This window comes from Vulpes vulpes, chromosome 9 (genome assembly GCF_048418805.1).
Source record: "Vulpes vulpes isolate BD-2025 chromosome 9, VulVul3, whole genome shotgun sequence".
In the NCBI taxonomy this organism is placed as follows: domain Eukaryota; kingdom Metazoa; phylum Chordata; class Mammalia; order Carnivora; family Canidae; genus Vulpes; species Vulpes vulpes.
The window spans coordinates 91,015,705-91,303,089 of record NC_132788.1 but is presented as its reverse complement, the minus strand read 5'-3'; the positions used below and the strand labels follow the sequence as shown (position 1 = coordinate 91,303,089).

The 287,385-nt window shown below is 43.0% G+C and overlaps 5 protein-coding genes, 1 long non-coding RNA gene and 2 pseudogenes across 19 annotated transcripts in view; 3 read left to right on the top strand and 5 right to left on the bottom strand.

Moving 5' to 3' along the window:
• The window catches only part of DCAF1 (DDB1 and CUL4 associated factor 1), a 73,778-nt gene extending 32,941 nt beyond the window's left edge, over window positions 1-40,837 (bottom strand). The window contains exons 1-13 of one of the 3 annotated variants that reach the window (XR_011994392.1): window positions 40,610-40,814; window positions 31,686-31,803; window positions 26,617-26,693; window positions 24,379-24,452; window positions 21,573-21,686; window positions 14,602-14,739; window positions 12,581-13,093; window positions 12,176-12,277; window positions 7,799-7,957; window positions 5,899-6,078; window positions 4,607-4,816; window positions 3,779-3,948; window positions 778-902 (exon numbers count right to left, since the gene is read on the bottom strand). Coding sequence is in view for 2 of the 3 variants with exons in the window: in XM_072720930.1 (XP_072577031.1) it covers window positions 778-902; window positions 3,779-3,948; window positions 4,607-4,816; window positions 5,899-6,078; window positions 7,799-7,957; window positions 12,176-12,277; window positions 12,581-13,093; window positions 14,602-14,739; window positions 21,573-21,686; window positions 24,379-24,452; window positions 26,617-26,693; window positions 31,686-31,795 (1,972 nt within the window). In the remaining variant the exon portion in view is untranslated. Of the gene's footprint in view, window positions 1-777; window positions 903-3,778; window positions 3,949-4,606; window positions 4,817-5,898; window positions 6,079-7,798; window positions 7,958-12,175; window positions 12,278-12,580; window positions 13,094-14,601; window positions 14,740-21,572; window positions 21,687-24,378; window positions 24,453-26,616; window positions 26,694-31,685; window positions 31,804-40,609 lie in introns of all 3 variants that reach the window. The other 2 variants (XM_072720930.1, XM_072720932.1) reach the window with 2 other exon arrangements.
• Window positions 40,838-60,269: 19,432 nt separating this feature from the next.
• Window positions 60,270-67,763, bottom strand: LOC140594071 (uncharacterized). Its single transcript, XR_011994592.1, has 3 exons — window positions 67,656-67,763; window positions 64,864-65,057; window positions 60,270-60,552 (listed from the first exon to the last, which is right to left on the bottom strand). It is a non-coding gene; the product is annotated as an uncharacterized lncRNA (long non-coding RNA).
• Window positions 67,764-67,859: 96 nt separating this feature from the next.
• RAD54L2 (RAD54 like 2) lies at window positions 67,860-192,184 on the top strand. Of its 3 annotated transcripts, XM_072720888.1 has the most exons (23): window positions 68,977-69,161; window positions 70,456-70,600; window positions 115,453-115,645; window positions 162,209-162,410; window positions 163,810-163,949; window positions 164,572-164,688; window positions 165,011-165,237; window positions 166,042-166,224; window positions 166,415-166,548; window positions 167,921-168,117; window positions 169,198-169,540; window positions 170,224-170,401; window positions 171,674-171,925; window positions 172,148-172,266; window positions 173,863-173,981; window positions 176,178-176,277; window positions 177,288-177,493; window positions 177,887-178,059; window positions 178,566-178,762; window positions 181,398-181,597; window positions 182,680-182,769; window positions 184,516-184,608; window positions 186,269-192,184. In XM_072720888.1, exons 3-23 carry the CDS (start codon window positions 115,507-115,509, stop codon window positions 187,261-187,263), a joined length of 4,404 nt encoding a protein of 1,467 aa, XP_072576989.1. In that variant the 5' UTR covers window positions 68,977-69,161; window positions 70,456-70,600; window positions 115,453-115,506; the 3' UTR covers window positions 187,264-192,184. The 3 variants fall into 3 exon arrangements, with proteins under 3 accessions (XP_072576988.1, XP_072576989.1, XP_072576990.1); XM_072720887.1 differs by lacking the exons at window positions 68,977-69,161; window positions 70,456-70,600 and adding an exon at window positions 67,860-68,053; XM_072720889.1 differs by lacking the exons at window positions 68,977-69,161; window positions 70,456-70,600 and adding an exon at window positions 154,901-154,996 and having other exon boundaries at window positions 115,603-115,645.
• On the bottom strand, window positions 107,698-108,107 carry LOC112913247 (cytochrome c oxidase assembly factor 3 homolog, mitochondrial pseudogene; annotated as a pseudogene).
• LOC112910829 (SNRPN upstream reading frame protein pseudogene) lies at window positions 154,875-155,051 on the bottom strand (annotated as a pseudogene).
• TEX264 (testis expressed 264, ER-phagy receptor) lies at window positions 192,181-225,137 on the top strand. Of its 8 annotated transcripts, XM_072720891.1 has the most exons (7): window positions 194,642-194,745; window positions 195,721-195,795; window positions 198,037-198,328; window positions 198,730-198,899; window positions 207,645-207,866; window positions 220,960-221,128; window positions 224,552-225,137. In XM_072720891.1, the coding sequence occupies exons 4-7, from the start codon at window positions 198,783-198,785 to the stop codon at window positions 224,842-224,844; spliced, it is 801 nt and encodes a 266-aa protein (XP_072576992.1). In that variant the 5' UTR covers window positions 194,642-194,745; window positions 195,721-195,795; window positions 198,037-198,328; window positions 198,730-198,782; the 3' UTR covers window positions 224,845-225,137. The 8 variants fall into 8 exon arrangements, with proteins under 8 accessions (XP_025842880.1, XP_025842855.1, XP_072576992.1 ...); XM_025987095.2 differs by lacking the exons at window positions 194,642-194,745; window positions 198,730-198,899 and adding an exon at window positions 192,181-194,482; XM_025987070.2 differs by lacking the exon at window positions 198,730-198,899 and having other exon boundaries at window positions 194,628-194,745.
• A 2,642-nt stretch (window positions 225,138-227,779) lies between these two features.
• On the top strand, window positions 227,780-238,944 carry GRM2 (glutamate metabotropic receptor 2). 3 transcript variants are annotated; one of them, XM_025987048.2, is made up of 6 exons: window positions 227,780-227,942; window positions 229,646-230,231; window positions 232,618-233,455; window positions 235,099-236,174; window positions 237,986-238,166; window positions 238,386-238,944. In XM_025987048.2, exons 2-6 carry the CDS (start codon window positions 229,782-229,784, stop codon window positions 238,457-238,459), a joined length of 2,619 nt encoding a protein of 872 aa, XP_025842833.1. In that variant the 5' UTR covers window positions 227,780-227,942; window positions 229,646-229,781; the 3' UTR covers window positions 238,460-238,944. The 3 variants fall into 3 exon arrangements, with proteins under 3 accessions (XP_025842833.1, XP_072576986.1, XP_025842824.1); XM_072720885.1 differs by lacking the exons at window positions 237,986-238,166; window positions 238,386-238,944 and adding an exon at window positions 237,295-237,451; XM_025987039.2 differs by having other exon boundaries at window positions 227,786-230,231.
• A 26,355-nt stretch (window positions 238,945-265,299) lies between these two features.
• On the bottom strand, window positions 265,300-265,894 carry IQCF6 (IQ motif containing F6). Its single transcript, XM_072722448.1, has 2 exons — window positions 265,880-265,894; window positions 265,300-265,668 (listed from the first exon to the last, which is right to left on the bottom strand). Exons 1-2 carry the CDS (start codon window positions 265,892-265,894, stop codon window positions 265,300-265,302), a joined length of 384 nt encoding a protein of 127 aa, XP_072578549.1.
• Window positions 265,895-287,385: the final 21,491 nt, after the last annotated feature.

Below are 287,385 nucleotides of genomic sequence, written 5' to 3'. Positions count from 1 at the left end.
ATCAGTTCTACTACAATATATCTTCATGACGCAATACATCATATGCAGTTGTTAAATAGGGGAATGATGTCAGTATTATGTGAAAGTCATCAAGGGTTATGTGCAATTTTTCCTGGGTAAGGGGAACAAAAATAGGAGGAATAAATTAAAACCTTTAGCAAAAAAGGGAAGAGCCCTCAGCCTGGATGCCACAGTGGCATCAGGAACCCCTTTTGCTACATATGAAGAAAGGTAAAAACAAATAGCTGCATCTCAGGCTTTCTCCCCAAAGTGGTACACCCAAGACTCACAACCAGTCACACCACTCTGCATGCTCACCTTAGCAAGAGCCTTTACCAGCCCTTCTCTTAATAAAGTATATTTCAAAAAACTGTATTTTCCTTTTGTTCTTGTGTATGATTGCTTTTGTCCATTCTGAGCTGCTTGCCAATTACGGATTTTGTTAGAGCTCAGATTATGAAGTAGTTTTAAGTTTTTTACTGTCTGTCCCAACCCATTTTTCCCACAAACTTTATTTTTAGCACAAGACTCTACAATGTACAAGGTTTTCAAGAATGAACGTGTACCATCATAGCACATGTACTACTCAGAAAACCTGAGTTCACTAACATAACTTCCCTTAAATAAAAGTGTATGGCACAACATAGATGGGACAACGCACCCTCCACTACTACCTTCTGTTCTAATGTTGCAAATTAAGTAAACAAACATGGCCAGAAGAGCAAACAAAAACAAATCCAGACCAAGCAATCACAAAAATGGAAAGGTACAACCTACCTACAGTGGAGACAGTAGAGCCAGCCTCATCCAGCACATCCACTGATTCTGCCAACTGGAGCTGGATTTTTGGCACAACAGTGAGAATAGCCAGGACATCCAAAGCAAAGCGTACAGTGTCATTCCTGGACAGGAAAAATAATTACTCAAATAGAAACTAGGATACAGCCAAAAGAAACAAGAGTTAAAAAAGAGAGAGATACACAATGGATCAGAACTACTACCTGTGTGGCTCTGTCCCTAGACATGACATCAAGAGAGGATTGGTAAGTCACCATGACATTACTTCCAAAACAATGAGAATGGAATTTTCACCACTCACGCTGCTAAGATTAAAAACAAAGGATAATCCCCGATGCTGGTAAGGATGTATAAAGACAAATGCTCTCTCAAACTTTTGGTGGAAGTAGAAATAGGACCCTCTTTTGAGAAAATAATCTAGAAATAGGAAACAAGATTCTTAAAATGTGCATAAACTTTGGTCCAGGAAATTTCACCTGGAGGAATCTGTCCTAAGGAAATAATCAAAAGTACAAACAAGCATTTAGGTGTTAAGATGTCCATTACCCCATCATTTAAAATAACAAAAGAATTAGAAAATCTAAAAGACAATAGGAATACATGGGTGTCAAATTATGGTACATTCATATGAACTACTCTGCACTGCAGACAGTTGTTTTCAAAGAACTCTAAAGGACAAAGGGAAAGGCTAAAATATAACATTAATGAAATGGAGAACATAAGATAATATTTTATGTCTGACATTACCAGTTATTGAAAAAAAGGTAGAGAAATGAAAACTCCCATATCCTGCTGGTGAGAGATGAAAATGGTATGCAACATCTACTAAAGATGAAATGCAGGAGCCCTATAATCCAGACTACATACATCATATCCTCAAAGAAACTCCAAAAAGAGGTTTGTGGTACCATTCACATGACAGCAAAAAAGAAGTAACGAGCGCTAAATACCCATCAATAGGATCATAAACTAATATAGAAATACAAGAGTTCAAATAAATATCACACATAAATCTCAAACATAGGGTGAAAAAAGCAAGTTGCAAAAGATACATGCAGGATAATATATGTTAAAAAAACAAAGAAGTATTACATTACTGTTTACATACACACACATACATATAAAAACATGAAAAAAAATGGAGAGAATGCACTTCATAAGATTGGTCACTATGGGAAGGCAGAAAAAGGAACTGAGAAAGAATAATGCCACCACATGCCAACCCTGGGCACTAAGTAGTTGTTTTATTGGTCTCTGTACCTTTTTATATTTTTAATTATTTCATAAAAAAGATGAATTTGGTTAAATGCTATATTCTCAATTACGTATATTTACATACATTATAGAAAAAAGACTGGAGAAATTAACAGTGGCTAAGAATAATTTTCTAAGGATCTGTATATTCTAAACAGACGTACTTAATTTTATTTCTAAAAATAAACTTCTACAGTATGTATTCCCAATATATTTAGATTTCTATGGATTTACCACTCAAAAAATGTTTTTATAATCTTCCTAGTTCTCTTTAGAGCTTTCATCATCTTTTCAACAACATTTAAGTACTTATAATAACCTACTTTGATATTTTAAAACAATGGTTCACAAAGTGTGGTTAGGGGACCCCAGGGTTCTCTGAGGCCCTTTCAGAAAGTCCTTTGATGTAAAACTATTTTCATAATAACACCAAGATATTATACTTTCTCACTCTTATTCTCTTACAGGCAGATAGATACTGGAGCTTTCCAGAGGCTATGTCATGTGTGATGTCACGAAAGAGTAAATACAGAGGCAGATATGAAGTATTAAGTAGATATTTAAATATTAAGTAGATAGAGACATACTCTATTCAACTCTGCTGAAATTATCAGATTTTATTATGGAAATTTTTCATAAAAAATGCTAATTGATGTCATTAACTCAGATTTTTAAGTAAATTCATAAGTATTTTTACACTTTTTCAGTTTTATTTTTCATATGTTAACTATCAATAGATTTTAACACAAAAACAAAAGCTCTTTGAGGTTCTCAATATTTTTTAATAAAAGGGTCTTGAGACCAAAAAGTTAGAAATGGCTGCTGCAAAAAGTTATCTCCTCAAGATTTGATATCCTGACATTTCTCAAACAAGCCATATGCACCCTAAATAAGCCTGTCTTGTCTTTAATAGCAATGGCTGGGTAGGGAAAAAGTAAAGAGCCACTCTTTATAAACTGTTATCTTCTCTTCAGATTCTATCTTTTCCAAAATATAGTTTTCATTCTTTTACATCATCCTCAAATAGAAGCCACCCAAGCTCCTAATTCTATCAGCTGTCCTTTTCTGAACCTCTTCCTGTTTTGCACCAATGAATCTTAACTGAATCGTGAAAATCATTAACAAAAGCACAAAATACAGTTTTATGTGAGAGGAAGATAAACATTACATGTGGCTGTCAAACAGTAGAGAGATATTTACAGTCTAAGTACCAAAAAATACTAGATTGCAGTCTCAAGATAGGACTTCAACCCTACCTCTGTAGCTGTGTAAATTATACAGCTTCTTTGAGAGTAGAGATGTTGATCTCTGCATATCATGCAGTATTCATCATCAGAACCATAAACATAAACAAGTATTCTTTAAATTAAAAATATTATCCTCCTGGGGCGCCTGGGTGGCTTCAGTTAGTTAAACATCTGCCTTCAGCTCAGGGCATGATCTGGGATCCTGGGATCAGGCTCCCATGTTAGTCTCCCTGCTCGGCAGGAGTCCTGCTTCTCCTTCTCCCCACCTGCTCGCTCGTGTTCTCTCTGCTCTCTCAAATAAATGAAATCTTTAAAAAACATATGGATATTATCATCCTTACTCTAATTTCTCAAATTCACACCCAAAATTTCACTTCAGTTCAACAAAGGTTTGCGAAGCATACACTATATTCAAACCAACATCAACTATACCAAAAAAGCAAAATCCAATTTAATTTAAAACCTTTCCCTAATCCCACCTTGCATAATAGGTCTTCCAATTGCAGGCAATTGAAATAAGCTGCAACAAGAGTTGAACACAAGAAAGTTTGAGGAAGACTTCAGCTGGTTCCCAATACAGTTGCGCTGGGCCATACTCTATCAAAAACTCCATCATTTCCACAATCTGTTCATGAGTATATGAACATGCCTATAAGGAAATATACATATTATTAAGGAATTCTATCACCTGCCTGCTACCTTCTCCATCATAGCTCAATGGCCAACAAGTTTTAATAAAGCTAAGTAATAAGAGCTTTCGAATTCCACAAATGAGTCAATAGCTCACAGGTGAAATAATATTTGTTTTACCTTTTATTTATAACCAGACTCACAATACATTTTGCCCAAAAAGTTAACAAAACATTCAACATGTTGATGCATGTTTTACAGCTAAAGAAGCACCACATAAAATAATTGGTCTGTTTTCAATATGTGATTTTTGTAACATGCAGATATTAATCTTCACTCTAAAACACAGCAAGTTAAAAAATGATAGAGAAGTGGAGTAACAGATGTACCATTTCAGGAAAAAAATTCCACAAAGGAGGTAGGATATCTAGTACTTTTCATAAAAGAAAGCCCTTTTATACACACCTCAGTTCATCTTTTAGTTCTAATATCCCAGAGAAGTAGCAACCTAGAACTGGGAGCAAAACAAGTCCCTGGTACACCCATTTTCAGATGTTCTGCCTCCAAAGGGCATGTATACACCAACAATGGATATGCCATACTGATCTGAATGACTTTCAAGACTAAGATTCTATGGAGAGCTAACAATTTTTCCTTTTAAGACAAGGTCCTCTCACCTTGTACGGGGGCTGAGGATGGACAAGAATGCCACCCTCAGTTCTCTGAAGGGACTGCTTCACTTGTTCCAATTTAATGGCCAGGTGGGCCTCAAAGTACTTGCGCAAGGCCATGCAAGTGTGTTTCCCAGTCTGGCGGCTGGCAAATATTTCATCATCACTCAGAAGTGCACCCTGGTCTTCCAAATTTAGAATCTCCAAAGTACTAATCTATTAAGAAAGAGACAAAATAGGGCAAAAGAGGAGGAAGGGAAAAACAGAGAAAAAAGTAAAAGGAAGAAAAAGATTACAGTAAAATTTTATGCTCAACAACACTGACAAACATCAAAGTTTATCCATACAACATGCTAAGAGTAGCCATATGAAAGCAAAACAGCTTTTAAAAATAAAGTTATTAAAAATAATAATAAAAAATAAAGTTATTGAAAAATTATATAGCTTGGGGTGTGTGGGTGGCTCAGTTGGTTAAATCATCCGACTCATAGTTTCGTCTCAAGTCATGATCTCGTGGGTTATGAGACTGAGCCCCATGTAGGGCTCTGTTGCTCAGCAGGAAGTCCAGTTGGGATTCTCTCTCTCCCTGTCCCTCCCACACCTTCCTTGGGCACATGCATTCTCTAAAATAAATTAATTTAAGAAAAAAGAAAAATTACATAGCTTTTTTTTTTTTTTTTTTTTAAGATTTTGTTTATTTACTCATAAGAGACACAGAGAGAGAGAGGCAGAGACATAGACAAAGGGAGAAGCAGGCTCCTCACAGGGAGCCCGATGCAGGACTTGATCCCCAGACCCCAGGATCATGCTCTAGCTGAAAGCAGACACTCAGCCACTGAGCCACCCAGCCGTCCCAAAATTACATAGCTCTTAAACATGTTGAAAGACATCCAGGTACATAGCCATTGCTTTTAAGAAGATCAAGATTATAGACACAAATCCCCTTATGAAATTACTATATTCAAGACATGTCTTTTAGCACAGAGTTCTCTAACCACTTAAGAGGAAGAGAAATTTGTGACTGTAGAGAGGAAAAAGACTTCATTAACAGAGAATAACAGCAAAATTCCTCCAGTCAAAAGCTTCCTCTCAGGGTACCTGGCTGGCTCAGTTGGTGGAACATGACTCTTGAATTCAAGTCCCACGTTGGGTGTAGATTACTTAAAAATTAAATCTTAAAAAAAAAAAAAAAAAAAAAAAAGGAAAGAAAAAAGCTTCCTCCCTTCAACACTGCTGAAAGATAGTGAAGAGAAGTTGGAGCCCTACTCCTCACTTTGAGGAGCCATCGAGAACCTCACCAAATTCACCAGACGACGAAGACCATCATAGCGGTCAAAGAGCTCCAACACGGCCCGGAAGGAGAAGCAAATTGAGAAAAACATGGTAGCATGGCAGCATCCTGAGGCATGAGAACATTCCATTAACCACAGGGTATAGTTCACCACATCAGACAGAACATTGTGGGGATGCATACAAACCTGCAAACAATAAACAAAACATAATTTTTAAAAATTTCAGGCAAAGGAACCTTCAAAAGAGATGAAAAATTCACCAGTGTAGTGAGTATCTTTGCAGTGTATAAATATCTTTGCAGAATGCAATGATCACTATTAATCCAGTCATTCTGAGTTTAAAGCTTAAGTTACAAATGAAATTCTGTAACAATCTATTCCAAACCTGAAAACCTAAATTTAGATACATACTTAAATCTGAGCTGTATTTACTGAGTGCCAAATTTTGCAAATATTAACATCCTTTAATGCTCACAGTGCTCAGTTCCATAGGTATTAGGATTGCCCCTTAAAAGGTAAGAAAGAGGGGCATCTGGGTGTCTCAATAGTTTAAGCGTCTGCTGTTGGCTCAGGTCATGACCCCAGGGTCCTGGATTGAGCCACGTGTTGGGCTCCCTGCTCAATGGGGAGTCTGCTTCTCTTCTTTTTGCCCCTACCCTACTTGTGCTGTCTCTCTCTCTCAAATAAATATCTTAAAAAAAAAAAAAAAGAGAGAGAGAGAGAGAAAGAAGTTCAAAGAGATAAAGGACTTCCCCAGGGTGATAAAAGTGACCAAGCCTTCTGATACTAAAGTCTACAAGTTTGTTATCCAACCACTCACTGATTCATTTCACACATTTGATGTCTCTTATAGATGGATGAATTCTACAGCATTACCCAGGTTTGCTTTTTTTATCTTAGCCATAATTAATTTTGTATATACACCCACAGATTGATTAGGTTACTACTCTCAAAGAGACTACATATCTTTGCATAATGCTGATCTCGAGGGAAAAAAATTAAAACTAAAACATTACCTTTTAATACATATGCAAAGATGAATCAAGCCATAGCCCAAGAATTTACCAACTTCACTCTACCAGCAAAGCCACACCACATAGAATATTAGAAAAATATTCCAAGCATAGAAATGATAAAAGCCTCCCCAAGTGTGTCTAAGGACCCATTATTTTTCAAATATAACTTAATAATATTTTTTTAATCACTAAATAAAAAAGTCTTAACTGGAAAAACTGAAGAACCAGATGGGGAACCTCTGGAGCCCCAAAAACAACTGGAATTATGTTATTATCTCCAGCACCCAATATTTGATAACATACACAAAGTCTTATCTACTGTTTTTATAACAGGTTGACTCAAAATCCAAAATAAGACTCCATGAGGGAGGTACTCCTGAAGAGAGCCCCAAAACTAATATTAATTCAACAGAAATGGCATAAACTAAATAAAGCCCTGAGACTCTAATCCATCTTGCTTGTTTTTATTCAGAAGTCAGGAAAATCAAACTTTTGCAAACAATTTTACATTTTAGAATGCTTTCTAAAGGTCATATATTCATGCTCTTTGCTTCTTTCATTAAAATTTACTCCAAGGGGCACCTGGGTGGCTCAGTCAGATGAGCGTCCAACTCTTGGTTTCAGCTTAGGTTGTGATCTCAGGATCCTGAAATTGAGCCCCACAGCAGGTTCCATGCTCAGCAGGCAGTCTGCTTGAGGATTCTCTCTCCCTCTCCCTCTCCCCCTCTCCTCCTCCCACCCACTCTCTCTAAAATAAATGGATAAATCTTTAAAATAATAAAATAAAATTTACTCTATTCATTTTGTCTTACCCAAAAGTCATTCTGTGAATGTGTTAGAGTGACTGCCCGCCCAATTCCATTTCCATACCCTAAATGGACTGGACTTACTCTTTCCATAGCATCCTGGTTGTAGGACAGGTAATACAAGCACATGGATACACCAGTTGCAGCCATAGAAGGACGAGGAATTTCCAGTAATTTCTGTACTCCACCATGTGCAACAAATTCTGTGGCAAACTTGTTATGGAGCAGGAGAGATGCAAGGTGCTAATAAGCAAAAGGGACACATGTTATTGTGGAACAATCTAGAATAATCACAAAATCTCTTCACAAAACATTAAGTCAAACTGCTAAATAGAAGGAATCCCCTGAAGTAGACAACCACTCCCTAATAACAGAAGTAAAACCAGTATTGCTTAAGGAAAACCAAAAATCCGGGGATCCCTGGGTGGCGCAGCGGTTTAGCGCCTGCCTTTGGCCCAGGGCGCGATCCTGGAGACCCGGAATCGAATCCCACGTCGGTTCCCTGCATGGAGCCTGCTTCTCCCTCTGCCTATGTCTCTGCCTCTGTGTGTGTGTGTGTGTGTGTGTGTGTGTGTGTGACTATCATGAATAAATAAATAAAATCTTTAAAAAAAAAAAGGAAAACCAAAAATCCAAAAAAACTCTAAGATTTTATAATATTCCCTTCTAACATCAAAGGTTTTCATAAGAGTGAAAAACAAGATATGAAAGATACTGCTATAAAAAAATGGCATAATCCCATAACCATTTTATTACATAGCTTCCCTAAAGGATTTTTAACCTTCCCATTTAAATCCTTCTAACATGGGATCCCTGGGTGGCGCAGCAGTTTGGCGCCTGCCTTTGGCCCAGGACGCGATCCTGAGGACCCGGGATCAAATCCCATGTCGGGCTCCCGGTGCATGGAGCCTGCTTCTCCCTCTGCCTGTGTCTCTGCCTCTCTCTCTCTCTCTGTGTGTGACTATCATAAATAAATAAATAAAGAAATTTAAAAAAATATTATAGATTTAAAAAAAATAAAAAAATAAAAATAAATCCTAACATAATCAGTTCTATGTTCTAGTTTTGGCTCGGTCACGGATTCATCATCTAATAAAATAACAAACTTTGTCTTCTTTTATACTGATTCTCAATATATATGACCCCACATACCATCTTCAACAAATTACCAAAACTAGTAAAATTCTTTAAACTTATCAGAATACACCTTATATTGACCTTTAAAAGTTGGCACCTGGGTGGCTCCATAGGTTAAGTGGTGACTCTTGATTTTGGCTCAGGTTGTGATCTCAGACTTTTGTGGGATCAAGCCCCTAATCTGCCTCCCTACTCAGTGGGGAGTCTGCTTCTCTCCTTCTCTCTGCCCCTCTCCCTGCTCTGTCTCTCAAATAAATAAATAAATCTTAAAAAAAAAAAGTTTGTTATCTTTAAAACTTTGTTAACTTCCTGTTCAATAACCACTAGCTTCTCCACTGGACCCGATCTTCGGGGTCAATTTTAAAGGCAGGAAGTATAATGCTAAGCAGCAGGCTACTTGATGACTGAACCTAGGCGAACGTGGACAGCGCCTCAGAAGAACTAGAGCTCCCCCTCCTGTTTCTCCTACCAAGGTGTCTTCTGGGTGGTGACAAGTTGCACAAGTGCAGACAACACAAATTGGCAAGTCCATAATTTGATACAAATCTTGCCAAGGTCAATGGCTAAAAAAGACAGGCATGTATCCTCTTCTGAAGTTCTCTCAACATCCATATTCAAATTAATCCTTATATGTAATTCAAATCCCTTCCCTCTCTAGTCTTTCTGTCTGTTAAACAAATCCATCTCCCAAGAAGTAGCTAAACCACATATGGTTCCCCTCCTACCCTTAGGCCACTGAATGTATAGTCTTTCATATGTCTGCCACTACCATAAAGTGGCAATTTCACTACCAGGATGGGTAGGTGGGAAAACAGAATAAGCAGGCTCACCCTTTACACCAATACAAGGCTTATGTGCTTGCTTCAGCAGCACATATACCAATACAAAGCCTATAACCTAGATCACTAGTGTAAACAGAGATTCTATTTTCAGTCCTTATGATGTGTCTCCATATAAGGACTGGTTCAAATTACTCTTTTAATCCATTTTGTTTCTACTAATTTCAATACCTGTCCCTCCTCCTATACAACTGAGTTTTCCTTTTGAATAAAAAGTACACCTTTCTATATGTGTGTGTGTATATATATATATATATATATATATATATATATATATTTTTTTTTTTTTTTTTTTTTAAATTCATGAGAGAAACAGAGAGAAAGGCAGAGACATAGGCAGGAGAAGCAGGCTCTCTGCAGAGAGCCTGCTGCAGTACTTGATCCCAGGACTCCAGGGTCATGACCTGAGCAAAGGCAGATGTTCACCCACTGAGCCACCCAGGTGCCCCTCTACATTACTTTTTTAAAGATTTTTTTAAATTAATTAATGTATTTATTTTTAATTTATGAGAAAGAGAACGCACACGCGCCCAAGTAGGAGTATGAGCAGAGTGAGAAAGAGTGGCAAGAATCTCAGACTCCACACCAACCACAGAACCAACATAAGGCTCAATTGAACCAACATAAGACTCAATTCTGAGATCACAACCTGGGCCAAAACCAAGAGCCCAGATGCTCAACTAATTGAGCAACCCAGGGGCCCCATCTACATTACTACTTCTCCATAATAAAGATCTCTTTTGTGATTTTTCCCTATTCACCCTTATTTTATTTTCTTTAATCCTTTATATAACTCTGCATGGAAACAGTTTAATAATGACACCCATTTTAACTCCTCATATGTAACCTATAGAAATAATAACTGCCCAAATCCCCTCTTCTGCTATATCCTATTCAGGACAGAATGCTACACTGGAAAGCAACACCTTCGGAGCAGAGAGAACTCTGACCTCCAGCTTCATCTCATTGTTCAAAGGATAATGAATTTACAAACACACACACACACACACACACACACACACACACCCCACATCCACACACAGGAACCTAAGTAACCCCAGTGTATATCTGTCCTCCTCCAAATTTAAAATTTCTGGGATCTGAAAGACAATTTTCCTCATTTCTATTTCATTTAAAATACTGTGGAACAGTCCTTTCCAATATAGTAGTCACTGGCCACGTGCAGCTAATTAAATTAAAATTAAGATAAAAATTCAATGCCTCAGTGGCACTAGCTACATATTAAGTGCCCATACAGCCAGTAGCCACTGTACTGAAAAACAGAGATACAAAAAATTTCCATCATTATTAACACTTCTGTTGGACAGCACAGCTCTGGAATATCAAATATAACGTTGTAGCTTTATTTTTTTTCTTCAAATTGTAACTTTAAAGAGCCAGAGGGCGCATCACTTCTTTTTCAGAGGTGTTTTCTGGAAACATTTTTTAGGTAGAAGAAACCACCTATTCCTTTGTATCCTATACTTTTTTCCACAACACCTGTAATATCTAAAAGAAATCATAGGCTTACATGACTGTCTCTCTTAACCAAATCATAAAGATTTGATCTATTTATCTTAACATTGTAAACATTCACAGAAAAGTACTCTGTTCATCAGTTACCTGCTTGGTAGAACTATATGACAGCCACAATATTATTCATTCAACTTCTCTCTCTCCATACAGATTACCTTTATTATCATAGAAAAGTATGGATTTGGTGGGCTAGACTAACCTGCCTTCCCATATTTAATACCTCTGCAACCTAGGAAATCATTTACTTCTACTGAATTCGGGTGGGCCTCTTATTTCTTTACGTCTTTTCTGATTTGTATTTTGTTCAATCTAAATAATCTAACATCACACAGTATATATAATTACAAATTCAGAAAAAGTGGTGGTGCCTGACAGGGGTAATATTTTAAAAATTAGTAAGACATAAGGTACTACACAGTTTTCCATTCCTATTCAGCAATAATAACTGAGGCCACTCCAAAATCTAGATCCAGTTTCTACATTAATATTCAACCCCCTAGAATTGACCCCTGAATTTCTGTGAAAGCACTTGGTAAGCCTCATGTGTTCTATCTAAATAAGAAATTTTCATTCATTACAATTTTTTCACATCTGGCAATAGAAAGCCCTGAGCAATAAGATCCAGAGATGCCATAGACCAAACACATGGGTAAGATCCATGTCAATAAAATGGTCAGTATCTAATATTTTTAAGAATTTTACCATGAAAAAAAAAATGAAAAAATAAATAAATAAATAAATAAATAAATAAATAAATAAATAAATAAATAAGTAAAAAATAAAAATAAAAAATAAAAAATAAAAAAAAAAGAATTTTACCATGAGTGGGGCACCAGGCTGACTCAGTCAATGGAACATGCAACTCTTGATCTCAGGGCTGTGGGTTCAAGCCCCATATTGAGTTGTAGAGACTGTGTAAAAATAAAATCTAAAAGAAAAAGAATTTTACCTTGAGGGCCTCAAACGTAAGCAGGACATCATTCGTCTGTTTCAGGTCAATATAGAACATCATCAGTTCCCGTGATCCAAGCTGCATGAATATGGGAAGTAACTGAAATGAAGACAAAAATAAATCTTAACACTGGCTTTATTTTCACATATTTTCTATTCTGAGTACAAAAAAATTTTAAAAATGAGATACCTCTCCTCTATTCCTTTATGAACATACAAACACACTTTTATCAAAGAGACCTGCATCAGAAGGGACCTAAGACTTTACCAGTAGCATTAGACTTCACCAGTTTAGGGCAAAGCCTTTTTGCATTAGAGTAAAAACATATCAAAGTATAAAATGCTACCATAAATTATCTCAGAAATAAGCACAATAGTCCCAAAGCATAAACAGTAACCTTACCTCCTGATATTCTCCTAGGGGGGTTAAATATTGGAGAATAAGACGCTGCTCAATAGCAGGAGTCATAGGATAAAGGGTATAATTGGTGCCAATCACCCAAGGTGACATTTCTGACCAGCTGCTATTAGACAGCTCAACAAACATGCGATCTGGATCAGAGGTTGAGAAACCCAACTTCTGCTTGGCTTTCCTAAAACTCTCTCTGTCACCCTGTTTTGCTGCCTTGTTTTTTCTCAATCCTCCTTCCTCAGGTTTGGCTGCTGAGTTCACTCTACTACTGGTCTTGTGGCCTGAATCAAGATGAAAAGAGATCTCCATGTCCCCAGAAGCTTCCTCTTGTTCGCCATCCACTACATCTACAGCCATGTCACCATAGTCCATATCCACAGCTTCTTCATCCAGAGGCAAAAGAGGTTCAGAGGAGAGCTTTCGTGGGCTGGGACGCTTGTTTTCTTGCCGTAAAGCCACTTCCTGAAGCTGCAGCTCCCTCAGTCTTCGAAGTACTATTGCCACCTATCAACAGATATTGGAGTAAAAAGCTTTATTTCTCCTGCATCTTAATTTAAAGGATTCTTAATAAATATTCTTATTTCCATTTAAGGAAAACTAAATCTTCAAGGAGTCATCTTAATATCTGGAAATGGTAAAGACTTAATAAATAAATATCTTGACTTTATTTCTATAGTTTGATAAAATAAGCAATAGCTAAAAGTCTCATTCCTCATAAAATGTCCCAGAAAACCTAAACCACATTTACATATCACACATCCTTCACAATTGATCTACCTAGATCAAGCTGGGCTGGACCATCACACCTAATGAGGCAGACACCAGACATATTCATGATTTTTAAAAAGTATCTTTGAAAATAAAACATGAAGGTTTTCTCAAACTTGTACCTGTTATAAATTGTATTGTTAGATACTGCCATCTACATAATTACATGATCTAGTTTTCAAGTTTACTGCTTTTTCACTTTTTCTTTTAAGTACTTATTTTTTGGGACATCTGAGTGGCTCAGCAGTTGAGCGTCTGCCTTCAGCTCAGGGCATGATCCGAGGATCTGGGATTGAGTCCCACATCGGGCTCTGTGTGGGGACCCTGCTTCTCCCTCTGCCTATGTCTCTGCCTCTCTCTCTCTCTCTCTCTGTGTGTCTCTCATGAATAAACAAATAAATCTAAAAAAAAAAAAAGTACTTATTTTTTTAAGCCAACCCTAAAATGTAGTAGTATGCTTAGTTTTTAAAAAAAACAGGGGCGCCTGAGTGGCTCAGTGGGTGAGCATCTGCCTTTGGCTCAAGTTGTGAACCCTGGGTCCTGGGATTGAGCCCTGCATCAGACTCCCTGACTGCTTCTCCATCTGCCTATGTCTCTGCCTCTCTTTCTGTGTCTCTTATGAATAAATACGTAGATCTTTAAAAAAAGTTATCTGCAAAAAATGGATGAATAGAAAGAAAGGTGGGTGGATGGGTATACAATAAGTATTCTAAAACATTCACAAATAATTTAAGTGGATGTATATAGCTACTATCTGTAAATTCTATTTTGCTATATGCTTAAAAATTTTCATAATGCAAATGTTGGGAAAAGAAAGGGGATGGTACTATTCTTTACCTAGTACAAACTATCATGATCCTTGACAAAATGGAAAATGTCTATTTCAAGTTAAAAAAAAAAGTAAAATCAGGGACGCCTGGGTAGTTTGGTGGTTGAGCATCTGCCTTTGGCTTGGTTTGTGATCCCAGGGTCCTGGGATCGAGTCCCACATCGGGCTTACTGCAGGGAGTCTGCTTCTCCCTCTGCCTACATCTCTGCCTCTCTGTCTCTCTCATAAACAAATAAAATCTTTTTTAAAAAAAGTAAAATCAAAACGTGAAAAATAATCTTCCAATGTCGAAATTATAGCTATACTCCAATACAAAGTAATGAATAAGATCTACCTATTTGAGTTCAGGTAGCAAGAAAAAACTTGTGAATATGCTCCAATCTTATACAGAAAGAAATTCCAACATAATCCTTACCAGCTGTGAATTCTCATCCCTGTAATTGGCAGCAATATCTTGATTCTCCATAGCACCTCCTAACAATCCAGTAGAATACGTCCTCAATGGCTGATCAGCCTCTCGGGCCCATTTGAAAAGATTCTCAACGATTCCTTCCTATATAGTAAAGAAAATGAAATAGTACAATTCAGCAAAGATCATTTTCATAAAGATATAAGCAAAGATTTCAGTCTTGTGAAAAAAAAGTTAATAAAATACTTCAATGTTGCTTAAAGATTAAAAAGCACAAGTAAACTAAGTTTCCAAATGGTTTAGTTAAAATAGCTATCCATTAGGGCAGTTGGTTAAGTGTCTGCCTTCAGCTCAGGTCATGATCTCAGAGTCCTGGGATTCAGAGCCCCACATCGACTCCCTGCTCAGCAGGGAGTCTGTTTCTCTCTCTCTCTCTGTCCTTCTCCCTGGCTCTTGCTCTCTCAAATAAATAAATAAAATCTTAAAAAAAAAAAAAAATAGCTGAGCATCTGTGAAATAGATTCCTACTTAGCCATTAAAATTCAAGCTAAAGGTCAATAACCACATAATATAGTCCTACATTAAATGTTTAAGACCCAAAATGTTCAATAATCAAGTACGGAGCACTAAAAATTCTATGTCCTCCTTTGAAATTCACAATGCACAATTAACAATATTAATGAGAAGTCATCCATCAAAGAAGTACTTAACTCCACATATCCCAAACTTATTATGAAATAATACATGCAAACATATATAATCCAAAGAAAATGAAAATCACCCATGATCTACCACTGAGATTAATAAAAACCTTCCCTATGTCCCTCTTTGTGCCACTCCTATGCTCTCTCCCCAAAGGGTATCTACAGTTACGGAATTTTAACAATTTTCCTATTAAACTTTTGTTAAATGTTTCATGCTTTGAATTATATAAACCCCATGGTACTGTATTTTTCTTCAACTTATTACTCAACATGTTTTTTACATTCACCTATAGTTACATGAAGCTGTCACCCACAGCATTCAACATAAGATAGGCTTTGGACATAACTACTTATTAATTTCTCGGGGCACCTGGGTGGCTTAGCAGTTAAGCATCTGCCTTCACTCAGGTCAGGATCCTGACATCCTAGAGTCGAGTTCTGCATCAGGCTCCCTGTATGGAGCCTGCTTCTCTCTCCCTGTGTTTCTCATGAATAAATAAATTCAAAAAAAAAAAAAAAATCTTTAGGGATGCCTGGGTGGCTCAGCAGTTGGGCATCTGCCTTCATTCGGGTCATGATCTTGGGGTCCAGGACTGAGTCCCGCATCAGGCTCCCTGCGAGGAGCCTGCCTCTGCCTATGTCTCTGCCTCTCTCTCTCAGTCTGTGTCTCTCATGAATAAATAAATAAATATTTTTAAAAAACTTATTAATATCTCGTATCAACCCTGTATGTTTGGGTAAGTACCTGCAGAAGAGAAAACTGAGTCACAATAAGGTTAAGAAATATGAGTGGCAGAAGGGTGTCTAATCCCAAGTAGCGACCTCCAGATGTTCTTCACCTCCATATTTTGCTGCTATTTTGTTAGTTTAAGCAACTACAACTATTTTTGTGCAAGCATATCCCTAGGATGAAATCTAAGATCAGAACTGCTAAATCACAGGATATGTATGCGCTCAACTTTACTGAAGGATGCCAAGTTATCTTCCAATGTGACTGCAACAATTCTTATTTCCAACAACAGTTGTCAAAACTTGGCCACTGTCACACTTTTTATTTTCTGCAGTCTGGTGGGTATAAAAACAATATTTCAGAAGGGGAAGTGGGGGGGGGGCGGTTCGGGTAACTGAGTGACAGGCACTGAGGAGGGCACTTGATGGGATGAGCACTGGGCATTATATGCTGGCAAATCAAACTTCAATAAAAACAATAAAACAAATGGAAAAAAAAACAGTATTGCAGGGACATCTGGGTGACTCAGTCCGTTAAGTGTCTGACTCTTGATTTCGGCTCAGGTCAACAATCTCAGGGTCATGAGATCAAGCTTCGTGTTGGGCTCCATGCTAAGGTGTGGAGCAAGCCTGCTTAAGATTCTCTCTCTTGCCCTCTGTCCCTCCCCCTTCTCGACCCTCACATGCTCTCTCTTAAAGAAAAAAAAAGGCGGGCACCCCAGGTGGCTCAGCGGTTTAACGCCACCCTCAACCCAGGGCGTGATCCTGGAGACCCAGGATCGAGTCCCGCAACGGGGTCCCTGCTTGGAGCCTGCTTCTCCCTCTGCCTGTGTCTCTGCCTGTCTCTCTCTCTGTGTCTCTCATGAGTGAATAAATAAAATCTTAAAAAAAAAAAAAAAGAAAGAAAAAAAGGCATTGCATTTAATTTTAATTTCCTCATTTATTAATAAGGTTAGGCACAGTTCATGCCTACTGACCATTCAGGCTTCTACTTCTATGAAATACACATCTTTTAAAGGTGTTTTATGATAAAAACAAGTTCTTAATTTTTATGTAATCAGACTTAACAATATTTTCTTTTAAATTTTGTATATTTTGTGTATCTTAAACCTTTCCTTAGAGTCATGGAGTCATTATCCCACATATTTCTATATACTTTAACCTCTTTTCAAAAAATTAACACTCTGAAAAATACATTTTGAAAATTTTTGTTTTAAAACATTTGACATGGGGATCCCTGGGTGGCGCAGCGGTTTGGCACCTGCCTTTGGCCCAGGGCGCGATCCTGGAGACCCGGGATCGAATCCCACATCGGGCTCCGGGTGCATGGAGCCTGCTTCTCTCTGCCTGTGTCTCTGCCTCTCTCTCTCTCTCTCTCTCTCTCTCTCTCTGTGACTATCATAAATAAATAAAAATTTTTAAAAAATTTTTTTAAATAAATAAATAAAATAAAACATTTGACATGAGGTGAGCTTGGGTGGCTCAGTGGTTGAGCGTCTGCCTTAAGCTCAGGGCATGATCCCAGGTGTGGGATCAAGTCCCATATCAGGCTCCCTGTGAGAAGCCTGCTTCTTCCTCTGCCTATGTCTCGGTCTTTCTCTATCTCTTATGAATAAACAAAATCTTTAAAAAAAAAAAAACATTTGACATGAAAACATATTTACTATTTTAAGTGCCTTTTATTTCCCCTCTTTCCAAACAGTGTAAGAACTTTAAAATACTAACTCCAATGAGCTCCTTCTATCTACATTTTACTCAGAATTTTTGTTCCCTCTTTGTTTATTTGGTCAATACTTCTAGGTTTACAAAGGTACTCTGAAGACATTTTCTACTAGTACCTGGCCTCTACTATTACCTTTGCTGCTGTGGCAAAGTTCACTCTGTTTGATTTTTTGCAGGAATCTTTTTTACTCTGGTTGCTTTTAAGATCGCATCTGTCTTTGGTATTTCTTTATTGGGCTTCCTGAATCTTGAGTGGTCACATCTTCCATTAATTTGTAAAATCCTAGCCTCATCTCCCTGAATATTACCTTTCCCTTTTCTTTCTATTCTCTTCTCCTAAAAATTCCTTTTAGATACACTTGGAACTTTCTAATTCTAGTCTCTATAAATCAACTTCTTGCCTATTTTTTAGCTCTCATTTCTAGGGGCTTTATTATTGGTTATCCTATCAGATCTTCCAGTTTATTAATTCTATCTTTAGCTGAGTCTAAACTTAACTCTAATTCATCTACTAAATTCTTAAATTCAGTAACTGTTACTTTTTATATCCAGTAGTTCTCTGGTTCCTTTCCCAAATGGCCATTTGTCTCCCACAGTCTTGGACTTTTCTTGAGAGTTGTAATTCTTTTACATTCAATAATTTTGAACCATTTAAACCATTCTTAAGGGTACAATTCAGTGGGATTAAGTACATTCACCATGTTGCGTAACCATCACCACTATATTTCCAGAACTTATTATCCCAACAGAAAACTCTATGCCCCACTTTCAATAATGGATAGAACAACCAAACAGAAGATCAGTAAGGAAACAGAGTTGAACACCATAAATCAATTAGACCTAATAGACTTATTGAGAATACCCCCATGCAACAAGACCAGAATATACATTCTTCCTAAGTACATGTGGAACAGTTTCCAGGATAGATCATGTTAGGCAACACCATTGGTAATAAATTTTAAAAGTTCTTTTTTTTTTTTTTAAAGATTTTATTTATTTATTCATGAGAGACACAGAGAGAGAGACAGAGACATAGGCAGAGGGAGAAGCAGGTTCCATGCAGGGAGGCTGATGTGGGACTCAATTCCAGGACTCTAAAATCATGACCTGGGCCAAAGGGAGGCGCTAAACCCTGAGCCATCCAGGTGTCCCAAAAATAAATGCTTATAAAGAATTTTCTCCAAGGATGCCTGGGTAGCTCAGAGGTTGAGTGTCTGCCTTTGGCTTAGGGCGTGATCCCAGAATCCAGATTGAGTCCCACACTGGGATTCCCACAGAGAGCCTGCTTCTCCCTCTGCCTGTGTCTCTGCCTCTATGTCTCTCATGAATAAATAAATCTTAAAAAAAAAAAAAAAAAAAAGAATTTTCTCCAATCACAATGGAATGAAGTGAAAAATCAATAACTGGGATGCCTGGTTGGTTCAGAGGTTGAGCATCTGCCTTTGGCTTAGGGCGTGATCCCAGAGTCCCAGGATTGAGTCCCACATTGGGCTCCCCATGGGAAGCCTGCTTCTCCCTCTGCCTATGTCTCTGCCTCTCTCTGTATGTCTCTCATGAATAAATAAAAAAAAAAAAAAACCAAGATAAAAATTAAAGATATTTTCAGTATCTCAAAGTACAAATTAGCAACTTTATAAAATGGTGGCTAGAAGTAGTAGAATCAATTTAGTGACTTGCAACCACCTCTAAAAAGGAAACAAAACATGAATGCACTACACAAAGAGTAAACAATGTTCAAAAAACTTTTCATACATACAATGTATGTAATGGGTTGCATGTAAAAACATTATGTTTCACAAAGTGTGAGAAACACTGCCCTAAGCAATGCATTTTAACCACAGCTCTGTGAAACACCAGTAGCCAATCTGTCCAAAAATAATGATTTCCAACTCATTAACAAACTATAATTAAATGTTTTTTTAAAGAAATAAAATATTGATTCATATCAAAAAATATGCACAGGATACTTCTGAAAGATAAAGATCATGTAATCCAACAGTAAGGTCTCATAATATCCAAGAAGTTTGTAATCTGTGGGACGCCTGGGTGGCTCAGCAATTGAGCATCTGCTTCCAGCTCAGGGCATGATCCCGTGATCCCAGGATCAAGTCCCACATCAGGCTCCTTGCAGGGAGCCTGCTTCTCCCTCTGCTGTATCTCTACCTCTCTCTCTCTCATGAATAAATAAATAAAATCTTAAAAAAAAAAAAAAGTCTTTAATCTGCGTTTCTAGGACACTGGATTCAAGGTTATGTTATTTCTTATGATTTTCCTTAATAATTCACTTCTCCCAAAAGAAATTATTCATAAACAAAACTGTTGGGGTACCTGGGTGGCTCATTCATTTGGGCAGCTAACTCTTGATTTCAGCACAGGTCACGATCTCAGGGTAGTGAGATCAGGCCCTACATCAGGCTCCACACACTGGGCATGGAGCCTGCTTGGGTTTCTCTCTCTCCCTCCTCTCCCCACTTCCCCTCTAAAAAAAAAAGAAAGAAAGAAAAGAAAAAGAAACAAAAGTGTTCTCCAACTGCAGAAAGCTTTATTATTCAAAATATCCCTTAGTGTTTCTGACATCCAAAGGGTATGTACTTCATTCTAAATATACAATGATGAAACTATAAAGGAACCAGAGATGGTTTTCCTACAATGACAACCAGGAAACTTTCCCAAAGCACAGTAAAATCATCTGAAATCTACAAACCTTGCATATGTAAATACATTGCTATAAATGCTTCACTTGTCATTCTGTTTTCAAAAGAATTCATATTAAAATATTTCTGACAAGCATATAGATATTTTTTAGTCTCCCACAATAGTAAACTAATTGGGATTTTTAAATCTAGTCTGTATACAATTGTAGCATTAATTGCAACATTATTCTTGAAAAGCCTTTATGTTATACAATTCTATAATAAAATTTTCTTAAAAGTTAAGTGAAAATCTATTTCCATTTGGTTTATACATTTAGGGCAGCCCAAGTGGCTCAGCGGTTTAGTGCCACCTTCAGCCCAGGGCCTGATCCTGGAGACCCAAGATCAAGTCCCACATTAAGCTCCCTGCATGGAGCCTGCTTCTCCCTCTGCCTGTGTCTCTGCCACACTCTCTCTCATTAATAAATAAATAAAATCTTAAAAAAAGAATGGTTTATACATTTAACTACACTAAGGCTTACAGACTGTTTCAGAAGATTAAATTTTAATGCCTTTGAAAAAAAAAGAAAGCCATGTGCAAATTCTTAATGCGGAAAACAAAAATATCTACATTACTTATAAAAGCAGAGTAATTTTTTAATGTTTAAAGTATACACACACAGTCATTATCAAATTATCATTTTCTGGTCTTCCTAGTACTTATCCTTATTTGAAATTATCAGTTTATTTGTGTCTGCCTTCCCAGACACATTATGTCAATGTAAGCTCCCATCTTGCTGACAAAATATTACCAACCCCTAGGATAAAACACAGAACAAAATATGTCTTCAAATATTAAGAAATTGTAAATACCACCCAAAAGAAAAAAATAAATACCAAGAAGAAGAGAATGAGCCTCCTCAAAGTAGAAAGTCCTTCCTCACTAAGACAACTCATTAAGAATTAGAGTTTGAATGAGATCATAAAAACATATGACCTTAAGATTTTAAGAAATACTATAGCACCTAAGCAGCATGAAAACAGTTATTCTTAGATTTTTTCTTATTGCTTGATTTCTTACATTTCTACATTATTGTTATATAAATCTATAATATTTTAACAAAGACAAATCAAACAGATCAACATTCAACTTAAAAATAAAATGATGACTTTTCTTTTTAGTAAATACCTTTTCTTGAAAGACAACAGCAGTTTCCAGCCCTGGCATGATGTCCAGTAGGAGTCTGCAAGCTGCAGTGTTTAAAGGGGGCTCACGGCTTGTCATCACATAAGCATTCACCAGCTATAAAAAAAGGAGGAATAATTTTCATCTGAAATTCAACCCAATCATATTAATAAATTCTAATAAAGGGCAGCCCTGGTGGCCCAGCGGTTTAGCACCGCCTTCAGCCCAGGGTGTGATCCTGGAGACCCGGGATCGAGTCCCGCGTCGGGCTCCCTGCATGGAGCCTGCTTCTCCCTCTGCCTGTGTCTCTGCCTCTCTCTCTCTTTGTGTCTGTCATGAATAAATAAATAAAATCTTTAAAAATAAACAAATAAATAAATAAATAAAATAAGTAAATAAATTCTAATAAATCCTTAATATATTCCCATCACTTGCCTCAAGGATATTAAGAACTAACGATTTCTCGTTACACCTTTATTTATTATAAACAGTTACAATCCTGCTGAGCCATGATGGAGTCATATATTATTTCTTCTGCAGCTTTAAAATCAAATCCCCCTACAAAACAACCTATCAACAACCACAGAATTAAAGCTCAAAGAGTATCATTTTTTTAACCCCCTACTCCTTTTCAGAAGGATAAAGTAGGGCAAGATAACCCCCTGCCCATTCCTGACAATGGTGAGTAAAAAACTTGAACTTTGTACTTACACCATACATACATTTAATATTACACATAAATTCTAATTATATATATAAATGTATTAATGAAACTTTCTTCTTGGCACTCAAATATTACTCAGTCTCTACTACTAAGAGGCACTGTGTTCTGTGCTGGGTATACAACAGTGAATAAGATGCAGTCCCACCATCAAAGGGCTCATAATCCAAAAGAGGTGACAGAAAAACAAATATCATTGAATACAGAATGCTATAGAAGCCTGTAGGAGGCCACGCAACCCCTGCAGAGGAATCAAAGAAGACTTTAAAGGAGAAGGGATTCTAAGGCAGACTGTAAAGGAAAAGTAGGAATAGCTAAGGAGTAGGGAGGAGAGGAGAGCCAAAAGGTGACAATTTAAAATTAAGAGAACAAAAAGGCCAGAGAGAAATTGGGTTTGTATTTCAAACTAAGGAACTTAAAATTTATCTTTAGGGCAATGGGAAACCACTAATGGATTGTAAGCAAAATGGTGCCATCACTTTTTGCATTTTAGAAAAATTTCTGGGCTATAAAGTGAATAGGTTGAAGAACAGACAAGATGATAATCAGTTAAGAGGCTATTGTAATAGCCAGGTAATGGTAGTGGTTAAACTAAAGTCTGGCAACAAGGGCAGAAAGAAGTGGAGGAATTTGTGAAGGTTAATAGAATGGGAATGGTAAGACCTGTAAGTTCACTGAATAAGAGAGCTTGGAAAAATAAAGGATAGCTTCTAGCTGGCTACACAAGGACACCATCACTGAGCTAGAAAACAAGAGAAACAGACTGTTGAGCAACAATTAGACATGTGGAATTCAAGGTGCCTGTGGAGAATATCCAGGTGGGAATATTTAGAAGGCTGCTGGAAATAACCTGAGGTACAGAAGAGACACTGATAACTGAGAAATAAATTTAGGAGCTAATACAATACAGACAATAATAATAGCTAATCTTACTGAGTCCTCATGTACCTCATGTACCTCATGTACCAGGTTCTGCGTTAAGAACTTTTGTGGGACACCTGGGTGGCTCAACGGTTGAGCATCTGCCTTCAGCTCAGGGCGTGATCTTGGAGTCCCTGGATCGAGTCCCCACATCGGGCTTCCTGCATGGAGCCTGCTTCTCCCTCTGCCTATGTCTCTGCCTTTCTCTCTGTGTCTCTCATGAATAAATTAAATCTTTAAAAAAAAAAAAAAAGAACTTTTCATGATTAATTTCATTAAAGACTACAAAAACATTTTTAAGGTAAGATCATCCCTATTTTATAGATTAGGAAAATAAAGCTTGGGATGCCCGGGTGGCTCAGTGGTTGAACATCTTCCTTTGGCTCAGTGCGTGACCCTGGAGTCTCGGGATCAAGTCCCACATCAGGCTTCCTGCATGGAGCCTGCTTCTCCCTCTGCCTGTGTCTCTGCCTCTCTCTCTCTGTCTCGAATAAATAAATAAATCTTTTTTAAAAAAAGGAAAATAAAGCTTGGAGAAAATGAAGGTTGTTAGAAGCTTAAGTTGCCCCAAGATCAAACTGTCAGTGAACAGTAGAACTGCATTTAAATCCAAAACACGGACCCCAAAACCCATGCTCTCAAACATCATGCAATTCGGCCTCCCAAAACAAACCTAATAGCTACAACTTACTGAACCATTACTAGGTCTCAGGAGCTGTGAACACTAGAAATAGATATATTTACTTCTCAACAGCTGACTTAGTATCTTTCTCTCCCTCCACATGCCCAATGCACACACCACAGTCTCCGTGCAGAATCATGCCTCATATATTACTTTTAGTTTTCTATTCAGAAACCCAAGAAAATGTCTATATTCCCAAACTCAAAATCATCTTGCCCAAGGATGAGCAGACGCCTTGTGAGTCCTTGATGATATTCAACTGAACAAGGTATACACCACAAGAAAACACCTTGGCCACAACCAAGACTTTGGTAAGAAAGAAATCCATGATGCTTATCTCGTTGAACCAATACCAAACAAAAAAATCTACACACTCTATTCCCAATTTTGTCAAGACTTTAGGAGAAAGCAAACTATTCACAAATAATAAAGTGTATAGAATCTGCTGATGAAAATCTCTCGAGAAAAGTAAAAAGCAAACCTACTGCATTCATGAAATCATCATTCTTGAAGAGTATTCTCAGCAAGTGGCCCAGCATACACTCTGGATCAGCCCGACCTACCAAAAGAAGAGGGGAGGAACAAACAAAGGAATGAGTAAGTCATCCCAGTCAAGTAAATTAAACCTCTGGAAAGGCACCTAGGTTGTTACAAGTACTATTAAAATGCTGCCAAAATAAATGGAAACAAAGAAAAGATTCTCTTGATGAATTAGATTTCATAAGAAACATACTCTAAAATTAAAAGTGCTAATATAAAAACTCGAAACACTGCTCTCTAACTTTCCCAACTCCCAGCATATCTCCCAGCAATGCTAAATTAAATAATTGTGCAATAGACCCAGACCAGCATTACTAAGAGTGTACAAGGTCTAAAAAAGAATCATAAAGGAGATTTAAGAGAAAGAAAACCCTGATATCCCAGCCAGATTAAGGTAGGAAGCACAACTTATTGTGATGGGTGGCCTGGAGGAGATAAGACTCCAAGTCCAATCTTTCAACTATAATGCCAACAATAGCAGAGATGCATCTTCAAACCTGTAATGATACCCCAGGTTGTGGGGGCAGGGTACAGGAGGGGAATCCCACTTAGCAATCACCAACTCTAAAGATATGGTAACTTTGGCCACCTTAACTTTCTGAGTTCCTGGGGAAAGAAAGGCCAGGAACCTAGGATCTACTCAATACACAGCCTAAAGGTAAAAGAATTATTTAATGATTGAGGGAATTATTGGTTTTTAAAACAGATACCATCTATTTTAATTTTCCTTTAAGATCATTAGAGTGGCAAATTTAGTCAAAGGATACAATTTAGGATGAAGAAAAGAGGTGAGCTACTGATTCAAAGTTTCTACCAAGCTATAGTTAGTATTCCAAAGTAAATCACAAAAAGAAAAGTTACAGAATGGTATCATAAAAACTAGATGAGGACCTCAGATTACCTAACTTTATTTTTTTACAAATGATGAAAATGACACCCTCATTTTTATTAATAGTAATTATGCCTAATGACAACTATTGCTTAACGTAAGAGGTAGGGAGGAAAAAAAAGTCTTTAAATTTACTACTAAAAAAAGGGTATCATTCTGTCTCTTCCTTCTTCCTCATTACCATTTCATCCCTTCCAAGGTCACTAAACATGATCATCTCTCTTTTAATTCTTCATAACCCCAAATGTTAACTTAATTTCTTATTCACATTCACATTCGTACTTCTTCATGCTTTGATTGCCTTACTGAAGAATTAAATAGGTGAGTAATCCTCTAAAGTCACAAGTAGGGATGCCTAGGACAAGTGCAACAAGTATTACATAAATAACTGGATACTCAATCTGAAATGCCTAACTTACTTATATTTGAGAACAAAAATCTAGGAAATAGAAATTAACCTATACCATTCAGGTAGGCATACAACGCCCTTTTTTTAATTAGTCTCACTCATTCTCATATCTCTCCACATACAATCTCTTTTTCCAACAGAAGACTGCTTCTGACTTTACACAGAGAAAGTTGATATGCAGCATGGGCTCATATGATTTAAGCTTTACCCACTAGTACTCTACCTTAGAGAAAACATAAAATGGTAAAGTCTCCAGTCTCATATAGCTCTATATCATACCTAATTCCATGCCAAAGCAGACTGGATTGTCATGGTTCTAATCAGCCCAAAATAAAACCAAATTAACATGAGATGCCATACTTTAGCTGCTGAGATACTAAAGCAGACATCAAGAAACATGTTTATTATTCAAGGTTCCAAGTATCAATTTTATAACCAAAAACAAGGCACTGAATGTATTTTCAACTACATTTCCTCATTAGTTAAGGCATAATTATCCCTTTTTCTGCTTCAAAGAATCCAAGTACATAACTGTTTCAAACTGTTGTTTGAAAGATGAAGGCACAGAGGATAACCTCTTTGGGGCTAAAAGTCAAGAACAGAGAACATTATTCTCTTTTTAAGTAACATTCCAATGGAGTCAGTAAGCTATAAAACATAATTTAGTTCCCTGAAGTTGGTTATCTTCTATTCGATAAATATTACAAATATTTCAATTTTCCAGGAATTTATTTTTCCTCACTACCTCCACCTTGAGCAATATTTTAACAATTAGATGATCTTACAACTTATCATGAAAGATGCTATTTCAATGTAAATTTTCCTATTAAGCTATTTTCTTTTTTAAGAAAATTAGAGCCAGGCTTAAGAGAACACAGGTCTCACCAGGATGTCGGTCATCAAATGGGTCTGGATCCCCCTTACGATATTCTTCAGTTTCTTTTTCAATCAATTCAGACATCCTAGCACAAAGGGAAGACAGGGTCAACTCTAAACAAGTATACAAAAAATGTACCACCACCTACAATAGTCAATTCAACAATGAAGGTGTAAAATAAAAGCAAAAAGTTAGCAAAAAGTATTTTCTTGATGAACAGAGATCTAAGCAATCATCTCATAAAACAATTTCCACTCCCAAACTCCTTATCTCCGCTTTCCTGTCTCAAAAAATAGCACTACCATCTCCTCAGAAGCCTAAGTCATCATTAAAACCTTCCTTTTCTCCTCATCCCCCACAACAATTCCTGTTAGCCCTACCTACCATTTCCTGATTTCAATCATTTCTTTCAATCTTGACCATTCCTATCCTTGCCCAGAACACCATCAACTGCCTGAACTACTTGCAACAGTCTTTTCCCCAACTTCTTGCTTTAGTGCTTGACACAATTCATTCTCCATCTCCCAACAACTTACCACAATAACTCCAATTATACCCAAGTACTACCATGGCTTACACTAATCTAGCCTCTATTGCATCTCTGACTTCTACTATCCACTCTCCCTTCATAAGCTTCAGTCATATGGCCTTCTTTGCTCTTCAAAGAGTCCAAGTTCATAACTGTTTCACGGCCAAAGTCCTATTACTTCAGTCTGTAACATTCCTCACCCCCCCCTAAGCTCCCACCCCTATCCCAGGCAACCAATTATCTGCTTTTTCTCACCACAGATTAGTTTTGCCTGTTCTAGAATGTCATACAAATGAAATGACATATACCCTTTTCATAACTGGCCTCTTGAGTTCAGCATATTTTGAAGGATCCATGTTATTTTTTGCATGTATGAATCATCTTTTTTTTTTATTCATGCATTCTTTCTTTTTGAAACAAGAAAAATCACATTTTGAATACCCTAAGCAAGAATGACATTTTAACCTATCATGACAGTCAAATACAAGGCTATCACACTCTCCAACATATATCATGCTCTGTCCTAACTCAAACTCTCCTATATGTATTATGTCCACAAAACCATACTTCCTAGTCTTAAAAGGTTAGCTCCCTGGAAAAACTTGTGCCCACTCTGGCATATTTTTCCCCATTAAGGCTCAAAAATATTTCTATTTTTCTACTCTCCCCTTCAAACTGTGAAAATTCACTTTGCCACAAAGGGCTACCACACAAAATATGTTTAGAATTACACAATATAAGATCTATCAGTATCTTCCGTTGAAACTAACAATATAACACAATGGAAGTTAAAAACATGGATTCTGGGGCCAGCCGGCCAGGGTTCAAACCATACCTCTTCCACTGTGTGACTCTGGTCAAGTTATTTAACCTTTCTATGCTTCATCTATAAAATAAAGGTCCCTATCTTATAGAGGTTCCTTGATGTTTAAGGTAACGTATGTTCTCTGCTTAAAACAAAACCTGACACGTGAAAGCTAGTTAAGTGTTATTGTAATGAATACTGAGAATCAAAAACAAACAGAAAAGTAATTTAAGGTAGATTTGACTAGGACAGGACAGGAAGGAGCCTTGTGGACACAGTACTCAAGTTCTTTAACTTGATATAGGTGATAGTTTTACAAGTAGAGAATCCATCAAGCAGAGTACTATACACTATATATCTCAGTAATATAAAAAAACAAATCACAGAACCTGGGTAGTACTCACATAGCTTGGTCCAATGCTAGTCCCTTTTCACAGAATCAAGTCAAAGGCTTGATTATAATAAACAAAACAACAATACAAATAATAAATAAAAAGTCAAAGGTAGGGGCATCCCGGGTGGCTCAGTGGTTTAGCACTGCCTTCGGCCCGGGGTATGATCCTGGAGACCCGGGATTGGGTCCCACATCAGGCTCCCTGCATGGAGCCTACTTCTGCCTGTGTCTGTGCCTCTCTCTCTCTCTCTCTCTCATGAATAAATAAATAAAATCTTTAAAAAAAAAAAAAGTCAAAGTTATAAGCCACACATTTTTCTTAGGAAAACTGACCAAAAATCATGAAAGCTGTGGCCAATAAAATAGGCAAGCCTGAAATTCATTGTTTTTCTAATGAAAAACCTACAGCCAGCTAAGCTGGGGGATAAGGGGGAGACCACAGACATGTGAAAGAACTTCAGGAAATATTCAATGAACTAATACACTCACAATTTGGATAATGGGAATTGCCCCTTTCTAAAATAAACTATACTTTTAATTCATCCTATTATCTCTCACACTTGCTGATCCTTTAAAGATCTTGCTCCATGTAACTTTATTTTCCATTTCTACCTTATATTCACCTTCCACTCTGGTGAGGCCCATTTCCTCACTGTCACAAAAACATGTCCCGGTTCCTTCTCCTCTCAATTAGGGAGTCACATTTTTCACTTTTCCTAGAAAAGTCTGATTCTCTGCTTTTCATCAAGCTATATTCTACCACCTTTCAAGTCTCTATTCCAAAAAAACTTTACCACATCCTATACTGGAAAGCCCAGTGGAGTTAGGAGTTAAAATCCAAAATTCCAAGCTTAGCTTTCCACTGTCTACTTATGTTGTCTTTTCCAAGCAGCTCCAAGAATGGTTGTAGTTTAACAATGTAGCTCTCAATGATACTTCTAGTGACAAAAGAGGAAATTAGGTTCAGGGAAGTATCTGACAATTCCCACACACAAAAGGTCCTCAAATACTTGTTGAGTGAATAAAAGAAACTGACTCATTCATTCTCATAACCCATGCAATATTCAGGAATCATACTTCCCAAATTTAGCACCTCATTATATACTTATTTGTACTATTCTGCATTGTTTCATATCTGTTAGTTACTTCCCAGCTGGTTATTTCCTTGAAGACAGAGTCCCTCTATTTTCGGCTTTGCACTACTGAATATCATAGCACAGTGACAAAGTTGAGGGTCAAATATGATCATGGATACGAAATAATCTTAAAAATAAAACACTGAAAAAAAAAATAAAAAATAAAACACTGAGTAACTTTAGTATATGTTCTCAATAAATATTTTTCCAATTAAGTGACTCTACCATTGACATTATCATCCTCTCACAGTTACATCAATAATCCACGTTTTAACTGCACAATAACCAGATTCTTTTTTTTTTATTTTTTTATTTTTTATTTATTTATTTATTATAGTCACACAGAGAGAGAGAGAGAGGCAGAGACATAGGCAGAGGGAGAAGCAGGCTCCATGCACCGGGAGCCCAATGTGGGATTCAATCCCGGGTCTCCAGGATTGCACCCTGGGCCAAAGGCAGGTGCTAAACCGCTGCGCCACCCAGGGATTCCCCCAGATTCTTTAATTCATGTGGCTGCATTTCAAATATCTTGTGATTAGTAGTTCTTAATCTCCAATGCCTCTACAAATTAAAATCCACTCTCCACCAGTCAGCAATAATCCTGTCCCTAAAAAAACTGTACTTTTTACATATTCCCCCATCAAGAGCAACAGAGCATTTATCCCCTCTTAAACTTTCACAGACCATAGTTCTCTTTATTCGTATAGAATACATCACTGCACAAACAAAAGGCTTTTTCCTCTGCTATATCAAAGGCTAAATGTTAAAGATCTCCACGTTCCAGGAACCTCCTACTTAGAAAAACTATGGGCATTCCTCTCCAGCCTTTATTTTTCACTCTCCTGTTTCACACAATCATTCAGGAAAATAATGTCCCACACAGTTACTATGTACCAGGCATGCACAAGTCACTGCCTGAGGAGACACCAATAAAAGTGCAGTACCTGTCTATAAAGCATTTATAATTAAAAAAAAAAACAACTTACAATTTAGTGAAGTTACACATGCAAAAAAAATAATTTTAGTATAATGTGGTAAGAGTTAAAAAGGGGGGAATTATAATTATACCACATTTTATATATACATTTTTATGTATACACACACACACACACACACACACACATAACTGGAGTATTAATAAAGAAAATAAAGGAGTGCCCAAACCTACACCTGTGGATGTCAAAGTCAGAGAAGGTTCTACAAATTCTACATGAGTCTCAAACTGCTTTTTGAGTGAGAGTTTACCAGGCAGATAGATGTACCAAAGAAAGGCATTTCAGGCAAGGAATAGCAAGTGTAAACACACACAGACATTAGAAAATATGGTACTATCCCTTACTGAAGGAAACTAACATTAGGAGGCAGAGAAAGGCGATAGAGGCCAAACCATAAATGGCTTCACTGGCCACTCTAAAAAGTTTACATTTTATTCTGAAAGAAAAAGAGAGCCAGAGAATTATGATCAAAGGTATGACAATTAGATTTGTATATAAGGAAGAAGACTCTTTAGCAAAGAGGAAGATGTATTAGAAGAGGGTAATCTGGAGATGGAGAGAAAATTCACACTGCCTAAGAGGCCAGTCAAAACATAACCAGTATCTAATGAAGGAAGTGGTATGGGGGACTGGGGAAGTAGAGAAAGTAGAAATCCTCACAGGGTGTAGAGACTGAACTGTGCTAGTACAGGAAGACACCGTACACCAAGGTGGGGAGTACAAAAGTACAAACTGTGAAGGAGGAAGGAGGCAGGATGAAGATGATAAGCCCTATTGTAGACATGGTATGTTTCAGGTGTCTGCAAACAGGCAGGTAAAGATGTGTACACCAAGCAGCTGAGAAAAGAGTCTGAAATTTTAAAAAATGTTTAAAGTAGAAATAGCGACTTGAAAGTTAACCTAAGAATAATGTTTTAAATCATGGGCAGGAATGAAACTATCTAGGTAGAATAGGTAGGGTAAAGAGAAAAAAGAACCACCAACAAAACCCTAAGGTTGAAACACAAGAAAAGAACCTACAAAGGAGAATAAGGACCAACAGCCTGAGAGGAAAAGTAAGAAATTTAAAGAGCTTCAAGAAGTAGTGAGATAAAGACTAGTTCTGAGAGACAAAACGGTTTTAGAATTCATAGTCAAGATGAAAATGTTCCCATACTATTCTCTAATTTTTCCCTTTTTTAAAATGAATTTCTAAAAAATAATAATAATTGTTCATACCTGGTAAGGATAGGTACCATGTCCTGCCCACTGCCATGTTCCTTTTCCCACTGCTCCAGCAGGGTAGTGAGCTCAGCTTTGGAGTCCACATGCACCGCTACTGTAGTCATGGCTTGGCCTAAGGAATCAAAAATATACATAAGTAACACATGAACACAGGCAAATAAACCTGACATACTTCCTAAAAAAAGTGAGGAGGGGGCAGCCCCGGAGGCGCAGCAGTTTAGCACCGCCTGCAGCCCGGGGCGTGATCCTGGAGACGGTGGATCCAGTCCCACGTCAGGCTCTCTGCATGGAGCCTGCTTCTCTCTCTGCCTGTGTCTCTGCCTCTCTCTCTCTCTCTCCGCATCTCTATGAATAAATAAATAAAATCTTAAAAAAAAAAAAGTTTAAAAAAAAAGTGAGGACGGAGAAAAGGGGTGAGCAAGCAACAAAGCTTAACTTCTAGACTCTTCAGATAATTTTATTTGTGGCACAATGGGAAACTCAGCACTGGGAACCAGGATACTCTTCAAGTCCTTTCACCCCCTCCCAACCTCAATTTGCTCAACTGTCAAATGAGACAAGGAACTGAATCAAAATCATGATTCTTACCCTTTTTAGGATTAGAAACCCCTCTAAGAACAGACAGAAAGCTAGGGTCCTCATTTTCTCTCCTCAAAAATGCATACACCTGGGGCACTTCTGTGGCTCAGGTGGTTAAGTGTCTGACTCTTGGTTTTGGCTCAGGTCATAATCTTCCGGTCACGGGAGCAAATCCCAAATAGGGCTCAATGCAGAGTCAGCTTTGAATTCTCTCTCCCTCTCCTTTCCCCTCTGTTCCTCCCCCAACTTCCTCTCTAAAAATAAATAAATATTTTTTTAAAAAATGCATACACCTACATATCAGACACACAAAACCGTAATCTAGACCTCTATGGTCCAAAATTTTGAAGCTAAGTTTTTTTAATAGAAAATGTAGCAAAAACCACTGCTCCAAAATATTTTGCTCTTCTAAGTCTTCCAGGTGAAGTTTATGAAAGATAAACAACATGTCCCTTAATTTTTTTTAATATATTTTTTTAATTTTTCTTTATTTATGATAGTCACACAGAGAGAGAGGGAGAGAGGCAGAGACACAGGCAGAGGGAGAAGCAGGCTCCATGCACCGGGAACCCGACGTGGAATTCGATCCCGGGTCTCCAGGATCGCGCCCTGGGCCAAAGGCAGGCGCCAAACCGCTGTGCCACCCAGGGATCCCCCCTTAATTTTTTTTTTAAGAATTTATCTGAGAGAGAGAGAACGTTTACTTGAGAGAGACCACAAGCAGGGGGAGTGGCAGAAGAAGAGGAAAATGGAAAAGCAGACCCCCCTACCATGCAGGGGCTCAATCCTGACTGAGCCTCTCAGGTACCCCTATCCCTGTCAATACTTTTTTTTTTTTTTTTTAAGATTTTATTTTATTCATGAGAGACATGGAGAGAAGGCAGAGACATTGGCAGAGGGAGAAGCAGGCTCCATGCAGGGAGTCCCAATGTGGGGCTCAATCCCGGAACCCCAGGACCACACCCTGAGCCAAAGGACTCTTTCTAGCCAGAGTCACAAAAAGGAAATGTTGCAGTGTGACTAATAGGACCTCTGACTGTAATTTGAGAAAACCCAAGCTTTAACTTGAGAAAACCCAACCCAACCACAATTGACTAACTATGCATTTTTTTAAATAACTTTATTTGGAATAATTTTAGATTTACCAAAAAAGTTGCAAAGGTAGTAGAGAGAATTCACATCTATCCCTCACCCAGTTTCTTTTAATGCTGCCATTTCATTTTATAGTAATATAATGTCAAAATTAAGAAACCCAACATTGGTAGATTACTATTACCTAAACTTGAGGGATGCCTGGGTGCTTCAGCGGTTTAGCCCCTGCCTTCAGCCCAGGGTGTGATCCTGGATACGGGGGATTGAGTCCCACATCAGGCTCCCTGCATGGAGCCTGCTTTTCTCCCTCTGTCTATGTCTCTGCCTCTCTCTCTCTCTCTCTCTCTGTCTCTCATGAATAAATAAATTTAAAAATCTTAAAAAAAAATAAATGATTTAAAAACAAAAAAATCTGAATCAACTTGATTCAGATTTCACCAGTTTTTCCATTCACATCCTTTTTCCATTCCAAGATCTTATCCAGGATACTACATTGGATTGAGGTGTCACGTCTCCTTTATATTTAAGTTAAAAACTTTCTTAGTTGTTCCTTGTTTTCCACGACCTTGACAATCTTGAGGAATATTGGGGAAAGGGGGGATTTTATGATAAAGATCTAGAAATTGTGCAAAGCACTTAACAGCAAAATTAAGCTTTTAAGGCACATCCTAAAAGTATGAGAGCGAAATGACTTTACAGGTAAATTCTAATAAAACATTTAAAGAAAATCAACATCATCCTCAAACTCTTCCACAAAGGAGGAAAGACACTTCCTAATCTATTCCATGAAGCCGTATTACCCTCATGCTGAAGCCAAATAAAGCCATCACAAGAAAACTACAAATACCTTTTATCAATAGAAATGCAAAAATCTTCGACAAAATACTAGCAAGATGAATACAGCAGCACATTAATAGAAACATATATCATGACCAAGTGGGATTTATCCTAGAAATGCAAAGGTGGGTGTGACACACAGAAATCAATTGATGTAATGTATTAATAGGATGAAGAAAAAAAAACACATGCTCATCTGATTGATACAGAAAAAGCATCTGAGGGACGCCTGGGTGGCTCAATGGCTTAGTGTCTGCCTTCAGCTCAGGGTATGATCTTGGTGTCCCAGGATCAAGTCCGGCATCGGGCTCCCTGTGGGGAGCCTGCTTCCCCCTCTGCCTATCTCTGCCTCTCTCTCTCCTCTCTTAAGTCTCTCATGAATAAATAAATAAAATCTTTTAAAAAAGAAAAAGCATCTGATAAAATCCATTATTACCCTTTTGCGAAAGAAAAAAAAAAAACCTCAAACTGGGAACAGAAGAGAATTCCTCAATATGGTAAAGGGTATTTTAAAAAACCACAGCCACCATTATACTCAATGATGAGACTGAAACCTTTCTCCCTAAAATTACAGAAAAAGACAAGGATGCCTGCTTTCACACTTATATTAAATATTGTACTGGAGTTCTAGCCAGAGTAAGCTAGAAAAAGTAAAGGTATCCAAGTTGGAAAGGAAGAACTAAATAAATCTTTAAAACAAGAAAACAAACAAGGGACGCCTGGGTGGCTCAGCAGTTGAGCGTCTGCCTTCAGCCCAGGGCGTGATCCTGAAGTCCCAGGACCGAACCCCACACTGGGCTCCCTGCATGGAGCCTACTTCTCTCTCTCTGCCTATGTCTCTGCCTCACTCTCTCTGGGTCTCTCATGAATAAATAAATAAATCTTTAAAAAAAAAAAAAGAAAGAAAGAAAGAAAACAATTTCATTGGAGCCCCTGGCTGGCTCAATCAGAAGAGCATGCAACTCTTGATCTCAGGCCTGTGAGTTCAAGCCCCACATTGAATATAGAGATCACGGGGGGAAAAAAAGTTAAGCTTACAAAAAAGAAGACAATATCATTTAAAATAGCATCAAAAATAATAAAATATTAAGAATAAGTTTACCCCAAAAAGCACAAGATTTATACATTGAAAATTACAAGACACTGCTGGAATAAATTAGAGAAAAACTAAATAAATAAATGGAAAAACATCCTATGTTCATGGATTAGAAGACTTAATATTGTTAAGATGACAATACTCTCTAAAGTGGTCAACAGTCAATGCAATCCCTATCAAAATTTTACTGACCTTTTTTTGCAAAAATGGAAATACTGAAAACCAAAACTATCTTAAAAAGAACAAAGTTGGAGAATTCATACCTCTGATTTCAAAGCTTAGATACTGCTATAGTGATCGAAACAGTATGGCAATGGCATTAGGATAGACACAAACACCAATGCAATAGAACTGAGAGCCCAGCAATAAAATCTCACATTTATGGCTATTTTTCAACAAGTGTGCCAGACCATTCAACAGGGAAAAGAATTTATTCAAAGACCAGTAGACATTAGTAGAAAGACTAATGGTATTTCAACAAACTGTGCTGTGAAGGGACGCCTGGGCAGCTCAGTGGTTGAGCATCGGCCTTCGGCTCAGAGCCTGATCCCAGGGTCCTGAGATCGAGTCCCACATCAGGCTCCCCACAGGGAGCCTCCTTCTCTCACTGCCTAGGCCTCTGCCTCTGTCTCTTATAAATAAATTAGAATCTTAAAGAAAAAAAAAAAACCCACAAATTGTGCTGTGAAAACTGGATATCCACATGCAAAAGAATAAAGTTGAATCCCTGACTCATATCATATAAAACAAAGAACTAAATGTAGAAGCTTGGACTATACTAGTCTGAAAGGTAAACATAGGGATAAATCTTCATGACCTTGAAATTAGCAAGGGATTTTTACTTGTGACACCAAAAGCATAAGCAACAAAAGAGCAAACAGTAAAATTGGTTCCAACCTTTAAAACTTTTGCATCAAATGATATAATCAAGAAAATGAGAAGACAAACCATGAAATAGAAAATATTGGGATCCCTGGGTGGCGCAGTGGTTTGGCGCCTACCTTTGGCCCAGGGCGCGATTCTGGAGACCCGGGATCAAATCCCACATCGGGCTCCCGGTGCATGGAGCCTGCTTCTCCCTCTGCCTATGTCTCTGCCTCTCTCTCCTTCTCTCTCTGTGACTATCATAAATAAATAAAAATTTTTTAAAAAAGAAACAGAAAATATTTATAAATCATGTATCTGATAAGGATCTAGTATCCAGGATATATAAACAACTCCTATGGATGGTTAACGATCAATTTATGGTATGTGAATTTTACCACAATTTCTTTTAAAAGCAAAAAAACGGGGTGCCTGGGTGGCTCAGTCAGCTAAGGGTCCAACTCTTGATCTCAGCTCAGGCATGGATCTCAGGGTTGTATGAGCTCAAGCCCCATGGAGCCCACTTTAAAAAACTAAAATTAACTAAAAAATAAAGTGGAAAAAAAAAGATCAGGAGGGAATGTCTCTTTGATAACTTAAGTGATCAACACAGTAGAGCACATAAAGCCAAAGTTTAAGGAAAATATTACATTTAATAAAGGTCAACTCAAGGGCATTAAAATACTAAAATTTTTTTAAAGATATTATTTATTTATTCATGAGACACACAGAGACAGGCAGAGACACAGGCAGAGGGAGAAGCAGGCTCCCCCCTGGGAAGCTTGATCCAGGACTTGATCCCAGGACCCCAGGATCACAACCTGAGCCAAAGGCAGACACTCAACCACTGAGCCTACCCAGGTGCCCCAAAATACTAAAATTTTAGAGTTTAATTTAGAAACATCTTTTTTTTTTTAAGATTTATTTATTTGCTTATGATAGACATAGAGAGAGAGGCAGAGAGACACAGGAGGGAGAAGCAGGCTCCACGCAGGGAGCCCGACACGGGACTCGATCCCGGGATTATAGGATTGGGCCCTGGGCCAAAGGCAGGCGCTAAATAGCTGAGCCACCAGGGATCCCCAGAAACATCTTCTTTTGGCATCATTTTCAAAACTTGCAATTAATTATGATGAAGAATAATTATAACTTTGGGAATGATCACTTGCCCAAGAAAAATATAAACTCAGACTAAAATAATAACAATGATAATTCATTTAATTATCAATGAAAGACAATATAAAATGTTAAAGGTGCAGTCATCCTGTTATGCATCCAACAGTGACGGTGTGTTACTCAATTCACCATGTTTTAAAGTGAGCTAAGTGGTATACAGAATTTATGGCCTATCCGTAATAACACAATAGTTACCAATTATTGAATTTTTTTTAAGATTTTATTTATTTATTCATGAGAGACAGAGAAAAAGAGAGAGAGGCAGAGACACAGGCAGAGGGAGAAGCAGGCTCCATGCAGGGAGCCCGATGTAGGTAGGACTCGATCCCGGGACTCCAGGATCAGGCCCTGGGCCGAAGGCAGGTGCTAAACAGCTGAGCCACCCTGAGATCCCCCAATTACTGAATATTAATATTGGACAGACATTTGGGTGATTTCTTATGTTACTATTTTCACAGCCACCGTCCCTTTTTTTTTTTTTTTTACATACGATAAAACGGGCTCAGAGAAGTCCCAAAGACCAATCAACTGGTAACTTCGTAGAAAAGGGTTTCAAGCATTCACATGCCAACTCTGCAGATAAACCTGTGAGATCTTGGTCAAGTTATTTAACTTCTCCAAATCTCAATTTCCTTATGTGTAAAATGGAAATGGTTTTTGTGAGGACTAAATGGTAATACTGTCCATGTAATGAAATAATATAAAACCCTACAAAAAATATGCGGAACATCCTTATCCTAAATGTCGCCTGCCAATATTTAGGGGTGATGTGGCTGCAACTAACTTCCAAATGATTCCACAAAATAAGAAAAATACACATCTATAGAGAAAATATAACAAATTATTAATAATTATTGAATCTGAATGGATAAACAAGTGTTCATTTCACTATTTGTTCAACTATTTGAAATTTCCATAATTAAGAAGTTGAAAAAATTAAAAAGCATTTCCTTTCCTAATGTGAACCAAATCTCAAATACACAACCAAATCTCAAATACACATCAAATGAGGGGATCCCTGGTGGCTCGGCCGTTTAGCGCCACCTTCAGCCCAGGGTCTGATCCTGGAGTCCCAGGATTGAGTCCCATGTTGGGCTCCCTGCATGGAGCCTGCTTCTCCCTCTGCCTGTGTCTCTGTCTCTGTGTCTCTCATGAATAAACAAATCTTTAAAATATATATATATGCCAAATGAAAAAAGCAAAATGTGGGCAGCCCAGGTGGCTCAGCGATTTAGCACTGCCTTCAGCCCAGGGCGTGATCCTGGAGACCCGGGATCTAGTCCCACGTCAGGTTCCCTGCATGGAGCCTGCTTCTCCCTCTGCCTGTGTCTCTGCCTCTCTCTCTCTCTCTCTCTGTGTGTCTCTCATGAATAAATAAAATATTTAAAAAAAGAGAAAGTTGTTAGAAAACAGATCTTAAGAGTTCTCATCACAAGAAAAAAAATTATTAAAAAAAAAGAAAGAAAGAAAAAAGCAAAATGTGTGTGTGCGTGTGTATGCACCTGCTCCTTGAATATCTCTGGAAGAACACACAAGAAACAGATAATACCTATCACTTTTGTGCAAGTAACAGACTTTCTGAGGGATAATGGTAGGATAAGGATTTTTCAGAGTATGCTAGTTCTATCATTTTTCTGCTACTTTGTAAACTTTTAGAATTTTTTAAATCATAAAATCTGTCCTCCCCGAATACATGATTCATAATGGCCTATTCAGTAGAAACTATACGAAAGACTAAAATCAAGTACATGTTAAGGACAGATCTCACAAGGTTAAAATCATGAAACAAATCTAAAAGCATTCTTCTTTATTTAAAAAAAAAAAAAAAAAGAGGAGGAGAGAGGTGAGAAATCCAAGTTTAGAGCTTCAAGTAAAATTTACCCAATAATTGGTATGACAGATAAGTTCACATATAACAATATTCTACTAGCCTCCGTGCCAATTACAAAAATAATAATAAGGAAACTGATATAGACCCAACTTCATAAACTTCAAACTATGTGGTTCATTCTTAGATTCCTCCCCTATCAAAACACTTTACAAGAACAGTAAAACACTGTGCTCAATTAAAGAGACTTTGTTCATAAAATGACTCCTTTTATATTATCCACTTTCTGTATCCATTACCTCCTTGCCATCCAAAATATATCACAACTCAAAAATAATACTGCTTTATACAAAAATCTCGCCAACATCAAGCAAAAAAATACCAAATCAATTCCTAAAGAGTCTACAATACACAAGCTTATGTAAACTTTAAACTCCAATACACTGGAAAAAGAAAATTACAGGACGACATTGCCAATGAACCTCTCACTCTGTACATTAACAAAGCATATAGAACAGGAATATGATGCTAATTAAACGTGTACACTAATTAAAAGGCTTCACTGAAAAAGCAGAGTTAAAAAAAAAAAAAACAGGACAATGGGACGGTATGGAAAGACGTTTCCATACGTTTGGGGTTTAAAAAGAACCATTACACACTCCAAAATTATTCTTCAACAGATGCGAAACCCAAGCGCTAACCCTACAGTAAGAGGAAGTGAGAAACCGTCTAGGAAGAGAAGAGTTAAGGAAATGCCTATCACCCCAGCTGAAAACGACCATAACCCCCGGAAATAGGCTCCCGGGAAGCTAGGCAGGCACTCCGAGGTTTGTTTCCACGCGGCAAGACCCACACACCTCTCTCTCCACCCCTCCCCTCCACCATGGGGGTGGGAGGAGTGCCCGGAAAGCTCCGCCCTCCTCGCCCGGTCAGAAAGCCGGACGGGTGCAAAGGGAGGTGGCACGAGGCCGAGGGAGGGGAGAGCCCGCCCAGGTGACTGGAGCTGGAGGCGGAGACACAGCTTGGGAAGGGGGCCGCCGTACGGCAGGGAAGATGGAGCCCCCCAGCCCGTACGGAACGGAAAATGGGAAGACTTGGAAGGAAAAAGGTTGACGAGGGGAACGAGAGGCACCCTTCCTCCAGGCAGGGGCAAGCGCACCCCCACCCCCCAATCCGGGCGGAAGAGTTACTCTCGGGAAGCTTCTTTTGCGGACTGGGAGAAGAACGTGGAGGCCCCGCCCCCGAGCCAAGAATCTGGAGGAGGCAAAGTCCTGTCAGGCCCCGGACCCAGCCTCCCTGGCGGCCCGGCCCGCCCCCTCCCCGCCGGCGGCCCAGGCAGGTGCCGCCCCTCCCCCAGTCCGGCGCCCACTCTCCCTCCTGCCCGGCCACGCGCCCTGTCTTCTCTCCGCCTTCCCAGAGAGCCGTCTCCCTCCTTTCCCCACTCACCTTCCCGGGCGGCTCCGCCGCTCCCCCCTGACCCCGCCAGCGGCCACAGTTCACACACACCGCCTCAGGTCCCGCACTCACTCTCCCTCACTCACACACAGCGCGACCACAGATCCAGAGCGGCCCACATATTATGCGTCACTCGCGTGCTACGTGCCCCGCGCGCGGTAGCGCGCGCGCGCCCCGACTTGGCGCGAGGCTCGCTGGCAGGGGGCGGGAGGAGAAATCGAGGAGCCCCGGGGTCGTCTGGGAAATGAAGTTCCGCTTATAGGAACGGGGCCCGCTAGTTTTGATTGGTGCTTGAGTACTTACTCCCCGCGCAGTGACTTCTGGGCTTTGTAGTTTTTCTGCATAGCCCCGAACTGCTGTGTACTCATTGGCGGCTTCGGAAGGCGGAAGCGAATAGAGAGGGGACCTGATCCATCCAAGCCAGCGCTACAACCACTTAACACATTCTCAGTACCTTATTCTCCGCTTTGTGGCAGGGGTGAACCTCTGTTCTATTCTCTCATTGGCCCCATTATACCTAGAGTATACCAGCATCTAGGAAAATATTACACACAGGAGTATCAGAAATCACAGCACTCATTAAACAGAAGACACTGGTTTTTCTTTGTCTTTCTGTTCAAGACCTAACCTGTAGGATCAATAAATACTTATCCTAAGTCTCACGGGAGGAAGAGAAAAGGAGAAAATTAAAAGACCATAGAGTAAGGCAGGGCTGACCTCAGAGGTTATCTAATTTGATTCCTTTATTTTGCGACTGAGAAAAGGCCCAGAGAGTGAATGAGTTGCCCAACACGTTCCACAACCAATTAGCAGTGGAACCAGAACAACTCCTGACTCTGACTCAGGTATCCCTTTTTAGGGATATGAAAAATAAATGTGATGCCACAGCTGAGCAGAATCTCTCCCTGACAAGATCCTACCCAGTCTTTCTTTCTCTAGAATACTGAACAAGTTTCTATGCATTTCTATGGAGTCCTCACAGACACCACTTTCAAGGGGGTGGGAACACAGGATGCAGCAATCCTGCTGCTATGCTTAGGTTCCACACTTTTAAGAAGCTAGCCAGAGCCTGGATGTGGTTCTCTTGATTCCATTCCTCTCTTTCCAGAAAAGAGACTTCCCTTCTCATTTTAAGTGTGTAACTTGGAGCAACTGCTCAGGCACGAAATTCTAGAGTGTGGGGCAGCAGTGCCACAAACCTGTCACCTCTCTGCAAACCTTTCACCTGCCATGACACACAGCTCTCTCCTCTGTGTTTCTGGAACTTTGCCTGTATTAATAATGGCCACTACCATTTCCTTTGACTTCACCTCAGGCTCAGCTCTGAGCCAAGTGTTTAAGCCAAACTTTTTCATATAACCTTCACTACCATCCCACAGGGTAGATACAGTTAGCCACCTATACACATGAGAAATCTGAACCTAGAGAGGTGGCTCAAGAAATGGGGCCCAGGTTTGTGGGTCCAGAGGCTGCTCTCACAACTTTCCTACACCTATCCCCCAGCACTCCTTTGGCTGACTTTCCTGCCATGCCTCCCTGAGCCACATACCCAAAATGCATGAGGTTGGAACATGTAAGCCTTAGATACCCTCCCTCTCTGTCCATGGTCTAGCTAACACAGTGGTGACTTCCCATTTGGCTGGGGTTCTCAAAGAGCCCTTACAGGAACGCACAGTCCAAGCTCACCTGCTCCTGGTGCAACCTTAGTCTACCACCAGATGGCACTGCTCCCCTTCAGAAACCCAGACTGGACCCCCCCCCCCCCCCCCCCCCCCCAGGTCAATGATGGGATTGAAGAGCATCACAGATGGCTTTGGAGAAGCCAGGACCCAAGAGACTGGAGAAGCAGAGCAGGAGCTTTACAGGGCCTGTAGAGCTGTTCCCTCCAGAATCTTTGCTCCATAATGCCTGCAGCTTCCCTACCCCTACCAACACACATACACACAGCCACACAACTGATGGCACATCCAGATTCCCATTCTGGGAAGCAGAAGGGACAACACCCTGGTTTTCCAGGCTACATACACTTCCCAGGCATACTGACACATTTCACAGGACAGGAACATGTACCTGATACACAAGAATGCACACCTATGCATTGACACACATACGCAAAGACATCACTTTCACATCTAAGAACATGCAAGCACAAACCCACATACCTGGCTTGGTCTGGCACATTACTCCTGAATTACTGGAAAGAGATTCTTGGGCCTCTTTGAAAGAACATCTCTGGACCGTCTCCCCCTGCTCTGCCTGTGCCCAAACCCTCCCTGTGGTGTGCCTCAGAAAGCAGCAGCCACCATCATGCATGGTGGCAGAGAAAGAGCAAGAGCAGCCCATCCCTGGCCCCAACACCAAGGGCTACAGACTCCGATATGCTTTACCTGCCCTCACCCTTACTAAGTATGCCCATGCACTGGAGTAGGAAAATCAATAGCACCAAGTCTTCTCGGCCTTAGGATGCTCCACCCCTCTCTATCACTCCTTCTCTCCAGTCACCTACTTCCAGGCTCACAGGGTCCAGGTATTTTCACCCGCCCATCCCCACCCTGGTGCTACACAGTTCCCGTGCCACCTTCTTCAACTCCTTGGGGCCAGAAAACAAAGCCAGCTATCTCACATCCACCCTTGCTCCACTGTTGGCTGAACAAGACTGCTGCAGCAAGTGTCCAAGGGTCACAGGAGCCACCATAGAGAAGCTTAGGGCTGCCAGGCCCTGGGGACCCCAGTCTGGACAAAGAGGGAATTCCAGTCATTCACTTGGTGCCCTCCTCCTGCCTGAGAACCATGGCAGCCCTCTAGAGAAATGTAACACTACCCCCACTGCCCATGCAGTGTGCAAAACAACCACTCCTGTATAATAGCATTCATACCCACCACTCTTATTTTGCAGAGGAAGAAATTGAAGCTCCACAAAGACAAGTTTAAGCCCACCTTGCCCAGTGGCCATAGCACCTACATCTCCAGAACCCAGTCCTGCCTCCTATTCCCCTCCTCTATAGAGAGGCCTGAGGCTCAAGTGAAAAATGAAGCAATGACCTTCCCCCCAACCCCCAGACCCACCCCAGCTCCCACCTACTAGGGGCCCAGCAAGACTGAGGAACCCCCAGAATGCAATCTTTAGGACACATTTATATTTTTTAAAATATGGTTTATCTGACATTAAAAGTGAACTGGTCATCTTATATTTTATCTGGCAACCCCAGAACCACTGCTCAGCCACAGACCCCAAGGACTCCCCACCAGTGGCCCCCAGAGCCCCTCTTAAATCATCTGCAAAATATTTAGAAGTGAATCAGAACAGCTGGCTCCCAATGGGTCTCATTAAAGATTAGACAAGACTGCTAGCAAGATTAGACAAGCAGGCAAGGCTCCTTCAGCTACAAGCTGACAATGTGGGTGATGGAAGGCTCAAGGTATTCCCTTTCACCTTTCTCTCTTTAACTCTATCACTTATGGTCAAGAATGAGAAAATAGGGATCCCTGGGTGGCGCAGCGGTTTGGCGCCTCCCTTTGACCCAGGGCGCGATCCTGGAGACCCGGGATCGAATCCCACATCGGGCTCCCGGTGCATGGAGCCTGCTTCTCCCTCCGCCTGTGCCTCTGCCTCTCTCTCTCTCTCTCTCTGTGACTATCATAAATAAATAAAAATTTTAAAAAAAAAGTTTAGAAAATACCTTCTCCTCTTTACTGGGAAGAGTTTGCAGAAAATGTGTCAGCAGTTGAGTCCAGCTTTGAAAGAAAACAGACCTCCATCCTAATACTGGTGCTCCCATTTACCAGCTGTGGGACCCTGCCCTAATCACTTCACCTCTTGAGTGTCAGTTTCCTTGGCTGGAAAGTGGGAATAAGATCTCCTTTCTAGCATTGAGAATTAAATGTGATAATGCATGTAAAATGCTTAGTTTGAGGCCTGGCACACAGCAACTACCAGGGAAGTGATGACTATTCCTACTCTGATTATTTTGATTATTCTTGATCTAATGCTGCCATCACTGTTCCAATTCTTCCGCTGGTTTCTCTTTGCCCCCCACCCCTCAGGACTGCCTGCTGGAAGAACTCAGACTTTCCTCATTTAAATAAGAAATGAGCACCTCACCAGAAAAATCATCAGGCATATTTTAAGAAGTGCTAGGAAGTAGTGAAGTAAGCACACCCAGAGATCACCTATCCACTCTGTCCCAGCCCAGAACTGAAAACATCATACGTCAGAGGGTGGTTTAAGAAGATCTACTCCTAGCCATCCTCATGTCTTCAAGGGCTACCACTGATCAAGGGTGAAGGCAGTCAGGATCCCTGGATTGCTCAGCAGTTGACCGTCTGCCTTCAGCTCGGGTCCTGATCCCGGGGTCTGGGATTGACTCCCACATCGGGCTCCTTGCTGGGAACCTTTTTCTCCCTCTGCCTATGTCTCTCTCTCTCTCTCTCTCTCTCTCTCTTGCTATGTCTCTCACGAATAAATAAATGAAATCTTAAAAAAAAAAAAAAAAAAGGTGAAGGCAGTCAAGGCCAAGGAGCCCCTTGGATGTGAAGCCAGACATGTCATTCTCCCCAAACCAGCCTATCCACCCTGCCTCCCTGCCAGGATGAAACCTGCATCTGGAACCCTTTCCCAGAGCACACTTGCTTCTTTCTCTAGGTCCTCTGACAAGACGGTGATGTCACAATCAAAGTAGAGGGTGGAGGGGTTAGCCAGAAATATACCCTGGGCTCCCCTCTCAATGATCCCACCCAACACAAACAAGCGCTGGTGCATGAAGAGGGCCAACCTTTGCCTTCCAGGTACCCCCCGCCAGGACCTGTCAGATGCCCCTACCTGGCTGCCAGTTGATTCCTGGGGCCTGCCCTTTCCACAGGCTATGCTCCAGAGGTGGGGGAACAGGTGCAAGGAAGGTAAAGAGAAAGTACCCCCAACCTCTTTTGCCTCAGGTTCCTGGAATCATAAATTCTTTCAGGAGAAACAACAGGGGAGTCAACCCTGGAGAGAAAAGACCTTGAATTTTTGACAATACCTGTTTGTGGTCATGAGACCTTTCTATGGAATTCAGGGATCTCAGTCCTGAACCATTTGGATGCATACTGGAGACTGCTGGGGCCAACCCTGATGAGGACTTGAGCCACATAAAGCTTCTATCAGTCCTTTCACTTTGGAAAGCCTGGAGAAGAATGGCTTTGTCTAATGAGAGGAAGCTGGTCTGACTTCAGATTCAAAAACCAGAGGCCCACCCCTATCACTTGAAGTAACCATCACCTCCTGCCCCTGCCTAAACCTGGTCGCAATGGGCCTGGACCTCTGAAAAATATTGCCAGTGTAGCCAGGAATATCCAGTCAGGACTGGAACCCAAAGTCATCAAGGAAAGTTGTCTCTATGTGTAGAAGATGTCCTGGGCTCTTACCATGAGGCAGTTCCTCTTCATTCCCTCAGAGGTGGGGATGTCTCTCCATGAAAAGTCACATGATGTTTCTGGGGGGAGCCCCTCTGCCCAGCTCCTGCTTCATCCGGTCCAAACTTGTCACAAGATAGCCATTTGTGAAGTCACAAAGCTGGCTGCCTCCCCACAGGACCAGGGACTAGGACCAGGGACTAGGACAAGCAGGCATGACTTGTGGTACGGGGGGTTTCAGCAGCGGCGTTTGAACTCTGGAGAGATGTGTACGGTCTGGAGAGGCTCAGATTGTAAAGCATGAGGGGGTCAGTCACGGACCTGGGGATGAGGACAGTTTCTCAGATCTTAGTCATGGTCAGCAGGTGAGAACAGCAGGAGCCTGGATCTGTGGTCTTTGGCCATCATTCTGTCCCTTGAAACCAGAGGAAGAGGGGAACTAGAGGGCCCCACACAAACTGAGAACATATGAAAGTTCTAATCTGATGTTCTGGATATTCTGTGGCAAAGAGAGGTTAAGACCTTTGAGCTGGGGACCCAATCTTCTCCTCAGTGCAATACATCAATGATTCACTTGTAGCTGAATATTCCACCTGTTTCCTGGGCAAGCACATGATCTCAAATTCTCCTGCATTGATAAATAGCCCCGATACCCATCGGACTGCTCAGAGGAAGAAAGTTGGGATAAGAAATGGGAGTGCCTGGAGCCCACTCTCCCCAGAGTATAGAGATTTTCACCACCATATAAGCCAAGCCAGGAAAGAAGACAGAAGGGAGGGGCAGCCTGGGTGGCTCAGTGGTTTAGTGCCACCTTCAGCCCAGGGCGTGATCCTGGAGACCGGGGATTGAGTCCCACATCAGGCTCCCTGCATGGAGCCTGCTTCTCCCTCTGCCTGTGTTTATGTCTCTGCCTCTCTCTCTCTCAGAATAAATAAGTAAGTAAGTAAGCAAGTAAATAAATAAATCAATAAATCTTAAAAAAAAAAAAAAGAAGGAAGAAGAAAGTTTCACTACATGTAGCGTGGAAAGTCAGCCACTGTATGTGAGGGATAGGGAGAGCTATTTGAGCGAAGCCTTGTTTCAAAAACAAATCAACAAAAAAATATGTTCAGTCTTGAGGATCCCTGAGTTCTGTCTTTATCCCTAGCCTTGTGCCCTGTGTCTCTTGGGCTGAGGAGAAGGCAGCACAAGGTAGAGATTTCATGTCCTGCCCGCAAGGGCCCATAGTCTAGGGATTCAGTGGCTGTGCCCAGCTGCCTCTTTCAAGGAGAAGGCTAATCTCCCAGGAAGTAGTGGGGCAGCCTGGAACCCTAGAGCCCTGCCTCTGAGGCCAGGCCCCCACATTTCCCTGAGGGTAAGAACACACTGGAATCTTGAGGGCTTTGGACATTAGAGCCAGGGCAGCTTCGCCCTGCTTCTCAGGCACTGCAGTTCCGGGTTTTGTGTCATTCAATTTGTTGAGAGCAGCCATTCCCTTTGTGGCTCCTCTCATTGCCATTTTTGTTGTAACATTCAAGTCATGCCTCCCAGAGGGACTTTTGTTGTCTACTCTGTGGAGCCTGTGAGTGAACTGTAGGGACAGGCTTGGCCTAAGCAAAAGAATAGAGGATAATCCTGGGCGAGTTTCCCCATCAGAAGTTTACTAGATCTGTGGTTTTCAAATTTTGTTAGTATTAATTTACTGTAGAATCCTGTTTTTCCCAGTGAAATCTTGTACAGCTATTCATTAAGTAGATAAAAGAAGCTATGTTAGGTGTTGCAAGACACGGTGTGGCAGAGTTACTACCAATTCTGAGGAACTCCCGAGGATTCAAAGGAACTCAGTTTGAAAACTGTCGTTTATGTATACAATGGAATATAACTCAGCCATTACAAATGACAAATACCCACCATTTGCTTCAACGTGGATGGAACTGGAGGGTATTATGCTGAGTGCAGTAAGTCAATCAGAGAAGGACAGTGTATGTTCTCATTCATTTGGGGAATATAAATAATAGTGAAAGGGAATATGGGAATATAAATAATAGTGAAAGGGAATATAAGGGAAGGGAGAAGAAATGTGTGGGAAATATCAGAAAGGGAGACAGAACATAAAGACTCCTAACTCTGGGAAATGAACTAGGGGTGGTGGAAGGGGAGGAGGGCGGGGGGTGGGGGTGAATGGGTGATGGGCACTGAGGCGGGCACTTGACGGGATGAGCACTGGGTGTTATTCTGTATGTTGGTACATTGAACACCAATAAAAATAAATTTATTATATAAAAAAATAAAATTACATTTGAACATTAAAAAAAAAAATAGAAAACTGTCATGTGGCTTCCAGCCCCGTCCAAGCTTGACCTGCCATTAATCTGTGACTTCATACTCCAGGCTTTACAAAGAAAGAGAACAAGCCAACAAATACCACATTTAGTAGCCACCTCAGGGTCCTGTCCTGAGAATCTTCTCCCCACTACCACTTCTGTTTCCTGGTTCTGGGCCAGCTTATTTATAACTGCCACAGCATCCCCAACTCACCTCTCATCTGGCCATCTGCTCCTAACTTAGACTTATGGGTTCTGAAATCAGCATCCAGGCCTCTGTGGCCCAATGCCACATAGATATAAAACAGGCACCTTTCTGTACCTGAGTTCAGTTAAGCAGGAGATGGGAGATTCTCATTCTCGGGGTAGCATTCAAATTTGTCTGACTCTCTCCTGAGATTCTTGTAGCCTCCAGAATTGTTCTTGTCCTTTTTGAATGCAGGACATATTTGATTTCATGGGGCCAGCAAGCCTTACCTAGGAGCCAGAAGATACCTAAGGCAGCCTGGGTAGAGAGCAAGCCTTGGCCTCGCCATTTCTTTTCCTCAAAGATGTAGAGTAGAGGGGATTCTAGTAAGATGAGCTCCTTGCCCCCAAAGCAGGCAAGACTGGATTCCAGGGGCTTTCATTTCAAAGAATCTATAAAAAGCATCCTGGCCTTGACTACTCTAAGGACAGCAAATTCAAGAGGCCAGAGTAATGGTTCTGTGGACCTTGTTACAGGGAGATATAGTTACATTGTATCTTAAAGCAAAGGTTGCTCTGCCCTTATGGCGAGGGAGGCAAACAAAGAAAAGCAGACATTCCCTATGGCCAGGCATGATGAGCCAACAAACTAGGCTCTTCAGTAAGCTGACAGGCTGGGTTCTCAACACTGGCTGCACGTTGGAATCACCTGTGGAGTGCCAACTCTAGATCAGTATCTCTACAGACGGGTCATAGGCATCATTGGTTCCCAAAGTTCCACAGGTGATCCATTACAGCCAAGGCAGAGAAATACTGGTCTGGGAGTAGAGACTGGCATCAAATAGGACATGAGTGTGATGTTCTTCACCCTGACATGGAGCCTAGAGGCTTGAAATCCTGGGGGCCGAGATGGACCCTGCTGCTACTGGAAGCCATGGGATCCCCTGTTTCCCACCTACCTACACACCCACTCACCTTTCACACATACACCAGAGCACCTATTCTAGTGAAAGCCAGACAAGACAGAAGGGTCAGTGATCCAGCTCCAGAGAAGGAGAACATGCACCCTGGTTTATTTATTTTAGGGGGGATTATTTATTTATTTATTTATTTATTTATTTATTTATTTATTCACAAGAGACACAGAGATAGAGAGGTAGAGACAAAGGCAGAGGGAACAGCAGGCTCCCCAGGCTCCCAGGGGGAGCCTGATGTGGGACTCAATCCCAGGACCCAGGATCATGACCTGAGCCAAAGGTAGACGCTCAACCACTGAGCCACCCATGTGCCCCTGCACCCTGGTTTAGAACCCTGTCCCTGTCCCTGTCCCTCTTTAGCTATGTGACCCTGACACCCTTCTAGGTCTTAATTCCTCATCTGTTAAAATGAGTGCCTACTTTGAGGGTGGTTAAGAGGAAGTACCCAGCTCACAGGAAGAGCACCAGAGATTGGGCTGCTAGGCAGCCAACCCTCAGACTCCCTCTTTCAGCAGAGGCAATGTCCTAGTGATCAGTTGTCCAACCCTCTGATTTTTTACATGAAGATCTCAAGGTCCAGAGGGGAGAAATTTGCCCAGGATACAAAGACAGCCACAACCCAATCTTCCTCCACCCCAGCAGCTTCACAAAGGCAGCCTTCCTGTGCTGGGCTTTAGCTCTCCTCATCTGGCAAAAGTCCAAACTTGATTGCTGGGGCTTCTAAAGAAGTGAGTGGGGATTTTATAGTAACCTCTAGGATGTCTTATTGGAGATGCCTGGCTGACCTTGGGGTAGAGGGTATATTCAGCCATTCTGACCATTTGGCCCCAATGGTCTATTTGTCCCCAGTCCCTTTTGATATTCCTGACCTAGGAAAGAAGGTTCATTACCTCAGTACTAAGGGTGCAACCTCCTGAGGCTGAGGACCATGTAATAAGGATGCCATTCTGCTACTGGGGTCTGGGCCCAGGATTAGAAAGGAAGAGTGATCAGGGCAGGGTTGGGTTTTTTTTTTTTTAAGATTTTATTTTTTTATTCATGAAAGCTACAAAGAGAGAGGTAGAGACACAGGCAGAAGGAGAAACAGGCTCTCCACCAGGAACCCAATGCGGGACTTGATCCCAGGACCCTGGGATCACACTCTGAGCCAAAGGCAGACGCTCAACCACTGAGCCACCAGACATCCCAGGGTTGGTTTTTCATATAAGCTTTTTTTTGTACTCTAGCTTTGAAGCCACTAAGCATGCACTGCTTTTGTAAAAATAAGTTGTATTGAAATTAAAACTATACTTGTCACCATACATTTTTCCAAACCCATAGAATGTACAAACACCAAGAATGAACCCTAAGGTAAACTATAGACTTTGGGAGATGATGATGTGTTAGCCCACACTTCATTGTAGCTCATTGACTCTGATAAATATACCACTATGGTGAAGGATGATGATAGTTGAAGAGGCTGGGGGGTGGGAGAGCAGGGGGTTTTGGGAATCTGTGTACTTGTTGCTTAATTTTGCCATGAACCTAAAACTGTTCTAAAAAATAGTAAGTAGACAGAAATAAACTGACATATACAGAAAATAGTGTCCTTCCTATGGTGTTTGCAAGGATTATGTGAGCTAATGGACGTAAAAGACTTAGCCTGATCCAGGCAATTGCTCAATATGGGTTGGCTTTTGTGTTGTTGTTGTTGTTATTGTTTTTTTTTCTAAAGCTGTCCCTGTCCCATGGTTTCCTCTCAGCTGCCATTCATGGGAGAGAGATGGTGGGAACAGATCTTTCTCACCCTTTATCTCAGGATGCTGAGGCACCAGAGGCTTTGTCACTAGCTCAGTCACATGGTTTAACTGGTGATGCTGCAGTCAGGCCTCTGGTGGCAGTTACTGACTTTTGTGAAGCTTGAGTTCTGTGCTAAGTCCAGGCAGGCACTGAGCACTTCCTTTGAGCAAGGCTTCATGCTCAGCCCCTCAAGGTGTCCTTTCAACAGTCCTACAAGGTAGGCATCATTGCTTCATTTTAACAGATGAGTAAGCTGTGGCTCAGAGAAGTTAACTAACTTGTCCAAGATTTTTCAGCTATAAGGACAAAGTCCAGAGCTCCTGCTCTTTCCTCTGTCTGGAAAGGAGAGCATTCAGCCAGCACCCCAGAGACTGCTTGGCCTGTGGTACGTATTCTCCAGCAACTTATTGAAGATGCCACCTTGGAGGACAACATCTTCTTCCCAGAGGTACTTGAGCAGCCCATTGGCCTCCACCACGCTATTGGGACCCCTGCCCTAGGGAAGGATGAACAAGCATCCTAGCCCCTTTCCTTTGGGGTCTAGAGCAGGGGGCCTGATTCTTCATCCTCCATCCCTTGGCCTACCTGCCTAAAAAGGGAGTTCATGGTTCCCTGCATGAACCTCCTTGCCTACCTCCTTCCCCAGAAGAGAGGGAGAATGGTGAAGATGAGTTATCCTGTAGGCCCAGCCCTTCAAAGTGGTAGCTGGGCATGATCTGGGAAGGCTTTCTGCAAGTGGTAAATGTCAGGGGCAGGCTGCAAAGAGTGGAAAGAGATAGAAGGTATATAGGGAAGAACCCAATGTTATTTCCTTCATCCTCCTTAGAACTGCAGAAGCATCTCTCTCCTAATGGTCACTCATTTGCTCATTCTTTCATTCATTCATGAAGTACCATATGCTGGGCAGGAAACAGGGTCTTACCTCATGTTCACAGGCTCCTAGGGTTGACAGCCACACAAACAGCCATACAGTGTGACAAAGTCTTAATGAACATGTTTTAGGACCCCAAAGGCTGCTTAAGAAGGTCAAAGCATTCAGGACAGTTGACATGTACCTCTTTAAGGTCCAGATCTGTGTCTCTTAAATCCCAGATATGCTTACATAGGAAATAAATGCTTTTTACAAAAACAAAAAGTTTAATTTGCTCTCAATATTGAGTGTTCCATTGTGTTTGTAATCCCACATCCAACTGTGAAAACATTTCTCTGGATCCCAGGACTTCTCAACTCTTTTTCTGGGTTTTTGTTTTTTTTTTTTTTTTTTTTGGTAATAAAGCACATATAACATAAAGTTCACCTTATTAACATTTTTAAAAAGATTTTATTTATTTATTCATGAGAGTCAGAGAAAGAGAAAGAGAAAGAGAGAGAGAGAGAGAGAAGCAGATACACAGGCAGAGGGAGAAGCAGGCTCCATTTGGGAGCCTGAGGATCATACCCTGGGCCAAAGGCAGGCGCCAAACTGCTGAGCCACCCAGGGATCCCCCTTAAGATTTTTAAGTGTACAGTTCAATGGCATTAAATATATTCGTAATGTGCAACCATGAACACCATCTGCTGTCTCTATAACTCTTATTTTTTAAAACTGAAACTCTATACCCATTAACATTAACTTCCCATTCTCTGTTCTCCCCAGCCCCTGGCAACTACCATTCTACTTTCTGTTCCATCTGACTACTTTAGATACTTCATATAAGTGGAATCATACAGGATTCGTCTTTCCAATGACTGACCTCTAGTTTCCTCCATGTTGCAGGATGTGACAGGATTTCCTTTTAGAGGCTGAATAATATCCCATTATGTGTATACATCACATTTTATTTATCCATTTATCCATCAATGGACATTTGGATTCCTTCCACATTTTAGCTCTTGTGAATGATGCTGCTATGAACATGAGTATATAAGTATACCTTTGATGGGTGCCTGGGTGTTGCAGTTGGTTAAGCCCCCAACTCTTGGTTTCAGTTCAGGTCATGATCTCAGGGCTGTGAGATTGAGCCCCGTGTCAGGCTCTGTGTTCAGGGTGGGGTCTGCTTGAGATTCTGTCTCCCTCTCCCTTTACCCATTCAGCTCATGCTCTCTCTCTTTCAAACAAATAAATCTTTAAAAATAAATAAATTAATTAATTAATATCTCTTTGAGACCCTGCTTTCAATTCTTTGAGGTACATACTCAGAAGCCAAATTACTAGATTATATGGTAATTCTATTTTTAATTTTTTGAAGAAGCACCATACTGTTTTTTTTAAGATTTTATTTATTTATTCATGAGAGACACAGAAAGAGAAAGAGAGGCAGAGACATAAACACAGGCAGAGGGAGAAGCAGGCTCCATGCAGGGAGCCCAACGTAGGACTCAGTCCAGAGTCTCCAGGATCATGCCCTGGGCTGAAGACAGCCTAAACCGCTGAGCCATACGGGCTACCCCACCATACTGTTTCCACAGTGGATTACCATTTTAGATTCCCACCAACAGTGCAGAAAGATTCCAATTTCTCCATATCCTTGCCAACACTTGTTATTTCTGTTTATTACATTGCTTATGTATAGAAATGCAACTGATTTTTGACTATTGACTTTGTATTCTGCTACTTGGCTGAATTCATTTGTTAGTTCTAACAGGGTTTTTTAGTGTAGAATTTTTAGGGTTTTCTACAAGATCCTAGTATCTTCAAACAGGAATTTTTTTACTTTTTCCTTTCCAAAAGGATAGCTCTAATTTCTTTTACTTGCCTAATTGCTCCATTTAAAAGTTCCAGTACTCTGTTGAATAGAAGTGGCCTAAGGGGGCATTGTTACCTTGTTCCTGATGTTAGAAGATCTAAAAAAAGGGGGGGAGGGGGACGCCTGGGTGGCTCCCAGTTTAGTGCCGCCTTCGGACCAGGGCATGATCCTGGAGACTCGGGACCCAGTCCCAGTTCGTGCTCCGTGCATGGAGCCTGCTTCTCCCTCCGCCTGTGTCTCTTTCTCTCTGTGTCTCCCATGAATAAATAAATAAAAATCTTTGCCAATTTGAATGCCTTTTGTTTCTTTTTGTTGTCTGATTGCTGAGGCTAGGACTTCTAGTACTATGTTGAATAGCAGTGGTGAGAGTGGACATCCCTCTCTTGTTCCTGATCTTAGGGGAAAGGCTCCCAGTGATTCCCCATTGAGAATGATACTTGCTGTGGGCTTTTCGTAGATGGCTTTTAAGATGTTGAGGAATGTTCCCTCTATCCCTACACTCTGAAGAGTTTTGATCAGGAATGGATGCTGTATTTTGTCAAATGCTTTCTCTGCATCTAATGAGAGGATCATATGGTTCTTGTTTTTTCTCTTGCTGATATGATGAATCACATTGATTGTTTTATGAGTGTTGAACCAGCCTTGCATCCCGGGGATAAATCCCACTTGGTCATGGTGAATAATCTTCTTAATGTATTGTTGTATCCTATTGGCTAGTATCTTGTTGAGAATTTTTGCATCTGTGTTCATCAGGGATATTGGTCTATAATTCTTCTTTTTGGTGGGGTCTTTGTCTGGTTTTGGAATTAAGGTGATGCTGGCCTCATAGAACAAGTTTGGAAGTACTCCCTCTCTTTCTATCTTTCCGAACAGCTTTAGTAGAATAGATATGGTTTCTTCTTTAAACGTTTGATAGAATTCCCCAGGGAAGCCATTGGAAGAATTAATATTGTGAAAATGTCAATGTTACCCAGGGCAATTTATATGTTTAATGCAATCTCTATCAAAATACCATGGGCTTTCTTCAGAGAGTTGGAACAAATTATTTTAAGATTTGTGTGGAATCAGAAAAGACCCCAAATAGCCAGGGGAGTATTAAAAAAAAAAACCATAGCTGGGGGCATCACAATGCCAGATTTCAGATTGTACTACAAAGCTGTGGTCATCAAGACAGTGTGGTACTGGCACAAAAACAGACACATAGATCAATGGAACAGAATAGAGAATCCAGAAGTGGACCCTCAACTTTATGGTCAACTAATATTCGACAAAGCAGGGAAGACTATCCACTGGAAAAAAGACAGTCTCTTCAATAAATGGTGCTGGGAAAATTGGACATCCACATGCAGAAGAATGAAACTAGACCACTCTCTTGCACCATACACAAAGATAAACTCAAAATGGATGAAAGATCTTAATGTGAGACAAGATTCTATCAAAATCCTAGAGGAGAACACAGGCAACGCCCTTTTTGAACTTGGCCACAATAACTTCTTGCAAGATTCATCCATGAAGGGAAAAGAAACAAAAGCAAAAATGAACTATTGGGACTTCATCAAGATAAGAAGCTTTTGCACAGCAAAGGATACCGTCAACAAAACTCAAAGACAACCTGTAGGTTGAGAGAAGATATTTGCAAATGACCTATCAGATAAAGGGCTAGTATCCCAGATCTATAAAGAACTTATTAAACTCAACAGCAAAGAAACAAACAATCCAATCATGAAATGGGCAAAAGACATGAACAGAAATCTCACAGAGGAAGACACAGACATGGCCAACAAGCACATGAGAAAATGCTCCGCATCACTGGCCATCAGGGAAATACAAATCAAAACCACAATGAGATACCACCTCACACCAGTGGGAATGGGGAAAATTAACAAAGCAGGAAACCACAAATGTTGGAGAGGATGTGGAGAAAGGGGAACCCTCCTGCACTATTGGTGGGAATGTGAACTGGCATAGCCACTCTGGAAAATTGTGTGGAGGTTCCTCAAAGAGTTAAAAATAGATCTGCCCTACGACCCAGCAATTGCACTGCTGGGGATTTACCCCAAAGAAACAGATGCAGTGAAACACCGGGACACCTTCACCCTGATGTTTAAAGCAGCAATGTCCACAATAGCCAAACTGTGGAAGGAGCCTCGGTGTCCATCGAAAGATGAATGGATAAAGAAGATGTGGTTTATGTATACAATGGGATATTACTCAGCCATTAAAAACGAGAAATACCCACCATTTGCTTCCACGTGGATGGACCTGGAAGGTTTTATGCTGAGTGAAATAAGTCAGTCGGAGAAGGACAAACATTATATGGTCTCATTCATTTGGGGAATATAAAAAATAGTAAAAGGGAGTAAAGGGGAAAGGAGAAAAAAAGAGTGGGAAATATCAGAAAGGGATACAGAACATGAAAGATTCCTAACTCTGGGAAACGAACTAGGCGTGGTGGAGGGGAAGGTGGGAGGAGGAGGTGGGTGGGGGGTGTGGGTGACTGGGTGATGGGCACTTGATGGGATGAGCACTGGGTGTTATTCTTTATGTTGGCAAATTGAACACCAATAAAAAATAAATTTATAAAAAATAAATAAATAAATATCTTTAAAAAAGCTTTTGTGATTTTTGCTGCAAGTTTTTTGGTTTTTTGCTGTGGGCTTTTACATATGACATGTAATATAATATTACATGTTAAAGTATTTTCTAATACTAATTTTTTAGTGATTTTATCATATTAAGGTGTTTAATTTTGTGAAATGTTTTTTCTGTATCAATTGAGATCATGTGGATTCCCCCTCCTCAATTTGTTAATGTAGAGGGTTACCTTGATTGATTGAAGTATGATGAACAATCCTTGCATTCCAGGAATAAATCACAATTGGATGTGGTATATATTCCTTTACTATGCTGCTAAATTTGATTTGCCAGTATTTTTTTTAAGATTTTATTCATTTATTCATGAGAGACAGAGAATGAGAGAGAGAGAGAGAGAGAGAGAGAGAGGCAGAGAAGCAGGCTCCATGCAGGGAGCCCAACGTGGGACTCCATCCTGGGACCCCAGGATCAGGCCCCAGGCTGAAGGCAGCGCTAAACCGCTGAGCCACCTGGGCTGCCCAAGAACCAACTTATGATTTCATGAATTTTCTCTATTTTCCTGTTGTCTATTTTATTTACCTTATAGGTCTTTACCTTGCTATGGATCATCTCCTCAGAGAACTGCCCATACACCTCAAAGTCTACATACATATTCAGGATCTTCACAGATCCCTGAAACCCAGGGAGGGATCTCTACATAAAAATTTTGGTGAAGAGCTGAAAATTCTCTATGGTCCCTAATAGATTAAACTGGGTAGAGAGCAAGACAAGAGAAAAAGAATGGGGCTGACACTGATGACTCTCTGTGTGTCTCTCATGAATAAATAAATAAAATCTTAAAAAAGAAAAGAAAAGAAAGCCAAAGACAACTTGCAATTTAAATTGCAATAGGAATGAAGGCCGGGGATCATATCAGGGGGAGGAGTAAGAACTTTATGATCTTCTGAGCAGGAGCTATTGCTGTACTAAACTGGAGGGGAAAAGAGGGCACAAATGGACAAATTGAAGTCAGAGCTGTTTAGGAAATGGCATGGCTAGGTCTTCATAACTGAAAGTGGGGTTAAGGCAAGGGAGGAGACAGGGTGACACCTACCTACCTGAAGATACTCTTTGTAGAGAGAGGAGCTTGCCTGAGAGGCAAAGAAGCTAGAGAGGGTATGATTGCTTAGAGCCTCATTGCTCAAAGCAGGGGGACCAGAAACAACAGCTCTGGCTTCACCTGAAAGCTTAATAGAATCACAGATGCTAAGGACCCAACAACCCAAAGGACCGCAATAAAGTTCAAGAGGCTCTCATGACTCAGCACCTGCTCAGAATCCTCTTCTGTCTTTCAATCAACTCTCACTCCTTTTTCTGAGCTGACCTACCTGTCTCCTCCTCTCCTTTTACCCCAGTCTAGGTTGGGAGCCTGCCTGGCTCAGTTGGGGCCATTGTGATGATGTTCAAAAACCCTGAAACTCCTGTAAGGTAAACAAGGTACTGACTGTAAGAGAAGGGGGTACTTTTTGGACTCCTCAGGTGGGAGCCCTTGTGCTTCCTTCCCTTCCCCCCTCTTTTTTTTTAATTAATTTATTTATTTATGATAGACATAGAGAGAGAGAGAGAGAGAGAGAGAGAGAGAGGCAGAGATACAGGCAGAGGGAGAAGCAGGCTCCATGCCAGGAGCCCAACGTGGGACTCGCTCCCGAGACTCCAGGATTGCGCCCTGGGCCAAAGGCAGGTGCCAAACTGCTGAGCCACCCAGGGATCCCCTCCCTCCCCTTTTCTGAGACTCTCAGCCCAGTGCCCTCTGACTGATTGCTTCCTAGCTTTCTGTATCATTGAAACTTAATTCCAAAATTTTGGAGTACAGAGTCCAATTGACCCATCTGTAATTAGAGTCACACAACACAAACATACTCCTCCGGACTCACTCCTGAGTGGGTGGGAAGTTTGGAAAGGGGAGTATGTGCTAAGTAGTCCCCAAAGGTATCTCCTGCAACTCCTATGGTATTCTCTCTTGAGTGGTCTAACTGTCTGCTACTGGTCTGCTTCCCCCAGTGGACATAAGTTCTTAGGACAAGTTGTATAACTGTCTTCAGGGCTGAAACAGAATGTGACTAATAAATATTTGTGGGTGCCAAGAAAGCTCAGAGAAAGGACTGGCCTTCACATTCATGTAGGCCATCTAAATGAGATGACATTTGGCCCAGGCATTAAAGCAGAGTGAGTTTACTAACTGGGAGTAGAGGTTTAGCAGGAAGGATGGTGGCCCTGTGGCCTGAATTGGTCCAATCACACATTACTGGGCACCCAACAATTAAAAACACATATGGGAGCAGAGTAAGGCCTTGAAAGGAGTGTGGAGGAGCCAAAGGGGAGATTAGATTCTTAGAGTGTCCAAACCAAATATTTCCTCCTCTGAACCCCCACTGATAGTTTGTTCTCACAGGAGTTAAGACTGTATCATAATTATGTTTGTGTGCCTGTATTCCCAGGAGCCTCAGGGGCTGTGTGCTTTTCATATTTGTATAACAAATCCCCAGGGTCTTTTTAATGCAACTAAATCCCCTTATGGCAAATAGGGACCATGGACACCCCTAATATTCTGTCCAGTACATGTTCATGGAACCCAATCCTGTACTAGACTTTGGGGCTACTGAGATGGGCCAATCTAGTTCTATCTGAAAGAGTCAAATACAATTTCCAATAAGAACGAAATAGATGCCTGAGATAATTGCAAAAATGTAGCTGAGTCTGGGAATCCCAGCCAATCTCTTGTAGAGGTGAATATGAGCCTATAATCTTCCCTAGAAGAAGATAGTGGGATTGACTTAACAATAAAGATGTTAGCCTAATTTTCTTCTGAACTAAATAAACCTGTGCATACATTTAGCACCTTCAAAGAATGTTTTTAGGCATTTTCTCAATTCTTTCTCACCATTGCAAGCATGTTATTCCCACTTTACAGATGAAGAACCCATTTCAGGGAGGTTAAATGATTTGCCCAAGGTCGTACAACATGTGGGAGGAGCTGGTCCCTGCCCCAAACCCCATCCTTGAGGAAGACACCCCTCTTTCCCACTGCGTGGAGGGAGTTACAGCTCCTTCCAGATAATATCAAGTTCTCTCCAAACCTTGAAGCCTGTAAATGGTGATCATTCTTCCTCCTCTGCTCAGAAAAAAGAACTATTGAACATCTATGGTGTAGAAGGCATCGTTTCTTTTCCCTTGTAAATAATAAACCTGCTCTCAGAAAAAGACCTAGTGTTAAGTCATTTACCCCTGAAGTAAATAAATTCTCCTACTTTCTCACTGTGTAACATACATAAAAATATATTTAAAAAAAATTTTAAACTAGATTCAAATCCTGACTCCACCAGTTGCCGGCTCTACTAGTTGCTGGCTCAACTTCTGAGCTTTAGTTTCTTTTTTAAAAAATTGAGGTAAAATTCACATAACATAAAGTTAACCACTTTGAGTGAACAGTTCAGTAGCATTTAGTACATTCACAATGTTATACAATCACCATTTCTACTTCCAAAATATTTTCACCACCCCAAAATAAAACTCTACCCATGAAGCAGTTACTCTCCATTCCACTCACTGTCCCCTCTGCTGGCTCCTACCCCTCAGCCCTGGCAACTACCAATCTGCTTTCTGTGTCTATGGAGTTACCTATTCTGGATATTTCATGTAAATGAAATCATACGATATGTAGGCTTTTGTGTCTAGATCGGTTTATTCAGCATATTTTCAATATGGTACTATGTGTAGCATATCACAGTACCTCTTTCCTTCCATGGCTACATTCCATTCCATTGTATGAATATACTGCTTTTGTTTATCCATTTGCTGATAAACACTTGGATTGTTTCCACCTTTTGGATATTGTGAATAATGTTGCAATGGACATAGGCATACAAGTATCTGTTTGAGTCTTTCTTCTCAATTCTTTTTTTTTTTCTTTTTTTTTCTTCTCAATTCTTTGAGATATGTACCTAGGAGTAAAATTGTTAGGTTAATAGTAATAATTCTATGCTTAACTTTTTTCTTTTTTCTTTTTTTTTTTTTTAAGATTTTTGTTTATTTATTCAGAGAGACACACACAGAGAGAGGGGCAGAGACACAGGCAGAGGGAGAAGCACGCCCCCTACAGGAAGCCCGACGTGGGACTCGATCCCGGGTCTCCAGGATCACACCCCAGGCTGCAGGCGGCGCTGAACCGCCGCGCCACGCGGGCTGCCCTATGCTTAACTTTTTTAAAAAAATATTTGAGAAAGAGTGAGAGAGAGAAAGAGCAGGGAGAGGGGGAGGGGCAGAAGGCAAGGAAGAAACAGACTCCCCGCTGAGCAGGGAGCTTGACCAGAAGCCCAGCGTTGGTACTCTGGGATCATGGCCTGAGCTAAAGGCAGATGCTGGACCAACTGAGCCATGTAGGCACCTCTATGCTTAACTTTTTGAGGAACTGCCAAACAGTTTTCCACAGTGATTGCACCATTTTACATTCCTATCAGCGACAATATGTATTTCAATTTCTCTACATCCTCACTAACACTTGTTATTTCCTGGGTTTTCTTTTCTTCTTCTTCTTCTTCTTCTTCTTCTTCTTCTTTTTTTTTTTTTTGCATTATTTTATAAAAGGCATCCTAATGGGTATGAAGTGGTATCTCATTTGCATTTCCCTAATGATCAGTGATTTTAAGCATCTTTTCACATACCTACCATTTGCATTTCTCTTTTTTAGAGAAATAAATGTCTGCTTAAGTCCTTCACTCATTTTTGAATCTGGTTACTTGTCTTTTGTTATTGAATTGTAGGAGTTCTTTATATATTGTAGATATCAATCCTTTATCAGATATATGATTTGAAATCTTTCTTCCATCCCATGGTTTGCATTTTCCACTCTGTTGATAGTGTTTTTTGATGCATACTGGTATTTAATTTTCATGAAGTCAAATTTGACCATTCTTTTGTTGCCTGTGCCTTTGTTGTCATGTCCAAGAAATCATTGCCAAATTCAATGTCATAAAGCTATTGCCCAATGTTTTCTTCTAAGAGTTTTATAGATTTAGGTTTTACATTTAGGTATTTGATCTATTTTGAGTTAATTTTTGTGTATGGTGTAAGGTCCAATTTCCCTCTTTTGCATGTGACTATCACCATTTGTTGAAAAGATTCTCCTCCTCCCCCCCCCCCCCCAAATGGTCTTGGCATCCTTGTAGAAAATCATTTGACTGTATATGTAAGGGTTTATTTCTGGGTTCTCTGCTATTCCATTGGCCTACATGCCTGTCTTTATGCCAGTACCACACTCTTTTGATTACTGTAACTTTGTAGTAAGTTTTCAAATCAGATAATCTTCAGCTTTGTTCTTTTTACAAGATTGTTTTGGCCCTTTGGGATCCCTTGAGACTCCACATGAATTTCAGGATGGATTTTTCTACTTCTGCAGAAAACAAAAAACATTGCAATTTGATAGGGATTGCATCAAATTTGTAGATTGCTTTGGGTAGCATTGACATTTTAACAATATTAAGTCTTTTAGTCCATGAACACAGAATTTCTATTTCTTTGTATCTTCTTTAATCTCTTATACCAATATTTTATAGTTTTCAGAGTATAAGTCTTTGGTCTTCAGTTTATTCCAAAGTATTTTATTTCTTTTGATACTAATGTAAGTGGAATTGTTTTCCTAATTTCTTTTTCAGATTATTCATTGTTCACATATAGAATTGCAGCTGATTTTCATATTTTGGTTTTGTATTCCACAACTTTGCTGAATATTTATTAGTCCATTTGTGGGGGTGAAGAATCTTTAGAGTTTTCTACATATAAAATCATGACATCTGTGAACAGATAATTTTACTTCTTCTTTTCCAATGTGGATGCCTTTTATTTCCTTTTCTTGTCTAATTGCTCTGGTTAGGCCCACCAGTACTGTGTTGAATAGAAGTGGTGAGAGTGGACAACCTTGTCTTGTTCCTGATCTTGGAGGGAAAAATTTAAGTTTTTCACTATTGACTATATGATATAAGCTGTGGACTTTTCTTATAAGGCCTTTATTATGTTGAGGTAAGTTCTTTCTATTTCTAGTTGTTGAGGTATTTTTCTTTTTGTTTTTGTTTTAATCATGAAAAGGCCAATTTGGATGCTTTTCATTTTTCTCACCTAATTACTCTGACTAGAACTTCCAGTACAATGTTAAATAGCCGTGGTGAAACAGACATCCTGATCTTGTTCCTGGTCTGGAGAAAGCTTTCAGAGTTTTCAGTACTTCACCTTTGAGTATGGTATTAGCTGTGGATTTGTTATAAATGCCGTTTATCATGTTAAGGAAGGTCCTTGCTTTCCTAGTTTTCTTTTTTTTTAAATTTGTTTGTCTTTTTTTTTAAAAGATTTTATTTATTTATTCATGAGAGGGGCAGAGACATAGCTAGAGGGAGAAGCAGGCTTCATGCAGGAAGCCTGATGTGGGACTCGAGATCACGCCCTGAGCCAAAGGCAGACGCTCAACCGCTGAGCCATCTAGGTGTCCCACTTTCCTAGTTTTCTGAGAGTTTTTATCATGAAGGTGAACCCTGCCTCTGGGAGGATCCATGTGTAGTGAGGGTAGGCAAATCCTCATGACTCTTAAGTCGAGACTCCTTTGCATTTCCCACCCAGCCCACCAAACCTCTGGCTCTGAGGTGATCTAGGAGTGGCCACTAAAGAGCTATCAGAAGTTATACATCCCAACCTATCAAGCCAAATCCCGAAGTCCAGCTAGGATGATTTATTTTTGTTTTTTTAAAGAATTATTTATTTTAACAGATATACATGGTCAATTATAGTTCTAGTCAGAACAATTAGGTGAGAAAGATGAAAAAGCATCCAAATTGGCCTTTTCATGATTAAAAAAGGAGGGGTAAAAGGAGAGGGAGAGAGAGAACTTCAAGCAGACTCCCTGCTGAGCGTAGATTCCCAACATGGGGCTCCATCCCATGACCCCGAGATCATGACCTGAGCCAAAATCGGGGGTTGGATACTCAACTGACTGAGCCATGTGTCCCTTTTATTTTTATTTTTTGGGGTTTCTATTTTTTTTAAAAGATTTTATTTATTTATTAGAGACACACACAGAGAGAGAGAGAGAGAGAGAGAGAGAGGCAGAGACACAGGCACAGGGAGAAGCAGGCTCCATACTGGGAGCCCAACATGGGACTCGATCCTGGGACCCCAGGATCAGGCCCTGGGCTGAAGGCAGTGCTAAACTGCTAAGGCACCGGGGCTGCCCTTGAGGTTTCTATTTTAATCGCTGGTGTTCATCACAACGAGTACACTCCTTAATCCCCATCCCTATTTCACCCACTTCCCCTCTGGTACCCATTGGTTGATTCTCTATAGTTAAGAGGTAAGATGACTTTTTTCTTATCTTTCTATTTCCCTGATTTTCCCCATGCTGTTCCCCAAGGCCTTATCCTTAAGGGTTCTTTTTGGAAAGTCTTCCATTTCATTACATCCCCGCCCAGTGCAGGGGATCTCTTTCCACCCCTTTTACTTTCCCATAGCCCATGATTTGGAGAAACGACCTCATTCTGTAGGGTATCAGGATTCAGGTAAGTTCCACCAGGTATGCCAGAAAGTCCAAGGGCTCTTTATTTCCTCCCCTTTCATCTCCAGTGCCTCATAGGCCTGCTTCAAGGATGGGCCCAACACATATTCATGCTTGGTAAGCATATTTATTGAGTTTTTCTGTACCTCTTCTAGGTCTTGGGGATCTTGATAAGATTGACAAAGTTCTTTGTTCTATGGACTTCACAATCTAATTAGGGGAGAGAGATGATAAGCCAACGAAGAAGAATATCAGATAGCATTAAATTCTCTGCAGACAGAGAAAATAGGGTGGTAAAATGGTGCCTGGGCAGCTACTTAGACTGGGTAGGTAGTCATGGAGGGCTTCTCTGAGGAAGCGGATAGAGTTGATGGAACTGAATGGAAATATTCTTTCTTAAAAGCAACTGTTTCCATGACAACTGTGTATGGACTTAAAAGATATACATGGTCAATTATCAGGTACAGTAATCTGTGCTGCTTCCCTAGGACAGTTGATCTTTCATCTTTCACACCCTTTCCAGGGCGAACCCTAAAAGTGATGTCTCAAAACCATGCAATCTGGGAGCAGAGTTACAGGCCACTTCTCTCTAGGATAATCATCTGGGACTCTCACTACACACCGTGCTGCCCCTGCTCTCTGGTCCTTCTGCATAGAATTCTTTTTCCCTGAGCCTTTATGTGTGTCTTTCTAGCATTCTTGGCATTCAGGGTCTTACCTCATCAGGGTCTTATCCAATGTCTCCCCTCTCCTGACTGCCTCTCCCATACAGATCTCTGTTGTATGTTCTTTTCAGAAATCATTAGAATTTGATTTTGTAGTGTTTATCTTTCCGGTTTAGAAGAGCTACTTCAGAGCAGAGATATGTTTTCTCTTGTTCAGTGCTGTGCTCCTCAGGGCCTAGATCAGCATCTGAAATACAGTTTGGGGACAGGACAATAAATATCTGCTGAATGAACATCCACATGGAACAGGATTTTATTAGTTCACACCCTACGGAGGAGAGTCCTCCAAGCTCAATTCTTCATTCACTTTAGTGTGTGATTATGAGTGGACTCTGGCCCTAAGTGTTCTGTACTCAAACCCCAACCTCCTTTTTCTCAGGTTTAGTTTTTCCAACTTTGGAGGGATGCTAATTGTATATACTTCACAATGTCAATGTAAGGATTAAGTGAGTTAATACCTATAAAATGCTTATAGTTATGTTTGGCATGTCTTATTACTATTCTCTAGCATCCAGCAGTGCCTGGTACTCAATAAATAATTGCTGAACGTGGAATTTTATGGTATAGCAATTTTTGCCAGGCTTTCATTAGACTTTGGTGGATATCTTTAAAAAGTCTCCTAGAGATTATAATCTAGTATGAAGGAAGTGGTGTGTAAGCAGATAGTTTAAAAAAACATTCCAAGAATAAGATGGCTGTTGAAGAAAGAAATACAATCATCTGCCATTTTGGAACCTGGTTCAGAGTGATCATGGCATCTGGGATCTTTGGCATCCAGAAGTGGGGATGGGATGGAAGTCTGGCTGGTGGAGGAAGGATTAAGCTGGCTTCTATGGAATGAGGAGCTGGTGAAACAGGGGAAGGTATGGGGGTTTTTTTCCAAGTGTGAGTTCACAGTGATGGAGGAGGCCTAGTTCTAGCTTCTGATTGATTAGCAAATTGCTGGTGAATTCCCTAATTTTAGCAGGAAGATCCAGATTTTTAAACCTCTCTTGAACATAGGGCCATCAACAAGAAGGTATGCATTTAACTCACTCTAGGGACTCCTCCTAATAGAATCCATTTCCTATAGGTGAATTGGGGATATTATGATCCCTAGAGGTGATCATGAGGGCGTAATATTATCCAAGTAGTCAAGGAAGCTCCTGGAAGGAAAGGAAATAGTGATGTCACAGAAGGACAATGGCATCTTGGGAAGAGGGAATAGAAGGGGAGCAAGTGCTGGCCCTTGTTGCTCCAATCTCAGTAACAAAGGAGGAAGATAAGTGTAAGTGTTTTTGATGGTTGTGTATTTGGTCTTTTAGAGGGGAGATAAACAATATGATTCCTTTTCCAAGCATCTGCCTAGCTTCACTGGTTTCTTTTTTCTCACTTTGGTTATCTTAAGGGTTCTTATCTAAACCTGCTTCAATCCTTGAGACCAAATCTGCTTTATGTGTCACACAAGGAGTCCAAACTAAGAGGCCAATTAGGAAAATTCAAGACCTGGAGCAAGGAGGCATCAGAGTTTTGATCTGACCTCAGGATGCTAAGAAAAGTGAATGAGCTTTTGAGGGATCCTTTGTCTTTTAAGAGCATAGGATGAAGTCCTTTTACTTGAGGGAGCAGAGAGCCTCCAGAGGCTTTGAGAGAGCTGCTTTCTAATCCACGAGCCTGCGTTTCCAGATGGTTATCAAAATGCCTTTAGACAGAGCCCTTTCCCTATCCCCAGGGGATAATCTAAAAGGAAATGTATAAGTGTGTGACACAGTGACAAAATTTTATTCAGGTGCAAGTGACTGATATCAGAGCCTTTCTGGAAAGTCCCTTCAGACAAGGGAGAAGGGTATCAAGGCAAAATGTCCTGAGTCTCAGTAGCCACAGAACTGAGAATGGGACATTTGAGAACATGGAAAAGCAATAATATTTTTTTGGAGGACCTCTGCAGATCTAAATTCCTATCAATAGTTTGGAACACACACTTGGACTTTTATAACCTAATTTGTTCCGAAAATAACTATGTCTGCTATCCAGAGGTGTGAAGGCCTAGAAGGAAAAGGAAGTGGGAAAGAGAAAAGATTTTTTATCCTCTTGATTTTATAAAGAAAACAAAACAAACCTTCCAAAAAAATATCCGTCTTTAGATTTTTTTTTTTTTTTTAAATCATCTTGCCGATGTTCACTTCCTCGGAGGAGGAGGAGGAGGAGGAGGAGGAGGAGGAGGAGGAGGAGCAGGGAGGAGGAAAACCTGAGGTTGTAGGGAGAGAGCTGACACAGTACACTCTTCTCATTAACTAGAGCCCACAAGGCAGCAATTCCCAACTCAAGGGAGGAGAATCTGCATCCTTACCTCTTGTCCCCGTGCCAGTGATTATAAAAGCCCTTTCTTTTCCCTTTTAGGGGGTTCTGAAGATAGCCTCAGTCAATAGGAAAAGAAAGGAGGTGTGTGTGTGTGTGTGTGTGTGTGTGTGTGTGTGAACCGAGAGTTACAGGGTGCGCATCAATGTCAAGGGTCCTTGAGGTCTGTGCACAACCTCTGTATGAGATGGTAGTAATAGCAGCAGTCATCGTTAGCAGCATCACCAATGATCGGGCCCCAGTGTTGGGCCCCGCATCTCCGTGCCAGGCACTTGCATCATCTCATTCAATCCTAACAAGCCTCCCCCACGTGAAGAGCGAAGAGGACCCAGGTTCAGTCGAAGCACTTAGCAGCCAGGTGCTACTGTAGCTGGCGGGGTGCAGACCCATTCTGTCGATCCCACCCCGGAACCGTTCCCAGGTGGATTCAGGCCTGGTATTTTCGTACCGCTTTCACTCCTGAAACGGTCATCTGTGGCAGAGATGGCTCTATCCGGGAGGGAAGAATCACGGTTCACCCGGCGCTGGGGGAGAACGGCCTCCGGGCGGCTCTCAGCGGAACTTTACTGTCGGCGGCGTGTGTTCCCGTCCGGGCGGCCGGGCGCGCGGGCCGGGAGGGGGACGCTTTCTGGCGCGGACCGCGAGCGGAGCCTGCGAGCGCCGCCGCCGGAGAAGACCGACGCTCGGCCGGAGCCAGCCCGCGGCGCGCGGGCCTGGCCGGCCGCTTCCCGCCTCCGCCGCCACCCCCGCCTCCGCCGGGCGCCGACGCCGCCGAGGCCGGAGCCGCGGGACGCGCGGCCACTTGGCCCTGCCGGCCCTGCGCGGCCCAGAGCCGCGGCGCGGGAGGTGAGTGCCGGTGCCGGCCCCCGGCTCCCGGCTCGGGCCGCCGGGACCCGCAACAATGGGGACCGAGTGGGGACGCGGCCCGCCCGGGCCCATGGCGCTGAGCGGCCTGGGGCAGCAAGCCGGCCCCCGCGGCCCGGGCCTTGGGGAGCTGGAGCCTCACTGGGACACTCCAGTGGCCGGAGCCTGGTGGGGGGGAGGGGGGCGGTCTTGGCCTCGACCTGGGGCCTCGGTGGCTTCTATTTTGTATCGTGGTGGCCAGGAAAGGGAGTCACAGGGGCACGGAGACTAACTCCAGCGGCGTGCGCTCTTGACGCTGGATGCGGACGCCCTGGAGGCTGACCGTAGTGGGGTGGCTGGGGGTGGGGTGGGGTGGGGTGGGGTGGGGTGGGGTGGTGGTGGTGGTGCTTGCGTTGGGAATTCTAGGGGCCTCACTGTGCCTGGCCCCTAAGGCGCATCGGTGGGTCTTCTCCCTCCCTCCCCGCCGCCGCCGCCCGAGGTCTGTGAACTTGGCGGACTAGATGGAGTCTGGCTGGGGAGAAGAGGCGCTGAGAGTTTAGCTTCTCTGCGGGCGGGGCGGGTTGGTGGTGGTGGTGGGGGTGGTGGTGGGGGTGGGGTGGGGGTGGGGGTGGTGGGGTGGGGGTGGGTGTCCAGGGATTTAGTTCCCGGAAAGGCAGGAGCTCAGCCCCGCACGGGGGAGTTGATTCTCCGGGGCCCAGGTGCATCCTGGCGTTGAGAGATTCTCGGGCGGGGGACCCGAGTGTCACAAGAGTGCCACGGTGAGTAGCGTTGGCCACCTTGGCGATAGGATGAGGCCGGAGTTGTGATTTCGAGAGTGTAGAGGAGTGTGTGGGTAGGCTGCCGAGTTTGGTGGGCTGCTTTATGTGGGCCATGGTGGTGGCAGCCTGGGGAGATGATCAAGAACTTCGCAGAGTGGGCTTCCCGATAGAGAATGACCTCTTCCTGCGGGGGAGTGGGTGACTCAGATCTGTTTGAATTTCAGTGCTCGCTAGTGGATGTGGCTGACTCTATCAGTGGCAGGACACCAAGGTGGATGGGAATGGGAAGGGCTTCTGGGGGTTTGGAGGAGCTTGTTCCTGAGTAGAAGAAGGTAGTGTGAAATCATTCCCTCTCACTCCCGAGTCAGAATGGTGGCTGTCATTGACAATATTTTAAGTAAAGATTTTGTGTGTGTGTGTGTGTGTGTGTGTGTGTGTGTGTGGTTATTTGCATCCAAAGCTTTCTTCTGTTCAGTTTTTTTTTTTTTTTTCCTCCTGTTTTTGAATTGTGACTCATACTTTCTTTTCAGCACTGGGGCTATTGTTTGTAATGCTAGACAAACTTAGACACTGTGATATATGTAAATTATAGGGGTTTTCAGTCCAATCCTTATAAATCTAGATTAATTTAAGATCCCTTTTTCACTGACTTTTGTGTCATTGTTTAATGTGTGCAACTCTAGAGGGGGATGTGAAGACCCTAACTGTTTATGTTGTTAGAAGTTCTTTGTATCCCCAAATTCATGAAACTTCGTTTTCTCCTACTGCCACGAAGTCATTATGTTAAATCTGTTAAATCTTAGTGACTGCTATTTGAGCTCTCACAGGACGTTATCTTCACTAGAAGTGTTATCCGCCTTCAGTGAGTTTGGTCTGTACACTGTGTCTCGTCTGTATTATTCAAAGGCAGTGTGCAAACTCCAGCTCTGAGGCCTGCAGCTGTACACCAGAGCTCTGTTTGTAGTATTCAGACAAAAGTTGGTGTGTTGTCTGTAGATGAGGTATCAAATCCTAGATGGAAAAAACAGTATCAGAGTCATTGCACCTTCTGAGTTTATTTAGTGTTAAGAGGTACTGGAGTATACTATAAATTTTCAGGTGGAATGTGAGGTAATTCTATCTGTAGTTGTACTAATAGTTCTGGGATTGTTTTTTTCCCCCTTAATCTTTAAAAAATCATTTATTTCCCTTCATTTCTTTTTTCCTTTAAAATTTTTCTATTTTAAATCATTAATTTTTTCATAAACCAATATCTGTTGAATTGTGCGAGATACCGTGTAGGGCATCTCCACAATGGTGATATTTTTGACATGTTAATAGTAGCTCTTAGTTCAGAAGTGGCTATAGGCCTGTGAAGGAAGAAGTGATTCAAGTATATGAAGCTCTTAATTGGTAAAACTGTTGAATGAAGTTTTTATACAGTATTAATTTTGACTATTGACAATTGGTTATATATTTCCATGAAAAAGGTTAGCTACATTAGTATGGGATTGTTTTTGCATGATTTCATTTAAATACACCCCTTAACTAAGTATTTCCGTAGACAAACCACAGGTAACATTTTGTTTCTGTGTGTCTGGATGAAAAGTGATTTATGAATACTGTATATGTGCTTGGGTTCCCCAGGAAGCCATCACACTTTCCTTTCCACTGTGGTTTGGGAGCATGAAGGCGTTGCTTATCCCCTTTGTCTGGTTCACTGTATGTAGGCTGGGAATATCTGCTGATCACTTGGAGTGCTGTCCCCTAGAACAGGAGGAATAAGATTGAGGTAAGGCTCAGTCTCTTTGAAATTGCTTGCCCTTTGTTATTCATTGCGTAAAATATAATGTAAATTTTATTTGAAAAAAAATTTTTTTTTGCCTTAATTGCTAATCTCCATTCTGATCTAGTAGAATGAAATTCTATCCTTTGCTGTCTTCTCTGTGTTTATATTTTGGGCAAAAATAAATGAAGAAATTTAAAAGCAAGGCATTCACATAACAAATTCTTTGAAATACCTTTTATTCTCTATCTAGAATATTCACTTGATCAAAGAAAATAAAAACTAGCTTACATATGTTGTTTTAATTTGACTACCTTTTAGTCAAATGGATCAGCTTCAGGAACTCTTGGAAAGAAAGCTCAGAGTTTTTGCTTTTTTTAGTTAGGAAAGTTCTGAGATACCTAGTACAATAGGGAGGGCATATCTTTAGAGTCACCCCACCTCCACCTCTTGCTTGCTTTTTGACCTGGGTAAGCTGTTAGCCTCTCTGAGCCTTGTTTTTTATTTTATTTTTTTTCATCTGTAAAATAGGGTTACTATAACCTTCTCTGCAGATTGTATTGAGGACTGGAGATGAGGGCCTAGTGTTTTGTGGGTGGTCAGTACTTGGTGTTAGTAGTAGTGTGTTGTTGTTAGTAGCTGTTAGTGTAGTTAGAAGTAGTAATGGTGGCACTATTCTCAGTAGTATTAATTAGGAATATAGCTGGGTGCCATGTGTGGATGAGGGGCTCAGTTTCTTTGTTGAGGAAGGCAGCCTGCTGCCTATACCTGTTTGCACTCTGGACAGGTGAGAGAATTGTAGAGGTAGTCTTTATCTAGTACTGGTGGGGAGGAGATCATACTATAAAGTCCAAGGTCATTCCTGGCACTGGTAGGTTTTTTTCCTGGCAGTTTCTATGGAGAAGCCAGGAGGTAACTGTTCGGTATGTCCTTGTTTTGAGAACTGTAAGCATTTCCATGCCAGGCAGCATGATGTTCTGTGTAGGCCATGGTCAGGATGTTTCTATAGTTTTCGTCTTATCAGAGACCTGGTTTTGTCTTTCTGCTAGGAAGACTCCAGATGCTGGAGGGATTTGTCATCTCTCTCTAATTTGGTCTATTTTGATAGAATATAGCACTCTGTTCAGAAATGTTTTTGACGAACAGAAGGTTCACAGCCTTTGTTACAGAATTGTTCAGTTTTATTTTTTTCCACTGTGAGAGGAAAAAAAGTCAAGAGAAAAATAAATATGAGCCTGATAGAACTGATTAGAAATAACTGGCCCCAAATCTCTTCTAGTCTTCCTCAGTCAAATTCCCCCTCCATTCTGGCTGGTCTTTAACTCCAGTTAAAAGTAAATAGGGCAGCCTGGGTGGCGCAGTGGTTTAGCGCCGCCTGCAGCCCAGGGCGTGATCCTGGGCCCCTGGATCGAGTCCCACGTCAGGCTCTCTGTAAGATGCCTGCTTCTCCCTCTGCCTGTGTCTCTGCCTCCCTCTTTCTCTCTGTCTCTGTGAATAAATAAAATCTTAAAAAAAAAAAAAAAAAGTAAATAGTATTCCTTTGACCTTAAAATATGGTGAACATCTAGATCCTGGTATGTCTCTACTCCAACATCTCAGAAGGACCTTTATGACCTAGCCTCTTCTGCATCTTCCTTTCTAGTCCCTCCTCTGCCACAATTTCTCTGGCACTTGAGGCCCTAGTGATAGTAAACTCCTTAAGGGTCCTGGCATGCGTAGGATATTTCTCCTGCTAATTTTCCTCTCCATTCTAGTGATTTTCTGACTCCTAGGCTTGCATTTACCAAGAATTAAGGCACCACTATCTCTTAAAAGATTCTTTGATTCTTTCTAGATTAAGCTGAATGCTTCTTTGTGTGGCCATTGCAATCTGCTTAAGCTTCTTTCATAATTAGACTGTTCTCTTAACTTTTGGTATATTTGTGTGTTTTCCATGGTAGGTTGTGCCCTACTTGAGAGCAGGACCTTGTCTTGTTTATCCTTATATCCTAATACTTAACCATCTCTGGCACAGAAAAGGTACTCAGTAAATGTTGGTTGAATGCAAAATGAATGAAGGAAGTCATTCCTTATGGAGCTGGTGGTGTGATGAGAATTCTGATTTTATGGCTGCATCTCATCCTAGCTGAAATAGTGCTTCTGCCTTTGTACTTCCATGTTGTTAAAAGTAGTATTTTGCTTGAAAATGTGTTGCTTATTCCATATGTTTTTGGTTTCAGGCTGGGGGGCTATTCCTTGCTTTCTCTGGGTCTTAGAACAGTTTGCTTTGGAAGAAATAAAAGTTTTTCATTGGTATTATCTAGATGTTCCTTTGGCCATTTACTGCTCTGAGGACTTTGTTCTCGTGTGAAGAAGAGCGATTAGTCAGTTTGGGTCACAAGGTCTCCAGACACTAGTGGCCAGCCAGCCTGGGAGTGGGTAATGGATTTAACACCAGTATGTTGTGACTTTTTCTTTTGGAAGTTGAGCTCAATATCAGCATTCTCAGGGATAAAGGATTATTTGCCCAAACTTTATTCAGGAATTTGAGTTCAGTGACTATGAAATTATCTGTAACACTAGTTCTTTGCTCAGCTTAATACCGGACTAACACTGAAACTAATGAATTAATTCTTTGGTAGGAGGCTATGTGTTCTGAGTTACTAACCTAGAAATTATGGAATTGTGCTGATTCATTAAGTCACCCTCTTGGTTCTTCTTGGTAAATTAACTTGGGAGTGTACTATCTAAATTACTTTGACTTAGTTTTCATGGTTGATCAGACCACATAGGAATCCCACTGAAGGGCTAGGTATGAGGAACCTTTTTATTTTTTATTTTTTTATTTTTTTGAGGAACCTTTTTAAAGCCTATTTAATGCAGTTGTTTCATGCAGGTAACAAACATAACAGACTGAAGAAAAGGAAAGCATGAAAGGTAACTGTAGTTAAAGATAAGAATTGATATAAGGAAAACTGAAGCAAAGTTTAAGACGTGTTAACTATGGCAAGCAGCTGTTAAGTTGAAGATATTTTGTGAGGAGTGTTGAGATTTTGAGAAGGAAATTGTTATATTATAGGTTAGAAGCAATAAAAACAAGGATCATTTCAGCCAGGATAGACACATTGGGAGTACCAGTGCCCACTTAATGGTCTTAAGATACCATCAGTGAAAGTTGTACATAGGCAGAAATGAAAATGTTTGCTTTATGATAATTATACCTTGCATATGAATGATATAGTTCATAAAATACTTTAATATACATTTCCTTTACTTTGCCCTTCCAACAACCCTATGAGGTAGGTAGTGCCATTTTACAGATGGGGAAGCAAAACAAAGAGACAAAGTGGCTTGCTTTCAAGTGCACAAAGCCAATAAGAAGAAAAGCTGGGACTTGATGCCAGATTTTCTGATTCTAAGTTTAGGACCCCATTTATATCTTTATAGGATATCGTTTGGGCTCACTCTGGGTTACAGTTATTCCTTATTTCAGGCTTCTGGCCAGTACAAGGTACACACAAAGAAGGTAGTGCCACACAGGGCGTAGACCACCTGTTCTGTTAACAACAGCCAGGAAACTTTGAAAGAGCTGGATGGGGGAGGAACCTAGAGGAAGCCCCACCTTCCAGACAGATCACTTAGTGCTCAAGAGAAAAACTAGAGCCAGGTGGAGATTTTTTTTTTTTAATATTTTATTTATTTATTCATGAGAGACACACACACAGAGAGAGAGAGAGAGAGAGGCAGGGACACAGGCAGAGGGAGAAGCAGGCTCCATGCAGGGAGTCCGATGTGGGACTCAATACCGGGTCTCCAGGATCAGGCCTTGGGCTGAAGGCGACGCTAGACTGCTGAGCCACCTGGGCTGCCCAGGTCGAGATGTTTTTGCAATAGTTGACACTAGTAGTGATCTTCCTCCTAATGTGATGATGTATAGCAATTGGACCAAAATAAAGTTTGGGAAAAAATTCTTTTTTTTTTTTTTAAGATTTTATTTATTTATTCATGAGACACGCAGAGAGAGAGAGAGAGAGAGAGAGAGAGAGGAGGCAGAGACACAGGCAAAAGGAGAGAAGCAGGCTCCATGCAGAGAGCCCAACATGGGACTCGATCCCAGGTTTCCAGGATCATCTAGGCTGAAGGCGGTGCTAAAGCACTGAGCCACCCGGGCTGCCCTCTTTTTTTTTTTTTTTTTTTTTTAAGATTTCATTTATTTATTCATGAGAGACATGGAGAGGCAGAGACATAGGCAGATGGAGAAGCAGGCTCTCTGCGGGGAACCTGATGCGGGATTTGATCCCAGGGCTTCTTTTGCTAACCAATCCTAGGCTGCTAAGTGTTTTGGGGGAGTCAAGAAAATGGGATGTCTTGATTGACAGCAGTTCCCACTTCCCCCCTGAGTTGAGCTCTGTCTGTCCCTCATGGTACTCCTTTGCCTTCTCAGGGCATTTCCCAGAGCAACTGCTTGTATGTTTCCCAAGGCTCGTTTTTTCTTTTTAAAATTTTTAAGTATTCTCTATACCTAACTTGGGTTCAAACCCACAACCCTGAGATCAAGAGTTGCAGCTTCACCAGCTGAGCTGGCCAGGTACCTCAAGGCTTATTTTTTCCATAGGCCCTGGTCTACCTACTCTCCATCTTCCTCTTTCTTGACTGTGACCTCACTTTAAGGCTCCTGCTCCCTATTTTTTCAACCCTAACCTTTCTATCATGACACTTTGATCGCTCAGTCTTTTACTTTTGGAAAATCCTTGGCTTTTTACCCCCCTCCCCCCGATTATACTAGTCGTATTTGAGTACAGCAAAATTAGGCCTTTTTAAATAAGGAAAGAAATCCATAATCCTGTGTCTCAGTATAAAGTACCATTAAAAATTGCTCTATTTTGACTGGGGTCATGATCTTGGGGTGGTTGAGATAGAACTCTGCATGGGGCAGAGTGTGCTTAAGACTCTCCCTTTCCCTCTGCCCGTCCTCTGTGTGGGTCTGTGTGCTCATTCTCTTTCTCTCAAATAAATAAATAAATCTTAAAAAATTTTTTTGACCTATATCCACATTTTTTCCCACTGTGTATGCTAATGTGTGTAAGGGTACATGTATATGTGTGTGAGAGGAAGAGAGGTAAAGTAATTCCTTTTTACAGAAAAGGGATTACAATGTATCTACTCTTCTGTGACTTTTTTCCATTTAATGCTTTTATCTTGGGCATTTCCCCATGTTTAATACACATATCTATCATATATTTAATAGTTACATATTATATTATATATTTGTCTCAATTTTTCTAGTCCCCTGGTGATAGACATTTGTTTCTGTCTTTGTAGCTACAAGGATCCTTGTGTATATGTATCTTTGTACTCTTTGTATACATTGTATACATATTTCTATACTTTGTATAGTTCTTTGTACTGTCTTACAAGTGGAATTTCTGTGCCAAACATACGCATGTTGGAGTGCCTGGGTGGTTCAGTCAATTGAGCTTCTGCCTTTGGCTCCAGTCTTGATCCCACTACATCAGCTTCCTGCTGAGTGAGGAGTCTGCTTCTCCCTCTCCCTCTACTCCTCATCCCTGTTTGTGTGTGCTGACTCTCTCTCTCAAATAAATAAGACCTTAAAAAAAAGGATAGGCATGTTTAAAATTTTTTGAGATAATACCAAATAACTGAAAAGATTGTATTTATCGTTCTCCTTTATCACTGAACATTATCAATATTTTTAATCTTTGCCAATTTGAAGCCTAATTTTGAACTGATTTTTTTTTTTTTGAAGCCTGGGTAACATTTTCTTATTGAGGAGGATGAGCGTCTTTTCATGTGTTTGTATATATTAATTGATTGATTAATTAGTTGATTAATCAGTGTCTCCTTTCTAGCATCTTCCTATCCTCCTCTCCCCTTTTGTTTTTTATGTACATGTAAGGTAGAACCATAGTAACTTTACTTAGTTCTGGGCCTCTCATGTCACCCTAGTCTTCTCTTTCTTATCCCTGTTTCATTTTGTTTCGTTTCATTTCATTTCGTCTCGTCTTTTCTTTTCTTCTTTTCTTTTTTTTCTTTCTTTCTCCTTCCTTCCTTCCTTCCTTCCTTCCTTCCTTCCTTCCTTCCTTCCAACATTTTATTTGACAGAGGGAGAGAGAACATGAGCACAAGCAGGGGGGAGGAAGAGGAGGAGGGAGAGGCAGGCTCCAGGGAGCCCAATTCCGGGCTTGATCCCAGGGCCCTGGGATCATGACCTGAGCTGAAGGCAGATGTGTAACTGACTGAGCCACCCAGGCGCCCCTTATCCCTGTTTCTTATCTAAAGTGCAATTTTACTGCCATTTCCTTACCACCTGTTTTATCTATGTCTCTTAATGCTTTGTAGTTTGGCTTCTGGTCTTGCATTTCTTCTGAACACTATCTGAGGTGAATTCCTTATTGCTGGGACAGTGATTTTTTTTCTTGATGTTTGTTTCTTCTTTTGACCAACTCACTTTCCACCATCTTTGCAGGGAGGGAAGCCACGCAGGAGTGGAGTTTTTATTATGGAAAATTTCAAACATATACAACAACAACAGGGAATATAGTATATGAATACCATGTACCCGTTACCCAATTTCAACAATTATCAACATTTCCCCAATTTTTTCTCTCAATTGTCCTCCCCACTTTTTTGTTCTTTTTGACATATTTCATTTTTAAAAAATTTTTTTTATTTATGATAGTCACAGAGAGAGAGAGAGAGGCAGAGACACACAGGCAGAGGGAGAAGCAGGCTCCATGCACTGGGAGCCCGACGTGGGATTCGATCCCGGGTCTCCAGGATCGCACCCTGGGCCAAAGGCAGGCGCAAACCGCTGCGCCACCCAGGGATCCCCCTTTTTGACATATTTCAAAGCGAAATTTCAGACATTGTCACTATGCCTTACTAATAAGAACATTCTATTTTTTAAACATTACCTTGCCATTTTCTACCCTAATAAAAATTAACACTATTTCCTGACTTGTGAGGACTTTTTTATTTTATTGTTTTTTTAAAAGATTTATTTATTTGAGAGAGAATGAGAGAGAGAAAGCACAAGTGGGAGAAGGGGCAGAGGGAGAGGGAGAAGCAGACTACCTGCTGAACAGGGAACCCAATGTGGGGCATAATCCCAGGTAAGATGATGACCTGAACTGAAGACAGACACTTACCAGCCTGAGCCACCCAGGCACTGCTGGACTTGATTTTTAATCCTGGCTCTGATACTTGCTGTTTAATTTGGGTAGTTTATAAGCATGTTTTTTTCCTCTTGAATGGTAGTGAGGATAATCATGATAATTCTATCTCATAGGATTATTGTGAGATTATAATATATATTCCTACATAAAGTGTTTAGCACAGTGCTTTACCTATGTGAGGCACAAACATTTTTTTGTCTCACTCTTGTCTTTCTCCATTCATTCATTCAGCAGATAATTTTTGAACGTGTATGTTTTAGCTGAAGAGGAAACACTGACCTTGACTTCTAGGGTTCTACATTGTCTTGATTCTCTGCCTGTCTCTCAGATGTGCTTTTGTAAAAGCCCTTCCTTTTATCCCCCTGGATATGGATGTAACCCAGATTTGTTGTTTTTCTCTTCCATTCCTGGCCCTCAGAGACCTTGCTTTTTCACTCCCACCACTTCAGTCTGTCCAGGTGACTCAATTCTATAACTGTGGTTTCTTTTCCAAGCAGCAACCCTACATTTCATCTTGACTTTTGGACATTTCTCTCTGGCCAGTGGGATGAGTGTAAAGTGCACTGAATTGAGTCTGCAAACTAGGGTTGCAACTCCATCTTGGCCACTAACGTCATGGCTTAGGCAGTTCAGTCATCTCTCTTGGTCTTGATGTCCTTAGGCAGAAGGACGGAAGGGCTGGATTAGAGTCTGAAGTCTTCTGTAGCTTTAAAGGCCTATCAGCTGTGAAAAGGTAGTTTTAGAAATGTCCTCAGCATAGATGGAACCAGAGCCACCATTCTGCTCCCCAAACAAGTTTCTGACTTTCCCCACAGGGCCTCTTCTGGGAAATCCAGGCTTTACCCTGTGACTCTTTGCTCTCATTTGTCGTCAGCATAGGGCTAGTTACCTCATGGATAGATCTTCAGGTAATCTTGATTTCTGGCTCTTCCTGGAACACATCTTTGGGCTTTGTATCTGTATTCACATTGTATCCTTTGGTGGTATTCATGTTGTTTCCTCAAACCTGTATTTGGGCCATTGAAATTATGACCATCTTTGTAGGCTTTCAGCTTTGTATCTGTATTCACATTGTATCCTTTGGTGGTATTCATGTTGTTTCCTCAAACCTGTATTTGGGCCATTGAAATTATGACCATCTTTGTAGGCTTAGTTCAGGTGACCACTTCATCCACATTGTGGAATTGAGTCCTCCCTCTTCCGACTCTTCATGACTGGCGTTATTTCAGTGACGTTTCACAGTATGCCTGGTTTCATATATTTGCATAAGTTTTTTTACCTTCTAGTTTGTAATCCTCTTTAGTACAGGTACCACATTTACATTATGTGTAGTTTTGCATCATACAGTGTCTAATACAATTTGTTTTGCTTATAGTTTTGCAATAAATACTGATGGAATAAGTGCCTGAACTAAAGTGGACTTTGCCGGCAGCCCAGGTGACTGAGCAGTTTAGCACCGCCTTCAGCCCAGGGCGTGATCTTGGAGTCCCGAGATCGAGTCTCATGTCAGGCTCCCTGCATGGGGCCTGCTTCTCCCTCTGCCTGTGTCTCTGCCTTTCTCTCTCTCTCTCTCTCTCTGTGTCTCTCATGAATAAATAAATTAAAACTTAAAAAAAAATAAAGTGGACTTTGCTTCAAGGTAAGAACATTTACAGAAATGTTTTTAAACCTGAGTGTTCAAAAGATGTGATAATTACATAGTCAAGAATAAAGAAGGCCTGGGGATCCCTGGGTGGCGCAGCGGTTTGGCGCCTGCCTTTGGCCCAGGGCGCGATCCTGGAGACCCGGGATCGAATCCCACATCGGGCTCCTGGTGCATGGAGCCTGCTTCTCCCTCTGCCTGTGTCTCTGCCTCTCTCTCTCTCTCTGTGACTATCATAAATAAATAAAAATTAAAAAAAAAAAAAAGAATAAAGAAGGCCTGGATTGTGAAATGGTACAGATGGGTACTAATTCCTTGATTTCAAAATTCAAATAATCCTCTCCTTTCCTGTCCTGTCCCAGAGTTGTGAGATTTTTCTGACTCTTGAATAATATGACTAAGCTTCTCTGAAGAATCTTTGTTAACACTGTGCCATTATGGGATAGCTAAAGGTAATCACATTTATTGAAATTTAACTGGGGTGTCTGGGTGGCTCAGCAGTTGGGTGTCTGCCTTCGGCTCAGGGCGTGATCCTGGAATCCTGGGATCAAGTCCCACATTGAGCTCCCTGCATGGAGCCTGCTTCTCACTCTGCCTATGTCTCTGTCTCTCTGTGTTTTTCATGAATAAATAAATAAAATCTTAAAAAAAAAAAAAGAAATTTAACTTACCGTGTGCTAGGCAATGTGCTAATTATTTTTTCATTTAATTAAAAAAATCTTATATGAAGTATACACTTCATTATTCTCATTTTATAAATTAAATGTGGGTTTAGCAAAATTAGGGAACTTCTTTAATGTTCTTTAGATAGGAAGTGGCAATGCTAGGACTCTGACCCAGACCATCTTATCTCAGAGCCCATATTCTTTTTTTAATTTTTTATTTATTTATTTTTTCAGAGCCCATATTCTTAATTGATTTACTGCTTTCCTATTCAGAACACATTTACTGCCAGTTAACTCTTTGATGTTTATTTTCACTCGTTCTTTATTGAATACCTTGTGTGAATTTATTTTTTCCTTCCCAAACCAAGTACCCTTCTGTTCTTCCTGATTTTGGTGAAGGTATGCCATTGTTCTTGGAATCATCTAGATTTTAAGCCCCAGAGTCCTATCTCTCTCTCTCTCTCTCTCTATCTTAAAGATTTTATTTCTTTATGATTTTATTTTATTTATGATTTTATTTTTCTTTAAATATTTTATTTTCTTTCTTTCTTTATTTCTCCATGCAGGGAGCCCAATGTGGGACTCAATCCCAGGATCACACCCTGGGCTGAAGGCAGGCGCCAAACCGCTGAGCCACCCAGGGATCCCCCCCCAGAGTCCTATTTAATTCCTCGTATTCCTTCCTGTGCAGAAAATTCTGTTGAATTTTCCTTGATAATGCCTTACCCTTTCTTAATTTTTTTCTGCTTTCTTTGCATTTCCCTTAACTCAAGCCCTTTAAGTCTAGTCCAGGGTTGTGACAGCTGATTTTCCTTCCTCCATTCTTCAATCTTTGCAGTTCTTCACAAAAGGATTGTCTTTCACCCATCTACCTCCAGTTAAAAGTCCTGTGGTTCCTGTAGCTGTGATTTCTAAAAACCAGTTTTCAAATAGTGTCATAATTATCTGTGGGGCTTCTTTAATGCATATAAAGTCTTTAGAATAACAGTATGACTTTGATGCTATTATTTGCAGTTTAGAGATGAGAAAACAGAGGCTTCATGAGACCGAGGCACTTATACTAGATCACTATGGGTAGGAACTTGGGAACTATGTATTTTTAATAAGGTCTTCAGATTCTGATGCCCTGAAAAGCACCAGGTTTCAGAAACACCAGGCAGCCTTCAGTTCCTTTTAGAATTCCTTCTAAAATGTCTTTGTGGTTCCATGATCCCTCCATATGTGAAATTTCTGTAGTTTTTGACTCTTGATTATGCCCATCTTGCTGATGTCTTTCCTGAATAGCATACTCCCCTGGCTGGTTCTTCCTCTGCCTCTACGACTTTATCTGCAGGCTTTCTTCTCCACTCCCTCATGGTTTGGCCTTCCTTTACTCTCCTTCCCCCTCTACACATACTCCCTGAGTCTCTTACATATTTGGGACTTCAGCTACCAGAGTATGGCAGGGACACTCAAATCTGTATCTCTGACCCCATTTCATTTTCCAGCTGTTTCTGGCATTTTATTATTTAACAACAGTATTACCTACACCATTGTTCAAGCTGGAAACCTGGGCCATCGATAAGAACTTAGAGTTAGAAGTCTGAGTTGAACTACCATTATTTAGCTGGGTATAATTGGGATAGGTCACTTAACCTCTCTAATAAACTTTAGGTTTCTTCTTTGTGAATGGGGATAACATTACCTTCCTCATGGTATTATTTTGAAGATATAATGAGAGAATGTCAATAAAATAACAATCTCATTAATATTTATGGAGCCCAGGTTGCCTGGGTGGCTCAGTGGTTGAGTGTCTGCCTTTGGCTCAGGGCATGATCGGGAGTCCTGGGATTGAGTCCCACATCGGGCTCCTGCATGGATCCTGCTTCTCCCTCTGCCTGTGTCTCTGCCTCTCTCTCTCTATGTCTCTCATGAATAAATAAATAAATAAATCTTAAAAAAAATGTATGGAGCCCTCCCTATGTACCAAGGACTGTGATGGATGCTGGGGAGATATTGGTGAGCAAGGCTGCCCTAATGGAGCTCCAGTTGGCTCCTGAAGCCTTACAGGTTTTGTGTCCTCAGTCTTTAATGTTTCCACTTTTCTCCTTTCTCACTGTCCCTGCTGTGGTTCATGGTGTCACCACCTTTTGCCCGGTGTTATGGCAGCTTCCTACTTAATCTTGCTTCCATGCAGTCACCAGAGTGTTATTTGTGTTTTTATTTTTTACTTATTTATTTTTTGAGGGAAAGGGAGAGAGAAAGCTAGAGCCCGCTCATGTATGCAAGTAGGGGGTAGGGGGAGAAGGACAGAGGAGAATCTTTCTTTTTTTTTTTTTAAGATTTATTTATTTTTTTATTCATGAGAGACAGAGAGAGAGGCAGAGACATAGGCAGAAGGGTAAGCAGGCTTCTCACAGGGAGCCCGATGTGGGACTCGATCCTGAATCCTGGGATCACGCCATGAGCTGAAGGCAGATGCTCAACCACTGAGCCACCCAGGTGTTCTGGACAGAGGAGAATCTTAAGCAGGCTCCACACCCAGCATGGAGCCCGATGAGTCTCCTTCTCACAACCCTGAGATCATGACCTGAGCTGAAAGAAAGCAAGATTGATGCTAAACTGAGCCATCCAGGTGCCCCCGTTTCCTTCCTTCTTCTGAAATATAATTCACATATCATAAATGTCACCATTTTTAAGTCAATTCAGTGGCTCTTAGTACATTTGCAAGATTATACAACCATTACCACCATCTAATTCCAGGGCATTTCATTACTACAAAAAGAAACCCATAGGTATTAAGTCTTCACTCCCTATTTTCCCTTCCCCCTATCTCCTGGTAACTGCTAATCTACTTTCTATTTCTATGGATTTGCCTATTCTCATTTCACATAAATGGAATCAGTCAGTATGTGGCCTTCTGTGACTGGGTTGTTTCACTTAGTGTGATGTTTTCAAGGTTCATCAGCATGTGTGTCGGTACTTCGTTCCCTTTTATTGCTAAATAATATTCCATTCTGTGCATATACTATGTTTTGTTAATCCATTCATCAGTTAAACCTTTTTTTTTTAATTTTTAAAATTTATTTATGATAGTCCCACAGAGAGAGAGAGAGAGAGAGAGGCAGAGGGAGAAGCAGGCTCCATGCACTGGGAGCCCAACGTTGGGATTCGATCCTGGGTCTCCAGGATCGCGCCCTGGGCCAAAGGCAGGCACCAAACCGCTGTGCCACCCAGGGATCCCAACCTTTTTTTTTTTTTTTTTTTAAAGAAATACTGTTTATTTATTTTTAAAAGATTTTTATTTTATTTATTTATTCATAGACACACACGCAGAGAGAGAGAGAGAGAGAGAGAGAGAGAGAGGCAGAGAGGCAGAAACACAGGCAGAGGGAGAAGCAGGCTCCATGCAGTAGCCTGACATGACGCTCACAATCCCGGGTCTCCAGGATCACGCCCTGGGCTGCAGGCGGCGCTAAACGCTGCGCCACCAGGGCTCCCCTCATCAGTTGAACCTTAGTCATATGTTGTACTTACCAGATTGCTTACAGTGTATGCTTGCATATCTGTGTCAGTTGATGGGATGATCCCTAAAGGGCTCCATTTATCACTCTATGACCAGGATTCTGTGTATCTTTAGTACCTACAAGTACTGGTCAGTAGATGTTTAATCATTATTCAGTGATGAATTGTTCTATCTCCCTTTTTTAAAAAAAAATATTTTATTTATTTATTCATGAGAGACAGAGAAAGAGAGAGAAGCAGAGACACAGGCAGAGGGAAAAGCAGGCTCCATGCAGGGAACCTGATGTGGGACTTGATCCCGGGTCTCCATGATCACACCCTGGGCCAAAGGCAGCACTAAACCACTGAGCCACCCAGGCTGCCCCTCTATCTCCTTTTCTAGAAAACCTGGCACTTTTCTGCCTTTTCAGCATCCCTCAGATCCAAGCTATGATTCCTGTGTGGATAATGTCTTCTCCTTCCCTCCTCACTTGTCTAATTCTGCTGTGCTTCAGGGTTGTGTCAAGGTCAGCCTTCTCTAGAAAGCCTTCCAAGAGTATTCAAACCTGTAGCCTCTGTAGAAGATGCTATTGCTTTCTAGTCTGAACTCTGGTGCATTTGGGGTTTCTATCATTCATAAGGCACTTAATAAATATAATCTTAACTCTGTCCTTAACTGGATTGACAGTAGGTCCACCAACACTGATTCCTTTTTTGTACTCCCAATAAAAAGGTACTCTAATTATGTAATGGAATTATATCTAACATTTTACCTTAAATTGAACTATTCCTTGCAAAAGGAAAAAAAAAAGGAGCAAGAAATAATGACTTAAACAGTGAGGTAATTTCTACTCACCACTTTACTCAGTGAATGAGTACCCACAGGCAGTGTTGTTATAATTAATATGGTTGACAAAATCTATACATTTAAAGAATTCTTGACCATTGGTAGGAGAGAAATTATTTAGGTGGTGGGATGATGAGCTGATAATATTCTACCAAAAAAAGGAGAAGGAGAATGATAATGGGGAGTCATAGAGAATTGTTGACTTAAAAAGATTTGTTGGAAATGATAAGGAAGATGATAAATAGGGAAAGTCTGCAAGCTGGAATCTTCATAAAATTTTTGGACTGGTTCAAGCAACAAAACACATTAATTTCTGAATACTATAACAATTTTGGAATTATTTTCAGTGTATATTATCTCTACAGGAATACATACATGGAACTATACTGTATTTATGTGGACAATTGAAAAATTGAAAAGGCTTTTTTTTTTTTTTTTAGATTTTATTTATTTATTCATGAGAAACATACAGAGAGGCAGAGACATAGGCAGAGTGAGAAGCAGGCTCCGTGCAGGAAGCCCGATGTGGGACTCGGTCCTGGGACTCCGGGATCACACCCTGAATCAAAGGCAGACACTCAACCGCTGAGCCACCTAGGTGTCCTGAAAAGGCTTTTCAAAGGTGACTTTATTGATGATTTTTTTTCACATGCTGCTTTAGGCCTTCATGGGAGCCCTAGCTAAGATGGATCCTGTGTAGTAGGTACCTAGTGAATTTTTGTTGGCAGAATGAGAGTGTGGTCACCGGATGTGAATATGAATAGGGGCAGTCACAGCCTGAAAAATACAATACGACTAAGGATAGGGATGAGGCCAAGGTGAATTTGTTCTCTGATGGCTTGACTTTACAGAGAGAGAATACTTGTATAAAGGCAAAATGCTGATTTTACAATTATAAAGTCATATCTATTATAAAACAAAAGAATAAAGAAGATAATTTTTTTGGTAAAACTAACACCCAGAGATAAAAACAGTGCACCTTTGGGTGCACTTCCTTTGTGTTTGTGTGTTTCCTGTGCATATATAAATACTTGCATGAGTGTTACTTTATTTTTTAAATTGGGATTTAAATATTAATAAGCCTTTTGGGTACTTTTTATACAAAAGTATATTATAGGGCAGCCCGGGTGGCTCAGCGGTTTAGCGCCGCCTTCAGCCCAGGGTGTGATCTTGGAGAGCCGGGATCCAGTCCCACGTCGGGCTCCCTGCATGGAGCCTGCTTCTCGCTCTGCCTGTGTCTCTGCCTCTCTCTTTTTGTGTCTCTCATGAATAGATAAGTAAAATCTTAAAAAAAAAAAAAAGTATTATAAAAATGGTCTTGAAACTCTTTCCTGAAATTTGTTCTACTGTGTCTATGCTCTCAGATTCTTCCTGTAAAGGTTAGAAGCCTCTTTGATAGAGCCATCTGTTTCATATATTGGTAGACTTAATTTTTCATGAACCTCAACAGGTCTGTCTTGCAAACTCTGATTAGGGCAAATTGGAATTCACGCAATTGACCCAACCAGTGCTCTCAGCCTAAATTTCTCCATCAGAGAGACTTGTGACCTGGTCTCATATATCAGATGGTCTCTTCTAGACTTGTTTCTCATCTATTGACACTAGAATGGATATTTCATATTAAATGTTTTAAAAAACATTTTAGATGCTTAGAGGAAGGCTTGATTTTTTTTTCTTTTATTAAATTAAAATTAAATTGAAACCATGTACTATGATAGCATCTTAACGATTTCACATCAAGGGCATTTTGGCTAGTTTTTCTCCCTTGAAGACTCACTTCTCGCACTATTATTCCATAAGTGAAAGTAGCAAAGAGTGCCTTGTGAAGTATAAAATCATTGCATTACTTGCAAGAAATCAAATCTGTGCAATAGTAGCAGCTCAGTAAGATAGCCTATTGAAGTGAAAACTGTTTTGTTTTTCACATTTAATATGTTTAAATTTTGTATCTGCTGATATTCTTCCTTTCCCAGGTTATGTCTCTCAAGCTATCTAGCCTCTTACAAGGAATCTTGAATCTTAATGTGGGTAGAACATTTGGTTCTTACTGCTTACATAAATCTTATTTCTAGCCTAAAGGGAGAATATCTCTGTCCTGGATATTTTTCATTTAGTAAAGTAACTTTGGTGGTATCTTAACAGTTAACTTGTTAGCTTTTGCTTCACCTGATTGCTGCAGATATGAACTGATACATTTCAGTGCCCTATTTGGTTCTGTGAGTGGGCCTTTTGGTGTGGGTTATTCTTACTGTCTGTGTATTCTTCTCTTCCCTGCTGTTTTATTCACTCATTGTTTGTAGACTTGGTTTATCCAGTTTTGTCTGGATGGAATGCCTATTTTCTGGGCATAGGACCAATTTTTTACTTAACTTTTGGGTAAAACTGTACAGTAACTCAGCTGCTGTCCACAGAGATGAGCTCTCCAAAAACAGTTTTATTTGTTTAGAAACCAGATAGTACATATTATGGTAGAAGATGTTACACACACACTGGAAAGAAAAACAGGTCTCTCCCTAAGTGGAACATTGGTTGAATATATGAGAACCAACATACTACTGTATACTGGGCAGTCTCACCTACTGGAGTTTTCAAATGGGCTGGAGCTGCAATAAGGCTATAAGTTTGTAATAAGTGTAATAAGTTTCACATTGATGTAGTATTTGTTTGCATTGTGCTAGGTTATTAAATACTTATGTTGCTGGGTCATATGCTCTGTGAAACCTTACTGCACCTGATGTATAAGGTGTCATTACTCAGATGAGAAGGTAAATAATTTGCTCCAGTTAAGTGGTGCCTTTAACCTGAGTCTCTCTAATACCACTCTGTGATATACCCACTTCCTCTTCAACATTGCTGATAGTAAAAGCTGGCATATGCATGACATCTGGTCTCCAGCCTGGGCTGGTGTCTGAGGAGGAGGTGACAGCAGCACCCTAGGCATTGGTTAGAGAAACCTGGAAGAGATGCCTCATGTGTCTTTTACACTTTCACTGAGACTTGAAGAACAGTCTTCTTCCATTAGCTGTTTATCTCCTAAATAGTTCTCAGTTCTGGCCTTTCCTCTGTCTTTTTAACTGGCTCTATTTCCTGTTTTACTCCATCTTTGCATTTCTTCTAGCAGATTTTTCTCCCAGGCCATGTTTTTTGTTTTTGTTTATTTTTTAATTAAAAAAATTTTTTTTTGAACTTAAATTCAATTTGCCAACATACAGTAAAACATCCAGGGCTCATTATATCATGTGCCCTCCTTAATGCCCATCACCCAGTTACCCCCCCCCACCTACCTCCCCCTCTGCAACCCTTTGTTTCTTTCCCAGAGTTAGGACTCTCATGATTTGTCTTCCGCTCTAATTTTTTCTCACCCAGTTTCCCCTCTTTCCCTTATGGTCACTTTCACTATTTCTTATATTCTACATATGAGTGAAACCATATGATAATTGTCTTTCTCCAGTTGACTTATTTCACTCAGCATAATACCATCCAGTTCCATCCATGTCAATGGTAGGTCCTATCTGATGGCTGAGTAATATTCCATTGTGTATATATGTATATAAACACACCATATCTTCTTTATCCATTCATCTGTCGAAGGACATCTCAGCTCTTTCCACAGTTTGGCAATTGTGCACATTGCTGCTATGAACATTGGGGTGCAGGTGTCCTGTCATTTTACTGCATCTGTATCTTTGGGGTAAATAAATACCCAGTTATGCAATTGCTGGGTTGTAGGGTAGCTCTATTTTTAACTTCTTGAGGAACTTCCACACTGTTTTCCAGAGTTGTTGCACCAGTTTGCATTCCCACCAACAGTGTAAGAGGGTTCCCCTTTCTCCGCATCCTCATCAAAATTTGTTGGTTTCTGTTTTGTTAATTTTAGCCATTCTCACTGGTGTAAAGTGGTATCACATTGTTTTTATTCGTATTTCCTTGATGACAAGTGATGTGGAGCATTTTTTTCATGTGGTTATTGTGTGTTGGTCTTCTTTGGAGAAATATCTCTTCATGTCTTCTGCCCATTTCTTGACTAGATTGTTTGGCTTTTTGGGTGTTGAGTTTGATAAGTTCTTTATAGATCTTGGTTACTAGCCCTTTATCTGATATGTCATTTGCAAATATCTTCTCCCATTCTGTAGGTTGCCTTTCAGTTTTGTCAACGGTTTCCTCTGCTGTGCAGAAGGTTTTTATCTTTTAAAAAAAATATTTATTTATTCATGAGAGGCACAGAGAGAGAGAGAGGCAGAGACATAGGCAGAAGAAGAAGCAGGCACCTCACAGGGAGCCCAATGTAGGACTCGATCCCAGATCCTGGGATCACACCCTGAGCCGAAGGTAGATGCTCAGCCACTGAGCCACCTAGGGATCCTAGGTTTTTATCTTGATGAAGTCCCAATAGTTCATTATTGCTTTTGTTTCCCTTGCTTTTATAGATGTGTCTTGCAAGAAGTTGCTGTGGGCAAGTTCAAAAAGGTTGTTGCCTGTGTTTTGCTCTAGGATTTTGGTGGATTCCTGTCTCATTTTTAGATCTTTCATCCATTTTGAGTTTAGCTTTGTGTATGGTGTAAGAGAATGGTCTAGTTTCATTCTGCATGTGGCTGTCCAATTTTCCCAACACCACTTATTGAAGAGACTGGTTTTTTTTTGTTTTGTTTTGTTTATTTTTTTTTAACGATTTTATTTATCTATTCATGAGAGAGACAGAGAGAGAGGCAGAGACATAGGTAGAGGGAGAAGCAGGCTCCCCGAGAGGATCCTGATGTGGGACTCAATCCCAGGACCTGGGGATCATGCCCTGAGCAAAAGGCAGATGCTCAACCACTGAGCCACCCAGACGTCCTGAGACTATTTTTGCATTGGTTATTTTTTCCTGCTTTGTTGAGGATTAATTGACCATAGAGTTGAGGGTCCATTTCTGGATTCTCTATTCTGTTCCATTGATCTGTGTGTCTGTTTTTGTGCCAATAGCATGCTGTCTTGATGATTACAGCTTTATAACACAGCTTGAAGTCAGGCATTGTGATGCCCCCAGCTTTGGTTTTTCAACATTCCTCTGGCTATTTGGGGTCTCTTCTGGTTCCATATAAATTTTAGGATTTTTTGTCCTAACTCTGTCAAGGAAGTCCATGGTAATTTGATAGGGATTGCATTGAATGTGTAAATTTTTCTGAGTAGCATAGACATTTTCATAATACTTATTCTTCCAATCCATATATATGGAATATTTTCCCATATTTTTGTGTCTTCCTCAATTTCTTTGATAAGTGTTCTGTAGTTTTTAGAGTATAGATCTAGGCCATGTTTTGAACTTAGAGTATGCTAAATACTGAGCTGAGTGGACCTCTACTGCTACTTAGTATTCTTTGTTGACTAGAACCCCAGGAACCAAACCAATACTGGCTTTGGTTTTATATGGTATTTGAGCTTTTCAAGTACTGGTTCTCCATCATCACTTCTATTCATTCTCTGAAGCTTCATAGAAGAGCTTGATCCAAGATTGCAGAGCCTCTTTATGTCAGAGTACAGAGAAGGTGCATTTTTATTTTATTTTATTTTTATTATTTTTCAAAAGATTTTATTTATTTATTAGAGAGTGTGCATGTAAGTGTGCACGTGGGGAGAAGTGGCAGGAGAGGGACAAGCAGATTCCATGCTGAGTGCAGAGTCTGTTGGGGGGCTCTACCCAATGACCCCAACATCATGACCTGAGCTGAAATCAAAAGTCAGATGCCTAAACCTACTGAGCTACCCAAGCACCTCCCAGAGAATTTTAGTAAAAGAACCTCTTGGTTTGTAAAGTCATGGTCTCTATACCTTCCTTCTACCTTCTACCACCCACCCCCCATCAGCCTCAGTGTGTTTATCAAAAATCACAAGGGTCACCAGTTAGAATGTAGTAGTACCATAGTATTTGCTTTATCATTTTGCTGAGAACGGTTTATTCCTTTTTAACTCTTTTCCATGTGTAAGCATTTGGTAGTACATTTAGTGAGTTTTAACTGATTGTTAAGTCTGCAGATAATGGAAGTATTGACTTTCCCTGACACTGGAAAACGCCCAGGTATGGGAGGATTAGTTACTAGGTGGTAGAGTATCAGCTTGTCCTCCACGATCATAATCCCTTTCCTTTCACTAATGTTCCTCTCAGTTCCCTAATTATACTGTGGTTATTTTAGAATCTTCCTTAAAAATTGATTACAACAGCCCCCCCCCCCCCCCCCGACCTTTACCTGTGGGAGATATGTTTCAAGAGCCCCAGTGGGGGCCTGAAGCTGCAGATAGTACCAAACCCTGTATATATTGTGTTTTCTTCTACATACATACCTACAATAAAATTGGATTTTATAAATTAGATACGGTAAGAGATTAACAATAAAAATGATAGAGCAGGGATCCCTGGGTGGCGCAGCGGTTTGGAGCCTGCCTTTGGCCCAGGGCGCGATCCTGGAGACCCAGGATCGAATCCCACGTCGGGCTCCCGGTGCATGGAGCCTGCTTCTCCCTCTGCCTGTGTCTCTGCCTCTCTCTCTCTCTCTCTCTCTCTCTCTGTGTGTGACTATCATAAATAAATAAAAATTTAAAAAAAATGATAGAGCAATTATAACAATATACTGTAATAAAAATTATGTTAATGTGGTCACTTTTCTCTCAAAATATCTTTCTGTATTGTACTCACCCTTCATGTGATGATGTGAGATGATAAAATGCCTGTGTGATGAGATGAAGTGAGGTGGATGACTTAGGCATCATGACGTAGTGTTAGGTTACCAGTGATCTTCTGATGATAGATCAGAAGGAAGACCATCTCAGATAAGGGAAGGATCACTGTACTTTCTGTCAAGTTTAGAGGCAGCCTAGAGGAAACACTTTTTGGAAAGCAGACTTAAATAACTGATTCAGCTATTGATGTGTTTTTCGGGGTTTTGAGTCAGCTGGTGGTAATGTCTTTATCCTGGTGTTAATGTGTTGTATAGATAAATCTTCTCAAGTCTTTGAAGCTGCTGCCAGGGCTTGGTAAAGACCCAGGAAATCTACAGTCCAGGAGTATCCTTTCCAAAGAATGAAAGAATTTGTCTCTCTGACTTACATAGGAAAACACATGCCTACTGTGGACCAGTTAGTAAAATACAGTAGACTTGGAATCCTACGTTATATATAAATGAAGATGTGAAGTTTGTTATCTAGGACACCTAACCAAATATAAACAGAGCAAGGAGTTAGAAATGGGCTAGATATGAGGCATAAGGGGTGCTCTTGGAGTATAAGGAGTGCTCTTGGAGTCTTCCTTTTTCAGGCACCTGGCTGGCTCAGTTGGTAGAACATGAGCATGAGCATGTATCTCTTGATCTCAGGGTATTGAATTCAAGCCCCATGTTGGACATGGAGCCCACTTAAAATAAAAACAAACTAACAAACACACGTGGAGTTTTCTTTTCCTTTAACCCTCTAAAGAAGAGGCTAATTAATATTCTTAGGTTTTAGTACACCATGGATATTGGCTTCTTCTCTAAACCAGAGATAGCCTATTGAAGAAACTAGCCTAGATGCTGTCCTGTTTAATTGGCAAGTATGGTCTTCCTTCACAGTGTGTTTATGTTAATCAAATGTTGATTCTTATTACTTAAAAAAAATCTATACATATTAATACAGTTGGAACTAATGTGAGAATTTTGTGAAACTTAGCATGCCTATGGAAGGAAACTCAGCAGATCATATTGCCAGTAGTGTGTGTCCCCAAGTCACTGACAAAGGTGATTGAGGGTTGGGTTACCAGCTGGAATGATGTGATGAACCTCCACTTATCCAAGTTTCCATCATAAGAGCTGAAACTGATTTTTTAAAGGATTTTATTTTTATTATTTATTTTATTATTATTTTCGGGTGGGGGTGGGAAGGAGCAGAGGGAGAGGGAGAAGCAGATTCCACACTGAGCACAGAGCTCGACTCAGGTTCGATCCTATGACTCTGAAATCATGATCTGAGCCAAAGTTTGTTGCTCAAATGACTGGGCCACCCAGGTGCTCCAGAACTGCTTTTTTTGAAACTAATTTTTAATGCTGAAAAATGACTTTTAGGGATGGCTGCCTCTCAGAACTTTTATTTATTATTTTGGGTGGTGGTTAATTATTGTTCATTTCATTTATTTCAAACATTTAGAAAAGTAATCAGAATAATATAACCAAAAATACTTATGACCCTCCAGCTTTGTCATATCTCAATATTATATCATAATTCTGTTTCAGATATTCATACTTAAAAAAAACAAACCAGAGTGAAGATATTTAATTTCTTAGTCACATTTACTTCCTTACCCCCAGAAGTAACACTCTGCTGAATTATATATTATTCCCATGCATGTTTTCCTTCTTTTACTGCATGTATGTTTTCTTGACAATAATTAGATGTTTTGTATATTTTAAAACTTTATATAAATGGATATTATCTTGTATTTAATTTTCTGTAACTTTCTTTTTCACTTAATATTATGTTATTGAAGTTTATCCATATTGATTTATGTTATATTCTGGTTCATTTATTTTTAAGTTATGTTATAATATTCCATTAGGTGAGAGGACAACAATTGTGCATTTTCTTATTAATGAATGATGAATGATTGCTTCCCCCCCCCCCGCCCACTGATCCTTACAATGATACATGTAGATTGCAAATTTCCTTGTATACCTGTTCTAGAATTTTTTAAGAGCAAAATTTATGATTCATAGGGCTGGGAATCTTTAACCTTGCTAGATATTTCCAATTATTCAAATGTGTGTGAAATGGTTTTTGGTCATTTGAGTTTTCTCTTCGAAGAGTTACCTAGTTGTATCTTTTATTTTCTTACAGGTTTTTAAGAGTTTCTCGTATATTGTGGATACTAATCCTTTTACTGGTCCTATGCTTGCAGATATCCCCCAGACTGTTGCTTATCTTTGCTTTGTTTATATTTTCATTTTTGATGTAGTGAAATTTATTGATCTTTCCCTTTATATTACATATTTTGTGCCTTGGGATTTTGATTAGAAGCGCGTGGAGTTTTTAGAGAAAGTTGACATTTTGTAATAGTGTCCATCTTAGAACATGTCAAATCTTTCTGATTATTTAGGTCTGTTTAAGTGAAGCATTACACTTTTTGCCACAAAAGTCTTACATATCTTTCCCTAGATTTATTGCCAGATAATTTATGGTCATTATTACTCTTGTAGGTATTATTTTTAACATTATACTTTCTAAATGAGTGTTGACTGCATATAGAAATAAGATAGATCTGAGGTGCCTTGGTGGCCCAGTCGGTTAAGTGTCTGCCTTCAGCTCAGGTCATGTTCCTGGAGCCCTGGGATTGAGCCCTGCATTGAGCTCCCTGTTCAAAGGGAGTTGGCTTGTCCCTCTCCTTCTGCCTCTCCCCCTGCTTGTGTTTTTTTTTTCTCTCTCTCTCTCAAATAAATACAAATAAAAAAAATATTTTTAAAAGATAGACCTTTCCATATTGTTCTTTCATCTAATTGCCTTACTAAACTTTTCTGTATTTCTTTCTTTCTTTTTTTTTTTTTAAAGATTTTATTTATTTATTCATGATAGACATAGAGAGAGAGAGAGAGAGGTAGAGACACAGGCAGAGGGAGAAGCAGGCTCCGTGCTGGAAGCCCGACATGGGACTCGATCCCGGGACTCCAGGATTGTGCCCTGGGCCAAAGGCATGCGCTAAACCACTGAGCCACCCAGGGATCCCCACTTTTCTGTATTTCTAATACTAGTTTACCTGTAGATTTTCTATGTTGAAATAATAGGATCCTCTATTGTTGACAATTTTCTTTCTTTTTTTCAATCTCTATGCTTTTGTGTGTGTGTCTTACTTGTTAGAATCTCTAACAACTCTGGGGTGCCTGGGTGGCTCAGTTGATTGAACATCTGACTCTTATTTTAGCTCAGGTCCTGAGCTCATGGGTCTGGGATTGAGTCCTATGTTGGGCTCTGTGCTCAGTGGGAATCTCCTTGGGTATTCTCTCCCTCTGCCCCTTCTCCTGCTTGCGCTCACTCTTTCTCTCTCTAAAGTAAATAAATATTTTAAAAAAGAATAAAAAAAAAGAATCATAGAAATATTGGTAGCATGCATTTGTATCTTATTCCTGAATTTATAGTGTATGCCCCAGTGTCTCATACTAAATGTGTTATATGAACGATTTTTTTTTTTTAATTTTTATTTATTTATGATAGTCACACAGAGAGAGAGAGGCAGAGACATAGGCAGAGGGAGAAGCAGGCTCCATGCACCGGGAGCCGGATGTGGGATTCGATCCCGGGTCTCCAGGATCGCGCCCTGGGCCAAAGGCAGGCGCCAAACCGCTGCGCCACCCAGGGATCCCCTTGTTTTTTTTTTGAAACTGATTTTTAATGCTGAGAAATGACTTTTCGGGATGGCTGTCTGTCAGAATTTTTATTTATTATTTTGGGTGGTGGATTTTGGTAGATTCCTTTTATCCAGTCAAAGAAGTTTTCATCTAGTTTGTGAAGAGTTTGTTTGCTTTTGTCATCATGCATGGGTTTTAAAGGTTTTTTTTTTTTTTTTAAAGATTTCATTTATCCAGTCATGAGAGACAGGCACAGACACAGGCAGAGGGAGAAGTAGGCTCCCTGTAAGGAGCCCAATATGGGACTCAATCCTGGATCCTGGGATCATATCCTGAGCCAAAGGCAGACACCCAACCGCAGAGCCACCCAGGCATCCTGGTTTTAAAGTTTTTTCTGCCTCTTTTCAGATAGTATGTAGTTTATCTCCTTTAATCTGGTAGTTTTATTATCAGAAGTTTTTAGGAAACTAAAACTTTTGTTTGATTAATTGCTTATGTGTTTGTAATTTGGGGTTGTATGCTCATCTTCAGTAATGTTTTATCTATGGGACTCATACGTGGCGCAGGTTGAGGTATGTCCCAGGGATGTGTTACATTTACTTCTTGGCAACTCGTATCTATCACTTGCCTGGCACCACTTTGGTTTAGTGGTTTTGTTGTTGTTAAAGATTCATTCATTTATTTATTTGAGCAGGAAGGGCTGAGGGAGAGGGGGCAAAGAAAGAATCTCAAGCATACTCCACGCAGAGCTCAGAGTCCAGTGTGGGGCTCCATCTTACGGCCCTGAGCTGAAAGCAGGAGTTGGACACTTAACTGACTGTGCCACCCAGGTCGCCCCCCCACCTTTTTTTTAAGTAGGTTTCATGCCCAGTATGGAGCCCAATGTGGGGCTTAAACTCATGACCGTGAGATCAAGACTTGACCTGAGATCAGGAGTCAGATGCTTAGCTGACTGAGCCACCCAGGTGCTCCTGGACCATTTTAGTATTGATTAATTTCTTGGACCATGTAGATTGAATATTTTTTATCCTTCCTCCAAACTAGGTTGACATAAGCTTTTATGTTGTCTTCTCTATTGGTGGTTAGATTTTTTTCTACACCACTCTTTTCTGAGAGCATAGCTCTTTTTTTCTTTTTTTAAGGAATTTATTTATTTATTCATGACACACACACACACACACACACACACACACACACACAGGCAGAGACAACACAGGCAGAGGGAGAAGCAGGCTCCATGTAAGGAGCCTGATGTGGGACTCGATCCTGGGACTCCAGGATCATGCCCTGGGCCGAAGGCAGGCCCTAAACCACTGAGCCACCCAGGAGTTCTGAGAGTATACCTCTTTAAGTTCCTGTCTTTATGTAGAGGTTGCAGCTTTTCAACCTTTTCTTTCCTTTTCAGCTTCATTGAACCCCAAGGGATTATTTCTTATCTGACCTACACCTACCCAGAAGATTGGTACCCTCCTCTTCTCCTAGGACTGCCATAGGGTCAGCAAGAGTATTTGTATTTGCAGTTTGCCTTTAATTCTTGGTCCTTGGTCTATTCAAATTTTTTTGTGTGTGTGTGCAAAAACAGATGTGATTTAAAATGGATGTGTATTATACATAACTTTATCCATATTTCTAGGTGTTTTGCAGCAAGAGTATTTACAAGGTCTCCTGTCTGCCAAGGTACAAAGCAGAAGCAGGAAGCCCTTATCCAAATTGTTAGATGGACTTTGTTCATTGTGGTGCTGTGTTGTTGGTTTCTACTAGAAAGCTCTAGAGCTGTTAACCTGGTATCATCTTCTGGTACTGTCCTACCTTCATGACTCTTGCATAACCAATATTCAAGTACTTACTCGCAGATAATAATTTTATAGGCTTTGGGGCAAAAGTGTAATCCATAGGGAAGCTGTAAAATAGCACACTTAATCTTGGTTTTTACTAAATCTGAAATTTGAAATGGAATATATCATAGTTCGTGATCAAGATAACTCCGCACTAAAGGCATTTGTAAAATGATACAGGTTCTTTCCATACTTTTATGTTAGTGGCAGTTTTGAGCCCAAGCTCAAAATATGTATTATTATAATTTCAGTACTTTATTTATTGTAAAGAGTAACTTCAGTTTGTATAATACTAACATCTAGTTCAGAATATACAGAGGCACCCAAGTGGCTCAGTCAGTTAGGTGTCCAACTCTTGATTTTGACTCCGGGTCATGAGATCCAGCCCTGTGTAGTTGGCTCCATGTTCATCAGAGTCTGCTCAAGATTCTCTCCCTCTGGGATCCCTGGGTGGCGCAGCGGTTTGGCGCCTGCCTTTGGCCCAGGGCACGATCCTGGAGACCCGGGATCGAATCCCACGTCGGGCTCCCAGTGCATGGAGCCTGCTTCTCCCTCTGCCTGTGTCTCTGCCTCTCTCTCTCTCTCTCTCTCTGTGACTATCATAAATAAATAAAAATTAAAAAAAAAAAAGATTCTCTCCCTTTGCTTGTACATGCATACGAGCGTGCTCTTTCTCAAATAAATCTTATATATATATATATACACACATACACACACACATATACATATGTATATATATACATAGCTGTATATGTATATACACACAGACACACATATATGTATACACACACACCCATATATATAGAGGCCTGCCTAGTATGTCATATCCAAACTGGTGCAAAAATAATTAATGATAACAACTTCATTAAGAACAACACTATCCGGCAGCTCCGGTGGCTCAGCGGTTTAGCACCCCCTTCAGCCCAGGGGTGATCTTGGAGACCTGGGATCGAGTCCCTCCTCAGGCTCCCTGCAAGGAGCCTGCTTCTCCCTATGCCTGTCTCTCTCTCTCTCTCTCTCTCTCTACTCTCTATGTCTCTCATGAATAAATAAAATCTTTTTTTTTTTTGAATAAATAAAATCTTAAAAAATAAAACACTATCTTAAAATGGGACATTTGGCATGTGATGAGGCTTACTTGTCCGAACTGTTTGCTATGGGAGCCACTGTTTTTTTTTTTTTTTAAGATTTTATTTATTTATTCATAGAGACACAGCTAGAGAGAGAGAGGGAGAGACACAGACAGAGGGAGAAGCAGGCACCATGCAGCGAGCCCGGTGTGGGACTCTATCCTGGGTCTCCAGGATCACGCCCTGGGCTGCAGGCGGCGCTAAACCGCTGTGCCACCGGGGCTGCCTTTTTTTTTTTTTTAATCTTTATTTAATAGGATTAGGAGATTCTGGAACTACCTGTGACAGTAGTAGTTTAGTAGTTTCTCAGTTAGCTTGGCAGAGTGGCAGCCTCTAGCCCTGCATTTCTAACTATGCCAGAGCCATCATTGACTTAGCTGGGTTTTTTGTTTAGCTTCACTGTGATGTAACAGTGAGTCACACTCATTCTTGCATGCTGTGGTGAGCAGGAGGAAGAATTACCTCCTCATCTTGTCCTTTTTCTGTCACTCTTTTTCTCCTTTTTGTACATTTTTATTTGGGCCATGGTGCTGGGGCAATGTCCATTTGAGAACAAGCCACAAGAACAAGTAGTAATAACTAATTGTTGAGTAAATGATCAGAAGATTGGAACTTCCTTAATCTCACCCAAACACAGGCCTGGAGTCTCTGCCCTTGAGATTTGGCAGTTGTCTCTAGGTGTTCCACTTTTATTCTTCACTCTCAGTCAACTAGATTATTCTAGGATGGTGGTTGCCAACAGTTGTAGGTCGGCATAGTAAGTGGTGATGTGGCAGAGGCTTGTGGTTTAATTCCAGGGCAGCCTCACCTGGTTTGAGAGAAACCATGTGGGTCTGGACTGTACCCTTAACTGCATGAGGGTGAATGAATATCTTGGGCACCAGGGATCAAATAAGAGAGTGTGAATGTATTTAGGGCAAATGTTTAGTATAATTAGGGGGAAAATGCATTGTAAATTTCCTAGTGGGACAAAAATATCATTTTCCATTTTTGTATTAGGGATATCATTTTATTTTATTATTTTTAAAAAATTTTTATTTATTCATGAGACACACAGAGAGAGAGAGGCAGAAACATAGGCAGAGGAAGAAGCAGGCTCCATGCAGGGAGCTCAATGTGGGACTTAATCCTGGGACTCTGGGATCACGCCCTGAGCCAAAGGCAGACGCTCAACTGCTAAGCCACCCAGGCGTCCCATGGGACATCATTTTAAATTAAGACTAGATTTGACTTGGAATTTGTTATTTACTCAAATGCTACAGATTTCTTTGGTGTCCCAAAATGACATTGATTCTTTCTGTTTTGGAGTCAGATAGCCTTATAGCTTCTTACTCTGCATCATTCTTTGAGGCATATATTTGTATTATTCCCACAATGCCTAGCATAGTGTCTTTTTATATCATACCTAGGTTTTGGACTGAATTCATCACTAACCTTTCTGCCTTTTCCTTTGACCATTCTTTCTACAAAATAACTGTCAGTTACTTTTTTCTTTAAAGTATTTACTCAGACTTTTTGTTCATCTCAATCTGTGCCCTTTGTCCCCTCTACCAAGACAGTATCATGGCCATAAGATTCTTGTGTGAATTATCTTGGTTTCTGTACATCCTATATGGTGCAATGAAGTTATGGCTTGTCTTCATGGAATAAGCATCTTTATCTGAAGAGGGATGAGAGGTACCTGGTTTGGTGTGTGCATCTACTACACAAGCCATGTTCCAGTCTTTGAGAGATGGTCAACATCTGTTATTTTGTGTTTATAGAGATGAGGTTTTCCTGCAGGTCCTCTTCTTTTTTTCTTTCTTAAGATTTTATTTATTTGAGAGAGTGAATGCACATGAGAGAGAATATGAGTGGAGGAGAGGTGCAGAGGGAGAGGCCGACTCCCCACTGAGCAGAGAGCCAGACTCTGGGGCTTCATCCCAGGACCCTGGGATCATGACCTGAGCCAAAAGCAGATGCTTAACCCACTGAGCCACCAAGGCACCCCCTGCAGGTCCTCTTCTTACTTACAAATCTGAAGCCTGAGTTTTGTCCAGACTCCATATGCTTTTCCCCAAAGAAGAGAGAAGTTTGAAAGAAGCAGGTTTTTTTTTTCTACTTCACTGTATTGGCTTTAGGTCAAGTGTACACTCTTTTTTCCACTTAGTTTTGCTAATGTTCAGATATCACTGTTTTCATCAATACTCATGACCAGAGAGAGACATAGGGCAAGTGTACTAAAGTAAGTGGTTCAGTGGTATGAATTTTAAGCTCCTTATTTCTGTAATGCTGAAGTGCATGCATGCACATGCATCTGTGTGTGTGTGTGTGTGTATGTGTGTGTAGGAGCCTAAGAACTGAACACAGGTTCAGTAACCTTGGCCATAAGTAACAGTGAAACATGTAATCTAGATAAATTACATAAGGCTCCTTAGAAGACTGTTCAGATTGGACCACATCTATACAAAGAGGGAGGGTGAGCTGGTGAGTCCAGTTTCTACCTGCCTGTGGGGTGCTATTTGTTTATGACATTGACCAGACCTAGAGCCTTCCAGAGGGAACCCAGGTGAGACTTGCCTCAGAGATGATTCCAGCTCCTGCTGGGCTCAAGAGAAGAGAGAGAGAGAGGCCTATCTCCTACCAAGAGGACATCCTGTCTGCACATGGGGATGCTGGAAGCTTAATTATAAGCCTTTTAACCCTACATTTTTGTGTCTTAAAGAAAAGGAAGTTTCATACTGATGTGTTACTAATTAACTATAGAGAATAGTCAGATAGGTAATCTTTCAATTCTGTACTTTGAAATAAGATTTTCGTACTCAAGTGTTTAAATCTTTGGAGAACTAGGAATAGATGATTTTATTCTCTTGTTAAACTGTCTTTTAGAAGATTTTTAATTTTATTGTGTATTTCTTAAATACACAAATGCTTCATGTGTAATTCCTAAAGGCATTTTCTTTTTTCTTAAAGATTTATTTATTTGAGAGAGAGAGAGAGAGAGAGAGAGAGAGAGAGAGCAAGCATGTGTATGCTTGTACACATGAGTAGGTTAAGGGGCAGAGGGAGAGAGAGGGGAAGCAGTCTCCCCCCTGAGCGGAGAGCCCAGACAGGGGGCTCAGTCTCAGGACCCTGAGATCATGACCTGTACTAAAATTAAGAGTTGGATGCTTAATGGACCGAGCTACCCAGCACCGCCCCCCACCCCAAAGACATTTTCTAATATAACCGCAAAACAAGTCTCAAAATCCAGAAACATGATATTGATACAATACTATTGTATAACCCATAGTTCATTTCAGTTGCTTCAACTGTTGTCCTCAGGACTGGCTTTTATAGCTATTTTCTTCTCCAGGTCCAAGATCTAATCCAGGATCCCACATTGCATTTAGTCTCCTTTAATCTGAAACAATTTTTCAAGAATTATTTTACATATATGGTGGGGTGTACACAGTTAGCCCCAGTATTCTTACCTTCTAGTTCACATTCTAATCCTGACTTCCTCATGGCATTCTAGAGAAAGGTGCTGCCACTTTGAGAAGAAAGGGGTTGTGTTTGAATAGGACTCATTTTTATTCTTCCACGTTTGGCAGCTGCTAATAGATTTGGCAGTGTAAGAGGGTGTTTTGTTGGCTAAGGGAAGTATCTAATAGACAAGTAATGGTTAGACTCTATGTATTTTGAACTGCTTAAATTACTAATGATCCTTATTGGTTCTGTGAGTTTTCTCCTCATAATCAGTTTTTATCATCCATTAGAAATACAGAAAAGAATGCATCTGAAACAGATTTGACTGATCTGTGGTTCTTTTCCTTTTTTGTGATTTGAGAGGTGAACCTAATACGGATTTTCATTTTTAATCTCTGTACCACTTAATAATCTAAGTCCACCAGAAATGTGACATTTAATAGTTTAAAGGTGCAGATTACCTCTTGCATTGAAGTAAATATACAATTTATTTTTGTACATGGGAAGTCAAGAAACAGTGGATCTTCAGACTTTCTGCACTTTTCAGATATAATTTTTTTTCTGTGATTTGTCACTTAAATCCTTGTGGCACTGGGATGTTTTCCAGTACCAGTAACCAATTCTCTGATTCTCCAGATACCGAGCAGGGATCCAACAATTCATTTCTGACACTATCTCGATTTAGCAGAGACCCTAAGGCTAAGGACGAAGTCCTGCAAGACTTGCCCCTACTTCAGATGCCAGCTGCAAGTCCTTGATTACCCATACTTCTGACTGACCGTAAATCAAGAGTTCCATGACTCTCTCCTTTGGCTCAGTAATTTTTTTTTCTTTTTTAAAGATTTTATTTATATGTTCATGAGAGACACAGAGAGAGAGGCAGAGACATAGAGGGAGAAGCAGTCTCCTTGCAGGGAGCCTGATGCAGGACTTGATCCCAGCACCGGGATCACGTCCCGAGCCAGTGGCAGACACTCAATCGCTGAGCCACCAGGTGTCCTTGGCTCAGTAATTTCTTTTTTTTTTAATAATAAATTTTATTTTTTATTGGTGTTCAATTTGCCAACATACAGAATAACACCCAGTTCTCATCCCGTCAAGTGCCCCCCTCAGTGCCCGTCACCCATTCACCCCCCCCCCCCGCCCTCCTCCCCTTCCACCACACCTAGTTTGTTTCCCAGAGTTAGGAGTCTTTCATGTTCTGTCTCCCTTTCTGATATTTCCTACCCATTTCTTCTCCCTTCCCTTCTATTCCCTTTCACTATTATTTATATTCACCAAATGAATGAGACCATATAACATTTGTCCTTCTCCGATTGACTCATTTCACTCAGCATAATACCCTCCAGGTCCACCCACGTTGAAGCAAATGGTGGATATTTGTCATTTCTAATGGCTGAGTAATATTCCATTGCATACATAAACCACATCTTCTTTATCCATTCATCTTTCGATGGACACCGAGGCTCCTTCCACAGTTTGGCTATTGTGGACATTGCTGCTATAAACATTGGGGTGCAGGTGTCCCGGCGTTTCATTGCATCTGTATCTTTGGGGTAAATCCCCAACAGTGCAATTGCTGGGTCATAGGGCAGGTCTATTTTTAACTCTTTGAGGAACCTCCACACAGTTTTCCAGAGTGGCTGCACCATTTCACATTCCCACCAACAGTGTAAGATGCAAAAATTCTCAACAAGATACTAGCCAATAGGATCTAACAGTACATTAAGAAAATTATTCACCATGACCAAGTAGGACTTATTCCCAGGACACAAGGCTGGTTCAACACTCGTAAAACAATCAATGTGATTCCTCATATCAGCAAGAGAAAAACCAAGAACCATATGATCCTCTCATTAGATGCAGAGAAAGCATTTGACAAAATACAGCATCCATTCCTGATCAAAACTCTTCAGAGTATAGGGAGAGAGGGAACATTCCTCAACATCTTAAAAGCCATCTACAAAAAGCCCACAGCAAATATCATTCTCAATGGGGAAGCACTGGGAGCCTTTCCCCTAAGATCAGGAACAAGAGAGGGATGTCCACTCTCACCACTGCTATTCAACATAGTACTAGAAGTGCTAGCCTCAGCAATCAGACAACAAAAAGACATTAAAGGCATTCGAATTGGCAAAGAAGAAGTCAAACTCTCCCTCTTCGCCGATGACCTGATACTCTACATAGAAAACCCAAAAGTCTCCACCCCAAGATTGCTAGAACTGATACAGCAATTTGGCAGCGTGGCAGGATACAAAATCCATGCCCAGAAGTCAGTGGCATTTCTATACACTAACAATGAGACTGAAGAAAGAGAAATTAAGGAGTCAATCCCATTTACAATTGCACCAAAAGCATAAGATACCTAGGAATAAACTTAACCAAAGAGGTAAAGGATCTATACCCTAAAAACTATGGAACACTTCTGAAAGAAATTGAGGAAGACACAAAGAGATGGAAAAATATTCCATGCTCATGGATTGGCAGAATTAATATTGTGAAAATGTCAATGTTACCCAGGGCAATTTACACGTTTAATGCAATCCCTATCAAAATACCATGGACTTTTTTCAGAGAGTTAGAACAAATTATTTTAAGATTTGTGTGGAATCAGAAAAGACCCTGAATAGCCAGGGGAATTTTATTTTATTTTATTTTATTTTATTTTATTTTATTTTATTTTATTTTATTTTATTTTATTTATTTATTTATTTGTTATTTATTTATTTATTTAAAATTTTTATTTATGATAGTCACACACACACACAGAGAGAGAGGCAGAGACATAGGCAGAGGGAGAAGCAGGCTCCATGCACCGGGAGCCCGACGTGGGATTCGATCCCGGGTCTCCAGGATCCTGCCCTGGGCCAAAGGCAAGCGCCAAACCGCTGCGCCACCCAGGGATCCAGCCAGGGGAATTTTAAAAAAGAAAATCATATCTGGGGGCATCACAATGCCAGATTTCAGGTTGTACTACAAAGCTGTGGTCATCAAGACAGTGTGGTACTGGCACAAAAACAAACACATAGATCAATGGAACAGAAAAGAGAATCCAGAAGTGGACCCTCAACTTTATGGTCAACTAATTTCGATAAAGGAGGAAAGACTATCCATTGGAAGAAAGACAGTCTCTGCAATAAATGGTGCTGGGAAAATTGGACATCCACATGCAGAAGAATGAAACTAGACCACTCTCTTGCACCATACGCAAAGATAAACTCAAAATGGCTCAGTAATTTCTAAGAATGACTCTTAGAACTCCGGAACATACTTTGATTATGTTTACCGGTTTATTTTAAAGGATGTAGCTCAGAACAGCCAAATGGAAGAAGATGCCTAGGGGATGCATTGGGCAAGGTATGGAGGAGGGGTGGCATGGAGCTCAATACCTTTTCTAGTTGTGCCATTCCCCTAGTATCTTGATGTGTTCACTGACCTCAGAAGCTCTCTGAATCTAAATGTTCAAGAGTTTTTATAGAGCTTAATCTCCAGCTCCCCATCTCCATCTTGGGAGGTTGGTGGGTAGGGCTGAAAGTGCCAACCTTCTAGACTCAATCTTTCTGATGACCAGTTCCATCATGAGGCTATCTGGGGGCCCCACCCAAGTCACTTCATTGGCACAAATTCAGGTCTGATCAAAAGGAGGCTCAGTGTAAACAGCAAAAGACACTCTTGTCACTCAGAAAATTCCAAGGATTTTGGGAGCTCTGCCAGGAACCAGGGGAAAAGACCAAAATACATTTTTGTTTTGTACCACAAGCACCATAGGGGTCTGCACCTGACTAATATTCCCATTTATTTTAGAACTGAGAGAAGCAGAGCCAGAAGAGTTTACCTATGTTGGGGCACCTGCCTGGCTGGCTTCATTGGTAGTGCATGCAACTCTTGTTCTCAAGGCCATGAGTTCAAGCCTCATGTTGGGTGTGGAACCTACTTTAAAAAAAGAAAAAAGATATTAAGAATATACCTATGTAAAAAAAAAAAAAAAAAAGAATATACCTATGTGTTTAAGGAGCTAAGCACACGGAGTGCCCAAGTCACTTGGCAAAGTCAAAGTGAAAAACTTGAGTAACCATGTAAAAACAGTCATGTTAGTATGTTGTATTTTTTCCTGTAGAATATTTTGGAAATATGAGTATATGTCATAAAATAGTAGCCCTACATTAAAACTTTTGTCTGTAATAGATGCCATTTTAGGAAAAACCATAGTATGCAACCCGTATACCATGTAGTTACAGCTATTTTAAAATGAATGACAATTGGAACTCAAAAGTGATCCATATCAACTCGGAAAATTGTGTTTATTGTTTGTATTATAGAAGGATTTATGTAGAGTTTCTGCTATAGTCTTATTTTTAAAAGCTTTGGTTTGTCGAAATGCTACTGGCTTAGAGGTTTTCAAGATTGTATCTGGTGGATAGGTTGACTAGATACAGAGAAGTCTTCACCAAAGTTGGTGCCTAATGTTTGCAGGGATCTCGTGCCTCATCCTCTGTATTCAGAGATTCAGGAAACTTACTTTCTTCTTTTTCTTTTCTTTTTTTTTTAATCACCCTCACATTATACTGATGGTTTAAAATGTTCATGTGGTGTGTGTTTGTGATTGAGAGAGAGAGGGAGAGAATTTTTCAGAGCCAGGTCCCTCTGAGGAGCAGAGCCTATATCACATAGCCTTCTCATAGCCAAAGCTGTCACTCTGCTTTAGCTTATATCTTCCCAACACAATTGTTTATCACCCTCTTTCTCCCTTTTTTTTCCAGCTGACTCCATGGAGAATAAAATGAGTTTTTAAAATTTGCTTCCCTCAGTAGCAGCCTTCTAGAGTTTTATTCCTACTTCTTCAAAATGCCTGGGACTGATCCTGCAGGGATATGCTGCTCAGTGACCTCTTGGATGAAGGACCTAAGTTAGGGAAGCTTTGGGGGCAAGCACAGGGAACCTCAGCCCTTGACCATTTTATTTATTTTTAAAAATGTTTTATTTAGGGATCCCTGGGTGGCGCAGCGGTTTGGCGCCTGCCTTTGGCCCAGGGCGCGATCCTGGAGACCCGGGATCAAATCCCACGTCGGGCTCCCGGTGCATGGAGCCTGCTTCTCCCTCTGCCTGTGGCCCTGCCTCTCTCTCTCTCTTTCTCTGTGTGACTATCTTAAATAAGTTTAAAAAAAAATGTTTTATTGGGATCCCTAGGTGGCGCAGCGGTTTGGCGCCTGCCTTTGACCCAGGGCGCCATCCGGGAGACCCTGGATCGAATCCCACATCGGGCTCCCGGTGCATGGAGCCTGCTTCTCCCTCTGCCTGTGTCTCTGCCTCTCTCTCTCTCTCTCTCTGTGACTATCATAAATTAAAAAAAAAAAAAAATTAAAAAAAAATGTTTTATTTATTTTTAAAAATGTTTTATTTATTTTTAAATATTTTATTTATTTATTCATGAGTGACAGAGAGAGAGCGAGAGAGAAAGAATGAGAAAGGCAGAGACACAGGCAGAGGGAGAAGCAGGCTCCATGTAAGGAGCCCGATGTGGGACTCGATCCTGGGACTCCAGGATCATGCCCTGAGCCAAAGGCAGGTGCTAAACCACTGAGCCACCCAGACATCCCAACCCTTGACCACTTATTTAAAGTGGCATGTGGATAGCCGAGATTCCATAGCAAAAGTAAAAATTTGACTTTGGAAATGTAATATTAACTTAAGTCACTGGGAAAGTTTGCCCTTGATGGTTAATTATATTTATAAAATAACCCATGTGTATCATTAATATATTAGATTAATCTTGTACTTTTTGTTTGAATACAGAATGGAGCTGTTTAAATATTTATGTTATTCATCTAATGTGGTTCTGTTTGTTACATTTTTTAAAAAATGCCAATTTTTCTTTATGATACCTGAAAATAGGGACTCTAAGACCATAGATCTCAAACACTTTGTTCTTAAATCCTTTTATACTTTAAAAATTATTGAAGATCCCAAAAAGCTTTTGTTTATATGGGTTATAATGGTCAATGTTTACTGTGTTAGAAACTAAAACAAAAATATCAATTTCTTTAAAAAAATTATAAACTCATTATTTGTTAAAACATATGTATATATATATATATATATATATATATATATATATATATTTTTTTTTTTTTTTTTTTTTTTGGCTCCAAGAGAGGTGACTCAGTTTATTATTCTCAACCTAACTCCATCTTTCCCACTTGAGGCTCCAACATTATACACAGCTGCCACCTCCATAACAGCTAAGCCCCAGGGAGGTAAAGAGGGTAAACCACAAAGTCTGAAAGCCTGAGAAAAGCCAAGGTTATACAGCTCTCAAAAAAGGAAACCAACTGCAAGAAGGGTTCAGTGGACACAGTTTGTGTAAGGTGGGCAATACTCCCTTGACCTGGCCAAGTGCAATAAATTCTTGGGCTCAATCATCGTTCAAGGTTGAGGCCATCAATGCTGTGCGCAGGCTTGGATTTCCACAGGGTCACCGGGCATCATCCACCACGTGAAAGGAGCTCCAGCGGGTTGGAGACGTGCAGTGCCCATCTGGTTCAGGGTCCTGATGCCCTCGCGAGGGCTTGGGCTCGGGCAGCTTTGGCCTCATCCTCTAGCTCATCTAGGAAATGCTCCTGGGACACGGAGTAGAAGGTGTAGCCATAAATAGCTAACACCACAGCCCCGATGCCCAGGCTGATCAGGATGTTCTGGGTCCGCCTTTGCAGCAGCTTCTTCTGCTACTTGGCGAGCTCCACTTGCCGCATGAACTGCAGCTGCGCGGGAGTCAGCTTCTCCCGGGTCGGGTCGATGCACTGAGCCACAGGGGCCTGTCCACTCTTAGCATTGAGAGAGTCACCTGCACCAGGCACTGCCATGTTGCTGCTCCACCCTTCGTAGTCCAAAACATAAATAATTTTTAATAAAAAATAACTATATTTTCCAAAATGAAAAAATTAGGAGTAGAATTGTTTTACACATTTGAAAATTTGAAAATGTCTGATTGAATAGAGATAGATTCTCAGATCTGCTTCTTTATGTCGTGACTTACTGTTTTGTTGACTTACTGTATTGTTGAAGTAGATGAAGAATGTAGTTGGAAAAGGGAGGACTATGTTAACAGCCTTTTCAGATAATTGTATTCTTTGATACTGTACCATAACTCTGACTAGTGGTAGTTTCAAGATTAATTGTATTATGGAATTTGAAATTATATCAAAGAACTGTTTATATTCTGTTGCATTAAAATCTATTGATCTATCTTGCACTTTGAATGACTCTTTAACCTATGCATGATTTTTACTTTGTGGCTACTTTGAAAGGGTCTTGAGGATCCCAGGGGTCCCTGGACCACCCTCTGAGAACTGCTGTCATAGAATCTGGAAGATGAACTTGGGTCTGTCTATCTCCTGGGTAGTGTGAAGGGATGATGGAAGCTGAGGGAGAACTGATTTGACCAAGGTTGTGCAACTAGTTTCCCATAAAGCATGGCTAGAATTTAGATTTCTTGACTGATTACATGGCTCCAGTTCCTCGTTGTGCTTGGTGCTGAGTCCCTGGACCTGGCTTCACTGCATTGCCATTTAGAGAGAGTTGTCTCCTGTGGCCCTGCTCCTTGGAGTCCTGAATGTTTTGTTCACCTTCTCTTCCTTATTCTGTCTTAATTAAGGTCCATATTGCCAGAAGTCTCCTTAGATTTCCAAATAAAATATTTTGAGCTGTGTCACTTTCTATCTCTGTGGCTGCTTTGTATGTATTAAATGTGTTTTTAAGTAACTGAAAGATAATCAAAAGGCATTTGGGCTACATATATGTGTCAGGTTTTTCTCTTGCCCAGAAAAGGTGTTTTGAAATAACTTAAGAGATCCATAGTGGATCTCTCAGCAGGCTGGAAGAATCCTTTACTCTGGGAGTACTGGAAATGGACTAAACTTTTTTTTTAAGTCTTTGAATTATATAAATTGCTTGAATAATGCAATTTCTTTGGATAAGTGTTGCCTAAAGTTTTGGACTGAATGTTTTCATGCTCTTAAGGCTTTTCCCCCTTGTATATTAGCATAAATGCATGGTTTTGTTTATATTCGTAATGGAAAAAGAAGTGTGTGTGGCACTCGGCTGTGGAATTGCTTTGAGATAATTTGAGGAAATTTAATACAACTCAGGGTCACCAAAATTAATGAGGACATGGCAGTTTAGAATGGTTTCTTTCTTTCTTTCTTTTTTAAGATTTTATTTATTTATTCATGAGAGACAGAGAGAGGCAGAGAGAGAAGCAGGTTCCATGCTGGGAGCCCTATGTGGGACTTGATCCCGGGATCCTGGGATCATGACCCTGAGCTGAAGACAGATGCTCAACCGCTGAGCCACCCAGGCATCCCTTGGAATGGTTTCTTTTATATCAAACACAGCATCAGGATGCTGCTGAGGACCAGAAAGACATCTCTGAAATTGCATGGGCTGCCCTGAAGGGGGGAGGCAGTATGTGCCACAGTTTATGATTTCAGTGTAGACTCTCTAAGCATGGTCTGCTTTGTGAAGAAAGACTTTGCAAGTATGTGTTTGTCTTTGTGTTTTTCCCTTCTGTGTATTCTCTTCCCCAGGGTTGTGTCTTAGAGCTGTGCCCGCATGATTAATTTCACTGATTCTTGGCTAGGCACTGCTTTATAGACAGGTGTCCATGTTTTTGAGCTTAGCAAATCAGAGGAACCTTTTTCTTCGTCTTAAGATGGAAGGTCTTAATATTGAAGATGGAAGGCAGTGTGGCAGGATACAAAATCAATGCCCAGAAATCAGTGGCATTTCTATACATAAACAATGAGACTGAAGAAAGAGAAATTAAGGCATCAATCCCATTTACCATTGTACCCAAAAGTATAAGATACCTAGAAATAAACCTAATGAAAGAGATAAAGGATCTATACCCTAAAAACTACAGGATACTTCTGAAAGAAATTGAGGAAGACACAAAGATATGGAAAAATATTCCATGCTCATGGATTGGAAGAATTAATATTGTGAAAATGTCAATGCTACCCAGGGCAGTTTTCACATTCCATGCAATCCCTATCAAAATACCATGGACTTTCTTCAGAGAGTTGGAACAAATAATCTTAAGATTTATGTGGAATCAGAAAAGACCCCAAATAGCCAGTGGAATATTGAAAAAGAAAACCAGACCCCGAATAGCCAGCATCACAATGCTGGATTTCAAGTTGTACTACAAAGCTGTGATCATCAAGACAGTGTGGTACTGGCACAAAAACAGACACATAGATCAATGGAACAGAATAGAGAACCCAGAAATGGGCTTTCAACTCTATGGTCAACTAATATTCGACAAAGCAGGAAAGACCATCCACTGGAAAAAGGACAGTCTCTTCAATAAATGGTGCTGGGAAAATTGGACATCCACATGCAGAAGAATGTAACTAGACCATTCTCTTATACCATACACCAAGATAAACTCAAAATGGATGAAAGATCTAAATGTGAGACAAGAATCCATCAAAATCCTAGAGGAGAACACAGGCAACACCTTTTTTTGAACTTGGTCACAGCAACTTCTTGCAAGATACATCTACGAAGGCAAGAGAAACAAAAGCAAAAATGAAGTATTGGGACTTTTTTTAAAAAATTTTATTTTATTTATTCATGAGAGACACACAGAGAGAGGCAGAGACATAGGCAGAGGGAGAAGCAGGCTCCACGCAGGGAACCTGACACGGGCCTCGATTCTGGGACCCCAGGATCACACCTGGGCCAAAGGCAGGCGCCAATCCGCTGAGCCACCCAGGGATCCCCGAACTATTGGGACTTAATCAAGATAAAAAACTTCTGCACAGCAAAAGAAACAGTCAACAAAACTAAAAGACAACCTACAGAATGGGAGAAGATATTTGCAAATGACATATCAGAAAAAGGGCTAGTATCCCAGAACTATAAAGAACTTATTAAACAAAGAAACAAACATTCCAATCATGAAATGGGCAAAAGACATGAACAGAAATTTCACAGAGGAAGACATAGACATGACCAACAAGCACATGAGAAAATGCTCCGCATCCCTTGCCATCAGGGAAATACAAATCAAAACCACAATGAGATGCCACCTCACACCAGTGAGAACAGTAAAAATTAACAAGACAGGAAACAACAAATGTTGGGAGAGGATGTGGAGAAAGGGGAACCCTCTTGCACTGTTGGTGGGAATGTGAACTGGTACAGCCATTCTGGAAAACTGTGGAGGTTCCTCGAAGAGATAAAAATAGAGGTACCCTATGACCCAGCAATTGCACTGCTGGGGATTTACCCCAAAGATACAGATGCAGTGAAACTCCGGGACACCTGCACCCCGATGTTTATAGCAGCAATGTCCACAATAGCCAAACTGTGGAAGGAGCCTCGGTGTCCATCGAAAGATGAATGGATAAAGAAGATGTGATATATGTATACAATGGAATATTACACAGCCATTAGAAGTAACAAATACCCACCATTTGCTTCAACGTGGATGGAACTGGAGGGTATTATGCTGAGTGAAGTAAGTCAATTGGAGAAGGACAAACATTGTATGGTTTCATTCATTCAGGGGATATAAAAAATAGTGAAAGGGATTAAAGGGGAAAGGAGAGAAGATGAGTGGGAAATATCAGAGAGGGTGACAGAACATGAGAGACTCCTAACTGGGAAACGAACAGGGGGTGGTGGAACGGGAGGTGGGCGGAGGGAAGGGGTAACTGGGTGATGGGGCACTGAGAGGGGCACTTAATGGGATGTGCACTGGGTGTTATACTATATGTTGGCAAGTCGAACTCCAATAAAAAAATATACCACAAAAAAAAGTTAAAAAAAAAAAAAGATTGCTATAAAGGGCTGGAAAGGGATTGGCTGTGGGTTTCTTCATAATTACAGCTTCCTTTAGTAAACCCAATATATTAAACTATAGACATTAACATATTACTTAGAGATTGAATATTTACTTTTCCGAGTGGTTCTTTTTAGAGCTTCTTTAAATAGCTAGTTCTCCAGTTTCATTAAAATAGAATTTGATTCCCAGAATTTGCTTTGTAGGAATACAGGTCCTCATTAAGGTACAGCACACCCATAATCTCTCCTAGAGCTCCTATTCCCTGGAGATTGAGACAGAGTTTTACATGGGTTGAGGAGCAAATGAGGGAGATGCATTTTTGCCTTACCAACTTTTTTCCTTATGTCTGCTTAACAGTTCTACTGAGAGTTAATTTCTTGAATCAGGGCTGCCTTCTTTGTGCTTGAAAGGCTGTACTGACTTGGAAGTGTTCGTATGTGTAGGTGGAACTCCATAGAGACAGAATGTAATTGACTGCGCTGCTGCCGGCCAGGATCAGCTTTTCCCCTGCTGTTTTCCCTTTGTTACTTTCTTGAAGGAGATCAGTAACAGCAAAGCCTGCCCCTTAAGTAGTTGGTGTGATTCTGAAGAGTAAAGAATTCATTGTGTCATCTCTGTAAAGAAATTTGGTGGTTCAAAGAAGGTAGGGAAAGAAAATAACCAATTTTGGTGGGACTTAAGAAATCCATCACTTCTAGTGTATTCTCCGTTTTGGGCATCTGATCACCTGGGTATTGTTTTAAAGTGTCCTGGGTTTTTGTGTGTGTGTTTTTTTTTAATTTAAATTTTAATTTATTTTTTATTCATGAGAAACTCGGAGAGAGAGGCAGAGACATAGGCAGAGAGAGAAACACGTTCCATACAGGGAGCCCGATGAGGGACTTGATCCCGGGACTCCAGGATCACGCCCTGGGCAGAAGGCAGATGCTCAACCACTGAGCACCCCAGGCGTCTCCAAAGTGTCCTGTTTTTAAAATGTTTTGAGTAGGAGTCTGGAAATGTCTCATATTCTAATAGTATGTGTGGTTGTTGATGTTTAAGTGATATTTGCTTCTATCAGGAGCTTGGGGCTGAGGTTTTTGAAGATATTCATTAACTGGGGACTTACAGGAGGCGTCTCCTTGTTACTGTTTACATCTAAGTGGTTGTCATTCTTTCACTACTACACAATTTCTTCTCTAAAATGACAGGCATTCAGATTACTTAAAGGTACTAGCTAATTAAAAATTGTCCTCTAAAAGCTACTCCATAATCAGGCAAACACGCTGTAAGCAAAACACTTATCTCAAGCAGTGTAGGATGAACCAGAGGGGTTATGCTGATTACAAACATTGACTTCCGCACAGAGTAGCTGCTGTTGAATTATCATCGTACACATATTCAGAATAAATTTCACTTCCAAAGCTGATGACATCTAATTGATTTACTGCTTCCTTTCTAAAACTTAATGAACTTAAAGACATAAGATAGTTATTCCCTCAGAAATTTGGAATATGCTTTGTTATTCAGTGAATGCATTAGTTATATTAATTTGTATTTGTGGAACACCTTTCTTTCCTCTGCCTTAACACGCTTTGTAGGTGTTTTTGGAAGTATGCTATTAACGAGATAATTTAAATTTTATTACTAAATCATATTTCAGCTGTTTTTTTTGCCTTCCTTGAGAGGCTAAGTACATGATCCATCAGTACACACAACATTTGTAATTCCTATGGTTGTTGACTAAAGAGTCTTAAATTTAAATTCTAGTTTTCCAGAACTCTAAGGATTCAGTTTACTTCATTTTGTTTCTGTCTTCTTAGGAGAATGTAAAAGTTCTGTTTCAAATTGTGTCTGGACCTTAATAAGAGATTTCAGTTCTGGAATAGTTTTTGTGTTGAATAATTAGAGACTTGTGTTTTGGTTTTTATTTTGGGAGAAGGGAGGAATTTTAGGATAACCTGATTGTGGATGTGTCTGTAGCAGTTTGTCTTAGAAAAGATTATTTATTTTGTGCTCCTCCCCCACATTTCATTATGGAAAATTTGAAATATATAGAATAATTGAAAGAATTGGTCAGTGAATCTTTATGTTAACATTTTGCTAATGTTTGCTCTATCACAAAGCAGTTTGTCTAGCTTTCTCTTTATCTTGTTGTGTTCCCTCTCAAGGAGAAATGACCTTTATAGCTAATAGTAAAGTAGAGCAAGTGAGAGAGACAGACAGACATGCGTACTACCTGGCACATAGTAGACATAATAGAGCAAATTGACAAATGAGGGAGTGAATGTGAATGAATGAATGAATGATCTGAATAGGACATGCTTCCATCCAGGATACAAAGAAACAGTTCCCACTTAATCCCCTGCCCTTAGTGGTTTCTTTTGGGTCTGCAGTTGAGAAACCACAGAAGGCAAACCACTTTGCTGGGTAGCCCATATGAAGGTCAGCATGGTCAAGTATGGTTACTGGAGTTCAGAAAAGGGAATTGATTCCAGAAGACTAGGGGCAGTTGACCAAGACTTCTTGGAAGAAATGGAGAACTGGGATAAGAGGTAGGGCAGGGCCTGAGAGTAGAGATGGTTATAGGAGCCTGAAGCTCCCCACATACTTAGGAAGAATGGCAGTGTGGTGCCTGCTAGACGCCCTCCATCCAGGTGATTGGAGAGTGTACTATCTTTTTTTTTTTTTTTTTTTTAATTTTTTTTTAAATTTTTATTTATTTAGGATAGTCACAGAGAGAGAGAGAGAGAGAGAGGGAGAGATACAGGCAGAGGGAGAAGCAGGCTCCATGCACCGGGAGCCTGACGTGGGATTCGATCCCGGGTCTCCAGGATCGCGCCCTGGGCCAAAGGCAGGCGTCAAACCGCTGCGCCACCCAGGGATCCCGAGAGTGTACTATCTTCTAGGTGGTACATTAAGGCAGCTCCAGGCAGGACCCACTCCTTGTTCCCTGAGTACTCCCAGTTACTCTCACTCCAGGGCTCTGCCCTTGCTGCTCACTCTGCCTGGAACACACTCCCTCCAGATGTCTGTGTGGCACCCTCTGGCCTCTGATCTCCTTCTGGCATAGACCAACTCCCCAACATAATTTGTTGTGCTTCCTATTGTGTCCCCAAAGCCTAGTACAGTGTCTGTGATTAAATATTCTTAATGTATATATGTATATGTATGGATATATCAAGATATGAAAAATTGGTGCTCAGGAAATTGAAGGAATGAAGAAATGGAAATTCTGAGACATAGAGTGTGTTTGTTTTTTCACTTTAAAATATTTTCTTAAAAAATTTTTTTTCTTGTCCAAGCACCTAAGAGAAGCTTGAGCTGGCAGAGTCCCCAAAACATATATTAGTGTCAGTGCACTTGTGAGGAAGGTTGAAATTCATCCTTGGCATTTTCTCTTTGAAAGATTCCTGTTCCTAAGTGAAGTGCTTGGTGATCCTGATGCCTCTTGTCCTCCTTGCAGGACCCCTGTGGTGGACCATGAGTCGGTAATGCCCACTGAGGACCTCTGGGAGCCATGTCAGACGAATCCGCCTCAGGGAGCGATCCAGACCTGGACCCGGACGTGGAGCTGGAGGATGCGGAAGAGGAGGAGGAGGAGGAGGAGGTGGCAGTGGAGGAGCACGGCAGGGATGATGCGGAAGACCTACTAGATGGTAAGTGGCTCTTAGTGAGTGACATAGATGGCCTTATCCTTTCTTGTCATGGGTTTTTTTTTTTTGCTGGGAGAGCATGGTATTTTCACTTGGATTTCTTAGGTCATCTCTTGTGAGAAGGCAGAGACTGGTAACAGCAACAGTTAACCCATATGCTGTTTTTCGGGAAATGGATTGTCCTTCTACAGAGGCTTCACTTTAGTGCTGGAAGAAACATTAGTGTTTAACTTGTCTTTGACAGATGTGCAGGTTCCGATCCAAAGATTTGAGAGTGAAGCATTCTTGCCCAAGTCATAGAGGAGTCAATGGCAGAGTCCTTGTGGTGAGACTTTGTGGTCTGGAGTCATGGATTTATCGGGTGGCCATAGGCAGGCATGGGGGTAACCATGAGTTTCCTGAAATTATAATTCTTCTTGTATGGACATGAGGGGATTATGTGGGGAGAGATTCTCGGATGGTAAGTTCACCACTCCAGAAAGTTTATTGCATCTCCTGTGGTGCTGCTTTGCTTTTCAGTCACTACCAGTAACTGTAAATTGCTCCTAATGGGAGAGAACTGCACCTCCATAGCTAGTAGACCCTCTGGACTCCTATTTAACCACCCTTTCCTTTGCCCCCAACTTGTTAAAGTTCCATTGACTTTTTCTTTTCATCTTTGGTCTAATGTCAGGTCATCTGGCCAGCCACAAGGCTTCTCAATTAACTCTAGCCTTTCATGACATAGGATTTAGTTGTTTGTAAGCTTCCTATTGACTGAGGAATAGTTTATGTCTGTTTATAACAAACCACCTTGGTAGAACTGAGCATTGCAGGAGCCTAGGAAAATGTGTGCTACTACTCTTCTCCAGATTCAAAAAGAATGAACATTGGTCCTTTTTCTTTGCTGAAGTACTATGTTCAGTTCTCATTCATCCTAACAGATGTCATATGGTTCGGGGATCAGTTTTCCCTCATTTATAAGTGTCTAGGAGTCTCTGCTTCATTTCCACTTCACTGCTGGGAGAGAAATTACCATTTTAATTTATTTTTTTCCTGATATGGTTTGCTATCCACTGCTAGTTTGTTCAGTTGGAGTCTCCCCAACTGGTTCTGTAGTTCCTTTCTATAAAGTGGAATAAATAGAAATAGTGGAGGATAGTGCTGGAGGGGTACACCATCAGACTGTCTTACTTGGCTCTCATGGTTCTTAAGATGGCATTAGAGTTCCCAGGTGTCTGCATCACTTTTTGCTTTTTATCATTTGGGTTCTCAGAATTATATTTTCAGGCACCCCCTAGAATCTTGTCAAGTTTAAATTGGATTTTAGATGCTCCTGATGGGTATAATGGATATATACACGCTGTCTTCTATCTTGGCTTCTTGGAATTCTGTTTTCCTTGTTAGATTCTTAATTATTAAAAAAAAAAGTCATGCTTCTGTGGACTTTATTATTATTTATTTAGAAGTGGTGAGAATTTAATTGTGGTTTGTTTCAGAATAGTATAGCTATGTAACTGGAGTGTTTCTGTTTTTGTTTTTATTTTATTTATTTATTTTAAAAAAGATTTTATTTATTTATTCATGAGAATACGCAGAGAGAAAGAGAGAGAGAGGCAGAGACACAGCAGAGGGAGAACAAGGCTCCATGCAGGGAGCCTGACATGGGACTCTAGGATTATGCCCTGGGCTGAAGGCGGTGCTAAACTGCTGAGCCACCCAGGCTGCCCTGTTTTTTGTTTTTAAAGATTTTATTTATTTGAGAGAGAGAGCATGAGAAAGCATGAATGAGGTGGTGGAGAGAGGGAGAAGCAGGCTCCTGCTGAGCAAGAAGCCGGACACAGGGCTCGATCCTAGGACCCTAGAATCATGACCTGAGCTGAAGGCAGACACTTAGCCGACTGAGCCACCCAAGTGCCCCATGACTGGAGTTTTTAAAAAAGAATATATATAATTCTCAGATGAGATGATTTTTAAAAATTTGAAATGAATTATTTTATTACTTATGAAGTTCAGAGTCTTAAAAAATATATTCCATAGGTACTGTCTTCTTCTCTTGCTCTACTAGGGTATTTCACTTCTTGGAATTTGATCAATTTTTGATGTTTCACAGTAGTTTTCAAGCTCTAATCATCCAGTCACTCCCAAATAGAAGTGATACTTCTGTTACTTGTGGCAACTCTTCCTCTGTTTTAGAGCTTGTAGTTTTCCTGGTTCTCTCATTTTGAATACTGCAATTTTGCTGAACATCTGAGACCTGCCTATTTTTTCAGTCTTGCCCTTCCTGCCTTGGCTTGCTGGTCATCCCACAGTCTTAATGGGTAGAGCAGCAAGCTATTCTAAAATTAGAAATAGCTATGAATAGTCTTAGCTGGTATAATGTGATGTGGCCTTTTGTTCTCTTAGAGCAGTGTTTCTCAACCTGGGATGATTTTGCCTCCCAGGGGACAATTTACAATGTCTGAAAACAGTTTTGACTGTGATGACTTCTGGAAGGTAAGGGAAGGATGCTACTGGCATCTTGTGGGCAGAGACCAGGGATGTTGCTAAGCATCCTACGTTGCATAGGAAAACTCCATCCTACACATAATTGTTGTCCTCAAATATCAGTAGTGCTGAGGTTGAGAAATCTTTTCCTTTTTGAAAGAAAAGGAAAAGACCTTTCAGCTCCTTTTTTTTTTTTAAGTTTCATCTCTACTGGATGACAATAACTTACTTTTATAGGCTTCCTCCTCATTTACACAAACATCTGAATAATTCTTTTATTTTTATTTTTTTAAAATTTTTATTTATTTATGATAGTCAGAGAGAGAGAGAGAGAGGCAGAGACACAGGCAGAGGGAGAAGCAGGCTCCATGCACCGGGAGCCCGACGTGGGATTTGATCCCGGGTCTCCAGGATCGCGCCCTGGGTCAAAGGCAGGCGCCAAACCGCTGCGCCACCCAGGGATCCCACATCTGAATAATTCTACTAATGTTTTCAAAAACTGTCCTTTGACTTTCGTGATTCCCTCTATTTGTGTTTGATTTCTTTGTAACCTCTACTATATAATATTCTTTCTTCTACTTCTTTAGGGTTTATTTAACAGTACTTTCGAACTTCTTCTTTTTTTTAAAAAAGATTTTATTTATTTATTTATTTATTTATTTATTTATTTTCTATTTTTTTTTTTAAATTTTTATTTATTTATGATAGTCACACGGAGAGAGAGAGAGAGAGGCAGAGACATAGGCAGAGGGAGAAGCAGGCTCCATGCACCAGGAGCCCGACTTGGGATTTGATCCTGGGTCTCCAGGATCACACCCTGGGCCAAAGGCAGGCGCTAAACTGCTGTGCCACCCAGGGATCCTTATTTATTTATTTTTAAGATTTTATTTTTTATTTATTAATGAGAGGTACAGAGAGAGAGAGAGAGAGAGAGAGAGAGAGAGAGGCAGAGACACAGGCAGAGGGAGAAGCAGGTTCCATGCAGGGAGCCCAACATGGGACTTGATCCCGGGTCTCCAGGATCAGGCCCTGGACTAAAGGCGGCGCTAAACCGCTGAGCCACCAGGGCTGTCTGATTTTATTTATTTATCATGAGAAACAGAGAGAGAGAGAGGCAGAGACACAGGCAGAGGGAGAACCAGGCTCCGTGCAGGGAGCCTGACGTGGGACTCGATCCCTGGTCTCCAGGATCACGCCCTGGGTTGAAGGTGGTGCTAAACCATTGAGCCACCCAGGCTGCCCACTTTCAAACTTTTTAAGGATGAACTTACCAGGGCACCTCTGTGGTGCAGTTGGTTAAGCGCCCAACTCTTGGTTTTGGCTTAGGTCATGATTTCAGGGTCATGATATTGAACCCCACATCAGCTCTGTACTCACTAGGGAGTCTGCTTGAGATTCTCTCTGCCCTTTTCCCTGCCACTCCTGCTTGTGCTTTCTTGCTTACTCTCAAATAAATAAATAAATCTTAAAGAATGTGCTTATGTTTTTTTCCTAATAAAAACAATTAAAACTATAAATTTCCCTCTAAGTACTGCTTTAGTTCATCCTCTCACAGCATTTTAGCACACTTTATCCTACTTGATTATCTTGATAATCCTGTGTGTTAGGTAGGGCAGATATACTTTAGAGATGAGATTGAGGCTCAGAAAAGCAAATGGCTCACTCTATAACTTTGGCAGAAAATGACAACGCTGGGCCTTTTGGTTTCCAAAGTGGTGCTCCTTTTTCTTTTTCTTTTTTTTTTTTTTAATTTTTTTATTTATTTATGATAGCCACAGAGAGAGAGAGAGGCAGAGACACAGGCGGAGGGAGAAGCAGGCTCCATGCACCGGGAGCCCGACGTGGGATTCGACCCCAGGTCTCCAGGATCGCGCCCTGGGCCAAGGCAGGCGCCAAACCGCTGCGCCACCCAGGGATCCCTCCTTTTTCAAACCCATGCTACTTCTGAGACTATAGATTCATGTAATTACCTTGCCTGTGATGGGTTGCTTTCTCTCTCAATTTGTGCTTTTAGGAGAGAGGTTGATTGGTAATACTGCTGACTAGACATGAGAGGATAATTAGAAGTAATAGCATGAGTAAAGGCATAGTAGAAGGGCAAGTATGACATATGCTAAAGAATGATGACCTATCTTATTTGGTATAGAACTGGTTACACATTAGAGGGATGATCAGAATGAGACTGGAGTGATAGCCTGGAATCAAGTTAGGGAGGAGTTAGAATTTGTTTTAAAGGCAGCATGGGAAAAACAAAATAAAGGCAACATGGAATTGATGGAAGTTTTTACAGAAGAACATTCATTAGACCTTTAATTTTTAGGAATGTTATTTAGCAGTGTACAGAAGAGATGGCTTGTAGATAGTAAAGACCAATTAGGTCTGTGGTAGCACTTAAGGTAGCACTTTCTACCTTTAGGTAGAAAGGTTAGTGAGTATTTGAACTGTTGGGGTCACTTCACCCCATAGGAGGAGTAAAAGGTCAGAGTTGTTCTGGTGGAATTCATAGGACTTGGTGACTTATTGCATATGTGGGGCAAGTTGAAGATAGAACAGGTAAAACTTGGGAGGATGATGAAATCTATACAAACGTGGGAAGAATGGGATAGATAGGAAGTGGGTGAGGGAGTTAGAGATATTTTTAGCTTTGCTATGTTAAGTTAGGGCATTGACTCCCCTTGATACTGATCTTTGAATGTTGACGTGTGGGATAGCAGTCTGAGAACATGGAGGCTTTGGCTTTAGGGGAGCAGCACCCTGATTTTGTCTTTAAAAAGTTGGGGAGAGGGGCCCCTGGGTGGCTCAGTGGTTGAGCATTTGCCTTTGGCTCAGGGCGTGATCCCAGGGTCCTGGGATAGAGTCCCGCATTGGGCTCCCTGCACAGAGCCTGCTTCTCCCTCTGCCAATGTCTCTGCCTCTTTCTCTGTATTTCTCATGAATAAATAAATAAAATCTTTTAAAAAAGAGTGGGGAGAAGACTGCTTTCCATTTCTAACATATTGGGGGACTATGGCATGTTGTGAGACATTTTGGATTGGTTTTTCATTCCCATTTTTTTCTCCTAATGTCTGTGTTGGATTTTCTCTATTCTCTTGGAATGGTGGGAGAAATTAGATGGCAGCACCTTTAGGGTCTATCATTATAAGAGGCAGAAGTTCACAACCTGGTGCTTCTGGAGATGGCTAAGTGGCTCATTTGGTTAAATGTCTGCCTTTGGCTTGCGTCATGATCCTGGGGTCTTGGGATCGAGCCCTGAGTCGGGTTCTCTGCTCACCTGGGAGTCTGCTTCTCACTCTCCCTTGCTACCCCTCCATGCTTTGTGCTCTCTCTCTCTCTTTCACATAAATAAAATATATATATTTTTAAGATTTTATTTATTTATTCATGAGTGACATAGAGAGTGAGGCAGAGACAGGTAGAGGGAGCAGTAGACTCCCTGCAGGGAGCCTGATGTGGGACTTGATCCTGGGACTCCAGGATCACACCTAGAGCTGAAGGCAAACGCTCAACCACTGAGCCACCCAGGCATCTCAATAAATAAAATCTTTAAAAACAAAAAAAACCTGGTGCCTCTGGAATTGACTTTCCTTATGAAATGTGGTTTTTCTGGCTTGGTATTTTTTTCTAGCTCAGCTTTAGGTCCAATATCTTACCCCAGATAAGATACTTTGAAATATTTAGATGAAGGAAACTCCTAGAATAATTTAGCTTTTATAAAAAAGGTTTGTTTTTCAGTTGCTGGTTTTTTTTTTTTTTAAGATTTTATTTATTTATTCATGAGAGACACAGAGAGAGAGAGAGAGAGAGAGAGAGAGAGAGGCAGAGACAGAGGCAGAGGGAGAAGCAGGCTCCATGCAGGAAGCCTGATGTGGGGACTTGATCCCGGGACCCTCGGATCACGTCCTGAGCTAAAGGCAGACGCTCAACTGCTGAGCCACCCAGGCGTCCCTCAGTTGCTGTTTATTTTTTATTTTTTAAAATTTTTTTTAATTTTTTATTTATTTATGATAGTCACAGAGAGAGAGAGGCAGAGACACAGGCGGAGGGAGAAGCAGGCTCCATGCACCGGGAGCCTGATGTGGGATTCGATCGCGGGTCTCCAGGATCGCGCCCTGGGCCAAAGGCAGGCGCCAAACCGCTGCGCCACCCAGGTATCCCCCTCAGTTGCTGTTTAATGTGTGTTTTAGTGGATGTGAAAGTAAGACATGGCTTGTTCATGTCACAGAGTCCTATGTTTACTTAGCTTTGTAAAGAGATCTTCCTTTGCCTTGGTGGTTTGTTGGCACATTTGTTTTCCTCAGCGTCACTCCACTCTAAGCCTATAGTAGATTCTTCCTTTCATGGCTTTGGCAACCACAAGTGATAGAGTTTAGATCAAGAGATATTTCCAAGTGTTTTCCCATCTATACAAATGGCAAAAATCTTAACATCTGTTTCCCCAAGGTAGTTTTTTGTAACCCTTCAGCAGGGAGACATGGGAAAGAAACCTGAACCTAAATATGCCCTAAAGGTTTGGTGAGTGGAGGAGATGCTTAAAATTTAAGATATTTATTAAATGAGAACTTGTATTTCTTGTTAACATTCACCTGGATTAATGGATCCAGTTCCTAATTTTGCTTGTTCTCCAGGTGCATGATGAATCTTAGTTAATAATATGATTCCTTCTTCCACTACCACTTGCACTTCTCGTAGGCTACCTTTATTCTTGTGAAATATTTGCAAGGAAAAGCCAGATGCCCCACTTCTTTCCTATGGTATTTTTACTTTATTACCTGTGTCAGTTTCTCCAGCCTTTGCCTGGTTCTCTAGCAGGGTTCTGGGGCTACCACTGCCCTTTTCTTCTGAGAGCATTCTACTCATTGAAGCTGTTTGGCCCATGTTGTGAGCAGCCTTCTTAAGCTAAGAGAAGAGTAGGGTTTTTCTAAAGGAGTTTTACCAGAGAACAAACCAAAGCTCTAGCCAAAAACTGCAGACTAAGAACTTCCTGGTTATTCTAAGAATGATTGTTTGCTGAAGAGTTTTATTTCCAAACTTGGTTCCTTGGGTTGTGGTAGGCATATTGGAAGTTTATGGAGCTTCAGGATGAACATGATAGACCTTGTTGGAGTGCCAATTTTATCAGGAGATTGGGGAGAATGGTGTTGGGGCTTGAGGGTTAGTACTTTAACTGGTAAGGAATTAAAAACATTTTTGTAATGAAAATTAGGCATAGAAACTAGAATTCATATGCATTTTTAAAGTAAAATAGGATTTTTTTCAAATAAATTTTAGAGTAGAGTTTGAATGATACCCTGAGAGTCCCAAAAGGTTAAGAACGTTTTCTGCAGGCATTTAGGAACACCTCAGTGGAAACATTTGACAAGTCCTAGTTTAAGTTAGTCAAGATCTGGCCACAGACTGCCTTGATGGGTACATCTTTTTAGAATGTGAAGGCCTTTTTCTTCTTCTTTTTTTTTCTTTTTCGTTTTATTCTTGTCCATTTTACATGGCATATCAGGGTACTGAGATCCTGGAATTGCAGTTAGATATATTTCTTCTGGAACCTGCTTCATAGCCATCTTGTTGACAGAAAGCTAACTCTGGCCTCAGGCTGACCTTCTTCATCTTGTACCATTGGGTAGGGAAGGCTGATCTCCTTCTCAACCCCTAGATCTCTGACTCTCCTGCAGGAAGTTTGCTTTTTGCTTTTTCTCTGACCCCTTTCTGTTTGTCCTCTTTGCTTACAATGTAAAGAATCAGGGGTAAAATGTTCTAGGCAGAGGGCCAGGGCAAAGGCTCTGGTTGAGAATAAACTTGCTTGTTTAAGAATCAGGAATGTAGAAGCCATGGTGGCTGGAGCTTAGAGTAAAGGCCAGAGTGGTCTGGGATGACAATAGGCAGGTCCCTCAGCAGGTAGGGCCAGTGGTGGCAGTTTGAGATATACTTGGAAGCCCAGGTTTATTTGTTTGGGTCTTAGTCATTGCTCTTTCAGATCCTCACTGTGAGTTCTGGACATATCAGTAAATGGTTAACACCCTGCAGTAAAAGTCATGCTCTCTGAGCAGCTGGAAGTGCAAGAACTGTGGGAGAACTTCCAGAAATTTGTACTAAGATCAGAATGTGTGGTTTTATTTCATAAAGAATTGCACCTGGGATGAATGGTTTCAGCAATCTAATGGGAATCCTACCCAATGTTCTTTCCCTCATATGGAAGCCCCCAGAGCCCTTCACAAGGCAGCATAGGTTAATGGAAAACTATAAAGTTTGCACCATTTATTATGGTCTCTCTGTCACATTAAATATCCTTATTTTGAACCTAGATTTATTTTCTAAGAATAGTGTTAAAGAAACATTATGGACCCTATGATTGCCTAATGTCCTAGATCCTTCTTTAGAGAATGTGGCTAGAATTTGGATAATATTTCAAAATCTGTAATGCCAAGTGGCTTGTTGACTTTACTATTTTTTTTGTGATTTATGTGTGTGTGTGTGTTTTTACTTTACTATTTAATAAATTTGTGACCATGAGTAATATTTGCTTTATTAGGTAAATTTTGGAAATACAGAATATTATAAAGGACACAAAATCACTCATAATTCCTTCAGCCAGAGATAGCAAGATATTTTGTCATAGTTTTTCCTGTCTTTTTGCTATGCAAATATGTATTTTTACAAAACTAGAATGCTATTGTGTATCCCTTTTATGTGTGCCATTTAAAATTCTTCAGAATTATGGTGGCTTTGTAATTCCATGATATTCCACTTATTTTTACTTTTCTGTTTATATTTTTAAAAAAAAGTAAAAGTAAAAAGAACGGTGGTTGGGCAGCTGGGGTAGCTCAATGGTTTAGCACCGCCCTTCAGCCCAGGGTGTGATCCTGGAGACCTGGGATCAAGTCCCACATCGGGCTCCCCACAGGGAGCCTGCTTCTCCCTCTGCCTGTATCTCTACCCCTCTCTCTCTGTGTGTCTCATGAATAAATAAATAAAATCTTAAAAAAAAAAAAAAAAAAAAAAAAGAACCGTGATCACCAGGGCTTTAGAGGGGAGGGAGGGGTGAGTTGGTAGAGCACAGGGGATTTTTAGGGCAGTGAAACTACTCTGTATGATACTATAATGATAGGTACATGTCATTATGTATTTGTCCAAACCCATAAAATGTACAACATCAAGAGTGAACCCTAATGTAAGCTATGGGTTTTGGGTAATAATGATGTGACAGTGTAGGTTCATCCACTGTAACAAATGGACCACTCTGCTGGGCAATATTGATAATGGGGCATGGGATCAGAGACTCTAAATGCAGAAAGGGAAGGATAGCCCCCCCACATACACATACCGAGGGAAACCCTTAATCCTCAAACCCTATCTCCCCTCGCCTGTCTCAGTGCCTGAGATGCCACCATTTGCACCCCCTTTCTGGTTAAGATAGCGACTCCTTATTTTACTGCAAACATGTTTGTATTTCTCATGAAGCCATTGTCCGTCCTGAGGAAAGCTGGCTGGCTCAGCTCCTCATCAGTTAGCATTAGAGCTGTGGCCCAGGGGCTGGTGGGGGTGTTTTGGTGAGGAGCAGATACTGACCTCATTGTGCCCTGACACTGCTGTACCCTTTACATGGAGAGAAGAGACTCAGGGTCTCAACCGGGAATAAAAATAGGTTCTTGGGGTGGCGGGGGGGAGGCTATGTGAGTGTTAGGGCAGGGATATATGGTAAATCTTTGTATCTTCCTCTCAGTTTTGCTGTGAACCTAAAACTCTGGGAATATCCTGTGCCTCCAGTCTTTTACCCAGTGTTTTCAGCTTCCATTTATGATTCCTACCTACCTAATTTCTTAATATGGTAGCTGCAAAATGGTGACTTACCTGATTCTGTTTCCTTCTACATTTATTTGTATTTTTTGGTAAAGATGAGTTTTCCCTCTTCACTTTATTTTTCATCATCATCATCATCATCATCATTATTATTATTTTAGAAATACCTGTAGGGTCTCAGATCCTTTTTTTAAAAATTCAATGTGATAGAGGCATCTGGGTGGCTGAGTTGGTTGGGTGGCTCAGTGGGTTATGTGTCTGACTTCGTCTCAGGTCCTGATCTCAGGGTCCTGGGATCGAGCCCTGTGTCGGGCTCCATGCTCAGTGGGGAGTCTCCCTATCTCTCTTGCTCTGTCCCTCCCGCTGCTTAAATAAATACATAAAATCTGTAAAAGAAAATTTCAGAGTGATAGAATCCATTCTGTTGTTCATTTTGATGCTCAAATTGTCATAGATTTGGCTAGTGGGAGCGTGAGTGTGTTCCAGGTAACTTCAGTGTTCTTTGACATGTTTCCTACAATTTATGAACACTACCTTTTCTTTCTGGCACAGCAGTGTTCCAGGCCTACCTTGTATTTTCTCTGTTCCAACCTGGGAATTGGCTTTTTCTCCAAAGATTCCTGGTTTCTTTTAGAAGGAAATGGTACTGAGAAACCAAGATCTGGGCTATACATGTGTTCAGTACTTCTGGGATATCATTGACTGTAGGTTCTTTTTTTTAAATATTTTATTCATTTATTCATGAGAGACACACAGAGAGAGGCAGAGACATAGGTAGAGGGAGAAGCAGGCTCCCTGCAGGGAGCCTGAAGCAGGACTCGATCTTAGGACCCTGGGATAATGCCCTGCTGAAGGCAGACGCCAACCACTGAGCCACTCACACATCCCTGATTGTAGGTTCTTTTGGTCTGTAGACCTAGGAAATATGTTTATTTTAAAAATTGTGTTCATGAACAATGCTCTAAATTTTAATCCTTTTCCCATTCCATATTTGAAGTCCCTTCTCTCATGGTGAGAACCTGGTTCTCAGTAACATCAGTGTATTTTTTCATTTGCTCGGTTTTACGGTAGACTCAAAATAGTTTCAGAGAGTTCCATTACAGACAATAAATCTAAAGTTCAATAGTGTGTTTTTTTTTTGCAGTTTTTTTTTCTTTTAATATATCCCACTTAAGCTGTATAGTCAGGATATTGTATATTGGATTTTTGTTTGTTTTTTTTCCAGCTTTATTGAGGTTTAATTGTATGGTATGTATATACCCTTAAAACTCTCATCAAAATCAAGATAATGAGCATATTCATTACCCTGAAAGTTTCCTTATTCCCTTTTGAATTCCTTCCTTTTTTTGCCCTGAACCCTGTCCCTGTTGAAGCACTGATCTGCTTTCTGTCCTTATTGGTTATACTTTCTAGAATTTTGGTATAATTGAAACCATGTAGGGTATTCATTCTCTTTTGGGGCGTTGGGCCTCTTTCACCTAGCATAATTATTTTAAGATTCATCTATGTTGTGTATATCAATTGTTCATTTCTTTTAATTGCTGCATAGTATTCCATTGTATGGGTATACCTCAGTTTATCTATTCCCTGTGGGTTCTCCCTCCCTGCCTCCCTCCTTCCATCTTTCTTTCCTTTTTGTTTTGTGCTATTATAATTAAAACCATTATTAACATTCATATATAAGCCTTTGTATGGATATGTGCTTTCATTTTACTTGGATGATGGTTTTTGTCATCTCTATTCGCTTCCAAGTCATGGGGAATCAGAACTGAGAATTGAATGTAATGACGTTTTGCTAGAGACTTCTCTTTAGATGTTCAGTGAATAAGATTATTTGTCTCTCTGTAGGTCCAAATGACTATTCTCCAGCCCACCAATCACCATCTATTTATAAGACTCTTATTAGAGTAGGCTATTAAATGCATTCGTTGAAATGAAATTCTTTTAAAAAGATTTTATTTATTTATTTGAGAGAGAACATGAGCAAGGTGAGGGCAGAGGGAGAAGCAGGCTCCCTGCTAGCAGAGATCCAGACATGGGTCTTGATCCTAGCACCCTGGGATCATGACCTGAACTGAAGACAGACACTTAATTGACTGAGCCATCCAGACACCCAAAATGAAGTTTTTGTGGGAAAGGTACCTAATAGAGTCTTTTAGGAGTCAAATTATGTAAAAAATCTGTGTAGTCCAGTGAGTTTCAATGCCTAAAAGAGTGGCAGGTTGCAAAGAGAGCAGAGGACATTAGGAGTGCAATACAGTGTGCAAGAGTGGCAGGGGAAAGGAATGCATTCACTTAGTCATTCAGTAATATTTATTGAGCACTTACTCTTTGTTAAGCATTGTCATGGGCATTGAAAATATAACAGGGCATCAAGACAGTGTGGTACTGGCACAAAAACAGACACATAGATCAATGGAACAGAATAGAGAACCCAGAAGTGGACCCTGAAATGTATGGTCATCTAATATTCGATAAAGGAGGAAAGACTATCCATTGGAAGAAAGACAGTCTCTTCAATAAATGGTGTTGGGAAAATTGGACATCCACATGCAGAAGAATGAAACTGGACCACTCTCTTTCACCATACACAAAGATAAACTCAAAATGGATGAGAGATCTAAATGTGAGACAAGAGTCCATCAAAATCATAGAAGAGAACACAGGCAACACCCTTTTTGAACTCGGCCACAGTAACTTCTTGCAAGATACATCCACAAAGGCAAAAGAAACAAAAGCAAAAATGAACTATTGGGACTTCATCAAGATAAGAAGCTTTTGCACAGCAAAGGATACAGTCAACAAAACTAAAAGACAACCTACAGAATGGGAGAAGATATTTGCAAATGACATATCAGATAAAGGGCTAGTTTCCAAAATCTATAAAGAGCTTATTAAACTCAACACCAAAGAAACAAACAATCCAATCATGAAATGGGCAAAAGACATGAAGAGAAATCTCACAGAGGAAGACATGGACATGGCCAACATGCACATGAGAAAATGCTCTGCATCACTTGCCATCAGGGAAATACAAATCAAAACCACAATGAGATACCACCTCACACCACTGAGAATGGGGAAAATTAACAAGGCAGGAAACAACAAATGTTGGAGAGGATGCGGAGAAAAGGGAACCCTCTTAAACTGTTGGTGGGAATGTGAACTGGTGCAGCCACTCTGGAAAACTGTGTGGAGGTTCCTCAAAGAGTTAAAAATAGACCTGCCCTACGACCCAGCAATTGCACTGTTGGGGATTTACCCCAAAGATTCAGATGCAGTGAAACGTCGGGACACCTGCACCCCGATGTTTCTAGCAGCAATGGCCACAATAGCCAAACTGTGGAAGGAGCCTCGGTGTCCATCAAAAGATGAATGGATAAAGAAGATGTGGTTTATGTATACAATGGAATATTACTCAGCAATTAGAAACGACAAATACCCACCATTTGCTTCAATGTGGATGGAACTGGAGGGTATTATGCTGAGTGAAGTAAGTCAATCGGAGAAGGACAAACAGTGTATGTTCTCATTCATTTGGGGAATATAAATAATAGTGAAAGGGAATATAAAGGAAGGGAAAAGAAATGTTGGGAAATATCAGGAAGGAAGAGAGACAGAACATGAAGACTCCTAACTCGGGGAAACGAACTAGGGGTGGTGGAAGGGGAGGAGGGCGGGTGTTGGAGGGGAATGGGTGACGGGCACTGAGGTGGACACTTGACGGGATGAGCACTGGGTGTTTTTCTGTATGTTGGTAAATTGAACACCAATAAAAATTAATAAAAAAAAACACTAAAAAAAAAAAAGAAAATATAACAGGGGATAAAATTGCCTCTACACATGGGATTTTTATTCATTAGGTAGAGACGAGGGATGTTGCATTCATTTTATGTAGCATGGTCAAGAAGGACCTCACTTGAACTGGTGACTTTTGAGTGAGCCATGAAGGAAGTTAGGGGGCTAGTCTGGTGATTGTCTAGGGAAAAAGCATTCCAGACAGGTAGGATAGCAAGATCAAAGATCCAAAGGCAGGAGCTTTCTCAATGTGTGAGAGGAACAACAAGGGAGCCATGGTAGCTGAAGCAGAATATGTCTGGATGAGAGGCTAGCCTTGGGATCAGACCGTGTGGGGCATTATTATGTGAGATGGGAGCTACTAGAAGGTTTGAGCAGAGGAATGAGATCTGGTCTAGGTTTTAAAAGATCACTGTGATTGATATGTAGGGAAAAGGCTAAAGGAGATAAGGGCAAAAGGCAGAGAGACAGACTAGGAGGATACTGCAAGATCCAGGCAAGGAAGAAAAAAAAAAGATCCAGGCAAGAGGTGATTGGTGGCTTGATGGTTAGTAGTTAGATTCTGGATATGTTTTAAAGATAGAGCAATAGGGTTTGTTGATAAAGTGAATATAGATTGTGTGAAAGAGAAGACAAGGATGGATTCCAAAGTTTTTGGACTGAACAACTTGAAGATGCCATTTGCTGAGCTTGGGAAGATTGAGGGAGAGGAACAGATTGGGGAAAGACAAAGCCTCGTTTTGGAGACATGTTAAATTTGATAAGTTGAGATATCTAGAAGGCAGTTAGATTATGGAGTTGAAGTTCAGAGGAGAACTCTACATTGAAGATAAAAACATGGGATATATCTGTGTATAAATATATATCATGGGACAGGATGAGATCATCCCAGAAATAAGAGAAGTTGAGAAAAGTGGTCTGAGTGACTAAGTGTTAGGCACTCAGCGGTGGGGAGGGGGATGAAGATGGTCTAGGAAACAAGACCGAGGAGAAATGGCCACTGAGGTTGTAGAAAAGAGAAAATTGCTAAGGTAGCCCCCCAAAAAAATTATTTCAAGGAAGAAGTGATTAACTGTGTCAAAGTCTAGCAATAGCCAGAGTACTATGAGGAATAAGAATTGACTGTTGGATATTTGCAATTTTCATAAATTAATCAATGTGATACATCACATCAATTAAGAGAAAGGATAAAAACTGTATCATCATTTCAGTAGATGCAGAAAAAGTACATCCATTCATGATAAAAAACCCTCAATAAGGTAGGTTTAGAGGGAATATACCTCAACATAATAAAGGTTTTATATGAAAAACCCAGAGCCAACATCATTGTCAGTGGGAAAAAACTGAGAATTTTTCCCCTAGGATCAGGAACAAGACAAGGATGTACACTCTATTTTTGTTCAACGTATTCCTGGAAGTTCTAGCCACAGCAGACAACAAAAGAAATAAAAGACATCCACATCAGTAAGAAGAAATAAAACTTCCAGTATTTGTAGATGACATGATTATATATATAGAAAACCCTAAAGACTCCACCAAAAATTACTAGAACTGATAAATGAATTCAGTAAGGTCACAGGATACAAAATCAATATACAGAAATCTGTTGGATTTCCATACACTAATAAAAAAACAGCAGAAAGAGAAATTAATAGTCCCATTTACAATTGCACCAAAAATAGTAAAATACCTGGGAATAAACTTAACCAAAGAGGTAAAAGACTTGTATTCTGAAAACTATAAAATATTGATGAAAGAAATTGGAGACACAAGGAAATGGAAAGATATTCTACATGCTCATGGATCAAAAGAACAAATGTTATTAAAATGTATATACTACCCAAAGCTACCTACAGATTTAACGCAATCCCTACCAAAATACCAACAGCATTTTTCACAGGACTAGAACAAATAATTCTAAAATTGGAATGGAACCAAGAAAGACCCCCCCAATAGCCAAAGTATTCTTGAAAAAGAAAAAAATTGGAGGTATCACAATTCCAGACTTCAAGTTATATTACAAAGCTGTGGTAATCAAAACAGTAAGGTTCTGGCACAAAAAAATAGACACACAGATCGATATAACAGAATAGAAAGCCCAGAAATAAACCCACACTTACACGGTCACTTAATCTTTGACAAAGGAGAAAAGAATATGCAAGGGTAAAAGGTCTCTTCAACAATGGTGTTGGGAAAACTGGGCAGCTACATGCAAAAGAATGAAAGTGGACCACTTTCTTACACCATACATAAAACTAAACTCTAAATGGATTAAGGACCTAAATATGAAACTTGAAACCATAAAAATCCTAGAAGAGAGCACAGGCAGTAATTTCTCTGACACTGGTTATAGCAACATCTTTCTAGATACGTCTCCTGAAGGCAATGGAAACAAAAGCAAAAATAAATTATTGGTACTACATCAAAATAAAAAGCTTCTGCACAAAAGGAAACAACCAACAAAACTGAAAGACAGCCTACTGAATGGGAGAAGGTATTTGCAAGTGACATATCTGATAAAGGGTTGTACCCAAAGTATATAAAGAACTTACACAACTCAACACTGAAAAAAAATCAAATAATCTAATTAAAAATGGGCAGAAGAGATGAACAGACATTTCTCCAAAGAAGATATCAAATGGCCAACAGACACATGGAAAGATGTTCAACATCACTCATCCGTCAGGGATGCAAATCAAAATGACAGATATCACTGAGTGATATCTCACACAAGAAACCAGTGTTGGCGAAGATGTGGAGGAAAAGGAACCCTAATGTGCTACTGTTGGTGGAATCCAAACTGGTGCAGCCACTGTGGAAGACAGTATGGAGGGTCCTCAAAAAATTAGAAATAGAACTACCCTGTAACCCAGGAATCACACTACTGGGTATTTATTTACCCCCAAATTACAAAAGCACAAATTCAAATAGTTACATGTACCACTATGTTTATTGTGGCATTACTTAGGATAGGCAAATATGGCAGCAGCCCAAGTATCCATCAGGAGATGAATGGATAAAGAAGATGTGAGGTGGATAATACTCTATACTTACTCTATTGTGAGTATTATTTGGCCATTAAAAAGAATGAAATCTTGCCATTTGTAACAATATGGATGGATCTAGAGAGTATAATGCTAGGTGAGATAAGCCAGTCAGAGAAAGACAAATACCAGATGATTTCACTCTTATGTGAAATTTTAAAAATGAACAAAGGATGGGGAAAAGAGAGACCTAATAAAAAATAGACTCTTAACTATAGAGAACAAACTGATGCTTACGGAAGGGGAGGTGGGTGGAGGCATGGGTGAAATAGGTGAAGAGATTAGGAATATACTGTTTTTGTTTTTTTTTTTAAAGATTTCAGTTATTTATTTGAGGGAGATTTTATGAGCAAGGAGAGGGGCCGAAGGAGAGGGAGAGGCAGACTCCTTGCTGAGCATGGAGCCCAACGTGGGGCTAGATCATGACTTGAGCCAACGTTAGCCACTTAACTGACTGAGCCACCCAGGTGCCCCCTTAATAGACTTATCTTGATGAGCACTGAGTAAGATATGGAACTATTGAATCACTATAATGTACATCTAAAATTAATATAACACTGTTAACTACACTGGAATTAAAATTAAAGGAGAATAATTGGCTGTTGGATTTAGCAGTATGGGAGTCCTTGGTGCCCTTGATGAGCAGTTTCCATGCCATGATAGGGGCATAAACAAGAAGAGGTGGAGAGGGATCCCTGGGTGGCGCAGCGGTTTGGCGCCTGCCTTTGGCCCAGGGCGCGATCCTGGAGACCCGGGATCGAATCCCATGTCGGGCTCCCGTGCATGGAGCCTACTTCTCCCTCTGCCTGTGTCTCTGCCTCTCTCTCTCTCTCTCTGTGTGTGTGACTATCATAAATAAATAAAAATTTAAAAAATTATTAAAAAAAAGAAGAGGTGGAGAGAAATTGGAGACCCCAAGAACAGACCGTATTTTTGAGGAGTTTTGGTATACAAGGAAATCAAAACAGTAAATGAAGACCAAGGAGAGGCTTTTTTAAAAGTTGAAAGGTTTTATCTTAACTTTTTGCCAATGGGGCTTTTCAGGTAGGGAAGGAGAAATAAATGAGGCAGGAAAATTGGGGGCAGTCCATACTGCCTGGGGCCTGGGAAAAAGCCTTTGCCTCAGCTGCTAAAGGGGCCCTCAGGCCAAAGTAATCATCTTCACCTAAACTTTTGTGATCTTGGGCAAGACCTTGCTAAGCCTTTTAGGTTCACTTCCACAAGATGAAATTCTGCAACCTAAACTCTAGATCTGTTGTTTTCTTGTTCTAGATGAGGACAGGGAAGGATGGGCATGTTTTTTAGGAACTAAGAAGAGAAATCACCAAAGCAGAGAAAAGGGCTACGAATGAGCTTGAAAGGCCAGTTTAGCCATGTGACTGAATGCAGTACAGACAGGGTAAATAGATCTCTATTGCATTTCAGCATTTTTTTCTCAACTTAGATGACCAGCACCATTCCTAAAATTACAGATTTAAGACAAAGGCGCTTGGGTGGCGCAGTCAGTTAAGCATCTGATTCTTGGTTTTGGCTCAGGTCATGATCTCAGGATGCTGGGATCTATCTAGTCCTCTGTCAGGCTCAGAGCTCAGTGCAGAGTCGGCTTGTCCTTTTCCCTCTGCTTTTCCCCTACTCCTTCACTTGCTTGCTGTCTTTCTCTCTCTCTGGAATAAATAAATAGAAGTTTGTTTGTTTGTTTGTTTGTTTTCTTAAAAATTACAGATTTAAGACAGATCTTTTTTTTTTTTTTTAGATTTTTATTTATTTAAGTAGACTCCACACCCCACATGGAGCCCAATGTAGGGCTTGAACTCACAACTCTCAGATCAAAGACCTGAACTGAGATCAAAAGTTGGATGCTTAACTGACAGAGTTATCTAAGTGCCCCAAGACAGATCTTTTTTTTTTTTTTTTTAATTTTTATTTATTTATGATAGTCACACACACAGAGAGAGAGAGGCAGAGACACAGGCAAAGGGAGAAGCAGGCTCCATGCACCGGGAGCCCGACATGGGACTTGATCCCGGGTCTCCAGGATCGCACCCTGGGCCAAAGACAGGCGCCAAACCACTGCGCCACCAAGGGATCCCTTTTTTTTTTATTTTTATTTTTTATTTTTTATTTTTTATTAATTTTTATTGGTGTTCAATTTACCAACATACAGAAGAACACCCAGTGCTCATCCCGTCAAGTGTCCACCTCAGTGCCCGTCACCCATTCCCCTCCAACACCCGCCCTCCTCCCCTTCCACCACCCCTAGTTCGTTTCCCAGAGTTAGGAGTCTTTATGTTCAAGACAGATCTTTTTATTCTGTATTTGTTTTATCCTCCTTCTCCGCTGCCCCAGAAAATTGTATAACCTTTTCCTAAGACAACTTGAATATCTGTCATTGGACTGATCTTTCAGAATAGCCTAAATTGAGAGTGTAGAGTGACATTTAAAAAAAAAAAACTGTTCTGAGTGTTTTTAAATTATAATGTTTAATTTTTTAAATTAAATTTTACGTAGTTAACATACAACACAGTATTGGTTTTGGAGTAGATTTCAGTGATTCGTCACTTACATATAGCACAACATGTGCCTTCCTTAAGAATGCAAACTAGGGGAGGCCTAGTGGCTCAGCAGTTGAGCATCTGCCTTTGGCTCAGGTCATGGTCCCGGGGTCCTAGGATTGAGTCCCACATTGGGCTCCCTGTGAGGAGCCTGCTTCTCCCTCTGCCTATGTCTCTGCCTCTCTGTGTCTCTCATAAATGAATACATACTATCTTTAAAACAAGCAAAAAAAAAAAAAAAAAAAGAAAGAAAGAAAGAAAGAAAGAAAGAAAGAAAGAAAGAGTGTAAACTGGTGTAGCCAGTCTGGAGAACAGTATGGAGGTTCCTCAAAAAGTTAAAAAATAGAATTATATGATCCAGCAGTGGCACTACTAGGTATTTACCCAGAGGACACAGAAATACAGATTTGGAGGTATATGCACCCCAATGTTTACAGCAGCATTATCAATAATAGCCAACCTATGAAAAGAGCCCAAATGTCCATCGACTGATGAATGGATAAAGAAGATGTGTAGGTAGGTATATGTGTGTGTTTGTATGTATATGTGTATATATATATACACACACACATTCCATGATATATACATATATGTGTATATAATGGAATATTACTCAGCCCTCAAAAAGAATGAAAACTTAACATTTCCAATGATGTGGATGGAAGTGACTGTATTATGCTAAGTGAAATAAGTCAGAGAAAGATAGGTTGACTTCTTGTTAGAAATGAAGTAGTGCAAATTTTAATACCATTTCCTGTCCTTTTCTGCATTCCAAGCTTAAAAACACAAATAGGTAGAGTTTGGGTGTGCTGGGAGGAGAAGATTGTTTTAAAATCTGCATTAGGAAAGCATGTCAGATATTGACACAGTTGTTCTGAGTGACTTTGAAGGACCTTTAACCCTCTTCCCAATAATCCAGGGGATGGGAGCTTCTGATTGTGGGTTTAATTTGCCTTTCCCTGATTATTTAAGATCTTAGCCTTTTTCCACATGCTTATGACCATTTTCACTTTTGGGAAGTGTCTGAACACATTTTTTGGAGCATTTTTCTTTCCTTTCATCTGTATCTTATTGATTTATAGAAATTCTCCATATCTGGATATGAATTTTATTGGGTACACTTACACATACATCTTTCCCTTCTATATTGCTTGATTTTTCACCCTCTTAATTGAGTTTTCTTCTTCTTCCTTTTTTTTTTTTTTGCAGTTTTATGCTCCTTTTTCGATTGTATTTTTGATGAATATATGTTTTAATTATAATTAAATCAGATTTATTTTTTCCTTTTATGTTTAGTGCTTTGTGCTACCTCAAGGTTAAGAGGATATTCTATTTTCCAGAAGCTTTAAGTGTTTTGCCTTCACATTTAGGTCTGTGATCCATCATGAATTGATTTTTGTATGGTATGAGGTAAGGGTCAAGGTTCATCCCTCTGTTCCCCAAATATGATCATCTAATTGATCCAGAATTCTGTATTGCATTTTCTTACACCTTTTGTTGTAAACCGAGGCACAGTACATATGTAGCTCTTTCTCTGAACTCTATTTTTTTTTACATAACTTTCATGAAGGGAAATGGGAATAGAGGATAAATTATGCAGTATGGTGGCTAGTGGCTAAGAGCATGAACTCTGGAGACAGATCAGTCACCTGGGTTCAAATCCTGTCTTTACTATGTACAGCTTTTTGAGCAAGTTTCCTTATCTGTAAAATGGGAATAATTATAGTATCATCTACTTAATAGGGCTGTTTTGAGGACTGAATGAGTTAATGTTATTTATGTATGTACATAAATTCCATGCCCAGCACGGAGCCCAAAGAGGGACTCCAAAACTCTCAACTGTGAGATCAAGACCTGAGCTGAGACCAAGAGTCTGACACTTAACTGATTGAGCCACCTAAGCGCCCCAATGTTTATAATATTTGTAACATGAATCTAACTGATAGTAAGTATTATTGGTGAGGTGAGCCCCAGTGCTTCTGGGGAAAGTTCTAGTGACTGGAGCAGTTGTTGTTTGGCCTCCAGCATGACTGGGGAGGCAGTGCGTTGGGTCCGTTGTCTAGTAGGGCTCACCACAGACCTGTTGCGGGGTCTATAGCCATTCGCTAGCTGCTTTCTCTGTCCTGACTTCAGAGTTCCCAGTTACCTTCCTGAAGGGAAGGTTTTAAAATATTCTCTGAATCGTCTTCTGAAGTTTTAAAGTAATCTTTGGTCCAATTAAGAGTATAGAAGCAGGGTGTGCCAGTTTAAATAAAATTCCCCAAACAGCATACCAAGAGAGAAAGCGACAGTTATTAACCTTTTCTCCACAGATATATTGACAGGCACTGCAGCCTAGCAATCTTGGGAACACACTGAAATAAAAATAAAAAGGAAGAAACCTTAAAGAAGGCTTTCAAGGAGCTAACCTTCAGGCAGAGACCTGAAAGAGAGTATGGGTTAGAAGTAAATTAGAAATTAGAATCTAATACATACCTGTTAGATAAGGAGGTGGGGAAAGAGGGACACAGCATCATACTTTTGAGACTAGAGAGCATGGTGTGGGTGGAGGAGAAGTACTTGGTGGTCAGAAAGAAGGCTGGAGGCTAGCAATCTTGAAAGGCCTGATGGATTTTAGGTCTTATCCTAAGGGCAGAAGGGACCATTTTAAAGTGTTTTAAAAGATCCTGAGTGCCTGGAAACTGACTGAAGTAGATTCAGAAAGCTCACTCTGCAGTGTGGATTATAGGGGGAGCAGGCCGGAGGCAGGGAGACTCTAGAGGCCAGAGCAGGAACCAGACCCGGTAGTACCATTGTGTGGAGAGAAGAGGAGAGAGATATTTAGGTACCTTCTTCAGGCATAGAATTCATGACTAAATATGAGGAGAGGAAAAAAGGAAGGATGAGGCTTGGTGGAAGTCTAAAGAGTTGCTGCTCTGGTGCAAGGTGCTAGGAGAGCCGCTATGGAATGCTCTTTCACCATAGACTTTGTACTTCTGTTCTTAGCCACTCTTTTAATTATCCCCTTCACCCATCGGGAAGCAAGGCTGCAGTGTGCTCCTGGATAAGTACATATTTTCTTTGCCCACACAAAAGGTTTGTTGTTTATTTTTTTAATTTTTATTTATTTATTTTTTATTTATGATAGTCACAGAGAGAGAGAGAGAGAGAGAGAGAGAGGCAGAGACATAGGCAGAGGGAGAAGCAGGCTCCATGCACCGGGAGCCCGATGTGGGATTTGATCCCGTGTCTCCAGGATCGCACCCTGGGCCAAAGGCAGGAGCCAAATCGCTGCGCCACCCAGGAATCCCTGTTGTTTAATTTTTAATGTGATCGATTGGAAAGGCCTTACCTTTCTTTCTCTGATCAGTCACCCTCTATAGTCTTTTGCATTCATAGAGTTAACATTTAAGGTTCCAACCAACAAGACTGTTCCAAAGATCTGTGATGTGCACTAGTTTATTATTTTGCCAAGATGTGACTTTCAGTGATGCTCTCTTGAGGATGGACTGTGAGGACTGGTCATTGGGCCCAGCCCTCCACAGTATTTGCTTCTCAACCTACCCACTTCTCTGCTGTCAGATCAGAAATTCTGATCATTTAGAGTCTGAAGGGATCATTTAAATATTTCAGTTACACATGAATGCATTTTGTAGAGGAAGTTATGTGCTGTAGCAGGATTCTCTAATTGGGGCATTTTATGAAGGTATCTTCTTTCTTCCTGTGCTTTCCCACCATGATTTCTGTTGTGAAGTCTGATGTTGTGCTTGTGAAACCGCAGTCTTTGTTCATAGCCTTTTCTCAACTAACGAGTCCCTCTGGGAATTTGGTGGCTTTATTTTCTGTGGTTGTAGCCTCAGTGCTTCAAAGTGTTCATCAGTAGAATGGAATAGTAAAAGGAGTTTCTGTTAATTTACAACCAACCACCACCCCACCCCCACTGCCATACGGGTTACTAGCATATTTTTGTTTGCCCATTGGACCAGTTTTACTGTCTTCTTCACTCTTAGGTTCACAGATGCGAGAACAATTTTGGAGGATTATCACCTTAGTTTGTGTACCCAAGTCCTCTCTCAAAAGAAAGGGAATGAGCTATTGGTATTTATTTCTTTGCTAATTCCCTCTTAAAAGAGGCAGCACTTACACTGTCCTAGTTTCCTCTTGCTTATTGTGAATACCCTTACATGGGGCCCTAGTGGAGTTCTCATGCTATGGGAAGAGTTGATGTTTTTCTGTGCTTCTGCTACCATTTAAAATGGATTTCCAGGTGGGGGAATGTATGTGGGGCTTTACCAGCCTGAGCTCCAGAGGGAGGGGCCACAGATCCTTAAGGCCACAAACAGACTTGTTCTCTTCATTCTTTTAAAATCCTCATTTTGGGGATGCAGAAATCCTGATTGCTCCTGTAAATCTCAGCTTTCAGGCTCAATGGGGTGCCAGGAGATTGCTTTCTAACCTCCTTGAGAGAGGCTTGCCAGTTGGAGTTCCCATGAAGAGCAGGAAGCCCAGCATGGACTGACATGGCCCTTGAACTAGCTCCAGTTCTGATACCTCTTACTGGTTATATAACATCAAGCAGCTGCAGCTTCTGGAGCCACTTTATTCCTTGTAGTGCTAAATGGCAAGTGGAGGAAGCACTGACCCTTTAGTAATTCTGAAGTTTCCAGGGATAATTTAAGCTTGAGTATTTAATTCTATTTTTATTTTTTCCATGTTTGAATCACTCATACTTTGGGAAGCAAGGAAACATTTCATTGCTTCTGTCTTCCCATTAAGATCCCTAGCCTATTCCTTTAAAAAAAATTTTTTTTAAAGATTTATTTATTTGAGAGAGAGAGTGAGCAAGAGAGAGCATGAGTGGGAGGAGGGGTAGAGGGAGAAGCAGATTCAACTGAGCAGGGAGCCTGATTTGGAGCTTGATCCCAGAACTCTGGGATCATGACCTGAGCCAAAGGCAGATGCTTAACCAGCTGAGCCACCCAAGCACCCCTAACCTATTTCTTTTTACTTGTGAGATGAAAGACTTTTGGAAGTAAAATTGCAAGGGGGAAATTTTGAGGAAAGACTGGCTAGTATATTATCACTTGAGGCCTTTGGCAGAGTCTGAAAGGAAGACACCCTGCCCCAGGCACCTAGCTGCATATTGCTTGATGCCACAGTCACTTAGGTACCTTGGCTCAGGTATTGCTCTTGGATGGGCTGTAGCCAGTTTCAGATAGGCTTCAGCTCTTTCTCCACCTTCGCACCCTGGGCACTAGGGTTTCCTTTCCTTAATGTGTTAGGATGACTAGGTGTGGGATTGCTTCTGGAATTCTGGGGGATGGAAGGATGGCATTAATCAGGCTGAGTGTGTAATTCAGCATTTGTGTTTAACGTGAAGACTTTAGTTAAGGAGAGACAAAATTAGAGGATGTTTTCTTGTGGCTGATGGAATAATAAAATTGATTGGAGAAAGTGAAGAAATATTTCAAGAACCAACTTAAATTTCTGAAGTCATGATTTCAGATTTGACTATTAGAGGTCCTGAAGTTTTTCAGATTTATAAGTGTTCTTTATTATATTCTGGATATACTAATCTTTTGTTATTTACATTGTAAATAGCATGTATTCTGTAGCTTATCTCTTAACATCATTTACAGTGTTCTTTGTTGTAAAAAAAAAAATCTGTAGTTTTATTGTAGTCAGTTTAAATAAGCTTTTCCATGATTTGATAGTCATTTATTTCATGGGCGAAAAAAGTAAGAGGACATAGGGAATGCATATTTTAAAGATTGGAATGTGGTTTTCATCAGCATCTATGGTTTTATATGGATTTTTAAATTTTGATTTTATGATGTTATTTTAGATATTACTTTTTTAAGATATTTAAGATATTACTTTTTAAGACTCTCGTAGAACCAGGCATTTGCTTTAAATTTTCTCATAACTCCTTAAATGTTATTCAGAAATGAGACTAGACTCTTTCAAGGAATCAGCCTTAGTCTGTCTTCTTTTCCACCTTTTGCTCAGAAGTTCCTGCTTTGCTGCTTTGCTGAGAACCCGGTAATTTTTACCTGTGGTTGCAGAGAAGGCCAAAAATCATCATCATGCTGAGCAGAATCCAAGTTAAATCATTCACAGCACAGGGCTAGAATTTCAGATTGATTGAAAAGGTGTGTAGTTGTGTTTAGAAATAATTGTTTCCTTATAGTTTTTGTCTTGATTGTGCTAAAAGCAGTGTTTCTCAATAGGGAGTGGTTTTGTTCCCAAGGGGACGTTTGGCAATATCTGGAGACATTTTTGGTTGTCACAACTGGGAAGGTGTGATTATAGTCTGGCTAGGGATTCTGCTAAACCTCCCACAATGCACAGGACAGTCTTCCACAACAAAGCATTATTCAGTCTAAAATGTCAGCAGTACTGAGGTTGAGAAACCCTGTGTAGGCTTGATATCTGAAAATGATTTGCATTCATTCCCCTCTGCTGTGAGAGCCAAGTGGGAAGGCTGGCCATTTTTTCTCTTTGTGTCTTATTTTGTTTCATGAAATAGTCAGAATGGTATTGGTTCCCTTGCTCTTGGATCTCATTTTTTAAAATGTGTTTAATTTAGAATCCACTAATGCTTTTTAGTATATTAATACTATGAAAATTTATTCTTCCCAAAGAGCAAGTATAATGAGAATTTTTTTTCTCTTAATCTGGCTTCTAGCATTATTTTGAAGGAGAATCACATTTTGGCTTGCATGACTTTTAAACTTATTAAGGCCTATTGGCAAATATATTGGCTTTCCATGACATTTGCAGAGTCAGAGAAGGCTGGTCCTAGACAACCGTCAATATGTGCCTACATATGATAAATAAACATATTTAATAAGATCTGATATACTTCAGTAGATTTTCTTATTCATATACATTTTTTTCTTTAGTAGCAATTTTTTAAAAGATTCGTTTATTTTTTTTTAAAGATTTTATTTATTTATTTATTCATTTGAGAGAGACAGAGAGTACAAGTGAGGTGTGGGGGGTAGAGGAAGAAGCAGCCTCCCTGATGAGCAGGGAGCCCAATGTGGGGCTTAATCTGCAGACTCCGGGATCATGACCTTAGCCAAAGACAGATGTTTAACCGACTGAGCCACAAGGGTGACTTTCATTTATTTATTTTAAAGAGAGAGAGTGTATTTGTATGAGCAGGGGGAGGGGCAGAGGGAGAAGGTAGAAGCAGACTCTCCCACTGAGTGTGGAGCCCACCATGAGGCTTAATCCCACAATGCTGAGATTATGACCTGAGCCCAAATCAAGTTGATTACTTCACCGACTGAGTCACCCAGGTGCCCCTCTAGTGGCAATTTTTTTTTAAAGATTTTATTTATTTATTCATGAGAGACAGAGAGAGAGAGAGAGAGGCAGAGACACAGGCAGAGGGAGAAGCAGGCTCCATGCAGGGAGCCCCATGTGGGACTCGATTCCGGGTCTCTAGGATCAGGCCCTGGGCCCAAGGCAGCGCTAAACCGCTGCGCCACCGGGGCTGCCCTCTTTATTATTTTTTGATTACTGATTTTAGGCTGTGGATTTACATATAAGTATAACTTAAATATCACAGATTTTTAAGTATAATTTAGCAATATCACAGATTTTTAGAAAATCAACTTTAGGGACACCTGAGTGGCTCAGTCAGTTAAACGTCTGACTTTGGCTCAGGTTGTGGTTCCAGGTTCCTGGGATCCAGACCTACATCAGTCTTCCTGCTCAGTGGGGAGTCTGCTTTTCCTTCTCCCTTTGCCCTTCCCCCTGCTCTTGCTCTCTCTCTTTCAAATAAATGGATAAAATCTTTCTAAAAATCAGTTTTACTGTATAATTTACATACAGTAAAATTCACATATATAAATTAGTAACTGTTGACAAATATGATTACCTGATCAAGGTACAGAAAATACCTATTTTTTCCAGAAAGTCCTCTCATACCCATTTGTAGTCCATTTTCTGGGAAATCACTTGAACTGATTTCTGTCATTATAGATAGGCTTTTCTTGTTATAGAATTTCATATAAATGGAATTACATAGTACATTTTTTCTTTTTGCGTTTAGCCTCTTGCTAGCATAATATCTGTGAGATTCATCTGTTGTTGCACATGTCCTTAGTTTGTTCGTTTTTATTGTTGAATGGTATTCCAACTGCAAAAAGTTAAATACAACTTGTTTATCCATTCACCTATTGATAGACATTTAATCTAATGAGTAAAGCTGCTCTGAACATTCCTGTGAAGTTAACTTGGTTTTTAATCATTAGAGATAAGTTTTCATTTCCCTTGGATAAAATACCAAGATGTGAATTGCTAGGTCATATGGTAGGTATATATTTAACTTTATTAGAAACTACCAGAATGTTTTCCAAAATGATTACACCACTTTAGACTCCTGCCAGTAGTGTGCATGTAAGCACTTGGTATGGTCATATAGCCAAGCACAGAGGTGTAAGAGCACCTGGCTCTGGGGTCCAAACACAGCAGGTTTGGCTACTTGCTGTTGACAAAATCTAAAGGCAGAGAGACTAGTGGTGGTGAAAGAAGAAAGGAATTTACTTTAGTGAGGCCAACATGGGGTAGATAGTGGACTAGTGTCCCAAGCTGTCTCCAAAGTGCTAAAAATACTTCCAGGTTTATATAAGGAAAATGTGGGACGAAGGTCAGTGGTTATGTGCAGGTGGGCAGTGAAGGTCAAGTCAATCATTGTCCTAGGGTCAATCACTGCCTGAGATCTTGCTGGCTCAAGACAGTTCTTATTGCTTCAAGTGTGGTAGTTTTGGTTCCCATCAGGGAGTGTTTTACCTGCAGGGTCTTTTGCCTTAGTTAAGAGATAAGCTGGAAAGAAGAGCTTAATCAATTAGAAAGTTTGAGGTCAAAATGGAAGTAGTTGACGTCTTCTTTCAGTTAGTATTATTAATTTTAGCTATTCTATCATTTTAGTTTAAATGTGCATGCCCTAATGATATTGAATATCTTTCCATGTGTCATTGAACATTGTGTATCTCTTTTGTGGAGAGATACACAAGATCCTCCTCTTTTGCTTTTTGTTGTTATCTTCTTATTGAGCTGTAGAGTTTTTAAAGAATATTGGGGATCCCGGGGTGGCTCAGCAGTTCAGTGCCTGCCTTTGGCCCAGGGCATGATCCTGGAGTCCCGGGATCAAGTCCCACGTTCGGCTCCCAGCATGGAGCCTGCTTCTCCCTCTGCCTGTCTCTGCGTGCCCCCCCACCCCCTGTCTATCATGAATAAATAAAATCTAAAAAAAAAAAAAAAAAAGAATATATTATAGGGGTGCCTGGGTGGCTCAGTTGGTTGTGCATGACTCTTGATTTCGGCTTGGGTCATGATCTCAGAGTCATGAGATTGAGACCCATGTTGGCCTCTGTGCTCAGTACAGTCTGCTCAAGATGCTCTCCCTCCCTCTCCCTCTGCCCACCCTCCTTTTCCCTCCACATGCTCGCACTTTCTAAATAAATAAATAAATAAATAAATAAATAAATAAATAAATAAATAAATAAATAAAATCTTAAAAAAATATATATTCTGGATACAAGTTGTTTATTAGATACATATATAGATATATATATATACACACACACTGTCTACAAGACTATGATTTGTTATTTTTCTTTTAAGGATCAGAAGTTTTTACTTTTGATGAAGGACAGTTTATCAGTTTTTTCCATTGTGGTTCAAGCTTTTTGTGTCCTGCTTAAGAAATCTTTACTTACTCTAAAGTTGCAAAGATTTCCCACTATGTTATCTACTAAAAGTATAGATTAAGCTTTTATGTTTAGGCCTTGATCCATTTTGAATTGTTGTTTCTCAGGGATCCCTGGGTGGCTCAGTAGTTGGGTGTCTACCTTCAGCCCAGGGTGTGGTCCTGGAGTTCTGGGATCCCTGCATGGAGCCTGCTTCTCCCTCTACCTGTGTCTCTGCCTCCCTCTCTCTCTGTGTCTCTCATGGATAAATAAATAAAATCTTAAAAAAAAAAAAAGAAAGAGTTGTTTCTGTATGCTATGGAATGAGGTGAGGATTGTATCTATTGCAGATGGTGTTTTGGAAAGATTATCTTTCTTCATTGAATTACTTTGGTACCTTTGTAAAGAATCAGTTGACCACAAATATGCGGTCTACTTCTAGACTGTGTTTTATATTTTTTAAGGTTTTACTTATTTATTCAGAAGAGAGAGAGAGAGAGAGGCAGAGACACAGCTATAGGGAGAAGCAGGCTCCCCATGGGGAACCAGATGTGAGACTTGATCCTGGGACTCCAGGATCATGCCCTGAGCCAAAGGCAGACCCAAACCACTGAGCCACCTGGACATCACTGGACTGTATTACATTAATAACTGTCCTTGCTCAAAATCATAATTAATGTAGTTTTAATCAGGTAGTACAAGAATTGCAACTTTGTTGTTGTCTTAAAAAATTATTTTGATTACTCTATGACCTTTGCATTTTCATAAAAATTTTAGACTCATCAATTTCAATTGCAGTCAGATAGTGGCTGCAGTTAAAATAGCAAACTGGGTGGAAGCTACATTGCCTTTTATGCAACTTTGGAAGTTACAGTTTCACTTCTCTGTTGCTCTTTTGGTTATAACCAAGTAATAAGCCTACCCAGACTCAAAAGAAAAAGATTAGACTCTACTTCTCAATAAAAGATATTACTGCATTCATCTTGGGAAAAAACTGTCTGCCGCATTCCATCCTCTGGCCACAGTAATTTACATCATTCCCTATGCAAAATACGCTGCCTCCTTTCCTCAGGATCCCCAGACTTTCATCCTAGTACAGCATCAGTTTATAGTCCAAGACTATAACTCAGATCTATGTATGAATGTGGCTTTCAATCGTTGTTTCTTAAGTTCACTCCTTAAGTACAGTTTCTCTTATCTGAAGACTTTTATGAACTAAAGAGGCCAATTATCTGCCTCTCTATCAATTTAAGATTATGGGGACAAGATATATACTCATTCAAAAGATGGAGCAGAGGAGGTTGGGAGAGAGAAGGGAATGAGAGGCACACAGCGGTCATTGATCCATAGCAGTTCTGAAATCACTAGCTGAGCATTTTGCTAGTTTCTTGATTAGAACTCAGTATTACTAATTGGGAGCTCAATAATTCTCCAGGGATTTTGTTGTTGTTCTCGAGGATCTTAGTTCTACCCTCTGAATAATCCTTCCATTTCACAAAAAGTAGCTTGGATTGCAGTTGCACCCCCAGCTTGCTGGCTGATTGCCTCTAGAAGTTTGACGGTCTAAATCCTTTTTTCCTTTTGTATTGTTTATATGCCTTTTAGTTCAGGCTCATATATTTCCTCTATAAACTTATGTATCAGCATAAAATCCACTTCATTAGTAAAAAACTGTATCCATAAATCTCTTCAAGATAATTTCTGGTTGGCCTTCTTGGGAGGTTGCTATAGGATAATACTCTCAGATTTTTCTAAGTTCTGTGTTTTTTTTGTTGTTGTTGTTGTTTGTTTATTTTGTTGTTGTTGTTTTTTTAACAAGGAAAGATCTGTTAGGCATGCCTGCAGAATCTTTAGGAGGCCTTTTGTCTGAAAAGGTCAATGAGGTATTACTTTAAATATTTCTGATATCATAACAAAGAATCTTACAGATCTACCCTGGATTTGATTTCAAGTTTTCATGTTTTTTAAAAAAGATTTTATTTATTTATTGGAGAGAGCATGCACATGATGGAGAGACTATACATGGGTGTGGAGAGGGGTCCAGGAGAGGGATAAACAGATTCCCTGCTGAGCGTGGAGCCCAGTGCAAGCCAGACCCAGGACCCTGAGATCATGACCTGAGATTGAAGTCAGATGCCTAACAGACTTAGCCAGGAGGCCCATTAATTTTTTGTTACTGCTGGTGATAGAGTTGCTAAACCTTCTGAAACAGTGTTTCTTTTCCTTTAGCTTCCTATAACATTTTCCTTTAAGCCTTCATCTCCTTGAGGCCCTGCGGGCTTTTAATAAAGTCTCCTCATGGCTTTTCTAGCTTCCACTAACCACTTGACCCCAAACATGAGGTCATAGTTTTATTTTTTATTAAATTTTTAATTTTTATATACCCAGAGTACCAAGTTTCTGTGTCAGTTACTAATACTATGTCATAAGTTTCCCCAAAACTTAAATGATTTAATACAGTAACATTTATTATTTCTCATGGTTACTGCTTGGCTGACAGTCCTAACATTTAGGCCATCAAAATTTCCCTTCCTCCTTCCCTCTATTCCTACCTTCTTTCCTTCTTTCTTCCTCCCTTCCTTCCTAAAGTAAGCTCTGTACCCAACGTTGGGACTCAAACTCACCACTCCAAAATCAAGAGTTGCAAGCTCTACTGACTGAACCAGATAGGCACTCCTAGATTTCTCTTGATTCAGTTTTTCTTGACTATGGGTATTTTTCCTGTTTGTTTGCATTACTGGTAATTTTTAATTAAATAAGATGGTCTTTGTACATAATTATCATAGAGGCTCTGCATTCTGTGATCTTCCTCTAAAGAGTACTCATTCTAATTTTAGTGGGCAGTTCAATTACTGATTGATCACCTTGAATTTGTGAAGCCTTGGTTTTATGCCATTTAGTACCAATCTGTGAAAAAAGTTCAAGATATTTCCCAATCTAATTTAGTAGGACTCAATCTTTGAATTTTGCAGACCATGTCAGGGCTTGGTTTTAGGCTTTTCAGGGAGGTTCTAGTATAGGTCTTACTCTGGAGTATGGTTCTTACTCCTAGGGACAGCCTTTCTTTTGTCTCAGCTGGATGATAGGGGTGTTTTATATAAGATGTTAATGAGATCTTTCAACTCTGGCAAGTTTAGAACTCCCTGGTTGCCCTGGCACTGCTCTTTCTCTAGCACTGCTAGAATTTACTATCTCTATTCTGCTCTTACTGTGGCCAGATACATACAATGAATGATTCCATGTTTGAAATTTGTTGAGATTTGCTTTATGGTGCAGTAAATGGGCAATTTTGATAAATCCTGTATAAGCTGTTGAAAAGAATGTGTGATTATAATGTGTTGTGTGTGGGGGGCACATTTAGAATGTGTGATATTTGTTTATCTCATTTGTCATTGTCGAGTGAAGTGTTCTAAATAAGTTCGTTAATGAAACTAAATTATATTTCATTCAGTTCTTGTGTGGCCTGACTGGTATTTTTTGTCAATTGGCTTTTATTCTTGAAAGAATCATGGTAGTTTCTACACTTGCTCTTAGCCCAAAGGCCGAGAAGTGATCATGTTAGTTTCTCATTATGATTGTAGATTTCTGAAATATAGATTTCTGTATTTCTTCTTTCAGTTTTGTCAATTTTGATCTATTTTGAAGCTAAGGTATTGTGTGCATACAGATTTGATACTAGTATATTTTCTTTGTACATTGACCCTTTTGTCATTATGAAACATCCCTTTTTATTTCTAGTAAAACTGCTTTTGTTTTTAAAGATTTTATTTCTTTGAGAGAGAGAGAGCATGAGCAGAGGGGCAGAGGGGGCACAGGCAGGGGATGTGAGAAATACAGACAACTGCCTGCTGAACAGACAGCCCAGTGTGGGGCTGGATCCCAGGAGATCATGACCTGAGCCAAAGGCAGATGCTTAACCAACTGAGCCATCTAGGTGCACCCCCCCCAGTAATACTTCTTATGCTAGTATCTCTTTCACCTGGTATAGATGTGTCAACTTTTAGTTAGCTGACATTAAATTAATGTCTGTTTTTTTACTTTTTTTTTTTCTATTTCAACTTTTTTCTATTAAGTTTTTCATGCTAGCACCAGTTAGTTGGGTTTTGTTTTTTTTAATTCAGTCTAACAGTTTTAGTTTTTGAATTGGAACATTTAGTCTATTTATATTTAATGTAATTATTGATATAGTTGTGTTAAAATTTATCATCTTGGTATTTATTTTCTATCTCATCTTCTATCTTGTTCTTTTCCTTCCTTTGGATTAAGTTGTTGTTTGTTTTGTTTTGTTTTTTGTTTTTTTAATGATTCAGTTTTCTCCCTACAGGCTTGTTAGTTACACAATCTTTTACTATGCTTTTAGTGGTTATCCTAAATTGCAGTATATGTCCTTCTCTAATATAAATCATTGCTTTTATTACCTCCCAATTTCTTAGAACATTTTTTTTTATTTTTAATTTTTTAAAAAAGATCTATTTATTTGAGAGAAAGAGAGCATGAGCAGGAAGGACAGAAGGAGAGGGAAAGAGGATCCCAAGCAGACTCTGACCCTGAGTGTGGAGCTGATGTGGGGCTCTTTCTCAACACCCTGAAATCACAACGTGACCCAAAACCAAGAGTTGAATGCTTAACTGACTGTGCCATGCAGGCACCCTACCTTAGAACATCTTAAATCTGTTTACCTCTTTCCTGCCTTTTATGTTATATATCCTTATTTTAACTCTACACATTTTAAATGCCACAAACTGTTGTTTTTCTCTAGTCAGTATTCATTTATATTTCCACACCTAGACCTGTTTTGTTGTTCTTTTTGATTTTTAGGAGTTTATTTGAATAAACATCAAATCAAGCAGTGCCAATTGGAAATGGCTAGGAACACTTTCCTTTTTGTTGTCTTTCATTCCTTCCTTCATTTCTCTTTTTTGTTTGAGATAATTCTCTGGAGGATTTCCTTTGGTATTTATTTTGGATATGTTTCTTGGCAACAGATTTAATCTGTGTTTTTGTTTGTCTGAAAGTAGCTTTATTTTGTCCTCATTTTTTTTTTAAAGATTTTATTTATTTATTCATGAGAGAGAGAGAGAGAGATACAAGCAGGCTCCATGCAGGGAGCCCGACACGGGACTCAATCCCAGGACCCCAGGATCACGCCCTGGGCCAAAGGCAGGTGCTAAACTGCTGAGCCACCCAGGGATTCCCTTGTCCTCATTTTTGAATGATATATTAGCTGGTACAAAATTCTGGATTGCCAGTTATTTTCTTTCAAAACTTAGAAAATTTCCACTGTCTTCTAGTGTCTTTCATGTTTCAAGAATCCATTGTTCTTTTTGTTGCTCCTTTGAGGGTAATGTGTTCTCCCCCACTCATGACTGCTTGTACAATTTTTCTTTATTAGTTTTCAACAGTTTTGCTTTATAATCTCCATAGGAATGGTTTTTTTTGTTGTGTTTTTAGTTTTTTTTCTGCTTTATCCTACCTGTCATCCACAGAGCTTCTAGATTCCAGTTACTATATGTTGTTTCTAGAATTTCCTTTGATTCTCTTTTTTTAAATATTCTGGTTACCTAGTGACATTATACATCTTTTCATTTTTTTCTCCATTTCTTTCTTTGTTTTTTTTGCACACTTTATTATTATTTTATATCTAGATCTCAGTGATTCTTGTTCTGTTGTCTGTTTGTCCCTCTTAATTTTTGATCATTTGATCTTGTCTCTGGCACACCTGATAATATTTCATTGAACACTGAGCATGTTTATAAAAAAATTATTGAGACTATGGATGATATCTTTAGAGAGGGTTTCCTTTTCCTCTCCTAGGCAGATATGGTGGGGCTGATCACCTTAATCCAGCAGGACAAAGCTGATTAAATGCTGATCATAGTTTAGAAGCCTTTGTTTACTTCTGGCACACCCCTGTTTCTAGAGTGTGGCCATCCCACATGGGTTCCAGCTGAGAGCCAAGATGTTCACTGGGACCATCTACTCTAGTGGTTCCTAAATTCTAATCCTTATCTTCTCTGCACCTCAAGATTGCAGAAACATCTGCTCTTCTTTTCAGTGGTTTTCTGTGTATTTTCTTAACCTCTCATCTCATTCAGCTTTAGAGTGGAGCAAATGAATGTAAATAAACTGAGTTTAGTTTTTGGCTCAGTTCTGCCTTTCCCATTTCATCAGGATTGTGGCCCCTCATGTTGTCAAGTTTTGTCTTTTTTAGTCCTATGAAATGGTCAAAAGTTCTTCTGGTTTCTTTGCTTCATATTGACAGCCCTCTATTTTGGTGACTCTGCTTGCCCCAGCACCCAGACTTGGCAAAAGAGGGGAATAAATGGCAGTAGAATGCTGGCTCATTTCTTCTTGATTTCCCTTTCTCTGGAATCTTGTCCTTTTTTTTTTTTTTAAAGATTTTATTTATTTATTCATGAGAGATAGAGAGAGAGGCAGAGACACAGGCAGAGGGAGAAGAAGGCTCCATGCAGGGAGCCCGATGCGGGACTTGATCCCGGGACCGTGGGATCATGCCCTGAGCCAAAGGCAGATGCTCAACCGCTGAGCCACCCTGGTGTCCTGTCCTTTCTACTTCTGGTCCTTTCAGCATCTCTTCAATGCCTTCAAAAGGCTTTGTTGTTGTTATTATTGTTTTTAAATTTGACAACATATTTCTAACAAGCATTGGTTTGCCTCAAGCTATTCCACTTTAGTTAGATGCAGAAGCACCAAGCCAATATTTTAAAATATGTATATATTCTTATATATTCTTATTTTGAAGCTTATGATTCAGTGATTTTTAGTATATCAAGGTTGTTGAACCATTCCCACTATCTAATTTCAGAAAATTTTCATTACCCCAAAAAGAAACCCCATTATCCATAGGCAGTCACCCTCTTTCCCAGTCCCTGGCAACCACTATCCTACTTGTGGTCTAATAAGATTTATCTGTCCTGGACATTTCTATAAGTGGAATTACACAATATGAAGCCTTTTGTGTCAGACTTCGTTAACTTAGCATAATGACTACGCCAAATGTGTTTGTTAAAATATATGTAACATAAAACTTACCATTTTAGCCATTTTAATTTTTTATTTTTTAACTCATAACTCTGAAATCAAGACCAGAGCCAAGATCAGGAGTTGGATGCACAACTGACTGAGCCACCCAGGCACCTATGTTAACCATCTTAAAGTGTAGGATTTAGTGGTATTAAGTACATTTATATTGTTCTACAACCATCACCACTATCCATAACCAAAACTTTTTCATCATCCCATATTCAAACTCTATCCCCATTAAACCATCAGTCCATTACTTTTTCTTCCTAGCTCTTGGGAACCACCATTATTCTACTTTCAGTCTTGATGATTTTAACTACTTTAAGTACCTCATATAATGGAATCATATAGTATTTGTCCTTTTGTGACTGAATTATTTCACTTAATATAATGTCCTCAAGATTCACTCATACTGTAGCATGTGTCAGAATTTCCTTCCTTTTTAAAGCTGAATAATATTCCATTGTATGCATCTATCACATTTTGCTTATTCCTTCATCCATCAGTGGATATGTAGGTTGTTTCCACATCTTAGCTATTTATGAAAAATGATACTATGAACATGGCTGCATGTCATGTCAAGACCCTACTGTCAGTTTGAGTATATATCCAGAAGTGGAATGGCTGGATCATACGGCAGTCCAATGTTTTAACTTTCTGAGGGATTGCCATACTGTTTTCCATAGCATCTGTGTCATTGTACATTCTTGCCAGCAGTGCACAGGGGTTCCACCTTTTCCATATCCTTGCTAACACTGGTTCTTTGGTTGTTGTTGTGTTTTGTTTTGTTTTGTTATGTTTTAGTACTAGCCATTCTAAATGCATGTGAGATGATACACTATTGTAGTGTTGATTTACAATTCCCTAGTGATTAGTGATTTTAAGCATCTTTTCAGGTGCTTATTGGCCATTTATAGATCTTCTTGGGGAGAAATGTCTTTATATCTTTTGCCATTTTTGAGTCAGTTTGGTTTTTGCTGTTGAAATTTTAGGAGTTTTTTTTTATATATTCTGGATATTGATCCCTCATCAGATACATGGTTTGCACATGTTTACTCCCATTCCATGGGTCGTCTTTTCACTCTGTTGACAGTGTCTTTTCATGCCCACAGTTTTTAAGTTTTCATGAAGTTCAGTTTGTCTTTTTTTTCTTTTATTACCTGTACCTTTGGTTTCCTGTCTAAGAGATCATTGCCAAACCCAGTGTCATGAAGTTTTCCCCTTATGTTTTCTTCTAAGTTTTATATAGTTTTAGATTTTACATTTAGGTCTTTGAACCATTTTGAGTTAATGTTTGTATATGGTATAAGGTAAGGGTCCATTTTCATTCTTTTGCCTGTGGAAATTTGATTTTCCCATCACCGCTTGCTGAAGAGACTGTCCTTTTCCTATGAATGGTATTGGTACTCTGGTTGAAAATCCTTTGACCATGTATTTGAGGGTTTATTTCTCTGCTCTCTATCCTTTCATTGATCTATATGTCTGTCTTTATGCCAGTTCCACATTGTTTTGATTACTGTAGCTTCATAGTAAGTTTTGAAATCAGGAAGTGTGTGTCCTCTTTTGTTCTTTTTCAAAATTATTTTTGCCTATTTTTGTAAACAGCATTGTACTAGAACACAGTTATGTTTGTTCACGTATATGTTTAAGTATGACTGCTTTTGAGCTACTCTGGAAAACTTGAGTAGTTACAACAGAGACCTTATGATCCACAAACCTAAAGCATTTACTATCAGGCTTTTCATAGAAAAAGTTTGCCAATATCCGAACATTTAAGCTCTTCGCTCATTTCCCCAACTGTAGTGGATTGTACCATAAATAAATAAATCAAAAGGAAAAATAATTTGTACAAAGATATTTATGCCATTGTAGACGCAAATAAAAACTAAGAACTAGTCTGAATGACAAAGCATTCTGTGATATACTGATAGCCTGCCATTAAAATGATGAGTATGTGGACTATGTCAAAGAAATACTTATATGTATGTAATAAGTGACCAAAGCAGAACACAAAATGATGTGTATTCATTGGTTACCAGGATAAATATGCAAATGTATATTAACAAATGTGGAAAAGTTGAGATCTAAATAGTTTAGAGATTAGTGCTTATTATATTTTATCTTCTGTTAAAATTTCTAAAATTAAACAGCCATGAAGTTTTTATTCTGGAAAATCTCAAATGAAATAAAAAGAGACAGTAATAAATGAACCCTGTATTTCTCAGTATTCTCTTCAGTAGTTGTGAATACAAGGCTAGTCTTGTTTAATCTGTTTCCCCCCAACCTTGGATTATTTGGAAGTAGATCCTTAATGTTGTAACACTTTATCGGTAAACTTCATAGTGTATTTACTCAATCTTCTCCTAGAAGCAAAAACAAAAACAAACACAATACCATTATCGCATCTAAATTTTTTAAACTAGTAATTCCTTATAACATGAAATATCCAGATAATCCCTGATTATCATTTAAAGATTATTTTTACTGCCAGTTTGCTAAAATCCATACAAGTTCCACATTTAGTTCATTTGTCTTTTAAATCTCTTCAATCTGAACTTTCCCTACCTCTTTTTTTCTTTTTTTTTTCTTGCAACTTGCTTGCAGAAGAAAAGGATTCAGTTGTTATTGTAGTTTTGTGCATTTCTAGATTTTGCTGATTGCATCCTTGTGGTCTTGCTTAACAAATTTAACATAATTCTTTTGTTTTCTGAAAACCATGGACATTATTTTTATTATGTTGTCAACTGATTCAAATACATCAATACATTGTCAGTTGGTTTTTTGCTTGGAAGTCAGCTACCTGGATGTTCTAATACTGCTTTAACCACATCTTGGTGTCTCAGCTAAGAATGCCTCAGTTCACCTGGAAATCCACCACAGGTACTGGCTGCTGCTGAAATCGCTTCGGGTACAGATGACACTCTTGGTTGCTCAGTGAGGCTGTCCTTCTGCGTTTGACTTGGACTTCCACCTCTGGTACGTGCTGTCCTGTAGTATATCTCAGGTGTAAGCGATCCCTGGCCTGCTCCATCACAGTGAGGCTGGTCACTCCTCAGAACAGAGTGTCAGGCATCTCCAGTGGCCACTCCACTCTGTCAACATGGTCCTTTTTCCCTGTATTTTTGCAAACCAGTAGTGAGATCTCAAGGTGTGCTGAGATTCAAGTAATGTTTTGGCACACATACATAATAGCTGTAGTGTATACATCCTATTGGATCACATCAGGAGGCATATAGTAAGACTTGGAATTCACTGAACTTTGTTTATACAGATGGGATGGGGAAGGAAGAAGAAGAGGTGGAACAGCTAGAGAAAGGGTCCTGGAAGTGCTTATATCTCATACCCCCAATGAGGGAAACAAATTTTTCTTTCAACGTTCCTCATTTGCCTAGTCATATTTGTCGTGGTGGTGTTCATAACTCATTCCTGAGAAGCTTATGTAAGTGTTCATTGGTGTTTATATAACTCTGGTGATTGCTGCTCACAGCTGGCTCACGTGAAGGAGAAAGTTCAGGGGTATTTGCAACCAGATCTGATTCTATGATCCTGCATTTGGGTGGTAATAATCATTGACTTTTAAACCACATGTCTCATTACCTCTTTGTTGACTCTTTTCTCTTTTTCATTAGTGGCTTTTGGTAGATTATATTTCAGAATTTTAGGGAGGGCTATTTTTTTGAAAGTTAAATTTATTTTAACTAGGTTGTAAATTCACATGGTACGTTATTCAGAAGATACAAAAGAGCATGCAGTGGAAAGTTACATTTTGATTTAGGGAAAATTAATTATAGAATTTTTGAAATAATTTATTATCAAGAATAGTTTAAGATGTGGTACAAAATGTTTTGTAAAAACCAGAAACTTCATAATAAGCATCATGAAGCAGCAATGAAGCACTTGTAAAACATTGACTTACATTACAACAAATTTTAAATATTAGTACATCTATCAACTAAAACTCTTTAACAAATAAATAGTAATTGTTAAACCCAGAAGCTGAAGATTCATTCAAAGAATACCAGTTGGTAAGAAGCCGGTTTGGACCTGTATCCTCAGTGTAAAGGGGAAACCTTTGTCTCTACTTTGTCTCTACTATGTGTATGTGAGAATTGTATATACTATGATCATTTTAAAATTGCTACTGTACTTGGCCACATTCAACCCTGAATCAAACAGGAATTATAGCGAGACCTCACAAGTTGGAATGTTTGTGAATTTGTGATATTGAAAAGTTATCAGATTCTGTCTTCCTCCCCCCAGAAACAGTCCTCTCTACAAGACAGAAACCAGAAAAAGGAAATACAGCAGTTGGCAACAAATTTCCACTGCCCAATAGACCAAGTTCAGACTCTAATCTGACATTCAAGGCCTACCCTCTATACTGTGACTCTGTCCTGTCTGCCTACTCTCTAACTTTGCTTCCACCTGTTCCCTCCAAGTGGTTACTCAATAAATTTGCTTGTGAAATAGAAACAAAAGGCCTTAAGGCCAGGAGAACATCAAATTTCATTATCAGAACCAGGTCAGAGGACCTAGCAAAACACCAAGTTGTAGTGTGCCAACCCAGCCTCATGTAATTGTGTAGGGCAACCTGCAGTGTTGATGGAAGTAGCCATTTAGCAAGAGAGATCCCCAGTTAGGGACTCTGCTGTCCAGCCACCTATTCCTTTGGGAGGAAGAATATAATAACCTCCTCCTTTAGGAGGGAAAAATTGAGGGCTATGAGTTAGGAGAGAGATGACAATAATATGTGATAATGCCATGGAAACATTAGCTCTTTTGAGGGGCGAGAGGCCTGAAGGAATGGTAATTCTTCTTAAGGAAAACAGAATTGCTGACTTTTCCTCTTGTAGTACTTCAGGAGGAAATAGGAGAGGACTATTTGATGGGAGGATAGTAAACTTGAGAGGGCAGCCAGTGAGACTTGCAGCTCTTATGGAGCTTCTCTTTTAGTTCTTGTGTCTGGCTGGACACACAAGCAGTAGCACCTTACTTTCTCAGTGGGTGGAAGATGTGCATGAGCCAAGGCTCCTGTTGCATTCCCAATGCTCTTTGTCACCCTGGACTCTGCTGTCTTTGGGACGCCTTTTTACAAAAGGCCTGCTGTGGATCCTGTGGTAATAGAGAGGGGACTGTGATGTTTTAACTTCTCCCTCCTGTTAATGGTATTGCATTACCGCTCATGAACATTTTTTGACTGGTGCCTCCCTTCACCATTTCCCCTTTGCTTTTCAAAAAGCAAAAGTTATTTAACTAAAAACCTTCAGTGGCCACTCAGCATGAGGGCCAAGGAAAATGCTTCCACTGCTGCTGCAGGAGAGTAAATCACCCTGGGTACTGACATGTGAGTGTTGTGTGCATTTGTGCACACATGTCCACACCCACTACCCTCCTCCAGCCCCAAATTTTACATTGGCTACATTAACTTCCTCTCCTCACCAAACGGTTGTCAGTGGAATGTAGAAGGCTAGGAAAAAAGGGTCTTGGAAGTAGTCCTCCCTGGGACGGGGGTTGATGTCTGTGCTAGCATCCAGGAAGGTTTTTGGGTCTACACCTCAGTCTGCCTTGGATAAGGGGTTATTCCCTGGGGAGAGGTAGGGAAGTGGTTGTTGGGTTGGGAGGCCCCTCTTGCTGCTGTTTTGCTTAATTAATTTTAGCCAGTATTGAACTGCAGGTATCTTTCCAACTATTCCACCTTGTCTAAAGTCTCTATTCCTTTTGATTATGCTCCTATATCTCCCTAGAATGTTCTTTCCCCCTTGTAGTAGTTGGTGCCTACTTACTGTATTAGATTAAACCCAGGTTTCACCTTTCAAGGAAGCACTCTGCCCCCCTTGCCCAGCCCCAGGCAAGGCTGGATTGGGTTCCTTTCCCCAAGATTTGTTGCTATTAGGCACTCACCTCATGTGTTTTCCCATGTGCATCATTCCATTGTGCCTTGGCGCAGAGCTGGTACTCAAATGCTCATATAAATGCTCATTTAGTGTGTTAGGCTAAACTAAAAGGCAAGGAGCAGGAAAAGGCATCAGTGGCTAGTTTGCAGTAGTCTCATTCAGAGAGGTTTAGAATAAAGATGTGGTCAGTAGTCTCATGTGGCTGGTGATATGTGTGTGAGGGGTATACACGCAAATGTGTATTTGTAAGAAACACTTTGTGAGAACAAAGCAGTTTATGTCATTTCTCCTCCTTTTGCTTTCCTATTTTCTGATTTTTGATTAGGATAAAAAAGTTAAAGTTTGAATTTTCCACACAAATAAATATTACTACTCAGCATGGCTGACTAAGCCCTGTAGCTTTGCTGCTAGACAGTTCAATGTCGTTGGGAGTATGAAGTTCCAGGGAGTGTGCAGACCTGGGTGTAAAAAAGAATATTTTCCTGAAGAGAGCTATTGACATCCACATTTTACAAATGTGGGGAACTATGGCTCAGAGAAATTGAACTTGTGAACATAGAGCTAGTAAGTAAGTGACAGAGCCAGGATTCAACACTAGTACTGCCTATGAAGCTCATTCTGTTAACTGTCTGCTCCTGTGTTTCTGCTTGTTTATGGTATACCCATAGACCAGCTATTTCTTTTTTAACTTTTTAGGGCTTTGGTTTTCAAATTTAGAATGAAGGGAGCAAAATTCACCTTGCAGTTATTAAAAAAGAAAGAGAAACCAAACCCATTCCTTGTACCTGGAATGGTAGTAGTTCTAGAAAAAGCAGCAGCTGTTTTATATGGTATTTATTACGTGTCGAGCATTGTTCCAGAGCTTCATCTAGGCTACCTCACATAACCATCTCTTCAACCGTCAGACTGAGGAATAGCATGAGAGTTGTTATTCCCTTATTATAATTGAGGAACAAATAAGGGACAGAGCTGACATTCACACCCCAGAAGTCTGGTTTCAGTGTCCATAGTGAACCCCTGTGCCCGGTTAACTCTCAGGAAACGTTAGTTTCCAGCTCCATGCTGTTCTAGAACCTGGCATCAATATGAAAGAGATCATAAGGAACTCACAATGGTAATAGAGGTATACTAAACCACAGCAGGTAAGCAGTGATGGAGTGTCTGGGACACTCATGATTCTGTGACTTGCCACTGGCTGATGAGATGGTCCATTTGTTGTTTTTTTTGGTGATTAAGTGCATATGATGATGATTTATGGTATGTTTTTCTTTTGGTGTGGGGACATCAGCTTACTGGTTCACTCATTGAGGCCTATGGCAACACTGTATCTTTTACCAAAGCCTACAGTATTCATTGTTTCTTATTTATCCCCCTTTGGCATCTGAGTCCATACTGACATAAAAAAGTTTTTGAATATGTAAATGAGGGAGAAGGGACAAAATCTTCCTTACAGAAGAGAAGGATTCCAAATAATAAATGTAGACACAAAGAGGGAAATAACCACCATTAGAACACCATAGTAATAATTTCTCCAGGTAAGATCCATTGATGAATGTTAAAACTGGTGTGTAAATTTTTAGAAACAGGATATTTGCATTCTCAAAGCCTCACAGTTCCCTACCACTCCAAATATTTTCACGTGGTTTAACATATGTCCAGAAATTCTTTGCCCGTCTCAGGATATAGCACTTAATTCTCTTCCCCTTGAATGTGGACTGGGCTTAGTGATTTGCTTCTAATGAATAAAAATATGGAAAAGACAAAGTAGTAATTTTATAGTGAAGAAATCTGGCAGACACCACTTTAAACAAGTGATCAAGGTTAATATCACCAGTAATAAGTCATATTGATATCATGTATCCTGGTAAGATGTCATGAGAAAGACACTTTACTTCTGTGGTTTCATCATGAGAAAATATTAGATGTTCAAATTAGGAGACAGTCTACAAAACACCTGATTAGTACTTTTCAAAAAACTGTCATAGTCATGAAAGACAAAAATAATAGCCTGATAAACTGTCACAGTTTAGAGAGACTGAGACATGAGAGCTAGATGCAGTATGATATCCTGGATGGAATCCTATAACAGAAAAAGGATATTAGTGATTAGTGGAAAACTGGTGAAATCCAAATAAACTTTAAAGTTTAGTTAAAAACATGGGTGCCTGGGTGGTGTGGTTGGTTGAATGTCTGACTCTTGACTTCGGCTCAGATCATGACCTTGGGGTTGTAGGATTGAGCCCCCTTTCAGCCTCATGGTCAGTGCAGTTTGCTTGAGGTTCTCTCTCCCTTTCCCTCTGCCCCTCCTGCCCATGCTCTCTTTCTCTAAAATAAATAAACAAATCAGGGCACCTGAGTGGGAGTGATTGAGCATCTGCCTTTGGCTCATGTAGTGATTCCTGGGTCCTGGGATTGAGTCCCACATCAGGCTCCCTGTGGGGAGCCTGCCTCTCTCTCTCTCTCTCTGTCTCTCTCATGAATAAATAAATAAAATCTTTAAAATTAATATATAAGCAAACAAGCAAATCTTTAGTTAAAAAAACAAATAAAAGGGACACCTGGGTGGCTCAGTGTTTGAGTGTCTGCCTTTGGCTCAGGGCATGTTCCCAGGGTCCTGGGATCGAGTCCCACATCTGGCTCCCAATGGGAAGCTTGCTTCTCCCTCTGTGTCTCTGCCTCTCTCTCTGTGTCTCTCATGAATAAATAAATAAAATCCTTAAAAAAATTTAAAAAATAAAAATAAATTACAGCAAACAACAAAAATCCCACCAAAACCCCAGACTTCCTGAGTCCTTCCTGCCTGCCTGAAAGCCAAGTTTCATTGACACCTTAGTTACAGTATTGATGATCTAGTTTTTTTTTTTTTTTTAATTTTATTTATTTATTCATGAATGACACAGAGAGAGAGAGGCAGAGACATAGGCAGAGGGAGAAGCAGGCTCCATGCAGGAAGCCTGATGTGGGACTTGATCCCGGGACTCCAGGATCACGACCTGAGCCAAAGGCAGACCTCAACCGCTGTGCCACCTAGGCATCCCTATGATCTAGTTTTAAATTACTCTTACTTTTGGGGAAGACCTTTTAGTTGTGTAGTGCTTATAGTTGGGAGGCTCTGGTGGATTTGGGGACAGGCTTATGGTCTGTGTGACTATCAAGGCTTGCCCATCCAGTAAACAGAATGCTGCTCAGCAGACTGAGGAAGAGGGATGTGCACACGGATCCTCCTACACCAACCCCAGTCTTTGCTGGTGTTTGATGCCACAAATGACATTCTTTCTGCCAGGAATTTCCTCGTTTCCGCCCCCCCCCCCCCCTTTAAGGCAGTATCTTTAGACATTGTCACTTTACAAGGCCTCACTCAGATTTTACCTCTCAAAAATTCTTGTGTGATCACACCACAAAGTAGTATCTTTCATATTCTTGTGACCCTAAGGCAGTTATTCTTGATTTAGCTAATTATCTCTGGCTAGAAAAGTAATGTCTTATGTTTTGAAGTTCTTAGGTCAGTTAGCCTGCCCTTCCTGTGGTGGTTAGCACATTTTGCCTTATTATCTCTAGAAAACAAACTTCTTACAAGGAAGAGGTCTTCTAAACATCCTTGAAGCATCTTGAAACAGTGTTTGGCATGTTGTAGGCCGTCATTAAATGGCCAGTGAGTTGAAGGAGTGAATGCGGGGCACCTAGGTGGCTCAGTGGCTGAGTGTCTGCCTTTGACTCAAGTGGTGATCCCTGGATCAAGTCCTGCATTGGGCTCCCTGCAGGGAGCCTGCTTCTCCTCTGCCTATGTCTCTGTTTCTCTCTGTGTGTCTCATGAATAAATACATAAAATCTTAAAAAAAAAAAAAAAAAAAAAAAGAAGGAAGGAACGCTTTAGGACCCTGAAAGGAGGGATATTTCTCTTGTTGGCAGATGAGACACAAATGAGTGTGAGCTGAATTTGGAATCTACTGCCCCTTTCAGAGCATTCTGAGACCATGAAGCTTCCTCACTCTGAGCAGAGTGCTAGATTAAAGCAAGCGTGATGGCTATCATTTGTTGTGAGCCTACTCTGGAGCAGCGTGGTTCTAGACATGCACACTATTTAGTTCTCATAACAACTCTGAAATGTATACATCACTCCTCTCATTTTATAGATCAGCCCACTGAGATTCAAAGAGCTTTAAGTCATTTGCCCTAGCTTACCAGCTAATAAGTTGCTGAGTTGAGATTTGAACCCAGGTTTGCCTGGCATCAAAACCAATTTTTCTCCCTGTAAAGTTCAGTCCCTGGCACCTTTCTCTCTTTGTCTTTTCAGACCCATCCCTGGAAGACATGTGTGGCACTGAGTGTGCCCAGCTGGACGAAGATGGGCAGCGGCCACCACGGTGCACTTCAACTACCTCATCTCAGTCTGAGCCTTCAGAGCAGCTTAGGCGCCACCAAGGCAAGAGCCTAGCCTCCGAGGACCCCAAAAAGAAGAGAGCTCAGAAGCCCTCCCATATGAGGAGAAACATACGGTGAGCTGTGCTCAGGATAAGAGGAGAAGGGAAGGAATAGAAGCATTACTTTCATTTGAAGGCTGTCAGTAGCAGGACTGGTTTGAGCAAGAGAGTCCCTTTATCAATGAAGAAAGGTGTAATCTGTGTTCCTGATTTATAGAGAGATGCAGCTCAGGACAACCTCATGCTGTGAGAGGTTATGGGCAAACGTGGTTGGCGCTCAAGCTGTGCTGGGGAGTCTCTTACTCTCTGGAGGCTCTGGGGGCAGCCTAAAGATGATAGGGAACTTTGGTTGGACTCTGTTTTTTCCTTTATTTTTCCCTTATGTTTCAAAACAGGAGGAGATAGGGATGCCTGGGTGGCTCAGTGGTTGAGCATCTGCCTTTGGCTCAGGGCATGATCTTAGAGTTCCAGGATTGAGTCCTTCATTGGGCTCTCTGCATGGAGCCTGCTTCTCCCTCTGCCTGTCTCTACCTCTCTCTGTGTCTCTCATGAATAAATACATAAAATCTTAATAAAAACAAAAACAAAAAACACAGGAGGAGGTAAGTTGAATCCTCATTTTCTTAGAGCTCACCTTCATTTGGTAGGAACTGTCTGGTCCAAAGCAGGGCTTTTTCCTTGACCTAAGTGAGTGGCAGATGTGAGCTTCCTTAACTGTCCAAATCTCTCACAGCCCTTCCTTCTGCCACATAACCCTTTTTGCTATTGAAAGGAGATCACCGAGATCTTTTTCTCCTCCTACTTTCATTTTTTTTTTTTTAAATCATAATGATAGCTTAAAAACAGTACTTAAAATTTAGGAAATAAAGATGCAGAATCATCTATAATCCTACTTTCCCATATAACAACTCTATTTTAAATATTTTTCAATTTTATGAATCACGAATTGCTCTGTTTTGTTCTTGGATCTGTTATGTGCAGAGATGAACCTTCAGGGGGGGAATCCCTGAGTGGCTCAGTGGTTTGGCACCTGCCTTTGGCCCAGGGAGTGGTCCTGGATTACTGGGATTGAGTCCCACATCAGGCTTCCTGCATGGAGCCTGCTTCTCCCTCTGCCTGTCTCTCTACCTCTCTCTCTCTCTCTCTCTCTCTCTCTCTCTCTTTCTCTCTCTCTCTCTCTGTCTCTCATGAATAAATGGATAAAATCTTAAAAAAAAAAAAAAAAGATGAATCTCCAGTGGCATATCTCAGGAAGTTAAATAATATGGAAAAAATGTTGGCCCAGAATCACCTGAGCCTTGAAGTCCTTTTTTTTTTAAACCTTGCCTATTGCATGGATGTGTGGGGACTGCTGGAGCTGCTCCTTCTCTTGCCTCAGACTTCTGAGCTCAGCAGTGAGCTCTTTAGTTTGACATTATGTTGCCCAAATCTCAAGTAAACCAACCCAAATGCTCACTCTTATTGTAATATTTAGAAAGCTGCTCCGGGAGGATCAATTGGAGCCGGTTACCAAAGCAGCACAACAGGAAGAGTTGGAAAGAAGGAAACGCCTGGAGCAGCAGAGGAAGGATTATGCAGCTCCCATTCCTACAGTTCCCCTGGAGTTCCTTCCCGGTAAGCCAGGGGCAGTGGAGGTGGTGGGAAAGGCCCTGCAGTGTAGGGAGAAGAGGCCTTGGACACACAGTGGTGAAGGGCAGATCTGAAATAAAACCGTGGGAAATAAGACCATGGCCTCTCAGTCATTCAGTTTTCTAGGAGCAAATGATCAGAAACATCTAAAAAGTTAAATGAGTAAAAATGTACCCCTCAGGGGCCCTCGGCTGGCTTAGTGGGTAAAACATATGACTCTTGATCTCAGGGTTGTGAGTTCAAGCCCCACATTGGGCATAGACTTTACTTTAAAAAAAAACAAAATAAAGCAATAATGATAATAAGTGGGTTTTTAAAAAATATACTCCTCAGATTGACCTATTATTTAGATTTTTTTCTCCCATAATTTTGGATCATAACCTGCCAAGGGATTAGGATCTCTTCTAGTGGTCAGGTGGACACTCAGAGGTGAGAACTAGTAAAGACAAGGGAAGTTAGGGGGACAGAAGGTGATTGAGACACCCCCCTTCTAATTCTCTCCTCAGTCCCCTTGAAAGCAACAAAGAAAGAAACTGATGAATCATTTGGGGAGATAGGTTTGAGCTAAATGTGGTTTTCACATTCCTTTCCATCTTTCCTTCCCTAGAGGAAATTGTCTTAAGAGCAAGCGATGGTCCCCAGCTGCCTCCTCGGGTGCTGGCCCAGGAAGTCATTTGTTTGGACAGCAGCAGTGGCAGTGAGGATGAAAAAAGCAGTAGAGATGGTAAGGTTGAGCCAGAGGTGCCTCTACTTTCTCCTTACTCAATGTTCACCCCGAGTAATTGGCTGTACCTCTGAATAAAAATTAGTCCTTCTCCATTTGGTTTGGGGTCTGACCATAACAAATGTCCCTGAGTCTCCTTGTAAATGTTGAGTTTTCCCTTATCTTATCTTAATTTGAAGTTGGAAGAGAGAAATAATAAAACTTAAAATTTTACAAGTGATGACAAATTCTAACTTTATTTCCATGCTATAATGCTTTAATGATGGGCAATAAATTATCTCTGCTCCCTGGGTTTTTGTTTTTGTTTTGTTGGCTGTCTCAGAGGTGATTGAACTGAGCTCTGGAGAGGAGGACACTCTGCACATTGTAGACAGCAGTGAGTCTGTCAGTGAGGAGGATGAGGAAGAGGAGAAGGGTGGCACCCATGTGAATGACATCTTAAACCAGCGTGATGCTCTGGGGCGGGTCCTCGTCAACCTGAACCACCCTCCAGAGGAGGAGAATGTCTTCCTGGCCCCGCAGTTGGCAAGGGCAGTGAAACCTCATCAGGTACAGCAGATCTTGACTCTCCTCTTTGTTTCCTTTCAGCTTCCTTGCTGAGGGCATCACCTGCTGGTAGTTTTTAGCACCACAGTCTATGAAATACTTGTTTGGTACCTCAAGCAGCTATTGGAAAGGCCTGATCCTTCCTACTAACAGTTGATGTTTCAGGATTTCTGATGAATGGGAAGGTCAAGCCTTAGATGCCCTATTGTGTAGGAGGTGCTGGATCTCTTGGTTTGATGATCTTGAGCTTCCTTCTGTGAGATCTGCAAGACTGATTAAGATGCTATCTAGAGGGCAGTGCTTTGATTAGAAAATTGATTTGATTCTGGAAGTCGTTCCAGAAGAGATTCAAGAGTCAGAAGTCTGAGGGACTTTCTGATAGGAGGGGGCAGAGTAGTTTGTATTGACCTAGAGCCCTGAACCCAGACCAATGAGTGGAAGTTCCATGAAGATAGAGATGACTTAACATAACAACCCTTAATAAGAACTACTCCTAATGGAATGGGCTCTCTTGAGGTAAGAACCAAGGGCTGAGTGAGAGGCCCTGTCAAGAATTTGGTACTGCAGATTTTTGCCTTAATATGGGCCATTTTACCAGGTGAATGATTTTCTACGTTTTCTTCAAGAAAACTGTCACCAGCCTATAGACTAGTCAGGGTACAGGAAAACTTCTGTAGCTGTCCATACCAACTGTCTGCTGTGGTACCTGCTCATTTACTTAATTCTAACTAATTCCAAGATGAATAAAACTAGAGCCCTGGTCTTTGCCAGCTCCTTTAACTATTGTCTGTGTTTGTCCTTTGTTAGATTGGTGGGATCCGGTTCCTGTATGATAACCTGGTTGAATCTCTTGAGAGGTTTAAGACCAGTAGTGGTTTTGGCTGTATTCTGGCCCACAGCATGGGTCTGGGGAAAACTTTGCAAGTGATCTCCTTCATTGACGTCCTCTTCCGCCACACGCCAGCCAAAACTGTCCTTGCCATTGTGCCGGTAAGAGTTGGGGAAGGCATTGTTTAGTCAGCCCCAGAGGAGGTCTGAGTTAATGCCTTGCTGGGTACTGAAAAGCTCAATGAGCCCAGCTTTGAGCTTGTTTCTTTTTGCTCGTTTGTTTGTTTGTTGTTTTGTTTTTGTTTTGAGCTTATTTCTTAAAACCATCTTTCTGGACTTGGCTACCTGACAGGTTAATACTCTTCAGAATTGGCTGGCAGAGTTCAACATGTGGCTTCCAGCTCCTGAAGCCCTTCCAGCTGACAATAAGCCTGAAGAAGTCCAGCCTCGGTTCTTTAAAGTTCACATCTTGAATGATGAGCACAAGTAGGTGGCCTACCCTCTCCTCTTTGCCCTTTCCTTTTAAACTTCTTCCCTGGGTCTGGATATTAAGGGAGTCTATTTGCATTTGAATCCTGCCTTCCTAGATTCTTTTGGTTTCTCAATGCGTCCTGCCCCGCCTCCCCCCTTACTCATTTTTTTCCCTACCTAGCTTTTCAGTAAAGTCAGAGTTGGGTAGCCTGGGAAATTTCTTACATTCTGCTTAAAGATGCTTTTATATTCTGAAAAATATGCATACATCGTCTTATTTTCCCATGTGGATAGTAATAGAATTCAACATGATGAAATAAAACTGTCCACCTTCTAACTTTTCACCTTTTACATTTCTCTTTCTTGGAAGCGTAATCAGCAGTCTCTTTTCAGCACTTATCTATAGTTTACCTTTAATGGTACAACTTCCAACTTTGAAAAGTACAAGCTTTTGTTTTAGATTTAAATAAAATTATTTATATTTCCATTCCATAAATTCAACTTGATTTCCAAAACGCTAAAACTGTTTCTTGGTTCAAGCTAGCTATCCATGCTATCATTTCCCCTTACTGGCATGGATAATTGAGAAGATAGACTTTGTTTTCTGCAGAGGCTGCCTTTTGTGGTGTTTGGTCACATACATCAAAATGAGGAAACTGTGAGTGGCCCCCTAAATGGTTTGATCACCTGCTCTTCTTTCTTGGATTTCAGGACTGTTAGTCCACATGCAGTTAATGAATTACAGTCAGGGCTCAGTTGTTTAGGAGTAGAGGAACTGTGCTGAATGTCATCTGGGCTTTGCTGCTTTTTCTCATTTACTGCTTATCCTTGGTTCTTTACTCACCAGGGCCTGGACAGGTAAAATGTGGAATATTGTCCTTGCTTTTACCTTGTATTTATTATGAGAACAACTTGAAATTCTTTCTCTCAAATGTAGAATTATAGCCATGCATGTATATCTAAGGGAGTTGTCACTTTTTCTTTAAGAGACAAAGAGGTGGGGCTGAGGGAGAGGGAGAGAGAGAAATCTTAAGCAGCTCTGTGCTGGGTGTGGATTGAGCCCAACATGAGCTTAATCTCAGACTGTGACCTGAGCCAAAATCAAGGGTCAGACACTTAACTGACCGAGCCACCCAGGTGTCCCAGGAGTTGTCACTTTTGTTTGCCTTGTGCCATTGTATTTCTGTTTTTCTACTATTTAACTGTCATCAGCCAACCAGTCCGTCCTCAGTGTGATGAACATCTCTGAGATGCTGGGAAAATCCAGGGGCGGCTGGCCGGCCACTGTGATGCTGCCACTGAATGTCCATCAACATGGCTCTGATTGTGAGCAATTCTTCCTAGGGACCAGTGGAAGCAGTAATTTTTTCTCTGTTCACTCTTGCAGGACAATGGCAGCTCGTGCTAAAGTGATGGCTGATTGGGTGTCAGAGGGTGGGGTGCTGCTGATGGGTTACGAAATGTACAGACTCCTCACCCTGAAGAAATCCTTTGCCACAGGTAGATCGAAGAAAACCAAGAAACGTTCTCACCCGGTCATCATTGATCTAGATGAGGAAGATCGACAGCAGGAGTTTCGGAGAGGTAGGCAGCCTATCCCTGGATACTCTTGGGGGTGGTATTTCAGGAAAAAAGAAATAGTGTCTGCAATAGCACCAAGTCAGATATGAAGATTATTGATGTGAGTTGTATTGTCATGAACCAGAAATCCTGACCCCTAAGATAGGTGGAATGACCTCCAGTGGCTTTGAGAAGGTACTGCTCTCCTTGCCTGCTATGGAATTCTGGGTGGGCCACATACAGGCTGTCTCAGGGAGACTCCTCTGCCCATCTGGCCCTGTTTCTCTCACAGCAGTTGGGAGAGTGACCGTTTACCTCACTTTGTTCTAGAGGTGTTCTGGAATAGCAATAAGAAAATATTTATAAAAGATTTATATCACTGGTATACAGAGCAGTGATAATATTATGAATTTATAAAAGAATTAACCCAGTTTTTTTACTGAAAGCCATTCCTCTCATAGTTCTAGTTCTGTTCCCTCTTCTAAGGGTTTTTTGCCCATTTGGGGAAAAAAGTTTGTTTTAAGTTCAGAAGCTGTTTCATTTTATAGGGGTCTCTTCATCTGTAGATTATGTTCTAGGTTTGCTTCTTTGGTAGTGCTGGGATGAATTTGCCATTTAGCAATGGCAAATTCTGGCAAGTAACTCCAGGAAGACTTTGTCCTTTAGCTAACTCACCACCAGCCAGTCCATAGATGGTGCCAAGACGCTGACAAGGGTGAGAGCCACCTCAATGTCTGGATGATTCCCATCAGTCTCACCCAGACTCGTTTTTAATCCTAGTCTGGTACTTTGTAAAGTCACACTCTCTGCCACCCAGTTGGTATAAGCCCTAGGAATGCAAGGTGTTTTACTTTTAGCCTAAAGGAAAAAAAAATAAGGAAAGGAAGAGATACTTACTGCAAGAGTCAATAGTCCAGGTTAACATGTCACACCAAATGCACAGGAGCCTAGATGGCTGGCTCCCTTTCACTAATGGGGGCTGACTCTTGCTTTCCTGCTTCCTTCATTTCTTCTGTCTCCTCCAGGGTGCACCCCTACTTCTCATATTGTTGACTAAGAGCAGGCCCTCTCACCCTCTGACTCCGGATCCTCTTCCCTCCCTAGAGTTTGAGAAGGCCTTATGCCGCCCTGGCCCTGATGTGGTGATTTGTGACGAGGGACACCGCATCAAAAACTGCCAGGCCAGCACCTCGCAGGCCCTGAAGAACATTCGCTCTCGCCGTCGGGTGGTGCTGACCGGGTACCCCCTGCAGAACAACCTCATTGAGTACTGGTGCATGGTGGACTTTGTGCGCCCAGACTTCCTTGGCACCCGGCAAGAGTTCAGCAACATGTTTGAACGCCCCATCCTGAATGGACAGTGTATTGACAGCACGCCTCAGGATGTTCGCCTAATGCGTTACCGGAGCCACGTCTTGCACAGCCTCCTAGAGGGCTTTGTGCAAAGGTGAGCCATCCTTAGGGCCCTGTGTTTTGAACCCTCAGAGAGACCTTGGTGTAATGGGCATGCAAAGCATCCAAAGGGGAGCTGTTACAGCAGGAGGGTCCATTCCTAGTGGGTGATAGTAAAACTTTCTTTTTAGTGAGTAGCTTTTCCTGAATAGCACACAGATGATGGATAACCACTGTTTCAGTCCTCTGAAAGTATGGCTTAGAAGTGCTTCCCTTAGAAGTTAATCTTTGAAGTTTCCAGGGATACCTGCCTTACTTACTGAAAAGCAGAAGAGAGCTAGCCTTCTGCTGACTTGGCAAAAGCATACAAGTGCTGGTTCTCAGGGGCATGGCCTCACCCATTTCAGCATCTTGGTAGATGTAGTTAGGATAGTCTAAAGCAATCCCTTTGTTTTTCCTTGTTCAGATGGCATGTGTGCAGAAAGCTTAAAGAAATAGCCCTGGATCCAGGTACCAACCTGAAGCTCCCAGTCTCTGCCACCCTATCCTCTTTGCTTTAATTCTTAGTCTTAAAATGTGATTCTTCTGAGGTTCGCTAAACCAGTTCTCATTATTGCAAGGCTGCTGTGAACGGTGAGATCAAGAGGAGGTATGGCAGAAATGCAAGGTTCTCTTGTTTTCCTGCACTGACCTCTCCTGGCCACACAGGCTTGACAATTCTGATCTCTACCTTTGTAGGAGAGGCCACACTGTGCTGAAGATTCATCTCCCTGCCAAGGAAGAAAATGTAATCCTGGTGCGGCTCTCGAAGATCCAGCGAGATTTGTATACACAGTTTATGGACCGCTTCCGAGACTGTGGTAGCAGTGGCTGGCTGGGGCTGAACCCCCTCAAGGCTTTCTGCGTGTGCTGCAAGGTGTGTTGAGGCCTCAGGGAATACTGACACACAGATGAAGGATGCACACAGTCCCAAGGGAGTTCTTCCTACTGGGAGTCCTTGATACAGGAAGAATAAAATGAGAGGGGCTACTTCCCCGGTTGGCTGCATCAGGGAACAGGGGAGCCCAAAGAGAGGTGTGCCAATGTGTGCTGCACAATTCCTGGGGGTGCCACTCATAGCTGAGGATATAAATGGTGTTTCTTGAGGTTGTGCAATTCATTTGTACAATTTGTACAAAATTTGAGAAACCACTTCCTTTCTCACCAATTTTTTTCCCTTGGAAAAATGGGGTAATAAAAGAACATTGTGGGGCAGTTTATGACTGTTAATGTAATCAAAATTCAAGAAATATATAGCTTAGACAAGTTATTGGGGTACCTTCTGTTTGATTCTGTGTTTAATGAGATTGAGATATCATTCATCCTCATAATGCTTGAGATGGTTTTGGGGATAGCAGGGCCCAGATATCTTCAGCACCAAGCTTCATGAACAGGTGGATGAACCCCAACTTATCTTTAGTATGTGCTCCCTGTTGCCTAATGAGGGGCTTGTTTCTTTGACAGCTCTCAGCTGACTTGTTGGTTATTATTCCCAATTGACCACTGCTTTAATAAGACAGCTGAAGGTGTAGGTCAGGGGACAGATGGGATTTCAAAATGTATGTATGTTTGTTTGTTTGTTTGTTTATTTTGTAGCCACAGTCCTAGACCAGAGCCAGAAAGCTAGAGCAGACATGGTGTTTGAGCCAACATGCCCTTCCTGTCCCCCCACCCGCCCATTCCCCCAGCCCCCTGCACCCCATGAATTCTCAACTCCTGCCAGAGTAGTCCTTAAAATGACTTCTGGTTGGTCATCTGTAAGTCAGATACATTTGTCCATAGGGAGAGATTAGTCTTGTTTCATAGTTTCATATAGTCGTTGGCTATAGCCACACAGCAAATCAGGAACATTATTATTCTTATTTAAATAAGAATGCAAGGCTTTGACATAGCTTTTCTGATTATGTACCAAACATGGGCATGCCCACTGGTATGAACTCTTTCACTCACATTATGATGGTCACAGCTGGTTAGTTAAAATGAATGTATAGGCTCTTTGGATATGAGGGGGTTGGAGATACTTTGATTTTTGGTGTGACACTATGCTATGGGAGGTGTGTGTTTGAGCAAGTGCATGTTTCCAGGCTTCCTGGGATACCCTTAGATTGTTCTCTGCCCTGTGCCATTTCTCCTTTAACTTGAACCTCAGATCTGGAATCACCCGGATGTGCTGTATGAAGCCCTTCAGAAGGAGAGTCTGGCCAATGAGCAGGACCTAGATGTGGAAGAGCTTGGCTCAGCGGGGACTAGTGCCCGCTGCCCGTCCCAGGGAACAAAAGGCAAGGGGGAAGACAGTACCTTGGCCTCCTCGATGGGAGAGGCAACCAACAGCAAGTTCCTACAGGGGGTTGGTTTCAACCCTTTCCAGGAGCGAGGCAACAACATTGTTACATATGAATGGGTGAGTCAAGCAGATCCTTTTATGCCCATAAACCACTACTGAGAAGGGGTGATACAAATTCTATGTGGGGAAATGGTGGGGGCTGCACAGTGTACTATACTACCAAGGTCTCTGCAGGGGACTATAAAGGTTGCCCATGAGCCTCTGCTTGGGAAAGACTGAATTTTATTTCTAGTGTTCTGGCATGGACCTGCTCTAAGCTGCCTCATTTTTGTCTTACAGGCTAAGGACCTTTTGACTAATTACCAGACTGGGGTCTTAGAGAACTCTCCCAAGATGGTACTGCTTTTCCACCTGATTGAGGAAAGTGTGAAGCTTGGGGACAAGATTCTTGTATTCAGGTAGGAAGAGAAATTCCCCTATGACACTGTGTCTCTGTAGAAGAGTGACACAGCCCCTGCAGAGTGAGACCATCTTGGGTCACCACAGCTCCCCCACTTTTTTTCCTTCATGCCTCTTCAGCCCAGTGCTTTTTGTGAGGACCTTCTTGCATTTCATCTCTTTCTTGGAGTTTTCTTATTTTACCCAATGTGGTTTCTCTGCAGAGAACAATTTAAAACCCTGGGCTGAAAATAAATAAATAAATAAATAATAAATAAAAAATAAAACCCTAGGCTGGCATCGGAGGTCATAGTCTAATTCTTTAAATTATGGCCCAGGTCAGATCTGGCCTATGGCCTGCCTGAGAGCTAGTTTTTACATTTATTTTTAAAAGATTGATTGATAGAGCTAGTTTTTACATTTGTTTTTAAAAGATTGATTAATAGATAGATAGATAGATAGATAGATAGATAGATAGTGCTTATAAGCAAGCTGAGTGGGGGGATCCAGAGGAGGAGGGAGAGACAAGCAGACTCAACATAGGACTGGATCTCACGACCCTGAGATGATGACCTGAGTTGAAATGAAGTGTCGAACGTTCAACCAACTGAGCCACCCAGGCACCCCTAGCTTTTATATTTTTTAAGTGTTTTTAAAAAGAAGAAGAGGGTTTTTTTAAAAAGAATATTTGACAGACTGTGTATAGTCTGCAAATCCTAAAAATATTTACTATCTGGCCCTTTACAGAGAACATTTGCTGACTTGTGGTCTAATCTGCTTCAGTCCTTACCCAGCCTTTATTTTTTTTTAACTAAATAGATTTTGTGGGGGGCACCTGACTGCCTCAGTTGGTAGAACATGCAGTTCTTACTTTCAGGGTCATGAGTTCAAGCCCAATGTTGGGTGTGGAACTTACATATACTTTGTTTATAAGGCCAAATAAATAATACAATTTGTTCCAGAGTCACATTCTCAGTCTGGCCAGAACTTTGATGTCCATCAAGGCCTGACTCCTCAGGGAAATAGACATAGAGTTGATTGATTTTTGTTGTTGTTCTGACTAAATAATGCTCCAACAAGAGCTAATGGGAGCCTCCCAGAGTAAGGATTTCCATGTGTGACACACTTTGAGAGGACAGCAGTGATTCTAACTAGGGGACAGTCTAGTGTTCCACTGGTTTTATGTTATCACTTAACATATACAAGACTGCCTCTCTCTCTGTATAACTTTTGAAAGCAGCCAAATAATTCTGTCTCCTTAGTGAGACAGATAATATTGATTGTGGCCTATAATTACATCTAATGTATATTCATGCGATATTGGTTTTAAATGATGCTATTTGTTACTATGCCTTGAGCTAAACCCCAGAATTTTTCAACTGAGGAAGTAATAGGGTAACATATGTAGTGAGGTGGTGATAATAAATGTGTGGATGACTTTGCTCCCATTATGAGCTAGGGAGAATACCCTTGGGGGTTCTTTGTGGGGTTATCCCTCAAGGGGCCAGGTTCTAGTAGCTCCCACTGTCAGAAGGCTGCACATCATTATGAGCCCATTGGGGAACAAGATTCCCTTGGCTCTGGGAGCCTTCTGAACCAAATGTTGTCCCTTCCAGCCAGAGCCTTTCCACCTTGGCTCTCATCGAGGAGTTCCTAGGGAAACGAGAAGTGCCCTGTCTACCTGGTGCTGATGGGCAAGGAGTACAGAAGTGGGTTCGAAACGTCAGCTACTTCCGTGAGTTCATTGCTGCTTTGTTTTTAGAGTATTGACAGGTTCTGCTTAAGGATTCCCTTTCCTTCTCTGCCTTTTTGTCTTCTACTCCATTCTCCATCAACTGCATAGGAGTATCTGGAGTAGCCAAGGAGCAGAGAGACACTGAGAATAAGCTGCTGTGTGTGAGGCATTATTCTGGAGGCTGAGGAGCTTGGGTGAGATAGGGGGAGAGCAGAGAAAGAAGTAGAAAGCATAAGCCTTGTCTTCATTTGACAACTCTAAGACAAATGCAGAGTAGTACTGGTCAAGTGCCCTAACAGTTTCTAAGGAAAACAGAATCATTGCAGGGAGGATGGTTGGAGAAAGCTTCCTTGAAGAGGAGGTGGAACTTGCAGTAGACTTGCAAATATGGGCAGAACTTAAATATATAGAATTAGTGTGGCCCAAAGGTCATTCTAGGAAAAGAAGCAGAGTGAAGGTAAATAAGCCCAGATCATGCATTCTCTGTAGGGGAGATCGTGTCCCTAAAGGGGTAAAAATTAGTTCTTGAGGGGACAAATGTTTTTTTAACTTTTCAAAAGTATAGGGCACAAATGGGCATGTAGTAAATAAACATATTCAGTTTATCTGTGATATTTAAAATTTCATGAAGGGTATGTTGATTGGTAAAAAAAAAAATGTATAAAAAGGCTCCTTAAGAGGGTGGTAATGAAAAGCAAAAGTTGAGAAATATTAACCTCAGGTACTTACTATCTGCATATTGACTTTGGGCCAAATAGTTCTTTTTAGGCAGGTGGTCCTGTGCATCGTAGGATGTTTAGCAGCGTCCCTGGTATTAGATGGTATTTTTTTTTTAATTATTTATTTATTTATTTATGATAGTCACAGAGAGAGAGAGAGAGAGAGAGAGAGAGAGGCAGAGACATAGGCAGAGGGAGAAGCAGGCTCCATGCACCGGGAGCCCGACGTGGGATTCGATCCCGGGTCTCCAGGATCGCGCCCTGGGCCAAAGGCAGGCGCTAAACCGCTGCGCCACCCAGGGATCCCGGTATTAGATGGTATTAATATCCACCTAGTTTTAACAACCAAAAATATCTTCACACATTACCAAATGTCTCCTGTAGAGGGGGAGGGCAAGGAAATCACCCTTGTTGAGAAGCACTGGCCTAAAGGAAGTATTTAGAGAATGGAGGTGCAGGGGGTTGTAGGAAGACCTCTAGCACAGGACCTAGCCCACAGCCTTGTGTTGACTGCAGGCTTGCCAAGTGTGAGTCAGTGCTGAGCTGTGCTTGGAAATTGTGAGAACTCAGATTGGGTGCTGATTGAGCCTCTAATACAGGCACTTTAAGGCTTCCTATAGCAGTAGCAATCCAGTTCTCCATGTGGTGTTTCATCTCTTTAGCTTCGCCCTTTTCTCTTTTTTCCCTGGGGTGACAAAGCCCCCTCTTCTCTTATTCATGCTTCCTCTAAACTGAAGATTACTTTTTTCTCCTTCCTTTGAACTTCCCTCTTTTCATCCATATACCCCATTCCACTGTTCCAGATCTGTTCCTTTTAATGTCTCCTTAGAGCAAGTCCTTAATCTTAGGAGTTTGTTAACAAATTCCTGATGGAGGGATATAATCCATATCAAAATGGAACTCTTGGTCCTTCTGCACTCACCAAGATTTACAGGACTGAAGCAGAGAGGTCACCCTGAGCCAGTGTTTACCAAGCTTCCCTATTTAGGATAATTCTTTTTTTTTTTTTAAGCATTTTTTAAATTTTCATTTATTTATTCACGAGAGACACAGAGAAAGAGAGAGAGGTAGAGACACAGGCAGAGGGAGAAGCAGGCTCCGTGCAGGGTGTCTGACTTGTGATTCTATCCCGGGTCTCCAGGACCACAACCTGGGCCAAAGGTGGCGCTAAACCGCTGAGCCACCCAGGCTGCCCTATTTAGGATAATTCTTATGCACTCTGAAGTCTAGGAACTTTGGAATTGACCTAAAATACTAAAGGGAGAAACATGGTTTATAATCCTTTTTGCACATGGGGTATTTTTAAATTATAGATGTCTGGGTCTCACCATAAACCCATGAAATGTCCAAGGGAGTGGAATCTGAGTATTGTAGTATAGTTGGTTTTTGTTTGTTTTTAAAACACATTTTCCCAGTGATTTTGCTGTGTACCTCTGCCCTCATCTGTCCATTTCTTGTGATTTTCCTTCTGTCCTAGGGCTAGATGGTAGCACCCCTGCCTTTGAGAGGGAGCGGCTCATTAATCAGTTTAATGATCCCAGCAACCTCACCACCTGGCTATTCCTTCTGTCTACAAGGTGAGTGGATCCTGAGAGGTGAGGTCAGAGTGCTGTGTTCAGGGCAGTTGGTCACATAGGCAGATACCCAAAGGCTCATCCAAGTTCCGTCAGAAGAGATCTGCTTGCTCAGGTGTGTGACTTGTTTTTGAGGTCACACAGGGGATCCCAAAAGGAAGTTGTATCAGGAGGGTGATCATGATAGTGTCATGAAGTTCTTTGAGAACTTCATTAACCATGGGCATAATTTGCTCTACTCTCAGAAATATTCTCTTAGATGATGGGATTAACATCAAAGTGCTTTAAAAAGTAGAAAGTGTAATGTAACTATTAAAGGCTGGTGGCATTATTTGTCTCATGCCAAGCAGCTTGAAAGCTATGCTCTGTTCTGCCACCACAATGCCCTTGATGGGTATGAAATAGTCATTTTCCTATCTGGTAGACTAAACACACCAGAAACATCTGGATACAGATGTCTCCCTTTGAGTGACATTGCTCTGGAGCTGGGATGCAGGAACCTTTCCCAGTACAGAGGAGTAGAGAGTGGGTTTTCTTTCTTTCTTTCTTTCTTTCTTTCTTTCTTTCTTTCTTTCTTTCTTTCTTTCTTTCTTTCTTTTTTTTTTTTTTTAAGATTTTTATTTATTTATTCATGAAAAACACAGAGAAAGAGAGGCAGAGACACAGGCAGAGGGAGAAGCAGGCTCCTTGCAGGGAGCCTGATGTGGGACTCGATCCCAGGACTCCAGGATCACGCTCTGGGCCAAAGGCAGGTGCTAAACCACTGAGCCACCCAGGGATTCCCAAGTGAGTGGGTTTTCTTTCTGAGCTGGTAGGCACTTCTGTTTTGGATTATCAGGGCATATTTTTCAGTGCTTGAGGAATGTACTGTTCATCAGCAGAACAGTAGAATCTTCCAGTATGTTGTGCTTAGGACAAAGGAGGTAATACCGGGGCAGGAATCACAGAGTAAAACCAATTTTAAAACTGTTTTTAAACTAAAAGTTCTGTGATTGTTGGCTTCTGTTTTAAAGGGCCGGGTGCTTGGGTGTAAATCTGATCGGTGCCAACCGAGTGGTGGTGTTTGATGCTTCCTGGAACCCTTGCCATGATGCCCAGGCAGTATGTCGGGTATACCGTTATGGCCAGAAAAAGCCCTGTCATATCTATCGCCTTGTGGCTGATTTCACCCTTGAAAAGAAGATCTATGACCGTCAGATTTCCAAGCAGGGCATGTCAGGTGGGGCATCCTTCAGGCTCAATACTATCCTTATTATGTGAGTGGTGGGAGGGGAGGGGCTTGTGTGGGAACACATGTAGGCTTTGAATCACAGAAAATCAGCAGTTCCTCACATCTTATCCCAGTTCAAATAATTGCTTTAAGAGGGACTTGAACTCAACTTGTCGAGGCCAGGTGTAATGAAAAGAGCTGAGCTAGGTGTGCAGGTTTCTTTTATAATATTTCCATTTCACCAGAGCCTCAGACCTTTCAAATATGGGATGGCCTGAGGTAGTTTTAGCTTTAGTGACAATTATGCCAGTAACAACCTCTCTTCTCTGCCAACCTTTGTAGCTATGCTTTTGTAGTCTTCTCTGCCATGTACTGACTTTCTCCATGTCTTCTCCCTTCTAGATCGGGTGGTAGATGATCTCAATCCAATGCTGAACTTTACCCGGAAGGAGGTGGAGAACCTACTGCACTTTGTTGAGAAGGAGCCAGCTCCCCAAGCATCCTTGAATGTAAAGGGGATCAAGGAGCCAGTCCTGCAGCTTGCCTGTCTGAAGTACCCTCACCTCATCACCAAGGTCAGAACCTGGCTTGCATGCAGTTCCTGGTACAGTAGTCTCCCTGAGGGAGGCTTATCTGGCAAAACTAAAGTTTTGTTCCATGCAGAGGACTTGAACTCAGCTGATTCTTCTCCTTGCCCCATGCAGTCCCCCAGCCACCTGTTCCTACCCCAGTCTTGTCCTGGGAGTGCTCAGCTCAGCTATATGGAATAATTCGGCCAGTGTGAGTTTTTCCTAGCAGAAAGAAGGGAGTAAATTCTAGAAATGTAGTCTTAATTCTCTGAACTTTAACATCCTTTTGATATAGAAAGTAGACTTGGGTTTTGTAAAGGTGGGGCCGGGTTAGAGTCGTGAATTCTACTCTTGTCAAAAAGACGGTAAACCTGCCTGGGTGTCTGTGAGCAGGTTCTTTGCAGGTGTTGGAGATAGCCAGCCCTATTTTGTTTTCAGAGGAAACTTCATTGTGTATCAGTCATGTTGGCAAAAAGATTGATAATTAAATCAACATCCTCCTGTGTCCCCAGGAGCCTTTTGAGCATGAGTCATTGCTCCTTAACCGAAAGGATCACAAGCTGACCAAGGCTGAGAAAAAAGCAGCAAAGAAAAGCTATGAAGAAGATAAGCGCACATCCGTCCCCTACACCCGCCCATCATATGCGCAGTATTACCCCGCCAGTGACCAGAGCCTAACCAGCATCCCTGCTTTCAGTCAGAGAAACTGGTGAGTCACTGAAAGAGGAGGAAGATATGCTGCTGGGTCAGCCCAAACGTTTTGATTGGTTCTGTTTTTAAACAAAGGGAGAACCTACAACATGCTCGTTGCCTTTTGTGAACTGACAGGTCTGCTCTTGGATGAGGTACCAAAGCAGTTCAGCAGCCCTGGTGTTTTAAATGGCTCTGGCTGGAAGAGTGAGCCACTGGCCTTATGATTCAGGAGAGTCCTTCTGGACTCCTGGAGAAGTGCAGCTTCCTAAGACACAGAGGCCTAACCCTTCCACATTGCTGCCTTCATATCTATAGTGCCTTGGTCCTAGATCTTGCTTAAGCAGTGAAGTTCAAGGGTGAAGGCCAGGTCTTCTGTGGGTCTTAGATTGTAGTCAAGGAATTTTCCTGCTCTTAATGAGATTTTATTCTGTGGCTGTGCCATGATCCTGAGAAAAAAATACTTTTCTTGAATACAACTTCTAGAACTGTTCAGAGTATTAACGTGATGGAAGCCAATTGCTGAGTGAAGAGAGAGCTCTGCTCTTTCTAAGACATTACAAAACTGTTAATCTATGTTCTTTTTTTTTTTTTCTTTTTTTTTCATTTCAAGACAAAGTGCCTCATAGGCCTTACCAGAATCAGCCACCTGATTGAATGGTTTGTTTATTTTATTTTAATTTTTTTTATTTTTGAGTGGTTTGTTAAAAGACTTTTTTATTATCTTGAATTAAAGATTCTTTTATTTGAGGGGACCGATTTAAAACTTTTTTCTTATGGAAATTACGTGTTAAAAAATGACAAATGAGATTGTAAAAGAACTGAAACCGTGTAAATTTTATGAAAGACTCTTATATTTGGTGAGTAAATTTGCTGCTTTTTGGTACAAGATGCTTTGAAGAAAAACGTTATTCTCTTTCATAGCCTTCAGACTTTATTTCTGTGTCATTTTCCAGGATAGTGTTGCCTGGGAATGTTCTCCTTTTTTGTCCTCCACCCCTTTTGTTCTCTTTTCTGGGCTTTCCCATGTAACAACAGGAATGCCCAAACCTAAAGCTAGTGGAAGAAAAGCCATTTTTGGCGGGGGGAAAGATGTGACAAATTGGTTGGGCTCTGAGGTAATGTCATCTCCTTTTTTGGCCCAGCTCTGGCCCTATGGGAGGCACTAGCCTCTCATAGCACTTGATAAACCATACTATGATCCTGCTGATTGCTCCTCCTGTCTGGGTGTACCTGAAGGGCGTTTCTGGCCCAGTTTCCTCGCTTTAGCTCCTCCAGAGTAGGGGGCTTACAATAGGTTCCTGTTACCCTGACTTTTACTCTGATCTGACTTTGGATCCTGGGAAGAGTCCCACTGACATCTGACGAGAGCCCTGTAGCTCCTGCAAAGCCACCCTGGGCAGATTAAGGAAATGGGACCCAGAAATGGTGAGTTAGCTGTGCTGTTTGTCCTATCTTGAAATGTGGGAGTCCACAGGGCCCAGAGGGCTGCCCAAAGGTACCTATCGCAACCTCAGAGCAATGTTCTTCAGTCAGGTAAGGAAGAATATACCAGTCCAGGGAGGTTCTCCCCCAAAACTAAAGACCAAAGGCACAAACTTCAGAATGCTTATAGACAGGGTCTTAATTTCAAAAATCTTGAATCAGGAATAGCTTTCTCAGGGTACCAAATCCAGTTGAAAAGGTAAAGAATAAGGAGTGCCATGGGATAGCATTTTTGCATGCTGGCTTAAGACATGCATAGCTAGTGCTCAGGATGGCCATGGCCATGTGCCATTTAGAAGCCTGGATTCTGTGAACAGCTTTTTGGCTGCTGCTGCTGCTTTTGTGGTGGTGATGACTTAAGAGGGCCATTTTGGACACTGGTCCCGGAGGAGCCCAATGAAAGGTAATGTGGAGGAAAGAGAGATGTCTGCATTACTTATTGAAACTTGATATTCCAGGGATGCCTGGGTGGCTCAGCTGTTGAGTGTCTGCTCTCAGCTCAGGTCGTAATCCTGGGGTCCTGGATTGAGTTTCCACATTGGGCTCCCTGCAAGGGGCCTGATTCTCCCTCTGCCTATGTCTCTGCCTCTCTCTGTGTCTCTCATGAATAAATAAATAAATAAAATCTGAAAAAAAAAAAAAGAAAAGAAACTTGAGATTCCAGAGAGTAAAGATGGTTGAAGTTGGACAGATGCTCTCTCACGAGAACCTGAATGTGTGACATCACGTGGCCCTTTTTCCTTGGGTGAGTGGGAAAGTTTCACCCATTTGTCTTCAACTTGGCAATGCACTGTGTTCTTAAGAATTTTTTCTCCCTTATTGCATCTTTACCTCTCCCTAACTTCCCTCCAAGGACTAATTCCTAAAGTATGTAGACAGTCCAAATTCTAGAGGAGCAGGTGTCCCCTTGCATCTCCATAAAGGTATTATTCACCAACATCTGATTCTTCTTAGACTCTGAGAGGCTTTATCCCTCACTTGCACTCGGTCTTGGTCCTACCTCTAGTCTCCTTTTGAATTACCCCTACTCTGCAGATTCTTCTGATCCTTCTCAGCAGCAAGTAAGGCTGTAGAATGGGGGAATCTAGAGAAGCTCTGCAGCCTTTGCAGAAAGGTAAGTAAGGGCTGTTCTGCTGAACTTTATTAGTTTGCTTGTCCTTCTCTCATAGGCAGCCAACACTGAAGAGTGATGAGAAGCCTGTGGCCAGTGTTCGCCCTGTGCAGTCCACCCCCATCCCCATGATGCCCCGGCATGTCCCACTGGGAGGCAGTGTAAGCTCTGCCTCTAGCACAAATCCAGCTATGAACTTCCCGATCAACTACCTGCAGCGCGCTGGGGTCCTTGTGCAGAAGGTGGTCACCACAACAGGTTGGGAATTCCTAGGTCCTCTTCTGGGGCTGCCTGTCCCTTTACTTTGTTTGTTCAGGAAGTATTTATTAAACACCTTTTGTATTCTAGGCCTTACTGCATTGGCACTGTGGGTAAAAATAGAGAAGATAGTCCCTGATCTTGAGGAATTTGCATTCTGATGGAGTATCTTAAGAATTTTAATGGAACAGGGTTTTTTTTAAATGTGATGTGTGGGATAGACTCTGAGCACTTCAGAGGTTGTGGAAATGTCACTGGGACACAGGGTTAGTCTGAGAGAGGTATGAATGTATTGAGTCCTAACTGTAGGGTTAGCTGTGTATAAAACAACATCAAACTCCCTACTTAATTAGAATACGTGAATGCCACTTGCTTCTTTCTTTGTGAGTGATATGGGTTGAGCATGGTGGGCCTGTGGTAGGAGGCTGGCAATCATTCTGTCCCTGCGATTGGTTCTATGATTCAGGGTAATTGGGAAGGAAAGCATTTCTTGGAGCTGTGTTTCATCTTATTATCTAGAAATATTTATGGTATATAAATTTTAATAAAAATATCTTGATTTTTTTGAGTATGAAAATAATGCATGTCTATTGTAAAATATTTGTGAAATGGGTAAAAACAAAAAGGGAACCCCTTGTGATCCTACTTCTCTGCTGATTCTTGAACATACTTTTTATTTTTTAGTTAGGTGTGAAGTAATACCAGCAAGGAAGAAGATGAGGCCACTTTTGGAGTCTAAAGAGATGTGGAGCAGATGGATGCAGATAGCTTAGGGAGGAGGAAAACAAACAAACCATCTGAACTAGAATCTTTTCCAAACTAAAACTCTATGAATTTTTAATTAAATCAAAGGAAATTGATCAGAAAGATGATTGGGTTTCTAAAAAGTTTCTCATTTTCCTAGTATTCTCTGTTAGACAACTGTGAGAAGAAGTCCTGCTTGCTTTATCCTCCTTGGTTCAGACCTCCACTCCACTGAGAGGTTTTAGGGAAGCTACTAAGGAACAGGAGAGGATGTAGACTTAGCATCTTCTTGCCCTCTCAATCAAGTAATCTAAATATGAGGTCTTTCTCTTCACTAGATATTGTTATTCCTGGACTCAACAGCTCCACAGATGTGCAGGCAAGAATTAATGCTGGTGAGAGCATCCACATCATCCGTGGGACAAAAGGTAAGAGCCTGATCAAGATGCCCATCCTTTACCTTTGGTTCAGAGTGTGGAGCTAGGAAGCAGAAGAAATATATATGGCTTGAGTTAGAGGGAGGTTAGGGATTATCCTATAAGAGTGTCAAATGTGGAAGAAGCATGAGAAAAAGACAATTCTAAGAGCTTAGCAGAGTTGGAGCAGGCCCAAAAGAGACTTGTTAGTGGCTTAAAAGAAGAGACTTAGGGCCCGTGCATTTCGCCATTGTTTTTTTGGAGAATGTTGCGATGGGTTTGGATAGACGACTGTGTTTTATGTCAGTCTCAGCCTATTGATAATGATATTCTTAGCTAAAAGCACCTCATGACTCACCTGTTGGTATACTAATTGTGGCAAGCCCCCACAGACATTTACCAGAGCCAGTGTCATGGCTGAATTGACACTTGTGGATCTTACTATGATTGCAAGATGTACCTTAGCAACCACCAGTGAACTTTGAAAAAACAAGGTTTATTACTCACAGATCCTGGAGGGCATACAGCATTCCAGGGCCACACAGTGAGGTCATAGGTAGAGAGAGAGAGAGAGAGAGAGAGAGAGAGAGAAAGGAGACTTGTGTCTTTACTAGAGTCCAGGTGTTGGGATGGTTAGTGTCTTGGAGTTTACTTGTTGGGTTTCTAAAAAGTTTCTCATTTTCCTAGTATTCTCTGTTAGACAACTGTGAGAAGAAGTCCTGCTTGCTTTATCCTCCTTGGTTCAGACCTCCACTCCACTGAGAGGTTTTAGGGATGTAGTCTTAATTCTCTGAACTTTAACATACTTTTGATATAGAAAGTAGACTTCGGTTTTGTAAAGGTGGGGGTGCTCCCACCTTTACTATACCCAGCCCCTTTACTAGGCTTGTCTTAGCCTAGAGCATAGGTCAGCAAACTATGGCCCATGGGCCAAATCCTGCCTGCCTCCTGTTTCTGTACCTGTGAGCTAAGCATGGGTTATACATTTTCAATTGGTTGAAAAAAATCAAAAAAATATTTTGTGGAACCTGAAAATTATATGAAATTCACATTTCAGAGTCCATAAAGATAGATCTTTGGAGAACAGCCACCTCCAGCTGTTTTCATGCTATGGTAGCAGAGTTGAGTGGTTGCAACCTCATGGCCCACAAAAGCAAAAATATTTACTAACTGGCCCTTTAAGAAAATGTTTGCTGACCTCTGACCTTCCAGGAGATTGATCAAAAGACAGAAGGTAGGTTAGTGTCCTATGGGAATAGAATGCTGGTCTTGAATTATTCCAAGGGAGAAGAGGGTGTTGAGGCAATGAGGCTCCTTCCTCACAGATCAAGAAGAAGACCCTTGCCAGAGTCCTTTGGCCAGAACCAAGGCAGCCATCTTACTCTTTCTCCCAGCACCCTGTTTATTTCCTCCGTTGCGTTAACCTTTCCCAATATTTTCTGGCATCTTTGTCTTTCTCCTCCTCTAGAGCCTGAGCCCCATGAGACAGGGCCCTTTTCTGTCTTGTGCTCTTCAGTGTCTAGAACAATACCTCAAACATGGTAGTCATGCGGTGTGGAATGAATGAATAATTTCGGGTCCATAGCTCAGTGCTCCACTTGTTATCTTAGGGACCTTGAGAGAGGGTATGAGACCTAATTTTATAGCTGTTTCCCAACCCATGGTGTCTGTTTCCCAACCCATGGTGTCTAGGCCTAGAGTTTCCCAAAGTTGGCTGATTGCATGTCTGCTCCTAGCAGTTTTCCTCCTGTTTCTTAGGGACATACATCCGCACCAGTGATGGGCGGATCTTTGCTGTCCGGGCAACTGGCAAACCAAAGGTCCCAGAAGATGGTCGGATGGCTGCCTCAGGTATAGTGGCTTCTACTTTCTATAGATCTACATGGCATTTTTTTGTTTGTTTTTGTTTGGTATGTAATTAGTTTATTTTTTGAATAATGTATACATGGTTCACAATTCAACAAAAGGTGTAAGAGAGGTAAAGTGAAAAGTAAGTTCTTCTCCCTACAAGCCCCCAACCATCTATTGCTCCTTTCTGGAGGTGCTTTTCTCATTTGCTTTTTTCAGAGATCTATTATACATATACAGGAATGTATGTGCACTTCTATGTAGGTGTGTCAGTCTCTGTGTTAAATATATATACATAACTTTTCTCCATTTTCTTTAAAGATTTATATATTTACTTGAGAGAGAGAGTGGGGGTGGGAAAGGGCAGATGGAGAGGAGAGAGAATCACAGGTAGACTCTGGGGTGAGTGAAGAGCCCAACATGGGGCCTGATCCCATGACCCTTGAGGTCCTGACCCAAGCCAAAACCAAGAGTCAGAAGCTCAACCAACTGAGCCACCCAGGCACCCCTCTCCATGTTTTTAAAATAAATGCTAACTCACAATACCATACTGTTTATTTTTATTTTTTTCACTCACTAGTGTATCTCAGTGCTTGTTCCTTATCATTTCATTAGATGTGCCTCATTGATGGTTTGCACAGGACACCATTAGATGGGTATAACACAGTGCATTACCGAGTTCCCTGTCCTTGGACGTTTAGATTGGTTTATCTGCCCCACTCTGCGCCCCCACCCCCTTAACAGCAACAGGTCATAATCATGTGGATATGTCTAAAAGATAAATTCCTAGAAGTGGGATTACCAGTGGGATTACATCAAAAGAGAGTGTGTGTGGCACATTAATAATGTTAGGAGCTCTGGTCAGGTTCTCCTCTATAGCGTGGCTTTCATCTATCCTCCTGCCATGGAGTATGAGCACTACACTGCTCTTGTTCCCAACTTTTATCATGGAAATTTTTATACCTATAGATAAGTTGAAAGAACAGCACCCATGTACCCCACATCTAGATCCAATGACTGTTATTCTTATAAACTTTCTTCTGTTTCTCTCTCCTATTACTGGAACTATTTGTAAGCTGAAGATGTCATGTCATTTTGCCTTTAAGTACTTCAGCACACATCTTTTAAGAGTAAGGAGATTCTCCTCCTAGCCACAACACCATTATCACACTGAAACAAAAACATACAACTCCATAGTATTACCTAAAATCCAGGCTGTATTCTCATTCGTCCCAGTTGTCTTTTACAGTGTGGATTTGGTTTTGTTTTTAAACAAGAATGGACCACTTTTTAAACTTCATTTTCCTTTTCTGTCCCATCCTGGTCACTGGCTGTCTCTGTCCCTTCTCAGAAAGAATCCAGCTAGTTATAAGAAGGATTTCTTAGCATTTCATATTCATTATCTCCTAGGATTCACCTTGATCTAGTTTCACAGACTGGGGAACTGGGATGTGGAGAAGTTACATGTCTTATCATAGACTTGTTTCCTCAATCAAAGGATTTCTTTCTTTGTGACTGGGAAAAGTTGACTGAAGGATATTGTTTGGATATCATACAATTTGGAGGACCACAGGACAAGATTTTTTTTTAATGGAATTTTTCCTATGTCCTCCTTCTCTCCCTGGCCATTCTGGTTCTCAGTGACCTACATTTTATTCCCCAGGTTCCCAGGGGCCTTCTCTCGACTCCACAAGCAATGGCAGACACAGTGCCTCATCACCCAAAGCCCCCGACCCTGAGGGGCTGGCCCGGCCCGTCTCTCCAGACAGTCCAGAGATCATCAGTGAGCTCCAGCAGTATGCAGATGTGGCTGCCGCCAGGGAATCCCAACAGAGTTCCCCAAGCTCCAATGCCTGCCTGCCTGGACCCCCAGCCCAACTTGTGGACAGCACTGCTGTTCCTGGGACAGCTCTCGGGACTGAGCCTCGACATGGGGGTCATTGCCTCAATAGTTCCCTCTTGGTGACCGGCCAGCCCTGTGGTGACAGGAACCCAGTGTTGGACTTACGGGGCCATAAGCGAAAGTTGGCCACACCGCCTGCTGCCCAGGAGTCAGCCCGCCGGCGGTCCAGGAAGGGCCACCTGCCAGCCCCCGTGCAGCCGTATGAACACGGGTATCCAGTTTCTGGCGGGTTTGCCATGCCACCCGTCTCCTTAAACCATAACCTCACCGCTCCCTTCACTTCCCAGGCTGGGGAGAACTCCTTGTTTATGGGCAGTACCCCCTCCTACTACCAGCTGTCCAATTTGCTGGCAGATGCCCGCCTGGTATTTCCAGTGACTACTGACCCTCTGGTGCCAGCAGGCCCCGTCAGTTCCTCTTCCACGGCTACCTCAGTCACTGCCAGCAACCCCACCTTCATGCTCAACCCCTCTGTTCCAGGGATACTACCCAGCTACTCACTCCCATTCTCACAGCCACTCCTGTCCGAGCCGAGGATGTTCGCGCCTTTTCCTTCCCCTGTCTTACCCAGCAACCTTTCACGGGGCATGTCTGTCTACCCAGGCTACATGTCCCCACATGCAGGCTACCCAGCTAGTGGCCTCCTCCGGTCCCAGGTGCCTCCATTTGACTCTCATGAGGTTGCTGAGGTGGGATTCAGCTCTAATGACGATGAGGATAAGGACGATGATGTGATAGAGGTCACTGGTAAATAGCTGGGGAGCCCCTCTCCACCTCACTTGGGGCCCCCGGCAGGTTGCCCACCAAGCTGAAAGGCAGCAATCTGGGCTTTCTGAGATTGGGCACTTGGCAGGAGGGAAAAGGAAAAGGACAAAGAAAGGTGGTTGACCATAATGGCAGGGCTCTGTTGCTGTTTAACAAAAGAGGCAAAAAAAAAAAAAAAAAAAAAAGCCAACAGAGCAGCAATAGTGGGAAATCAGGGACCCAAAACAGGAATGGAGGGGCAGGGCAGCCTGCCTCTCTTCCTGCCTGCCTTGCTTATGCTGTGTGCTTGCTTGCTTGCCATCTGAGTATAGAAGCTCACATCCCATTTCTGTCTTTGGGAACATTCTCTCCCAAGAGAGCTGCCTTACTGGGTGACTTAGCTTGGCCTAGAGAGGGGAGGGGAGGGAAGAAGGGTAAGTGAAGGAGGGTGGGCAGGGAGAGCAGATGGAGATTTCATGTGAAGTGGAGTCCTTTTAGGGGCAGGAAAGAAGCAGACCAGGTATGTGTGTTTGTGTGTGTGCGCGCGTGCATGTGTGTGTTTATGTCTATACGTGTATGTAACAGCAGGGATGGAGGTGGGAGGGGAGGGTGGGAGAGACTAAGGGGGAAACTAAAAAATGAATTTATTGTTTTTAAAGTGGAAATAAGAGTGGTGGTTCATGGCAACTATTATTAGGAACATTGGGATGAGCCCAGGAGAAGAGCCATGGAACCCATAAATTTCCTTCTAGTTGGGTGAAAAGAAGGCCCAGCTAATCCAAGTCCCTAGTTATCAGAGCCACATTTATTTTGAATTTAGGGGATATTATGAGAGAAAATGGGGCATTATCAATCTCTGTATCTTTCCCCAGTGGTTGTCTCTGAGCAGATCTCCCTTCCCAGGGTGTGAGATTGTCTGTGTGCAGAGGCTGGGACAGGGATACTGCGGTTATATGAGCAAGAGGTCATGGAGTTGTGGCCAGAATAGACCTTCACAAGGATGGAACTGAGCCCCCACCTGCCTATCCTTGTGGCCTTTCCTTTTCCTTTCCTTCCCCTTTAGAAAGCTCCATGTTAATTTATTTTTTATGGGCAATTATTTATTATTCGGACTTTCCTTGTGTCTTGTTTTGGGGGGGGGGGCTGGATTTGGGGAGGGTAGGAAATAGGAAGGGAAATGTTAAGATCTCCCGGACCCCATAGCTGCTGGTGAATAAATCCCAGGTAGATGGTGAATTGACCAAGGAAAGAGAGTTAGGCTTGACCAAAGGTTACACTAAACAACTGTGTTTTCGGGAAATGGCCGCTCAGGAAGATCAGAGAATCTTGTGACTGGATAGTTAGTGGGGGTGAGACTCATTCCAGAGATTGAAACTTGGGATCATGGAGTTTGCCCTTGGGAAGTCAGTGACCCCCAACTTGGAGCTATGTCCTCCTCGGATAACCTTAGAGGCAGGCCCTCTGTGCTGAACAGTGAAACTATGCATTGGTGACTGCTGGGTTGAGAGAATAGGCTGTTGGTTTCCTATTGGGAAATGCTGTGGCCTCCTCAGTCTATCAGATGATTACTGTGGGCCTGGTGTTAGCTCTGTCCTCTGTGAAGGAACACAGAGCAGCCCTTCCTCTATAAGAGCCTTAAGTCTGGCTTTTGTCTGAAAGAATGCATCAGGCATTCTGGGTCTACCTTTCTTGTCAGTGGTGGGGAAAGGGGCATCTACTCTTTAAGTATAAACACTGGCTGTCTTCCTATTGGCTGTTTTTCCCCCTGCTACCAAGACTTTGCTAGGCAGTTCTTTATGATGAACAAACCTGTCTGGCTTTAGAGTTTTGCCACCTATTCATGGGTCACTCCCCACTGAGCAGCTGCTGCACTTGCCTCTTCCCAACTTTGGAGGCAGCTTAGCCAGGTCACCCCTAATAGTAGCTGCTTCTGCAATTCTTCTGACCAGCCTGTTTCCATTGTTGTAGGGCTTTAGCACATTCTGGGGTATTGTCCCCAGAGAAGAGACAACGAATTGGCTGATGGGGCTGCATGCATGTGTGTGTGTGTGTGTGTGTGTGTGTGTGTGCACGCACATGCGTGCATGCACATGCGCGCGTTTATGTGCTGTCTGGTTGCACCAAAAGTGGAACTTAAGGAGCTTTCACTCTCTGTTTTCATAGGTACCCTGTCAGACACTTAACTCTCCTACTCATAGAAGCCTTAGATCTACAATTTAGCTATGCAAATTATTTTAATAATTTTAAAATAGCAGTTCCAACCAGTGCTTTCTCTTCCAGATGCATCCCAAGAATGGATGCTGAAGGGACTCAGTTGGAGTGGGCTCTCAGGTTTGAGACTGGTGCAGTAGGAGTGAGCTAGCCTGGATCTCTGATTTGCAGAGCACACTCACAACCTGGGCTACAATTGATGCCTCTAAGGCCCCGGAATACTGAGATCCCAGAGACGTGTGTGTGTGTGTGTGTGTGTGTGTTGTGCGCGCGTGTGTATGGTGTTGGGGAAGGAGGAGTATGTCTGTGTTCACCTCTAGGAAATTATAGCAGCAGGCTCTGAGAATCTGGAAACTATCAGCAAGGAATTGAAACCAGTCACTGGAGGGATGGGTCTCTGAAGGTACCAGGAAGTGAATGGGTATTCTGAGAGGCAGCACATACCTTTTCTCTACCCACCGATTCCAGGGGCTGGGTCTTGTTTCAGGTCAGAAGAGGCAATAGTTTTGGGAGGCTGACCTGGCTAGAGAAGACTTTCTTTGATATGTGCAGCATTTATTGTATAGGGGGGATAGGGTGGGATCATGGGAAATTGGAATGCTACCAGTTTCATGTTTGGGGGTTTTTTGTTTTTGTTTTTTAATCTGAAAAACACTTTTCTGACTTTTCTGCTATCTCTTTATGTATGCTGGTAGGCAAGTGTGCATGCACACCAAACATGAGCATGTGTGTGAGGGAAGCAGGAAACGTCTCAGAGCCTAAGAGCATGTTTTACATGTTTTACAGCCTCTTTGATCAGAAACACTTGGTGGTGGCTTCCACCTGCCATCCATCCAGGGCTGAGTAAAGGAAGGGTGGTGATATGGGATGGAGGTGGGGGTGGGGTGCAGTAGGTCAGGCCCCTCAGAATTTTCCCTCACCATTGTCTTCCATAGGATGTATTCAAGCCCCATCCATCTGGTTTAGTTAGCCTAAATCCTCAGGCTAGGGTATATAATACTACATTAATGATTCAGGATTACCATTTGTAATGATACCCAATTTCCTTTTCTTAATATCTTTGTGGATGAAAATTGAACCAGAGACAAAGTAGCCATTTCAGTAAGAAAGTAAGTGAACCATGTTGGATCAGATCATCGGATATCTGCCAAGTCCTCGCCCCCTCAAGTTATGCTTCTTGAGCATCTATCTCTTTCTGGTCCCTGGAATTCTCTTCCCTAGGAATTAGTGTGTGGTATTTTCTCTGTATACTTGTGATTCAAAACTAAATATGAAATTCCCCTCTCTAGGGCATGAAGCAAATAGCTGGGGTAAAGTTTTGCTGATAGGTTGAAACACTCAACCAAACTGTAGCAGTCTGGATGGGACTGTCACTCCCAAAGCTTTCAGCAGAGCAAGGCCCTCGGTCTCAGTCCGTTTGAGCCTAGCATTGCTCTGGAACTGAGTCCTCATCCCCTGGGGAAAGTCTGGGGGGTTTACATTCCTTATTCCTAGTGTTCCTGGCCATGACCCCCTTCCTCCCACTTTGTTTCCTGTGATTTCTCAGGAAACCAGTTTCCCTTCTGAGCCATGGCCTCCTGTGCACTCAGCTAAGTCATTCTTTCCCCAAAAAACCTCCTCTGAGAGAAGAGCTCTTAACCCCAATGGACCCACAGAAGACTTTCTGGCCCTCCTCTAACTTGTTCCCAGGAAATCTGCACCTCAAGGCCTGAGAATGCTGCGCTTTCCATCAGTCACCTTCAGACTCTGTCCCCTTCTACTGACTCTTCTGCCCTACGTGTTCCAATGTGACTCCTTCATGTCTCTTCTGTGCCACTAGCTTGGCCCTAGGCCTTTTATGAATACCCAAGTCTTAACGATGAACTTCCCAAGCAGGCAGTGTCCAACTTCTTCACTCTTCAGGGACCTGAGTCTGCCCCTTTCACAAGTTAGTTGGTTATAGTAATCCAGTGCATTGGGAAGAGGTAGCCAGGTAGGCTGCAGAGTCTAGTGCAGAGGCCTGGGGAGATTTGGATACTCTGTTACCACTACTGGGATGATATTCTGAAGAGGGGACCTCATACTGTGACCTGACCCAGGACCCTCCTCTGGAAGAGAGCTCAGCCCAAGTGTGTATGTGCATGAGTGTGTGTGCGTGTACATGGGTGCGTGCGTGCGCACGTGCGAGATAGAGTGTGCACTCATGGGCATGGGTGTAAACTGTTATCTGGTTGTGTTACTCAGGGTGGGCTGGGGACTCACGGGAAAAAATCCCCCTCAGCCTACCCAAGACTGGTTTTTTTCCTGTGCCCTCTCTAGAAGGGTCAGGGGAAGGGTCCAGGTGGGTTGAGGGGGTCGCAATGGATAACCACTAAGGCCACACTGCTGCCGGGAAGAGTAGGGGGATATGAAATGGCCCCAGGGACCTGGCACTTGGCTTTGGTTTTCCGTCTTCTTTCCTCAGGATGCCCCCTGAGGCCTGGGACCTGCTGCACCTGGCTTTGAGGAGCATCTGTGGCTGGGTGCTCCAGCTGCTGGTGTGATCATGGGCTTCCCTCCTCTCTCATCAGGGCAGGTGCTCCTGCCCCAGAGACTGGGCAACTGGCTGTTTCTATGACGTATTTATTTTTACTTGTGTTTCATGTCACTTTTTTAAAAAAGCAAACAGAACAATTGTAAGTCAGTATAACTGCCTATCAGTTTTCTTTATTTCTCTTTTTGTAAAATAAAATTTAAACTCAAGAAGGCAGTGTTGTTTGATCAAGGAATTGTCTAAACAGCTATTTGGCTGGATGGTGGTGAAAGGGATATAACCAGAGTATAGTGGACACTGAGATGCCACTTGGGTTTGGTGCGTTGGGAAAGGGAGGTGGGAATAGAAGGCAGACTGCTGGCAGGCTTTGTTGCAGTGGGGTTCACTAGGCTTTTTCTGCCTTTGCTCACTGAAGAAAACCACATTTCCAGGCTATAGAGGAAACAGTGAAACTGACTCAGAGTAGCTTGAGGATAGATGGTCCTCAATCAAGGCAAGTCCTGTTGGCACAGCCCTAACCAGAGTGGGTGGCTGGGGATTAGGTACAGCATGCATGCCTTCAGAGGGTGGGAGATGGCTGGTGGCAGGGTCTGCAGACCATCTTACCCTGTATATGTCCTCTCCATTTGTCATCTGAGTTAGTGATTCTAACCACTGCCTCACAGAATTAGCCAGGCTTTGGAATATGAGGAGATAAGGGAAGGTGGGGGTAGTCCACCCTTTGTCTCTCCAAGTTTGGCCCCTGTAAGGGGAGGAGCCCTAGGGAAACAGTCTCTGGAAGTTTACTGGAGGAGAATTAAAGAAGCTCTGTGGGGATTTCTTGGACAGAGAAAGGCAGGAGGGGAAAAAAAAGGCTAAATCTGGGCTCATGAGAGAATATATGTTATTGGGGGAGAGAACTGGGAGTGGAGTGTGGGTAGGGCAGATGGCTAGGTGAACATGTCAGCTTACACCTGTTTCAAAAGGGAAGAGGAACAATTCACTTGGTGGCTTGTCTTGGCTGCTGCCTCCTGGTGGCCAGCAGAGGTCTTGTGGAGATCCCTACCAGGGTTGGGCTTGCTCAGTTGGGAAGCTGAGCGAGATAAAGGAGGTAGGGGGGTCTTATGGGCCAGCAGCCTTAGTCTCGGGCTGACTCTCACAACAGAGGCGGTGAAGTTCCTCAGGCACACTCTGAACTCTGAGTTGGCCTTTGGAATTCCCCAACCAGCCTGAAGGAAGTGAGCAGAGAGGGCAAGAGGAAAGGCAGCTCCATACGATGGTTTCCTAGGAGAAGCTCATCAGATTCTGAGAACAAGAAAAACGCCCCAGCAAATATTGTGGGCAGAAGCTGTATTGTCTCTGAACCATGAACTGGCCCTTATCTCACAGGAAATGGTTCTAAGTGTATAGCCCACTTACCTGGAACACTTAAAGGATTTGATCATGTATTTGATGTCCATAAGCAAAACAACTGCCATGACCCTACCAACCCAACCTTGAGTGCCTGTGAAAGGCCAGCTGCTCTTTCTGCCAGTGTTTGTCTGGAGAGCTGAGGACAGTCTTGGCCCTGTGGATGAGGGTCATCCTTTCCTGCCTGTGGAAGGAACTGTGTGAAGTGGTGGGAAAGGAAGCCAGGATTATGAGTGCCTCTGTGCCCACTCTGCCCTTTGCTAGTGCAGCAGTGGAATCCACTTTAAGATGATTCCTCTTCCAATAGCAATCTTCCGTGTCAGGAGCACCAAGTTAGCTCTTGGCCCAGCCTGTCTTGTAGCCAAGCTTAGGAGCATAGTTGTCCCATCCCCCTGCCCCTCCACTGCAGGACTGGGCCTCTCAGGAGGGCAAAGTTTGATCTTTGGGGCTCTAGAAGAGTGCTTTGTAGTTTGTAGGCCCTCGGAAATATGAGCTGAAGATTCAACCTATGTTCGAGGAGCTTACACTTGATCTGGGAGTTACCTAGAACACCTTTAACTAGAAGGGCAGACCAGCCTCCACCCAAAAGCACATCCTGGGCTCAAGAGAAAGGAGCCCGGAGGGGGGCGGTTCCTGGTTAGCTCCAAGGGGGCGGGGCGTTGGTTTTGCTCACTCAGTATCCCCAATCCCTAGAACTATCTTGGCAGAGAGCTTACTGAATAAGTGTTGGGTGGATGAACGACCACTCCTGTGCTCTGGTTAGGGGTGCGGTGGGGTGGAGTGTTGGCAGACATGACTGACATTTGCGCTGTTCCAGAGGTTGGATCCGCTCGCTTCTTCCCTGAGTCCAAGTTGGGCGTCAGTTTCCTCAGTTGTAAAAGGGGGGCAAGTAGCCTTGCCTTGCTGGGTTCCCAGGTCTACCGGGAAGCTTCAGTGAGAGAAAGTGGCAAGACGAAGTGTGATACAAATAAATGCCAGAGGCGGATGCTGCTGTGCTGAACTTCCCAAGCCTTTTCAAACGCTTCACTGTGGTGCGGTCTTCCCTGTTGGATCCCAGCCCCGCTCTCTACTGTGACCCACCACGCTGACTGCCATCAGCCTCCCACGACTGGGGCCCGGTAAGTTGTGGAAGGCGGGAAGGTGCTCAGCGGGCTCCGCCCCCGACGGCTGGGGAGGAGGGGAATGGGCGCCGCTCGTTGCTATGGAGACTGGGCGGGGCAGGCCTCCGCCCTCCGGGTCCCGCGCGCACGCGCCCACGGCCACGGCCACGTCCCGCCGCGAGAGGGGGCGGAGCGAGCGTGCGCGGCGGGCGCGCGCAGGCTCCGCGACCTAGCCTGGAGCCGCCTGCGCCGATCGGCGTCCGCGGCGGGCGGCCGCTGAGGTGAGGGCCGAGCCGGAGGAGAGGCGTCCCCGCCGGGGCGGCCCCACGCGCGCTGAGGGCCTGGAACCTCCGTCCGCCTGGGCGTGACCTCAGGGGCCCCCGCGTCCCCTCCGTGATCCTCGCGGCCCAGGCCGCTCTTTGCATCTCGTCTCACCCGCAGCTGGCCCTGACCCGGTCCAAGGGCTCGAAGGTCTTGGACCAGTCTACCACCCCGGGCCGCCCCTGCTTCGGCCTCCGGTGCGGGGCACGCCCCGAGGCCGTGAAGCCGGAGCGGGGGGTGGGGGTGGGGAACTGAGGCCAGAACCGCACTTTAACTCCGCCCCTGCCCCTGGAGGCCGCGCCTCGCAGCGGAGGCTACAAACTTTAGCGTCTCTTAACTTAGGGAGGTGTGTGAGGCCCGGTGAGGTCGTGGCTGAAAAGAAAGGTTCTGGGTAAATACGCGAGGTGCGGGTGAGCAGGGCTGGAAGCCCAGAGTGGGAGGCGGCGCGCCCCCTTCCCGCTCAGGCCACTCAGAACCGCGGTCTGCCTGCTCTCCGCCGGCGCCCAAGTTGAAAGGCCTGGCCCGCCGCCGCGGCGCAAGTGAGCGGCCTCAGGAAGCCGGCGCCGGACAGCCCGCCCACAACCTCGCCGCCTGAGGCGACCACCCCCGGTCTCTGACCTGAGGAGAAACTGAAGCCTGAGGGGGACAGCCTGCCCCGTGTCAGCGGCCGGGGCTGTTTCAGAGCCAGGTGCAGAGGCCGGAACCCTCCAGGAAGAGGACTCCAAGAACGGGGGCATGAGCATGGCCCCACTCTGAGTTGACCTTCCGAGGCCGAGTTTGGCTTCTGATTTCCGTAAGGGGTAGGAGGACGAGGTAGAGGTGCAACCTTGTGGTGAAGAGGGAGTTATTGTAGAGGCCCTAGTGGGCTTTCTCTGAAGAGGGAACAGTCAAGGCAGGGGTGCTCAGCTCAGTGGTGATTTTCTCTCTGCCCCCAGCACTGGAGCACTTGAAGCACCTGGTCCCTGCGGCGCTGGATGCTATGAGTTGCTAAAGTGAGCCTGTCTTTTCAGGTGAGCTTCCCCAGCCCTCCTCCTGCCCTTTCACTTGAATAGGGGGGAATTCACTTTTCCCTGCCTCAGTCTTGTGCAGACCTAAGTTCTGGGATCCCATTTTCCCCTCTCTTCTGGGTAGTTCAGGAGGTGAGAGGATCAGGAGGTGAGAGGAAGAGGGAGGTGGGAACTGCGTTGCTTTGAGGAGGATGGAGAGTGTGCAGCAAAGAGGGCAGGTCAAATGAGGGATGGTCACTCTCAAGGCAACTGAGAGACCTAGCTGCTGAGTGAGAGCTCCCAGCTGAGAGCCTTGGGGTCAGAGATGTCCCAGCATGGATAAAATGCTTGAGGAAACCCTGTCATCCGGAAGGAGAGTGTGGAAATGGATCTGGATTCAGACTGCTTGGATTCCCATTGCCTGCATTTTAGTCTGGGGCTCTATTTAGTACCTGTGTGACCTTAAGCAAGTCTCTTAACCTCTTGATTCATACCTATCTATCTTGTCTTGAAGATTAATAAAGTAGCTGTGTTTCAACATTTAGATAGTGCCTGGCATATAGTAAGTACTTGGTGAAAGATTTATCATCATCATCATCATCACCAAAGAGAACAGGAATGAAATTAAGTGGAGGCAAAATGCATCCAAAAAGAAGCACAACTCTGGGGCAGGAACACATATGGGTAAGAAGACCAATGTGATGCACCTCAATTTTAGGACATCAAAGATGTAGGAGTTTAGTTTGCCTCTTTATGAGGCAAACATTATGTGTACGTTGACTCCAAAGAATTTTTCAGTAAAAAAAAAAAAAATTGATTTCCAGAACCCACAGGGAACAAATTATTCCACAGAACTAAGTTTTCTACAGGGCTGAAGTGTTGTCTTGCAGCTCCCAAATCTTTTGAATTTTAAATTCTTGGGGTGAGAATGTTCCTCTAGTGGGTCATATGTTTCCCTTCCTCTTTAAACAGTCTTCTCTGTGCTATGATTTTCTTTTCCCCCCTGGGTGATTCAGGTCAAGCCCTCTGTATAAGAGGTTTAGACTTCTGGCCCCAAGCTTCATGGAGGGCTGAATGGTCTGCCTTAAATGGCTCACATACCAGCCTCTGTTGTGTTCTGGGCCTGCTCTTGGATAGCTTCTCTGCTTTTTTTTTTTTTTTTTTTTTTCTTGATATGAATGTCTTGTACTACACAAAAAGGAATGAGGAAAGGCCAGTGGAGAGGAGGGGCAATTGTCAGGTAAACAACATAAACACAAAAAAGAAAAAAAGACTCCCGCACCTCACCTCATGCCTTGCTGTGAACTATCTAGTAGAGGAGGTGGGGTGGCAGGATCAAAACCACAAAAAATTCTAAACACCTGGAAATGCTGGTGGAGGGGAAGAATAAGGCAGCAAGTGGCCCCAGCTGTTACTCCCCCGATGCCAGCACCCTTTCCCCATGGGATGAAGTGCTTGGGCCAGGGAGTAATTGTTCTCCCTGGTGTGTTTCCATTTCTAGCAAACTTTCCTTCCTCCCCCTTGTTTCTAATCTATGGGCTGAAAAAGTGGGGTGAAGCTTGTTAGCACCAGTGGCTCAAGTCTGGGCAGCACAGTGCTGGACTTTGTTCTGGCTGCTCAGGCTGGTTTCATCTTTCCTTGGTTCTGGATAGATGAATTGGCTGGATAACAAGATTCTGAGGGACAGATGTGCTTTAGCAAAGGAGAGTTTCCTGTGAGTGTCTCTTCCTGGGTCATTTTCTCCCTGGGGTTTTTTCCTTATGGTTTCCCTATTTTTTGATAAATGATTGGGCCTAGCACTTGCTCATCTTCCCCTTGGCAATGGACCATGAGGCCTGGGGAGGCTGGGCAGGCAGTGTGGCAGTGTGTGGGAAGGAAGAGGTAATGTAGGGAAAAGGCAGCCTGGCTGACATCTTGCCCATCTTGGGGAGGCTGGTCAGTGCTGGAAGTATGTCCCTGGCTGACTCACTCCTGTGCTCCTCTATGACTCAGTTTCCCCAGGTGTGACCAAGGCTGCCAGCTGACAGGCAGAGCTGCTCTGAGAGCCTCAACAATTGTGATTAAGAAATAAAGAGGCTTGTGGCTTCAGTCATCCTTTATAGCTCTCTTCTGGGTCACTCTGTGTGTAAACACCCTGGCTCCTCCCCCTCCTGGGTCAGAGCACCCAAGGCAGGACTGAGGTTGGGCCAGAAGTGGTTGGCAGGCAGGTGGGGACATTGGTCAGAGCAGGCTACCAGCCTCCTCTCCCTCCTGTCTCTTTTGCAGCTGTCTTGGGGCACGGTGTTGGGGGCACAGAGCCATGTCTGACCTGCTCCTCCTAGGCCTGATTGGGGGCCTGACTGTGCTGCTCCTGCTGACACTGCTGGCCTTTGCTGGATACTCAGGGCTGCTGGCTGGGGTGACGGTGAGTGCCGGCTCACCCCCCATCCGCAATGTCACCGTGGCCTACAAGTTCCACATTGGGCCCTACAGCGAGACTGGGCGGCTTTTCACCGAGAGCTGCAGTGTCTCCCCCAAGCTCCGCTCCATCGCCATCTACTACGACAACCCCCACGTGGTAAGAAACCTTCTGTTCCCTGGCTAGGGTTCCACCCCATGGCTGGACATGGGGCAGGGGTATTGTAGTTTCTGAGGAAGGGGTGGGAAAATCTATGAGTTGGTCCTACAGACCACCTCCTCTGTGAGCTTGAAGCTCCTTTCAGATTTAGCCTGGAGTCTTACTCCAGGCATCCTTTCTACTTCTCCAGATCTGGTTCTCGGCTCATGGCTACCCATGGACTTCTGACTGCAGGGGCCACATCATTGTGTGTCCCTAGTTTCTTCCAGGGCTTTGGTCTCCTGCCTCTTGCTGTCCCTCTCTCTTCCATCCCCACTTGAGGCTAGTACTCTAAGACCAGCTGTTCAGATTCCACCTGCTCTTTGGGGTCGTATCTTGTTTCTGTGCCTTCCCTCTTTCAGCTTTCCTGCTGTGGCTACAGCTCCTCAAGCTGTTGAGAGAGCAAGTCCTGGGCATGGAGCTTAAAATCCTACCTCATTCTAGTGGCCCCTGCCTCAGTGATACGGCATTTCTTTGGATGTTACACTGCCTGGTTTGGAGAGGGAGTGAAGGGAGTGACAAGTGGAACCAGGTGAGCTGCCCAGAATGTTTAGGATGCTGGGGTCAGAGATGAGCCTAGCATCACCAGCACCCTGTGGGTGTCTGGCTGTACTTACAGCCTGTCCTGAGTCAGGTCTCACCAATGTAGCCTTTTGCCATACCATGGGATGGTACTGCCCACAGCTTCATGGGCTGGCAGCTCTACCAAGAGTTCTTCAGCCTTCAGGTCTGAGTCTTGGTAGACAGAGCCCTGGGAATCCCCAGCTCTGGTTTTCTTGCCTGAAGAGCTCAAGTAAGCAAGGTCCACTGCCTACCTGCTATCTGCTACCAAGCCTCATGGGGGCACTTAAAGAAGCAAGGGTGTGCTGACTCTGTGCCAGGTTCTGCTCGACACCTACACTCCAGAGATGAACAAACCTAGCCCTGCCCTCAAAAAGTTTCATGCAGTTGGCAAGTCAGCACTATAGATGAATCTCTAATAGGCACTGTAATTTGATGCCCACAGAGCTTGGAGCTCTGGGTCTGGGGAGGATACCTCAAGTTTGCCTGAGAGGCTCAGAGAGGAGGTGGACTCTACCTGGGACTTCTCCCACGAGTCGAACTTTGCTGTGCCACGAGGGGCCTCTTGGCTGAGGAAAGTACAACAGTAAAGGCTTGCAGACATGAGACGATGGGGGAAGTGTGGCCAGTGAACACGTGGTGGCTGAAGAAAGTGGTAGAAGGGTTTGCTGGGCCAGGCAGTGGGAGGAACAGCAGGTTGGGAGGCAAGGTGCAACATAGTTTGCCCCCTATAATTTAGGAAGCTAACTGGATGGCAGATGGAGGAGAGGAGGAAACGAGACAGGGAGGCCATTGAGGAGATAGGGCTTGCCCCAAGTGAGAGGTGGCATGGCCTGGTTGAGGGATGAGTAGACAATGAGGATTTGAGGTCACATGGTTGGGAGATGGCAGTAAGTGGGAGTCGAGATTGCTGGAGCCTAGGTGATGTGGTGCAGGAGCTCAACCAGATGCTCGACCCCCACTCCTACAGGCTCTGTTCTGTAAGTTTTTGCCCTTCCTTCCGTATCTGGCCTAGTTGGAGCCCTCTGCAAGGCCTTGGTGGGAAGGAGGAGAGTCCTTGCAGTCACCTCTTTCCTCATCCACATGTTCTATTACTAAAGCAGCGCATTGCCTCTTAGGTTGGAAATGCTAATTCCAGAATAGGAAAGGGCCAAGGAAGCAATGTACCTTGGGGTCAGTGCTAGAGGCTGATCCAGGGAGGCTGTTCTCCCTCCCCAGTGAGCACAATGGGAGCAGTGAGATAGAAGAATCCTGGCATGGTGTGCTCTCCCCATGGCCTCCTGGCCCAGCCACTGCCTCAAGGCAACCTACCATATAGCTGTCCTTGAGGAGGTGGTGGGCCTGGATGTCCAGGGTTGGTTGGGTGCAGCCTGACTTGGGTGCCAGTCTGGGTGGGGCCACAGCCTGAGAGTACAGCCTCAAGGTTGGCAGTCCTGAGTTCAGATTCTGTTTTATCACTGTCATGCTGTGTGATCTTGAGCATATCATATAATATCTCTTTCTTCATCTATAGAGCTATGTTAAGATATATGCTTCGGATGTTGTCTGGCAAGAGTTAAATTAGGTGACATATGTGAGGCATTCATCCTGCCACTTGGCTCTTGATAGCTGTTTAACCACAACAAAAAAAGGGTGGATAAAACATCCGTGCTAATTAGGTGCACTGAAGCATCATCCTGTGCTCTCAGCACTGAGGCCTAGACCCTTGGCTTGACTGTGGACATCTGGCTGGCTCAGAGGATGAATGTATAAGTCAAAGTGGCCCCTCTGATCCTGTCCCTCTCAGTCCTGGGTCACTCCAGAAGATACCAGTGTCCCCAGTCAGAGCTGGGTCACACCCTGACACCTGGAATAGCTTAGGGATGTATAGTCTCCATCTACTCTGAGAGCTGGGCAGTATGTTCTCTACCTAGGAGGGATTCTCACAGAGGGTTTATGGACCCCCAGATTTTAGGTGCTCTTGGTTATCGCAGACTGGTCCACACTGCTGATGTTATAGAGGAGGAGACTGAGGATCAGAGAGCAAGAGTTGAGGTATTGATCTCGTACAGTTCGCTCATACTTCTTGTTTTTATTTAACACACGTTTGAGCACCTGATCTGTGCCACGCTGCTGGACACTTGGGCTCCGTGAGGGCCAAGAGGCCCAGCCTTCAGGACCTCTCAGTGTGGATGTATCAGGGAAGCCTGGGTGAGAGACCCCATCCAGGCCTGGGGAAAGCTAAGAACCCAAGCCTTCTCCCTAGGCTGCCTCCCTAAGCAGTGTTCAGCATGGGACCCTGCATATTTTGATCATAGAGGGGACAGGATATAAGCTGAGCTTTTGTGTGGCCCATCCCCATACCTTCTCCCTCCCCAGTGAGCACAATGGGAGCCAGAACCTGCTTCTGTGTGAGTGTGCGTGTGGAGGAATGAGGCTATTTCAGGCTCTGTGAGTGGGGCAGGGAGTGACCAGGTGAGAGGTGGCCACCTGCGGTCAATGCTGCCCTCCCCCATAAGGTGCAGACTGACAGCTCTCTAGCCACTCCCCTTCCAGGCCTCAGCTCCTGGATTCAGCTGGACAGGGTTTCTGAGAAAGGCCTGGCGAAGCCTCACTCGGTCTGACTCTGGGCCCAGGAGTGACACAGGAAAGGGCACTGCCAAGGCAAGTTGCTGTAGACTCTTTCATGTCAGATGCTTTTGGAGCATATATATCATTAACTCTGTGTCCTGGAGGGTCATCCTATATATGTCAGTCAACTCCAGGTTGTGAGAGTTTTGTATAGAGGGAGTTTTAGGGTCTGGGCAACTGGTTCTTGGGCAAGAGAAAGGATTCCATTCTCCATGCCTGAGGGCCTTTGGAGAGGTAGGAGGATGAATGAGGGAACATGTGACAGGAAGTGGAGAGACCCTGGCAGTGGCTCATAGGTGTTCCTCTCCTCTCCAGGGCCCAGCATTCTTGGAGTGCGGCCATTTCCTCTTCTAAGTACCAAGGGAAAGGAGTGAGTTCCAGAGTCAGTCACTGATCTGTGCCTACCCCCTCCCCACAGTGTACATGGGAACATACACATACAGATCCAGTTCTATTCTTGTAAAGCTGGAGAAGAATCAAGATTGCTCTGCCCTCATCCCTGCTTCTGAGGTGGGGTATGGGGGTCTAGACAGTGACTTTAGCCTGGTCCCTCTGGGAACCTGGGGTTGTCAGAGGGGAATGAAAGAGCCAGGAGGATCGTGAGTGGCTCACTGGATCCTAGCCAGCTCTGGCCTGTGGATGGATCCTTCTGGCTCAGTGGCTATTACCATGCCCATGGATTTGTCCTGTGTGTCATCTTGGCCCTCTACCTCCTGCTCCACCCTCTGCTGCTACCACCTACACTGCCTTAAGCAACCTGTCTGCCTGCCCTTATGGGGAGTCTGGCTGAGGCAAATGGGGCATAGCAGCTGGTTCAGTTTACCTGGCTGAAGCCTAGGAGGGGGTGCTTGCCCCAGGTCTCAGGCAGATTGGAGAACTGGTGGTGCTTGGGTTCTGCCTTTAGTAAACAAGACTGTATTGAAGCTCCCTTTTTTCTCCTAGTCCACTGAGAGTCAGCCTGGGACCTTCAAGTCTGCAGGGGTTAAGGCTGGTAAAAGTATTGATTTAGGCTTATGCCACAGTTCCCCTTCCCCTTTAGTGTGTGTGGGGATGGGGCCTCCCCTGCCATCCCTGGAGGCACTAAGACCACATGGAGCCTGGGACTTAATGAGAGAGTAGGATTTCCCAGGGTTGACCTCTCAACAAGGGCAGTGGGAATGTGGGCTAACTGCTGTTTCCAAGGGCCCAGGCCATTCCCTACCCCAGTGTGATGATTTTTCTTCTGGATGGAGTCCAGGCTTTTGCTCTGCAGTGGGTTAACTGTGTGGGGCAGCACTAGAAAGACACACATCTCTCTTAGTAGAGCTGCCTTTGGTAGGGAGGAAGGTGTGGGAGAAGAGGTCTTTGGACTCTTTCTGAGTTTGAATCAAGGCCCCACCGCTTACTAGAGTGTGATTCTGAGGAAGTCACTTGTTCTTTCTGAGAATCCCTACCTCGAGTTTTGTTTTTCTGGGGACTAAATAAGGATGAGGCCCAGTACCTGGCCCCCAATAGATACTTAGCAGTCCCCTCCTCTGGGCCTCATGCCATTAGGACTTTGTAATTTTGGGAATCATGCTTGCCTACCTCTGGCCTAGGCTCTTGCAGGTTGCCTGGGCCATGAGAGGAGGTGCAGCATAGGGAGACTCTGTTATACAGGCTGTTCCTAGCCAGGACCTATTTCTTAGGGCTCCCAGGTGGCTTTGGGTCCTGTGGCACTGCTCTGGAGCCAGTCTTCCTGGGTTCGAATCCTAACTCCAACAATGCCTTGCTGTGTTGGCCTTGCTGAATAGTTTTGCTGTCTGGTTCCAGAAACAGAGTTGATAATGGTACCTATTGCACAGTGTTGTTTGGATTGCATGAGCTGATGGGTGGAAGGCAACAACTGGGGCAGACAGTGAGCACCTTGTCAGATACCAGCTATTGTTAGGATTATGCTTGGGGGTGAAAAGAAGGCCCTGAAAGACCTCTAGGTGAGAGTTCCCAGAAAGCCCCTGGACCCCTCTTTGGAGGTTATGTCCTGCCGACTCCCCTCCCCTCCAGCCTGAAATATAGGTCCTGTCCTCTGGCCCTGCTGTTTGTGTTACCCATATCCTGACCTAGTACCAGCCCAGCTTTTGCCTTTGAATACCACCTGCTTGGGGAAGTTGGACCTGTGGGGTTTGATGTGTTGACCTGCAGCACCCTGAAGGTTAAATGAACCCATTGTTTACCCTCCAATAATGAACAGCTGTGGCTGCTCTGTTTCTCCTCAGGGGTACCAGTGCCAGTGAAGGGTACTGTCCCTACTTGTCACCTTACTCAGGGCTGGGTATGCTGGCCAGGGAGGAGTCATGGCAGCCTTCTGGGCCTGGGATCGGCAGGCATTGCAGCTGTCCTCATCACATGTTGCAGGTTATGGATCTAGGGCTGGCCATTTCTATTGAACTCAATATCTGGGTTTGGTTTGGGCCAGCTTACACCATTTTTTCTTCCTGGATCCTGGAAGATAACAGTCTTGTCCAGTTTCTAGACTCCATGAAGTCTTGGCCAGGCAGGGACTTCTTTTCATGATGGCCTCACCGACAAGGGCAACCTGGTACTGCAAGACCTCTTTGGAAGGAGCATTGGCGCCAGCTTGTACCCAGAAGCTTTAGATTCCAAGCAGACTGCCCTCTTCTCATATGCCAGGACTCAAGAGTTCTCACAGCACTTGTTCTGGGCTCAGGTACCTAAAGAAATGACTGATTTAGGGAAGAAAGGGAGTAAGCAGTTGGAACTGAAAGGCTCAGGCTGACCTCCTAGGGTCAGGCCCAAATCGAGGCATTGCATTGAACCAAGGTGTGTGGAATTTCTAGCTATCAGGACACTCTTCTATCTTCCATGCCCTTGACAACCTTAGTGGGCCATTCTTCTGGTGGTGGGCATGGGCTCTCCAGGGAGTCCAGGGAAGCCTTCCCCTGATCAGCCTTGCCACTCCCCAGCTGGTCTTAGGGCCTCTTCCATCTCTTTGCTGGTGCCTGGTTCAGCTTCCTTCTGGTTCCAGCTCAGTACAGGGCTGCTTAGCCGGTGATGGGTTTGCTGAGTAACTTCCTAGGATGCCCTTTAGTCACTGGCCAGGGCAGAACAGGGCAGGAAGTATCCTCACTTGTGGAATTGAGGGGTTGCTCAGGCAGAAAGAGAATACCTGTGGCTAACACACCTCCCAGATCTCAGGAGTCCTGTCTCTTTCTCTCTCTCTTTTTTAAAGATTTTATTTGTTTATTCATGAGAGACACACAGAGAGAGGCAAAGACACAGGCAGAAGGAGAAGCAGGCTCCCTGTGAGGAGCCTGATGTGGGACTCAGTCCCGGACCCTTGGATCACACCGTGAGCGGAAGGCAGGTGCTCAGCCACTGAGCCATCCAGGCGTCCTGAGTCCTGTCTCTTTATTAGCTTCTTCCCTTCCCTGTAGTGGGAGTTCCTCTTTCGAGGTAGAGGGAGAAGAATTTTGCTAATGTGCAGGGCCTGTGTGTGCATGTGCATGCATGCATGTGCTGTTGCTGAGCATACACCAAGAACTTAATGTGTACCCAGGATCCTGGGCCTTTCTGCCTAGAAGCCTGGAGTGGTGGGGAGAGATGAAGAGACCATCAGTTACTGTGCAGCACAAGGCCTGCTCCTTCATTTGGTTATTTGAGATTACAGAGGAAGGGCTCTAGGCAGGGAGGATCAGAAGGCTTTGAGGAGGTTGTTTGAGCTAAATCTTGAAGGATGGGCAGGAATTTCCCAGGCAGAAGGGACCTTGGAGTAAGGTGAAGAAGGACATTCCAAGCAGAGAAAGTAGCTTATGCAAAGGCAGGAAGCATGGGAGGACGTAGCATGTTTGGGGAACTGCAAATAGTTCTGTGTGGGTGTGTGCGGGGTTGTGGTGGGAGAGGAGGCTGGCAAGGCGGGTTGGCCCAAAGCCTGGATTTGCCCCTCCCTCTGCCATTCAGATGCTCAGTGGACACCTGCTCACCTGGGTTCTGGCCCCTTCTGGGGCCTAGGAATGCAAAAAAGGAGTGCTAGGGGAGTGTGTGGACAAATCCAGGCAGTGTTGCATGGATCACTTAAGACAACATTGCATGCTGGGCTCAAGAGTTTCAACCTAGAGCAGAATTGGGAGCCATTGAAAAGTTTTGAGCAGGGTGGTCACGGGTGTTGTGGTGCTTTATGGGGTGTTGTGCTTTTGGGGGATCAAGGAGGATATTGAACTTGGGAGCTCCATAAAGGCTGCTGAAGTGATCACACAAAAGACCCTGAGACCCAAACCCAGGTGGGCCAGAGATGATCAGTCAGGTGACCTTATAACCCATTTCTTCATCTAAACTGTATTGAATAATTCTTTTGTACATCTATAAGTTCCTGGGCTCAGGATCATAGTGATTGGCATTGCAGTGGGCACTGTCCCTAAGTCTGTCAGCGGGAGGCCTTGCCAGAGCCTCCTGCCTCAAGCCTGGGATGTGAATGGAGCAGTTGCACCATCTATAGTCGGGAAGTGGTACTGCACTTGTCTCCGGTGCCTCTGCCTGGGTAGGGTGGGAGGAGTGTCAGGCCAGCCAAAGTGACTGCTACCAGGTAGAGTTGATGGAGGCAGGAGTTCACAGCAAAATGTTGTGTGTGTGGAGGGGGTGCTGGTGTGTGACACCAAGCTACCCTGAAAGACTCCCATGGAGGGTGCTCGAACCTAAAGAATGGGCAGGGAGGAACTACATGTTCAGAGGTTTGGTGAATGGTGAATTGGTGAATTGCAGGCCAAGGGTCACTTCTTTGGCCTGTGTCATAGCTGCTGATAACCAATGACCTTTATGGCAGTTTCTGAGTGCTGTACCCGGCTGAACCCTAATATGAAGTATCTCATTCAATACATCAATCCTGTAAGGAACTTTCACTCCAAGAAACCAAGAGACTTATGCAAAGTTACACGACTCAAGATTCATACCCAGTCCTGCTTCTCTCCAGAAGTTGTGGTCCTGACCACTGCACCATATTGCCTGCCAGAAAAGTCCTGAACTAGGCTTAATGACATAGGATTCTAGGGGGCAGCAAGGGGCCCCTAGCTGCAGAGAGCTGGGAGTGACCCCCAGGGACTGCATGGAAGTGAGAACCTGGAGTGGGTGCATTAGTCCCAGGCAAAGTGAGATTCCAAGGACAGGGCTGGACTGGGCTGAGAAACCCCTAGGGGATTGTTGACAGGGCTTAGAAAGGGAGAGCACAAGGAAGAACAGGTAAAAATAACTTCGGGTGCTGTGAAGGTAAGCCAAGAGAAGCAATTGAAGGTAGAGGAAGCTTGAATTTAAGGGCCAGTGGGACCCAGGTAGTGGGAGAGAGAGACCTTCAGGTTGAGGGAAATCCAGGATTAACAGAACAAGGTCCGTGAAAAGTGTCTTAGATTTAGGATCAGATACCCCTAGGGCTATCAGGGACTGGTATATATTCAGGTGCAGGAAGTGAGACAAATTGGGGCTCCTCGATGCCAGGAGAAGAGGTGAGAGCTGGACCTTGCAAGTCTGGGGTCAGGCTTAGTAAGTGTTGGAGACTAATATTGAGCCGACCTGCCTTAGGTTTATGGGATCCAGGGGAGGGAGGGCAGCTAGGGAGGGGAGCAGAGTGCAGTGATGTACAGGTACTGGGGGCCCAGAGAGACTTGGAGGGAAACCAGCAATCTGTAGCTGAGACAAGAAGGTACTTGGCAAGTGTGACAGGGTCTGGGATGGGGCACAGGTTACAGAGGAGGTCTGGAGGCTTTGGTGATGGTAGCTGGCCCAGCCTGAGGGTTTGGGGATGAGGATCTTCCCCAAAGATGGTTGTTTCATCAGCAACCCAGAGTTCAGTGTGGTCCTGCTTCCTGACCAGTGTTTCCTGTACCCCTTCCACAGCACAGGGCCTAGCATATTTGTTGGAGGCATAAATGAAAGGATGGATGAGTCCTATAGCAGGATGCCATAGACTGGGGCCATGTAAGTTTCAAAAGGAAAATACTCTTCTCCATTGTGGTATCTGGGGCTGTGGCCTTTTGGAACTCATGCTTCTTCCAGGCCTAAGCTGGCACAGAACCTAGGTGGCAAGAGTTCTGAGAGCCTCATTCCTTTGTTCAACCCTGACACACCTCTTCTTCCTCCTCAGGTACCCCCTGAGAAGTGCCGCTGTGCAGTGGGCAGCATTCTGAGTGAGGGTGAGGAGTCACCCTCCCCTGAGCTCATTCAGCTCTACCAGAAATTTGGCTTCAAGGTGTTCTCCTTCCCAGCACCCAGCCATGTGGTGACAACCACCTTCCCCTACACCTCTACCCTGTCCATCTGGCTGGCTACCCGCCGTGTCCACCCTGCCCTGGATGCCTACATCAAGGTGAGAGACAGGTCTAGTGTATGTGTATGTTGGGGGACAGCTAGTCCTTTGGGTAGGAGCCAGAGAGGACTGTTCAGGCTGGGATGAAAAGCTGTTTTTGTGAGGGCAGCACCCTGGGGCCCTCATAGAGCAGCCTGTGGAGCTAGGAAGATGGGTAGAGGTTGTTGCATCCATCCCAAATGCCCGAGACCTTATGGATGCCAAGGCATCTACTAGGAGCGTAGGGAGCTTATTCAGAAACCTAGCCTGATCAATTCAGCTCTGGCTTGGACCAGAGACATTTTTAGTTCTCAGCTCCCCACTCCAGGCTCAGATGGATGGAGAGGTCCACCCCGACCTTTTCCTGCTGGGGGCCCACAGAGCAAGAGCCCTGAGGCTTCCAGGGGCTGGCAGTCCCCAGGTGTTCATGTGTTGCCCCAGGCCTGGCCCCTGCATGAGCTTATGCACTTCTTCCCTGAGCACAGGACTGGGGCAGCAGCAGCCTGTCTCCTTTAGTTCCTGACCTGGTCATTGGCAGTGCTTGCAGACTGGGCTACTTGGAGGAAGGAAAAGAGCCAACCACCAGGAGATCTGATTGTGCATCTCTGTTTCCACAGATTTTTTTAAACTTTCCCTATTGCACATCCTTCGTCCTCTAGAACATTTTGTAAAGTTGAGTACTAGGGAATGACTCAGTTGGGCTTGAAAGTCATCCATTCAACTTGAATTTATTGAATGTCTATGTACTGTGCTGGATACAATGTGGAGAGTTGGTATATGAAATAGGCATTTACAACAAGTGGTAGAGACAGGTAATAAATGTCAGATAGGGGACCTGGCTGGCTCAGTTAGTGGAGTATGTAACTCTTGATCTTGAGGGTGTGAGTTCAAGCCCCACGTTGAGTATAGAGATAACTTAAAATCTTAAGAAAAAATAAATGTCAGACAAAAATGGGATATGTGCTAGAAAAGAATGGTGAGGAAGTGCGGGGACTAACTTGGATAGAGTGGTCAGGTACAGCCTCTTGGAGGAGGTAACCTCTCCAAGGTAACCTTGGAGAAGGGGATAAGAAGATTCCAAGCAGAGCAGAGTGGGAGCATGGGGTGACCTAAAGATACCGGGAAGTCACTGTAGTGTTCCAGCCAGGAAAGTAACACATGATCTGACCGTCTTAGTCATACATGTACAAGACAGGCTCTCTCATCCTGGGCAAGGTGGGACTAGATCCAGATCACAGGGGCCAGCAGAGGTGCTTAGGAGGCAGGATTTCCTTTTTTTCTTTTTTCCTTTTCTTTTCTTTTTTTTTTTTTTTTAAGGAGGCAGGATATCTATGTGAATGGTTGTCTTGGACTGGGGCAGTGGCTGTAGAGGTGCAGAAAAGGTGGAAATTTACAATCTATTTTGGAGATAGAACTGATGGACTTGTTGGGATTTTTTTTAAAGGTATTATTTATTTATTATTGAGAGACAGAAACATGCTCCCCATGGGGAGCCCAATGTGGGACTTGATCCTGGGACCCCGGGATCATGCCCTGAGCCAAAGGCAGACGTTCAACCACTGAGCTATTGAGGTTTCCCAGAACTAATGGACTTGTGTATGGATTGGATGTTGTGGAGGAGCTGGGAGGGCAGAGTCACAGCAGGCTCCAGTTCCTTTCAGCCTGGGCAGGTGGACAGGTGTGTAGTAGTGCTTTTCACTGAAATACGGAGATCCGAGGGAGGATCTGGTTTGGGAGGCAACCAGCTCAGTAGGCTGTGTAGTGGGGAGCTGCCTGAGAAACATTCAGGTAGAGGTGTGGAATCCCCAGTGCTATGTGCGATCTAGACCTCAGAGAAGATTGGGCTGGTGGTTATCTTAAGGGACCTGAGCTTTTGGAAAGTACATGCCCTGGGGGCAGCTCCTAGCAACAGAGGCTGTGCAGAGGGCATGGCTAGTGTGGCTGGGGTCAAGGTTCAGGGGAAGAAAGCAGGAATTTGAATTTGATAGATTTGAGGGAACCTGATGGGTGTTTTCCAGAGCAGCCTAGAAGAAGGGACAAGGCCTTGGTGATGGAAATGGGAGCTGAGACAGGTGTTGGTTAAGGAGATGAAAGGAGTCTGGTGTTAGGGCTGGGGAATGTATAAATAGGTCACCAGCTGTGGCCTTCTTGGTCAAGGACAGGAAGAGAAGAAACAGGACAGCTATTGCTGTGGTAGGGCAGGGGCAGGGGAGAATAGAGGTGGAGTTCTTTGTGAGCTGGCTAGTGGCAGCCAGAAGTGTTCTGAGGAGGAGCTGCTTGCCTGGGGGTGAGTTGGACTGGAGACTCTGGGCAGAGTGAGGCAGGAGGTGGGGTAGCTGGTTGGTGATGAGGGCAGGAACGCAGACATTGGTGCCTGAGGCCTGCTTAGTATGCATCTTGAGGGGGCCTCAACCATTTCACCCAAGAAAGGCTGCTGGGCAGTGTCTCTAGTCCTGTAGATGCCATCCTTAACCTCAGGATTGGAGGTGCACCCCGGGAAGAGACTTTCTGGGTTCCAGACCTCAGAACAGGACGTGTAGCATGTGGTGTGGTGGCGAGCAACTCAGCCACCAAAGCCTTTTCCTGGCTTCAGGGGTTTATTTTTAGACACCTTTGTCCAAATTTCCCGGCCCCTGACAGCTTCACAAGTTGCCTGGTTTTGACGTCACCTCTTTGATGAAAGCCCTTCCTCCTTCCTCCTCCTCCCGTGGGAGCCTGTCAGCTGTGTTCTGGGCTTGATTCTCCTGGGGTGGGGCCTGGAGCAGGGGGCCACCATTCTCTTTCCTGCCTTGGATAAGGAAGCCAAGGATACAAGAGAGAGCAAGGGGCTTCTCCAGGGATGTCTGTGAGGCATGCTGCTGTGGCTTGGCCACCAGCTGGGAGAGTGAGAGAGATGCCAGCCTTCCCACAGTGGAGACATGGCCCAAGGTGCTCTGATGGTTTCTGGAGGCAGAGGTCACCTCTGCCCCTGTGTTTAGCCTGATCTTACGTTCTGGGGGGCGTACCATGTGAACGAGGAAGGGGCTCAGCCTGCAGTGGATAGAGGAGTGGCCCTGGGCCTCTCTTAGCCTGGGAAACAGAGAGAAAAGAATAGAAAGCTCCCTCCCACAGCTGCCCTCTTCCCCACTGGCCTGGGACCAGAGAAAGGAGGCTGATAATGAGACTGTGGGCTCTCCCAGCTCTGACAGCTGGCTGCCTTTGTATGTGTGTGTGTGTGTGTGTGTGTGTGTGTGTGTGTGTGTGTACGCATATGTGCACCCTTCTTTTTCTCCACCTCTCTGCTTTCTCTCTGGATCTGAGGCTAGGTCTGCTGGGGAGGTGTTTCAAATAAAATGACAGCAACCATTGGCTTTCTGTTTCAGGAGGCGTGAGGGGTAAGGGAGGCCAGTAACCCTGCTGCCAGAAGGATGGGAGGGAGGACTTGGCAGGCTGGGACGGGCGACAGGAGTGAGTGGTCTCAGAACTTTGGGTGAGGGAGGTAGAGAGCAGCTGCTGTCCTGGAAGTTGCAGATGTGCCTGAGACTGGGGTAGGATTGACCTGATGGGACAGAAAGGTCCTAGGGGTCTCTGTGAGGAACCCAAAGAGAGTCATTTGTCAGGTTTCTGTGGAATGTGTAGATTCCAGCTTTGTGATCTATGTGACAGCCCCTGACTCTCTGGCCAGCCCTCTTCAGCTTGGTAGCCTGGCAAATTGAGCTGTAAGGGCTAAAACTCTGCCTTTCTTCACATAAACCACTGGGGGGCCCCAGGCAGAGCAATCTGGACAGCGTCTGTGCGAGGGGATGCCTGGGTACCATGTGACTATCATTTTATAGTGGAAGGTTCCCCAGCTTTGTTAGGCTGCTCCACCAGAGTCCAAGGAGGTGGCCTACTTGGACAGAAAGAGATCACCCCCTGAGCTTCAGGAATGAGGGGGTCTTCTGGCAGCTGCAGGAGGGTACTGAACTTCCATCAAATTGTAGGGCCACAGTTGATTTGGGGCCCAGGTGTCTATCCAGAGCAAAAAGCAAGGGCCCCAGAATTCACCACAGGATAAAACCAGTCTTAATGAGTATCCAGGGAAGGCTTGGGCACCTGGACAGACCAGGACCAAGTGAGAGGACTGGGGATGCCTTGTGTGTGAGAGGCCCCTGAACTCAGCAGTTGGCAGAGAGGTCACTGAGAGTGTTAGACTGCTTATCCAATTCCCCCTTGTGCCTGACTTCCTCTCAACAGGATCCTTAGTCTTCATAAATCCCTTTCCCAGGGTCCCTGCCTTCCAGGAGTTTTCAGGGAGAGGGTCCTTGTGATGTTTGGCTATCTTCTCCTGAGTTTAGGAAGACACAGGGCATTGTCCATGTGGAAGCTGGTTGGCTGGGAAGTGCAGGCAGGCCTTGGGAGTCAGACATTGGCTCTTTCTCCATAGAATTGTGGAGAAATTGGGGGACAGGGTGGGTAGGGTGGATATAGTGAGCTGGTTGGTTGGGAGGTGTCTTGGTGGTAAAGTTCTGGGACAGCTGGGTTGACAGGGTTGTCATACTAGGGGTTTTAAAGTGGGCAGGAACCTCAGACCATAGTTTTCAGACCTCTCTGGGGCAGGAGCCTATGGCTATGCTGAGGTGTCCCCATGGCTTGGCTGCCAGGTTTGGGGGTTGCACTTGACCCTTACTTGCTTCAACTGGAGTAGCTCTGCCTCTGGGTTTTAATGAACCAGGTGACCTCGTGATCTTTTCTTTGGAGGAGGGCATCTGAGATTTAAGTGGTTTGAAACTTCAGTCCTCAGAGAGGTACACAGCTTGGCAATATCCTGCTTCACCCCAGGCCTACTGCTTGTCCATTGCAGATCCTGAGGACACTGTGGCAGCTGCAGTGTGAATGGATCTGGGAGACACCAGGGCTTGTCCTGTGTGTAGGCAGGGACAGGGCTGCCAGAAGAGGCAGTTGTTTCTGGGGAGCATGACTGGCTGGGAGTTGGACCTGAGGGGAGCCCAGCAGTTCTCCCTGGGGTGGTAGTGACTGAACTCTTGAGTGGTGGATCAGATGGTGTTGTCCTAGGGCAGCCAGCTGGCCCTAAGGAGTAGTGGCCTCAGCAAGGTGCCTGTGGGAGTGAGTCAGCCTATTGAGCTGTGGGAGTCTGTTGCTTCTTCTTGAGAGGCAGCATGGTCAGAGCCTAGGGTCCTGTCCAGTGGCTCAGAATCTTCTGTGTTTCCCCTTAACCTACCTGGGGAGCTTTGAGGGAGTCAGTGCAGGGAATTGGGGAATTTGAGTCCATTCTGGGGCTAGAACACCAGTGGGAAGCAACATAGCCCTGGCAGTGGGAACCTAGGTGAGGATGCCCCAGCGGGGTATGAAATTTGGGGTCCTCTCTCTTTATGTGCCTATCACCTGTGCTGAACAACATGGAAGGGTCTGGAACTTTATTTTTCATAAGGGAGGCCACCTGGCGGCCCTTCCGCTCAGTTGCTTACTCAGCAGTTATTTACTGAGCCTTTTATATGGTATTATTTAGGGGATGGGGGAAGCAACTAGGAGGCAATCATAGGGTCATAATCAAAGCCAACATTCCCATCATTTTACAAATGGGGAGACTTGAGGGCTGAGGAGGGGAGGTTACGCAGGGTCAATGGATGAAGCAGTGGCTGAGTCCAGACTGGGTGCCCTGGGCTGAGGATCATTCTGATGGCTATGTGCTTTCTGCCACTTTGCCCCATCCATGAGTAACACTGGGCCCAAGACCTGTCATGAACTTGGGATATACTTGAGATGGTCCCCATGGTGGGCCTGGGATGGCAGCACATTGGGTCAACATCTAACTGGCCCTTGTCTGTAGGCCCGGCGGGCAGAGTCAAGGCTAAAACTGCTGGTTTGGGAGTTAGCTTGAGGAGCCAAAAGCAAAGGGCAGGGAGAACCTGGCTGCCCATTTGCCCAGCAGGTGCCCATTATGGGAGACGTTGGCAGTCACTTTGGGCAGAGGATGCAGCTGCTGCAGGTGCCTTATTGGGCTTCATGTCCTCACCCTCAGTGAGGTAGAGACGGCTCCATTCCCAGGCTTCCCTTACTGGTGTTCCAGGGCCAGCTCACTTGCCAGTGCTGCCGAATGCTAATTGGCCTGTCTCAGCTCAGGGAGAAGAGCACTCTCAGCAGCACCAAGACCTGGGGCTGAGTGATGGGCCCCCAGAATTCTTTTCTCCCCCATTTCTCCCAGACATAGGATTTAGCCATGCCCAGGGAGAGTGGGATAGGGAGAGGAAGGATGGATTCACCAGGGAAGGCAAAGCAACCTTTGGAAAGTGGTGGCATTTGCCCTCAGCCTTGAAGGAAGGGTAGCATTCTTTAGGTGAAAAGGCAGGTCAGGCAGAGTTACTGATTTGAGCATGGTTTTTATGTACATTGTGGCTAGAGTGCAAGGGAGGAGCAAGCGTTTGGACCCAGGAGATGAAGCTCTAGGGAACCGTTGATGGTGTCTGAGTGGATAAATGACTGCTTCTAGTCTAGGCTGGGCTTTGGAATAGGACTTCAGCACAGGGAGTTGAGGAGGGAGAGGTGGAGGCCACAGAACTGAGCTCTGAATGACTCTACTCCCAGATACCCTCAAGCCAAGAGAAGCCCCCTCCCCCCCTCCCTTACCAGGGCTTGGGTTCCCTTCTCCACTTAGGGAGCTGCCGTGGATGCTGAGGTATGGGGGGCTACCCATAGGAGGCCAGGTCTCCCCACTGCTGGCCTAGGCCCTGGAACCTGTTCCTCAGTCTCTCTGGCTACACCTCTCCCCACTCCCCTACCTCAGAACTGAAAGCACAAAGCCAGCCTTTGCTGGGGCGGGTGTGGGAGCCACCACTCTTGAAATACCAGCTCAAATGTGGTAGCTTGGCAGCCCTGCAGGACCCTGGGGGCTGAGGCTTGTCTGGATGGTTCTGTGGGGTTGGGCTGTCACTAATTCAGAGGGAGCCTTATTCCCCAGGCAGATGGGATTTACCAAGGAAGAATTCTATTGCTCTTCTCCAGAAAGCTTGGGATTCCAGCAACGAGGGAGGAGAAGGGGGAGAGATTTTGAGGAGGCTTGCCCTCCCGAGCAGAAACACTTTGTCCTTTAACAGAGCCTTTGTATAAGGGGAGATTAGCTGCCTGGTTATATAGATGGGAAACCTAAGGCTCTAGGGAGAAGGGCTTTCCTGGGGGTAGATGGAAGACAGAAGTCAGAGATACCAGTTGGAGATGAGAAATTCAGGGCTGCCTTCTCCTCACCTACCTCCTCTCCTTCCCCCTCTCCTCTTCATCCTTGCTTGCCCACCTGTCCTTCCCCTCTGGCGTTTCCTGATGCTTCTGGCTCCCAGGTGCTAGCCTTCATGGTTCCATCTGCACTGAGCAGCCTTCCTGCTGCTGGATCATCAATCAGTAGCATTTTCATCAGCCTGTGAACTGGATGGGGCTCAAGGTCCTTGGCTGCACAGATGCTGCAGAGAATGGCTGGATCTTGGAAAGGGGTGAGCCTGTGGTGGTAGCAACAGCATCTGGAGTCGGTGACTTCCCTCCCAGATTTGGAAAGGAGAGTAGAGTATCCCAGGGCTGAGCCCCCAAGCCTCCCATAGTCTCCCTGAGTACCCTCAGACTCCCCTCTCCTGGTCCTGTTCCACGAGAGCCCAAGAAGGCCAGAGTAGGACTGAGCTGGTGTTGGAAATTGGCTCTGTGGGCCCTAGCGAGGGAAAGGCTAGGCTTCCTGGTCCAGATACATACTAGGGTGCTTCAGAGCAGGGGTCCCCTGTGCCTACTTAGAAGGAATCACCCTCCCCTGCTCCTTAGTGCCCCAGCCCACCCTGCTCTGATGGCTGCCAAGGCCCCCTCTCAAGCTGCCCAGGAAGCCAGAGCCTGGGTGCACAGGAATATGAACAGAGGTGTAAATTACATGGCAAGCTGTCAGCTCCGAGGTGAAAATGAAAAGTCTTGAGGCAGTGGCACCAGCAGGCACAGCAGGCTGGGGTGCCAGGCACAGCACCCTGCTTCTGCACCCCGCTCTTCCTCACACCTTCCCCTTTTTGCAGTCTTCCCCAGCCTCCCACCCAGGCCTGGCTCCTCTGCCATCCCTTCCTCTGCCATTTGAGGGGCTCCCAGATAGACCTAACCCCAAGAGGGCCTTCATCTGTTGCTTCATTTTATTTTCTAACTGGCTGACTGGCACACAGAAAACTGGGCTATGCTTTTTTGTTAATTTTGCAATCTTAACATTTGTGGTAATTTCTCCCATTGATTCCTTTTGGGTTTTTCAAGTATATAATTATCTTTCAGTGATGGTGTTTTTATTCACCTTTTCCAGTTCTCACTTTTCTTAGGATCATCTGTTTCAGTCTCTTTATTTTACAGTTGAGGATATTGAGACACAGAGAGAAACTACCTATTTGTCAATGGCCAGGCTCTGGGATCCTGCCTGAGCTCTCTCTGCCACTTCTGCTTCCTCACTTCCCTCCATGGCAGCCCCATCTCTCTCCTCGTCTCCTTGGCCCTTCATTTTCCTAGCTTTGGGCCCTCTTGCTACAAGGGGGAGGATGCTCACCAACCCTTCTGCAGGCTCTCCCTGCTGGCTCTGCAAGGCCTGCAGAGCTATCTCCTGCTGTCACCTCCTGCCCCACAGAAGGTTTAGGTTCTGGGCCAGAGGCTGTTGGGAGGCCCAGTGAGGATGAGAGGCAGCCAGGGAGAGGGAAGTTGACGGAAGCTCTTGGGCAGAATAATAACAATGTGCCACATTCTAGCTGCAACAGCGCCTGCTGTGCCTCCCCCATCACTTTGCACGTGCGATGCAGACCAGTTGCCTAAGGGGCCTCCAGGGTCTGAGCCCCCACTTGCAGGGAGTGCTGTGTGCAGGCGGGTACACGTTGGTGTCTGTGTAATTAAAAATGAACATGCCTCACTTCACCCAGTGAGGAGACGCCACCACCTCGGGTGGGATGCAACAGCTGTTTGCTGCCTGTGTAGCTGCCCAGCTGTCCAGCCTGGAGTGGAGGGATGTAAGGAAGGATTGGGCAGCTCATGGTGAGCAGGAACGCCCAGGGTCCCTCATGCCAGTGAGGTAGGAGGTTATGGGGTTGTGATTGGGTAGAAACAACAGAGCAGAACTTTTTCTGGGGCTCAAGTAGAGGTGGGAGATGTGTGACCCAATCCTTGGCCTGTACCCATTGCCTCATCCTTTTGGGGATTTGAGACCACCCAGCTCTGAGCAAACCCAGCCTCTGGGCAGCCTGGGAGTAGGATCCACCCTCGGTCTCCACCTGGACCTGACCTTTTCTGCCCCACACCTCCTCCCCACCCCTAGCCAAAGGCATGGGTTGTTTGGTGCCCAAATAGGAGTTCAGGTCTTCTCTCTCCCCCTCCTCCCTTCTTCTGATGCAGTATAAACTCACAGGGGAAGCAGTGTGGGTGCTGTGGGGCAACCTTGGCCATCTAAGTCTCTGGGAGCCCTGAGCTGCATGGGCTAAATTCATGCCCACTACCCAGGAATGAGCTCAGCCTAGAGTGAGAAGAGAATGTGGGGTGTGTTCCCAAGGTAGCTGAGGCAGTGGCACCATGGCAGCCTATGTACACCGCTCCTTCCCTTGTCTGCCAGCACCCCTGGCAGGGGGTCAGCCCATGTCGGTGCAGCAGTGGTAAGTGCTGGTGACTGAGGCCGTCTGGAAGTCCCTGCATTGTGAATAGTATTCCGAGTCCCTCTCTTATTTCTGCTGTGGAAAGCAATCCTTGGAGATATATGTCTGAGAGATTAGAACTCCTGAATCCAGTTTCTAGCTGGATCTAGTTCCTGATGGCACCTTAACATGGCAACTTCTTCCTATTAGGTGAGGAGGATTGTGGATGTCTGAATCTCTCCTTCCTTGGAGAGAACCTTGTGGTCCCCTTGATTCTGCATAGGAGTGAGTTGCTCTGGGTTGTGGCTTCATCAGATGGCCAGTAGCTTCAGTGGCCAGAGCAGGCTCCCCTGTCCTGGTGATGCTTCCTGGGGCCTCTGGCTGTCTGGGCTGTGGGAAGGGGTGTTCCCAGGGCTGGAAGGACATCAGGTCCATCCAGGCCCCTTTCCTTAGCAGTCCTAGCCCAGTGTGCCATTGACTTGGTGTCCTTGGCCCTTGGCAGTCTGTTCTCCAAGGGCTCCCTGGGGCTAGCTGAGGGAGAAGCAGCTGGTCTTGCCTTCCTCCAATGATTTTCCAATATTTATCAGCTCATTGACATGTGGCCCAGGCCACAGCTCCTGCTGTGTAGTGAGGACCTGAGAGCTGGCCCACGGTTACCCTTTCTTCCCTCAGAGTCTATACCTGGCTTGGAAGGAAAGGGCTTGTCCTCTGTTTGATCACTTAGAGACAGGGCTTATGGCTAGTTCTGTCCCTCCTCCCCTGCCCCAGTCCTGATTGGGCTTATTATTGCTCTGGGGGCAGAACGCAGAGTGAGTCTTGAGATGCCATGGAGACAACTAAAAACTCCCTCTCTTGCCTATGGGCCTGAGTTGGAAGTTTGCACCTTTGCCTTCTTCCTGCTCCTCTCCTGAGTCTGAATTTTGGCAGGACCTGGCATGTGTTAAAATGATTTGAGGCTAAGCCGTCAATGAGATTTTTAATTAGTTCCAGGGGCCCCCAGGTGGTAGGGGTAGGACCAGGCTGGGCTTGGGTGGGAGGCTGCCCCTCCAGGGGCCTGAGGGCAGGCTTGGGCGGCTGGCAGTCCCTGTGTGGGATGCTATAAGAAGGAAGAGCTAGGCAGGGAAGGAAGGGCTGTGTAGCCAGGCCAGTTTTCTCTCTCTCCTCTGTCTCCCCTGTTCCTCTGTTCTCCCCGATGGCTTTGAGATGAAGGCGACGGCAAGGATGGAGGATGCAGTTTCCATGGCAACGGGGCTGTCCACAGCCAGGCAACTTCAGAGCCGGGCTCTCCGGAGGAGGCAGATGCGCAGAGCAGCCGCAGAGCTGCCTCCCGCCTGCCAATGAGGGGGCTGGCAGAGCAGGTGGTAATGGTGGCTGCCTGGTACTGCCCACCCTGATGCCCAGTCTAGAAGGGAGAGTGATAAAAAGGACTACTCCCTCTTATCATCCCTGTTACTGCCTGGCTTGAATGTTGACCAGGGTTGAGGTGGGGTTCCATTGTCCCTGGAATTTCTTGGTAGTCACAGGTTGTGGTTCCTGGGAGCATCCTTCAAAACCAAATGTCTACAGTCCTTGAGGGATGGGCTACCAGGTTGATGACCACTTAGCAGATTTCCTCTGGACCTTTTGAATGCCCTGATTGCACTCAGTGGCCTTTTTCTTCCCTCTAGCTATCAGGGAAGGACCTAGACCTTCTTTAGGGAGTCCTCTGACCCTGGGCTTGGCAACATTTCTCAGTTCACTGCATGGGGCTCAGGTTTGGCAGATGCTCATTCCCAAGTGCTGGCAGTAGGGTAGCCCCAGAGCCTGGTAGCTCCTGCTTCCATGGCTTCCTTGTTCAGCCTTCTGAGGACCAGGGCTGGGTAAGTATGTGGGCAGTTGGAGAAGCAGAGGCAGCCATCAGTGTGTGCAGAGATGGGAGGAGCTGGACCCATGGACTCATGAGGTGGCACAAAGAGCAGTCAGGTTGGCAAAAAAATACTGGACTCAAAACTATTAAAAGTAATGACTTCTTCACTGACCCTGCGGTGTCAGGGCTGGGGTATTCCTCTCTGTGTTTGAGCACATGGAGACTTAATGTGCAGGACCGTGCTTGGGTTACCCATGTTGTCAGGCTAGCTGAGCTGTAGCTAGACTTTGGCCAGACCATCCATCTCCCCTGTGGGCTCCTAGGCATACCCTGCCATCCCACTGGCTGCTGGACATCCTCCCACTGGCTGCTGGCTGATAAATCTTATGGGCCCACCTTTCTTCTTCTCTTTCCCTGGAGGCAGGGGCGGGGTTCATTTTTTTTAGCCCTTTTCACTACTTTAGTTGGAAGGGGTTCCTCAACCCTAATATTGGCCAGGCAGGCGGACAAGTGGAGCCCTAGAGTGGCTTCTCCCTACCAGGCAATAAGTCTTTCATTACCGCTAAGTGGAAGGCTCATTTCAGAGCTCGTGGTGAGAGCCAGGCGGGTGCTATAAATAGTCGTGTTGTGAAGGTTGGCGGGTGAGCAGTGACAGGGCCGGGGCCTCACAGTCATCTCAGTGGGTAATTGCACTCCATGGCAGGAAAGGGGGACAGGCTGGGGAGCAGTGCGCTCTTGACCTCTGTTCTGATCATCCCTGCCTGCCTCAGTGCAGCTCTAGCATGCGTCTGAGCTCCGTTCCATACACACTGGGGGAGGGGAGCTTTGGGCTCTGCATCTGGGCAGAGGGGAGTAGTGTGCCTGTCTCAGAGCTTGGGGCCCTATAAGCTGCTACTTTGGCATACTGGAGAGTCAGGATAATGTTCAGTGGTAGTTCTACTTGTCCTGTCTATGCCTCTAAGTGTAGGGTCTGCCTCTTTCCCCTTGGCTGAAACTCTGGACAGGTGCTAGAAGGGGTGGGAACCAACCACATCTGATAATCCCAGAGGTTGGCATAGACCCAAACCCGTAGGGAATGGAAGTGGAAGAGGGGTTCTGCTGGCCTGGAGCCCCTGTCCAGGGTTTGTTGGTAACATGCCTGCAAGAGCAGGAGCTGAAAGCCTAAGGGTCAGGGACCCTGGCCTTTCCTGAGAGCTCTGGGTCAGTCAGCATTGTCCAGGGTGGGAAAGAGGTCAGGGTCAGGGGATCCTGGGATGGGAAGTTAGAACGTGGCTTGGCTTGGGTGCCTGGGGCCAGAGTTCATGGGGTCCCTGTCCCTGGGGTAGTCTGGGATGCTAAGCATCATGGCTTGAGGCTAGTGCTTTCTGGAACAGCTTTTGGTCACAGACATACAAGTAGGTTGGCTTAGGGTGCCAGGCCCCTGGATTCTTCTAGCACCTGTCCCAGCGTATTGTCCCAAGGACCCCCTGGTCCTTTAGATCACTGCCTCCTGGAGTCTAGGGCCCTGTCCTGGTGTCCCTCCCTCAACAGGGGTTTGGTACTTGGGGGAGATTGAGGCAAAAGGCAGAGCCAGCCCTCTGGGAGGAAGTGAACAATAGATAGTTCCTAGGGCCTCTCAGAGACAAGTGGGTCAGAAGCCCTGTAGGGCTCATTCCACCTTCTGCCACTTTCTGACAAGGAGCGGAAGCTGTGTGCCCACCCTCGGCTGGAGATCTACCAGCAAGACCAGATCTATTTCATGTGTCCACTGGCACGGCAGGGAGACTTCTATGTGCCTGAGGTGAAGGAGACAGAGCGGAAAAGCCGGGGGCCTGCGGAGGCCAGTGACACCCAGATGGATGGCACAGGTATGGAGGGTGGGGCCCTGTGTGAAGCCTATCCCTGGACTTGTGGGGCATGGTTGAGGAGACTTCTTCTTGCCTGGGCTGGCACTGTGAGTGTTCCAGGCTAAACTTGGCAGAGGTGGAAGGAGACCTGCCTACCCCAGGACCCACATGCAGAATTGCATATTTCTAGATATGTGGATCCATCTGGATTTGGATTCATGTGTGTTAGCCCTGGCAGTACAGATACAAAGACCCTGCCCGAATTCCCTCCAGATGCAACGGGGAGTACCCTGGAAACAGAGATCACAGACAGCTGGATGCTCATGGGAGGAGAATGAGGCTGTTCAGGAAAGGCATCACTTGGGTGGAGCTCATCAGGAAATAAGATTGGCACTGATCTGGAAGGTAAAGAGGAGAATAGGGTGTTTCCAGTACGGAGCCCCACCCAGAGGCAGCTACTTTCTCCATGCGGAAGAACAATCAGAAAGCCTGCAGAGGGGGGCCAGGAGATAAGTGCCCTGCCCCTTCCACCAGAGCCAGCCTTCAAACTCCATTCTAGGCCAGCTGGTAATTTGTCTGCTCTCAACCCACCTCCCTGCCATCATCTCTTGTGACCCTAGCCTTTCCCCAGGAGCAGGGGGGCCCTAGTCCATGCTGCTGGAGCCTTGAACTGTGGAGGTCCATGACCTGTGGGAGTGGTACACTCCCCCCAGTGGACAGTGGGGAGGAGAGCAGCTATCCCTCCTTCTTTAGGAGACTTCCTCTGTCCAGCCAATCTTCAATAGCCAAGGTCACCCTAGAGAGGCGTATGTTGTGGTGGCGGGTGGGGGTACTGAGAGGCAGGCAGTCTTCACTCCCTAGAGGCCATGTCCAACACAGTTAACTTCATCTGCTGTTTAATTACCTCCGTGGGGCACTGCTCCCACCCGCCTGGTAGTGCCCGGCAGACATTCTCCAGTGCCCCTACTGTGAGCACAAGACATGGCACAAGGTCAGCAGGCCCAGGCAGTCCCCAGGGCAAGAAGGGGGATGTCTTGACCTTCCTTCAACCTCCCTCTGCTGCCTACATCCCCGTGCTTGGCCCACCCACCCAGCTTCTCTCCCAAACACTGCCTGCCAGGGGTGTTGAAGGACTGCTTGGCACCGGCTACAGCTGGCTACAGTGTGGCTCCCACGCCCCCAGCGCCTTGGCCTGTCTTCCGCACTAGCCTGCCCGCCCACTCCTTGGTGGGAGTGCCGAGGGGTCTGCCTACCTCTGACAGGGTCTGCCCTGACACTCAGGGCAGACTCTGAGTATGTGCCTGCCAGGTGCATGCCATTTGCACAGCAATGTATGCTGGGCGCCTGGCTGCCCAAGGCTTGGCCTGCCCCTGCCTGCCTCCCCACTGGGGCCCCCACTTGGGCTAGGAGGTGAAAGGGGGTGATTAGCTGCCTTATGCCTGTTATTACATTGATGTATTATTTAGCTCCAGAGAGGCAATGAATATTTGATCTCCTTGCACTGGCTGTGGGCAGTGGAGGAGGGAGGGACTGGGGTGAAGATGGCAGCTTCATTCCCTGCCCTAGCTGCCCTGGAGACATAGGTGCTACCCTTCTTTGCCTGGCCTTTTCTGCCCTGGGACACAGGCCCAAGACTTTGGAACTTCCTCTGGTGCAGACCTTGGTAGGGCTGGAGGGATGCCACTTTTCTTGCCTTGGAGTCATTTGCCAGAAGTGTCCACATGTCTCCAGGGCTTGTCCTCATCTTAGCATACTGGGCCCTAGCCTGAAGGGGCATCCCTGGACTCCTTCTTCTGATCATTCCTATCCTAGAAGCTGGGAGAGGGAGGAGTCAGCCTCCTGGCAAGCAGGCAGGTTCCCATCCTGGGTCCCAAGAGAGCCATTGGATAGGTGGGCTGGTGGAACATGACAGTTTAATGGGGCCTGGGAGCCCCATTTCATTTGCTCCTTTCAGGCCTGTAGCACTCGGGGCATTGATTGTCATTTAAAGAGGGAATAAAGAGCTGGAGTCCTGCCCCAGAGTTAGAAGGCAACCACTCATAACTGAAGGTATAGCCCAGGCTCACTTTTGGCTGCCTGTATTCTGGATGCCATGACTGGGGCCCCAGCAAGAAGAGGGCCCTAGGCCAGTAGCCTGGCACTTCCAGAGCCCACCTCATCTCTGCCAATAGGCCCAAGGGGCATCTTCTTGGAGCCAAGGGAACAGGAGGAGCAGGCCTCAAATCCCCCCACCCTTACTTTAGTCCCCATCTGAGGCTCAGTGAAAGTTGCAGGCCAAGTCCAAATGCCAAACAGACAGTCCCCAGCTGCTCCTGGCTCTGGGCTCCATCACCATGGAGACAAGATCTGGGGAAGTTGGCCCACCCCTCACCTCTGTGATGTTTGACAGCTGCCTCTCTCCGGATAACACAGAAGGGAGGCATATCAGCCTTCTTTCAATCTGGATTCCTACACAGCGGGCCTGGGCTCTTTGTTCCTCCTTGCCCCTCACCAACTGTTGTCAGTGCCTCTGATCTGGGGAGATAAATTAAGGGATTAAGGGGTTGCTCCTGAACAGGGCAGATGAAGTGTCTCCTTGCCTGGAGGACGTGTTAGGGGTGGGAGGAACAGACTGGGAGGGATCTGGACCCTCAGCCCTGTCTCAGGGTTCTCCAGCTGCCAGAATAGTGCTCTCATGGTCCCCTTCTGCTGCTTTGTGGTGCATGAACCACCAGTAATGGTTGGGGATAATTAAGGGTTCCTCTGGGGTGACCCAGGCATAGGGGAAGAAAGCCTTTAAAAAGCTTTATCCTAGTACACTCCTTCCTTGGAACTGGTTTCTCAGGACTTCTCTATCCCACTTCTCCCTACCCTTGCTGCCTTCTCACATCAGGACTTAACCGGGGCAAGAGGCTGAGGCCAGCTGCCTTCCTAGATATAGCTGCTCCTTGGGGAGCCCTGCATGGGGGAGGGGACAAGAGAGTAGGCCTCCTGGTCCATTCTCCTGTCCTCATGCCTTATGGGTACTATCTATAGCTGGCCTTGGACAAACCTCTCTCCAAGCCTGAAATGGGATGTGGAGAAGGGGACATTAGCTTGAGTCTCTTTGTTCTATCCTCAGATCCTCACCTCAGGGCTGAGTGGTCCTTAATGGACTGTTGGGGGGGGAGGGGGACAGCAGGCTTTGTGAGAGCACAGGGAGTTATAAGGCTAATTCAGGGGAAGGGAGAGGAGTGCATAGCAGGCTGTCTGCCTGTGCTCTCTCTCTTTCTTTCCCTCTCCCTCCCTCTCGTTGCCCTGTCAGTGCAGCTCTGGTGAGGGCAGAGGGCAGCTGGAATGAGCCTCCTGAGCTAGGGCCTACTTTATTATTCATGAGCACACTGTGTATGCCGGTTCCTAAGCAAATGGCAGGGCGTCTGTCCTCTCCCTGTCCTAGCTAACGTGTGCTCCCTCTTCCTGGCACAGGAGCTGACACGACGAGTGACACAAGTTCTGTAAGCCTGGAGGTGGGTCCTGGCAGCCGGGAGACTTCAGCTGCCACACTGTCCCCTGGAGTGAGCAGCCGTGGCTGGGACGACGGTGATACCCGCAGTGAGCACAGCTATAGCGAGTCAGGCGCCAGTGGCTCATCCTTTGAAGAGTTGGACCTGGAAGGCGAGGGACCCCTGGGGGAGCCAAGGCTGAGCCCTGAGGTTGAGCCCCTGGGGGCTACCAAATGGCCCCGGGAACCTAGTACTCCTGAAAAGGGTGAGGAGTAACCCTAGGCCTGTACCCTTCTGGGGTACATTTGCTGAGGAACTGAGCAGACTCTCCAGCCCTCTTTTTCACCTCTCAGGCCCAAGCTGGGGCCAGGGGTTTCAGGGGGACCTGACTTCCACTGCCCCGGGCTCTAGCCAAGCCTTCTCACCACCCTCTCGGCTTCCAGGGCCAAAGAAGCCAGGGACTATATTCTGCACCCAGACCCCGGGGCTACCGCCCTTCTGACATGTTTTTTCAGATTCACATTGGAGCTTCCAGGACCCAGAATAAAGCAAATGATTTTCCTGTTTCATCTGGATTTGGGCTGTGCTTTTGTGTGTGTGTGTTTCACCTTGAGGAGCCCTGTGCAGACAGGCTGGGAGTGGGCAGGAGTACCCCCCCAGGCTGAGGAGAGGAGGAAATGTGGCAAGGTACTGTAGGGTGAGAGGAGGAAAGGAATATTGAAGGCTCTCCACTCCCTGCTTTGTGGCCCCAGTTGACAGCTGCTCCTCCATTGAATCTGTCCCAGAGGCTCCCCCAGGTTGCCGGGGAACAGGCAGAGCAGGTCAAGGAGTGTAAGAGCCAAGCATAGGGTATCCTTCAGGGCTCGGGAGTGGGGAACTCACAGCCTCTACTTCCAAGGGATGCCTTTGTGTCTGTGGCTCGAGTGTACCTGTGCTCATGCTGGTATCTGCTCAGCAGGTGAGGATATCCCTGCTGTGCCTGTCAGTGACTATGTACCTGCAGAAGCACATACATACACACATCTTTGGTTCTATGTGTGTAACCGTGGATGGGTCTGCTTGTGGTAGCCCTGCGTGAAGCTGTACTCAAGCAGGCATCAGGATGTGATTGTGGCTGGGTATGGCTGTGTTTGTGTGGATGGCTATGTGGTTATTATATTCACACGATGCTCTCCTTTATGTGTCTTAACTGTGTGGAGGTACTAATAGGGGTGTGAGACCAGCTAGAAGCATAATTTTGGGGGCTTTGTCCATATACAGCTCTCCATGTGTAGTTCTGTGTCTGTGTACAGCTGTACTGTGTGTTCATGTGTAAAGCTATAGGTCAGTACAGCTATGTCTATGAGTTTATCTGTATATGTGTAGACATGTCCACATGTATATCCATGAATACAGTTATGTGTCTACGTGTAAAGCTGTGTGTGTGGTTGTGTGTACTTCTCTGTGGTCGTGTCCATATGTACAGCTCTATAAGACTGGGTATATGTCTTTGTGGGCACAGCTGGGAGTGGTGGCTGCGTAGCCGGGTGCATAACTGCCTGTCCACGTGCTGCAGCAGCACTGTGTAGCCTGCTTGCTGCGGGCCGTGTAATGGGCCTCTGGGACTGATGCTGTATTTAAAGCCCTAGGTCTTTTGTGAGGCTATCTTAGTGAGTGGGCTGGGATTGCTGTGCAGCTCCTCTCACCTCAGCACCCTGCTGCTATCAACCCCACTGCTCCAATGGCTCAGCTCATCGCTCACCTCCCCCAGGCAGCAGTTGCTTTGAACCAGCCAGAGATGATGAGAGCAGCCAGAGCTGGAAGACAGTGTATCTGTCTCTCCAGCCTTGTCTGACAACTCTGAACCCTCATCCTGCTGTCACCTCACCTCCCATTAATAGTGGAGTTTGGGTTTGTTTGGGTTTGATGTGTTTGTCTGTTTCACAGCTGAGCTTTTCCCAGCACAGTGGGGCATCCGGGTTTTGCGTCCAGGGCAAAAGCCTGTCCTTCCTTGGTGACACTCCTGCCCCCTAACTGCCACACACACATGTAGATGTATGTGCCAGAGGGACCTGGGCTTGGCATGTGCTCATTAGCATGTGTCTAAGCTAGCTTTGCTTCTACTGACACCTGTGGAAGAAAGGGCAGCACCAGGGGAGCATATGTAGGGATGTTCTTTGCCTTAGCACCTGGTGTGCATGCAGGCTCTGAGGCTAAACTTGAGTGCAGGCCCCCTCCCCAAACCCTTCAGCACAATTGGTTGCTGCAGTTTTTCCACCACCTTCTACCCAGGGGCGTCCTCCATTCTGCTGCAGGAGGGAAGAAGAGTCAAGAGCATCTTCTCAGAGCTGTCCTCCCTCTGATTGGGCTCCAGCTCCCATTCCCTCCTACGCAGCAGCAAGTTTCAGGAACCTCTTCCCTATTCCCTTCCTCCCCAAGATGCCCCTGCCAGCCCCAGCATGTTCCTTAGGGTTGACCCTAGTCCCTGGCCCTGCAGCACCCCCCACGCACCCCAGGTTGATATCTTTTTGCCATAAATACCCTTTGTACATGAGGGTGGGGATTAGTGGAGGTTGGTGGGGCAGGAGGTCAGGGCTAGGTATGGGGGTGGTGGGTAGCAGCTTTAAAGGTCATCTGCAGGAAGAGGAAACCCCATCCTCCTCTGACCCCTCCCCCATGTCTTCCTCCTAGTGACCCAAGCAAGCCCCAGCTCTCACATCGGGCCAAAGGCATATGCCCCTACCCCAAGTCTGGCTTGTGGACTGAGCTGCAGTCTGTGGTTGGAGAGAATGGATGTGAGGACAGGGACAGACTTGTTGCAGCAGGCTAAGCTCTCTACTTATCTCCCAGGTGTCCTTCTACATAGCTCCCAATGGCACTTTGCAACCCTAAGGCTAGCCCCTCCGCTCTCAAAGATGGGACCCATAACACTGTGTATACCTCTTTGGACTCAGTGACCTTCCCGTCCCTGTGTCCCATACCCGCTGCTCTGTGGGCTGCAGTGTGACCACGGGGTGGAGGGGGCCTGATAGACACCTGCTCCTGCGCAGAGCAGGAGCGCCCGAGGATTCAGCACCACGCGGTGGACAGCTCCGGGACAGAAGCCCCGCGAAGAACAGAAGCCGGAGGCGCAGGGCAAGATGCTGTGCTGGAGTCTGGAGGGAGGCGGAGGCCGGGTTGGGAGCGGGAGATCCGGAGTGGGGAGGAACGGAGGAGGGGCTGGGGGCGGGCCGGGGCCAGGGGCGGGGCGGGCCGCGATTGAAAGCGGCCGGGCGAGCTGGCGGGCGGAGAGCGCAGAGCTGCTGAGCGAGGGAGCAAGCCAGTGAGCGAGAGCTGGAACCCTGCGCCCCCCGGCTCCTCTCCGTTTCTCTCCGCGCCGGAGTCGGGCGCGCCAGGTAGGGTAAGCCCGTGGTGCCGCGGCCACCGCCAACCTTATCGATCCTGACCCCATGTCCCGGAGACCCGTGGGCCCTCGAGTTCTGGGGCGCCCGGGCCGGGACGGGCCAGGGCGCCCAGACAGTGCTTGCCAGGAGCTCCAGGAAGCGGGAAGACAGCCCCAGGCATCCCGCCTTTCTTCCCCAGAGAACGCACGCCCTGCATCACGCTCCTTCGTTCCTCCTCTCCTTCCATCCTCTGGTCTGTCTGTCTGTGCCTCTGTCTTTGTGTCAGCCTCTCGGGCTCAATCACTCCCTGCCCGGATTTCGTGGCACAGGCCCCCTGGCTGTCTACCTCTGGGGTTCTGTCTCCCTCCAGGGTATTGTCCCTGTCTGGATTTTGGTCCTGGCTGCCCCTGCGAGAGGCTTGTGGTTTTGACTAGTTTGGGCCTCAGCCCCCATCTGGGTCCCTTCCCTATCTGTCCTGGTCTTCATGCTTGCCTCTCTCTCCTGGTTGCCTGGTTGAACTGCTTCTTTCTGGGTACCCACAGGATCCCAGTCTCCCTGCCCTGGCACCAGGGAGAGATTAACCCTGGGGAGCTGAGGGACAAAGTGAAGAATCCCAGTTTCTGTGGTCAGGACCTGGGGTCCTTGAACTAGTGGCTGGCCTTCTTCAGCCTCAGTTTCCCTCTCCTAGCCTTCCCAAGCCTGCGTGATTGTGAGAGCCTGTGTGGGGTGGGCATCCAGGAGGGTAGCTGGGGTACAAACAATGAACTGCAGAGTGGAAGAGGGAAGGAAGGGTCTCTGAGGGCCAGGGCCAAGGTGGACAGGATGGGGAGAGGATGAGGATAGGGAGATTAGAGATGATGACTGTCTCTACTTGGATCTGAGCTGAAGAAAAAACAGAGGCATAAAGTCTCGAACAGCATTCTAATGCAGAGCTAAGGTGTCCAAAAGTCTCATCTTGAGCACTGTTTTGAGATTCTGACCAGATGAATTGCCCCTGACTCTGGACACACATATGTTCACATCTACTTTCCCTGCTGACTTAAGACCACTTAAGGCCACTTCAGTGATCCTCCCTGGGGCCAGCCTCTCCACCTTGCTGTCAAACTCCCAGGGCCTAGAGATTATATTACCTCCTCAGTCAGGGGGCTCTGGGGATGGATTTTTAAGAACTAGGGGCTAGGACCCTTGGGTGCTCACCTGGGCTCCAGTCTCTGTAGGAGTTGGAAACTACCCTTTGGAGACCTTTTTCCTTCCCTCTTTTCTGGTGGGTTTCAGCCACAATGGCCCATCTCTGGAAACACAAGTCTCAGCATAGGGACTAGAGCCCCAAGTTTATACTCTAACCTGGCCACTGCTGCAGTATTGACTTTGGGGTCCTAGAAGCTTTGTACAAGGTCTTGGACACTCTTTGATTCACAACAGGATTAGTGTTGGCTCAGGTCTTCTGACTTGTCTGGGCCTCTACTCTCTGCCTCCCTCTTTCTCTGCTGAGTATGGAATGGGCATGGAGCCTATCTACAGACCCAGATCAGGGCAAGGTTGAGAAACAGGCCAAAGGGTGTCCCGGGAGTTTTCAGCCTAGTTTGTGATACTGTCTCTCCCTGACTCCCTAGAAAAGTCCCTAGGGAAGGGAATTGGGGAAGGCAGAGTTAGAAGGGTTGGCCACTCTTGGGTTCCACTTCTCCCTGTTTGTCTGTCTGTCTCTTTCTCTGCAGGAGCTGGGTCCCTTCTAAATTCTCTTCCTGCCTGTCCTTTCCTGGTCTCTGCTTCCTCCTTTCTTTGCCTTTGCTGCTTCTATCCTCATCCCCCGGAGGCCCAGGTCTGCTGGACCCATCCATCCCCTTTGGGACTATGGGATCACTGCTTGGGCTCCTGGCACTGCTGCTGCTATGGGGCGCTGTGGCTGAGGGCCCTGCCAAGAAGGTGCTGACCCTGGAGGGGGACCTGGTCCTGGGTGGGCTGTTTCCAGTACACCAGAAGGGTGGCCCAGCAGAGGAGTGTGGGCCTGTCAATGAGCATCGTGGCATCCAGCGCCTGGAGGCCATGCTTTTTGCACTGGACCGCATCAACCGTGACCCACACCTGCTGCCAGGCGTGCGCCTGGGCGCGCATATTCTCGACAGCTGCTCCAAGGACACACATGCCCTGGAGCAGGCACTCGACTTCGTGCGTGCCTCGCTTAGCCGTGGTGCCGATGGCTCACGCCACATCTGCCCCGATGGCTCGTATGCCACCCACAGTGATGCTCCCACTGCCATCACTGGTGTCATTGGCGGCTCCTACAGCGATGTCTCCATCCAGGTATGTGGGGGCTATCCAATTGGGGGCTGGGTAGGGAGTCTGGAGGTGGGAGCCCAGAATTCCCTCTGAACAGGGGCTCTGTGATGCCACACATTGGAAAAGGGGCTAGGAGCTTCCTATAAGTAGCTTTTTGTGTGATACTAGGAAAATGCCTCTGTCATATAGTGGGGGTTGATTTTTAGAGATTGTGTAAGGAAAACATCCCGCTTCCATCACACAAACACACACACACACACACACACACACACCCCTGAGGTTAAACAGCCATGAGAAGCTTAGTAGCCAGGCCTTTTGAGTCAGAACTCCAGGTTTGAACCCTGGCTCTCCCACGTACTATGTGACTCTGGGCACTATTTCTCCCTTCTATGCCTCTGTTTCCTCCTTATAGAACAATAGGACAATCCTAACATTTGCCACTCTTAGGGTTGTGGTGGAAATCTAATGAGATAATACATGCAAAACATGTATCAGAGGCATAATCAATATTAGCTGCTCTTACTAATACCCCATTTTATACATTTTATAGATGGAGAAACTGAGGCTTGAAGAGAGGCAGGTGCAGGGCACGTGAAAACAATCCCCCAGGGCCCTCAGCTAAGGGCCTCCAGCTCTGTCAGATTATCTCTCCATGGGCTTGAAAGGGGTGGAAGACAGAAGCCAGGAGAACCCCAGAGAAGAGAAACAGGGGTGGAAGACCGTGGAGAAAGAAAAGCAGAATGTGTCTAGCAGGGGGAGAGTCCCCTAGGGTCTTCAAGGGGTACAGACAGGATTTGAAGGGGTGGAAACAAAGTCCTCCATCCTCCTGCTTTCTCACAAGAGGTAAGCAGATTGTACTGGCCCAGCTGATATCCCTGAGCACACCTCGCTGCTTTAGCCCAAGTGGGATCTTCCCCCTCCCAGACTGGGTCCCACCTCTTACCTGGACCCTTGCCTGCCTGGTCCCCAGAACAGGCTGCCAGATGAGGTCAGAACTGGGATCAGGGTCGGGATTTGCAAGGAGGGCATTGGCTGGTGCTTAAGCTTCTTTTAGGAGTCTGGCTGAGAGCACTGGAATTAGAGGCAGGCCAGGACCCCTGACGTGGAATGCTTATTCAGGAGAAATGAAGCAGGAGTCTGCACTATGGAGGCAGCTTCTGGCCTAGGATCAGGAAGGCCTGCTCATCCCCCTACTGCAGGGAGTGAATTACCGGTTCTGCTAGTCCCACCTACTGGAGGTGGCCGGTAGCAGCCACCTACATGTGCCACCTCCCACTGGCTGATGTCTTCAGGGGCCTCTGAGGTGCTTTCCTAGCACCCACCCTCTCCATAATTCTCTTCAGGGCTCCATGCATTCATCTCCAGGACCCAGTCACCTTCCTCCCACCCCAAGCTGCTGCCTCCTATAGTAGGTAGTAGGACCCACACTTTAACATCGGTCTACTTTTTCCTTGTCTGAGTCAAAACAAGACCCAGCCCTTCATCCTTAGGTTGCACCTGCCTGTTAATCATTCTTCCCCGTTCCTGCCCAAATCCCTCTCGTCTTCCATATGCCAGTCACTGTGGCCTCACATACATTCTCATTTTTATCTGCTCAGCAGCCTTGTCAGGCAGAAATGAGAAACTGAGGCTCAGAGAGTTTTGCTAACTTGCCCAGGGACACAGGCAGAAAGTACAAGAGAGGCATTGAGATTCACAGTAAGAGCCTGTGTGCAAAGACAAACCTAAACTCCCTCCTGTGGGAACTGGATTTTGTCCTGCTCTCACCTACCCATCTCACCAGGTCCTTGTCTGGACCCCACTCTTGGGGGCTGATCCCAGGCAGTCAGTGGTAAGCAGGAAGCCTTATTTATTTCAAGCTCAGCCATCCAGTAGAGACCAATTCTTGGGTTCTCAAGGCCATAGGCCTTTCAGATCTGGTCTTCTTTCCTGGGGAAGCTTTTTCCTTCTTTCTCTATCATTCCATCGGGATAGACTCTGGCAAAGGGATACCTGCTCCAAATACATAGAAAGCCTAAGAACCCTGAGCAGCCCAGATGCCAGCTAGTGCCCCCTGCTGCCCTGTGCAGCCAAGTGCCAACCTCTTCCCCTTTCAGGATTTGGGCCTTCCCTTGCCTCCCTACTTTTGCTACTGCTATGCATCTGAAGGGAGATGAAAGCAGGGTTCTAGTGTGGTTCAGGAGCCTGGTGCCTCAGCCCTAGGTCTTCTCTCTCCCAGCCTTTGGGAAGGAAAACTCGGTGCCCTTAGAGGGAAGACACATCAAGACAGGATATAGGTCTTTGGGGTGAGGGAGACCTCAAGGCTGACCACACAGACATTTGATCCCATGGTTGAGTAGCTGTGAAGAACACATCTGTCTTTTGAGTTTGACCTGATCTCTGATCTTTGCCTGCTCTACCCCTCCCCCAGGTGGCCAACCTCCTGCGGCTATTTCAGATCCCACAGATTAGCTATGCCTCCACCAGCGCCAAGCTGAGTGACAAGTCCCGCTATGACTACTTTGCCCGCACAGTGCCCCCCGACTTCTTCCAAGCCAAAGCCATGGCTGAGATTCTCCGTTTCTTCAACTGGACCTATGTGTCCACTGTGGCATCCGAGGGTGACTATGGTGAGACAGGCATCGAAGCCTTTGAGCTAGAGGCCCGTGCCCGCAACATCTGTGTGGCCACCTCGGAGAAAGTGGGCCGTGCCATGAGCCGCGCAGCTTTTGAGGGTGTGGTGAGAGCCCTGCTGCAGAAGCCCAGTGCCCGTGTGGCTGTCCTGTTCACCCGTTCTGAGGATGCCCGCGAGCTCCTCGCGGCTACCCAGCGCCTCAATGCCAGCTTCACCTGGGTGGCCAGCGATGGCTGGGGGGCCCTGGAGAGTGTGGTGGCAGGCAGTGAGAGGGCTGCTGAGGGTGCCATCACTATTGAGCTGGCCTCCTATCCCATCAGTGACTTTGCCTCCTACTTCCGGAGCCTGGACCCCTGGAACAACAGCCGGAACCCCTGGTTCCGTGAGTTCTGGGAGCAGAGGTTCCACTGTAGCTTCCGGCGGCGAGATTGCGCAGCCCACTCACTACGGGCCGTGCCTTTTGAGCAAGAGTCCAAGATCATGTTTGTCGTTAATGCAGTGTATGCCATGGCCCATGCGCTGCACAACATGCACCGAACCCTCTGCCCCAACACCACCCAACTCTGTGATGCAATGCGGCCTGTCAACGGACGCCGGCTCTACAAGGACTTCGTACTCAATGTCAAATTTGATGGTAATGAGGCTAGCCAGTAGCCACCAGCTGTTGGCCTTGGGAGGACAGGAGGGAGTGGGTCCTCAGGTTCCATTACCTGGCTAAGGGAACATGGCCTACAGCAAGCAAGGGAGTCACCCAGGGGGCTGGCAGAGCCAGGACAAGGATGGCTAGACAGGGCTCTCCAACTGGAGCCAGGACTGAGGTTCCACTTTCTGGCATGGTACTGTACTTGGAGGGTCTCTAGTTTCCTGCTTGGGCCTTGTATTCTCTCCCTCCTGACTCTTTATCCTGCAGGGAGTGGGAACTGGCGGTTCTCAAGCCCATTCTCAGGCAGGAAAACATTAGTGAGAGTCAGAGTAAGGATGGGTTAAAAGTGAACATTAAGAAATACTCCGTTTTCTGAGAAAATTGATTCCTAGACTTGATTTTTTTCATTCAAGGTAGCCAGTCTCTTCATACCAAAATCTATTTTTATAGGTATTTATTTATTTATTTTTAAGATTTTGTTTATTTGAGAGAGAGAGAGAGAGAGAGAGAGAGAGCACAAGTGGGGGGAAGGGCAAAGGGAGAAGAAAACTCCCTCCCGAGCAGGGAGCCAGACAGGAGGGTCTGATTCCAGGACCCTGGGACCACAACCTAAGCCCTGAGCTGAAGGCAGACGCTCAACTGACTGAGCTATCTAGGTGCCCCATAGGCCTTTTTAAAAAAGATTTATTTATTTTAGAGAGAGCAAACTCGCATGAGTGGGAGCAGGGGGAAAAGGGAGAGGGAGAGAAGCAGACTTCCCGCTGAGCTCAGAGCCTGATGTGGGACTGGGTCTCACCACCTGAGATCATGACCTGAGCCCAAATCAAGAGTCAGACACTTAACTGACTGAGTCAGTCAGTTTATTTTAATCAACTTCCTGGTTTTAAGAACAATGAATGCCTCAGGCTGTGGGGGACCTTCAAGGGACTCCAGGCTGCACCATTCATGGTGGGGCCTTAAGCACATCATATGCTAGCATGAACTCCAACTTCTCAGTGGCACCTGGGATGACAGGGATCCTGCTTCCTCCTGAGCCTGGCTGGGAGATGTGAGGTTCCCAGGCCAGGGGAGATGAGGAGTTGAAGTGTCTTGTGAGCTGCCTGATGAGTACATCCTGGTGACCATCAGTGGTTGTAGATGACCACTGAGGTTGGGGTTTGGCTAGCATTGGGGTTAGTATTAGGACTGGAGGGTCTGGATTGTCATTAAGTGGATTAAGTGGGACCAGGACTGGACACGAGGCTGAATTTAGCTGGGAGGAAGTCCATGTTAAGTCTGGGGAGAGGGCTGTGGTGTGTCTTATGATAAGGTTGGGATCTAGGTTGGAAGATATGGGAGAGTAGGTATAAGGCTAGGTTTTGGGGAGTCATGGTTGGGGATTGGTGAGGGCAGTAGGTTTGTGGAGGTGCCTAGGCTTTGAGGTTCAGGTTCTATTTGGAGTTTAGAGTTGAGATTTGTTGTAGCCTCTCATTTAGAAAAATGGCGGGGAGGAAGGCTAACTTTAGTGTTGGGGTGAGGCTTGGAAGAGCAAGGAGTGGCCTCAGCTCTGTGGTTTGGGTTCCATGTAGGGTGAGGGTTGAGGTCACATCAAGATTACCCACCAATCCAACCTTCTCTTCCCTCCCCAACTCCAGCCCCCTTCCGCCCGGCTGACACGCACAGTGAGGTCCGCTTTGACCGCTTTGGTGATGGCATTGGTCGCTACAACATCTTCACCTATTTGCGGGCAGGGAGTGGGCGCTATCGCTACCAGAAGGTAGGCTACTGGGCAGAAGGCCTAACCCTGGATACCAGCCTCATCCCATGGGCCTCGCCCTCGGCCGGCCCCCTGCCTGCCTCTCGCTGCAGTGAGCCCTGTCTCCAGAATGAAGTGAAGAGCGTGCAGCCAGGGGAGGTCTGCTGCTGGCTCTGCATCCCCTGCCAGCCCTACGAGTACCGGCTGGACGAATTCACTTGTGCTGACTGTGGCCTGGGTTACTGGCCCAATGCCAGCCTGACCGGCTGCTTTGAGCTGCCCCAGGAGTACATCCGCTGGGGTGATGCCTGGGCTGTGGGACCTGTCACCATCGCCTGTCTAGGTGCCCTGGCGACCCTCTTTGTGCTGGGTGTCTTTGTGCGGCACAATGCCACACCAGTGGTCAAGGCTTCTGGACGGGAGCTCTGCTACATCCTGTTGGGCGGTGTCTTCCTCTGCTACTGCATGACCTTCATCTTCATTGCCAAGCCATCCACGGTGGTGTGTACCTTACGGCGCCTTGGTCTGGGCACCGCCTTCTCTGTCTGCTACTCAGCTCTGCTCACCAAGACCAACCGCATTGCACGCATCTTTGGTGGGGCCCGGGAGGGAGCCCAGCGACCACGCTTCATCAGTCCTGCCTCGCAGGTGGCCATCTGCCTGGCACTTATCTCGGGCCAGCTGCTCATTGTAGCTGCCTGGCTGGTGGTGGAAGCACCAGGCACAGGCAAGGAGACAGCCCCAGAGCGGCGGGAGGTGGTAACATTGCGCTGCAACCATCGAGATGCAAGCATGCTGGGTTCACTGGCCTACAACGTGCTCCTCATCGCACTCTGCACACTCTATGCCTTCAAGACCCGCAAGTGCCCTGAGAACTTCAATGAGGCCAAATTCATAGGCTTTACCATGTACACCACTTGCATCATCTGGCTGGCCTTCCTGCCCATCTTCTATGTCACCTCCAGTGACTACCGGGTGAGCTACCTGCTGCAGAGTGGCAGCTGGGGGTGGGAGTGGACACTGGACCTTCTGTTTCCCAGTATCTTGTTTACTCTTCTGATAACTCAGAGGTTCCAATAGGCTGAATGCTCACCCATGGGCACACAGCTTGTGGTGACCCAGGTGGGACTGGACCCCAGTGGGGGGGGGGGTGCAGGAGGGTTGAGTGGGGCCTAAGGCAATGGCCAAGGAGGTGGAGGAGTTACAGCTGAGATTTCAGGACTTGGATGTCATGCTCTAAGCTTGAGGAGATGCATGTGCTGAAATATGTCCAAATGAACTGCCCTGCTCCACTGAGGGGTTAGCTGCAGAAGGGGACACCTGGTTTAGTGGGTGGGTGATCAGGGGGTCAACTAAAGAATTGAGTCAGGAAATGTTGCTGATTTGGTTAGGTTGACCAAAGGTCCTAGAAAGAGCACAGAATAGGGAGGTGTGGTGTGGTGTGGTATGGTGTGTGTCTGTGTGTTTAGAGGGAATCATGGAGGGCTTCTTGGAAGAGGGGCCCTTGAACTGCACTCTGCAAGACAGGCAGATTTGGATAAGTTGGGTGGAGAAGATAGGGGAGGGTAGTCAATACAGAAGCTGACTGGAGCAGAAGGTGTGCACTGACCTCCCTCAAGGAGAGGAGGCACAGATGGTGGAAGGTAGGCGGAGGTGAGAGTGGAAAGCAGGAATGGGAATGGCAAGGCTATCAGGCCATATGGCCCCAAAGGGCACAATTCTGATGCCTCTCAGAACTGTGCAGTGTGGCATGGCGCCCCCTGGAGCTGTGCAGCTCTGGGGTTGAGAGAAGAAAGCAGGGAAGGCAGAGAAGGTGAAGCACAGAGCAGCTTGAGATCTGAGATACAGGGTTGAGGAAGGATAAAGCAGGTGGAAATGGCACCCCAGTTGGTGGCTTCCAAGCAAAGTTCCAGCTGGCACTGAGTGTCTCAGTAGGTCTCCTTAGCTTCAAGGGGCAATGGCTGCTTCTGATGGGGTGGTCAGGGAAGGCTTCTTTGAGGAGGTAACAATGAGCTGAGCTCTGAACAATAAAAGGATCATCTTGGTGAGTCCTCACGACTCTGGAGTAAACTCCGTGGCTCTCCCCATTTTACAGACGAAGAAACGGAGACTCAGGGAGGTTCAATCCCTTGCCTAAGGTCACTCAGCTTGGGAGTGTAGAGCAGGGTCTGAACTGACAATCTTAACAATTAAAGGAGCAGGAAAATCGAGACAAGAGCCCCTGGAAAGGCCCTTTCCCCCAGGACAGAGGTATGGTGGGCAGTGCTGGGGGCCAGGGCGGCTGGGCTTGGCTGCTGTTGCACCTGCTGGGCCACCTGCCTGGTTGGTGGAGGCCAGGGCTGGGGAGGGAATCTGCTCTGACTCAGCCTGCATTTGCATATGATTTGCATTTGCATGCCAATTATAGGTGATTAAGGACTAACCTGGACACACACAGTACTCACACATGCACATGTGCACATAGGCACACACTCATGCACACACACATACCTGCACACATATGCATGCAGATACACACTCATACACACACCAGCACGTGTACTCCAATGCACACATACACCCCTGCACCCCTGCATGTTCACGCCCTCAGCTGGAATTTTGATCTCCCTGGGAAGGTGGTCCACAGGCTGATGCTGGGACTGTGCCCACCTTCCTAGAAATCCTTTGGGGCTTAGCAAATGGACCAAGGCCCGGTGTTGGATGCTTACCATCTTTCCTACTCCCTACCCCCATAGCCTGGGCAGGGATGCTGGGGCCAGACTCATCCTTGACTTCACCCATCCCAGGTACAGACCACCACCATGTGCGTATCAGTCAGCCTCAGTGGCTCTGTGGTGCTCGGCTGTCTCTTTGCACCCAAGTTGCACATCATCCTTTTCCAGCCACAGAAGAATGTGGTCAGCCACCGTGCGCCCACCAGCCGCTTCAGCAGCGCCGCCACCAGGGCCAGCTCCAGCCTCGGCCAAGGTCAGCAACTCATCCTAAGCAGGCTTCTCTCTGCCTCAGCTCCTCAGCATGGGGGACACTCCTTGGGTTGCTGGGATTCCTTGACTGGAGGTGGAGGGCCCCTCAGATGAGGCTGGACAGGAGAGGGAGGAATGAAGGGGGAAGGAGCCTGCCTCCTCTGCTGCCCCCTCTCTGTGAAGGACCTCAGAGTTGGCCCCAATCTCTGGCTTCCTTTCCTAGGATCTGGCTCCCAGTTTGTCCCCACCGTTTGCAACGGCCGTGAGGTGGTAGATTCAACAACATCGTCACTTTGAGGACCCTGCTTTCCTCCCCGACACAGCTGTTCCCTGAAACCTGGTGCAGACCCGCATACAGGCCAGGAAGAAGTCAGCTGGAGCACTGCAATAATGCCACCCCCATGCCCATCCCCAAAACCCACTTACTCCAACCATTCAGAGTCAGAAGTCAGGGTCCTTGGCCCAGCAGCCTCTGCAACAGCCACCAACTGTCCTTGCAGCGTCTCCCCTCCTTGCTAGGCCCAGGACTCCGAAGGAAGCAAGCCAGGGTCTACTCTGCCCTGGAACAGGATGGCTGAGGACTGTGGGCCCCAATCCCCAATCAGCAAAGGTGCTTCCAGCCCCACCTCTCCTTCCTTCTAGGGCCTTTTTAATTTTTTACGTAAGTTCTTCTGGGATGGGGAGGGGGGTTTTGTGGGGGCCATCCCTTCCCTGCATAGTAGTTTGTCCTGTGGTTTATTTTGTATTATCTGTAAATAAAGTGTCTTTATTTAAAAAAAAAATCACTCATTGCCTTTGACCCAGGGAAACTCCTAATGCCCTCCAGAGCCTCCTAATCTTCCTTTCAATAGTATTTGTTGACTCTGCTCTGTGCCTGCTCTGTGCCAGATGCTAGGACCTGGTGGCCAGCAAGACAGACCCAGCCCTGCTTTATGGAGAGACAGAAAATGAAAAAGCCATCCTCTCTGAGAAGGAGCCACTGCAGAGCAGCCAAGGAACTAGTGGGATGAGGGCAGGAGGCTTCAATGGACACAGGCTCATGTGACAGTCCAGGGGAAGATGTGGATGGTGTGGGCAGTGGGGCAGGAAGGGCCACTGACTGTGACAGGTAGCTGTGGGCTTTTCCACAGCTGGCCAACCTGCCCCTTGGAGGAGCTACTGGTTAGCACAGAGCCAGGCTGAGTGTTGGTGTGGAGGGAGCCAAGAGCAGACACAGAGCTGGACATTGCCTGTTCATGCAGCTTGTACAAAGCCAGAAAGAGCTCATGAGGAGGGAGGCGATGAAGCAGGAAGAACAGAGGCTGGGCAGCTGGAGAGGCCATCTGCTGTTGGACTTTGTGAGAGGTGGGAGAAGGGACCTTTCTCCAGTCTTGGAGGAGCTCTCACCCAGGGGCAGGGGGGCGGAGCCAAGAACCCTTGGGTGCCCCCCACTTGCCCTCTGGGGCTCACCAGGAGAGGGTGCAGTGACACAGCCTCAGCCACAGTGCTCAACCAACCACTGCCCTCCTGTGGCAGAGGTGGCAGTGGGCACACAGCCCAAAGGGGAGCAGAACCTGGCAACTTCTGGTGGGAGTATCACAGAGGGACAAGGTCCTGGATCAGGAGATTGGCAGGCCAAGGACATTGGCTATTTTGAAGTTAACTCATTTGCATTTACAGGCCAGCAAGGTTGTAGAAATTTGGGTTAACAATTTTAAAAACATAAACAGAAAACTGAAAAAAAGTTATAGGAACGGCTTTTCCTCTCCAGCAGATACCTGAAGTGTAGGGGTGTGGCATCCTGTATTTTCATTTGCTAATTTTGGTGAGCCTACTGGAGTGTCTCTTTTCCAGATTTCTGGTCTTGAATGCCCCGGGCCTGCATGTAGCCCTCAGTGGCTAAGCACCGGGGCAGTGTCCCATGGTACCTGTGGTGCTGGTCTCTGCTTCCAGTGTGGCCTTTTCTGGGTCTTCCTGCCAAACCGGACCCAGGAAACATTTGCCCATATTCCCAGCCCCTGGACAGGCCAAAGTGAGCTCTGATGCTTTTGCACCGGGAAACTAACCCTCCTTCCATGGTGTCAGCTCTTTGCCTTAAAATGTAATAATTATAATTTTTTAAGGTAGTAATTAACATGGTTCATGGCTAAAGAGGTACAAGGGATATTCAGTGAAGACTCTCCTTCTATCTCTGTCACCCATCACCTGGGGTGGGTGATTTTTTTACCCACCAAGAGGTGGGTAAAAAGTTTCTAAGGGCCAGTCCTCTGAGGGCATTCCTTTCCTTCCACCACCACTCCTGTCTTGCCCAGCCCACGTCTACAGTGCTGTGGGCTGAGAACCTCCAGGCTTTCATTCCTCAACTCTCAGTCCTTACCACATGTTGCTCAGGCCAGGCCCTTCCAGCTGCCCCACCCCTAGTGCTCCTCCCAGTCCTGACCACCTGGGTTTATGTCTCTGCTCTCCTCCTCAGTAGCACATCCACATCCTACAAAGTCCTGACATCTCTGCCTGGAACTGGGTGTGGGCTCAGGGGTCCCTGCTGGGTTGGCCTTGCTTATGTGGTATTTAGAGTCCTCCAAGAAGAGTCTGGCCCTTTTGGGGGACTGACAGCAGATATGCCAAACCTTTGGGGTTCTCTCCACCCAGAGGGAGCCACCCATTGTGGTGAATTGACTGTCCTAGAGCGTAACCAGCAGTCTGCTTTGCTTCGACAGCTGAGTTTACTGTGGGGCACTGTTGTCTCTCCTGGCTTTGCTCACAGCCCCTCCCTGCCCTCTGCCACCCTTTCACCTATCCCTTGTGCTGGTCCTGGGAAAGCTATAGCAGCCTGTCTGGGTGGGACCTGGCTCTCTCTCTCAACCAGGAGTCTGGGTGGCTTGGGTGAAGCCACTCTGTTCTCTGTTCCCCCAGGCACAGGGTAGGGGAGAGTGAACCCTTTCCAGAGGAGACCCTTGAGATGGGATATTGAAATCTGTTGAGTGTTGGGGACAAAAAAGTAGAGCTGAGGAGATGACATGGAGCCTGGGAAAAGATGAAAGCTCTTCTACATCCCTGGGTCTTGTGGGGAGCTATGTTCCTGTCAGAGTTCTCTCTCTACTCCTCCCACTTCACCCAGGCTGCTCTCGCCGCCTTCCCTGGTGTTGGGGGTCATGAGAGGAAGAGGGACACGGAGAGGTCCCTAAGGGTCTCAAAGCCTCCTGTAAAGGTCCCACCCCAACCTCCTGCAGAAAAGGAAAGGAGCTCAGCACCCCTGCTCCCAAGGGCCAGCAGGCCACTAGGCACTAAAGATGGGGTGTTCCCAGTCCTGGAGAAGATGGGCTAGATCTGGGGAAAGCAGGGGAAGAGAAAAGGTGGGGGGCAAAGGGGGCTGGAAGACTGGGTAAGTGGCAAAGGGAGGGGGAGAAATGGAGGAGAACATGAGTGGGGGCAGCCAGAGAGGGAAGAAAGTAAAATGGGGGCTTTGAACCCCGAGGGCTCTTGCCAAGAGGTGAGGTTGGTTGTTTTGTTTGTTTAAGAAAAAAGCATTTTATTCTTTTGTTGGAAAAATATATGCTCCTTATAGACAGTTTAAGCATTGCAGAAAAGTAAAAAAAAAAAAAAAAAAGTATTAGCTCCAGTTGCATCATTCAAATATAACCATCATTAACATTTCTGGTACAGCATCCTAGACATATTTCCATGCATTTTTACAGATAGGAGGAGGGATAGAAATACTTTCATAAAAATGGGATCATGCCATATGTCTATTTTTTTAAGTGAAGATTTAATTTTACTTGATTCTAATTGAAGAAAACACATCTGAAGTAACACTGAAGGAATTCTTGAACCTCACAGACATTTCTTCACCACACAAGATATTTTCCCCCTGAAAGATGCCTGGAAGTTGAAGAGAGAGAGTGACATTTAGAGGTAAACATTCTCTTCGTCTCAGGGAATCTGGGAGTTCCAGCCCGCGGTCGGTTGGTTGACCCTGCCCCAGGAAGGAAAGGAGGGCAGGCCCTTCCAGATGCTCCCTGCGCCTGTCCAGGGGGGAATGTGGTCTAAACTGCCATGTCTCACTGTGGCATTGAGCCAGGTGTCCACAGGGGCCAGGTTGCTAATGTGGCATTTGTGGTTCAGTCACAGCATGCCTGGCCCTCACATCTCTGCCCCCACATCAGTTCCCATTGCTCAGGTGTGGTGGAAGGAGAGGCAGTGTCTGGGAGTCTGAGGGTCCCGGGAGGCTGAGCTCCCTGGACTGCATCCCTTCTCCAGGCAGAATAAACTGGGTGCTGGGGCAGCCTCTTGGTTACAACATCTGAAACTCACTCCATTGACCCTCCAGCACCGTGATGATTTTAAGGGCCACATTTTCACTCTAGACTGTATGGACGGACTGATGCGGTGTTGAAGTGACAACATCAGCATTAGCTAGTAGTTTTACACTGTCCAGTTTGATCATGTCCAAATTCTGCTTGGTAAAAGGAGTTTGCTTAGTCATTCTGCATTCAGTCTTCATCCAATGTATCCACGGGTCACTGCCTGTCCTTACTTCAGCCTGAGTTCCAACTTTTGACTTACTTTTAACTGTTGGAATTTTATTATTTTATTTTTCTTTTTCATGGAAGACTCGTGCACCCCATATTCTGAGTTCTTTTATATTTGACAAAGCCCTTCCCCCCACCACGCTCCATGAATGTTATTATGAAGATTTTGTCTTATTAGCTTATTTTTACCAAATTTTAATGTAACTCTTCTTAGTAAAAAGATCCCCTCGTCTCTAATGATTACTTCCCCTTTTTGTTATAAAAATTTTATTTACGTGCAAAAAAGTAGAATGCCTCCATGAACACAGTAGCTACCTTTTAGAATTATCAATCTCTGGCCATTATTTTTCACATAGACTCCCATTTTTTTCCTCCCATCCCTTTCAGAATTTTTTTTCCCTTTCAGAATTTTTAAATGTAAAATTTGGGGATGTATTCTTATCCTTTTAGTTAAAATAATATACAACATTTATTGAGCATTTACTGTGTTCTGGACACTCATACTGTAGAGCTATATGTTGTTGTATATATTGTAGTTATATTGTTTAGTTAATCCAATGTTAAGTACATTCTATTAATATACTCATTATACAGATATGAAACAAAAGTTATTGAAAAATGCATATAATTCACAGAGCTAAATCTTAATGAATTTTTCACAAAATGAGCACTCCTTTTAACTATCACCCCAGATTAGTGATGGGGGTATTTTCCCTTTGACTTTTTTATTTGAATAAAAATGGGCTAGTTTTAGTATATTGGGGTCCACGCTCTTTTTAAAAAATTTTTAAGGGATCCCTGGGTAGCTCAGTGGTTGAGCACCTGCCTACGGCCCAGGGCGTGATCCTGGAGACCGGAGATCAAGTCCCATGTCAGGCTCCCTGCATGGAGCCTACTTCTCCCTCTGCCTGTGTCTGCCTCTCTCTCTCTCTCTCTTTGTCTCTCATGAATAAATAAATAAAATCTTTAAAAAAATAAATAAAAATAATTTTTTAAAAAAATTTTATATTATTTCTTTTTTTTTTTTTAAATTTATGATAGTCACACACACAGAGAGAGAGAGAGAAAGACAGAGACAGAGACATAGGCAGAGGGAGAAGCAGGCTCCATGCACCGGGAGCCCGACGTGGGATTCGATCCCGGGTCTCCAGGATCGCGCCCTGGGTCAAAGGCAGGCGCCAAACCGCTGCGCCACCCAGGGATCCCTATATTATTTCATTTTTTTTTTATTATTTCATTTTGATGTACTTTACATTTTAAAACAGTTTTTGATTTATAAGAAGACTTTGAATATAATCCAGATGGTTCCATGTACATGCCCCACGCCCAGATTCCTCTGTTTTTATTTTACATTAGTAAATTAGTGACAAGCAGTACATTTGTTCCAATGACTGGGCAAATATTGATACCTTCTTATTAACGAAAAATCCATAGTTTATTCAAGTTTCCTGGTTTTCCACTGATACCCTTTACCTGTTCCAGGATCGCATCCAGGAATAACCACCAAGACTCTGTTGCAGAAGGTGGCAGGGAGCATGTAGCTCTGTGCTCAGAGGCTCCATGTCCTGCCCCGGCTGTGGAAAGTGCACGCAGCCTGCCAACCCACCGCCGCCCACCATCCCACCACTGCCCACCATTGCACCATGGAGGAGCAACCCTTGAGACAGCAATGTGATGCTGAGAACTCCTGAACGGGGTTCGTGACTGGACAGCTAAGGCCTGAGATCCCAGTTCTGCAGGGTCCCAGACAAGCCTGGACGAGCCTGGAAGTAAGTCCGCTTGCTTATTAAGCCAGCCACCTACCAATCTGGATCAGCCTGCTTCTTCCTCCCCTCTCTCCTGCCCTCCCTGTCTACCACCAATTTCCACCTGACAGCCTTCTCTTTTTTTAATTTGTGATTTTTAAATATATGTCTCCTCCCACTCCCAGTTTTATTGATATGGACGCACATCACTGTATAAGTCTAAGATGCACAATGGGTGGTCTGACTTACCTGTATTACACGACGATTCTGGCATTGAGGTTAGTTAGCATCCATTACCTCATGGAGATAAAGTGAAAAGAAAACGCAGGTACCTGGGTGGTGCAGTTGGTTGGTTAAGCATGGGACTCCTGATCTCAGCTCAGGTCTGAGATTGAGCCCTGTGTTGGGTTCTGCACTGGGCATGGAGCCCACTTAAAACAAAACAAAACAAAAACAAAAAGCCAGGAAAAGAATCTTTTTTTCCTTATAAACACCTGTTCTCCTTGTGATAAGATCTCTTGGGATAGACTCTCAACAGCTCCCCTCTATGCCGTACCGCAGTGTAACTACAGTCACCCTGCATGGCCAGCTATCCCTAGCTCTCACTTACCTTATAACTGGAAGCTTGTACCTTTGACCACCTTCCTTGTGGCCCACACTCTCCCTCAGAGCTTGGTGGACATTTCTCTGTTGTCTTCTAGCCTTGAGTGTTGCTATAGGGAAGTTTGATGCTTGTCTAATTTTAAAACAAATACTAAGCAGTATTCTTTTTTTTTTAAAGTAGTATTCTATACACTATAATATGGACAGATTTTAAGGGCACAATTCTGTGACTTTTTTCAAATGTGTACACTCATGTAAACATCACCCAAATCTAGAAGTAGAACTTTCTCGTTACTCCTGAAAGCACTACCCCCACCTCCTCGGGCCCCTTTCCAATAACTACCACCTCCTCACAGAGAGACCCATTGTTTGATTCTGATCACCACTTCTATCTAGTTTCGCCTCTTCTCGAGTTTTATATCAATGGAGTCATACTCGATGGAGTCATACTGTATGTACTCTTTTGTGTCTGACTTTTTTCTCTGGATTTGTTTTTTGGGACTGTTTTAGATTTTATGTATTTATTCATGAGAGACACAGAGAGGCAGAGACATAGACAGAGGGAGAAGCAGGCTCCCCACAGAGGGCCTGATAGGGGACTCGATTCCAGGACCCTGGGATCACGACCTGAGCCAAAGGCAGATGCTCAACCACTGAGCCACCCAGGTGTCCCCCCTGGATCTGTTTATATGATTTATCCATGTTGCTGTAAGAATCAAATATTTGAATCTTTTCTATCACTGAGTAGTATTCCAGTGTACAAATATATTGTAATTCTGTTATCTGCTTTCCTATTGATATATATTAGATCATTTCCAATTTTTTTTTTATTTATCTATGATAGAGAGAGAGAGAGAGAGAGGCAGAGACATAGGCAGAGGGAGAAGCAGGCTCCATGCACCGGGAGCCCGATGTGGGATTCGATCCCGGGTCTCCAGGATCGCGCCCTGGGCCAAAGGCAGGCGCCAAACCGCTGCGCCACCCAGGGATCCCTCATTTCCAATTTTTAAAGCTGTTATAAATACATCTACTATGAACACTTCTGAGCAACCCTTTTGTGGACACAGGTTTTCAGTTTTCTCTAGTAAATGCCTAAGAGTAGAAAGGCTGAGTCATAGAGTTAGTGTTTTTTAATCTTTATTAGAAATTTCCAAATTTTTTTTCTCAAGTGATTGTGCCATTTTAAAGCAATATATGAGAATTCCAGGTGCTCTTTGCCACTTTACTGTAAACAAAAAATCCTTTTAACTGTAGTGGGTATGTAGTGGTATTTATTGTGCTTTATATTTGTGTTTCTCTGGTTATTAATTATACTGCGCATTTTCTCGTGTTCTTTTAGGCTATTCTGGTTCTTCTTTTTTGAAGTATTTCTTCAAATCTTTTGTCCATTTTTATTGGGTGATTTATTTTTTAATGTTGTTTTTTTAGGAATTCTTTATATATCCTGGATGAGTTCTTTTTTGGATAAATGCATTGAGAATCTTTTCTCTATTCTGTAGCTTTGCTTTTAATTATCTTATTCCATTAATGAGCAAAGAAATTTTGCTGAAATACAATTTGTCAATTTCTTATAGTTAGTGCCTTAAAATTTTTTAGTATAGTTGATACAGAATGTTACATTAGTTTCAAGTGTACAACATAGTGACTCAACCTCTCTATATGTTATGCTATGCTCACCTCAATTATACCTTCCATATCATATGCAACCCTGTTATAGTACCATTGACTATATTCCCTACGCTGTGCCGTTTATTCCGTGACATGCATTCCACAACTGGAAGCCTGTATCTCCCACTCCCCTTCACCCATGTTGTCTCTTCCCCTGCCCACTTTCCTCTGGAATATGATTAGTACCTTTATGACCTGTCCAAGAAGTCTTTGCTTGCCCCAAGTTTGAACATTTTCTCCTGTGTTTTTTTTGTCTGTATTTTTTTAAAGAGGTGAAATTAACATAACATAAAACTATTTTAAAATTAGCAATTCAGTGGCATTTAGCACGTTCATAATGTTACATAATCAACACCTCTCTCTAGTTCCAAATCCCAAATAAAACCCTGGACCCATTAAGCAGTTACTCCCCATTCTTCCCTCTTCAGAGTCTGTGGCAAAACCACCAATCAATCTACTTTCTCTCTCTACTGATTTTCCTATTCTGGACATTGATATAAATAGAATCATGCGTATGTGATCCTGTGCATCCGTCGTCTTTCACTTAGCTGATGGTTTGATACTAGACCACTATCAGTTGTAAGATTTGTAAATATTTTCTCCTATTCTGCAGGTTGTCTTTTTGCTTTCTTGATAATGTTCTCTGATGCACTAAAGCTTTCAATTTTTATGAAGTAATTTATTTTCTCTTTTGTTGCTCATACTTTTGGTGTAACCTAAAAATCTATTGCCAAATCCAAGGTCATGAAGGTTTACTTCTGTCCTTTTCTAAGAGTTTTATGGCATTCACTCTTATATTTAGGTTATTGATCCATTTTGAATTAATTTTTATGTACAGTGGTAGGAGCCCAACTTCATTTTTTGCCAATGGATATCAGTTATCCCAGCACTACATCTAACTGTATGCTGGTACTACACTGATTTTATTACTATAGTTTTGTAGTGAGTTTTGAAATTGGGAAATGTGAGTCTCCGATTTTTTGTTCTTTTTATCCCCCCTCAAGATTGTTTTGGCTATTCAGGATTTATTGCAATTCCATACGAATTTGAAGATCTGTTTTTTGTTTCTGTAGATAAGACCACTGGAATTTTCATAGAAATTGCGTTGGATTTGTAGACCACTTTGGGAATTATGGACATCATAACAAAATTATTAAGTCTCCCAATGTGTGAACATAGGATGTTTTTCTACTTACTCAGGTCCTTCTGTAATTTCTTTCAGCAGTTTTTTTTTTTTTTTTTGTAGTTTCCATATATGAGTCTTTCACCTCCCTGAGTAGATTTTTGTCTTAGATATATTATTCTTTTTGATACTATTGTGAATTGTGGAATTGTTTTCTTAATTTCATTTTGAGATTGTTCATTGCTGGTGTATAATAAAAACTGACTTTTGTGTGTTGGTCTTGTAACTGCCACTTGGGCAAATTCATCTCTTGTCTCTAGCAGTTTTTAAAAAAAGTCTTTGGGATGTACTTTTGTAGGATTATGTCACCTGTGAACAGAGACAGCTTTACTCTTTACTTTCCGATTTGGATGCTTTTATTTCTTTTTTTTTCTTGCCTAATTGCTCTGGTTAGAACTTCTAGTGCAGTATTGAGCATTGGTGAAAAATAGGCATCCTTGTCTTGTTTCTAATCTTAGGGACAAAGGTGTCAGTCTTTTACCGCTGGGTAGGATGTTATCAGGAGGTTTTTCCTAACTGTCCTTTATCATGTTGAGGATCTTACATTCCTTGTTTTCTGAATATTTTTATCTTGAAAGGATATTGGATTTGATCAAAAGCTTTCACTGCATCAATGGAGATGATCATACGATTTTCCCCCTTTGTTCTATTCATGTGTTTGTTGTATTACATGGAATAATTTTTTTTTAAGATTTTATTTATTTGCTCATGAGAGACATGGAGAGAGAGAGAGAGACAGAGACAGAGACAGAGACACAGGCAGAGGGAGAATCAGGCTCCATGCAGGGAGCCGGATGTGGGACTCGATCCGGGGTCTCCAGGATCACGCCCTGGGCTGAAAGCGGCGCTAAACCGCTGAGCCACTGGGGCTGCCCACACGGAATAGTTTTTGTATGTTGAACTACCCTTAAATTCTGGGGCTCACTTGGTCATTGTGTACAATCTTTTTTAACATGCTTTTGGATCTGCTTTACTAGTATTTTGTTGAGGATTTTTTGCATCTATATTCATAAGGGATATTGAACTGTAGTTTTCTTCTCTTGTGATACTTGCCTGGCTTTGGTATAAGGATAATACTGGCCTCATAGAATGAGTCAGGTGGTGTTCTCTCCTCTTCTATTTTCTGGAAGAGTTTGAGAAAGGTTGGTGTTAATTCTTTTTTTAAAAAATATATTTTTTAATTTATTCATGAGAGACACAGAAAGAGAGGCAGAGACACAAGCAGAGGGAGAAGCAGGCTCCATGCAGGGAACCTGATGTGGGACTCAATCCCGGGTCTCCAGGATCCCGCCCTGGGCGGAAGTCAGGCGCTAAACCACCGAGCCACCCAGGGATCCCAGTGTTAATTCTTTAAATGTGTAGTAGAATTCACCAGTAAAGCCATCTGATCCTGAACTTTATTGTTGGGAGATTTTTGATTACTGATTTAATCTTTTATCAATCTATTCAGATTTTCTATTTTTTCTTGGATCAATTTTGATAATTTGTGTACTTCTATGAATTGGTCCATTTTATCTGTGTTATCCAATTGGTTGAAATATAGTTCATAGTATTCTCTTAGAATTCTTTTTAAAGCCACCTTATTGAGGCATGATTGATGTATAGAAAGCTGTACATATTTAATGTATACAATATGATTAATTTGGAGACAAGCATATACCCATGAGATCATCACCAAAATGAAGACCATAAACTTATCCATCAGCTCCAAAATCTTCCTTCCATTTTCTTTATTTCTTTATTAATTTTTTTTCTTTTGTGGTAAGAGTACTTGACAAAAAAAATCTCTTCTTAGCTAATTTTTAAGTATAAAATACAGTATTGCTAATTATAGGCTCTATGTTGTACTGTACATCTCTGGAATTTACTCATTTGCATAACTGAAACTCTGTACCCTTTGGCTGACACCTTTCTGTTTCCCTCTCCTCCCAGCCCTGGTAATCATTATTCTATTCTCTTTCAGTTTGACTATTTTAGATTTCTCATAAAAGTGGGATCATGTAGTGTTTGTCCTACTGGATCTGGCTTATTTCTCTTAGCATAATGCCCTCCAGGTTTATTCATATTGTTGCAAGTGACAGGATTTCCTTCCTTTTTATAGCTAATAATATTCCAGTGTGAGTGTGTGATATGATGTAGATCACATTTTCTTTTTTTTCTTAATCGAAGTATAATTAACATACAGTGTTATATTACTTTCAGGTGTCCAATATAATGATTCAACAATTCTATTTTTTCTAAACCCCCAACAATGATTCAGCAATTCTATACAATACTCAATGCTCATCATAAGTGTACTCTTAATCTCTTTTATCTATTTCACCCACCACCACCTCCCATTTTCCCTCTGACAACCACCAGTTTGTTCTCTCTATTTAAAAGTCAGGTTTGTAGTTTGTCTCTCTCTCTCTCTCTCTCTCTCTCTCTTTTTTTTTTGTCTGTCTCTTTTTTCTTTGTTTTTTAAATTTGTTTCTTAAATTCCACACGTGAGTGAAATCCTATGGTACTTGTCTTTCTCTGACTGACTCATTTCACTTAGTATAATATCCCTTAAGTCCAATCATGATGTTGCAAATGGCAGTATCTCATTCTTTTTTTCATGGTTGAGCAATATTCCATTGTGCAGATATATACATCTTCTTTATCCATTTATCTATTGATGAACACTAGAGTTGCTTCTGTATTCTGGCTATTATAAATAATGCTACAACAAACATACAAGTACGTATATCTTTTTGAATTAGTGTTTTCATATTTGGGTAAATACTTAGTAGGGAATTACTGTATCATATGGTAATTCTATTTTTAATTTTTTTTAGGAACCTGCATACTGTTTTCCACAGTGTCTATACAAATTTACATTCCCACCAACAATGTGTGAAGGTTCCTTCTCCACTTCCTTGCCAGCACTTATTTCTTATCTTTTTTAATCTAGCCATTCTGACAGGTGTGAGATGATATCTCATTGTGGTTTTGATTTGCATTTCCCTGATGATGAGTGATGTTGAGCATGTTTTCATCTACCTATTGGCCATTTGTATGTCTTCTCTGTTGAAATGTCTATTAAAGTCCTTTTTTTTGTACTTCTTTATTTGTTGCTGTGTCTTCATTTTAAAGTTTTATTGTGTCAGCTTTTACATTTTAGTCTTTAATCCATTTTGAGGTAATTTTTATATATGGTATGAGATAAAGGTCTAATACCATTCTGTGTGGATATCTAGTTTTCCCATCACCACTTATTGAAAAGACAGTCTTTTCTGCATTGTGTATTCTTGGCACCCTTGTCAAAAACCAGTTGATCATATATGTGTGGGTTTATTTCTGAGCTTCCTATTCAGTTCTGTTGACTTAAATGTCTGTTATTATGTCAGTACAATTGTGTTTTGATTACTGCAGCTTTGTAATATAGTCTGTAATCAGAGAGTATGATAGCTCCAGCTTTGTCCTTCTTGCTCAAAATTGCTTTGGCTATTTGGGATCTTTTGTGGCTCCAAATGAATTTTAGGATTGTTTTTGCTATTTCTGTAAAAAAAAAAAAAAAAGCCATTAGTGTTTTGCTAAGGATTAAGTTGAATCTGTAGATCGCTTTGGGTCATAAGGACATTTTGACAATATTAATTCTTCTAATCCATTAACATGGGATATTCTTCCGTTAATTTATGTGTTTAATTTATCTCATCAATGTTTTATAGTTTTAAGTGTACATGTCTTTCACCTCTTTGGTTAAGTTTATGACAAGATAGTTTTTTCTTTTTGATGTTGTTATAAATGGGATTGTTCTCCTAATCTCCTTTTCAGATAAATCATTGTTAGTGTATAATATTGTTAGTGTAAAAAATACTGGCCTGATTTTTTAAAAAGATTTATTTATTTACATGAGGGAGAGAGCATGACCAGGGGAGGGGCAGAGGGAGGAGAGAGAAAATCTCACGCAGACTCCCTGCTGAGCACAGAGCCCAATGTGGAGCTTGATCCCACAATCCTGAGGTCATGACCTGAGCTGAAATGAAGAGTTGGATGCTCAACCCACTGAGCCACCCAGGTGCCCCCCCTTTTGAAAGTTTATTTAGAAATGCAACTGATTTTTCTTTGTTGATTTTGTATACTGCGACTTTACTGAAAGAGTTTATTAGTTCTACAAGGTTGTATGTGTATGTGTATGTGTGTGTGTGTGTGTGTGCACATGGAGTCTTTTGAGTTTTTAATGTATATGATCATGTCATCTGTAAACAGATAATTTTACTTTTTCCTTTTGGATTTAGAGTCCTTTTATTTTTTTTCTTGCCTAACTGATCTGTTTAGGACTTCTGGTACTATGTTGACTAGAAGAGAGAAGAGTGAATATCCATTCCTTATTCCAAATCTTAGGGGAAAGGCTTTCAACTTTTCACCACTGAGTATGATGTTAACTGTGGGCTTTTCATAAATGTCCCTTATTGTGTTGAGGTAAGTTCCTTATACCTAATTTATTGAGAGTTTTTTTATTTTTAACGATGAAAGGCTGCTGAATTTTGTCTAATATTTTTCTGCATCTTGAAATGTGATCATGTGATTTTTATCCTTCATTCTGTTAATGTGCTGTCCCACACTGATTGATTTGTGTGTGTAGGGATTTTTGCATTTCAGAGATACAGGGATAAATCCTACTTGGTCATGGTGTGTGACCCTTTTGATGTGCTACCAAATTCGGTTTGCTACTATTTTTTTAAAAGGCTTGCTATTTTTTTTTTTAAGGATTCTATTTATTTTTTTCACAGAGAGAGAGAGAAAGCATGAGCAGGGGGAGGAGCAAAGGGAGAAGGAGAGGCAGATTCCCCGCTGAGTCTGGAGCCTAGTGCAGGGTCCAGTCCCAGGACCCTGAAATCATGACCTGAGCCAGAGTCAGATGTTTAGCTGACTGAGCCACCCAAGTGCCTTGGTTTGCTAATTTTTTTTTTTTGAGGAGTTGTTTTAAATAAATATTTACTTATTTATTTGAGAAAGTGAGAGAGATCATGAGCAGGGGGAATGGGCAAAGGGAGAAGCAGACTTCCCACTGAGCCTGGAGCTGATGGAGACTCAGGACTCCATCCCAGGACCCTAGGATTATGACCTGAGCCAAAAGCAGATACTTAACCAGCTGAGCCACCCAGGTGCCCTGAGGAGTTTTGCATTTATATTCATCAAGAATACTGGCCTGAATTTTTTTTCCTTGTGTTTTTGACCTTTGTATCAGGGTAATGTTGACCTCATAAAACAAATTTGTGAGAGTTTAGGATTGTTATTAATTTTTATTTAAATGTTAGTAGACTCTAGCCATGAAGCTATCTGGTTCTGGACTTTTATTTTTGGAGTGTTTTTGATTGCTGCTTTAGCCACCCTGTTTGTACAGGCCATTTTTTGGTTCAGTCTTGATAGATTTTATGTTTCTAGAATTTTTTCATTTCTTCTGTGTTGTCCAATTTGTTGGCATGTAATTTTTCATAATAGTCCTTTTTGATTCCATTTCTATAGCATCATTTGTAAAGTGTCCTCTTTTACCTATAATTTTATTTATTTGAATTAATTTTTTTCTTAATTATTCTAGCTAAGGATTTGTTGATTTTGTTTATCTTTAAAAAAAAAACAAGATTTAGTTTCGTCAATTTTTACATTGTTTTTCTATTCTCTGTTTCATTTATTTCTACTTTAACATATTTTCTTCCTTCTACTAATTATGGGTTTAGTTTATTCTTTTTCTAGTTCCTTGGGTTATAAAGTTGGGTTGTTTGAGATCCTCTATTTTAGGTAGACATTATTGCTATAACTTTTCTTCTTATAACTGCTTTTGCTACATCTCATAAAATATACGGTATGTGATGTTTTTCACTTTTGTTTGTCTCTTAATATATTTTCTAACTTCTTTTTTAATTTATTTTTTGGTCCAATGGTTAAGAGTTCATTGTTTAATTTCCATGTGTTGGTGAATTTTCCCCTTTTCTTTCTGTTGTTGATTTCTATTTTCATTGCACTGTGATTGAAAAAGATACTTGGAATGAGTTCAGTCTTCTTCAGTTCATTAAGATTTGTTTTGTGACCTAGCATATGATCTATCCTGGAGAATATTCAGTGTGCATTTTAGGAGAATGAATATGCTGCTGCCATTGAAGGGAATGTTTTGCATATGCCTATTATACGCATTTGGTCTGTAGCATTGTTCAGTTCTGCTCTTTCCTTATTGATTTTCTGTCTGGATGATTTATCTATTACTGAGAATGGGGTATTAACATCTACTACTTTATTGTGTTGGTGTGTGGTGGGTCCACTATCAGGGGTGTGAGCAGAGCTCTGGCCAGGTCCACTGGTGGGTGGGACTGCTTGCTTGACAGCAAGCCCACCACTGGGGTATAATTCTTTATCTTTAGAGTCAGTAGTAATGGACTCATTTTCTTTTTTAAAATTTTAGTTATATATATATCTTTTTCTCTTGATAAGTCTAGCTAATAGCTTGTCAATTTTAATCTTCTCAAAGAACCACTTTTTGTTTTATTGATTCTATTATTTTCCTATTCTCTGTTTCATTTATCTCCACTCTTTATTATTTTCTTCCTTCTGCTATCTTTGGGTTTAGTTTTTTCTTTTTCTTTTTTTTAAGATTTTATTTATTTATTCATGAGAGACACATGTCTATTTATTTATTCATGAGAGACATATGTCTCTCATGAATAAATAAATAGAGAGAGAGGCAGAGACACAGGCAGAGGGAGAAGCAGGCTCCATGCAGGGAGCCTTACATGGGACTCCAGGATCACACCCTGGGCTGCAGGCGGCGCTAAACCACTGCGCCACCAGGGCTGCCCAAGGTTTTTCTGTTTCTTGTCCTACAAGATGTAAAGTTAGGTTATTTATTTATTTTTTAAAGTTAGGTTATTTAATTTGAGATATCTCTTTTTAATATAGACATTTTATAATAGTAATAGTGTGACCATTGGAGCTTTTTCATTTACTATCTGGATGGAATTGATCTTTCCATTCTTTTACTTTCAATTCTTCTGTCTTCAAATCTAAAGTGAGTCTCTTATAGATAGCATATAGATGGATCATGTTTTTTGAAATCCATTCTTCCAATATCTGCCTTATAATTGGAGAATTTAATCCATTTACATTTACTGATGAGGAATAACTTACATTTCCTTGTTATGTGTTTTCTGCATCTCTTATACCCTTCTTACTCTCATTTCTTCCATTGTTTTCTTTTGTATTTAATTGATTTTTGTGTGTGTACTATTTTGATTTCCTTCTCCTTTGTTTTTATATATTTTTAAAAATATTTTATTTATTTGAGAGAGAGAACATAAGCACAAGAAGTGAAGGGGCAAGAGAGAGGAAAAAGCAGACTCCCTGCTGAGCAGGGAGCCTCATGACCTGGGGCTCGATGCTAGGACCCTGGGATCATGACCTGAGCCAAAGGCAGACATTTAACCAACCGAGCCACCCAGGTGCCCCATTTTTTGGTGTTTTCTTAAAAAGATATTTTCTTAATGGTTATGAAGAAATGGTTATTAACATCCTAAATTTATAACAATCTAATTTGTTTTTTAAAAAGATTTATTTATTGATTGATTGATTGATTGATTGATTGATTCATTCATTCATTCATGAGAGACACAGACTGAGAGAGAGAGAGGCAGAGACACAGGCAGAAGGAGAGGCAGGCTTCTTGCAGGGAACCTAATGCAGGACTTGATCCTGGGTCCCGGGATCATGACCTAAGCCAAAGGCAGGCACCCAACCACTGAGCCACCCAGGTGCCCCTATAGCAATTTAACTTGAATTGATAGCAACTTAGCTTTAGTAACATACAAATATTTTGTCCAAAAAGCTCATTCCCCCAAAGTTGTTATTGCCACAAATTCTATCTTTATGCATTGTGTTCATTTACACAAATATATTATCTTTCATACGTTTGTCTTTTAAATAAAATAGGAAATAAAAAGAAGAGCTACAAATTTTTAAAAAGGCCCACACAATAATACTAGCTTTTATTTTTAAGTGTGTAGTTACTTTTACTGGAGTTCTTTATATCTTGGTATGGTTTTAAGATACTGTCTAGTATCCTTTCATTTCAATCTGAAATACAACCTTTAGATTTCTTATAGGAGAGTCTATTTGTGATGCACACTTTCAGCTTTCTGGGAATGTCTTAATTTCTCCTTCATTCCTAAATATGGAATTTTGGGTTGACATATTTTTCTTTTAGCCCTTTAAAACTATCATCCCACTCCTTCTAGTCTCCCTGGTTTGTTTGTTTGTTTCTTTTCTTATTTTTACAATTTTATTTATTTATTTATTTATTTATTTATTTATTTATGAGAGACACAGAAAAAGAGGCAGAGACATAAGCAGAGGGAGAAGCAGGCTCCCTGCAGGAAGTCCAGTGCAGGACTCAATCCCTGGACCTGGGATCATGCCGTGAGCTGAAGGCCAATGCTCAACCACTGAGCCACCCAGGTGTCCCTGGTCTCCCTGGTTTCTGATGAGAAATCTACTAATTTTATTAAGGGTCTTTTATGCATGATGAATTTTTCTTTTGGTAATTTTAAGATCCTCTTTTTTCTTTGGCCTTAGACAATTTAATTATAAAGTTTTTCAGTGTGGGTTTCTTTATGTTTATTCTTCTTGGAGTACCATTGAACTAGGATATTTAGATTATTGTATTTTATTAAATTTGGGAAGTTTTCAGCCACTGTGTCTTCATATTCTGTCTGCCCCCCTTTTCTCTCTCCTCTTAATCTGGGATTCCCATTACGAATGTTTTAGTACTTTTGATGATGGCTCATTCTCTTAAGCTCTATTCATTTTTCTCCATTCTCTTTTTACTTCTCTTCAGATTGGATAATTTTGACTGGCCTATCTTCAAGTTCACTTATTCTTTCTTCTGCCTGCTGAAATCTGCTGTTGAAACCCTCTTATAGTTTTCATTTTTGTTACTGTATATTTCAACTCCAGAATTTCTGTTGGGTTCCTTTTTATAATTTCTTTCTCTTTGTAAATATTCCCTATTTGTTCACACATTGTTGTCCTAGTTTCTCTTAGCTCTTTGTCCGTGGTGTCCTATAGCTCTTTGAGAATATTTAAGACAGTTTATTTAGAGTCTTTGTCTGGGAGGTTCAATGTCTGTGCTTCCTCAGGGACAATTTCTATTCATTTTTCCTGTGAATGGGTCATACTTTCCTGTTTCTGTGCATGTTTTATAACTTTTTCATTGAAAACCAGACATTTTGATTATAATGTGGTAACTCTGGAAATCAGAATCTTCTCTCTCTCCAAGTTCTCTTTTTGTGGCTTATAGTGGGCTATAGTTGTTTGGTTAGTGACTTTTCTAAATTATTATTTTGGGTCTGTGTTCTTTTGAATATATGGTCTCTAAAGTCTGTCTTCCTTTAACTATGTTCAGCTAGTGATCTATTAGAAAATTTCTTGAATGCCAGGAGAGAGAAGAATCAAAGAAAGGAAAAAGAACTCTCCTGTTTTTTTGCAAATCTTTCTGCACCGGACACTCCTCCAACACTTAGCCATGCCATTTAGAACTCTGTCTTAGCCTTCACTTCCAGCTTGCACTTAGCTTAGAGATCAGAGAGACGTGAAAGCTTCAGGTCTTTGCAGGTATTTTCTGAGCATATGTCTTGCCCTGGTCAAGAACACAGCTTTTTAAATCTCCCAGTATACACAAGCACTTTGAATGTCTTAATCTCTGAAATAAACTATCCTCTGATTTTCCTGTGAGGCTTTTAGCACTCTCCTGTATGCCTAAACTATAATCTTTCCCCCCAAGCAGCTGAAGTTGTTCATTTGCCTTACATTGTTACAGGAATGCTTACTGCTTTTCCACCCCAAATGAGCTCTGAAATAGGCAAACCAAAAGCAATTGCATTGCATTCATCTTCATAATACCTGGACATATTAGACCAGCAAACACAATTCTACGGGAATATGGTCTGCTCTGCTCTGGAATCAGTAACCATGTCTCACACTGAGGATGTGGCCTGCCATCTTCAAGACAGCCCTCATTCTGAAGACAGGGGAATGGCACAATGGCAAGTAAAAATTCCACAAAATCTTCCTACTGGTTTTAAACTGTATTTTTCTTTGGGGTGCTTGGGAGGCTCGGTCGGTTAAGGATCTGACACTTGATCTCAGCTCAGTTCCTGATCTCAGGGTTATGAGTTCAAGCCTTGTGTTGGGCTCCATGGCATAAAACCTACTTTAAAAAAAAGTTAATTAATTGCCTTTTTCCTATACTCAGCATTCATTTGGTTGCTGTAAACTTTTGACTATTTTTCCAGAGTGCTGATAAAATTGGTTGTAATAGTTTTTGTTTGATTTTTTTATGTTTCTGTGGAGAAATGGGCTCCTGGAGCTACCTGCTTTATCATTTTCACTGATATTGCTCCACTCCTGCTTTTTTTTCTAGAAACTACACTTTTAGCTCGTACATTTGGGACTTAGATCTTTGCTGAATTAAGTTTTGCATGTGATATGAGATAGGAATCAATATTAGCTTTAATCCTTATAGATATTCAGTTGTTCCAGCACTGTTTGTTGAAAAAAACTCTACTTTCCTCACTGAATTATATTGGCACTCACAGGGTGCCACTATAATTGGTCAAGTAATTACAAAATTAGTTGACCATAAATAGGCAGGACTATTCTTGGATTCAATTTTGTCTCATTGACTTCTATTTTTTACCTTACTAAACACCACACTGTCTTAATTACTGTAGCTTTATAGTAAATCTTGAGGTCAGGTCAGGTAAGTCCTTCAGTTTTATTTTATATTTTTTAAGATTGTCTAGGCTGTACTAGGTCCTTTGCATTTCAACATAGGTTTTAGAATAAGCCTTTTGAGTTTTACAAAAACAATCTGGAATTTTATTTGGGATTGCATTGAATATATAGATCAATTTGTGGGAAACTATAATCTTAACAATATTGTCATTAAGTTCATGAATATGGCATATCTTTTCATTTATTTCAGTCTTCTTTAATTTCTCTCAGCAATGTGTACTTTTCAGTGTAGGAGTCTTCTATTTATGTTGTTTGATTTTTTTTTTTAAGATTTTATTTATTCATGAGAGACTCAGAGAGAGAGAGGCAGAGATATAGGCAGAGGGAGAAGCAGGCTCCCCTCTGGGAGCTCCATGTGGGACTCGATCCCAGGACTCCAGGATCATGCCTTGAGCTGAAGATAAATGCTCAACCACTGAGCCACCCAGGCACCCCATGCATTTTATTTTTTTTAAGATTTTATTTATTTATTTGAAAGAGAGAAAGAGAACAAGTGGGGGGGGGGGAAGGGCAGAGGGAGAGGGACAGAGACAAGCAGACTCTCTGTTCAGCATGGAGCCTGATAACTGGCCCAATTTCCAGACTCTGAGATCATGATCTGAGCCGAAGTCAGATGCTTAACCAACTGAGACATCCAGGTGCCCCTGCATTTGATTTTTTGGATATTATTGGAAATGCTTATTTAATTTCAGTTTGCAGTTTGTTGTTAGATACAACTTACTTGGGCAGCCCAGGTGGCTCAGCGGTTTGGCTCCGCCTTCTGCCCAGGGTGTGATCCTGGAGACTCGGGATCGAGTCCCACGTCGGGCTCCTTGCATGGAGCCTGCTTCACCCTCTGCCTGTGTCTGTGTCTCTCTCTCTCTCTCTGTGTCTCTCATGAATAAATAAATAAAATCTTAAAAAAAAGATACAACTTACTTTTTTACTGTGGTAAAATATACATGACATAAAATTTGCCATCTTAACTGTTTTTAAGGTACATTTCTATGGCGTTAAATACATTAACATTGTTACATAACCATCACCACCATCTTCTCCATCTGACTCTGTACTCAGTAAACACTAACTTCCTATTCCCTCCTCCCCTTACCCCTGGCAAACACTATTCTACTTTCTGTCTCTATGAATTTGACTACTCTAGAAGTTTCATATAAGAAGAATCATAGTGTTTGTTCTTTTGTGGCTGACTTATTTCATTTGGCATTATGTCCTCAGGTCATTCGTATTGTAAAATATGTCAGAATGTCCTTCTTTTTGAAGGTGGAATAACATTCTATATGTGCTACATTTTGATTATGCATTTATCTATCAATGGACACTTTTGGTTCTTGTGGATATGTTGCTATGACCATGTGTGCCAAGTATCTGTAGAATTTCTTCTTTCACTTCTTTCGGGTATATATCCAGAATTGGACTTGTTGGGTCAGATGGTAATTCTATTTTTAATATTTTGAGAATTGTCATACCATTTTTCTACAACAGCTGTACCATTTTGCATTCCCACTAGCAATGTACAAGTGTTCCAATTTCTCCACATCCTTGCCAACATTTGTTATTTTGGTTTTTTGTTGTTTGTTTCTTTAATGAAAGTCATCTTAATGGTAATGAAGTGATATGTCATTTTGATTTGCATTTCCCTAATAACTAGTGATGTCGCACATCTTTTCATGTGCCTGTTGGCCATGAAAGTATATCTTCTTTGGACAATTGATTTTTGCATATTGACACTGTATCCCATGACTGTTCTAAACTCATATATTCAAGTAGTTTTTGGGGTAGATTCTTTATGACTTTTCTTTTTTTTTAATTTATGATAGTCACAGAGAGAGAGAGAGAGAGAGGCAGAGACACAGGCAGAGGGAGAAGCAGGCTCCATGCACCGGGAGCCCGACGTGGGATTCGATCCCGGGTCTCCAGGATCGCGCCCTGGGCCAAAGGCAGGCGCCAAACCGCTGCGCCACCCAGGGATCCCCCTTTATGACTTCTCTATGTACATAATCAGGGTGTTTAAAAATGCAGACAGCATTTTGTACTTTTGTTCTAATCATTTTGCCTTTTATTTTTTATTAATAGACTTTCATTTTAGAGCAGTTTTAGGTATATGGGAAAATTGAGCAGAAAATAAGAGTGCCCATGGGCTCCCTGTTCCCCATCCTGCTGCATACAGTTCAACTTATTGTTAACATCTCACATTAATATGGTACATTTATTACAATTGGCAAACTGATATATATTATTATTAACTAAGGTCCATAATTTACATTAGAGGTCACTTCGTGTATGTAGTTCTATGATTTTTGTCAAATACATAATTTCGTGTATCTTCATTTATAATATCATACAGAATAGTTTAAATACCATAAAATTCTGTTTTTCGCCTATTCATCCCTCATTCCTCCCACCAAACACCTGCTAACCATTTAGTCTCTATATAGTTTGCCTTTTCCAGAGCGTCATATAGTTGGAATCATGTAATCGGTAGCCTTTCCAGACCACTTTAACTTCACAGTATGCATTTAGGTTTCCTCCATGTCTTTTTCATGGCTTGAGAGGTCATTTCTTTTTGTCACTAAATATTCCATTGTGGTGTGGATGTACTGCAATAAGTTTACCAGTTTACCCATTGGAAGGACTTCTTGGTTGCTTTCAATTTTTGGCAATTATGAATACAACTGCTGTAAACATTTATATGCAGGATTTGTGTAGACATGTTTTCCAACTCACTTGAGTAAATTGGAAGAAGCTCAATTGCTGGATCATATGGGGAGCCTAGTTTAGTTTTGTATTAAACTGCCAAACTGTTTTCCAAAGTGGCTCTGCCATTTTGCATTCCCACCAGCACTGAATGAGCATTCCTGTTGCTCCACATCTTAGCATTTGGTGCTTTCAGTGTTTCTTTTTTGTTTTGGTTTTGGTTTTGTTTTTTAAAGATGTTATTTATTCATGAGAGACACACAGGGGAGGGGGCAGAGATACAGGCAGAGGGAGAAGCAGGCTCCATGCAGGGAGCCCAACGTGGGACTCGATCCCAGGTTTCCAGGCTCACACCCTGGGTTGAAGGCAGTGCTAAACCTCTGAGCCACCTGGGCTGCCCATTGTCAGTGTTTCTTAATAGATGTATAGGGTTATTTCATTTTTAATTTTCAATTCTCTAATAACATATGATGGTGCACATCTTTTCATAAGCTAATTTGCCATCTGTACATCTTTTCAGGTGAAATATCTGCTCAGCAGGTCTTTTCTTAATTTTTTAATGAGTTGTTCATTTTCTTATTGTTGAGCTGTCAGGGTCCTTTGTATTCAGATGTGTCTGCAAATACTTTCTTCCAGTTTGTGTGGCTTGTGTTCTCATTCTCTCAACTGTGTCTTTTGCAGAACAGAAGTTTTTATTTTAATGAAGTCCAACTTGTCAGTTATTTCTTTCATGGCTTTAGGAGTATTATACTTCTGTGATACAGTTTGAGTTAATTTTTACGAAGGGTGTAAGGTCTGTATCTAGCTTCTCTTGTTTTTTGCATGTGGATGTCCAGTTTTTTCAACATCATTCATTGAAAAAAACTTTCTCCATAAGTTTGACTTTGCTCCTTTTTCTAAGTTCAGTTGATTATATTTGTGTGGGTCTATTTCTGGTCTCTCTCTTCTGTTCCATTGATCTATTTGTCTGTTCTTTCAACAATACCACACTGTCTTGATTGCTGTAGTGTTACTGTAAAGCTTGAAATTGCGCAGTGCCATCTCATTTTGGGTTTGCCATGTGGGACAGAGAGAAGCAGAAGACAAGGTAGGATGGAAACCCTGAATAGTGGGATCAGAACTGAGGTTGGAGATGTATCAAGTGAGGAGCTTAAGAGGGTGGGGTGGGCTTAAGAGGGAGCAAGTGGGCACTTGCTCAACTATCTTCTTAGGGGCCCAGTATGCTGGGCCAGTCTGAGGGTCAATATATTTCTTTGTTGGGGATCCCTGGGTGGCGCAGTGGTTTAGCGCCTGCCTTTGGCCCAGGGCGCGATCCTGGAGACCCGGGATCGAATCCCACATCGGGCTCCCGATGCATGGAGCCTGTTTCTCCCTCTGCCTGTGTCTCTGCCTCTCTCTCTCTCTCTCTGTGTGTGACTATCATATTAAAAAAAAATATATATATATATATATATATATATATATATATATATATATATATATATATATATATTTCTTTGTTGATCAGGCCTAGGTCACATATCTCTTGGGAACACAATGTCTCCTGGAGGAGGAGCAAGGATGGGGATACAGAGTGCCCCAGGGTGCCCTCATGCCCACTCCTGCCCCAAGACTGCAAGCATCCTCCCTCCCTGCACCTCCCCTACCTCTCACCATCCTCACTTCTACTGTTTCAGTGTATTCTCAGGGAGAGTTACTTCTGTAGCTCAATTCTCAATGACAGTGAGGAAGAGAAGGGAGGGTTTGTGAGGGTCTGAGGGGTCTGCCTCTGAAAGCCCCACCTGCAGCCTCACCTCTGCTGAGGACGTATAGGTGGCTCCACTTATCCAGGCCAACTCTAGCTACAGATCTGGCTGCTAAAGGGGATCCTCTCTGTGGACTCCCATCCTATGTCTCCTTCACTTCCTCTGTCTGGGGCCCAACACCCACAGGTCCAGACCACATCCAGGTCACAAGATCTCCCGGCCATCAGAGGGGAAACCAAGACCTTGGATGAGCCTTCTTGGGCTGGCCCCTAAGTCTCCATTGCTCACACAGGAATAGTGCCATATTCCTGGGTTCCTGTCACCAGGGACAAGAGGCCCTACCTGTTTTACCGCAACAGCCTCTCCCTGTCCCAACCCCCAGCTATCTGTGTTTTCCTGCTTTCAAAAGTTTTTCACCAAAGTGGCTCTCCCTCTGAATCCCTGTTTTAACTTTGCATTTTTAGCTCATCACAGAGTGGAAAGCCTTAATTACCTTGAGCCTGGCAAGCAGTTTGGGATTCTGCATCAATATCCCCAGGTGGGATCACATGAACCCAGTGGCCACTTTATTACCTAACTCTGGTTTCCAAATCATGGCTGCACATTGAATTCCAATGTCCAGGCCTCTCCCCAGACCAGTTAAAGCAGAATCTCTGGGTGGGCCCAGGCATTGGTATGTTTTGTGTCTCAGAGGATTCATTGCAATGTCCAATGTAGGTTAACAATCAGAGACTTAAAGCCTTGTCAGCCTGGGTTTTAACTACCTCTCACTGCAGGGGTGGCACCTGCAGGGATATTCATGCAGAATTCCATCATGTTCAGCATGTAGACCTAACTAGTCTACCACTCACTCTTGCAAGGCAGGCAGGCAAGAGCTGTGTCCAAAGCTCCTGAAGGGGCTCCTTTGGAAGAGCAAGGTACCTGGCTGCATCATTGCCACCTTCAGCTACTGAAGGTGATGGGTGTCAGACTAATCTCTGGTTCTCCATGCCTGCCACAGCTGTTCTGGAGACACCTTTCCCTGAGCCACACACCACACACACTGCTGAGGGAAAGAAAAGCCTTACATAGCTGCAAGGCCCATGAGGACCCCTGACTTCTGTACCTCTCTCCAACTGGTCCTCCCACCCCTCTGGCAAGGCCACCTATCGCAGACCCCTAAGGAAGGTCATGCGCCTCAGGCTTCTGGGAGGCAGGTTGGGAGACAAACATCTGAGGGACCTTGAGCACCAAAGCAGAGGCTGTGAGAGACTGATACACAGAAGGCTGAGCCCAGATGCTGAGTTAACAGGAGACTCCGCCAGCAAGGGCCCATCGGCCCTCTTTGAGGCCAGCCTTGCAGAGGGTATGGCAGTCTGTAGGGGGATTGGGGCAAATACAGGTCCCAGTCTTGAGAGGATGCCAGAACAGCTGCTTCTAAGGATGCAGTAAGATTTAGAGGTTGTATCCCCAAACCAATGACTTCCAGTGGCATAAGGACAGCCCTTCCCCTTGCCCACCCCTAGGCTCCCTCCACTTGTTTCCTCAGCCCCATCTCCCTGGGCTTTCTGTCCCCTCCCCTACTGAGCCTGATTCTCCCAGGAAGTAGCCAGCAGAGAGGAGGGAAGCCTTGTCTCAGCCCCTAGGGCTGAAGCAGCAGGCACAGCTGCTGCTCCTCAGCTCCTGCCCTGGCCTTCACCCAGGGGCTGGCTCTGGCTGACTATCCCCCAAGTGAGGCACAGTGCCTGGCCTACTGTTGCTCAGTGGGGTGCCCTGTCCTCCTGGCTCCCTGCCAAGTGCTGCACTGGCCCTGAGGGTCCTGCCCAGCACAGGGCTGTGGAATCCTGGCCTTCCCAGCTGGCTCTGGCTGCGGCCTGACTCTCTGATGTCCTACCTTAAATGGAGAAGCCTGAGGAGGGGTACAGAAAAATAAAGCCCAGTACCTAACCTTGCTTGTGGAGAGAGCTGGGACCAGGCTGGCTGAGGTGTCAGAGACTATCCTGGGCCCTGGGGTCTCTTTTGGGTGCAGGATGGCTCAGGTTTGCAGTAGGTGCAACGGCTTAGGGTGGTGTGCCCTGGGATGGGCTCTAGACCATTACCGAGGGACTGATCCCTCTTTTATGGGTCTAATTTCCAAAGGGCAAGACTGTGGTCAGTAAGTGTTTTTATTGGAAGAGAGATCCAGTCTCCTTGGCTCTGCTAGCGCCTAGGTCAAGAGGATTTCGATGTCAAGCTCCAGCCGGCTGGCTTTGACCTCATAGCGGCCCCGGATCAGGCCCCGGGTTTGGCTGGTATGCCAGCGCCAGTGAGACTGGATGATGCAGGCCGCTTGGCGTGCCTGGAGGAACCGTCTGCGGGCCTGCCACATTCGAACCTGTGCCTGCACCTTCACCACTGCCCACTCCTGGCAGGTGTAGAGTCTTAGTGCCAGGCGCCGTCTCTGCTCCAGCATCTTGGCCTGCATCGACCTCCACCAGCACTGGATGACCCAGGCCCTGAGAGCTGCGTGCAGTAACGTCCGGCGCACCGTGTTGCCACGCCACCATGACTGAATCTTTATGGCTGCCGTCTCTAACTGATCAGGGGAGGGAAGAACACGGAGATGCTCAGTGGGGTACCCTCTCCTTGCTGTCCCTGTCTGTGGGGCCGGGAAGAAAGGGAGCCTGGGACAAGTGGCCCTGCCCTCTCATTTCCAGGCCCATCCATCTTATTTCCAGTCTCCCGCTCCTCTGTCATCACTGCTCAGTATCTGCCGGGCAGACCCCTCCCGTGTGGGCCTTACTCACATTTTGTGTGTCCATGGCCCTGGTCTTCAGAGTCCACTCCTCCATCAGGCCACCTGAGTCTGGAGCCCCGCCCTTAACTGTTAGTCACCCCCCCATGAGACTCCGCCCATCTGCACACAAGTCTCCCCCTCAGCAGGTCCCATCATACACATTTTTGCCACATCTCTCTCCTCTCTTCTCTTGCTCGTATCTCCTTACAGATTGGCCAGTCCCCTCACTTGTTGATTCCTGTCCTTTTGGGGGGCCTGCCATCATCTCTTGCTTGTAGCATATTTCTCAGACCTAACTAGCATCTTAAGTCTTGCTCTTTCTACATCTTCTAGTCACTTCTTTCTGCTCCTGCTGGTGGCAGCAAAGAGAGATTCCCACAACTTTCCTTCAACTGAGGGGCTCTCCTTTAGGGATACCCATAGCCAGTTTGGATTTCCAGAAGTTTCTGTGTCAGAGCCATGGGAGGGCCCCCAGGCACTGCGTTCATGGGCTAGCATGATTTCATGTAAGATTTGTGGAAGCAAGATCTTTTAGCTGCAATAGAAGGCCTCTGTCTCCCTGCCTCTGACTCTCTGTTGCCCATCTAAAGGGTGGTGTGGAACAGGCCACAGCCTCTTCTGGGCTATCACTAAAGAGCAGCAGAGTTAGGAGATGCATACTTAGTTTGGGTTAAATGAGGCAGATTTCTGTGGTTCACAGCCACCCCTGGGAATAGATCCATCCTCGCCGGCCATCCCACTAGAGATGGCTTCCGGGAGTGCTCCTCCCAGTTCCTGTGTCATGGTGTGAAGATGCGAGGACACCAGCTGCTTTGGTGATATGAACATGTCCTACAGCGCCTGGCACCAGAAGTAGGTGGGCGGGGGAGGAAGAGGGGGGTTTGAAAAGTACGGAGACAAAAGCTGGTCTGTAAAGAGTTCTTCCTGTTATCAGACACATAAAACCATAAACGGATGATTCTCTTCTCACTGACGCCTGGGGAAAACTGAAGTTCTGTCTTGTCAAGAATATATTCGATAATTCAGTGAGACAATTATAAACATACCATCCCTTTTTCTTATTTTGGGGTGAATTTTTTGAAGAATTGATCACAATCTCTGGTTTCAGGGCAGCAGCTAGTGGGGAGCAACTATGCACAGTGTGTAAGTCGACATGAAAAATCACATTGTATGCATCCAGAGCATCCATAATAAACAAATTTTTTTTTATCAAAAATGATACTGCAAGGATCGTCACATGAAGAAGTAATCAAAGGTTATGCCGCAAAAAAAAAAAAATGTTGGAAAACATGACAGAGGTGGGGCAGTGAGCTCATATAAACATTATGTTATGCTTTGGTATTTGACAACTTTTGAAAATTTACAATTTGTTGTGATTTCTTTATTTGTCCTATATATTCACTTGCCTAATTTTAAGCCTGCAATTTTGTATTCTATTCCTTCGAGTTGGCCTTCCAAATTATGTAAGCTTCAGGCCACAAAACCCAGGTCTGCCCTGCCGTGTGTAAGAATGCACTAGTGTAGCCAGGTCTCCTGGGAGCCTACAGAAAGCTGTATTTCTAGGGTTCAGAGATAGGACCGGAAGTGCAGACGCAGGTGATGCAGAGATGCTGGGAGTCCTTGGGGACTTGGAAGGCCATTCTGGCTCTGGCTTTAGAGTGTGTGTGCTTTCATTGTTCTACCTTAGGGTTTGCTGGGTGCCCACTGCCTGTTGGGCTCTGCACTGTCTGTGACTCCTGTTTTTATATATTCTCATGGTTTTCACGGCTGTGGCACTGGCCATTGGGGCATCTCACAAGTTCTGGCCCCGTTGTCAACGACACAATGACCTTTGCATCATGTTAAAAAGCCCTCAGCATCAGGCCCTATGGCCTCGCTTAATGGCTGTCAGGCTGGGTGAGCAGAGCGCTGGTATCAGCCTCTCCAAGGCCTTCATCTCTGTGCTAAGCTGTTGGTCCTGGCATGGGGCATCCATCCACTTGCAGCCTAATCTGCTGGACTGTGCAGAAGGGATCCACAGGCTGGAGGTGTGGCCAATGCTCTGAGGCTCAGTCCATCTGGGCCAGATTGCCACAGTCAAGATGCAGATCCCACTCTTCCTTGTGGATCTCTCCCCTATCCCAACTCTGGCCTGGTTGGGTTGTTGCCAGAATATTCTGGCTTTGTTTCCTTAGAAGTCCCTGGAAAAACCTGCTAGTCTCTTTTATATTCATGCTTTTGCAGGTATTCACAAATGGCAGCAGGCAGGGCCAAGGGGTAAAATCACAGAGCACAAGCCTTGGCCTCTGTTTCATCAGTTCTTCCCTCCCCAGCTTCTGGCTCTCTTCTTCTGCTGGGTTTCTTGTTCTGATTATAAATATGGAATACCTGTTGCTAAAACTTCAAATAATTCAGAAACATATATGGTGGAAATTAATTTCTTATGAAATTTGCCCCCATAGCTCTTCCTTCAGAATTTATACCATGCACAGGCTAGCTTAAATTTTCCATTAAAAATAATTTCTATATTTACTTTTAAGGTTTTACTTTTAATTCATATATTTCAAACTAAAATTGCCCCTGGCAATCCTCTTTATGTTATTACTGCTCCCAGCTTAGAGGGCATCCTAGACAATTAGTTATGCCTTTCTAGACACATACATCCATGTACCTAAAGAAAAATAAAACGTTTTTGTTTTTTTTATGTATCTTTTTAAGTCAGTTGAAGTAAAAATCATATAATATAAAATTGACAGTTTTAGTAACCATTTTAAAGTGTGTAATTGAGTGGTTTATAGTGCATGTACCATGTTGTAAAACCATCACCATTATCTGCTTCTGGTTTCTATCTTCAACTTTTTTAAATTCTAATTTTGCCCCCCGAGAAAGAAACTATGTACCCATTACCCAGTCACTTCCCATCACCTCTGTCACCCCAGCCCTAGCAACTACAGATCTGCTTTTAGTTTCTATGGATTTGTCTATTCCAGATGTTTCATATAAATGGAATCAGAGACTACATGCCTCTTACGACTGGCTTCTCTAACTTAGCATGTTCTCAAGGTCCATCCATGTTATGGCACGTGTCAGTACTTCCATGTGGGACTGGAGGGACCACATTCTATGTATCCATTCATAAATTGGCAGGTATCTGAGTAGTTTTCACTCTTTGGTGGTTCTGAATAGTACTGCTCTGAGCATCGTACAAGTATTGGTTTGGACACCTGTTTTCGTTTCTTTTAGTTATAAACCCATGAGTGGCATTGCTGGGTCATGTGGAAATTCTATGTTTAACTTTTTGAGGAACCACCAAACTGTTTTCCATGGCAGCCAGACTGTTTTACATTCCTTCCAGTCTCTGCACGCTTGCCAACACTTGTTATTTCCCACTTTTAAAAATTATGGCATCTCTTTGGGGTTATGATTTGCATTTTCCTGAGATAAATGATGTTGAACACCTTTTCATGTGCCTTTGAGCATTTATATAGTTTTTTTTTTTTTGAGAAATGCCTATTCAAGTGCATTGGCCACTTTTAAAATGGCTTGTCTCTTTGTTGTTGAGCTGTAAGAGCTCTTTATATATTCTGGACACTTGGTCCTTATCAGATATATGATTTGAAAATAATTTTCCCATTTTGTAGGTTGTCTTTTCACTTTCTTCATAATGTCTTTTGATGCGCAGCAGTTCCTAATTTTGGTGACATCCAATTTATCTATTTTTCTTCTGTTGCTGTGCTTTGGTGTCATAGCTAAGAATCCACTGCCAAATCCAAGGTCATGAAGTATTACTCCTGTATTTTCTTCTAAGAGTTCTATAGTTTTATTTCTTACCTTTAGGACTTCAGTCAATTATGAGTTAATATCTGTATATGCTGTGAGATAAGAGTCCAACTCCATGCTTTTTTTGCTGGGGGTTACCCTGTTGTCCTGGCACCATTTGTTGAAGAAATTATACTTTCCCCTGAGTCTTGATAGCCTTGTTGAATCAGTTGAACATAGATCTATAGGTTTATTTCAGGTCTTTCGATTCTAAACCATTGATACATGCCTGTCCTTATGCCAATACCACACCATCTTGATTACCGTAGCTTTGCAGTAAGTTTTCAAATTAAGACATTTTTGTCCTCCAACTTTATCTTTTTAAAGATTATTTTGGCTATTCTGAGACCTTTGTAATTCCTTATTACTTGGAAATTAGCTTTCCATTTCTGTAAAAAAAAAAAAGCAGCAGGTATGAAAGACTGTGTTGTACTGACTCTATAAATCAGTTTGGGGAATAGTAAGTCTTCTGACTCATGAACACATGATATCTTCCCGTGTATTTAGGTCTCCTTTAATTTCGAGGAATTAAACAATATATTATAGTTTAAATAGAAGTGTACAAGTCCTGCACTTGCTTGGTTAAATTTATTCCTAAGTATTTTTATTCTTTTTGATGCTACTATAAATATAATTGTTTCCTTAATTTCATTCCTGAATTTTCCATTGGTAGCATATAGAAATACAAATGATTTTTGTGCATTTTATTTTGTAGATTGCAACTTTGCTTAATTAATTTATTAGCTGTAATATTTTTTGGTGGATTCTTTAGGATTTTATCTATGTAAGATCATGTCATCTGCAAGTAGAGGTAGTTTTACTTCTACTTTTCAGTTTGGATGCATTCTAGTTCTCTTTCTTGCTTAATTGCCTTGGTTAAAACTTCCAGTACAATGTTGAATAGCAGCGATGAAAGCAGATATCTTTGTCTGTTCCTCATCTTAGAGGAAAAACTTTCAGTCTTTCACCATTAAGTATGTCAGTTGTGGGTTTTTCATAGCTGCCCTTTATCAAGTTGAGAAACTTCCTTCTATTCTTAGGTTACTGAATTTTTTTTTTATCATGAAAGGCTATTAGATTTTATCAGATTCTTTTTCTGTATCAATTGAGATGCTTGGCAGTGCATTCCGGGGTCCTGCGGATCTGTCTCTTGCTTCAATAGTGTTTGGATGGAACAGGCCCAGGGATGCCCCTTCTACCAGCCAACGACCACCCTCCAACCTTTTTAACAGTCGTAACCTTTGGAGCCATCTTCTTGGCCATCTTCTGCCACCAAGAGCGAACACTCAAGTTTGAATAATTCCTTGTCCCAGATTCATCAGAATTATTCTACCGAGGTGGAGACTGCCACCAACCGCCTGGTCAACATGCATCTGCCGGCCTCCTACACCTACCTCTCTCTGGGCTTCTATTTCGACCATGACGATGTGGCTCTGGAGGGTGTGGGCCACTTCTTCCACAAGTTGGCTGAGGAAAAGCGCGAGGGCGCTGAGCGTTTCTTGAAGATGCAAAACCTGCGCGGCGCGCCACCGCACCCTCTTCCAGGACGTGCAGAAGCCGTCCCAAGGTGAGTGGGGGAAAACCCTGGACGCCATGGAAGCCACCCTGCACCAGACCCTTCTGGATCTGCATGCCCTGGGTTCTGCTCGCGCAGATCCCCATCTGTGTGATTCCTGGAGAACCACTTCCTAGATGAGGAGGTGAAATTCATCAAGAAGGTGGGCAACCACCTAACTTCCGCAGGCTGGCCACGCCCCACGCTGGGCTCGGCGAGTATTTTTCAAAAGGCTCAACTCTCAAGCACGATTAGGAGCCCCTGGAGACTAGCAGCCTTTGAGGGGCTCCTCTGGCACCCCCATGCCCTCCCCCGTGCCAGGGCTTGTGCCTGAACGTTTCCTTGCAGCCACTAAGCAGCTTTTTAACCATCCCGGAGCCCTTTCCCAATCCGTGGACCAAATGGAGACAATAAAGCTTTTTGCAGAAAAAAAAAAAAAAAATGATGATGATGTGATTTTTCCTCCCTTTATTCTTTTAATGTAGTTTTTTTTTAATGTTGCACTGCCTTGCTTGCATTCCTGGGGTAAATCCCATTAGGTCACAGTGTATCTTGGATTTTATTTTCTAGTATTTTGTTGAAGTTTTGCATTTGTACTCATAATTGGTATTGGTCTTTAAGGTTTTTTTTTTTTTCTTATGGTATCTTTGTCTGACATTGGTGTCATGGCAATATTGGCCTCAAAGAATGAATTAGGAAGCATTCCCTTTTATTCTGCTTTTGGGAAACATGTTAGAATGAATGGTCTCAGTTCTTCTATAATGTTTGATAAAATTCACTGATGAAGTCACCTGGTCCTGGGCTTTTCTTTAGTGGAAGATGACTGCTTCAATCTGTTTCCTTGTTATAGGCCTATTCGGGTTTTCTATTTCTTCTTCAGTCAGTTTTAGTTCTTTGTGTGTGTCTAAGGATTTCCCTATTTCACCCGGGTTATCTAATTTGCTGGCATACAATTGTTTTTAAGATTCTCTTATGATCTTTGTTATTTTGTAAGGTCCACTTCATTCCTGATTTTTATAACTCAAGTCTTTTATCTTTTTCACTTGTTCAGTCTAGCAAAAGGCTTGTCAGTTCTCTTGGTCTTTTTTTTTTTTTTAGAGAATCAGCTTTTGATTTTATTGATCTGTTATTTTTATTTTCTTTTTAATATTTATTTATTTGAGTGAAAGAGAGAAACCATGAACAGGAAGGGAAGAGGCTCTTAAGGAGAGAGAATCCCAAGCAGACTCCATGCTGAACTTGGAGACCAACGTAGGGTTAGATCTCATAACCTTGAGATCACGACCCAAGCTTAAACTAAGAGTCAGATACTTTTTTTTTTTAAGAGTCAGATACTTAACCAGCTAAGCCACGCAAGTGCCCCTGTTGTTTTTCTATTTTCTATTTTGTTCATTTCAGCTCTAATCTTTATTATTTCTGTCCTTCTGCTTCCTTTGCATTTAATTTACTTTTTTTCTATTTTTTGAAGTGGAAGTTTATTAATTTGAGATTTTTTTAAGAGTTTACTTATGTAAGTAATCTCTGCATTGAACATAGGGCTTGAACTCAGGACCCCAAGATCAAGAGTCACAAGCTCTTCCAACTGAGCCAGCAGGCTCCCTGAGATATTTCTTCTTTTTTAATGGAGGCATTTACAGCTATACATTTCCCTCTGAGTACTGCTCTTACTGTATCCCATCCATTTTGGGATATTGTGTTTTTGTTTTCAATCTTTTGAAAGTAAAATTAAGAGTATTTTCGAGCTTTTCTTGTGACTTTATTTTGACACATTAGTTGCTTAAAAGTGTGGTTTTTTAATTTTATTTATTTATTTATTTATTTATTTATTTATTTATTTATGAAAAAGAGAGAGAGCATGTGTACATGTGCAAGCTGGAGGAGGGGCAGGGGGAGAGAGAAAGAGAACTTCAGGCAGATTCCGAGCTGAGCACTGAGCTTATTGCAGGACTCAATCTCATGACCCTGAGATCATGACCTGAGCCAAAATCAAGAGTCAGACACTTAACTGACTGAGACACCCAAGTGTCCCTAAAAATGTATTTTTGATTTTCACAAAGTGGTGAGTTTTCCAGATTTACTTCTATTATTAATGATTAATTTTTATTAATATTATGCTATTCTTAAATATTTCTATTATCACTCTATTCTGATCAGAGAAGATACTCTGTATGATTTGAATCTTTTTTTCAACTTATTGAGACTTGTTTTGTGGCCTAACATATGGTCTGTCTTGAAGAATGTTTAACATGCCCTCGAGGAGAATGGGTATTCTGCTGTTGTTGGGTGGGGTGTTCTACAGAGATCTGTCAGGTCTGATTGCTGTATAATAATGTCCACACCTTCTATTTCTTTGTCCATCTTTTGTCTAATTGATCTATTGATTAGTCTCTAACTATTATTGTTGAAATTTCTATTTCTTCCATGATTTCTGTCAGGCTGTGCTTCCTATATTTTGGAGCTCTTGGCATGTGCATATGTGTTTATAATTATTACATATTCTTGATAGGTTGACCTTTTATCCCTGTGTAATGTATTTTTTGTCTCTTGTACAATTTTTGTCATAAAGTCTATTGTGTTTGATGTTAGTATATCTACCCAGATCTCTTTTGGTATCGTTTGCCTGGGATATCTTTTTCCGTCTTTCCACTTTCAACTAGTTTGTGTTCCTGGATGCAAAGAGAGTGTCTTGTAGACAGAATATAGTTGGACCATGTGTTGTTGTTGTTTTTGTTTGTTTATTTTTAATTTTAGAGAGGGAGAAGGGTGGGAGAGAGAGGGAGAGGGAGAGAATCATGCAGGCTCCATTCCCACATGCAGCTTGTTAGTGTTACCCTAAGATCATGACCTTTGCTGAAATCAAGAGTTGGACACTTAACCAACTGAGCCACCCAGGCAACCTGTTTTGTTTTATTTTACTTTTAAATCTATTCTGCCATCCTCTGCTTTTTGATTGAAGACTTTAATCTGTTTAATGTAATCATTGATAAGAACTTCCTTCTGCCATTTTGCTATTTGTTTTCTATATGTCATATCCTTGTTTTTTTTTTTTATTCAATTCCTCCCTTACTGCCTTCTTTTATGCTAGATTTTCTAGCTTACCATCTTGATTCCTTTCTTGTTTCCTTTACTATATATCTTTTTTTGTTGGTGTCACTCTGAGGATTACAATTAGCATCTTAAATTACCACAATCTAGTCAAATTAATACAATGTAGTTTCAATAGTAGATAAAAACTTTGGTTCTATATTGCTTTGTCCTATCTTATTTATTTTTGTCCTTACGCTTTAATTTATTCTTAAATATTTAATAGTTTGTTGTTGTTATTGTGGATGGAATGTTTTATCGAACCCAATTTCCTTTTGGTTACTACTAATACAGAGAAACACCACTGATTTCTATATATTTATTTTATATCAGACCCCCTACCAAATTTTCTATTATTTCTCATTGACTGTTTTTTTCTCATTAGATTCTCTTGGAATTCCTAGGTATATGATCATAGCAGCAGCAGAAAGAAATAATTTTTATCTTCTTTTCAAAAAAAATTTAGAAGATTTTTTTATCCATTTATTTGACAGAGAGCACAAGCAGGGGGAGCAGCAGGCAGAGGGAGAGGGAGAAGCAGGCTCCCCACAGGGCAGGGAGCCTGACATGGGGCTCAATCCCAGGACCCTGAGATCACAACCCAAGCCGAAGGCAGGTGCTTAACTGACTGAGCCACCCAGGCGCCCCTACTTTTCAAAATTTATTCTGAGTTTCCCATCCTATTGCATTTGCTGGGACCAAAACACTATGTGTATATATTCCTATGTATAATAGGAATGATAGAAGACATCCCTGTCAGGTTCCTGATTTTATTGGTAATAGTTTCCTTTCCCCCCACCATTTAGAATGCCATTTGCCTCAAACAAAATAAAATGAGTTTTCATCAATTTAAAGTACTTTCTTCCTATTACAGTTTTACCCTGAATGTTATTAAGATCAGCTGCTGAACTTTATAAGCATCCCTTTAGCATATATTGATTTGATCAAGAGGCTGTTCATTGTTCCTTTAAATTGTCCATTAAGGACATATGCTAATTCTTCCTGTTATCAAGCCATTCCTGGAATAAGCTGTTTAATCTTACTGTATTATTCTTTTGACATATTGCTGGATTCTATTTGGTAATGTTTTATCTCACATATTTACATCTATATTGATTAGTGATATTGTGCTATTACATTGGTCAGCAAACTACTATGCCCCTACTCTCCCCCTGTCCCCCCACCCCACCAGTCCAAGTCCAGCCCTATGCCCATTTTGTTACAACCCACAACCTAAGAATGGTCTTCACATTTTTAAATGGTTGAGGGAAGAAAAAAAGAATAATATTTTGTGACAATTGAAAGTTATATCAAATTCAAATTTCAGTGTCCATAATAAAGATTTATTGGAACACTATCACACTCATCTATTTACATAATGTCTGTGCCTGCCTTTGTGCTCCAGCACAGAATTGAGTAGTTGCAACAGACACCGTATGGCCCACAAACCTTAAATATAGACTGTTTGGCTTTTACAGGAAAAGTTTGCCAACCCCTGGTCTATCTAGCTTTCTTTTTGGGGCCTATCTTTATCAGGTTTAGTGTTAATGTTAAGTTGGCTTCATGAAATGAATTGGAGAGTTTTCCCTCTTCTTTTTTTTTTTCTATTATGTGGAATGGTTTAAATAGATTTGGAATTGTCTCCTCTGTAAATGTTAAATAAGACTCAGCCATGAAACCATCTGGTTCCCGGGCAGTGTTTAATACACAATAAATATAATCCTCTGTCGTAATTGATCTATTCAAGTTTTCAACTCTTCTTGGATTGATTTTGATCCTTTATATTTTGCTAGGAAATCATCCATTTCCTCAATATTTTCAAATTCGGTTAGCGATAAAATTGCACAGGATATTCTCACCAAATAATTTTAATTTTCCCCACATCTGTAGTCATGTCCTCAGCTCTCATTTCCTATCTTGTGTAATTTTACCCTCAAAATATCCAGCTAATGGAAGTCTAGCTAGTTTATTAGTCTTTTTCAAATAAAAGCTTTAAGGCTTATTTATCTTTCCTGTGATTTTTTTTTTTGAGGGGGAAAGGGTTTCTGTTTCAGTAATTTGAACTTTTATTATTATTATTATCTCTTTTGGATTCTTCTACTGTTTTTGTTTTTATATTCATTTGAGGAATGAGTACTGGATTTCTACATGTTTGGTCTTTCTTCCTGATAATGTGAGGCATTTGAGGCTATGACTGTCCCTCCAAGCCCAGGCTTTGTTAAGAAGTAGTCTCTTTTCAGAAAAAAGGAAAAAGTAGTCTTCTTTTTCTTTTCATTCTTTTGGCAGTTTGAGATTTTATTTTGGTTTTGCCTTCCATCAAAGATTTTTCTCAATTTCCAAGATGAGATGAGACTCTAAAACATTTTTAACTAATTTGTTTCTGATATAACTAGACATGATCACTGATTATACTTATAAATTAAACTTTTCTTGCTGGCCAAGTGTATGCCTGTCCTTTGTAAATATTTTGTGGATGTATGCAATAAATGATTATTTGAAAAACATAAAGTTCCGTATGTGTCTCATGACTTTTGTTTGTTGATTATGATTTATCCAGTCCCCCTATGTCCTTCGTTTTGGCTACTGATGTTGAAATCTCTTACAATAATGATCATCTTCTCCCTGCATTTCATACTTTTAACAGTTAGTTAATTCTTTTGTCCAGAACACTAACAACTAATACAATTTAAGGGGGTTGGAGGTGGGAGATAAGTAAGTGATAAGTAGATGAGGAAATCATATTTTCAAATTTTTACGTGTTCAGCTATAAGGGTTTTTATGAGTGAACTTTTTGGCAACAAAATCAGGTAAAGGAAATGTTTTAAAATATGTTGTCTAAAAGTGGTCGCCATGGCTTCTTTATTTTAGCTGATGAGGAGCGCCCTCTAGAGGCTAGAAAAATTTCAGCCCCAGTATTTCTGTAGCTTGTGCTGGTGAGTTAGTAACGTTTCTGCCTAGGGTTTTGCAGGAATCTTTCTAACAGATTGCCCTTGCTGGTGAGCATTGGCATTACCAAAACTAGACAGTGTGATCCATAACCCATTTGTCAATGCACAACAGTCACAAATGGCCAACTGTCCCAATTTAGGGAAAGCACATTTGTTTGTTTTCTTCACTGGAATGTGACGTCTATGCAGGTAGGGACTTTCCCTTTCTTACTCTTTGCATTAACAAATACCTATGATAGTACCTGGCACAGAGAAGGGGTTCAGTGATTGTTGCATGGATGAATGAATGAATCTTTGAATAAATGTTTTTTGCTTAGTGTTGCTTGGAACCCATGACTAGGCCCTGTGGCCAAGGGAAGGCTGTGACCCAAGACTGAGTGGCCTGTGTGCAGTGGGATTTATTTAACTGGTTTGGACTGAATATGTTCACTCACCACTTATGTACTGAGCATCCACTCTCTACCACCATGTTGTAGAGGCCGGGGATCCAACAGTGAAAAAGCAGGCACGATTTCTGTGCTTATGGAACAGGTATGTAGAGTGTTCGGATAGTAATGTTTGTTATGTAGAAAAGTCAGGCAGGGGAAGCAAAGCATGTGGATGGAAAGGAAGTCTCACTTTTATATGAGTGATCGGAGAGCAGGCGAGAGCAGGTGAAGTCACTTCGAGGTGAAGGAAGCAGAGAGAAAGCTTTGCAGGCATCTGGGGGGTGGAGAAGTGTCAAGACCCTGAAGCAGGAATGTTTGAGGGATACCATAGATGCTGGTGTGGCAAAAGCAGAGTAAGACAGGGGGAGAGATAGGAGGGTGAGGTCAGAAAGATAGATTTAGGAGACGTGCTGCAGAGAAGTGAAATACCTAGAGAGGTTGGTTGAGATTTTTCCAGCAATGAGGAAGGACCTTGTGAGTCAAGGGCAAAGGCAGAGCCAGGCTTTTCCCACAGACTTCTCTGCTTCCAAAGGTGACTTTTAGAATGCCCTGTCAGAGACCATCTCCTTGAAAGAGTCTGATCACAACTATAAAGCGACAACTCCTAAAGTGGTGATGATGTGGCCCACATGGCAGGAGATGCAAGGCATGCTAGGCTGGCACATGGTACATAAGGAAGACCACAGAGCCAGATTCTTGCTAAACCAAGTTGAATTAAGAAGAGAATACCTTAGGGACACGTGGATGGCTCAGTCAGTTAAGCATCCAACTGTTGATTTCGGCTTAGGTCATGATCTCAGCGTTATGAGATCAAGCCTCACATCACGCTTCACACTGGCCATGGAGCCTGCTTAAGATTCCCTCTCTCCTTCTCCCTCTGTCCACCACCCCCCTCCCCGACACACACACCAAAGAGAACACCTTAGACCCCAGGGGTCAAGGGTGGAGGGACCATTACTCTCAGCTCTTATCTGCAGAGCATCTGACAACATAACCCAGGATGCCACCACCACCTTCGCTGACCAATAGAACCTTGAAATGAAAACTCTCAAAATCTGCCAGCATCTGCTGATTCCAGAAAGGAACAGCCTTTGTCTGAGATAACACAAAAAGATTGACTCTCTGTTCACTGATATGATTCCCTGAAGCTTCATCCTGTTTTTGTTGGACTCTTTTATACCTTTCACAGGCTGCTAATCTTGCTAATCTTTCTAGTGGTATTGGTGATAGACAATGGCATTGTTCTGGACTCTCTGCTGGCTCCGTGAGGTCGGGTGCATGCTGTTGTCAACACCTCTGTTGCATCTGGATGAATGACATACACAGCTGGCTTGGCTCCAGATGGGGAGCCTGGCTGCAGCCAGTACTCTCAGTGGGCCTGATCACCTGACCAGGAGTCACGTTATGATCACTCATCCAATGCTGCCTTGGGACAAATGAAGCTCAGGCCTCAATCTGCACAACTAATGTGGGTATCTGATGGAGTGGCCTGGACCCCTGAGAGATCTTAGTGGATACATGAAAGCCAGGAGATGGAGCTGTAGTAGAGGAATGATCTTGCCATGACAGCTTGCACATATCCACATAGGTTGCAAAAGCAAAGTCTGAACCACAGTGGATCTGAGTCTTGGCCGGAAACCTTAGGATCCTCCTAGAACAGGAGGCTTATGAGGAGCTGCTATCTGCCCTGGGAGGCTGTCCTGAGACAGTTCCTCTCTTCCCCTGGGTTCTGATGAGGAGTGGGGCTCTTTGCCCCGTCCCCCAGCCCCTGAAATAAAGCTGCAGAATATGAAACTGCTTGGCTGCAGCCTAGATCGGGCTCTTTAGCAACAACATGCTCTGCCATCATCTGGCCCTTTGATTTCATGTCTGCCCAGCTGTGGTGTGGGACAAGAACCACAGGGACCTGGCACTTTGGCTAATCTTGCTTTCACTATCTACCTGAGTAATAACCTGTCAGATCTAAAGTGGTGCTCTGTATCCTTACCAATATGGGACCAGTCAGGCCACGGCCTCAAGGCCTTTTCCCTTGTCATGTATGCTTGACAGATAGCTGTGCAGCAGGGGTGCGTTAGCTGTCTTCATTATTCTAAAACCTGTGGACTGGAAATGCTGTAAGTTAGGATGCTGACCTGGTGCCTGTCGGACTGGAATGATATAAAAGACCAGTAGGAAGCTAAGAGACAGAGTACCACTCTGTGCCGAGGTGCTGCTTGTGGGTGGCAGGTGGAGAAGACCAAGCACCTGTAGGCATGGGTAGCTGCTGGACTCCTGAGGAGGTCCACATTGCCATGTGAGCTGATTTCCTGGCCTGTGTTTTCTACAGAGTTAAGTAAACCTAGGGCTTGGTTAAAGTCCATTGTGTCTTGAGTTTGATGGCTAAGAGATTGATGCCAGGGTTAGGACAGATCTGAACTTTCTGACTGAGGTACAGAAAGAAGTTTTAATATATCAGCAACCACCATAAGTGTAATAAGGCATTAGCTCAACAATTAAAAAGCAGATTCATAGTTGGAATTAAATACATGAAATGCATCCACACAATGTTTATAATAGAGACAGCTAAAACAAAGTAACACAGAAGTTTGAAAACAAAAGGATAGATTGAAAATTTTATCAGGCAAATTCTCAACAAAAGAAAGCTATTGTAACATAGAATAGAATAAATAGGACATAAAATGGAATTTAAAAATTAAATGGAATAATATTGTGTTTTATACTTGGGATCAGCAAACAGTGGCCCACTGGCCAATCCAACCCACTGCTTGTTTTTATAAAAAATGTGTTATTAGAACACAGTAGCTCTCATTTGTTTACATATTGTGTGTGGCTGCTTTGGAGCTACAATGGCAGGGTTGAATAGTTGCTACAGAGATTGGATAGCTGGCAGAACCCAAAATATTTACTATCTGGCTCTTTACAGAAAAACTTTGCAGCTTCTGTTTTAAACCAATGAAAGGAATGTTATTACAAGAAGCCATAATAACTGGGAATTTGTATGTATTCAACAACATAACTTCAAAACATAGAAGTAAATAAATGATAGAATTACAGAGACAAGTAGCAAATTCTACACTTATACCTATCTCAGAGATTCATGGAATTAAGAAAACCAAAAAAAGATAATAAAATATTTGAAATATCTAATGGATATATGTGGATCTTTGTTTCCAAGCACACAAAGAATGGAAAACATTCCTGGGATCAGGGCACTGTGTGGTTCAGTCAGTTAAGTGACTGCCTTCAACTCAAGATCATGATCTCAAGGTCCTGGGGTCGAGTCCCACACTAGGCTCCCTCCTAGGGCAGAGTCTGCTTCTCCCTCTTCCTCTGTCCCTCTCCCTGCTCATTCTCTCTTCTCTCTCTCTTTCTCTCTCTCTCTCTCTCTCAAATAAGTAAATAAAATCTTTAAAAAAAATTTTGGGGCCCCCTAGCTGGCTCAGCTGGTGGAATATGTGACTCCTGATCTTGGGGTTGTGAGTTCGAGCTCCACATTGGGTGTAGAGATTACTTAAAACTTTTTAAATCTTTTTTTTTAAATTTTATTTATTTATGATAGTCACACACACACACAGAGAGAGAGAGAGAGAGAGAGAGGCAGAGACATAGGCAGAGGGAGAAGCAGGCTCCATGCACCGGGAGCCCGACGTGGGATTCGATCCCGGGTCTCCAGGATCTCGCCCCGGGCCAAAGGCAGGCGCCAAACCGCTGTGCCACTCAGGGATCCCAAACTTTTTAAATCTTTAAAAATAAAAAAGAAAACATTCTTCTGTCCTGAAGTTTGAATCATAAAAAGTAGAGAGTTGGAAAGTGTGATGGTAATGAGTGGTCATGGCCAAGGCCAAATTCTGCAGTAATCAATGTTACAAGGCAGAGAAAACAAAGAAAATAAAGATCATGAATAAATGGTAGTAGCAAGAAAAATTAGAACATAAAAAGTTACCAAACTGGAGAGTATAGCCCACAGTGAATGCCACCAATGTTCTGAGAGCCCCAGAGCTATCTTGAATTCCCTTCACATCTTCAAGATGCTCCATTTTATGACCAATTCTTTTGTTTTTTAAAAGATTTTATTTATTTATTTGAGAGAGAGAGAGAGCACACAAGCAGGGGAAAGGGCAGAGGGAGAAGGAGAAGAGGAGTCCTCGCTGATCAGGGAGCCCAGTGTGATGTGGGGCTCCCTCCCAGGACCACAAGATCGTGACCCAAGCCAAAGGCAGCCACTTAACCAACTGAGCCACCCAGGTGCCCCTTGTACCATTTCCTTACTTGATTCTCTAGAATATCTTCTTCCTTGTACTTGTCCCAAGGGAAGCCATGAAGGGAAACAAAGTAAAATCTCCTCGTGACCATGTCACCACAGCCAAGACCCAGTGTCATGGCAGCCATAGAGATGGGTAGGTAAAATCCAGGAGAAGCTGGTCTTCCAGGAAGGAAGTCCTGGTGGAATTTGTCCTGACACTGGCTGGCACGGCAAATCTTGAAGTGTCTAGCTTCCTATAGAAGAAAATGGAGGCATCAGCCCTGAGATACCAAAACAAACCTATGGGTACCTAGTTTCCTGCACCATCTCAGGTGTAATAAGGACCAAGCATTTTATAAACTTTGCTACAATACCCACTTGGTTATTTTGTGTTCTTCATGTACAGTATCTAAAAAATAAAAAGGAACACTGTGTTTGTCCATGAAGTACTGAGAAGAGCTGGAGAGATATTTGCTGAGTGGCACCGAGATTTAGCTGAGAGGGACATTGTCAAGTACCACAGAAGGACATCATCAAGTACCCAAAGACAAAGGATCAGACCATGAAAAGCATTTGCAGGGGTGACTAGAAAGAAAAGAAAACTTCAGACCGATATCCATTATGAACATTGATGCAAAAGCCCCTAAAAAAAATACTAGCAAACTGAATTCAGCAGTATATTTAAAGGATTATACACACGACCAAGTGGGATTTATTCCTGAAACGCAACGATGGTTCAGTACACAGAACCCATCAATGTAAAACACAATATTAACAAAAATGAAGACAATACCCACATGATCATTTCAATTGATGCAGAGAAAGCATTTAACAAAATTCAATACCTTTTCATGGTAAAAACATCCAATAAACTAAGAATTGAAAGAAACTAAGTCAACATAATAAAAGCCATATGTGAAAAACCCACAGAGAACATCATACTCAATGGTAAAAGACTAAAAGTTTTTCCTCTAAGGTCAGGAACAAGATGGGATGTCTGTTTTCACCACTTCTATTTCAACATAGTGTTGGCTAGAGAAATTAGGCAAGAAAGAGAAATTTAAGAAAAAGAAAAGAAAGAGAAATAAAGGAAATTTATTGTAAAGGAAAACAAAATTATCTCTGTTCACAGATGATAGGATCTTATATACAGAAAACCTTAAAGATTCCACTAAATAACTGTTGCAACTAATCAACGGATTTCAGCAAAGTAGCAGGATGCAAAGCCGCAGGATGCAAAGCCAATGATAAAAATTTATTGTATTCCTATACACTAATAATGAATATTCTGAAAAGGAAATTATTTAAAAATTCATTTGCAACAGCATAAAAAAGAATAAAACAGGAACAAATATAACCAAGAAAATGAAAGACAACTGTTCAATGAAAACTATAAGACATTGTGAAAAATAATTATAGAAGACAAAAATAGATGGAAACACATGCCACATTCATGGACTAAAATACTTAATACTGTAAAGTTGTCAGTACCATCCAAGGTAATCTACAGATTACCTTGCATATAATACCATTGCATTATATTGCATTGAGCAATATCTATCAAAATTCCAAAAACAAGGAGACCTCAGCAGCTCAGTAGGTTAAGCGTTTGCCTTTGGCTCAGGTTATGATCCCAGGGTCCTGGGATTGAGCCCTGCCTCCCTGCTCAGCCGAAAATCTACTTCTCTTTCTCCTACTGCCTGCCAATCCCCCTTGTTCATGCTCTCTTTCTTTCTCTCTCAAAATAATTTTTAAAAATCTTTTTAAAAACTTCCTAAAATTTTTTTTCACAGAAAAAATAGAAAAGATCCATTCTAAAATCCATATAGAATCTTCTCTCCTTTTCTCCACCATCATGGTGCAGTTGACTGTTCCTCATCACGTCTTCTCACAAGACTTTCAGGATCAGGCAATTCTTGGCCAAGAAACAAAAGCAGAATCATCCCATTCCCCCAGTGGATTTGAATGAAAAGTTGGACAAACATTTGGATAGTAAAGTCAGGTACAACTCCAAGAGGAAGCACTGGAGAAGAACCAAGCTAGGTCTATAAGGGAGAACACATAAGATGGCACACATATATTCATGCTGAATGAAGGTCCCGTGTAAACATCACTACTACGTGAACAATAGATGTGCTTTATTGGGGACATGATTTTTCTCTTACTATGCTTCTGCACTGGTAGGTTGGTTTGGCGATAAATATGGGAGACTTTTTGTTTGAAAAAAAAATAAATAAAAATATAAAATAAAATACATATGGAATTTCAAAGAACTCTGAGTAGCCAAGACAGTCTTGAAAAAGAACAAAGCTGAAGGACTCACACGTCCTTGATTTCTGATTTCAAAAGTTACTACAACTTTTTTTTAAGTTACTACAATGTTACAGTAATTAGAGCACCTTAGTATTGGCATAAAGACAGACCAATGGAATAGAACAGAGACCCCACATATATGGGCAAGTGATTTTTTTAAATATTTTTAAAATTTTTTTTATTTATTTATGATAGTCACAGAGAGAGAGAGAGGCAAAGACACAGGCAGAGGAAGAAGCAGGCTCCATGCACCGGGAGCCCGACGTGGGATTCGATCCCGGGTCTCCAGGATCGCGCCCTGGGCCATAGGCAGGCGCCAAACCGCTGCACCACCCAGGGATCCCTGGGCAAGTGATTTTTGACAAGGCCAAGACCACTCAATAGGGAAAGGGCAGTGCTTTCAAAAAATGGTGCTGGAAAGACTAGATCTCTATATGCAAAAGAAGGAAATTGGACCCTTATCTAATACCATATAAAAAACTTAATTCAAAGTGGATCAAACACCTCAATGCAAGACCTTTCTTTCAAAAGAAAACATAGGTCAAAAGCTGCACATTGGACTTGATAGTGGTTTCTTGGATATGGCACCAAAGGCACAGGAAACAAAAGAAAAAGTAACTAATTGGACTACAATTTTGTGCATCAAAAGACACTATTGTCAGAGTAAAAAGGCACCCCACAGAATGGGAGAAAATATTTAAAGCATGTATCTGGTAAGAGATTAATATCTAGAATATGTAGAGAACTCCTAAAATTCAACAAGAAACAATCCAGTTTAAAAATGAGTGAATAGGGGCACCTGGATGGCTCAGTCATTTAAATATCTGCCTTTGGCTCAGGTCATGATCTCAGGCTCCTGGGATAGAGCCCCTTGTCGGGCTTTCTGCTCAGCAAAGGGTCTGCTTCTTCCTCTCCCTCTATCTGGTGCTCTGCCTGTTTTATGCTTTCTCTCATTCTCTGTCAAATCAATCAATCAATCAATCAAATCAATGAGTGAAGGATCTGAACAAGCATTTCTCCAAAGAAGACATACAGATGGCCAATAAGTCCATGTAAAGATGCTCAACATCACTGATCATGGGGGAAGAGCAAATCAGAACTACAATGAGACACACCATAACTCTTTAGGATGGATACTATTTTTTAAAATAGCAAATAACAAATGTTGGTGAGAAGGTGGAGAAATTGGAACCCTCATGCATTGTTGTTGGGAATGTAGAATGGTGCAGCCACTGAGGAAAACAGTGTGGTGGACCCTCAAAAATGAAAAATGGAACTACCATATGATCCAGCAATCCCACTTCTGGATGTATAACCAAAAGAATTGAAAACAGGTCTCAATGTTTGTACACCCATGTTCATAGCAGCATTGTTCACAAGAGCTAAAATGTGGAAGCTCCCCAAGCAGCCATTGCTGGATGTATGAATAAACAGAATGTGGTATATATACACGCAATGGAACATTATTCAGCCTTTGAAAGGAAAGAAATTCTGGCACACGCTACAGCATGGATAAGGCTTGAGAAAATTATGCTGAGTGAATTAAGCCAGTCACAAGGATGCCTGGGTGGCTCAGCGGTTACGCGTCTGCCTTCGACTCAGGGCATGATCCCAGGATCCGGGATCGAGTCCCGCACTGGGCTCCTTGAGGGGAGCCTGATTCTCCCTCTGCCTGTGTCTCTGCCTCTCTCTCTCTCTGTGTATCTCTCATGAATAAATAAATTAATCTAAAAAAAAAGCCAGTCGCAGAAAGAAAAATACTGTATGATTCCACATACATGAGGTACCTAAGGGAGTCAAATGCATAGGACATAGAAAATTTAACGTAAAAATGAGTAAATTACTGACACCCACAATAGCATAAGTGAATCTCAAAAATGTTATGCTAAACGAAAGAAGCCAGACATGAAATCATACTTACAGGATGATTCCATTTATAGAAAGGTAGAAAACAGGCCAAATGAACTATAGGTAAAATAATTCAGAACAGAGTTTACATCTGGGTGGGGGTGGAAGTGGTATTGCCTGCAAACAGCACAGAGACAGAAAAACTTGCCATATCTTATTTTGAGTTGGTGGCTACCAGGGAATACAGAATTGTGAAAACTCATCAAATCCCATTAAGAAGCGCTTAACAAAACCACAAAGAATGAGTTTGTTCTCTGTGGACTGACATGGAAGATGTAAGTAAAACAAATTGAATTGCACGATATGGTCCCTATCTAGGTACATATCCTATGTATGTGTTATAAAGGCATTATTTTCAAAAGGAGAGGATTAGAGAAATAAAAATAAAAAAATTTAGCAGTCATCTTTGATGAGGAAAGTGGAATTGGTGTGACAGTAAACTCCCTCACTGTGGCGGAATCCCCTGTGTCTGGCCCATCTGCCAGGTAGCCAGCTATTAGCCTTCTGGGGGAGCAGAAGCCACACAGGCCAGAAAACCCATGAAGCCTCAAGGACCAGCCAGGGCACCTGGCTCAGGCTCAAATGGCCTCAAGTACTCTCCTGTCTTCTTCCCCTGAGGACCTCAAGGTCACAGTCAGGACATCTACTCTGATACCTGTCAGCTCTCAACTCTCTCTGGCTCAGCTGAGCTTCTGAGATGCGTCTTTATTCATGGTTGGACATCTCTAATCACAGCTGAGCATCAGCCCCATGGCAGGACCTCTTTTCTGTTCCTGGACACCCCACCCAAGACTGGACATCCTCGTTATGGCTGAATGTTCCCACCCAGGGCTAGACATCCCCACCAGAGCGAGATGTTCTCCCAATGTGTAAACGTAAACATCTCCCTTCATGGCTGGGCATCCCCCAGGCTGAATCTGCCTTTGCATGTACCAATAAAGGATCTCTGCACATTTGGCAATTTCATGGGTTTGAGAAGGGACCACTTCCCATCTTTTTTCCTTCTCCTTCCTTGGGCAAATTCTTTTTCTAGCCCCTGCCCCCAACTTCATATTAGCTTGAGTCCTCTTATTATGTTACCAGGACTTTTTGTCTTTGCATAAAACAAACAAGTCCTAGTTTTGCTCTATAAGTTATTGGAATTTGTCTTGTCACTGTTTGCCGCCTCTTCTCTTACAAAGCTGGTGCTACATCATTTCGGTTTTTAGACAGGCTTAGGTTGGCACTTCTGGGGCTATA

Bases quoted from the DNA above. Each gene is read 5' to 3' on its own strand.
- TEX264 (XM_025987095.2), top strand. From the start codon at position 198,071: ATGTCTGACCTGCTCCTCCTAGGCCTGATTGGGGGCCTGACTGTGCTG. The intron at 198,329-207,644 runs GTAAGAAACCTT...CTTCCTCCTCAG, and splicing joins ACTACGACAACCCCCACGTG to GTACCCCCTGAGAAGTGCCG. The intron at 221,129-224,551 runs GTATGGAGGGTG...TTCCTGGCACAG, and splicing joins CACCCAGATGGATGGCACAG to GAGCTGACACGACGAGTGAC.
- GRM2 (XM_025987048.2), top strand. From the start codon at position 229,782: ATGGGATCACTGCTTGGGCTCCTGGCACTGCTGCTGCTATGGGGCGCT. The intron at 230,232-232,617 runs GTATGTGGGGGC...CCCCTCCCCCAG, and splicing joins ACAGCGATGTCTCCATCCAG to GTGGCCAACCTCCTGCGGCT. The intron at 236,175-237,985 runs GTGAGCTACCTG...CACCCATCCCAG, and splicing joins TCACCTCCAGTGACTACCGG to GTACAGACCACCACCATGTG.
- RAD54L2 (XM_072720887.1), top strand. From the start codon at position 115,507: ATGTCAGACGAATCCGCCTCAGGGAGCGATCCAGACCTGGACCCGGAC. The intron at 164,689-165,010 runs GTAAGGTTGAGC...TGGCTGTCTCAG, and splicing joins TGAAAAAAGCAGTAGAGATG to AGGTGATTGAACTGAGCTCT. The intron at 173,982-176,177 runs GTGAGTTCATTG...CTTCTGTCCTAG, and splicing joins TCGAAACGTCAGCTACTTCC to GGCTAGATGGTAGCACCCCT.